This window comes from Prionailurus viverrinus, chromosome B2 (genome assembly GCF_022837055.1).
Source record: "Prionailurus viverrinus isolate Anna chromosome B2, UM_Priviv_1.0, whole genome shotgun sequence".
Classification (NCBI taxonomy): Eukaryota; Metazoa; Chordata; class Mammalia; order Carnivora; family Felidae; genus Prionailurus; species Prionailurus viverrinus.
Window position 1 is genome coordinate 78,705,691 of NC_062565.1, and position 288,358 is coordinate 78,994,048.

At 38.2% G+C, this 288,358-nt stretch overlaps 3 protein-coding genes and 2 pseudogenes across 9 annotated transcripts; 2 read left to right on the top strand and 3 right to left on the bottom strand.

Annotated features, from left to right (window-relative positions):
* Positions 1 to 1,344: 1,344 nt before the first annotated feature.
* Positions 1,345 to 70,422, bottom strand: RARS2 (arginyl-tRNA synthetase 2, mitochondrial). Of its 4 annotated transcripts, XM_047860401.1 has the most exons (21): positions 70,344 to 70,422; positions 56,161 to 56,234; positions 46,386 to 46,471; positions 44,281 to 44,383; positions 42,627 to 42,710; positions 35,506 to 35,603; positions 29,556 to 29,611; positions 27,221 to 27,304; positions 22,850 to 22,926; positions 13,457 to 13,615; positions 12,332 to 12,438; positions 11,109 to 11,204; positions 8,270 to 8,330; positions 6,672 to 6,748; positions 6,073 to 6,197; positions 5,423 to 5,490; positions 5,228 to 5,337; positions 4,755 to 4,850; positions 3,676 to 3,750; positions 2,040 to 2,103; positions 1,345 to 1,581 (listed from the first exon to the last, which is right to left on the bottom strand). In XM_047860401.1, exons 8-21 carry the CDS (start codon positions 27,228 to 27,230, stop codon positions 1,495 to 1,497), a joined length of 1,212 nt encoding a protein of 403 aa, XP_047716357.1. In that variant the 5' UTR covers positions 27,231 to 27,304; positions 29,556 to 29,611; positions 35,506 to 35,603; positions 42,627 to 42,710; positions 44,281 to 44,383; positions 46,386 to 46,471; positions 56,161 to 56,234; positions 70,344 to 70,422; the 3' UTR covers positions 1,345 to 1,494. The 4 variants fall into 4 exon arrangements, 3 of the variants coding, with proteins under 3 accessions (XP_047716357.1, XP_047716356.1, XP_047716358.1); XM_047860400.1 differs by lacking the exon at positions 46,386 to 46,471; XR_007152455.1 differs by lacking the exons at positions 1,345 to 1,581; positions 2,040 to 2,103; positions 3,676 to 3,750; ... (1 more) ...; positions 5,228 to 5,337; positions 46,386 to 46,471 and having other exon boundaries at positions 6,672 to 6,744.
* LOC125166532 (60S ribosomal protein L23a-like) lies at positions 25,270 to 26,125 on the bottom strand (annotated as a pseudogene).
* Positions 70,423 to 70,539: 117 nt separating the features above from the next.
* On the top strand, positions 70,540 to 132,407 carry ORC3 (origin recognition complex subunit 3). 4 transcript variants are annotated; one of them, XM_047858203.1, is made up of 20 exons: positions 70,540 to 70,616; positions 74,398 to 74,452; positions 80,533 to 80,630; positions 82,328 to 82,472; positions 85,726 to 85,830; positions 86,857 to 87,005; positions 88,279 to 88,412; positions 90,070 to 90,229; positions 91,706 to 91,819; positions 97,146 to 97,279; positions 97,759 to 97,822; positions 107,130 to 107,246; positions 108,371 to 108,450; positions 120,452 to 120,585; positions 122,954 to 123,033; positions 124,205 to 124,305; positions 127,965 to 128,106; positions 129,852 to 129,968; positions 130,705 to 130,784; positions 131,317 to 132,407. In XM_047858203.1, exons 1-20 carry the CDS (start codon positions 70,593 to 70,595, stop codon positions 131,336 to 131,338), a joined length of 2,055 nt encoding a protein of 684 aa, XP_047714159.1. In that variant the 5' UTR covers positions 70,540 to 70,592; the 3' UTR covers positions 131,339 to 132,407. The 4 variants fall into 4 exon arrangements, with proteins under 4 accessions (XP_047714159.1, XP_047714157.1, XP_047714158.1 ...); XM_047858201.1 differs by having other exon boundaries at positions 131,324 to 132,405; XM_047858202.1 differs by having other exon boundaries at positions 122,957 to 123,033; positions 131,324 to 132,404.
* A 5,459-nt stretch (positions 132,408 to 137,866) lies between these two features.
* On the bottom strand, positions 137,867 to 156,883 carry AKIRIN2 (akirin 2). Its single transcript, XM_047858205.1, has 5 exons — positions 156,507 to 156,883; positions 141,252 to 141,395; positions 139,778 to 139,927; positions 138,803 to 138,874; positions 137,867 to 138,553 (listed from the first exon to the last, which is right to left on the bottom strand). The coding sequence occupies exons 1-5, from the start codon at positions 156,739 to 156,741 to the stop codon at positions 138,543 to 138,545; spliced, it is 612 nt and encodes a 203-aa protein (XP_047714161.1). The 5' UTR covers positions 156,742 to 156,883; the 3' UTR covers positions 137,867 to 138,542.
* Positions 156,884 to 285,431: 128,548 nt separating this feature from the next.
* On the top strand, positions 285,432 to 285,575 carry LOC125166949 (uncharacterized; annotated as a pseudogene).
* The last annotated feature ends 2,783 nt before the right edge of the window (positions 285,576 to 288,358 follow it).

The following is a 288,358-nucleotide window of genomic DNA, read 5'->3' on the forward strand; positions in this document are numbered from 1 at the left end:
ACAAGTGGAGAAGGATATAGGACATGAAAAACATGTTCCAGTTACACATTTTTATCCCATGGCTAGTTTGTGCTAAGGAAATATTAATGATTAAGTAAAAATTAGTAATTGGGGGACCTGGGTGGCTCAGTCGGTTGAGCATCCGACTTCGGCTCAGGTTATGATCTCATTGTTCATGACTTTAAACCCCACATCAGGCTCACTGCTGTTAGCCTGTCAGCACAGAGCCCACTTCAGATCCTCTGCCCCCCTCTCTCTGCCCCTCCCCCACTTGTGCTTTCTCAAAAATACAGGTTAAAAAAAATAGTAATGTGAAAGCTACCTTTATTTAAAATTGAGACTGCATGGATAAGTCTTTTCTAGGACTAAGAAAGTGTACCATACTTGCCAATATAAAACTGTGTTCATTCAATTAGAGAAGTTTTGGTTCATGCTAAATTGCTTCTCTATTGTAAAAGTAGATGATTGTCATTCGCATTCAGGAGATTTTTAGTAGCAACATTTAGGATAAATTATAGTAGACCTGAATGGAAATACTGGCAGATGAGGATAGCTGTACTGATCAAACAGAGCACATCCCACGTTACCTAAACAAATCATGCAAAATATCCTTGGTTGTTATGCAGGTACATGAAAGAAATGGTGTAAGAAACTCCATTTCAGGGGCACTTGGGTGGCTCCGTCGGTTAATTGCGCATCCGACTTCAGCTCAGGTCATGATCTCACAGTCCGTGGGTTTGAGCCCCAGGTCTGGCTCTGTGCTGGCAGTTCAGAGCCTGGAGCCTGCTTAGGATTCTGTCTCCCTCTCTCTCTGCCCCTCTCCCACTCACACTTCATCTCTCTCTCTCTCTCAAAAATAAACATTAAAAAAAAAAAAGTTGAAGAAACTCCATTTCAAATTATGGTTTAACTAATGGACTAATTTTTACAAAAAGATCCTGGTACCATACCTGTAAGTAATTCCTTGTTATTTAAATCTGTTCAGTTCCCAAGTTCACATAATAAGAGTTACCTACCCGTACAGATTAACGAAAGATAAGCACAAGATCTGTTCTCTGGGAGTGGTTCTCATCTGTATTAGCAAAAAAGCTTAATTTTGGTGTCCCTAAGTTGATTCAGAACTAGCCATTATTATAAGAAAATTGAAATGTTTTCATCAGATTTATCTGATGTGAACATTAGGTAATCTCAGTTATGAGAACAGTTTCTGGAAGAATGACACTGTAAAAAACCTCAAGCTGGAGTTTAATCATTTATCCCCATTAGACCGCAGTGAATTTTAGAAGATTTGAGTTAGTTTTACAAAACTCTGTTTAGTACTTATGGACCATGAGGGAACTCAGATGATTTTTTAAGATAAAGATTTAATAAGTTGATGAATCACTTAGGCTTAATAAAATATAGATTCTGATACAGAATAGTTTAAATTCTAAACAAAGCATATAAGAATAGAGAACTAGAATTCATTAATTAAAAAGCTATTTTAATTAGAAATTACATCCTACATACAGGTGTTATTCCAAGAAGTTTCATTCCATTGGCTAGCACAGAACGCACAGCTCTGAAAAGATGAAGTCTGGCCTATAAAATAAAACAAAGGATGATTAATGTTCAACAACAGGCTAACAATACATGAGTAAAGAAGAGTATCTTTAAGAGTAATTTTAATTTTCTTCTAATTTAAAGTAGGAACAGTATCTCAGGGTGCCCTAAGATTTGCTGTCAGTAAGGAAAAACAAATTTAGCATCCTGTAATTTATAGTATGACTGGTACCCCAAGAGTTGGGGAGTGGGAGTGACACTATCATTATACAGCCCAGCTTCAGATATGGGGAACTCCTCACTCTTAGGAAAATGTGTTTCAAAGTCCAGTGTGTTGGAAAATCTGAAAACACTGATTGTTATAGCCCAATTCTAAGTACCACCTGAGTCTATAAGTATACTACTGCAGTTAAACGAGATGCTATTTTAGAAACATTTACAAGAAAGTAATAGTAACCTGAGGATGCTAAAGATAACACAGAAAACACTTAACGTACCCCAGCCACTTCAGGAGGACTGTCTTTTATATGCAGTGTCTTGTGTGCCATACCTGCAAGATGACTGAAACGGGAAGAGAGAAATGAAGACCAGAAGTCATTTCCTGTTGTAAAATGCAAGCTTGGTATTTTATTGCCTCAACTTAAAGAAACCAAAGCCTAGCTCCATTAAAAGATGTATCCAACATTGGAAAGCTGAGACTCGAATCACTGCATTTCTGTAATAAGAAAAGTAAAACACATTAAACTAAAGCTTTAGATTTTGGTCCTAATACCTTAAGTTCTTAAGGTGGTGATTTCAGTGTTTTATAAAGATAGGGGATTCCTTTCTAATAATTAGTTTTTTCTCATTTAGGCATCTTTAGGATGAAAGGTATAATGTGGCCTGGACTTCCCCCTCTGTATGGTGAGGAGGTGGGGTAGAGACTAGCTATCAAATACAAACACCGCACAAACATGGGCCACTCTCTAAAGCATCTTTTCTGTTCAGGTATAGCAGCAAATACAACAATGTGCCAGAAAATGATGCTTATGACATTGTTTCAATGATGAACTGACTTAAAAAAATATATATATTTATTTATTTTGGGGAGAGTGCAAGCAGGGGAGGGGCAGAGAGAGGGCGACAGAGGATCCAAAGTGGGCTCTATGCTGACAGCCTAACAGCAGAGAGCCCAATGTGGGTCTCGAACTCATGAAATGAACCACGAGATCAAGACCTGAGCTGAAGGTGGACGATCAATTGACTGAGCCACCCGGGTGCCCCTTAACTGACATTTAATAAGACTTTCTGGCTTCTTTATTTCTCTATGACTATGTAGAATTTAAAGGGGAAAATTTTTTTATTTAAATCTGGGGAAGGCAGGTAGAAAGGACAATCAAGAAAACCCCAATAAATCTGATTTCAGTAAATCTTGAGTAAAAGCAAGTATTTCCTTTCTTAAATAGATTTATAGAAAGATAACAGCTGTTGCTCTAGAAGATACTCAACTTCTATTCAGAATTCTGAAACAGCTACTATGAAATTTCTATTCAAGTGTTACTGATCTGCCTTCCAGTTCATTCTCTATTCTCTGGCTGGCTAATTTTTCTATGCTTAAAATCTTTTTATGGACTCCACTGCCCTGAAAATAAGCTGAAATGCCCTAATACATGCAAAAAAGGTGTGTACACACTCATTTCTCACCCCTCGCAGGACTATGCTTGTAGTTCCTTCAGTATCATCTTCTTGTTCAACTCTGGGCTTTTTCTTCCTTTTCTGCGACTTTGTTTCTCCTGATTAATATCAACTCCTCTCCTCCAAAAAGCCCTCTCTGATCCATCAAGGCTGGGCTGAGTGCCCTAACATGGTCTCTTATGTTCGCTCTATCTTAACACACACGTACTGTTATGTAACCACCCGTGACAAAGCTGTTAGTTCCTGTTAAAAAGACTCAATGACTGTACCTTATATCACTGAATGAATAAATGAATATTAATTGCTGATTTGCAAAAATGAAGCAAGAATTCCTATAACTTAAAGTACCTCATTTTTTAGGCCGTGGGTTTGTTTATAGGAAGACTTTAGAAGAAAGGTCCTTTTTCAGATCAGGTCCCAGAGGTCTTTAATACCTGAAAACAGCAAGGTTATAGGTACCTTAGAGTTAGAAGGTAACTGACAATGTGCCTGGGTTGAAGGTCCTGAGATGATCTATAAAGCACTTCGTCGAACCTAAAAGAAACATGACAGCAGCAGTTGGCAGAGGAAGACTGTGCACGTATTACACTAAGCTGTTAAGATCTTGGATGTAAGGCTGACTTGAAATCATTAAGAGTAGAAGGTATATATGAAAAAGGACCTTGGGTGCATTTGAAGGTAAAGGCGCAGTTTTCTTTCTTACGAATTCCTTGATGGCAGGTACTTTCTAAATCATCTTGATATCCCTTAGGCCTAGCCCAGAACAAGGACTCAAATCATGGCTGTTAAAGTGAATGTAAAAAGCCTCCAGCCATGTTTAGGAACATAATCTAGGAACTAACAAACAGAGTCTACCCTCAATGCCAAGGAAACCAGGTTGGCTTATTTTTCCTACCAGATTAGCCAAATGTGAGAAAACTGACTCCTGATCCCAGGAAAGAGTCATTGACCACCGTGTGGCAATTAGAGAAAACTGCCTTGTTAACTACCCACATCCCTTTCCAGAGACTAGTATCTCCTGACAAGTCTGGCTTTACCAACAAAGCTTGAAAGAGCTCAAAGGTATGGTCTCTTGCCCAGTGTAGGGGCATCAAGTAGATATTCATCTGAGACTGTGAATTAAAACCATGTAGCAAATGAAGGATTATGGTCTCATGGAAGCTGTACAAAGGCAGAGATTCCCCGTCACTTATTGAAGAGGGTGAGGAGAAGATGAGCTTTTCCAAAACTAAAAATTTATGCTTTACTAGGCTTTCTATTCTCATACCATGACCCAGAAGATGTTAGGCACCTGTGCCGATTCAGCAGTGATAATATTTTTAAGTCCCAAGGATTGACCTTGACTATGTCCTCTGTCTGCCCTCAAAGGGCAGATAAATTGCTTTTTGGTCATACCTCCAGGAAAAGCGCTTGCTGTCTGGTGGCAGGGGGACGGGGTAAGAGCTAGTTACTGGCTTATTCACTCCAGTGGTCAGCAAACCCCCAACAGTCATTTCACTAGGCAGATGAAGACTAGATAAATACTAGAAAACCCATACCTGAGAAGATGCTGAAGAATGGAAACAGACTGTGGTTCTTGTAAACAAGCAGTGTTGAAATCATTTAGATAACCACATCCAAAAGTCTCTTCCAAACTGTTATCAAAAGTTTAAAAACAACGGATTAAACAAGTCATCCAAGGACACCTAATTGAAGTTTATCATGATGCTTTAATCTTTCCTAAATCTGTTACTTCCCTCGGAAAAAGGGAGTATATTCTTTGGCAGGGTTATTCTGAGTACAGAATAAGGTAACATACAAAAGCACTTCTTTATAGGTGCTCAATAAATATTTTAACCCCCACCCCCCCCAAAAAAAACAAACCTAACAGGTGGTCCACTGTACTTCTAACTAGTTTTGAACAGATGTCTGAGAAGCCCAGCAAATATGACTTTGATCTTAGGAGCACATCAACCAAGCCTCACCCTGGGAAGGACAGAGCGGCTCATGCATCCCTGCAGAGTCCCCTCACCTGTGGAGGCGAGCATGCGTGTACTGCAGGAAGACGCCTGTGTCCCCACGACTCTGGAAAATACGATCCCAGCTGAACTGATAGTCAGACAAGAGCACACCTTTGAAGTCCTAAAATGACAAGAGTAAACCTTTAGTGCTGGGATTTGTTCTGGTACCAAACAAAAGGGTCTCACAGAATGCAGTCTTATCAGACCTGAATAATGAGTGCTGCAAGCCCGACCCTCTCTGCAGTCTCCTGTGGGTTCTCCACTTCTTTGGTAGCTGAAACAGACAAAGGCAGCTATCTTTAACCTACATGAAACCATTCAGAATCAGGGATTGAAGGAGATAAAATCTGCCAAAAACATACGCTGCCAGCAAGAACAAACAGGTTCAGAGTGGGCAGTTTACTTCCCTAATTTGGGCTAATTGACCTTGGATAAAGATGTTCCCCTGCCTACATTAAAGGGAAAGAAACATGAATTCGTTTTTCTCATGAATATCCCTTGTGAGACATTAGATAAAGCTAGTACTTACTTTTCCAAGGCTAAACAAAGCCACCAGGACTTGTGACTTGTTTCCTATTACATACATAGGAATTTCACATAAGCACTCCAACAGTGGAATGACAATGCTGAAGCTGTCCATGAAAGAGGCCTAGTGTTGTATCAGTGCAGATTACTGAACTGAATGACACCAAGCAGCAAGTCTAAAACCTCTGGCACCTCTAATTAGTGCAAGCTATTTTTGACAAGGTTAATGAAAATTAAGAGAGGGACAGTCATAACAAATCACACTGCACAGAAGTCCAAAGAACATAAAAGTGGCATGTAAGTTGTGACTGTAACAATAAAGTGAATTCACTCTTAATAGAAGCCATGTTCTGTAGCATCCTTGATCGAATCTCATTTAGAACATCTTCCAGAAAGGTAACCTCTCCTCTTCGAGTCTTCATTCCCTGCACCACTCCAAAGGGCACGTGCTGGCACCTGAAATGAAGGAGAAAAGAACTGATGATCAAAGTGTGTAACAATACCCTTTCAGAGAGTAGTCTGAACTTTAACTCTCACAGAGGGGCTTTTCAAAATTAACAAATTAAAATGTGATGTGATTTGTTATATGCCACAAAAGATGTTAAACACACAGCTTCATTGTACAGATAATCACTAGCATGTGATTAAATTACTAGTTGCCTTTGTGAAATAAAAGGAGGGATTACGAATTTTGGACATCAAGCCACTGAGAACAGATGTCTACTAAAGACACATATATTAAATGTTTGTAAGTTAGAAATAAGGACATTAAATTAATGTAAAAAACAAATCTGCTTTGCAAATATTTTTAACCCAAAGAAATGAAGTTTGAATAACAATTTTCAACAACCTGGTATATTTTGGGACTTGGCTGACCTAACAAACCTTTAATGATCCTAAGCAGGCAGTTAAGAACTGTGTTGACATTACCTTTCTGCCCAGTCATATCCCATGATCTGCAGCATTTGGAACACTTGCTGAAAATGCTTTTTTTGCCCTTTATCTGTCTTGGGGGAAAAAAAAGTATTTAAAACAACAGTGATAAGTTAACCTACAAAAACAGGTTGGACATAAATCAAAATATTTGAGTTTTGACAGACCAGAGTCATTGTCAATTGATGTATTTTAAATAAGCACACAGAGAGGATGCCAGTAGAAGAACGTCTAAGCTGAGTGTTCTACAAGATAGTAAGAGCTGTAGCACTCCACGAGTCAGGAGGAAATACGAACTTTAATCTCTTGAATATTCTATTTAAATTCCTTCTCTTTCAGCTATCATAACCTTTATCTCCAAGAAGGACAAAGCTAAGTTCTAATAAGGTATATAATTGCAACTTTTTTTTCTTAGGGGAAAGGGAGGTTGCACATGGAGAGGAAGGAAAGGGAAGAAAAGACCAGAATAACCCTCAGCAATAAGAGGAACAAACTATTGGATGCACACAACAGTTTGGGTGGATCTCAAGGGCATTCATTATTGCTGAGTGAAAAAAGCCAATCTCAAAAGGTTACCTACTGTGATTCCACTTATATAACCTTTTCAAAGTGACAAAACTGTAGTGATAGAGAACAGAGCAATGATTGCCAAGGGTTAGGGTTAGGGGGAAGGGAGGGTTATTAAGTGGTTCCCAAGATGGAGTTTGCTTCATGATGGAACAGTTCTTTATTCTGAATGTTGTGATGGTTATGTGATCTCTCCCCTCCCCCCAATATATTTAGGCCCACACGCAAGTACATGTTTTAACTAAGGTCTTTACCATGTCAGTTTCCTGGTATAGATAAAATACCATGGTTATATTAAGATATTTTCTTTGGGGAAGGCTGGGTGAAGGGTCCATGGAAACTGTACTATTTTAAAACTTGTCTTAAATTATTAAAATAGTTATTTTTATTTTATTTATTAAAAAAAATTTTTTTTTTGTAACGTTTTGATTATTTTTGAGACAGAGAGAGACAGAGCATGAACAGGGGAGGGGCAGGGAGAGAGGGAGACACAGAATCCGAAACAAGCTCCAGGCTCTGAGCTGTCAGCACAGAGCCCGACGCGGGGCTCGAACTCACGCACCATGAGATCATGACCTGAGCCGAAGTCGGACGCTTAACTGACCAAGCCACCCAGGCACCCCTAAAATAGTTATTTTTTAAAAAGTACATTATGGTAACCTGCACATACTCATTTCACATAACTATTTTCCTGAATTGGGTATTTTTTTTTTTTTTTTTACGATGATCTCGCAGTTCGTGAGTTGGAGCCCCACGTCGGGCTCTGTGCTGACAGCTCAGAGCCTGGAGCCTGCTTCAGATTCTGTGTCCCCCTCTCTCTCTGCCCCACCCCTGCTTGTGCTCTGTCTCTGTCTCTTAAAAATGAATAAAAATAAAAATTTTTTTTTAAATAAACCTAACATTGAATTTCTTCTATATTTTGACAAGATTATTTTTCCATAGTTTTTCAACATGGCAATTAACTTCTTTCTTTGCAGTTTTCATGAGGTAAAGATCATAATCTTTTGTTCTTTATTGTGATTACTTACCACATAAATCATTGTATCAAAATTATACTTGTCCATTCGATCGATAGCAGCTGCAAGATCTCTGAAAAATATGGCCATAAATTAAGAGTTACTAGGCAGATCTGGGTAAAAATTTGCTTTACGTATTTAATAGTAATGAGGTTTTTCTAATTAAGAACTCCTATTACTCCACAGTCTAGGGTATACTGCTTATGATTATATAATCCCAGTACCATACTTTCATATAAAGTAATAATAACAAAAATAGCTTTGGGAAAAGCAACAATAATAAAAGTACAGTGGAAAGATTAAAAAAAAAACAACAAAATAAGTAAATATAAGCTCTGGGAAAAGCAGTAGTACTAAAGCAGCTCCAGGCAAAGTGTCTGTAGGTAAATGTTTTATGATTTGTTCATCAAGCCTGTACTGGGAACAATCACCTGAGTGTCACTTTTCGGCAGTATACCTTCTTAAAGAACATATTTAAAACACAGGTGATGTGGTAACTTAACAGATATCTTTTAGCTACTCTCCTATTACAAGGACTTTCAAAAGTTTTGAATCAGTGATAAGCAATACCTTCTAAAACACTCTACAAGACCAGAAAGTCCTTTGACAAAAACTCAACTCTCCTTTCTCTAAGTATAAAACTCGGTTTGCATCTAGTATGAAATAATGAAAACCAAACCATTAACAGTGAAATTTCAAGTCAAAATTATGAAAATATTGAAATGGAAAATCAAAGCTATTTGTGGTTAACAATATAGGACACTGGGAAGATTTTAAAAGGTCCTAGATCTTTTGAAATGATGGAAAGCATCAAAACATCATTAGTGCCCATCTCCTAATCCTAATACAACATAGAGCATGCATTCACAATGGAGGCAAAAACTGGCTCCTGAGGGACAACAGAATCTTATTCTTTTTATGTATAAGCACATATATGCACACAACACATACAGATGCACAGAAGATCTGTGATATCAAACATTTCCTGAGGTGGGCAAGCAGGAAAAACAGGCTAAAAAGGCTCCTGAGAGGGATTATAATGGAAAAACAAAAACAAAAAAACAAAGGTTGTGAAACACGAGTATAGAAGATTATCCCCCAGATGAAGTCACAAATATATACCCCCACTATATTTTTGGTTTGACACAAGGACAAAACAAAGAGAAGCCTTTTGATCCAATGAAATAATAAAAGAGAAGAATATAAAGAAAAGCTCTAGGCTGAGTTTGTGAAACCTGAATTTGAAAGCAGGAAGAACGCCAGATCATTTAGTTCAGGCCTCTCATTTCAAAGTAGGGACCCAGCCCAAAGAAGGTGCCCAGCCTCACCCTGTGCTTTTGCCAGTATTCTCCCGCACTTCTGTCTGTTATAACTACTCTTCTAATTCACATCCACATGTATTGATGTATTCTATAAGAACCCACTGAAAGGGCAGAAACAAAGTTCGAGCAAGGTGAAACACTAAACATTTTGGCAAATGGCAAAAAACACAATTATTGTCTCAAAGAGAAACATATAGGTATTAAGGTAAATATACAGAAAAATCTAGACCTAATGAATGACAGCCCAAGAAAAATAACCAAATCAGGACCACTAAAATGACATGGAACCTCTATTCTGGGCGGACACTTTTTTAAAAAATGTTTTATCTATTTTTGAGAGAGAGACGGAGTGCAAATGAGGGAGGGGCAGAGAGAAAGGGAGTCATAGAATCTGAAGCAGGCTCCCGGCCCTGAACTGTCAGCACAGAGCCTGACTCGGGGCTCAAACCCACGAACCGTGAGATCATAACCTGAGCTGAAGTTGGACGCTTAACCGACTGAGCCACCCAGGCGCCCCTGCTCAAGGTTTCTTTATTTAATCTGTCCAGCAATTATTGGCGGACACAAAATATTTTTTCTATTATTGTTTTTAATCTAGAAAAAGAAATGTACCTCTTAGATACACAGGTTCTTCTCACCTCCTAACTATAATTACATGGAAATGATAAAGGGAAATGCCAAAAAGTAATAGAAAGTAAAGAGATCAATTTTCTAACGGAGAGTAAGAGAATCAGATGGTTGTTTAAAGCTGTTTGGAACAAATGATGGTAGTTAACAACAATAAATATCAATACTTTAATTATACTATAAAAGTGGGTTTATGATCCAATATAAAACTCTAGCCTGGAAGACACTAGAGCCTTTTGCCAAAAGTGTTTCAGTATGGCCATGTTTGCTTGTGTGCCTTTTTTATGGTCCTATCTTCTCCTTCCTATTGGCTTTGTCCCAGATATAAATGTGCTTGATAAGATGTAAGTTCCAGTTCTTACTGATTAACAGAGACTAGACTGTTCCTTTCCACAGGAGTCAGTCATGCAGACAGTTGGAAGGGGAAAAAGAAAAAAAAAGGCAATATGGCCTACTTCTCCCTTACCCTGTTTTACATGAGGACTGCTACTCATGTGCATGGTAGATGAATCTTTACAGAGGATGCCACTGAGCCAATATGACCACCTTCTAGTATATACTTCCTATCAATGTACAACAGGAAAATATTTATAGTTGAGGTACCTCAGTTTTCAGTTTGTAGAACAATGTATTTATTGGCTGTGGAAATCCTATGATGTTTACCTTACTGTAAATAATCTTTTTCAGTCACTTTTCTGATGATGTTATACCTTTCCAGGAACTATAACTGGCAATAGATAGACGCCCAATAAATACATCTTGAAGTGATGAGAACAAGTGATTTAGAAACTAGGATTGGGTAACAGCTTTGAGGATAAAATGACTGTTTTAGCACTGATCCTACAACAAAGCACATGAAGTCACATACATTCTGATGCTGACCCCCCCCGTTACATACAAACCTGGTTGCGTAGAGAGAAGTCCCATCGCTTCGCATTACAGTACAAATTGAGGAGGGGTCACCATTTCCAGAAAGATCCACTATAGCTGTTCCTTTTCTAGAAATGCAAACAGGTAACTCTTAAGAAATAGAGTAAGACCCTTTAAAAGTATAATATCTATAACATTATCTTTGGCAAACTGGAAGCTATTTTTTATTTCTTACGTAGCAATAAGCAGTATAACCAAATGAAGAAAAACAAGGAATGGGACCATGAATTTATTAAGAATGGGTATGCTATAATTAATATTTAGTTGTCCTATCTTTTTAAACTCTGTAGCTCTGGATAAGGTACTTAGAAAGTCTTTAGCATATCCAGTTGAAAAATGAGATTTCAGTTATTTAACTGTGAAACATCATATTCTTCTAATTCAAATTATAGCATTTAATATTGGGCTAATTTTTAACATGCCAGAAAATACCCTTGAATAATAAACCATGGAATTTTGTTACTGTCTTTCCTGCCTTGTCAAAAATTAGAATCTGCAGATGGAGATGCAAAAATCTGCCTTATGCACGTTACTGATGTTCTCCAGGTCTTCCTCATAAAGATGACAAGAGAAGCTCTTTGGTACTATGACAACTGGTGCTTCTAAGCAACTGGTTTGCTTCTGTATTACAGATGCCTGGGCTCCTATGACTGGTACTGTTTGTCTGGCTGACAGGAAGCTCAAAGCTAAATTAGAAATCTACCGTAAGTAAGGCAGTGTGTTAGATGATATACCATTATCATCCCTGATTCTGTATTATTTTTTTCTGCCCTCGCTTCCTGATTTCCTCATTTTACTCTTTCAAAAGCTTATATTATACCTATTTACATAATATGCCTTAAATCCATTTTGAACAGGATGTGGTTTTTTAAAAAGGCAGGGCTAAGTAAGATGTAAGTTTTATTTCCTTTTTCCAGTTACATCAACTTGTCTGACATTAGGCCAGTCATTTGTACTTTCCGTGCTTCAGTTTCTTCACACGTAAAAAGCAGATTAACAACTTTTCTTCCAACCTGACCAGGATTTTGTCTTGGCAGCAAGAAGACCGTATGTGGAAAAGTACTTTGAACAGCAAAAAGCACTACTAAAAAAATGCCAGGAAGGTTGCACACCACATTCTGTTGTTCTTACTGAGAGACTATATCATTTTTTCCCAAAGAAATAACTTTACTAAAGAACAGTAACCTGACCATACATTGTTTTCTGCAGGAGTCCTTTACTGTCCAGCAATTTTAAGACTTCTTGAGATTTTTCACGATAAAATGATTCTCCTGAATATTCATCAAAGTGTACTCCTAGACGCTAAAAGGATTCAGAAACAAAAGAAAGGAAGTTACTTAAATGTCCTATTATCTTATCCTATGACAAAACAGGATGCTCTACAGTCTGTCACCCAGATTGGGAAAGTAAGAATTAGATGAAGTCACTCCTCTGCTCTACCAAACTTTCTACCTCTTCCCACACCAGGCAAGTCCTCACAATAGTACTGTGCTGATATGGTAGTTACTGGGCCCACACGGCTATTCAAATTACATAAAATAAAAAACTTGACTTTCTCAGGAACACTCCTCATGCTTCAAGTGCTGGATAGCCACCGGTGGCTAATGGCTATGCTGCTGGGCAGCACATCATGGAACATCTCCATCACAGCAAGAAGCAAGGTTGGGCAGCTCTGGAGAATGTCCTACTTCATGCCCCATCCTACAACCTCTTCCACCTCCTCTCCTGCAGCTCTTCATCCTGCTTCCCTACTCCAGCCACATGGGTTTCTTTAATGAAACTCTCTTCATTCCACGTACTCGCAGACTCCGTCTCCCCTCCCCTGCTTCATTGTTCTCCACAGCATCATCACCACCTAACAGACTGTGTATGTCCTTGTTTAATCCCCGTTGTCTTTAATTTGCTCTCCGTCTCCATGCTGGCATGTGAAGTCCAGACAGAAATACTTCTATTTCCTTTACTCACTGTTGTATTTCTCCCACCCCCTAAAATGTTTATTAAATGAACAAATTTATATGCATCACACACAGGCCTACAGAAATGAAAGGGGAAAAAAACGATTAAGATAAAATGAAGGAATGAACAGAAGACAGAAAAGAGAAGCCAGACTGACACAGAGTACTAGAGTGCCACCTGATATTTGGTTTGTGAATTTCACAGGATTGTTTCAAAGCTCCAACTTTCAGCATAAATAATAATATGTGGGTCCTAATTTTCAATGGAATGACAAATCCAGTCTTAAAACATGAGCTGAGGAAGCTACTACATTCCTCAGTAGTCCCAGTCAAGAGCACCCCATCATAGGAGAGTAGGTGGGCACCTTGTAAATCCGCACGTATTCTTCTATGCTCAGGTCTCGAAATTTCTGCCACAGTTCAAGTGCTTGCATGTCACCCAGTTCTAATCGCTGAAAGAACTCATGTGCTGATTTTGCTACATTTTTATTATCTGCTGCTTCTTTATTAACTTGTACATAAACCTAAAAACATAACAGTATATTAAATGAAGTACATTAGTCACTGTTACCTTCAATGGAACAAAACACAATCCTGAGAACTTTCATTTAAATGTTAGCCAACTGCCCTCATGAGAGTGTAATCTTTTTTTTTCTTTTTTTTTTTTGCCATGGGCCCTTAGTGCACCCTATAAATCCCTTCTCAAAATGTTTCTAAATGCATAAAGTAAAACACATATGCTCATAAAGGAAATAATTACATTGAAAGTTATCCAATCATTTTTTAAGGTTGTGATGTAGTAATGGAAGAAAATACTAAATTTCTGATAGAGGTTAGGGAAAATAAAATGTGTAATTTTCCCCTCCCTTCCAAGTTCACAGACTCCTGGGTTAAGAGTGCCTGGGTTAGGGGGCGCCTGGGTGGCTCAGTTGGCTGAACGTCCAACTTTGGCTCAGGTCATGATCTAACAAGTTTGTGAGTTTGAGCCCCACTTCAGGCTCTGTGCTGATAGCTCGGGGCCTGGAGCCTTCTTCAGATTGTGTGTCTCCCTCTCTCCCTGCCCCTTCCCTGCTCATACTGACTCTCTCTCAAAAATAAACAAACATTAAAAAAATTAAAAAAAAAAAAAAAAAAGAGTGCCTGGGTTGGATTAAGCTAGCATTCCCTCTTTTTTTTAATAAAAGGGCAAATTATTATGGTCGTAACTTTTCTGAGAAAAGGTCAAAGGAGGTAGAATGGTTCAATCTGGCTAAGAAAAAACCAAAGGATGATTCAGCAGTTGTTTTAAGAAAGACTTTTAAAATAGTTCTCTAAACCTGCAAAAGACCCATAACATAGCTTATCTAGGAAGACCTCTGGACAGTTAGTTTACTTACACTTGAACCTGGGCTCCTGAGAACTGTGTGGACCACTCACTTCTGGAATGTTTTTGCACCACCTGTCTTGGCTGGTTTACTTCTGCCCCCACCCAATGACAGGAGTGGAATTGGATGGCTTATTGGATGGTCTCCCATTTCTATGATCCTGTGATCACAGTTTAATAATTTTCTGGTCTCCAAAATGCAAGGTTAATAAATGACAATAAAAATATCAACTCTGCACCTCAAGTAGTACTGAAGTTACCCATATAGAATATAAAGATTTTACTTCTAAGTTGTAACTCACTTCCAGGATGAAACATGGATGATACATTTACTCTCCTCGTATTTCTTTCAGAAACCTATTAAAGTAGCATAAAGTAGTAAAAATTGGCAAATTACCAAAGAAATAGGAGGCATCTGTTACAGTAATATCATCAAAATATCAGTGGCAGATAAAGTGGTTTTATTGCTGGAGTACACACTGGGACAACTGGAATGTGGCTTAGACCCACTAGATCTACCAACCAAAGGGACAGGGCATTAAACATCTATCAAGGTAAAAACGTCTCATCTTTCATAGATGGCTTCTGTTAACTACTGGAATGGCAGAATGTAATGAATAAATATTCCAAAGAGAGGTTAAAACTACCTAATTTCTTTTTCCTTTTTAACGCACATTGCACAGAAAAGAATATAGCAGGACTGAGGTGCTATCCTTAAAATGTCCGGTTTGCAAGCTTACCCCTTGGCTGGCATCTGGGAACTTGGCTGGCCATGTGGGTACTTCAGATTTGGGAAATGTTCCCACCAGCCTAACTGATAAGAGTAGCTCACTGTGCTTAAACTATGAAAACAATATGTTTTATGCTAACTACTTGCTTTCCTTCTGGGAGTTTGGCATTTTAGTACATGCTAAGCAGAGGGTGCCTACATGATCAAACTCCAATAGAAACTTTGGGCATGGATCATCTAATAAGCTTCCCTGGTAGACAACATTTCATGTATGTTGTCCCAGTTTGTTGCAGGAGGAACTAAGTGTATCCTGTGTGACTCCACCAGGAAAAGACTCTTGGAAGCTTAGCCCTGGTTTCTAACAGACTTCACTGCATATTCCTTTCCCTTTGATTTTGTTTTGCAACCTTTTGCTATAGTAAATCATAGCTGTTAGCACAATTATACATGGAGTCTTCTGAGTCCTTCTAATGTGTTATTAAACCTGGCGGTGGTCTTGGGGAGATTGAACACACATACCATAAAATATTAATTTCCATGTGCTCCTATGAAATAAGTCCAGAATAAGTCAGAAACAGAGAAAGAAAATTTTGGTAAGGTGTAGGAAAACAGAGAGAGTCACGGTGAGATAGTAAACTGCAGACTTTTTGACGTTTTTTTAAGTGTTTATTTATTTTGAGAGAGAGAGAGAAAAACAAGAGTGTGAGCTGGGGAAGAGCAGAGAGAGAGGGGGACAGAATCCAAAGCAGGCTCCAGGTTCTGAGTTGTCAGCACAGAACCTGACATGGGCCTCAAACCCATGAACTGTGAGATAATGACCTGAGCCAAAGTTGGATGATGCTTAACCAACTGAGCCAGCCAGGTGCCCCAAACTTCTTGACTTTTGAATGACATATCCATGGACAATTAAAGTGTTGTCCAGCCTATAGTAACTGAGGCATACATATTTCTATGATTGTGATTGAAAATATCTCTCTCATACACACACTACATGCACATTCACATGTAATTTATAATCAAACATATACAAAATATTCTTATTTTCAAAAAAAAATTTTTTTTAAATCTAGGACTCTGAACTCAAATAGACAACATTTAAAAAATCTAATATGCATGTGAACTACTGGTAAGAATATTTTTATAAAAAACTTTACCAGAATCTTTTCCCTTTCTTAAAATTTAAAATAGAAATAATTAAAGCAAAATAAACAAAACCAAACCCTAACACTTGAAGAATCTTGGCATTTCAGCAATTTGTAATTATAAACCAAACATTACTGAAAATCAACTGACACTATCAAACAGAACCATAGAAGAGCCTTAATTAGCACTTAATCTGCCTGTAAATGAACAAGAAAAAACTGTAATTATTAACATTCATCACCGTTTTAGAAAAGAAATGCATTTTCCTTCACAAAATAACCTTAATACTATGTACTTCTGAAATTACAGACAATTTTTAATTTAGTCACCACAAACTTTTTATGTTTAGAAAGTATGCATTTTGAAGACAGCCTCCTTTTGAGGTTAGATGTAGACACAAAAGGAATAAAAAGGAAGTTTTAAACTTGGATTTGATAATAAGAATGTGGCTTAGGATGTTCTTGAGAATGGAAATAATTTTTCTTTTAGTTACCAAAATACGAAAGTGAGGTATATTTCCATGAGGAAATAAACTAAACATTTAAGACTTCCTTAAAGGAATATTAACCTTTTCACTATTTCTAGATGCTAATATTCCCAAAGAAGCATAGGATATTTTATTTCTAATTTAACTGATTCAGATAATTACAGTCAGCTCAAGATGATCTGTCCCAATATAAAGAAATAAGTACGAGAAATAAAGTATATAATGCTCTCTTACTCTCTTAAATTTGATTCTAGAATACCACTGGCAACATAGACACAGTTTAATTCTTTGCTTACAGGGCTCTAACCCCAACCCTGGTTATTTCTGTCTTAAAACAGAGAGTAACTACTAAGAACGGTCAGCATAACTTAGACACTAAAGACCCTTTTAACTACACAATTTGTCTTCTATCTTAAAATGCATTTTGTTCTATTTTTTTTAGAAAAAACATGTAATGAATTCATGATTACAACTTAAACAAAGAAGGTAATTTTTAATGTTGTTTCATGTCTTGATCAGAAATTCCTTACAGAACTGCTGGTTGAGATAGATTTCTTTTGTTTTCTTTTGTTTTTTAAGGTTTATTTATTTTTGAGAAGACAGAGCATGAGCAGGCGATGGGCAGAAAGAGAAGGCGACACAGAATCTGAAGCAGGTTCCAGACTTTGAGCGGTCAGCACAGAGCCCAACGCGGGGCTCAAACCCACAAACCATGAGATCATGACCTGAGCCAAAGTCGGATGCTTACCTACTGAGCCACCCAGGTGCCCTGAGATAGATTTCTAATGTTAAATGTAATATTAAAGAAACTCAAACAATACAATTATAATTTAAAAGATCAATATATAAGTTAATAATAAAATAAAAACTTAGTAATTATCAAGTTTCTCATTAGTATATCATTAGCAGCATATAAATAGCATTTTTTCATCCATTCATCTTCTTTCAGTATTTAGAATCGCCTATTTTTGGTCTTTGTTAATAATAATGTCCATGATATACCTTTATTCAAGGATGATAAAGATTCACTTCTTATATATGACACATGGTGATATACATTTCTCATGCTGAAAAAGTTTTTTGCTCATTTTGATGGGGTGGGAGGGATAATCACTGAGCTATTAATATGTACTCTGGTCTTGCTTAGTATTCCCATCCTTGTTCTAAGAACACTCAGAGGAAAATGAGGCACTGTAGTAACCCCCAGAAGAGTAGGCATTGGGAAGAAAGGCTAGTGGCTTTGGGGAAGATGGTCAAGAGTATGGTAAAACAGAAAAGCTGCCAGGAGAGAAGAAAGGACAATTGTCTAGATTGAGGAGGGAATGGGGATGGAGAAACATTCCCAGGAATAGCAAAAGCTGGGCAGCCTCTGGGGTGGCAACAGGCCCTCTGAGGGAAATGATTTGTGGTGTCCCCACACAGGGAGGCTGATATCTAGACCTATGGAACTGGGCCACAGCTAGGATCTCCTATGTTTGTCATACAAGCAGAGCTGTGTGCCCCCAGGGCATTTATGTAGGCTGGGATACTGGGCACATCAGTCAAGACCAATGTGGATTAAAGCTAAGAAGAGGCCTCCATGCCCATCCTGAGATGTACATAAGAATGTGGAGGACTTTGTGATTTGGAAGATGAGAAATCCTTAACAATGACTAGAGATGACTCTTACCACTCTCAAAAATATGACTGGGTTCAGATTTAATTAGGCTTACAATTTAAGAGTTATTTCTTCCATGTAAGTATTATAATGAGTAAAATTCACATTAACCATAATAGCCACTTTCTCTGAAAATAGTAATGTGATCTAACCAATAAAGAACTCTTGAATTCAAGTCTTTATAAACATTTCTAAGTGCACAAATATGTCATTATGTCTAGAATTGATTTAACTTGAATTACTTTTTTAAGTTGAAGAAATCTTTTTTGGAGACTCTAAAGCCAAAACAAACAAACAAGAAAAAAACCCAACAATCAAAAAAAGCCCCATGGTCTCTTGAGGAATAGATACTTCTTCCACATTAAAAAAAAAAATGAGAGCAAGTAAATAGTATCATTCGTTAATTTGGTGCTTTGCTCTTGCCCTATATTCTACTTTTTTTTGTTATTAATATAGGGAAACTCAGGGTCAAACCTCTAATATACTATTTCCTACTAATACATTATCCTCTAACTTTCCAGGTCTTTTTTTATTAAATGCCCATCACTGTAATTACCTAAAAGCATTTTAGAAAGGGTAAGGGAAAAATAATGAATACTTTTGGGGCAATTATGAACTTAATATGTTAATGTATCACGTTCCCTTTATAAATGCCACTGTTAGGGTATAGGGCTAATTGATACATTATTGTCATAGTATTTATCTCTTAGGAGAGGCTGCTCATATTTCAGAGGCATTTCTATGGTAATCAAAATTCATATTAGGGGCACCTGGGTGGCTCAGTCGGTTAGGCGGCCAACTTAGGCTCAGGTCATGATCTTGCAGTTCGTGGGTTTGGGCTCCGTGTCAGGCTCTGTGCCAACAGCTTGGAGCCTGGAGCCTGCTTCAGATTCTGTGTCTCCCTCTCTCTCTCTGCCCTTCCCCTGCTCATGCTCTGTCTGTCTCTCTCTCAACATTAAATAAGCATTAAAAAAATTTAAAAATTGATATTAATAAGCAATATGCAATGAGTCAAGTTCTAAAACTTGTAGCCCAAAAAAAAAAAAAAAAAAAAAAAAATGCTGGCTATACATTCCTAAAACAGTGTTAGATGTTCTCAAGGTCCATTCAAGTAGTTTAAACTAGGAGAAATCCTGAAATTACTTTTAAAAACTATCACTAAAATAGGTAAAAGTAGGGGCGCCTGGGTGGCTGAGTTGGTTAAGCACCTGACTTAGGTGCTTGATTTCAGCTTAGGTCACGATCTCACAGTTGGTGGGTTCAGGCTCCGCATCAGGCTCTGCGCTGCAGCGTGGGGGCTGCTTGGGATTCTTTCTCTCTCTCTCTCTCTCTCTCTTGCTCTTTCTGCCCCTCCCCTGCTTGTGCTCTCTCTAAATAAATAAACATTAAAAAACAGATTATAACAGGTAAAAGTAAATGAGACACCCATATACTCATGATTTAGATTTAACACTTTTTACCATAATGAATTACTTTTTGATAGAAGCAGAAAGGCTTTTTTATACATGTCACAAAACTTAATTTAAATGTTTTCTTTGAACCAATAATGTGAATTCTAAATAGCAAATATATTAGTTATTTAACTCATTAGCTAATTTAGGGGGAGGTATGAACTATTACAAAACCAGTTCCCCGTTTCATGACAAATCAGAACAACTAATAAATGGTTTTAAATGATGATCAACAAAAGTCCCATGTCCACACACAACAGCCAGACATCATGGGAAAAGAAGGACTACAGGTACACAGAAAAACAAGTAACGAAGCAAAGCACAAAAATGGGAACGCAAGAGAGAACTGATTGTAAATGATAAATATTTTCATCACAGAAAAGAAATGCTAAAACTATCCTATAATTTCTATACACAAAAACTGAGAAACTGAAACTGGGGGATACTGATCATGATGCCATTAAGCAGGAGGCAGGCCACAAACTGCCACTGGATGGCTGAAGCCAAATTCAAAACAGATATGCTGGAAGGTTGAAACTGAGAAAACTAAACTACTAATTGTGTTCCTGGTACAGCAATTTGAGGATGAAAGAAAGGAAAATGGTATGTAAGTAATTACAACCGATGGAAGTGAATGGCCAGAAGGGCATTCTGTCATGCCAGTGGAGCACAGGGCAGTGCATGAGCACCTGGGAGTCAGACTGCCTGTGCTGGAGCCCTGCATCTGGCCCTTGGGTTTTGCATCAGTAACTGCATGATGAAGTCAATTTTGAGAAATGGTACGAGTGTATCCTATAATAGCTCTTCCTTGGAACTATATAATAGGTCTGATATTCTCCAACTTAAATGGAAGAAAGGGACCAAAAAAAACCCCTACAAGATCAAATTCATACAAAATGTAACTGCAGGCATGGTGCTTGGGGCTGGCGATAAAAGATCGAGAAGACATGGTCCTTCTGAAAGTGGTTACAACTATAATCTGACAAGGAAAAAAACCAGGGGGTCCAGCCAAAGTCCAGGTTTTCTTTTAGGAACAGTATAAAATCATTTATTAATATTTGCCTAAAGCTCAAAAAAAAAAAGGAAAAAATTCCTCACTTATGCTCAAAGTTTTTGTTGAAAATAATCTGCAATGATGGCTATAATTTTAAAATGAAATTGGGCTAGCAAAAATTAGCCCAAAGATAAAATAACCTGGAGGCTGCCACTTTAGGCTCTGCATTTTTTTTCTGTCCTGCAAAGGAAGAAAGAGCCAGTTAGTACCCTAATGGATTTCTTTTATTACAAACAGCAACATGGGTGTATTTGACTTGCTCTTTTGTCTATAAATGCTGCTTCCCTACGAAGCTTTTAGGCAAAAGAACACTTAATGAAAGCAACACCACTGTTCCTTGAGTTTTTAGTTATTCACAGAAGTACCTCCTGCCCTTGTTCCTTCTTTATGTGCATCCATCAATCAACAACCTCTAATATAGGTGTATAATATCCAACTTTTTATGAGTCTCAAAAGCCTGGAAATTTGTGATAAACTGCATAGAAAGAAACATACATTTAAGTTTCTATCAGGTTTGAGAACAGACTTTACTAAAAATATTTAAAATACTATGAATGACAAAGACTGAACTATTTTCAGGGTTAAATAAAACGTTTGAGGTGGGGTGGGAGAAAGGTGAGAATAGTAACTCTCATATGAAGTTGTACTCTACATCCTTAAAAATGTTCTCTCAATGACAGACACAAGGTCTTCAAGCAAGTATTTTTATTTTCTGTGCAGTGGGTTGTCTCTGTGGGCCTGGATCTGATGAAAGGTTCACTAAGCCTGTGGTAAAAAAATACTTGCCATTACTCAAAGTTTTAAAAAATAATACAATAAAAATTCTAGGCACTAAGGTGGCATGCTTTATTTACAGACGACCATAAAGAATCATTAATTTTTAAACTCTTGCCTATCAATAAAACTCAATGGAAAACAGAAAAAAATCTTTTGTTTAATATTATAAATAAAAATCTAGGCATTTAAAGTGCAGTGCATGCAGGGACTCAGGAGAAAATTACAAACCATTAAAACTCTTCAAGAATTACAATGTAATTTTTGTTAAATTTAACTACAAAACTGCAGGAGAAAAATTATTTAACAGAAAGGAAAATTATGAAGCATTCTCAGTGGCTTTTGCTAGGGAAGTAAAGCATTATTTTGGTAAGTGCTCTTTCTTATGCACAGGTATAATAACATCTTTAGTCTGATCCCCAGTACGTCACCAACACGGCTGCTGTCATTGGTGTTTATTCTTGTGAGGCCCAGAAACAGAAAAGAGAACAATTAGGACAATGAAAAGGAAACACATCTCCTGGAGATTAATTGGGCAGGAAGAGCTTTATTAATGAACTCTAAGAAAAACTGAGGACAGTGAATCAAAGTACCCAAGGGACTATATGAAGCAGAATAGGAAGGAGTTCACGCTGGGCAAAAGCCAGGAAAAGGAGCTAAAAGACAGAAATTTAAAAAAAGCACACACAAATTCAGAGAAACACAGGTATCTTCCCCCACACTAGAATAAGATTAAAAAAGTATATACTCATGTTTTTCGATTCTAAATGAATTATAGTTATTGCCATGAAGAAAGCTGCAGTTATAAAGCAACTGACAAAAAATTAAGAAATTTGCGTTGAATCTGTTATCCCATGTGTTTATTCTAAGATGACTCTATACCTAGAAAAATACTGTCCCAAATCAACTAAAACCTAAATAAACACTTGGACAAGAAAATGAAACGAACTCCCTAGTAAAATAAAAGCCACATTGCTATAATTCCTTATTTTTATGAACATTTTTAAAAACCTCTGGGATTAAAAATTAATCCAAGCTGCAAAGTACTCTGAAAAAAATAAACTGAAGCATTTGCTACTATTGTTTCTTGACAACTTACTTCAAAGAGGTGCTGTAAAGGATTGGACTGAAGTTTTTCTTCATAGCCAAACAGTTGGAAGCCAGTTCCCAGAAGACCTAGCACAGTAATACATAAATGAAAAAATTATAAAATGGAACAGTAGAGAACAGTCATGGCAGGGAACAGGTATAGCTATATCAAAATATCAAGCCCTTGTAATTATGTGTCCTGAGAGCACTACAAACACATGTTATCATCTTCTGCTACCCCATAAACTCAACATACTGAATCACAAATTCAATATGTTGAATAGATCACTGAAATTAACTTCAAAGACACCAATGGACTATGAACTCATCAAAAGCAGGGTCTAGGACTAACTTGTCTTTGTATTAACAGTGCCCACCACCAACGTAGCAGACATTAATAAAACAAGCATTTATTGACTAGCTACCCTGAGGAAGGACATCATGATGCTACATGCTGGATGCTTAAATTCTGCGAAAACAAACTTATGGGAGGTGATTTCAAAACTTTCTTTTTAAACTTGTAGTTGTTAAAATAAAACAAAGGTAGAAGTTGGCTTGGTGTTATAATATTAACCCTTAAAAAAATAACTGGAGGAAAACAATAAAAGACAAAACTCAAAACATACCTGGTTATCTCTCCCATTCAAGGTGACCAAGCAACAAATATCTTTTATCTGGCCATATATTTGTCTTTTATTTGTCAATGATTTTTTTTTTTTTTTTTGTCTTTGATGATAAGTTCTGCATTCAGGGATAGTATTAGTTTGAGCCTTATTTTTTTTTTTTAAATAATAATTGAGGTAATAGACTGTAAGTACTTATATTCTTAAGAAAGATGATCACAATTTCAGTTTAAAAGGATATATGCAAGGGCGCCTGGGTGGCTCAGTAGGTTAAGCATCTGACTTAGGCTCACGTCATGATCTCACGATCTCATGGTCCGTGAGTATGAGCCCTGTGTTGGGCTCTGTGCTGACAGCTCGGAGCCTGAAGCCTGCTTCACATTCTGTGTCTTCCTCTCTCTCTCTGCCCCTCTCCCACTCTCTCAAAAATAAATGAACATTAAAAAAATATAAAGTTCCTCCATGTCTTTAAAAAAAAAAAGAAGGATATATGCAGACTGGGACCAAAAGCAATAAAAGGTGGTTGAATTATTTTAAAAACCAATCTGTTTCTATAACTCTTATCAATTACTAAGCTTCCGATCTAAAGGAGCTATTGCCAGTGGGCCTTGCTGACATACATTTTTCTATGGAGGCTCACCAGAAAGTGGGATGCTACTGAACTCAAAGATGTAAAATATTTTGGAGTTTTAGACAAGAACTAGAAGGATGACTTAAAAATGTACCAGCCCTATTCACTTTTAACAAAAAGCAAATGTCAGTGTCTTAGGAGCAGGGTGTGGAAAGATGCCCCAGACTGTTCTAAAAAATGGAAACAGGAAAAGTAAAGGCCAATGCCCATTTAATATTCAACCTAATACATTTTCAAAAACTAATTTTGTGGTTAGAAACTATTTGCCAACTTTTAATAGGAGATAGCTGAAACACCCAAAATTAAAACTCTTCAACCATTATGGTTATAATGGAAATGGTGACAGATCATTAACCATCGTAGTCCTTTAGAGAAACATTGCTATAATAAAATCCTGTAGCTAAAACTGAATACCATAATCACCTATTTGCTAATGCCTGTGAAATGCATAAATCGGTTAAACTAATGTAAAGTGGATATCACCTATTAAATCTGATTGTTGAGCCTAGGGCCCAAATCTCTGACTACCAGCTATTGTGAAATGCAGGTGGATTTTTAAAATGCAGGGCATGTTTTCAGATTCCTCCACAGTGAATAGTAATGGTACTATTAATTGGTTCAAGTTCTACTGTTTTTAGAGACTAAATGAGATTTTTATTGAAATGAAAGAGAAGGTCATGATAAATCTGTCTTTTAGAAACTTTGATTTCATTTCACTAGCTATGACAGAACAGAATAGTATCAGTAAACTTTAGAACTGGTGGTGCACACTACACTTTATGGAAGCTTTAAAATATTATCTAGCGTTTCTTTTGGATTGGTACTGTAAAATACTTCCACAAATTCATTCATCAGTCTTAGTGCTTCTTATGTTTCAAGTCCTATGGACACAAAGATAATTAAGACACAATACATGCCTTCAAGGAACATGTCATCTAGCAGGGGAGAGAAGCACACAAGTAAGAAAAGAGTAAGGCAAGCCTATTTGAGGAGAGCTGGATACTAGGAACTTGGTGATGCTAGATGTAGGCAAGGGCCTGTATCAGAGAATGCCTTAAGAGGTGATACTAAGGCCGGATTTTATATTATATTATATTATATTATATTATATTATATTATATTATATTATATTTTATTTCATTCTATTCTATTCTATTCTATTCTATTCTATTCTATTGTTGAAAAAATTTATATTTAGATTTAGCCAGCTGGACTCAGTTTAGATGATCCCAATTTTGTTGGCAACATCCAAAGCATCATAGTCAGGAGCCAGTCGAACATATGCTTTCTTTTCTCCATCGGGCCTGATCAGAGTGTTGACCTTGGCCACATCAATGTCATAGAGCTTCTTCACGGCCTGTTTGATCTGGTGCTTGTTGGCCTTGACGTCCACAATGAACACAAGAGTGTTGTTGTCTTCTATTTTCTTCATGGCTGACTCAGTAGTCAGGGGGAACTTGATGATGGCATAGTGGCCAAGTTTGTTTCTCCTGGGGGCGCTCTTTCAAGGATATTTGGGCTGTCCTTGGAGACGCAGTGTCTTGGGCCGTCGGAATGTAGGTGACGTGCGGATCTTCTTTTTTTTTTTTTTTTTTTTAAATTTTTTTTTTTCAACGTTTATTTATTTTTGGGACAGAGAGAGACAGAGCATGAACGGGGGAGGGGCAGAGAGAGAGGGAGACACAGAATCGGAAACAGGCTCCAGGCTCCGAGCCATCAGCCCAGAGCCCGACGCGGGGCTCGAACTCCCGGACCGCGAGATCGTGACCTGGCTGAAGTCGGACGCTTAACCGACTGCGCCACCCAGGCGCCCCCGGATCTTCTTTTTTTAATGACTGTGGACACCTTTCAGCACTGCTTTCTTGGCCTTCAAAGCCTTTGCTTTGGCTTCAGCTTTGGGAGGGGCAGGGGCTTCCTTCTTTGCCTTCGGGGCCATCTTCATGAAATTAGGCCGGATTTTAAAACACATAACAGTTGCCAGAGATTTTTAAATTTTTTTTTTAATGTTTTATTTTTATTTTTGAGAGACAGAGACATGGCACAACTGGGGAAGGGGCAGAGAGAGAGGGAGACACAGAATCTGAAGCAGGTTCCAGGCTCTGAGCTGTCAGCACAGAGCCCGACACGGGGCTTGAACTCAGGAGCTGTGAGATCAAGACCTGAGCCAAAGTCGGACACTCAGCCAACTGAGCCACCCAGGCGCCCCAATAGTTGCCAGAGATTTTTTTTTTTTCCAACGTTTTTATTTATTTTTGGGACAGAGAGAGACAGAGCATGAACGGGGGAGGGGCAGAGAGAGAGGGAGACACAGAATCGGAAACAGGCTCCAGGCTCTGAGCCATCAGCCCAGAGCCTGACGCGGGGCTCGAACTCACGGACTGCGAGATTGTGACCTGGCTGAAGTCGGACGCTTAACCGACTGCGCCACCCAGGCGCCCCGCCAGAGATTTTTAAAAGTTTGCATTCCACATGCTACCAGAACTTCACTACCTTAGCAACTTCATTTATCTTGCCCTTCTTTGATTACAGGTATACTATGAGGTAGGAATGGTTCTGAGTAAACTCACAACATTAGAGATAATTTGTGGCATTCAACTGTTTGGTTCTCACTTCTCTCTTCCTCTCTTTTTTTTTTGACCCCCTGTCACTGCACAATTTAAGAAGGAGCCAAAGTATCCCACTTTCTTTTTCTTCTAGGCCACTGGCTCAGGGTATAACAACAGATCACCCTCCATGTATGATGCAGGGAGGCTGGACCCCATTTGTTTGAAAAATGGCAGAGCTGTAGCTGGAAGGGATTATATAGCTAGACTTACTTCTTCCCTGGTACATTCACTCCTACATTTGACACATGTAAGCTACTTTTTCTTAATAAAACCATAAAAGCCTGTATTTATTGCCTTGAATGTGTGAGGTTTCCTCCCCCAAAACAGATTTGTGTGGTGAGAATTGTTCTAATAAATAGAATATAAGACTTATGCAAAAGAGCCATTAGAGGGAAAAAAAAAAGGTAGGAGGCACTACTCTACCCAATGGGTTCTGCCTATATTCTGCATGATCAGGTGACATAATTAAAAGAAATTAAACTTAACAGTGAGATAAAAGAGAAAATTTCAAACTCACTTACCAAACTGCATGCCCCAATCTCCAAGGTAATTTATTCTGGTGACTTGATGTCCTAAAGCTTCTTTGAGATTTGCTATAAAATTTCCTAGTAATCAATAAAATATACAGTTTCTCATTCTTGTTATCCATTTTGGCATAAGAACCATGTGTTTCTCTATTATCAAAGCATAACAAAAATTTTTTTGATAAAATTTACCAATTCAATTTTTTTTAGTAAAATATTCGCTATTGTGTTTTCATCTATGTTATGGAGCAGGAGTAGAGAATTATTTGGGGGGCAGTTATTCCAAAGAACCTCACAATTTTCATAAGAACATAATTTTCAGCAACATTAGTGGGAGCTGGGAACATATGTTAGAATAACTGAATTCCAAAGAAAATAAGAGAATCTCAATAAGTAACAAGAGATAATTTTGCTAATCCCTATAGAGCCTAAACCACACTGGTGTTTTTTTCTCAACAGCTCACTCTACCTTCTTTCAATCACTGAAATCCACCTCCTCATGCCTGCTCCCTAAGAGCACATGGTAGTTCAAGAACTTCATCTTCTTCTACTGCTGACACTGGTTTGATATCCAACACCTGCTTCACTCTCCTCGTGTGCACTCATATGCTGCAGAGGCTGGAAACCTAAAAATTACATTTCTCAGAAACTTCTGCAGTTAGGGTTTCAGAAGTCACTTATATTTGGGCAATCAGATACACTTTGCATGAGACTTCGAAGGTGAACATGAGGTGAGAGGGGAGCTACTTCTATTTTTTCTGACAAGCACAGCTGTGGAGGCTTTTTCTTTTTGGTGGCATCACTAATAGCCCAGTGCCCTGTCATGTGACTTCCAAGGGAACTGAAAGGGTATGGGGCTGCCTGTTTTGCTTATATGAATTCTAGAAGATATGGCAGGACTAGTGGCAGCAGTAGCATGGCTGCTACTGGAAGTGACTGCAGAAAAGGCAGAAGCTCCCTTGATGAACACGCTCTACGGTATAATTCTGGGAATCATTTATGTCACTTCACCCAAAGCTTCTTCAGCACTTCCAACAACTTTGTAAACTATTCAATATCCTGTAATAAATTCTTGCCTGCTTTTACTACAGTAGATTTAGTTTTCTGCAAATAATCCTTCACCAATATGTATATCTGACTCAAATTACTGCAGCTACTCCTTTTCCAGCTTCCTTACTTCTAGACTTTCCCAGTCTATACAGTCCTAACAGCAAACTTCTTCCGCTGCTACTCAGATTGTATTCTTATTTTTAATTAGCATCTTATTATCTTACAAATCAACTAAATAACACAAACCTAAGCTTCTGGAATTGGACTAATTTCAAATCCTGGCTATGATACTTACTCGCTAGGTGATTTTTGGAAAAGTTACTTTTGGTATCTGAGTTTCCACATATCACGGTAAATAACACGGTAAATAAATTCTCAGGAAGTATTATCTCTTCTTGGCCCATTCCTACAATTTTGACCTACTCATGTAGCTTTTCTTACACAGTATATTTTTTATACTCTTTCAAAAATCAAACCCTATCATTTCCTCTCTTAAAATGCTCCAGGAGATCTCTCCCACAACAAGAGGTGATTCCAGTTTAATAATGATCTATGCCACAAATAATGAGTACCGATTGCTCTGATTCTTAAAAATATTCAAATGACAGGTTAAATGATCCCTAAGGCATGCAATAGACAGATTTCCACACCAGAAGACAGATCAGATGAGATACACTTCAAAGTCTCTTCAATTCTAATTGCAGTTTTTAAATTGGGCTACTGCATCATGTCATGTTTTAAATAAATGAAGATCTTAGCATATACACTGAAGCATTACAGCTATGAAGTACAATAGCAATCTTTCTTAGAATACTCTTGTTTCAATTTCCAGTTTTGAATGCTCCAGTTAGCACTCAAGTGATGGAGATTGAGTTTCTTTTTTCTAATTGAGATATAATTGGTATTATAACAGTTTCTTTTTTAAAACAAAATATATAGAACAAAAAACCTGACAAGATTACCATCATCCACACATTAACTATTTTCATTTTTGCATCTTTCAGATCTTCTTCATATGCATACATACTTTAAAAAACTTAAAATCCTCAACAAACCTAACAGTTAAAATTAGTTTCTGAGTCAATCTTTTGGTTTTCAAACAAATTTTTTTTTCTACTTCTAAACCAATTTTTCCCATTTCATATATTAGCATTGGGCTCATATAAGTTTGAACTTTGTTTTTCGTCTTCTGGTTACTTAAGCATTAAACCATTAGCATGCATGATCAAATTATTGCCTCAAAGTCATGTTTAGTATTTTCTGTGAAAGGAACGGCACTCACCTATGATGGTAGAACGCAAATGTCCAACGTGAAATTTTTTGGCAACATTAGGTGAACTGCAAATAATTGCACAAGTTATATTTCTGTTCTATGAACAGGAGTTCTAAAATGAACTAGGTCATGCTTCTACAGTTTAACATAATTGGGGACTAAGGCCTTTGGTAATTCAGCTCAAAGTTAAGTGAAAAATTAGAAATTTAGAGCAAAGATAAATTAGAATTCAGAAAGAATTATTGAAATTGATCCTGTGACTCACAAGGTAGTATCATACATAGAAATGGCACACTTAGGAAGCAGATACATTTAAGGATTGATAAAAAGATGAAGAAATTCAGAGACATTGTTTTGACATAAAAACAAAGCAGATTATTGGGAATTAAGTTTAGTATACCAGTTACAAATCCTTTATCCTCTTAAAAATTACTGACTCCATAGAAATTTTGTTTATATTGGTAATATCTATCAACATTTGCTGCATCAAAACCTAAAATTGAAAAATATAAAAATATTTATGCATAAAACTTCCCAGAATAATTGGAAATGTGGTTCACCACTCCAAATTCTCAGTCAACACATTTATCACTTCTCTGTATGCTCGAGAAGTTGTAATCAATAATTTAACAATAGCAAATTGCTTCTAGAGCACTAACTACCTGACAGGCACAATTTCATGCACTTTATATGTATTAATCCTTTAATATTCATTGAAGTTGTGAGGTAAGGTACTCTCATCGCTTATTATACAGATGAGGAAACTGAGACAACAAGGAAAAAAGATAATGAAGCAAATGTGGTAACAACCTGATGCCTCTTGAATGTGGGTGATAAGCATATGGATTTAACTGTACTGTTGAGTTTTGTGTATGTTTGAAAATTGCACAAGTTTTTCAATATTGAAAAAAAAAAATAACCTGAACCCACTTGGTTAAACATGGTAAAATGAGAGCTTAATTTTGGTCTGTCTTCAAAGCCTTATACCAAGAGTATTACAATTTAAAAAACTGATTCTACATAAATATGCATGCAGTTGTAAAATTAGAAAACAACAAGAATGTTCATTTAATTATTTATAAAGTAAATGTTCTTCTAGAAATTAAAAATAGGGACTCTTCCATTTCCCACCAAGACAGAGTAACAAGGATTGGATTTACCCTTCTGCCTTAAACAACCAGAAAACCAGAAAAATGTATGAAACACTGGTTTTATGAAACCAGACACTGAAGGGCTATGATCCCTGAGAGAATGAGAAGTAAAGTGACCTTGAGCAAATGTGTGAGCTAAAGCAGAAAAATCTATGGCATGGAATGTTTATATTACAAAAGAAAGCCTCCAAACCAATAAGACATCTAATTTTCTCCTTTAAGAAACTAGAAAAGGAGGGGCGCCTGGGTGGCGCAGTCGGTTAAGCGTCCGACTTCAGCCAGGTCACGATCTCGCCGTCCGTGAGTTCGAGCCCCGCATCAGGCTCTGGGCTGATGGCTCAGAGCCTGGAGCCTGTTTCCGATTCTGTGTCTCCCTCTCTCTCTGCCCCTCACCCGTTCATGCTCTGTCTCTCTCTGTCCCAAAAATAAATAAACGTTGAAAAAAAATTTAAAAAAAAAAAAAAAAAAAAAAAAAGAAACTAGAAAAGGAAGACCAAAGTAAGCAAAATAAAATATAGATAAAAGCAAAGTCAATAAAATAGAAAAAAAAAGAAAATATTCTACACCCTAATTGCAGTGGTAGTTACATGACCTGTACACCTTTGCCAAAATTCATCAAATTATATGCTGAAATGTTAAACTGTATTATATTGTGCATGATTATATTCCAATAAAGCTGATTTTAAAAAATGACAACAGAATAGTATGAAACAATAAAAATAATAAACCAGCCCTGGATATACTTCAAATATTAAAGGAATACAAGACATTATTTAGTGAAAAAAGTAAGCAGCAGAACAATGTGTAAAAACAGACTATCTCTAGGTAGGTAAACAGGAAACTAGTATTGATGAATGCCCATAAGGCAAGAACTAAGAAATGGGAATGGGGAAGAATATTCCTTTTCACCGAATATCCTTTTATAATCTTTGAATTTGATCAAGCTAGTTATTTAGATTATCTTTTTTTTTTAAGTTTTCGCAGAGTTTTTGTATTGTTTTCTCTAGGACTGGAAGAACTGCATCTACCTAGGTTTTCAGCCTTGACAAAATGTCCCTTTTGAACCATCAATATGCTATTCTTTGGTACCATTTTCCTACTCAGAACAAATACAATGAAACAGAAAGTACAAGTTTGAGTCCCCTGGCAACAAAAGTAGCCCTGGTGAATGACTTATAATTTGGATACCTTACTGAATCTTGTAAAAAAAAAAAAAAAATTACGTAATTTCCTCAATCTTTAAGAAAAGACAAATATTATTGCTCTTATTTTCCAGATAAGAAACCAGGAAAATAAACTGTCCTATCCAAGACTGTCGAGTCAGTTACTAATAGTCACAACTGGTAACCCAATCTCTCAGATTCTCAATTTCCTAGAGGTCCTCAATCTGTTTTGCGAGAACACTTCACACTGGGGAATAGCAGGGGATGGGGAAGACTGAGCTGAGAAAGAAGAGGAAAGTACACCACTGCTGACTGTTCCTGAAAGTTTGATCTGTACAAAATAGGAAAGGCTGACTCTGCAGAGAGGAGGGAGGCAACAGCAGTTAGCTTCAAGTCTTATACCACCTACTCAGCTAGAGCTCATATATGATGGACAGTCCTCTACTCTGGCATTTTATCATGATACTCCTAGATCTGACAAAATATATGACAATACTGTATGTCAGAAAGGCAGTAAAGGTAAAGTATACAGGCTTCAGAGTCAGAGTTAGTCTATGGCCCTGAGCAAGTTACTTAACCAATTATTACCATCAACACCTCAACTTAGAGGGCAAGTTTCTTGAACACTTACCTCTTGTTTTTTGGGGGTAAAGTTACCCTATTTAAGATACTATATATTTAAAAAGCTCTGTTCTCCCACCTCTCTCATTTTCAGAAGAAATTCAAGAATGATGTTTCCTATCAACTTTGACCCTGTCCCTCACTTGTTTGTCTCTACTTTGAAACAACAATGGTAAGCATCATAGCATATGGAAAACTTCTAAGGGAAAGAGCAGCTATGGACAAAGCAATGCCAGATGGAATATAACAGAGAGCAAAGATGGCTGCTGGGACATGGACTCTGCCTTCATCAGCATTCAAATGCTCATTTAAATTCCAGACTTCCTTATTAAATCCTTTAGAAAAAGCACAAGAGGAGCAAATCCATAAGCAAATAAAAAAGCCTACCAAGAAAAAGCCATACAAATAGCTTACAGAATACAACTCAAATAGAACAGGCTACTTTTAGACATTTCTTATAAGTGTAAACAAAAGAGTATTATTACATGGGAAACAAAAACAGGAGAAAAGCAAGAGAATCAATGAATAAGGAAGACTGAGGTGTTGGTATTTCAAGTTTGGTTGGGAAGAAGGGATGATGAAGGTCAAGTGACAATAAGAAAGAACGTGTTAAAAGTGAACGCTGGTGGCAACTTTTCAAGTTTCAAGAAACTTACAATAGCATTATTTCAAGGATGAATGCATGGTAACAGATACTATACCACTTCTCTACTGATTTTCCTTTACTGCTGGTTAGGTAACAGCAAGAAGTAGAAGAGGAATATGGTACTGAAGTAGGCGCCTCCCAGAGGAGGTGAAGTCCTGCATCAATTTAAAGACATGAATGAAAAGAATTAGACAACCACAAGCTTGCCACTCTCGCCATTAAGAAACGTAGTTAATTTGTTTTCCCTCCCCCTGATTCGGGGCTGATCTTGTGACTTGCTTTGAAACCAGCAGAATGTGACAGAAATGAGGCTATGCCTGTTTCAAGATGAGATGCTTTTACCATCTTGGAGCCCTGAGAACCTCTGTAAAGGAGTCTGGTTAACTCTGCTTAAGAGACACTGTGGAGAGAGAGAGGTGACTGGCCAGCCATCCTTCAGGTAAGCTGCCAAACAAGTAAATGGGCCACCTGAATTCTGACCCCCAGTATAGTCTCTATATGACTAGAGCTACATATGATAACAGGCCAAAGAACCACTGAGCTAAGCCATCCCTGATTTCCTGATCTATAGTGTCATAAACATTAAAATGGTTGTTTCAAGACACTAATCAGGAATTGACACACGTTTCCTTAAAGAATCAGATAGTAAATATTTTAGGCCTGCAGGCCACCTGGTCTCTACCTCAACTATTCAATTCAATTCTGCTCAACTGCCATGGCAGTATAAAAGCAGCCACTATAGACAAAATGTAAATGAAAGTGCAAGCCTGTGCTCCATTAAACTTTATTTATTTTAAATTTTATTAAAAATGCTTAAGTTTATTTATTTTGAGAGAGAGAAAGAGAGAGCAAGTGGGGGAGTGGCACAGAGAGACAGAGGGGGGGGGGGGAGAGGTAGAAAGAGAATCCCAAGCAGGCTCTGCACTGTCAGCATGGAGTCTGATGCAGGGCTTGAACTCATAAACAGTGAGACAGGACCTGAGCCGGAATCAAGAGTCCAGACGCTTTACCAACTGAGCCACCCAGGTGCCCTCCTATATTGAATTTTAGCATAGCCTGTTACACAAGAAAAGATAACAGAAATGGAAGGCAACTTTCTTTGAGGGATGGCCTTAGTGTAGTTCCTCTCTGGTGTGAAGATGACCTCATCTAGTCCATCTCCTCTCTGAGATGCAACAAATGTTTAAACTCAACCTTAAATATGATTGGGGTTCACTGCAAGTGTAAGATTTATTCATAATATGTGTCTACTCCACAGGAGCAGGAGTTTACTCAGCAACCAATCCTTACCATAAACACGTTTACTGAATTTTAGAGAATCTGCCTTTTTTAAGAACACAAATGAGTGGCATAGACAGTACAAATGTGGAATCCATAAAACCTACTCTCATCATGGGTTATGCAGGTGCTAATTATAACTAAGTTTTTATAATAAATTATAATAGTCAGGAAACCTAAAATATTCTATAATTTTTAAAGATCCTCTACAGAAATATATACTTAAGAAAACAAAAGGCTATAGTATAGCAAGTTCTAATTTTCCAAGTAGGAAAACAGTTCATCAAGACTCTTCAGCTTTTAGGAAGGCACACACAGCATCTCTAATCATTTCCATGAGCTGCCAACTGGTCAAGCTGCACTCTGAAAGTGTTCCCTTTTCTGTTCTGGCTACCTACAAATAGTTCAAATATTAGATGGCTGGGGCGCCTGGGTGGCGCAGTCGGTTAAGTGTCCGACTTCAGCCAGGTCACGATCTCGCGGTCCGTGAGTTCGAGCCCCGCGTCAGGCTCTGGGCTGATGGCTCGGAGCCTGGAGCCAGTTTCCGATTCTGTGTCTCCCTCTCTCTCTGCCCCTCCCCCATTCATGCTCTGTCTCTCTCTGTCCCAAAAATAAATAAACGTTGAAAAAAAAAAATTAAAAAAAAAAAATATTAGATGGCTGTACTGACAGCATATCAGAAAGTTATTAAGAGGATTATTTAGAGGCATATTAAAATTTCAACCTATTTTTCCGATAATTTTAAAAATATACATTACAAATGCTACAAGGCTTTGCTCTCCAGTAATCACATTACTTTAAAATTCTTAATGTGGCAGTAACCATTAAGAGTTTACTAAAATGGAAAAACCAGTTCTTCAAAAAAAAAGTAACTATTAAATAATTAAAAAAAAAAAAACACCATAATCACTAGACTTTTTATTGGAGTCCAAAATTTTTATTCATGGTACAGTGATCAATTCACTGTACTGTTAAGAAAACAAATCTCACTGGTTTTCTATTTTTCTTGTGTAATTTCCTGAAGCCCAAGATGATAATGGTAAACCACATAACTGCCCAGCCACTGTGATAACCAACACTTAAGATGAGTTGGCACGCACCTGAATTCAACCACGATCTTCTTCTGGGGAAGACCAGAGAATAGCTCACTGTTTAACCCATATTTTGAGCCATCTTTGATTACTTGTTGTAGTACTGTCTGAAAAGTAAAAGGTATGAGATTTAATGACAGAAAAAAACTGCAGTTTTTAAAAATTACTTAATTACTTTGCTTACTGGTAATGAAGTAAACATTGCTTATTTGCTCATTCTAATTTACGGAACTGAGCATTTTACAGCATTGTCAGCCCCTCCTCCGGTTGCTAATGCCAGTCAGAACGGTAATAATAAGAATTAACATCTATGGGGGCTCTGTGCCCTTTTATACATCACATCTATTTATTCTTACATGAACCAATGATATAGATATCTTACAGATAAAGAAACTGAAGTTTAGAGAGGTTAAGTAACTGCCAAAAGTCCCACAGCAGATAGTAACAGCAAAACCAGGAGCATCTAATATTTACTGAATGCATACTATGTGCATACACTGTTCTAAGCATTTTCTATGCATTAACTCATTTAATCCTTACAACAACCCTAAGAGAGAAGTATTATTTTTATAAATAAGGAAAGAGAAGCACAGAGAACCTTCCCAAGGTCATACTGCTATTAAGTCATGTAGCAAAACCTTTTTCACTCCAGAGCTAATGTATTAACTACTGCATGCTGCTGCTACTCTTGTAATACTAACGATCACATGAACAGTAGAAAACACAAACCTGTAATTCAAATGCCTACTGGCTACATAAGTAAAAAACAAGGACATCTCACAGAAACAACCAAAACATATTCCATTTTTAGAAATGAACACAGAAAGATTACACAGTTCACAAAATTCACACTTCCTTTTTTGCTAATGGCGTGATGCAGTTATTTATGCGTTCATTTTTTAGTCTAGGGGTTTGAATTTTCTATGATAGGTTTCTCTTTACTCTTACATTGGTTTTGCTTCATGAACTGTATTCTGAGTGCTAAATATGTAGTTTATGATGTGAAGAATTTTACTATCATTAAGAGTTGGTTAAAATGGTCACTTAATGGAAAAGGCAAAGAAAGTAGCAGGAGGCAGCAAAACAATACTTTTAAGAAGCATCTACAAAGTGCTAGGTTTAAGTCCAGATGCTTTTATGCTATCCTTAGCCTCACAAAAGCATAAAATGGGCAACATTTCCCATTTAGTAGATGAAAAACTAAGGTTCAGAAACAGTATGTATTTGCACAAGGACAGAGAGAAAATATTATTCCTTTCACTCACAAAATATAGGACACAGAGAGTAAGGATGAATATACAGAGACATTAAGGAGAATAGTGTGTGTCATACACTAGGGGCCCATTATATGTTAATTACTCTAAGACTATGGCTGCCAAAACTGCAAGTGGGGGAGGTAAATACTAGTGAGGGGAGGAATTCATAGTCAGATTATTCTAAAGTTAACATCTACCCATTCATTTCACTTTCCATCCCTCTATGTATAATGGATGGCAGACTCCACAAAAGGCAATCACAGTAAGTTAAACTCTCCTTTAACAAATGACCCTCAGTTCATTAACATCTCTGGCACAAACAAAAAAGCAGCTTTAGTAAAGGACTATCTTACCTGCCCCACTTCCAAACCTTCCACTGACAATCTGATCAATGTGCTACCTACAGCTTCCTTCTCAACTGTTTTATTCCAAGTGCTCTCAAAATCAAAATTTGAAATGCCAAACCTAATTGAATGCTTAAATTCTCTAATGTATTACCTTTATGAGCACACTTTTTATAAACTGAAAAATTAAACAAGATAAGGCAAAAGTCTAGAGTCCCTTTTGATCATCTGGCCTAACCCACCACCTTCCCCAAGGTGACCACTTTTCAAACATCACCTTAGCTAATGACTACTCTTCTCCTCGCAACCATCCTCTGTCCTTGGTTGTAACATTACTTTCTACTGACTTTTGCTTCCCAGTTTCCTTTGCAGGCTCCCCTTAACTGCTCCCTCCGCTCCCCAGCCTGTGCTCCTTTCTTGCTTCTAGCTCCCTACTTTATACTTCTCCTAGGTATAAAGTCCTAAGACTTCAACCACTACTTACCTAATAATAAAATCTCTCCTGTGCCACAGACTGGTATGTCCAACTCCAAGAATGGACATCTAAGGCACTTCAAATGGAATATACTCCTCCTCCTTCTGCCTTCTCCACTTCTATGAACTATACCCCCTCACTCAGCTAACCAAGTCAGAGGTGTAGGAGTTCCTAAAGTTTACCCTTTTCCCACAACCTTCATAATCAATCATCTATTAACTACCAAACCTTGTACATGCTATCTCCTAAGTATCATTACAGTTATCCCCTGTGGCCTGGTTTATATCTTCATCATCCGTCAGCTATACCACTACAAAAACAACCAAAACAGTAATACACAACTACATCCCTATATAACATACATATTTAATTAAGTGTATGTTCTATTTAAATCTTGCAATAATTCCCTAACATTTAAAATATTTTATCAATTTCTGGTTTGACTTTTACTTTATGTGCATATTACCTTTACTTTTTAAAAAAATTTTGAGAAACCTGATTTGTTAAAAGGAATGTTATAATATCCGTAAAAGTCACAAGTTAGAATTGTTCCTAAAAAAAAATTTTTTTTTATTAAGTAGGCTTCACCCCTAGCATGGAGCTCAACATGGGGCTTGACCTCATAACCCTGAGATCAAGATCTGAGCTGATATCAAGAGTCAGACGCGTAACCATTTGAGCCACCCAGGTGCCCCTAGAAATGTTAGGCTTTTATAATTTTTGCAAGAAGTATATAATATCAAAATAAACTAACTCTTATTAGTATAATACCGAAAATTATCAAATGTACCACCTGTGATACATATAACACACCATGGAAAATAATGACATAGGAAAAAGCTGAAACTCTTCTGCTGGGCATATAAGGCCCTCCACATTGTATAATTTCCTATCCTCCCCCATGCCATCCTATGTGCAAACCATATGCTATCACTCCAGTGAGTGACAGTGCCAGACAATACCATGTTCTCGACTGTCTGTACTCTGGCCCAGACTATCTCTTCGGCCTGGAAGGCCTGCCCTTGCATCTCCCAGATACAGTCTTGTTTTTTTGTTTGTTTTAAGTAATCTTTACACCCAGTGTGGGGCTCAAATCCTTGAGATTAAGAGTTGCATCCTCTACCAAATGAGCCAGCCAGGAGTCCCGGATACAGTTTCATCTTTATCCCAATTCAAGATTGCTTCTTCTCTCAAGACAGTCTTATGTGGGCACCTAGGTGGATCAGTCAGGTTAAGTGTCAAATTTCAGCTCAGGTCATGATCTCATGGCTCATGAGTTTGAACCTCACGTTGGGTTCTACACTGACAGCTCCAAAGCTCCTGCTTTGGATTCTGCGTCTCCCTCTCCCTCTGCCCCTCCCCCTGCACACACCTGTGTCTCTCTCAAAAATAAACATCAAAAAAAATTAATGAAAGACAGACTTATGTGTACCTTTCTTTACACTGGACTGCAACTTATACATGCCTCCATTATATTATTCATCACATTATCATACCCACTACACATTACACCGTAACACTATTTTTTTATGCTTTTCTTTTAGATCATAAACTCTTTGAGGGCAGGACCCTCGGGACCTCGCAAATAATAAGCAGAAAGTTTATTAAACTAGTGGGAACTCAAAGTTTTTAACTACAGAATGTCAGTGAGCTAGTAAAGTTTCATGATATTCCAATAGATGAATAAACTAGAGGCCCATCTATTCATCAATGGGTACATTAAAATGTCAAATGTTAAAATGTAAGATGCTCTTAGAATGATTTCTAAGGAAGCTACTACTATTTGTCTAGTTAATTCTTTGGTCAATAGTTGGAAAGTGCTTAATCATTCCTCCCATGTGTTCAGCCTATTGATACTACACGTGATTTGAATGCATCTACTGCTTTTTGGCATAAGCTCAATTAGTAAAATAATAAGCAGAATTAGAGCCACTTAATTAGTATCTTTTTTTCTGTCTTTTTTTCTTAAGTTTTAGTAGAGCATGCAAAGTTGAATTTGGCAAATAAAAAATACATGTGTACATGTGAACCAAAAATGATGTTATCCATTGTGTACTTTTTTTTTTTTAATTTTTTTTTTCAACGTTTATTTATTTTTGGGACAGAGAGAGACAGAGCATGAACGGGGGAGGGGCAGAGAGAGAGGGAGACACAGAATCAGAAACAGGCTCCAGTCTCTGAGCCATCAGCCCAGAGCCTGACGCGGGGCTCGAACTCACGGACCGCGAGATCGTGACCTGGCTGAAGTCGGACGCTTAACCGACTGCGCCACCCAGGCGCCCCTCCATTGTGTACTTTTAAGGCACACCCAAAAAACAAGACTTTGTTTGCCTTTTTCCTATTTAGTTAAACTCATATTTTCTTTTTTTCTCCCCCTAAACTATTATTCTAAATTACTCTTCATAAATTACTCTTGAAAGTCATATGTAAGCTACTGACAGGTGGAAGCTTGGTACCAAAGTGACAGCTCTTCACAACGTATGTATTGGTCAAATCATCTTATAGCTTTGAAAAATTTATCATCTAGTCCCCATGATTTGGTACTTCCTACTGCCTTGAATTTCACATTTTAGTCTCCTCCCTTTGAGGATGATTTATATGAAGACATTATATTGCCACTGTTAGTGATCCAAACGTAAGCTAACATTTAATCATTCCTGGTGCTGCCAGTGTTAATAATTCAATTGTACTGCATGAACAGATACGTTTTTATGCAAGGCTAAGCTTGTACATGTGTAAGCAATGACAAATTCGTAATTCTCTGCTTGAGAAGTAAGTTTTGGACACAGGTCATTGGCTACATGTCAATCTTGATAACATTAATATGCAAAAAAATGTATTAATAATGGTCCCAAAGGGTTGAATTTTTTTCTTGATGTGATCTGAAAAATTCATTACATATGCAAATGACTATTGTTTAAGGCCTGAAAATAATGGAGCCAGATGTAGAAGAAATTAGGCTTTGAACAAACAAGAAATATCATTAAAAAAAAACTGTAACGTAACACAGGCACATTCAGTACCCCTTTTTCTTACTAGTTTAGGAAGTATGGTTACTGTAACACCAAGCAGGGCAACTGTAAGCAGTCTGCTTGTTCCTTAACAAAAATCACTCTACGATCCAGATCCTCAAGGCTATAATGTTGGGAGGATTTCCAGGTGAAAAAGCTGGATCTCAAAGCCCTGGATATTATCCTTCTGTTGTCAACTGAGAAGGATTTGGGAATAAGCAAGCTAGCGTGCATCCTTAAATCACAGAAAAACTAATAGCTTATTCATTATAATATAATAAAGTATGAAAATTCATGGCCTTTGAAATGTTAAATTATTAATATATGCCTTGCCTGATATATAAACCATATCTCTTTCAGTTAAGCTGGTTGCAAAGGCAAACTCCATCTAACAGCACAGTTTCCCATCTGAGGGAAAACAAAAGAAGTAAGATAACTGCTGCCTATGAAGCAGTCTGAAGTCTGATGGGCACTTTGGTGAACTGCACTGTTTCCATAAAAACTGAGACTGATGGGGCACCTGGGTAGCTCAGTTGGTTAAGCATCTGACTTCGGCCCAGGTCATGATTTTGTGGTTCGTGAGTTCAAGTCCCACATCAGGCTTGGCTGTCAGCACAGAGCCTGCTTCAGATCCTCTGTCCCCCTCTCTTTCTCTCTCGCTCTCTCTGCCCCTCCTCCGCTTGCTCTATCAAAAAATAAATAAAATAAATTTTAAAAAATTGAGACTGCAACTGGAAGAAAGAGTTACTTATTTAGAAATGGTAAATTAGACTCAATGGTTACTAAATTGACATGAAATGTTATCAAGAGACCAACAGATTGTAGACACATTTTAACAAGCTCAAATTTTCTCCTGTCCTTGTGAATGATTTTGGTTAACTAATTTACCTTGAAGTAGGAGTGAAAAAAAGATAAAATAAAAAAGTTCAAAGATCTAGAGACAAGCATGAAACACTAACTCTCCTTCAGAAGGATTACAGGGCTGATGGGCAAATGCCAATAAACTATATAACCTTGGTGAGAAATTATACTATTAGAAATTTTGGTTTTATAATTATTTTCAATTCAGGACTGCAGCATTGACTAAGTCTGACCAACTCAATACCAGCGTACATATTTTTTAAAACAACAGACCAAAGCATGCATTATGATAAACTTTAAAGTTAAATTGAGACGAAACTCTACACAAAAAATCTCATACCGTGCCTATCCAGGATTACTTATCCTCCATAAGCATACATGAGACCCAATTCCTTTATGTCATTTCCCCAACTCCTCCAGGCCTACCTGAGTATTCTGATCCTTCTTAGGCTTATTGTATCAATCCACCTCGTTTGTTGTTCTTTTGTTTTGTTTTTTAGAGGTGGGGAGGGGCAGAGGGAGAAAGAGAATCCTAAGCAGGCTCCACGCCCAGCGACCCACTTTGAGATCATGACCTGAACCTAAGTCAAGAGTCAGAGCTTAACTGACTGAGCCACCCAGTCACCTCTACTTTTTTGTTTTAGTATTTGTTTTATTAAAAGAATAAGCTGTCTCATGGTTTCTTCTATATAAATCTTACGCGTCCAACAGATTACAGGCTACCAGAGAGCCAAAATCAGCAGTACTTTTCGTGTATTCCATACAGAGTCCATTAACTCATTCAACAATAGTTATCTCACACATACTGCATGCAAGGCATTTTGCTAGGAACTGGGGATCCAATAGTGAGAAAAACAGATGCTATAAGCCCTGATGGAAATTAGAGTTTAAAGGGCAAGAGGCATTAATCAAATAAAAAGAATATAAACCAGCAACTAGGATAACTTCTATAAAGGAGAGCTATCCAGTGCTAGTACATATATGAAGAAGACAGAAAGGCCCAACCCAGGAAATACCAAGAGCTGAAGGATAAGCAGGAGTTAACTTGGGGTGGCACTCCAGGGAGGGTTATCAGAATGTGCAAAGTTTGAGGCAAGAGGAGACGAAGTTTAAGAACTGAAGGAAAATCACATAGCTAAATCAGAGACTAAAGGTGCATAGCTGGAATAGAACCCATTCTTACCTTTGTTAATAGTTCTCTGTTTATTTTGAAATTTACAGTCCCTTGACCAGTGCTGATTTCACTTACCACTGTATCACATTTTAGCTGAAAAGATAAAAATCAAGTAAACTAGGTATGTTATAAAATAGACATATTGAAATTTGTAATTTTTATTTTTAAATATTTATTTATTTATTTATTTATTTATTTATTTATTTATTTATTTTTAAGTAGGCTTCATGCCCAATGTGGAGCCCAACAAGGGACTTGAACTCACAACCCCCGGAGCTAAGATCAAGAGTTGGATATTCAACAACTGAGTCACCCAAGCACCCTGAGATTTGTAGTTTTAATACTATCAAATTGGAGTCCAAAGGCAGCCAAGTGCATCATATCTCCCAGTCATTGTATCTGGACCTGGGCGTTAGCCAATCTGTTTACTTTTATCACTCTATTTGGGTAAACAACATTTTCTTTGTTTCTGGACTAGACCACTATTCTTTATTCAGAATCTCTTCCTCTTTCCCATTCCCTCACCTCAAATTCTCCCAGCATCACTTTATGCCCACCTTATGTGCCTTGACATGTAGTGAACTCTTTATCTCCCCTACCCTGTGTAGAGATTACTTCAAAAAAAAAAAAAAAAATCTAAAAATTTTTCTCTCCTACCTTGCACGAGAGCCACAGAACATGCCATTCTGTCAGGCCCTACGCTGAAGCACTTGTATCAACACATGAAATAGAAATCATTTAAACCTTTTGTCCTCATTGAATATACCTTAGGATTTTAACCTACTAGATTTAAAAGCACCTGATAATACCCATGAACCTTGAGGAGATACCTGTTATCACTGAAGAGGCACTAGTCTTTAGTTTTAAGAACTCACAGTTGATGGGGGAAGAGACTAAGTATTGTAATTAGCACAATTCTACTCCTGGTGTACTTCCTGATAAAAATCTGGGTTGATTTTCTGATTAAATACTTGCTCAGCTACCAAAGCTCTTTGATTATACTCAATCTTTATGCATCTTTTTCTATGATGGTGACTTTCATTGTTCCAATCATTCAGTGTGCCCAGATGCCTCTGTCTCACATGTAATAACTCTATTTAAAAAACCCTGTTTTTGATGGTATTACACTAAAAAGATTTGGTCATTCTCTACAATCCTTTCAACTCCTCTTTTAGATACCAAACCCATCAGAGAAATTAGAAATGAAAGACGTTTATTAAATCATCTAGCCACTTCTTCTCTGCAATCATGATTCTATTTACATCTAATCATTTCTTCTCATATTTTAATGCTCATCTTCTCAGAAAATAATTTTAAAAATTACAACCCACTGCTCTAATTTATCAAGCGTGTTCTCTTAAATTCAGAAGTCTGTCCAGCTTCAATCTGTAAATTTAATTAACACTTCACTCCTCCTGTAAGTAGTTAATCAAAAAATTGAACAATGTCAGCTCAAGAGGAATGCTTTTTAACTAATTTGAAAAATCATCTTAACCTTACTGTACACAGCTAAAATGAATTTAAATTGTATTTTCCAAGTGCTTTGAACAAAAAAAAAAACGTATTAAATCATTATTATGGCTGAAATAGCTTGCAGAGTTTTTTCTTCTTTAAAAAAATAATAAGATTGTAATGTCAAAAAAAGATAATAGTGCTAAAGTACCTTCTCTGCCAGTCTCGTGGCTTGAACTTGAACATCTGGTCTTGAATGGTCATTGTTGTTTCCCAATAGAGAATCCACAGAAAGCTGAAAATCAGCTACTTCTCTAAAGACAGAAATTGAAAAAGGAAAAAGCTATTATATCTTAAAAACATTACTAATATAACAACAACAAAAAAGACCAGCCACTATGGGTTCTCCACATTGATACAATTTTATGAAAGGATTATGCTTTCAAAATATAAAGCAAAGAAATCAGAAATATCACCTTATATTTATTTAGAACTTTATCTTCTAAAATTCCTCTTCTATTACCTAATCGTAGTTTTACAATCTGAGATAGGTAGCTCAAAGTGTAATGAAATTTTAATTGATATACAAACATCTACATATTTACCCATGCTGGAACATCTGATATTTAATAAGGAACTAGAGAATGAAACTCTATGGGCAGAATAAGTGGATAAAACTACTGTCTAGTCCATTGTCATCGAGACAAAAGAATGTATTTTAGAGGGGCATAAATGAACTTTGTTACCATTCTTGAAACTCAGGGACATGCCTAAAAAACCCTGTGTGGTATCTGTTTCACATTACATTAAACAACTGGTCAACAAAAACCACTAAGAATTTTCTCAAGCCTGGTTTGTGGGATTGAGCCCCACTTTGGGTTTGCGCTGACAGCATGGAGGCTGCTTGGGATTCTCTCTCCTCTCTCTCTGCCTTTTCCCCCAGTTATGTGTCCGCATGCACATTCTCTCCTAAAATCAACAACAACAACAACAAAAAGAATTTTCTTGAGCCATTTCTGTGCTGGGCATGGAGCCTGCTTAAGATTCTCTCTTCTTCTCCTTTGGTCCCTCCCCAACTCATATTCTCATTCTCCCCCCTCACCCAAAACCCCAGGAAACAAAAAAACAAAAAAACTAGAAGAGTTTTCTTGAGCCTTAATACATTATCCAGCAACCTAGTATGGATTATACTTACCAACCCAAACTCATCCAATAAACATTTCAGCTATAACTGCAGACCCAAGTTCATCTATTAATCAGTCTCTGTGTGATCTTAAGCACTTTGCTTAACTTCTCTTGTACCCTAGTAAAATGGTGATGATAATGGTACCTATTTCACATTGTGCTGAGAAATTAAGTCCTGAATAAATAATACTAATCTTAGTTCTGATGTTAAATAAAAATGTTAAACAGTCCTGAGTCCTGAGCCCTGAGGACATGACAATTCAATTTCTTAAAGACTAACTTTAATTGGGGAAATTTACATAAGGTTTGAATGTATTTATTCTTACCAAAGGACTTTGATAGTTTACCACATATTTGCACCAATAATGTGGGAAATTGAAGAAATTAGTTTAAAAAGATGGGAATAATACATGAACACGCAAAGATTTTTTAAAAGGTTAAATAGAAAGTAGTAAGAACAATTACGATATTAAGTGAAATTATACAGATGTGAATATACCAGAGATTAAAATTTTGACATATAGCTAGGATACTTTACATGAGGTGTAATAGGACTATATAGGTAGAATCGCTCTCAAACATCCAGGAAACACAAAGAGGTCACGTGATCTTCTGTAGTTTAAAAAAATTATGAATAAGAAGCATCTATAATTTTATCTAGACATGAGTGATAAAATAATGAAATTTAATTAAAAAATTTTATTATCTTAGAGGGGCCAAGATGGAGGAATAAACTAGAAATTTTATTTTGCATCTCTCCTCCCTGAATTACAGCCAAGATCAACACTAAACCATCCTGCACACCTAGAAAACTGATTTGAGGATTAACACAATAATCTGCACAACCTGAACCACAGAACTTGGCAGGTACGCAGTGCGGAGAGGTGAACTAGGGGAGAGAAGCCGTGGAGGGCCAGGAGCTGTTCTTGCTTGCGGAGAGAGGATGGAGATGTGCAGAGAGTATGGGAAAGCATCTCACCCCCCCACACCCCGAAAACAGCTGGAGAAAAAAGAAAGAGTATGCAAAGGACTGAACAAAAAAAGGGAGAAAGGAGAAAAGAGAGGGTTTAAATTCCATTAAAACTCTATAAACAGGGGGAGTGCAGAGTCTGAAACTCTGCAGCTTGATACCTGGTGGTGGTCTGGTGGGAAGGGCGAATCCCTGGGAGCAGAAAGGTGCAAGGGGTCTTCAGGACACACGGGAAGAGGCGGTTCCCCTGCTGGGAGGATATTTGGGAGAAAGGGTGAGGCCATCCAACAAACAAAGGTCCCAGCGGACCCTGGAGAACAACATTTGCTGGTGCTGGAACAACGACATTACGTGGGAAGCCTGGTACCAGATGTGTGCTGTGATCTACCATAACCCCTGAAACACTGCTACTACACAATCATGGGAACTTCTTCTGGGGCAGACTGGCACCCAGCCACAGTCTGTGGGCATCAGCAGCAGCATGGTCCCATGAACACTCCTTGGGGTGGGCGGGCACCACGCCACTGCTCAGTGAGACTCTTCTCCAGAGAGTCATAAAGGGTCAATCTGCAGTCCCTCAGAAGTGAGGGGCTGGCAAACACAGCCGCATCTGAGACAAAACTCAGGAGGGAGGTGCTGGCTGGCAACCTGACGGCTTGGTCACGGACAGTGTAAAAGCAGGGAGTGGATGGAAGCAGGAGACAAAGGAGGAGTGCCTGACTGCTGGTTGGGGAGAACAGAATTCCATTACTAGAGACTGGGTACCTGGGTGACGCCATTTTCACTCCTCCCACACATGAGCATACACACCTACATGTGCCGCAAAAATCCACCCCAGTAGGCTAAACTGTGCCATCTAGTGGAGGATGGAGCCGTTACACTAAGCCCCCCCCCCCCCACAAACTGGGCCAACCTCGCTCTTAAGGAACACTAGAAGACTCTCTGCTTGCTTAGTGTATGGACTATAAAATGCTTCATAGTTTGACTTCTAGGGGAAACTGATGTAATTTCAATCATATTTCAGTCTGTTTGCTGGTCTATCATTTCCATTTTTTTCTTTCTTTTAAAAATTTTTTAAAATGTTTTATTTATTTTTGAGACAGAGAGAGACAGAGCATGAGCAGGGGAGGGGCAGAGAGAGAGGGAGACACAGAATCCGAAGCAGGCTCCAGGCTCCGAGCTCTCAGCACAGAACCCGACGCAGGGCTCGAACCCATAAACCACAAGATCATGACCTGAGCCGAAGTCAGATGCCCAACCGACTGAGCCACCCAGACACCCCTCTTTTTCTATTCTTGAATACAGAAAGAGAATATCTATTTTTATTTTCCATTTTTATTAAAAATATTTTTAATTTTTTTCTACTATATTTTTTATTTTTCTTGTAAATTTTCCAAATTCTACTTTACTTCCATCATTTTATTTTGTTTCATTGTATTCATTTTTTTCAAGTTTTCAAACGTTTTCCTTTTTTTCTTTTCTGTTCCTTTTTTCTCTAACATATCAAGCTCCTTTCAACAACCAGACCAAAACACACCTAGGATGTAACATCATTTATTTGATTCTTCTGTGTGTTGTTTCCAATTTTTTAATTTTTTTTTTTTTTTAATTTTTATTTTTGGGACAGAGAGAGACAGAGCATGAACGGGGGAGGGGCAGAGAGAGAGGGAGAAACAGAATCGGAAACAGGCTCCAGGCTCTGAGCCATCAGCCCAGAGCCTGACGCGGGGCTCGAACTCCCGGACCGCGAGATCATGACCTGGCTGAAGTCGGATGCTTAACCGACTGCGCCACCCAGGCGCCCCTCCAATTTTTTAATTTTAATTATTTTTTTACCTTACTAATTCCTTTATTTCCTTCAAAATGACAAAATGAAGGAATTCACTCTAAAATTCACCCCAATGAAGGAAGAAAGGACAGCCAGGGACTTAATTAACACAGATATAAGCAACATGTCTCAACAAGACTTTAGAATCCCAATAATAAGAATGCTAGCTGGGGTTGAAAACAGATTAGAATCCCTTTCTGCAGAGATAAAAGAAGTAAAAGCTAGTCAGGACGAAATAAAAAATGTTATAACTGAGCCACAATCTTGAATAGATGTCACAGCGGCAAGGATGGATGAACCAGAGCAGCGAATCAGCGATATAGAGGACAAACTTATGGAGAAGAATGAAGCAGTACAAAAGAGGGAGACTAAGGGAAAAGGGCACGATTTAAGAATTAGAGAAATCATGTGACTCATTAAAAAGAAACAACATCAGAATCATAGGCGTCCTGGAAGATGAAGAGAGAGAAAAAGGGGTAGAAGGGTTATGTGAGCAAATCATACCAGAAAGCTTTCCTAACCTGGGGAAAGACACAGACATCAAAATCCAGGAAGCACAGAAGACTCCCAATAGATTCAACAAAAACTGACCATCAACAAGGCATATCATAGTCAAATTCACAAAATACTCAGGCAAGGAAAGAAATCATGAAGGCAGCAAGGGGAAAAAAGTCCTTAACCTACAAAGGAAGACAGATCAGGTTTGCAGCAGACCTATCCACAGAAACTTGGCAGGCCAGAAAGGAGTGGAAGGATGTATGCAATGTACGGAATCAGAAAAATATGCAGCCAATAATTCTTTATCCAGCAAGGCTGTCATTCAAAATAAGGAGAGATAAAAAGCTTCTCAGACAAACAAAAACCAAAGGAGTTTGTGACCACTAAACCAGCCCTGCATGAAATTTTAAGGGGGACTCTCTGAGGGGAGAAAAGACGAGGGGAAGAAAAAAAAAGACCAAAAGCAACAAAGACTAGAAAGGACCAGAGACCACCACCAGAAACTCCAACTCTACAAGCAACATAATGGCAATAAATTCATATCTTTCAGTACTCACTCTAAATGTGAATGGACTAAATGTTCCAATCAAAAGACAAAGGGTAACAGAATGGACAAGAAAACAAGATCCATTTATATGCTGTTTACAAGAGACCCACTTTAGACCTAAAGACATCTTCAGATTGAAAGTAAGAAGATGGAGAACCATTTATCATGCTAATCGTCAACAAAAGAAAGCCAAAGTAGCCATACTTATATCAGATAATCTAGATTTTAAAATAAAGACTGTAACAAGAGATGAAGGGCATTATATCATAATTAAGGGGTCTATCCACCAAGAACTAACAATTGCAAATATTTATGCTCCAAAAGTGACAACACCCAAATATATAAATAAATTAATCACAAACATAAAGAAACTCATTGATAACAATATCATAATAAGGGACTTCAACATCCCACTTACAACAATGGATAGCTCATCTAAACAGAAAAATCAACAAGGAAACAATAGCTTTGAATGACACACTGGACCTGATAGACTTAACAGATATATTCAGAACATTTCATCCTAAAGCAGCAGAATACACATTCTTCTTCAGTTCACATGGAACACTCTCCAGAATAGACCACATACCGGGACACAAATCAGCCCTCAACAAGTACAAAAAGATCGAGGTTATACCGTGCATATTTTCAGACCACAACACTATGAAACTTGAAATAAACCACAAGATAAAATGTGGAAAGATAACAAAACTTGGAGAGTAAAGACCATCTTACTAAAGAATGAATGGGGCAAACAAGAAGTTAAAGAGGAAATTAAAAAGTACATGGAAGCCCATGAAAATGATAACCACAGTCCCAAACCTCTGGGACGCAGCAAAGGTTGTCATGAGAGGGAAGTATATAGCAATCCAGGCCTTCCCCAAAAAGGAAGAAAGGCCTCAGATACACAACCTAACCATACACCTTAAGGAGCTGGAAAAAGAACAGCAAATAAAACCCAAACCAGCAGAAGAAAGGAAATAATAAAGATTAGAACAGAAATCAATGCTATTGAAACCAAAAAGCAGAACAGATCAATGAAACCAGAAGCTGGTTCTTTGAAAGAATTAAAAAAATTGATAAACCCCTAGCCAGTTTGATCAAAAAGAAAAAGGAAAGGACCCAAATAAATAAAATCAGAATAAAAGAGTAGAGATCACAACATAGCAGAAACGCAAACAATAAGAAAATATTACGAGCAATTATATGCCAATAAAATGGGCAATCTGGAAGAAATGGATAAATTCCTAGAAACATATACAGTACCAAAACTGAAACAGGAAGAAATAGAAAATTTGAACAGGCCCATAACCAGTAAGGAAATCGAAATAGTAATCAAAAATCTCCCCCAAAACAACAGTCCTGGGCCAGATGGCTTTCCACGGGAATTCTACTAAACATTTAAAGAAGAGTTAACACCTACTCTCTTGAAGCTGTTTCAAAAAATAGAAATGGAAGGAAAACTTCCAAACTCATTCGATGAGGCCAGCATTACCTTGATCCCCAAACCAAAGACCCCATTAAAAAGGAGAACTACAGACCAATTTCCCTGATGAACATGGATGCAAAAATCCTGAACAAGATACTAGCCAACCGGATCCAACAACACATTAAAAAAATTATTCATCACGACCCAGTAAGATTTATACCTGGGATGCAGGGCTGGTTCAATATCCACAAAACAATCAATGTGAGATATCACATCAATAAAAGAAAGGACAAGAACCACATGATCCTCTCAATAGATGCAGAGAAAGCATTTGACAAAATACAATATCCTTTCTTGATAAAAACCCTTAAGAAAGTAGGGATAAAAGAATCATACCTCGAGATCATAAAAGCCATATATGAAAGACCCAACACTAATGTCATCCTCAATGGGGAAAAACTGAGAACTTCCCCCTAAGGTCAGGAACAAGACAAGGACGTCCACTCTCACCACTGTTATTCAACATGGTATTGAAAGTCTTAGCCTCAGCAATCAGACAACATAAAATAATAAGAGGCATCCAAATAGGTGAGGAGGTCGTCAAACTTTCAGTCTTCGCAGATGACATGATCCTCTATATGGAAAACCCAAAAGTTCCACCAAAAAACTGCTAGAACTGATCCATGAATTCAGCAGTCTCAGGATATAAAAATCAATGCACAGAAATCAGTTCCATTCTTATACACCCACAATGAAACAACAGAGAGGGAAATCAAGGAATTGATCCCATTTACAATTGCACCAAAAATTATAAAATACCTAGACATAAACCTAGCCAAAGAGGTGAAAAATGTATACACTGAAAACTACAGAAAACTTATGAAAGAAATTGTAGCAGACACACAAAAATGGAAACATTTCCATGCTCCTGGATAGGAAGAACAAATATTGTTAAAATGTCAATACTATCCAAAGCAATCTACATATTCAATGCAATCCTTGTCAAAATAACACCAGCATTCTTCACAGAGCTAGAACAAATAATCCTAAAATTTGTATGGAGCCAGAAAAGACCCAAATAGCCAAAGCAATCTTGAAAAAGAAAACCAAAGCTGAAGGAATCACAATTTCAGACTTCAAAGTGTATTACAAAGCTGTAATCATTAAGACAGTATGGCACAAAAAATATACCCTCAGATCAATGGAACAGAAAAAATGGACCCACAAAGGTATGGCCAACTAATTTTTGACAAAGCAGGAAAGTATATCCAATGAAATAAAGACAGTCTCTTCAGCAAGTGGTGCTGGGAAAACTGGACAGTGACATGCAGAAGAATGAACCTGGACCACTTTCTTACACCATACACAAAAATAAACTCAAAATGGATTAAAGACCTCAATGTAAGACAGGAAGCCATCAAAATCCTCGAGGAGAAATCAGGGAAAAACCTCTTTGACCTTGGCCACACCAACTTCTTACTTACCATGTTTCTGGAGGCAAGCAAAACAACAGGAAAAATGAACTATTGGGACCTCATCAAAATAAAAAAACTTCTGCACAGTGAAGGAAACAATCAACAAAACTAAAAGGCAACTGACAGAATGAGAGAAGATATTTGCAAATGACATATCAGGTAAAGGGTTAGTATCCAAAATCTATAAAGAACTCATCAAACTCACCCCAAAGACAAATAATGGGCAAAAGACATGAATAGACACTTCTCAAAAGAAGACATCCAGATGGCCAACCGACACATGAAAAAAATGCTCAACATCACTCATCATCAGGGAAATACAAGTCAAAACCACAATGAGATATCACCTTACACCTGTCAGAATGGCTGACATTAACAACTCAGGGAACAACAGATGTTGGCAAGGATGTGGAGAGAGAGGATCTCTTTTGCACTGCTGGTGGGAATGCAAGCTGGTGCAGCCACTCTGGAAAATAGTATGGAGGTTCCTCAAAAAACTAAAAATAGAACTACCCTATGACCCAGCAATTGCACTACTAGGCATTTATCCATGGGATACAGGTGTGCTGTTTTGAAAGGGTACATGAACCCCAATGTTTATAGCAGCACTATCAACAACAGCCAAAGTATGGAAAGAGTCCATGTGTCCACTGATGGATGAATGGATAAAGAAGATGTGGTGTGTGTGTGTGTATATATATATATGCATATACATACATATAATGGATGACACACACAATGGATGACGATCAAAAAGAATGAGATCTTGCCATTTGCAACTACGTGGATGTAGAGTAATATAAGGGTATTATGAGGGTATTATGCTAAGTGAAATTAGTCAGAGAAAGACAGATATCATATGACTTCACTCATAAGGACTATAAGATACAAAACACATGAACATAAGGGAAGGGAAGCAAAAATAATATAAAAACAGGGAGGGGGACATGAGACTCTTAAATATAGAGAACAGAGGGTTGCTGGAGGGGTTACAGAAGGGGGCTAAATGGGTAAGGGCCATTAAGGAATCTACTACTCCTGAAATTACTGTTGCAGTATATGGTAACTAACTATTGACTAAATAAGTAAGTAAATAAATATATAAATTTATATTAACTGAGAAAATATTTTTATTATCTCAATAGAAACACAAATATTTCCCATTTGTTCAGTGGTAGAGGGACAAAGAAAATCATCATTTTAGTCTATTAACAATAATTCACACTAGGAATATTTCAAACATGACTTCTGAAATTATATGAAGGGCTATTTGCCAGCAAGGAAGGCCCAAAAGAGAAATAAATGCTTCAGTGGTGTGTATGTGTGGGGTATGGTGAGTGGATCAACCAGAATTGACTTACTTCCCTGTTTTCCTTTTAGGGAGCTTTTAGTTATATATCTACAAGGAAGGTTTCCTTTGTCTATTTAAAGAGGTACGTCTATTTAAAGAGGTACGTATTGAATGTGAATTATGTAAAAAGTCAGAACCGAAAGCAATCTAAATGTCCATCAACAGGGGAGCATTAGAGTATTATGTAGCCACTGTTGAAAGTGACATTTACCAAAAAAGAATGATGTCAAGGAAAAAGGGTTCAAAAATCATACATACAGAAGTTTTATAGCTATGTTTTTTCAAAAGTTGTAAGACACAGGGTACTTAGGTGGTTCAGTCGGTTAAGCATCCAACTTTGACTCAGGTCATGATCTCACCATTCGTGAGCTTGAGCCCTGCATTGGGGTCTGCGCTGACAGTCCAGAGCCTGAAGCCTGCTTCATATTCTGTGTATCCCTCTCTCTCTTTCCCACCTTGTTCACACTCTCTCTCTCAAAAATAAACATTAAAAAAAATAATAAAAATAAAAGTTGTAAGACACATTCAAAGAGAAATATGAAAACTACATCAACTTGTTGACATATTGGGGGTTTTTCCTTCTTATTCTTCTGTATTTTTCTGAATTTCCTTAAGATTATCTCTTTTGGTTTTGTTTTTTTTTTTAATTTTTTTTTTTTTTTCAACGTTTATTTATTTTTGGGACAGAGAGAGACAGAGCATGAACGGGGGAGGGGCAGAGAGAGAGGGAGACACAGAATCGGAAACAGGCTCCAGGCTCTGAGCCATCAGCCCAGAGCCCGATGCGGGGCTCGAACTCACGGACCGTGAGATCGTGACCTGGCTGAAGTCGGAGGCTTAACCGACTGCGCCACCCAGGCGCCCCTCTCTTTTGGTTTTGTGATAGAAAAATTAATGTAGCTATCAAAATAATCCATTGTGAAGAAGGAAAGTGGGTACAGGTACAGAGGAAACACAACTGGCTATGTGCCAATGACGGTGGTGATGGCACAGAGGGGTTCTAGAAACTATTCCCCTACTTTTATATTGTTTATAATTAAAAAAAAAAGGTTTTAAAAAGAAATAGCTACCTTTCCACTACTTCTGAGGAATTGCTGTTATGGTATTAGAGTGCAATTCACTGGCTTGAGTGTTACTGGCTGGTAACAAAGTCATTAATCCTGTGTATTACGATCAGTATTAAACAGAAATTCCACCACAGTTGAATATATAATTGAGAGAATTAGGAGACCTAAAGAAATTGATTCATAAGGTATTAAGTAAACCATACTGATAACAACAAAAAGGACTTAAGCCTCCTGACACTTAACAGCATTTTAGTACTGTAAAGGCTACTTAAGTTTGTGATGGCAAAGCAGTAGAGATTCTTTTTTATTTAAAATAAATTTAATATGCAGAATTTTAGACTTGTAGCCTAAAAAAATTTTGAAATCCCCCCTAATATTGATTTTGTATAAACAAAAGATATAGTAAGTATAGCATCATTAAAGTAGAGCTACCTAAAGGAGCTTCAGGCAGGTAAAGAAAATCGTATTCAAAAGATGGGCCAAGATTGCTCATCTTATTAAAGGTCTTTGAAACATAAAATAAAAACAGATATTTTTATTATGCAAAATGCCATTTACATATTTTATGAAATAGGTAACTGGCTTGGAATATTATATTAATTGATGTGTAATTATGAGATCTCCTTGTCAGTCCTTGCCTTTGTTCTTAGAACTTAATATAAAGCAAGTTGCAGCAGGCCACTTTGAAGATTCTTTCAACAAGGCCACATGTAGCCTTTCTCTTCCTCTTCCATTTATCTCTTTGTCCTATTCTGAGAACAATAATATTTATCCTACCCTATCTTAAAATCTTGACAAAGTTAAGTGGACAAAATATTAGGACATAATGATACTGATAATTCTATCTTTACATCTTTCCAAAGCTTAGGGCTTAAATGCTTACTATGTAGCTAATTTCTTATCATTATTAATTGACCAAAAGGGTATTTTGGCTAGATTTTGTAGCCAAATGGTAAATAAATATCATTTAGAAGAACCAAACTCACAAAGAGATAGATACCTTCCTGTATCCAAGAAAGCAACTACAGGTTGGTTATATGTAACCAATAGTTCTCTATCACTGAGAGTCCTCAAATGGAAACGAACAAAAAAACCCAAAACCCACAAAAAACCTAGCAGGTAAACATAGTACAACAGTATTCAAGCATCTAGGTATATAATCTCAAAAATACCTTCAAAAACCCTGAAATTCTTTTTTTTTTTAATTTTTATTATTACGTTTCTTTATTTTTGAGAAGCAGAGGAAGACAGAGCACAAGAAGGGAGGGGCAGAGAGAGAGGGAGACACAGAATCTGAAGCAGGCTCCAGGCTCTGAGCCATCAGCCCAGAGCATGACACGGGGCTTGAACCCACGAACCGTGAAATCATGACCTGAGCCAAAGTTGGACACTCAACCAACTGAGCCACCCAGGCGTCCCAAAACCCTGAAATTCTAACCACAATCTTAGTTCTTTTATTTGCTGTCACAGAATTAAATTTTGACCTTGTTCCTAATTTTTCTTAAATATTTTGACATAATTGTAGTTAACAGCATAAACATCAAACAACATGAGACTTCTAATTTAATATACCACATCAGAGTAGGTACAATACAGATTTTATTATTTAAATCAATGGAATAATAGGTTACATCATATTCCATGGTTAACTTCAAGGTCCATTCTATAAATTGAAGAATAACTTTTTTTTTGTATATTGACAAAGTCAGCAACATTTTAAATTGTTAAAAATATACTTAACTCTTTTCTGGAAATTGGAACTGCAGATATTGACTTGATCAAGTTTTCTGGTGGAAGATCCAAAAGTCTGGAAAGCTAATGTTAAAGACAAAAACAAAAACAAAAAGAACAGAGAAAGATGGTTATTAGATTTGTACCATATTCCGTGGAATACTGCTTATCAATAAAAAGAATATTCAGATACTTGACAACTTAAATGAGTCTCAAATGCACTATGCTAAGTGACAAAAACCAGACTTAAAAGGCTAGATGGTGTATGATTTACTTACTTGACATTCTGGAAAATCCAAAACTGTAAGAATGATGAACGGATAGATCAGTGGTTGCCAGGGGTTGAGGTTTAAAGTAGCAAAAGAAACTGTTCACCAAAAAGGATAAATTCTGTATTTGTAAATTTAAAAATAAATGGTATTGGTGTACCTGGATAGCTCAGTTGGTTAAGTGTCCGACTTTGGCTCAAGTCATGATCTTGCGGTTTGTGAATTTGAGTCCCACATTGGGCTCACTGCTATTGATGGAGGAGCATGGGGCAAGCTGAGGGCAAAATACAGGCTGGCAGACCCCTCCTCCCCCAGATGGAATATGTGTGATATTCCTCGGACACTCCTGGCTACCCAAGAACTAAGGAAAGAGGTTTAAGTGCTTGCCATGGTAATGTGGGAAACTAAGGCAAATGAAACATTATATTCCCTTACTGCATACAACCCACTGAGAAGTCATTGAAACTGGCAGAGTGACCTCCCTCTAGGAGCTCAGCTGCCTCGATGATGACCCTTTGCTAGGGGCAAAACAGAACCTTAGCTTAACATTATCCCAACCTCCAGAATCCTGTTAAGTCAGCTTCCTTTATCTCAACTGCCCCAAGATATATGCTGGCAATCACAGTCCAGTTTATGGCCCCCTGATATGCATCTCGAGAGTCTCATGACTGAGGTTTTATTAAACAGTAAAAAATGGTGTTTCCCTAGCAACCGCTACTCCCTGAAGGTCCCGGAAACCTTGCTTCCAAAATACCTTAGAGACTTACTCTATCCCTGACCCCCTCCCGACCTGAAGGTATATAATGAGTTACCCCTCACAACCCCAGTGCAGCTCTTCCTGCCCATGGGTCCTGTCCCTACGCTTTAATAAAATCACCTTTTTGCACCAAAGACATCTTCAAGAATTCTTTCTTGGCCATCAGCTCCAGGCTCCCCACCATCATCCCAAACTTCATCATTATCAGCACAGAGTCTGCTTCAGATCCTCTGTCCCCCTCTCTCTGCCCTTCCTGCATTTCCTCTCTCACAAAAATTATTAAACTTTTTAAAAATAATAAATAAATGGTATTTTATTATTTATTTTTTTAATGTTTGTTTACTTTTGAGAGAAAGACCGAGCAGGGACAAGCAGAGAAAGAGGGAGACAGAGAATCTGAAGCAGGCTCCAGGCTCTGAGATGTCAGCTTAGCACCTGATGTGGGGCTCGAACCCACAAACCGTGAGATCATGACCTGAGCTGAAGTCAGATGCTTAACCAACTGAGCCACCCAGGTGCCCCTAGATTTTCTATCTTAAGTACAACTAAAGTCTGCTGGCTAAACAAAAAACAAAAAACTTAGTTACAAAGGTGAATTTTAAAGGATTTCATCTGACAAATAAGTTGTGAACTTAGGTAATACAATGTTTACATTTAAATGAAAAACACAAAAAACTTTGTTTCCAGTAAAAAAGAATCTAACTACACAGTACAGTACTACCTGGCAACAAACTTTTCCTAAAAGTAAATTCTAAGACCAAGTTATAGTCACATGAAGATATAAATACCGAAATAGAAAAATACCTTCAATAGCAGTTGTACAGAGGCACAAAAACATTATTATAGGATGTAAATTAAAAAGCCAAAATAAAGAGATTGAGGGAAAAGGAGAAATATGGGGAATCACTGTTTACAATGGGCACAGAGTTTCAGTTTTACAAATGAAGAGTTCTGGAAAAGGTTGATGGTTATGGTTGCACAACGGTGTGAATGTACTTAATGCCACTGGACTGCACATCTAAAAATACTTAAAATGGTAAATTTTATATTGTATAGATTTTCCCATAATAAAAAACCTAAAGAAAGACCCTGGGATGAAGTAGTGGAAGGAAGCCTTCTTTACATAATCTCCCACGTCCCACCCATTATCAAAATAAAATGAAAAGGATGGATGAATGGAGAGGAGAAAGAAAGGATGGTAGCTAATAAAAAGGGTAGATTGTTGGTTCTCCAGCAACAAATATACAGGATAGGCACTGCCCAAAGTTAGAAACTTCGAAAGTGACAGCCAAGAAAAGAAACAGCAGATTTTGAAGAGGAATGAAGCAGCCTTGTTTGGCAAGGCTCCTAACTTGAATCAACAATTCTCATTAATACCTCAATCTGGAGAGAAAAAAAATAAATTCATTATTTTATTTGACATATTATTTATATGACCAGAGGAAGATGCTACAGAGCTGTGGGAGAGAATGAGTAAAACAGAGAAGTGAATTCCAGTACTTTTCAGAAGTGAAGATTCTAGAGCAGCACACTAAAGTTTTCTCCCAATGGAAACAATATATTCCCCAATTAAATGGAGCAGATTCTTTTTTTCTTGAGACAGACAGACAGACACACACACACAAAGAGAGAGAGAGAGAGAGAGAGAGAGAGAGAGGGAAGGAGGGAGGGAGAGAACGTGTGTAAGCATGCAAGTGTTAGCAGGTGGGGTGGCAAAGAGAGAAAAGGAGAATCTCAAGCAGGCTCCGTGCCACCGTGAGATCATGACCTGAGCTGAAATCAAGAGTCGGACGCTTAACCAACTGAGCCACCCATGTGCCCTGAGCAGATCCTAATATGGTTTTGTATGGGCAGTAAGAATCAGAGGAGGAACTTTTATAGGAAGATGAAAAAAATATTAGAGCAAGCCAGCAAAAATTTAATATGCCAAGTCAGAGTTCATGAGTGATGTATACAAGTCACCATGACCTACCTACCAGAGAGACAGAATGGAAATCCCTAGAGTTTATATTTTTTTGTAATCATACAAGCAAGGTGAGCCAAGAAAAAAATCTCACATGGAAAATGAAGTCACCCATACAATGCAGGAACAAACAAAGTGTGGGCAGAGCTGTCAAGCATGATCAAGATGAAAAGTAGGTAAAACAAACAGGCAAACTCAAAGAGGTGGGGAGGGAGGAGACAGAAGGCCAGATGGTCAAAGAACTCTTGTTTAGGGGCACCTGGGTCACTCAGTCGGTTAAAAGTCTGACTTTGGCTCAGATCCTGATCTCATGATTTGTGAGTCTGAGCCCTGCATCAGGCTCTGTGCAGACAGCTTGGGAGCCTGGAGCCTGCTTCAGATTGTCTGTCTCTGTCTCCCTCCCCGTCCATGCTCTCCCTCTCTCAAAAATTAAAAAATTAAAAAAAATTAAAAAATAACCGAGTGAATACAAAAACATTCATCCAAAGTCTTCAAGATTTGTGAACATAGGATTTTTAAGACAAAGATAAAAAGGGAATCTAAAAATTAAATACAAATTGAAAATCATTTTTATTATACAATTAAGAAACACAAAGGAACAGTCATAATTAAAAGACACAGAAGGCCAATAGAGAATACAGATTTTAAAAAACACAAATGAAAGCAATTAGAGGACAATAAATAAAATTTGTATAAGATAATCCAACCTTAGGATAATTGGTGTCCCAAAAACACAAAAGAGCAGCAAAGACAGGAAAATAAGTACAATGGTTCTCTAGCACTCCAGCAACATAAGAATAGAGAAATAAAACCCAAAGTCACACTCTTCAAAAACTGATAGCTAAGGAAAGATGCAAGAGTCTGAAGCAGAATGGAGCAGTCTTGTGTAGCAGGGTTCCTAACTTGGGTTTCTCTTATCAGAAACTATAGAGATGAAATCAACAAAACCCATGAAAAATAAGAAATATTCATAGATATATATCTTGACTCTCACAAAAGCAAGGCCTGAGAAAAGAACTATGTGCAGGTAGTTTATTTGGGAGGTGACTCCTGAGGGCATAAGTGACAGACTGACAAGAGTGAGAAGGAAGGAGAAAAAGTTAAAAGACTGCTGTCAAGGTCACTGCTACAGGCAATAAGGGCTGAATTTCCATAGCACCTCCCAAAAAGCACACACAGTATCTACCAAAATTGGCTATCCAAAAATAGGAAGCAGGAGTTTCCATTCCCCATTGATTGAGGGCTGCTTTTTTTTTTTCTTAATGTATATTTATTTTTAGGAGAGAGACAAAGTGCAAGCGTGCACAAGTGGGCGAGAGGCAGAGGGAAACAGAGGATCTGAAGCAGGCTCTGTGCTGACAGCAGAGAACCCAATGTGGGGGACTCGAACTCACAAACCACATGAGATTGTGACCTGTGCCGAAGTCAGACACTTAACTGACTGAGCCACCCAGGCTCCCGTGAGGGCTGTCTTTGAGGGTGTTAACTCTGCCACACTTGAGCTGGGCATAGGCTTGAACCAGCAGGCTATTAGACTAGATGAGGTGCTGTTAGAAATAAGTGATTGGAGGCAGATGTGAAACCAGTCACATAAGTGGCAGCTGGAGCCAAGCAAGGTGTGACCAAAGTGATAGGAGATAAGGCAGAATACTCAATAAAATGGAAAATTTCCCTGAAATGAGGAGCTAAATCTAAATTGTGGTATATTACAATGACACCGAGCAGTAAAATGGAAGAACTAGACCTCTCCATGCATTATTACAGATATATCTTTTTTAAGAAATTGAGGCTAAGAAACAAAAAACCCAAGTTGCAGAAGGATGATTACAGTTTGATTACTGTGAGAAATGAGCCCACTGACCCAATCAAAGGAGGGATGGGGAGACTTGGAGCACAGTAAAGTGAGGCTTGTAATCAATTTTCTTGCAAGAGCAGTGTCTGATGGACAGGCACACTTGGGGCAGTTACAGCAGACAATTTATCTTCTACCCTGGTTCCTCTTTGGTTGAGTACTACAGAGGTTACAGCTTTACCTGGAAGTCGCCTATGCCCATGTAAGGGAAAAAGGAGTCTGATTGGAATAAATGTACATTTCTTGAGGTGATGCAGAGACGCCAGTTCTTTGGTGCATGCTCGTTGCAAAGCCCATGAAAAATAAGCCCACGAAATGGAGAGGGTTAAGAACAACCAGGAAGTGAAGTGTCCATGGGTTTGGGACTCCACTGGGTGTGGGGTGGGGGGGGTGGCTGGTACATATTTCCAGTAGGTTGTAAACCTATTGTTAACTAGACAGAACAATTTTATTTGGTGTTTCTGAAAATGAATCATCTCATGTAATTCTCACAATTACCACTTACATTAAATGTAATAACTTGCAAAAATATACTATTTAGGGATACATCCATAGGTAGAAAGTGACATGCACAGATATAATAAAACACAAAATCTTACATGTGAGGAAAGAGTTTTTGGCCAGGGATAGGTACCCAGAAGTACAAATAGTATTTGTAATAGTTTATTTTTTAAGTTGAGTGATGGGTACATATCAACTATATTTTTCTCCATGATGAAATATTTTATTAAAAAAAGAAAAACTGGGCGCCTGGGTGGCACAGTCGGTTAAGCGTCCGACTTCAGCCAGGTCACGATCTCGCGGTCCGTGAGTTCGAGCCCCGCGTCAGGCTCTGGGCTGATGGCTCAGAGCCTGGAGCCTGTTTCCGATTCTGTGTCTCCCTCTCTCTCTGCCCCTCCCCCATTCATGCTCTGTCTCTCTCTGTTCCAAAAATAAATAAACGTTGAAAAAAAAAATTAAAAAAAAAAAGAGGGAAAAAAAGAAAAACTGAATCTATAGATCAATATAAATTACTAGGTCAGGAAAGCATAATAGGGAAAATTCAACACTGAAAACACATTCTGCTTAAGTTACAAAATTTCAAAAATAAAGCACCCAATCAAGAAAACTCCAGGGATGAAATAAATGTACTGTACTTTGTACTGTAGTCATATTATCTAACCACAAAGACCATGATCTTGGTTAAAGTAAATAATTTAGTAATGATATTATATACAACTAGATTCACCCACAAGAGAAGTTGTAAACCGATATGTTTGTTTCACCTGCTCAGTTGTTTTTTTAATCTGTATAATTGCCAACATATGAAAATTCATGTTTTAAAATAACATTGGATTAAATTCAAAATCAGAACTAACAAATCTGATGTTATTGCTTTATTTCTAAAATGAAGATTTTTGATCTTATTTCTAAACATGCTAATTTTCTAATGATATTAACCTCCTCTATATATTTCTAGGGTTATTTTATTTGAGAAGTCAAAATTTCTTTAAAACAACAAATTAAAAAAAAAAAAAAAGGCACCACGAACCCTTCTGGAAGATCTGCTTACAAAAAAATCCAGCCAATTAAGCCATACCTCGGGAAGAGGATTGGAAGGAAGCATCTTATCCAATTCAATGTAAAATGAATAGGAAGCAAGTTGTGCAGATATGGCTAGTAGACAGTAAGTGCTACACACTTTGAGAAAGTTACCCAAACAAATTAGGAAAGGTAGAGGAAAGTTATACCAACCAGAAAAGTGCTAATGTCCTTATTTCTTAATGGCAAGGGTTGATACTGTCTAAATTTGAAGCATCAAAAATTTTTAAAGAGACTCCAAATTGTAATGTTTTTCAAAATCTCTTTTCATAAAGTAGAGGACTCAGGAAATATAGCAATAATTCTTTGAATTACATTTTGGTTTCTTTTTCTTTAAGCACAAGCAAAACTGTTTAGTATTTTCAACTTAAAAACAGCATTTTGGTTACAGGGAATCATAATACTATTATGCATTTTGCAGTTGGACATTTTCTATCACAAAATTTAAAAAAACCCTCAAAAGCCCATTACAATACAGCCCAATTTTTGTAAAAAAGCATATATAGTCTTCCTTTTTTTCTGTGTGTATATCCTCCAAGAAATGTATCTAAAATAAAGTTCAACCAATGTTGATACTGATTACTTATGGAGGAGGTTTTCCTTTTAATCGTTTGCACCTTTTTGTATTGCTTAATTCTTTACAATGACCACACATTATTTTTGCAAAAATGAGATTTTTTTTCTTTACCAAATCACAACTTTATATAAAAGTACTGTTAAAAAGATTCCTTTTAGAAATGAAGCCATATGGTTCAGATATGTAGCTTTCTGGTTATCTAACTTCATGTGGGGCTAAAACATTCACCTAGAATAATGGATAAAATTAGTTCCCCTTTATTTTTTAATTTTTTTTTGACTATTTATTTTTGAGAGACAGAGCGTGAGCAAGGGAGGGGCAGAGAGAGACGGAGAGGGAGAGAGAGAGACACACACACAGAATAAGAAGCAGGCTACAGACTCTGAGCTGTCAGCACAGAGCCCGATGCAGGGTCGAACCCACGAACCGTGAGATCATGACCCGAGCCGAAGTCGGACGCTTAAGCGACTGAGCCACACAGACGCCCCAAAATTAGTTCCCCTTTATAAAGGCTCTGGGATTGTAGTGGTGTGAGGAGGGATTCAAAACACCCTAACCTCAGAATTCTGAGGACAGAATTTAATAATGATAAACATTTATTGAATGTATACAATGTACCAAACATAATCTAAACACTATGTACAATACTAAACACTGTCTGAATTCACTGAATCCTAATGACAAGACTATAAAGTAAATAATTTTCCAGATTTTACAGAAGGGGCAGAGAACTTACATACCTGTCAAAGGAGAGGGTAGATTTAAACCCATGTCTTCCATGGTCAATGTTCTTAATCATTATAACTATGGTTCCCACATTTTGTTGCACAGTCCACATTGGAATGACTCACAAATCTTTAGAACACACTGATCCCTGGCTCCCACAGCCAAATATGCTGGTATGACCTGGGGAACAGGATGTAAAAAGTTCTCTGGTCTATTCTAATATGCAGTAAAGTGTGGCAACCACACCGCACTATACCTTTAGGTTTCCTGGTCTTTCCGAGTTGGTAGTTATCAAGCCTGGAGGAACATCAGAATCACCTGATGATTTTTAGAACTTTGTCCCCCACCTAACCCCAGACCAATGGGCCTGGGCTTAAGTATTTTTTTTTAAAAATATTTATTTTTAAATTTAAATTTAAATTTAAATTTAAATTTGAGAGAGAGAGAGAGAGAGAGAGAGAGAGAGAGAGAGAGAGAGAGGTATAGAGAGAGTGGACAGAGGAAGTGAAGCAGGCTTGGCACTGACAGCAGAGAGCCTGCTGCAGGGCTCAAACCCAAGAACTGTGAGATCATGACTTAAGCCGCAGTCGATGCTCAACCTACTGAGCCACCCAAGTGCCCTTGGGCTTAAGTAATTTATAATGCTTCTCAGGTGATTCCAGTCTATAAAGTAGGCTTGAGAACTGCTGCTTAGGAAGGTACCAGCAGTCTCTCCTCACATTACCAATCAGTGCCAAGGCTAGTGAGTGTTTTTAATGAGGAACATCTTTCAAATGGGTGGGGCACAAAAATAAAAAGAAAGAAAGAAAAATTAAGAAGCACTGTCAAGTGGTCAAATGTCAGAGAGCATGGTTTTTAATTCACCTACATTCCCATAGGTCTACAATTATTCAGGAAATCATTAAGATTTTCTTTAACTGTCTCTGAACTTGGATTTAATGCTTTCTTTCATGAGAATGTTGCCTATGGCTTTCCTTATACATTTCCTTTCTTCTTTCCCCTTCAGATAAAGGTGTTTTCCTGGCATTGGGCTTCACCTAGGACTACCGTAGGTAAAACAAGGGCCTATTGATAATTACCTACTTGAGACCTCAGGATGATGAAAGAAAAAACTTCTACAGAATAAAATATACTAAAAATTACTCAAGGAGGATAATAAGACCACAACAATAAAGCTCAAAATTTTAACAGAGAAATAAAATCCACAAAATATTAAACACATTCCTTGAGAAGTAAACTAAATAACCCAAATGAATAAGGAGAAAACCTGAGGTTGAAAGCAGGGAACATTTAAGAGAGTAAAAAAGTGAAAATCCACATATGCCAGATCTGGCTTGGGAACTTAAGATCAGATTCTAATGTGTAATATAATAATGGCCAATATGTATCGAGTGCCAACAATGTACCAGGTACAATTCTAAGTCTTAGATTTGGCAATATAGCATCAGAGATTTTAATATAATCTTTGACTACAAGGGTATCCAGTATGAGAAAGCACATTAATTAAGGAGCTTGTGGGCGGTTCTCAACCATTCCTTTTCCCTCAGACACACACGATTCCTACCCCCAGTACCCAAGTACTGAACACAAAGCCAAAAAAAAAAAAAAAAAAAAAATTCCTATCATTCTGGTTCTAGACAGATTCTAAATTCAATTAGAAATTAAACTTACCAGATTCAAGATTGAAATCTCTGATAATTTCATAAAAACTCCAATTTTGCTAATGAAAAAGAGATCCTTATGCTTTAGCAGTCATACAGGTAGCAGAACTGATATTTAGGAAAATTAGCTCTGCATTTTTATCCATGTAATAGTCTATAGGCCACGAGTCTCAAAATTCTTAAAATGTTATCAATCACTCTTCCAGATCTTAAATTACTTAAACTGTTTCAATTACCCCTGGTTATTCCTTACTTCTGACTCTCAAATATAACCAGGCCAGGTATGTACATTTGCCAGCAAGAGCCAATGCACAAGCATGCCCATATTTGTAGACTTTCTTCAGGTACAGGTCTGGATTAACTGACTCAAACTGGCAGCAAACCTGGTAACAACTGAAACTTCAGGGTACAGAAGAGAACTTCCCAAAAGATTGGGAAGGCAAGTTATTACCGACTATCTATAATGAAAGAAATTTAGCACAGCTCTTGAATAACTTGTAGTTTTAAGCAGAATGGAACGCTGGCGGGCCCGTTAGAAGTACGTGTTAGGAGAGAAATACACATCTAGACAATTCAGTCATTCAGCAAAATGTTAATAACTGGTGAATCTGGATAAAGAGTATATGGAGTTTTTTGCACTATTATCATAACTTTTCTTTAATTTTGACATTCAGAATTAAAAGTAAAAAAAAAAAATTAAAATGAACCAGCTGGATTTATTCTAAACTTAACGTCAAAACCTAAGTGAAAAGAGAAAGGGAAACAAATCTATACTCTGCCATTATGTTTCTGAGACAGATATAGTACTGACAATTTTACACAGGCTATTTTATAGAATATAAAGAATTAGAGCTTTCAGTCAAAAAGCTGGGTTTGTAGTTCAACTCTACAATTTCGCTGCTCTGTAACTTTATTCTTTTATCTTCCAGAGTTTCAGTGTCCTCCTCTATAAAATGGAGATGATACAAATAGGATGATTGAAAAGATTAAAATATCACAATATCAAGTACTGTACACTTTGTGTGAATACCACAGTCCTAAGTGATGGGAGACAAAATCTCTATAGGACTTCTAAGTTTCTGTGTGTCTTGTAAACATGGCATAAAATCTTTTCAAAGATGCATGTACAGCAAACAGATCTGTAACACAGAGTGCCCCACTGCAGAGCAAAGGGGAACATGCCTACTGCCCATTCTAAAAGTCTCGGGGCTCCTCTCCTATGTAACACGGCACACTACCTGTGCAGGTATCATCTGACCTTCCTCACATTGCTCTGTGGAAGAAGAGGTGTCTGGGGAACCGATACAAGCAAATGTTGATACTCTGACCACTACTATTGCTGTGAGTAATAAAATCCTTTTTTCACCAAGGGATCTCATGTTTTCTGCCACCATCAATGAACTGTGGTAAAATAGGGTAAAATCCCAAACCCTTCACAGTTCTTGACACTATACACCTTCCGTTAACATTTATGTCCTTAGATGGTATCAACAGCCCCATAAAGTTCAGCAAAAACACTGCATGGTACAAGTGAGATATTTCACAAATGGCAGTTATTATTGTCTTCATCATCATTAATCTTTGCAACAATCCTGTAAACTTGGAATCAATACCATCATTTTATAGGTTAATTAACCTGCCAAGAGTAAGTCAGTCACACAAATGGAAGGACTACAATTTTAATCCTTTCCAGTTTTACCATGTTATCTCACAGCTTTGAAATTATGAACTCATTTGGTGAAGCTGCAAACCTTATATTACATCACCAACAGCTACTTACTCTTTAAATATTTATTAAACATCTTCTGTTTTAGGCACTTTGTTGGTGCTAGGGGAAATAGTGAATCAAACATGCTGTCTTCATGAAGCTTATAGAGAAAGCATACACCAAAACAAGTAAAACGACTAATTCCCTAAGAATAATTAATTAGCTAATGAAGTAATTATTAACTCTTGCAAGTGTTATGATGGAAGCAAACAAGGGTCTGAGACAGAGAGCAACTGGAGGACACACTTTTCAAACTATAGGTTGTCGGTTGGGAATCAATCCCAAGCAGGACTTTCTGAAAAATGCAGTATAGAAAAGAATGCATACACTTTATAAGGTAAGTATGGTTTTGTGAAACTCTGATCTTGCACAATAAAATCATTTCCTTTAGGCACAGGGAATAATCTACGTAATGGTAATGGAAAGGCCTTGCTTCGTTAGAAAAACAAACTGTGTGGATAGAATCCTATAGAAAGGAAGAATAGAGTGGTATGAACTGAGGTTGGAAAGAAAGATGTTATGATTCCGGTAGAGTTTAAGCAACACAGTTTTAATTAGGTAAGTGATGTGATTTTATTTACATTTGAGAAGTCACTTTTCTTGGTATAAGGAGGATGGATTTGAGGGACAGCAAGTGTGGAAACAGACCTATCAGAATGTTGTTGTAAGTAGCTTGATTTGGGAAGGGAAGGGCAATAGGGATCTTAAGAGTGGGTGGATTCAAGATATTATTTTGAAGGCAGAGTCCAAAGGACTTGCTGAAGTGAGGCCGTAAGAGGCATACTCTAAATTTCAGTCATATGCAAATCTTGTAGTTCCAAGAATATACCATGCTCTCCATGTGTCTGTTGTCTACACACATGATCTTCTTGGAATTTCCTACCACTCCCCAAGTTCTCACCCTATTGACTTGGTACACTCCTACCCATCCTCCTTTCAGGACTGAGCCCCAACATTACTTTTCCACAAAGCATTCCCAGACATTTGGAAGCTGTCTTCTCCATATTCCCTTAGCACTTCACACATGCTTTTAATACACTGGTTACAGACTACAATTAGCTGTTATACATGTGTTTCACCAAATTAGTCTGGAGCCATGCCAGGGCAGAAATCATATTCTATGCACTTTCAGCCTTGGGAATGATGATAGTGCTTAGAAAAATGTAGATTCATTAATCAAAATTTGCTGAATGAACGTGCCATTTCCTGTAATACATTCCTTCATTCCTAAACTGTCAAAGGACCCTCATTCATAAAGATATGTATTGCACATATTTTTATTTAATCCTTCAGATCATCCTTCAATGACTCCATATTTGAAGAAATATGTATTTGCTTAGTTTATGCTGCCATACGAATCTATGAGATTCTGTTTAATGATCAGATTGTCCTTCTTGCCTTCATAAAAGAACTATCACAGTATATATAGTAAAGGGCTGATTTTGAAATTAGATCTCTGTTCAAAAACCAACTCTTCAATTTATTAACTATGTGGACTGGCTATGGGTAGGTTTTTAATCTCTCTGTATCTGTTTGCTCAACTGTATATGGTTAATACCCCTATGTCATAGGGTCATCATGGGGCTTGAATGTGAACACAAAGTAATTAGCACAAATACACATTCAATACGTATCAATTTCTGCTTCTCCAACTTACCTTCTTTACAAGGAAGAATACAGCCTTTGCAAAACTAAACACAAAAGGTTTCTGGTCATGGCACTACTTTGACCACTGAGAACGGAAATCATCTTATAGCCCCACCCCCCCTCCACCCACCCCCAAACACAACTTGGCCACTGAGGTCCAAAACTACCTACCCTGAATATAGGCTACTGTCTACATTAGAATGACTTTATTATTTCTTTGTCTTCATTAGCATAACTTTTTACTATTCTAGGAGACTCTTGCCCAAATAGCTTGGTTATTAATTACAGGAACTTCTTGAAAAAAAAAAACGATCAATTCTTCAGGAGAAAGCACCAATAGTTTATGCCCTAAGACTCCTTGCACTCCTTTCCTTCTATCAATCTTAAAATTGTTAAATCAGTGTCCAATCCTAATCAAGCATCTATCTCCTCCACTCCTTCGCCCTCTCACCCTCTGCCACTGAAAGACCAGCCTTAAACCATACTTCAAATTCTCAAGAAAAATCTGATGCTGCTTTCCTTCCCAGGCACTAACAAAAACTCTGCTGAGGTGTTCTTTCTTATCCCAGTCAGTGAGTCATAAACTCAGATTTGTCCTATCAGAAGGATAGGTGGTGTCTGAGAAACCAGCATTGGACAGGGCAGTACATTTACAAGTATGAAGGCAAGGCAAAGGAATTTTCCCACAAAAGTCCAGAAATACTATAAAAATGAACTAAGGGAAATTACGTATCAGGCAAAATACGTCCACTATTACGTCCATGAATAAAAAGGAAATGGATTTGTCAAGACAATAGGAAGTTGCGCTGCAAAATTCCAAAACGGGACGATGAGTTTTAAAAATTATTTTTGGTGAAATTTAATAAGTGTTTTATTCCTTATTACAGAGCTGTTCACATATAGGACTCCGAATCAAAAACAGCATCTCACGTTATCTTTGGAGTTACCAAAAGTAACGCTAGGACAAGCGGCCAAAGTGGCTGCAAGACAAATGATCAGTTTTTAAACTAGATCCTTTCGAATAAAAATTCAGATGCATTATCCATTTCACTAAGTGTAAGCAACACTAATTTCTAAAAGGTCTAATCACGGCCCAGTGACTTTCCACTCGGGTAAAGCATACAAGGCTGTGGGGTAGAATGGAGTGAGGGAAGCAATTTGTGCTTTCCAAGGTTTACTTTTCACCCTGAGAAACCTATTTGGGCTGCATGGCCGACCCTGAACCGGGTTGGCCTCCGCAGCTCGAGCAGTTCCAGAGAGGAAAGAGAAGACGGCAGAAACTGGGTATCCGTGGAATCCACCCTCTCTCTGAGGGATGACCCGCAGCGGTGAAGGGGCTGCGGGGTGGGGGTTCCGCTAGGGCCCTCCTTCTACCAATATTCGGGTCCGTACCTGACGGGCGATGGACCTGCGGAAGCCACACGCCATGGCCACCTCCAAGAAGCACGCCCCAGCTGCCTGGCCCGGATCCTCGCCCCTCCCTTCTCTGCACGCCCCGCCTACGCGCGCCGGAAGCCCGCCCTGGAGGATTCTGCCAGCCAATCAAGAAGCCGCGTGGCCGGCCACTAACCTCTGCCCTGCCGCCGCGAGGGAGCGCGGGAAATCCCGAGTGCTGCTGGAATCCCGCGGGCCGGTGGGACCATGGCCACTTCTTCGGTGTCCAAGGTACGGGGGGGGGCGGACGCCCACTAGACACAGCGGTCGCTGCATTCCCATTTGAAGAAGGCATATAGCAGAGGTTACGTAGACTTCGATGTACCGGCTGGAGCGGAGGGAGTGGCAGGCTGAGCTGAGGCGTCCCTGCTCCAAGTGCAGTTGAGGTCAACTTTGCTTGGGCAGCGAAAACACCGATCTGCCTTAGTATTGTGGTTGGGAGGATTTTGTAAGCTTTGGTTTGTGGAGGTCGAATTCCCCGAGGATGTGCCCCAGTCTTCTTTACTTTTTTTCTTTCTCAGAAATATTTGTTACGCGCCAAGCACTCCGTTAGGTACCGAGATAGAGTGTAAACAAAATAGACTCAATGCCTTCACTAAGGAAAAATATTAAACACAGATAAACTGATGATAACAAATTGTGATAACTTAGCAAATTGCCCAGGGTCAGAGAAGGCCTTTTGGAGAAAGTGACATTTTAGCTGAGCCCTGAAAAATAAGTAGAAGTTAGGCAAAGGATTGGGGGCAGGGAGACTTAACAGCAAAGAGAATGACATGTTCTTTGGCCCAGAAGATAGAAATAAAGTGATCTATTTAAGGAATGGAAAAATCAGTATAATCAGGAGGTAGCGTTATGAAAAATGAGAATAAAAAAGTAGTGTAGGTGTGTATGTGTGTCAGAGGAGATCATATAGACCTCGTATGGGCTGCCTCAATGGTCAGGGATTGCAAGAAGACATGATAATGTGGTTGGTAAGAAGATAAACCCTAGAGTTCTATTGTCTAATGTAATAGCCAGTAGCCACAATAGCCAGTGGCTATTTCAGTTTTAATTAGAATAAAGTAAAATTAAATAAAATTAGAAATACATTTCTTCAGTCTCACTAGCCACATTTCAAGTGTTCAGTAACCACATGTGGTGGTGACTCCCATTTTAGTGCAGAGACATGATATTTCTCCTTCGTTACCAAAAATCCTGTTGTACAGCACTGTTCTATACCCAAGTAAAGTAAGACCTTTAGTAATGAGTTCACCCAGAAGCCCCTGAAGTTAAGCTGTGATAAAGTCGAGAATGTAGGTGAAAACACTGCAAATACATTTCTCCCTATGTTAAAACAGTAGATTAGAAGGCTTTACCATGGGTCTTATTTTTAATTTTGATTAAAATGAAGCTAGAATTATGAGAAGGAGTGCCTTTTGAGACTATATCAAAGGGGAACTTTAAGCCCTTAACTTCAGAGTTTAAGTTTACAGAAGATTGACTGTGATGCCTGGTGCAAATGCCAGTAGAGCTTTAACTGTGCTAGTGTAGTCAGGGTGCTGGAGTGCAAGACCAGCTGGCTCTAGGGGTCTCAAACAGACCACGTTCTGGCACTCGCTGCTGACAAAACCAAAGTCAGAGAAACGAGTGGGAGTGAAACAAGGAAATTTATCTCAGTGAAGCCAACAGTGAGAAGACAGACTAGAGTCTCAAAGACTGTGTCCAAAGTGCTAAAAATGCTTCCAGGTTTATATAAGGAAAATGTGGGACAAAGGTCAGTGGGTTCGCACAGGTGGGCAGTAAAGATCAGATTGATAGATGTCTTGGAATCAATCATGGATGGAGTGTTGCTGGCTCAGGCCAGTCCTTACTGCTTAAGGTGTTAGTTTTGGTTCCCATTAAGGGATGTTGCGCCCACAGGATGTTTTGCCGGAGTTAAGAGATGAGCTGGAAAGAAGCACTTAATCAATTAGAACGTTTGAGGTCAAAATGGAGGTATTTGAAGTTCTCTTACACTAGTATTTTTTATTAGGATTGGTACTGTTTTTGTTATGCCCTGGTTATATATTTCCATAGGTTTTGCATGGTTTGCACCCTAATCCTTTACATTGCATAAACCTCTTATTTTTGTATATCTTGCAGAATTGCGAGTTTTTTTTTCTTTTTCAGGAAAGCATTTACTGCATTATTACAGAAATGCTTGTATTGAGATGATTATGAAAGGGACTTTGCATAAATAAGAATCTTAGGGACTATTTTAGGAGCTCGTGTAACTGCTAGCTTTTTTTTTTTTTAAACCTATGTAAACTTCTCTTTCCTTGTTACATTTTCTACCTGTTAGCTCTCCTCCTAGATGACTTGTGTCTCAAATACCATCACTTACTTGTTCAGCAGTTCAAAGCCGTTAACCATATTACTACCGCTGCCATACATTAGGATCCATTCCAGGCACTTGTCATATCTCACTCCTTCATAGTTCTTTTTCTTTTATTGAATTGCAGTTGGATGTAGAAAGGAGGCAATGACAAGGTTGTTGTGGTACTACATGATTTTTATAAATATGTGTATTTCAGTAGTTGCAGATATAAGAGTGTTAAGCACAGTTCTTGGAGCACCTGGGTGCCCCAGTCGGTTAAGTGGTCCGACTTAGGCTCAGGTCATGATCTCACAGTTCGAATCGAACCCCACATCGGTCTATGTGCTGACAGCTCAGAGCCTGGAGCCTGCTTTGGATTCTGTGTCTCCCTCTCTCTGTGCACCTCCCCTGCTCACACTCTGTTTCTCTCAAAAATAAATACACATTAAATTTTTTTTTTTTAAATAGAATAAAAAAAGGCACTGTTCTTATTTTGGATCCTGTAACCCAAATGGCCACTTTATATTTGCACAGCTCTCTTTAGCACTATCCTGAGAGGATTTTTTCTAGGTGTATTTTTTTAATCTTGTCTTTCATTTTCCATAAAAATGGCAGTCTTTTTTTTCTTAAGTTTATTTTGTTTGAGAGAGTGCGAGTATGAGTGGGGGGTGGGCAGGAAGAGAAAGAATTCCAAGCTAGATCCCAGGAACCATGAGATCATGACCTAGTCAAAATCAGGAGCAGAATGCTCAACCAACTAAGCCACTCAGGCGCCACAAAAATGGCAGTCTTCAAGAAGCTCTTACATGGTGCGTGGCTTTAAGATTGGTAGAATAAACGCAGAACCAGTAGCTTGGGGGCTGTATATCACTAGTCAAGTAATAACATGATACTAAATGTAACTAGGAAATTACAAGGAAAATTACTTGGCCAGCATTCATTCCATATATTGATTGCCTAATGTATATGCTAACACTACCCTAGATACTGAGGAAACAATTAGGAGTTAAATGCAGTCTGTGCTCTGAAGGCATTCAATAAACTACTTGGTGAGACAGAACCATAAATATGATACACAGTGAAAGGGATTTAAAACAAAGCAAAATAAAGGCATTCAAGTATTCTGAGCTCTTAGGGAAAGGAATAATTCTAACTAGAGAACTAGGGAAGTTTTCCCAGACCAGATGAATAAGAGTTTTATCAGATGAAGAAAGATGTATAAGGTGAAACAATAGCCAAAATTATCTATTTCCTGTCAAGGTTATGGATTCTTGAAGTTTAATTAAATAATAAATATTTCTTCTGAAATGAGACAGCGTCACTATTTTTTACCTTAATTTTAATGTATGCTATTAATGTTCTCTAAGTTTTATAAAAATGGAAACTTTTTGGGTTTAAATTTCATCAGCTTTTATTTTGTCTCTTAGATCAGGTTTCTAAGAGCAAAATCAAAGATGAGCATCCCATGGGAAGGAGGAGAAAGAAATGGATAGTCCCTTTGTTTTTCAAGAATTTTCCTGTTCTAATTCAGATAGAAGAGAGATGATTTCTTAGTACTTTAAAGAAATACTTTTTTAAAATTCTGCTTATCCACAAAATACTTGGTTAATCAGATTTATCTGCTCCTTGGCTACTTTGACTTTATACTTTTTTTCCTTTTTACTTTTTTTTTAATAGGGTTGTTTTGTGTTTAAGCCAAACTTCAAGAAGAGAAAGATCTCTGTGCCAGTAGGTAAGATGTCTTAATATTGAATTGGCTAGTTTTCCTCCCCTAAGTTTTGAACTAACCTAACCCTAATTGAATTTAGTAGTTTTCTTGTCTTAAGTTGGACTTTACTTACCTTCCTGATGTAGCAGTTATAGTCAAAGGGATAAGGTACCTCCCAGGGTTTCAATCTAAAAGGGACTCCAATAGACCTTCAAAGGCAAATTGGAAAGTAAATTTCCTTCAAAGGATATGTCCCCATTCTTCAAAAGAGATTGTCTTAGGGGAGCCTGGCTGACTCAGACAATAGAGCATGCAACTCTTGATCTCTGAGTAGTGAGTTCAAATCCCACATTGGGCATAGAGCTTACTTTAAAAAAAAAAAAAAAGTTACCTATCTATTTATCTATATATAATTATAAAATAAAATAAAAGAGACTAACTCAGATGGATTTAAAAAAAAAAAAGAGAGAGATTGTCTTAAAAATCTCAGTGATTTCCTGGGGTACGTTAGGGGAAATTGAATGCAAAAGAGCCAGAAATACTTTTTGGACTGATGGAAATGTTTTCTAGATTGAGGGAGCAGTTATATGAGTGTATACTTTTATTAGGACATACTAGACTGTTAAAATGGGCATGTTTTATTATTGTAAATTATTCCTCAATAAAATTCAGATTAAAAAAATACTATCTTTCTTAATTTATCTCCAGGTATCTATGTGGTGATCATGTTAGGAAGAATTGACTTTTTCAAACAAATCATGATATTAATGTCAGAAAGTGTTTATCGTACTGGTTTTCAATTGTGGCTGCAGGTTGGAATCACCCAGGGAACTTAAAAAAAAAATTGTTTCAAGGTTTTTTTGGATATAATTGTAGATTCCTGTGCAGTTGCAAGAAAGTATAGAGAATTTCCTTGTGCCCTTTACCCAGTAAATCTCCAGTGGTAACATTTTGGGTAACTGGTAAAATATCATAACCAGGAAACTTAACATTGGTATAATCCATTGACTTTACTTAGATTTCAACTTGGGAAACTTTTTAAAGATACTAATGCCCAGACCCCATCTCAGACCAATTGAATCAGAATCTCTGGGAATGTTACCTAGGTATTGATATATATATGTATTTTAAAGCTCCTCACAGGCTAATTATTTACACTCAGTCTTCAGTACTGTAAAGATTAATTCTGATGGAAAAATTATGTGTAATTAAGCATATTTGTGTACTTGTTTTGAATTAAAAAAGAAAAAACAACTGTACCACTGTTTGACTAAGAAAATAAATAACTTACATTTATTGAAAAGGATTTTTCGAAGTCATCACATGATGCAAACCTTAGGGTGTTAGTTACTCCTTTAGTTTGAGACAAGCTAGGTACTCTTACCTGTGCTCAAGGAGCAAATAATAAAATAATCGTCCATATTGACGGGGACAGAGGGTAGGTATGACTTATAATGAGAACCTAGTTTCTCATTAACAGAATAAACAGTGATCTCAAGTTCTATACCCTCTTAAACTTAGTGTCAAAGGAACATGAAACTGCTGTATTCCTTGTTCCACCCCCAAAATAAAAAGTGACAGTGATAGACTTGGAAATAGTGAACAAACAAAAGCTACATTATAATTTTTTTTAATTCGTAAGTGGTTGACTTAATGAACACATTTCCTTAATATTGGAGATTGCTAAACTCGAAATAGTTCATTTTCAGAGAAAATTCAAGTCGTTTCCCATTATCTATGAAGAAAATAGAAGATAAAATGACATCTGATAACATCAGCAATGTCATTATAACTAACAAAATTGCTAGCATTTATTGAGTTTTTATTATATGCTAGATTTTTCTAGGCCCTATATGTGTTACTTTCAATTCTCTCAGCAAACTATGAGAAATGTACTATGATTATCTCCATGAAAATATATGAGGATACTTAGACATAGAAAGAACTTTCTCAGTGATAGTGCTAATAAATGGCAGAGCTGAGATTTGAACCTAAGCTGTCTGATTCCAGAGCCCCTGGTCTAACCATTGCTTGGTACTGCCTCTCATATGAAGTGAATTTTTGCTTAGAACTTTTTCTGTTGAATTTCAGCTATAATTAAGATTTAAAGTTTTTAGTATTAGTAAACCTAATATATATAATTGTATAATTAAACTTTGCTTAGTTTTTTTTTTTTTCATTCTACTGATCTGAAACCAATAGATAGTATTTCGATATGAGAATCTTAAAGGAATTGACCCTGATTATAAGACAGATGGTGCAGGAATGAGGAAAACATATCTAGATTTTAGCACTTGCCTTCGCTGGCTTCAATTCTTGAAACAGATTGCCTGAAGAAGTAGGAAGATGCCCTACATTTTGTCCCCCATCTGTCCACTGACTTGAAGACACTTGGATGTGTACCTAAGAGAGGACTGGTAACTCTTCCTCTCCTCTGTATTCTGTGGATGACTGTGTATTCTAGAAAACGACAGGGCAAGGAGAGAGAAAGGGAGAGAGAGGGACTGAAACCTGTGAGGGCACTGACACTGACACTGGAAGTTCACACTGAAGTAGAGCATTGTGCGTAGGAGCAGGTGGGAACCTGTCAACAGTAATAGTTTACATTCTTTAGGTCTTCTCAATGCTGATTTATTTTTTACCTTCCTGTTCTATAAATGACTGAGAGAAATAACAGGTTAAATTGTCCTGCTGCTGCTGTTTCCCAATTTCTAACTGTTTTTGTAAGTATTTCGATGCCATGTTATTCAGCACATTAAAAATTATTGTCTTGATTTGCCACTTTAACATTTTATATGGATTTACTCATTGTCAAAGTAAAATGACTTCTGTTCTAAAGCTACCCTGTTGTTCTGCTTTGTCTCTTAGTAATAGTGTATTTCCTTGCCTTTTCTTGTTTGCATTTTTATACTATAACCTTGTCTCTCATTTTACCATGTAATGACTTCAGTATATTCTAAAGACTTTTGATAAATTCAAAAAATATTTGCTAAGAACTCTGAGTGAGCTATGAACAGAAGGAAAATTCCTTAACATAAAAGAGAATCTCTATTCCGAACTACCAGAACTTGATGGTAGAATGCTAGTGGCATCTCAGTAAAGTCAGGAACAAAATATGTATTTTCACATTATTATTGAATACTATAAAAGTTCTAGTTGTTATAATAAAGTACTAACAGTAAACAACAAGAAATATGAAGGAAAGTAGAAAACTACAAAGAATGTAAAATAATTTGTTTAAAGGAAGAGATCTGTAGCGTTTGGATGTGAATTTTTTAACAACTTCATATCATTTCTTCCCAAATCAATCTCCAGATTTTATTTAATCAAATCACAATGCCATTTTAGTTATTTTTGAGCAATAGCAAAGTTTATTTGAAAGAATGGGTTAAAATCTTTTGAAGAAGAATGATAATGTTTGGTGGTGGTAGGAGGAAGACCTGGAGTAATACTCCATGGAGTAATACTCCATATGTGAGCGTGCTGCAAAGCTCCAGTCATTAAAACAGTTCAGTACAGCTGTGGGAATAAACGTGGATTCAGTAGAACAAAAGAAAAAGTTAAAATATAGTTACAAGTGCATTTGTAAGTATTTAGATAGTAAAGGCATCTCAAGTTAGTGGGAAAAAGGATAGATTATTTAATAAATGAACATTTTCAAACTGAAGGTTAAAATCCAAGTGCGAGTCATGAAATCAACTTAGTGAGTCATAATGGTTTTAAAAAATAGAATAGAAAAGAAAACATTCACTGTCACATGACAAGAATTGTTTTGTGGGTCTTTTGTTTTTATTTCTGTTAAATGTGTGTTGGATTATGATATAAAATTTGTTTACTTATTATGAAATTTACTGTCAAATTGGTTTCATATAACACCCAGTGCTCATCCCAACAGGTGCCCTCCTCAATACCCATCACCCACCCTCCCCTCCCTCCTACCCCCCATCAACCCTCAGATTGTTCTCAGTTTTTAAGAGTCTTATGGCTTGGCTCCCTCCCTCTCTAAATTTTTTTTTTTCCTTCCCCTCTCCCATGGTCTTCTGTTAAGTTTCTCAGGATCCACAGAAGAGTGAAACCATATGGTATCTGTCTTTCTCTGTATGACTTACTTCACTTACCATAACACTCTCCAGTTCCATCCATGTTGCTACAAAAGGCCACATTTCATTCTTTCTCATTGCCACGTAGTATTCCATTGTGTATATAAACCACGATTTCTTTATCCATTCATCAGTTGATGGATATTTAGGCTCTTTCCATAATTTGTCTATTGTTGAAAGTGCTGCTATAAACATTGGGGTACAAGTGCCCCTATGCATTAGCATTCCTGTATCCCTTGGGTAAATTCCTAGCAGTGCTATTGCTGGGTCATAGGGTAGATCTATTTTTAATTTTTGAGGAACATCCACACTGTTTTCCAGAGCCGCTGCACCAGTTTGCATTCCCACCAACAGTGCAACAGAGTTCCCATTTCTCCACATCCTTGCCAGCATCTATAGTCTCCTGATTTGTTCATTTTAGCCACTCTGACTGGCGTGAGGTGGTATCTGAGTGGTTTTGATTTGTATTTCCCTGATGAGGAGCGACGTTGAGCATCTTTTCATTGTGAAGGAAATTGAAGAAGATATAAAGAAATGGAAAAACATTCCATTTAGCCTCTACTACAAAGCTGTAATCATCAAGACAGCATGGTATTGGCACAAAAACAGACACATAGACCAATGGAATAGAATAGAGAACTCCAGAATTGGACCCACAAAAGTATGGCCAACTAATCTTGGACAAAGCAGGAAAGAATATCCAATGGAAAAAAGACAGTCTCTTTAAAAAATGGTGCTGGGAGAACTGGACAGCAACATGCAGAAGAATGAAATTAGACTGCTTTCTTACACCATTCACAAAAATAAACTCAAAATGGATAAAGGACCTGAATGTGAGACAGGAAACCATCAAAACCCTAGAGGAGAAAGCAGGAAAAAACCTCCCTGACCTCAGCCGCAGCAATTTCTTATTTGCCACATCTCCAAAGGCAAGGGAATTAAAAGCAAAAATGAACTCTTGGGACCTCATGAAGATAAAAAGCTTCTGCACTGCAAAGGAAACAACCAACAAAACTAAAAGGCAACCAACGGAATGGAAAAAGATATTTGCAAATGACATATCGGACAAAGGGCTAGTATCCAAAATCTATAAAGAACTCACCAAACTCCACACCCTAAAAACAAATAATCCAGTGAAGAAATGGGCAGAAAACATGAATAGACACTTCTCTAAAGAAGACATCCAGATGGCCAACAGTCATATGATAAAATGTATTCCTTAATGTGGATCATAGTTTAAAAAGTTTGAAAAGCACTGGTATTTTGATAAGTGGTGTTTTGATAAATGGCTAACCATTTGGAGGAAAACGTTCAAAAAGCATATAAAGTAATACAGACAGACTAAATAAAAGGCTGGGCTAAACTATGTCAATTGAATAAAAGAACAAGAATCATAGTATTAAGAGTCATTTTACAAAGGAGAGTTCAAGGCAAATATACGAAGCAAAGCATACAAGGCTGTAGAATAAGAGAAAATAGTAAAAAAAATATTAAATCAAACCAAATCCATTAAATACTGTTAGCAATTCAAAGGTGATAGAAATACAATCTGAATATATATTTAGTAAAATATATTTTAAATAAAATAAAGTAAAATAAAAAGTAAAATATATTTTTAATCTTATAGATACACTTACTATAGTAGAAATATGAGATAAATAAAATTAAGTATAAAGGATATTGGATGTCACCTATCTCCAAATACATATATTTTTGATACAGATTAAAAAATTCAGCCCCATCCCCTACTGTGTGACTTTCTTCTTTAAATGTTTATTTTTGAGAGAGAGAGCAGGGGAGGGTCAGAGATAGAGGGAGAGAGAGAGAATCTCAAGCAGACTCCATACCTTCAACACAGAGCCTGATGTGGGATTCAACCCCACGAACCATGAGATCATGACCTGAGCCTAAATCAAGAGTCAGATGCTAGGTACCCCTGCACACAGATTTTCTAACTTTTATCATATAAAAAAGAAACTGACCTATTTCTTTCTGTGTTTTTAGAGGACTATTTTAATAAAGGGAAAAATGAGTCTGAGGACAGTAAGCTTCGATTCGAAACTTATCAGTTGATATGGCAGCAGATGAAATCTGAAACTGAGGTGAATACTTTTTTTAATAACTTATATTTCTCTATTACCGTAAATCTCGTATTTGTTGCTTCCCATCTTCCTTTCCACCAATTTTCAAGAGTATTGATGAAACGTAGGTAATATTAGTTTAGCATAAGCTGTATATTCTACAAAAACTCCTGTTCCAAGTATTAAGCATGGCTTCAGGTACTGGAACATACATTTAAATTTTTTTTTTTTAACATTTATTTATTATTGAGTGACAGAGAGACACAGAATGTGAGCAGGGGAGGGGCAGACAGAGAGGGAGATACAGAATCCCAAGCAGGTTCCAGGCTCTGAGCTGTCAACACAGAGCCCTACGCTGGGCTCGAACTCACAAACTGCGAGATCATGACCCGAGCCGACGTCGGTCACCCAACCAACTGAGCCACCCAGGCACTCCTGGAACATACATTTATAATGATAGCTGCCAAGGCAAGGGGCTCTACATATGCTCACAGCTTTTAAATGGTGGCACTCTTTAAATTAATCCATTCAGTTATAGAATTAAGGAATCAAGCTATTTTTAAAATGCTTTATTCCTTCATTCCTCATATCCAATTTCTTCTGTGTTCTTTATATTCTAGCCCTAAAAAATGTCTGTACTTTAGCAGATTTGTAGTTCTAGGGCCAGCATCTTGAACGGACTTGTTTTATTTGAGCAACACAGTGTTTTTGTTTGTTTGTTTTAAGTGGGAGGGTTATGCACTCTGTTTATTACTGCTTCCTACCACTCTTTATTGCTTTCACCTAGGGCTTTGCTCATTCATGTATTCCCTTGAAAGACCCTTGAAGGAATTTGAGTTTGTGGTTTCTAGTGTAGGCCTTCATTTCTTAACCTGAATTGTGATGATCTTCCTAACTGATGTCTCTGCCTCTGATGTCAGACCCCTCAGGTCTGTCATTAGTCCCTGTAGCACCATTGGCCAAATTAGGAAAGTCCTGCCTTCAGGCAGATACAGTGCCAGGCTGCAGGGGTTTTCCAGCCTCACTGCCAGTACAGCTTCTCCCATCTGTTCACAGTGCTGTCAGATTAACCCTTTCAACCTTGATTTAATCACATCTCTGCTTCATGTCCCTTCAGTGGTTCTCCCCAGGGGATAAAACCCAAATCTTTTAACATCAAATGTAATTTTATTGGTCTAGCCCCTTGTTTATTTGTCCAGGCTCATTCCCTACCACTTCTCATGTTCTTGATGCTTAGCTGTGTGTGTGGTTCCCTGAATACTTGGTACTTGCTTGCTTCCCTGCTCCCTCTACTCCCCATTCGTTCTGATTTTCTTCTCCCTATAGTCGCCTCCCCCATCACCTGCTTTAATGCTTTGGCTCACATCCTCAGCTTAAGTTGGATGGTCCTACTCTTTATTCTGTATTATCATAGCACTTTACACAATGTTTTTAAATTGTAAGTGTTCTTAATTTTTTTCACTGTTTTAGGATAAAGACTACCTTTCCTTTGTAAGGTGGTTAGTAAATGTTTGTTGAATGAATAAATTTGATTCTTTAATGAGGGAATCCAAAATACTAATGAATGGAGATTTAAGGAAAAAATATTTTTTATTTCATCCATCTAATAATTTTATACATAATCTTTGGCATTCATGATGATTTTCTTTCCCAGACTTGGAAAGATGCATCACATTACTACTGATAATAATTCATAAAGTTTTGTGTTTTCTTTGTAGCAACTACAAGAGGAATTAAATAAGAACCTATTCAGTAGTCTAATTGAATTTCTGCAACAGTCTTATTCTGGATTCCATAAGAATTCAAGAGACTGGGGCTGTCAAATAAAACTCAGAGAAATTCCAACTGCTGCTCTTATTCTAGGTATGTATGGGTGTAGGTTTGTTTTTTTAGTTAGTGGTTTTGTTGAGAATAGTAGAGACTAACTTCTCTTGATCAACCTGTTTTGTCTCTTTCATTTATAGAATTAAACTAATTATACTGTTCTACATACTTTCAAAACCAATAAAAGTTCCTTATAGTGATTATACAACTTTAAATTAAAAGAAATTGATCCGGGATTAGCTAGTACCCTCCTCAACTTTCTGTCAGAAAAATGAAGGAGAAATATATTTGTGTTACTCTTCCTTAGTTATTTTATGAGAATAGATGAGATTTGAATTCGGTAATAAAGAAACCACCAGTGGGTTAGTAGATTAGATTTGTGTGCTTTTTTTTAAATCGTTATCTTCAGTGGAATTATCTATGACCCTAATTTTAGTTCCCTGTGCTTAGTTTATCAATCTTAGATTATTTCATAATACTGCATGAAGTTTATAAGGGGGCTTGGATGAATTATATATAAATTGCTTTTAAGCTGAAGATTGTAAATTTCTTAGGTACTTAAATATCCATCATTAATATCCCATTTTAACCAAATATCTGGCTGCAGGATAATGGAAAATTTCTTTGGAATACTAGCAAATTTCCTTATTTCTTTTGGAAAGAAAGTGGGTTTATTTGGATTTCAAATGTACTCTTCATTGCACTTGCAATTTGTTATTTATTCAAGGTTTGTTAAACTAGTGGGCACTGAGATAATAACTTAGTTGTATTATTTAATACTGATTTTTAAAAAAAAAATCATTAGAGAGAGAGAGAATGAATGGGTGGAGGAGGGGCAGAGAGAGAGAGAGGGAGAGAGAGAATCTCAAGCAGGCTCCAAGCTGAGCTGTCTGTGCTCAGCCCAGCTCGGGGCTTGATCCCACAAACTGAGATCCTGACCTGAGCTGAAATCAAGAGTTGGATGCTCAACCGACTGAGCCACCCAGGTGCCCTAATACTGCCTTTAATCCTGTTCATTATCTAAATCTCATTCCTGATGTTCAGGGCAATACTTAGCAAAATTTAATGTACTTACAAATAACCTCCAAGGGATCTTAATAAATGCAGGCTTTCATTAATAGGTCTGAGGCAGGGCCTAAAACTCTACATTTGTAACAGGCCTCCTGCTGATGCCCATACTGCTGATCCCAGAACCACTCTGAGTAACGACACAGGGAATGATTTTTATAATACTGTGAACAGCTTTTCAGTGCAGCCTGCACTTAATTTCAAAACCCTTTTCATTCATGGATGAGAAACTGAGACCCAGTGATGGCCTGATTATACTGTTTGGTGCTTTGTTTCTCTACTACTAGGTTACAACAATTGGAAGTGGAGTGGGGAAAATGTAATCAAGAGGGATGGCTTGATAGATTGTTGAGAGAGCACTGTTTAAATCCCTTCTCTGCCTACTGCCAAAAGGAGAAAAGAAGCTAATGGAAATCTTGTATTTCAAAGTCAGTAGTCTGAGAACATTTTTTCAGTTAAAGACATTGTTGATTTTCTTGTTTCCGATATACAGTCCATTGTTGTAAGCAACATAATGTTAAATAGCTTATAAAGTCAATCAGTGAAAGACAAGATAAACTGGTGTTTTGCTAAACTCCTAAATTTGTTCAGAGATACAGTATCACAATCATAGACCATAATGCAAGGAATATCATTTTGATACTGTAAAAAAAAATATGTAGTCAAAGAATGTTTAGGCACAGTTGCACATTTTCTATTTTCAAAAAGATATATGTCTGTTTAAAAGTAGCCTGCCAGGGCACTTGTGCGGCTTAGTTGGTTAAGTGTTCGACTCTTGATTTTGGCTCAGGTTATGATCTCGTGGTTCATGAGATTGAGCCCTGCGTCAGGCTCTGTGGGGAGCATGGAGCCTGCTTGAGATTCTCTCTCTCTCCCTCTCTCTCTTTCTGCCTCTCCCCCGATCTCTCTATCTCTCTCAAAATAAATAAGCCTTTAAAAAAATTTTATTCGTTTATTTTGAGAGACTGAGAGAGCTCATGCAAGTGCACAAAGCAGGGTCAGAGAGAGAATCCCAGAAAGGCTCAGTGCTGTCACTGTAGAGCCCTACTTGGGGCTTGAATCATGAATCATGACATCATGACCTGAGTCGAAACCAAGAGTTGGATGCTTAACTGACTGAGCCACCCAGTCTTCCCATAAATAAAGGAAAAACATAGCCTGCCAACATTTTTATTTATTGGCTTGCCTAGAAAATTTTTTTTTGTTTATTGGTGGCCTAGATTCTGAACCTTTTGTTTTTCTTCTAGCCAGTTGAAGTTTTATAGTAGCAATTATCAAGCAGTTTCAAGATAGCTGCTGTTGCCACCTGCCTAAGTGCCAAAGCACTTTCTAGAAATCTCAGATTGTGACGTAAAGGAAAGTGTCAGTCAGTAGAATTTTTTCCAATGTGATAGGGAAATTCCACTCAACTCTGATAACTGCATGCACAGCACTAAACTCTGACTTGTGGAAATGAGAATGAGAGGCTTAGTAAATACCTAAAGTACCTGAAGTTTTGTTTTTAGCCTCTTTCCTCAGAAATCAGCTTAGTGTGTATTTTACTATTGTATTTACTACAACAGTCATTAATAGGATTAGTGATTGGATTCTCCTCACTTGTTAAGTCAGGATCACAGTAAACCCGGAATCTGTAGCCCTTATTTTTGAATGAGTATTTTAAAGAGTACTTTATGAATTTGACAAAGTAATAAAATTACTCCTAAGATGTTTTCATGGGTTAACTACACATTCTCAGTAATGTTTTTTAAAGAGAGATTATGCTAAATACCCTTTCTGACAAGTATTTTGTGTGCTTCCAGATATCTATTGTTAATGGAGATCTCTTCATTTATGCAGGATATTTTCTTGGTTTCTGTTATTAATCATGGGGTTTTTTTTGTTACTCATATTTTTTTTTTTCAACGTTTTTATTTTTTATTTTTGGGACAGAGAGAGACAGAGCATGAACGGGGGAGGGGCAGAGAGAGGGAGACACAGAATCGGAAACAGGCTCCAGGCTCCCAGCCATCAGCCCAGAGCCTGACGCGGGGCTCGAACTCACAGACCGCGAGATTGTGACCTGGCTGAAGTCGGACGCTCAACCGACTGCGCCACCCAGGCGCCCCTTGTTACTCATATTTTTAAAAATATTTTTATTCAGTAATTCACTAGACATGTTAAGTAGCTTTGTTGTTAAATTATTTATAGTACAATGATGGTATAATACTGATGTATTATCCCATAGGTGTGAATGTAACTGATCATGATTTAACATTCAGAAGTCTAACAGAAGCCCTTCAGAATAATGTCACTCCATATGTAGTCTCATTGCAAGCTAAAGATTGTCCAGGTACAGTATAAATGCCCTAATAACCTTGGTGAAATGTTACAGATCTCTTCTGACCTTCTTTCTACCCCCCCGCCCCTCCGCCCTAGCTTTGTTGATCCCTTTTTATTTGTGGGAAGAGCATGGCACAACATTTGGGCAGGGTGAGGTTTATTGCCTATCATGGTAATGTTGACTGTTGCAGGACTCATTGCCACCTTTTGCTTCCTTTATTCCAGCCCCCCCCCCCCCCCCCACTGTATCAGCTTCACTGCCAGTAATAGTTTAGATATTTTATGAGATGTGTTCCCTAACCCGGTAAAAGTCTAATAAGTTGGAAGGTTTGGGACAGGGAGCTAGAATTAAGGATTGGGGAGCTCTTATTTATCCCAACAGAGAATAGACTGTGTAGGCTCATATTTCAGCCTCCAATCATCTTATTGTCCTGCTCTGAAAGATTAGCATGGTAAAAAATGTCCATTGCCAGAGCTAATCTATATGAAACCATTAAATCGTAAAGGATATGGACACTAATAGAGTAAAATGGAATGAGATTTGAATTGACATAAGGGCTTTATGTGCTTATATTACTTTCATAATCATAAACTGATTGGAACTGATTAAGTCAAAGCCCTTAGGACATCTTTTAAAATGACTATAAGGAAGATTTGTAATCAGTAAAATAACTTATGTAAGTAACACTTTTGATCGTTTTTAGAGGCCTTAAAAATTTTTTGCTGTCTAGTGTAACTTAAATATATAGTGTCCTCATAAGATTTATAGTTTTTGTGTTTACACATTTACTTAGGTAACATTTTTAGTATAGATAGTATACATAAACTTTGGCTTAGTGTTAGTCTGAATTAATGAAATTTCAATATTAAAGAGAAGATACTAATGAACATTAATAGTTAAAATGTTAAATGTTACATTAATGTTAAGTGTAAAAGAATACATTCTGCCCAAATGTAATATACTGATTAAGAAGTTTCAGTTGTTTCATATTTGTTTTAAAGGGAGATAAGCTTTCTTACCTTTTATATTCTGCAGATATGAAACATTTTTTGCAAAAGCTGGTCTCAAAGTTGATGAACTGCTGTGTAGATGAGGAATCCAAAGAGGAAAGTATTCAGGTCACCCAGAAAAAGACATTTTGTTCAATGGATTCTCTTTCCAGCTGGTATATGAGTGTCACACAGGTACATGTAAACTGACAATTTTTGGGGGGGGATTTGCATCTGATTGAAGAGGCTTAGAATTGCATTAAACGTAATACTGTTCTAATAAGAATATGCTTATGCACCCTGGCTGTTAAGTAATGGTAGCTACTTACTTTTCCTAAGGCTATTAGAATTTTAAAGTATTCTTTTATCAGTATGCAGTCTAATTCCTGGTAAGTATTTAGGTTCTCATTTTACAAGGCCATTTTATTTGTGGGAGAATGTCATCTAGTGACAAAAACAGCATCAGGAATTGGTTCTGTGGCAGATTCTATCTCTGTGACAATGGCTATGACTTTAATATATTATCTCTTAGGTTCCTCAATATTTGCTTTTGTGTGGTTGAACCATGCTGCCAGTTCCCAGTGTCAACTTAGTCCAATGAGAAATAGTCATTTTTTAAAAAAATCTAATTTGTTCCACATTTACAATTCTTGGGGAATAAATGGTCTATAAGTAAAGTACACTCAACAGTAAACAGTTAACTAAAAAGACGTTCCATTCTGCCATCACAATCTCTGGTGAGAATGAACAACCTAGGTGATTCATGGATAACTGTACCATAAACCACAGCTTTGGTTTATGATGCCGTGTAGCCAGATACTATGGGAAAAAATACTGTGGTAACATTTTCTGATAAAACGTATTTGCTGAAGTCGACCACAAGTGAAGTTTCATTTTGCTTTATATAGGAATTAAGTTGGGTCTCATGCATATCATGATATCTTAATTTGATCCACAATTTTAAATTTTCTAGAAATCAGATGCTACATGCAGTTTATGTCAGATATCTTTAAAAGATTGGGATTGGACCAGATGATATTAAAGGTGCTTTTCAACTTGAAATTTAACAGTAGCAGACCAGCAAGTAGTGTTGTTTATTGTGCTTTTCAATTAAAAATACTAGTTCTCACCTTAAAGCAAAGCAACATATAACATTCTATTAACAGAAAAAATAATTTATAGAAAATGTTCTCCCCATGCTTTTTTGTCATTTTCTCAGATAGCAAAAAAATATAAATATTTCATATGAGTTATAGATTTTACTGAACCTTTTTCTTGGTTATTATTCCCATGTCAGACACAAAAAGATTCTGCTAATAACTGTTGGAATGAGTTTCTCTTTATTATGTGGGAGAAATAAAAGAAAAAGCATTACTGTAAAATGTAAAGGGAGATATATCATTGTAGTGTTGTAGCATTGTTTGAATGGTAAGGCTTACTTTTAACTCCTTTTTACGTGACTTTAAAGAAGACAGATCCAAAACTGCCAAGGAAAAAGAGGACTTCGTCTAGCCAATGGCAGTCTCCTCCTGTTGTGCTTATCTTAAAGGATTTGGAAAGCTTCACCACAAAAGTACTCCAGGACTTCATAATTATCAGCAGGTAGATGATATATCACCTGGCTTTTACATAAAATTCTTTTTCTTAAGGAAACATGTAACTTTTAACTTGAAGAGCAACCTTTTCCAGAGAAAATGAATGGCAGTTTAATCTTCATTTTAATACCAACTGGATAGAAACCAGAATGATTTAAAATTCCTTATAATTAAATGTTCAAAGACCTCCTATCAGATTTTCATTTGCCTTTTGATCCAAGAATGAGATCAAAAGACTAAAGTTAGCCACCTTTTAATTAGTATGAAAAGGCAATATAAAATGTAGTTTCTCTCACCAAGGTCGTCTGTCTCTTGCCCATTAAATCGATAAATTACTCCAGCTTGAGATGTTTGTCAGGTCTTATTTTCTGATACCTATCCACCATTAGAAGCTCTGAGTTATATATAGCTCTTCTGAGCAAGTATGTTTTCTAAATAATATTATCTTATATAATTTTTATAATGAGAAACTATTTTCATGATCTCATTGGATTTTCAGGGCATTCCTGTGAAATTCAGAATTGAACTAACTAACCCTATTTAAAATCCAGTGACATGTATTTGCCGTGGTGCATTTTTAGGATATAATTTATTTTGGCTTTTTCTGTATGTTAACTTAATAGGTGTGGCTAAATTTACCTAAAGCTATATATTGTCTTATAATTACTATTTTGATAGTGTCTTTTTTTCCCCCATAGAAACTAAGATTTCTAGATTCTAAGAATTTTCTTAATGCTAAAACTGAACTGCTTAACATGCTTGAAAGTTGCACACTAAGAATATTGACAAAAAAGCTGTACTTTTTTGGAGCTTAGACTTGTGACTCCTGTTGCCATCTAAAGTGAGAAAGAACTTAGAGCAGTAACAGAGCCAGGGCACTCCACTCCTATGAAGGTAGAACTGCATAGCTAGAATACTGACAAGCAATAGCCATTAGGAGAGAGCAAACAAAATCATCAGCCATGGTACAAAGTGTTCAGACCCACAGTAGCTCTCAAAGATAGTGCTGTTTTACTCTGTGGGAGTCATTTGTGTTCATACTAGTAATACTAGGAATAAATCATGTCCAATAAGTTTGAGTTAATGCAAGGAAAGTATGTAACATTTGTAAATGGTGTCCATTAAAAATATGTCTTACATATGTGTAAGGAAAGTTTCCTGTTTCTTAGCTATTATGTATAGCTGGGTGACATAGTGTTTGTTAGAAATGTGCATAAATAGAATAAGTTACCTTGAAAAATGTGAGCTTCACGTCACTGAACTCTTAAAGCATAGACTGGATGTCTAACTGTTAGGAAGACTATAGAGCTCAAACTTTGGATGAGAGGTTCAATTGAATATCTAACTCTTCTAACACTTGAGATTGTATAACCTTAGAGAGAGGCACTTGATCTCTCTGGACCTCTGTATTCTTATTTATAAAATGAGAGGATCTTTCAGTAGATTGATTTCAGAGCTAGAATGTCTGGGAAAAAAACATCTATATTACTTTAATGGGAAAATAAGTGACCTAGAAAATTTTAGTACTTAGAATGATATTCTTCATCAGTGTCTTATACAGTAGACATTCAGATAAAGATGGTCTTAATTTGAAATTTGATGTATTGAAATATATTTGCTAAAAAAAGAAAAATCCCAATTTTGTATTTTCCTTTGAAAACCAGTCAACATCTACATGAATTTCCACTAATACTCATTTTTGGAATTGCCACGTCTCCTATTATCATCCATCGGTTGCTTCCTCATGCAGTATCATCTCTGTTGTGCATAGAACTTTTCCAGTCTCTGTCCTGCAAGGAGCACCTGACTACGGTACTTGATAAGGTAAAAAGAAAAAATTGTATCAGTGAAATAGGATGAAAAGAAGACAGCCAAGAATAGATGATAAATGTAAACATTAGTGATAAATTTCTGAATCTCTCAGAGTATGATATTGAACATATTTCTTCACATTTTTTTATATTTAATGATTTTTATAGGGCACAATATTGCCTCTTCAGATAAAATAAAAGCTTTGTAGAAAGAATGATTCTATTTTTCTGTATCTACCTACCTACCTATCAATCAGTCATTACTCAGTGGAAAATTTTAGGTTTTTAATAAATTTTAACAAAATTTAGTCATTTCCTAAAAACAGCAACCATGTTTTTACTCCTACATTTTATTTAAAGTAATTTGAGGGGCGTCTGGGTGGCTCAGTCTGTTAAGCATACTACTTCGGCTCAGGTCATGATATCGCACTCTATGAGTTTGAGCCCCATGCTAGCCTCTGTGCTGACCTCTCAGAACCTGGAGCCTGCTTTGGATTCTGTGTCTCCCTCTCTGTCTGCCCCTCCATTGCTCAAGCTCTGGGTGTCTGTCTGTCTCTCTTAAAGGTAAACAGTAAAAAAAATAAAATAATTTGATATTTTTAGTGGACCCTTTCCTGTCATTGCTGCTCTTGGCAGAAGATAAATACTGACATTTCCTCAGACCTTAGCTCTATGTTTCAATTAGTTTTAGTTCTGTTTCTACCTAAATTATTATTGACCTTCCACAAAGTGTTGCCAGACTCAACTCTTTCAAGGTGTGCTTTATATTGCTTGTGTAAGGTAAATTATGAAAAACTTCCATTTATTTACTGACCACTTATACATTTTTTCCCCATGAAGCTGGTATCCGTTTGTTTATGGATACTTTGAGGAAAATTTTTATAGCTGCCGTATTTAAAATTGCTCGATTGTGGTCAAATGCACGTGGCCTTTTATAACTACATTTCAGTTTTAAAAGCCTAGTGTGACTTTTCATTTTCAGGTATAAAATCTTCACTTTAGGCCATTGAAAATTAGCTGAGTAATACAAATGCAGCTATTTTGTAACAGATAACATCTGTTCATTTGGGGTTTTTCATTCAACAGTACATAATGTGTTATTCCTCATAAATGTGTGTAAGTTAGGGATGAAAAAGAAATCTTATAATAAGAATTACCAAAGCCTATAGCTTCTTCAGTGGCTTCTGGTGGGAGAAGACGGATTGTATAGTTAATAGATGGTATTTTTTTAAATTAGTAATTGAATGGAAGATGGTGGACATCTTTGATTCTGAAGATGTAGTATGAATAGCTTCTTTTGGTTATGATTCTTACGTAAATTAATTTAAAGTTTTAGTTGATATTTGACCTAAAAATAACCTAGCTACTTTTATAGCTTTCATGGTTACTGTGTCATAGTATCATTCTTTGCCTCATGATTTATACTTGATATTTATGAAGAGTAAAGACTAATAAGGAGTGTGTCCTATTCCCCTTTTATGTCTTTCAGCTACTTCTTACAACTCAGTTCCCCTTTAAACTAAGTGAAAAAGTGCTACAGATTTTGACCAACATCTTTTTGTATCATGATTTCTCAATTCAAAACTTTATAAAAGGACTTCAGGTAAGAAGACGCTAATGGGTGTGAAAGTTCATAAGCTGATTCTAAGTAATTTGCATATTATTTGAAACTATTTAGTGTGATAAGACATTTTAAATGGCAAACTCTAAAATAAGTAAATTCAAGTGTCATCTGGGTGGCTCAGTCGGTTAAGTAACCAACTTCGGCTCAGCTCATGATCTCACAGTTTGTGAGTTTGAGCCCCGCATCGGGCTCTGTGCTGACAGCTCAGAGTCTGGAGCCTGCTTCAGATTCTGTGTCTCCCCATCTCTTTACACCTCCCCTGCTCACGCTCTGTGTCTCTCTGTCTCTCAATAATAAATAAATGTTAAAGAAAAAAAAATTTTAAATAAGTAAATTCAAGTTATGTTATTCTAGGCTCTACCATTTCTTAGTTACCTGCAGCAAAACATAGAGAATATATTAATGCAGATGTCAAAAATGGATAAAGACATCCCACACACCCCCTGCACTCCAATGATTCTTAACTATTTAGGGGTAGGGAGGAAGGGACTCTTATTTATTTATTTTTTTAATATATTTATTTTGAGGGAGAGAGAGCATGAGCAGGGAGGGACAGAGAAAGAGAGGGAGAGAGAGAATCCAGAGTAGGCTCCACACTGTCAAGACAGAGCCCATTGACACTGGGCTCAATCTCAGGAACTATGAGATCATGACTTGAGCCAGGTTTAACCAACTGAGCCACCCAGGTGCCCCTAGGGACTTTTTTTGTTTGTTTGTTGTGAGATTCTTGATTTCTTCCTAAAAAATACTATATATGAGGGATCAGCAAATTTTCTGTAAAGGATCAGATATTAAATATTTTTGGCTGTGAATGCTACATCTCTGTTGCATATTCTTTTTCTTCTTTTTAAATAACCAGTTAAAGATATAAAAAACATTTGTAGTTCCTCGGCCATGTAAAAATAGTCTATGGGCCATAGTTTGTTGTCCCTTGCACATATATGTATATGTATTCATTTGTATTTATTCTTGCATATTGGGAAAGCAGTTTTACTAAGGTTTCATGAATTGCCAGAAGAAAATTCATGAACTCAGCTTCATACTATCTGTTCTAAACTACAAAAGGAGCCCATTCTCCAGTTATTTGGAAGTTAATGTTATCTTCTTCTCTTGGCATCTACCTTAAAATACCTTAGCAAAGTGTAGTCATTATAAATACATGCCATTGTAAATACATGTTACTAAAACCAATATATTAGTAACCTTCAGTACAAAAGTGCAATATTATAATACCTCACATTTGTGTAGTAACTTGAAGTTTACAAATTATTTCTGTTATGTATTTTTTCTCCATGTAAAACACTGTAGTGCTCTCTTATGGCTAACATATGTCTTTTTTTCCAACCTGACTTTAAAAAAAAAATATTTCAAAGCAACAAAATTACCTTAGCAATATGCGAAATTAAATGATATTGAGGTATAATACATTTCCTAATTGTTTTTTACATTTATTTATTTTTGAGAGACAGAGCACTAGTGGGGAGGGGGCAGAGAAAGAGAGAGAGACAGACAGACAGACAGAATCCAAAGCAGGCTCTAAGTTCTGAGCACAGAGCCCGACGCAGGGCTTGAACTCACAAACCGTGAGACCATAACCTGAGCCAAAGTCAGATGCTCAACCGACTGAGCCACCCAGGCACCCCAAGATCTAATACATTTCTAATTTGCTTCTCTCATACATTTTACTTCACTCATTTGTTTACTGAAAAGTATTTATCAAGAGCCGACTGTAAGCCAAGAATTATGCTGAGCCCTAGAGATACAGAGGACAAGGAAATCTCTGCCTTCAGATTGCTCTTTTGTTTAGTGAAGGAGGCAGAATGGGAAATTACAGTTCTCAATAGTCAGTGCTATGAAAGAAACGTGTGAGGATTCCATAAGAAAACGAAAGTATATCCTAAGGAATAGAGGCTCACCAGATTAAAATGGGAAGCGCATTCTAGGTAAAGACAACAGTAGAGGGAGAGAGAACTGTTGGAGGACTACTGCACTGATCTAGACAAGATATAACAAGGGCTACACTAAGGTTGTGATAGTGGAACTAGAGAGGAGGAATCAGATTTAGGGATGAGATAGAATCGACAGACCCTGGTGACTAAGTGGATGATAGGATGCATAAGAGAACCATAAGTTCTATCTTGGCAAATGGATTGGAGGTGGTACCATTTATTAAGTATATGTGTTAATATAAAGTGAAGAGCCACTTAGAAAAAGGTGAGTTTCTTTTTGTATATGGTTTTTTCAGGTATGTTGGGTAATAAAGATTTGGCACTCAGGAGAAAGATCTGGAAGTAAATAGAAATATTTAGGATTTATCATTAAAAGGTGGTGGTTGAAGTCACATAGTGAGGATGAGGCATCATCCAGAGGAGTGAGGAAAGGACTAAGATTAGAATCTGATTGTAAGCTGACAAGAGTAATAGAAAAGAAGACTAAAAACAATAAGGAAAACCAATAGAAAGTAGAGTAACATTGAAGTCAAGAGAAGAATGAGTTTTAGGTAATATCATTTCTCAAATACCATTGAGAAAGCAAGCAAAGAAAAGGGTATTCATAGAATTATGTAATCTCTTGGGGTCTCAGTTTTCTCATCTGTAAAATAGGGAATCAGATTAGATGATTTTATCGGTTCCTCATAAGTTACTAAGCACCTCCTTTGTGCTAGCTCGTACTAAGTATTTACATTGTTTCATTAATGGGTACTATTATCCTCAGTTTTGCAGGTGAGGAAACAGAGGGTTAGGTTAAGTAGCTTGGCCAAGGTCACACAGCTTTTAAGTGGTAGAGCCGTTAGACCCCATTTGTCTACTTTTCCTAATCATCAGTGGGAAGTAATGCGTTAAGTCCTATTTTCCATAGGGGGTGCAGTAGGGTATATAATCATTCTGTATATGTTTAAGGTTTTCCTTCATTAGTTGGATATGTTGACCAATTTGTTGACCCAGATTTTGAGAACATACTTAGACAAAGTAGGTGATACTGGGTTCTTATTTATAACTCTACTGTAAGTCATGTGACTTCCTCCCATCTCTCCTCCCCAGCAAGTCCCTTATATGTTTGTTTTTTACTTTTCTCATATTTAAAAAGTGATGTTAACATTGGAATAAATACTATCACAATATAATTGAAAAATGCAAGTAAGAAACAAGATTTTGTTAATATGTGTGAAAATAATTTAGCACTTGGCATGAACAGTTACTTTCTGTTTGGTATTTGTTTCTAAGTAAGGCTGGCTCTTTTCTTACAGCCTCATCCTTCCTCCAGAATGAACTATTTTGGAGGATTTCCTCTACCCTTGGGTATCTGGTCTTCAGCTCTATAGGCTCAGAGATTCATTATCAGTTTACCCAGTAAGGATCAAGCTCAAATACCTTAATACCAATATATAAGCTATCATGTTAATTTATTAATTTGTGATGGGAAATTCTATTTTTTAGTGACAAGACTGTGTTTTGTCCACTCTCTAGGGAAACTGTCTAGTATCAAGGTGTCTGGAAAAACCAAATTGGCCATAAAAAGGTTGCTTAGGGTCAAGTTTTTAACATTTGAATAGTCTTGTAAGATACATCTTACAAGTTATGGTAGGTTCTGGAAAATCATTCCCCCTTATACTATGGGGACAACAGCACTCTTAACATTTAAATTTACCAGATATTGTACCATGTTTTTCTTCATGAAATAAAACTGAATTTAAAAAGATATCTTTTCTTTAGCTATTTCTCATTTTTCATTATTTTTTTTATCAGAAGGGAGAGTTTCTACCATTGTAACATTTTTATTCAGCAGACCAAATTTTTTCACTGATTTTATAGATGAATATTTTCTTGTGAGTATTTGGACATCTATTAAACTCTGAGGTCACACCCCAGTCCTGTCCCCACCATATTTACTGTTGCTGTGAGTTGGTTCTGCAGAGAGTTGATCTATCCATTCATATTAGTTTCTTCTAATACATACTTCAGAGATTACAATTTTCTGAGCTTGTCCACAAAATCAGAGTCTTAAAATATTAAAGATACAGAATGATTTATGCATTGTTTGTAGTGTTATTGTGACATTAAATATATTAGTGCCATACTTTTGCTGTTTAAAAAAAACCTTAGTGTGCTGTTTCAAAAGGCCACATGCACCCCAATGTTTATAACAGTGCTATCAGTAATAACCAAAGTATGGAAAGAGCCCAAATGTCCATCAACAGTTGAATGGATAAAGAAGATGTGGTGTGTGTGTGTGTGTGTGTGTGTGTGTGTGTGTGTGTGTATATATATATATATATATATATATATATATATATACACACACACATACATATATACATATACATACATACACACATGTGTATATATATATATACACACACACATACATATATACATATACATACATACACACACACACACACACACACACAATGGAGTATTACTCGGCAATCAAAAAGAATGAAATCTTGCCATTTGCAACTATGTGGATGGAACTAGAGGGTATTATGCTAAGTGAAATAAGTCAGAGAAAGATAAATATGTGACTTCACTCATATGAGGAATTTAAGATACAAAGCAGATAAACATAAGGGAAGGGAAGCAAAAATAATTTAAAAACAAGGAGGGGGACAAATCATAAAAGACTCTTTTTTGTAATTTTATTTTTTACATTTATTTATTTTTGAGAGACAGAGACAGAGCACAAGTGGGGGGAGGGGCAGAGAGAGGGGGACACAGAATCTGAAGCAGGCTCCAGGCTCTGAGCTGTCAGCACAGAGCCTGACACAGGGCTCGAACTCACAAACCGTGAGATCATGACCTGAGCCAAAGTCAGACACTCAACTGACGGAGCCACCCAGGCACCCCAAAACATAAGAGACTCTTAAATGCAGAGAACAAACTAGGGTTGCTGGAGGGGTTGTGGGTGGGGGGATGGGCTAAATGGGTAAGGGGCATTAAGGAAGACACTTGCTGGGATGAGCACTGGGTGTTATATATAGAGGATGAATCATTGGAATCTACTTCTGAAATCATTATAGCACTGTATGCTAACTAACTTGGGTATAAATTAAAAAGTAAATAAAAACAAAACAAAAACTCTTTAAAATAAATAAGAAACCAGTTTATATAAAAGAATCTGCAGGGGGGACTGTTTACTTAATTTGACTGCTCTGGAAACCTAGATCTTAAACATATCTTGGCCAGGTCTATATTACAGTGCTAATACCAGAGGGATTTATTTATGAAGCAACAAAAAGGTTTGTTGACATGAAGTTACTCTGTGGAATTAGAATGACATTATATAATCTTCACATTTATTTCAGCTTTCTCTATTAGAACATTTCTACTCTCAGCCCCTCAGTGTCCTATGCTGTAATCTCTCGGAAGCCAAGAGAAGAATAAATTTTTTATCAGAAAATCAATGTGAAAACATCCGACGTCTTCCATCATTTAGGAGGTAAAAAGAGAAGTGTATATTTAACACATAATAGAATTTCGAGTAAAAAAAAGTATCTCAGATCTAGCTATTTTTGAAGTGGGGAAAGAAAAAAATAACCATTTTATATAGAGCACAGTAAAACCTTTCTGTTTTCACTCGTGAGATTTCTTTGTTGGATTTGAAAACATACCATAACGAAAAATATTTTTACAAAGGGATATAATTTGCAGTTTCTCCAGAGTTACTTTTATAAAGAACATTTTCTGATTCTGGAGTTTATGGCTTTTGTTTATGATTAGATCCCTAGATTCTGAAGTATAGCTGCTTTGTGGAGTTAGAAATTACTATTAAACCATGACTATTATCTTGAATTTATTTTTGAGAAGAAATAAAAGAATGTGGCCACCAATCTAGGTAGTTCTTTTCCCCCATGTGATAGTCATATCTTTAGAATGTTTAATTTTCTCTCTTTGTGTACGGGATGGTGAAAATTTTAGGCACGTGGAAAAGCAAGCTTCAGAAAAGCAAGTTGCACTATTGACCAATGAGAGATTTTTGAAGGTAGGAATGTGGATGTATTTGTTTCAGTTTTACTTTTTTTTTTCTTCATGAAAAACAATGGGCACATAAAATTTATTCATTGAATTTATAAAACATACCTGTCTGTCCTAATATGCTTTTCACAGTGAATTAGTGGGTCTTGATGATCATATAGGAGTATGACTATTGAAGATGACACAAAACTTTCTCTAAAAGATGACCTTTTTTATTGAGACAAAATATTAACTACAGGTTTATCGTATGGTGTATTTCGAAAATACTTTTGAGATCTCAACTTTATTTCCATATTCCATTTTGGAATCTGCAGGCAGTGTCATTTTAATGTTTTTTTAAAGGCTGTCATAAATAAAGGCACATAGAAGCCATGCAGTTTAGGGACCCACTGCTAAGTGGGTATTGATTTGATTTGAAAAAGATATCATTCTATATTGATACAATGCCAGGGAAGAAGTAATGAGCTTAGAAAATTGAATGAACAATACAACACAGGGAATATCAAAAGGAAGATTTTTTTGGTTCTTTCTTGAGTAAATGATACTCAGACATGGTACATAATTCAAAAGGCGAAGATAATATACAGTGAAAACACTCCCTCACACCTTTACCCTCCAACTACCTACTTTCTTTTCCTAGATACAGTTAGTGTTACTAGTTCCTTATGTGTTTTCCTAGAAAGATTTTTCACATATACAAGGAATTTTACGTATTTTAGGAGTTTCCTTCTTTCTTTTACAGAATATAAATGAGTATATTATATATGCTGTTCTGCACCTGTTTTATTTTGCACTTAATGTTGAAAATCATTTCATATCAATACTGAGTGTGGTATAGTACTTTTGGGATGAATGTACCTTCATTTTACATAGTAAGTCCCTTAATGATGGACAACTAGAAATGCATAGTGTCACATTTGTTTTCATACTTGTCATGCCTTTTTTAAGGAAAAAGTTGTCAGAAAATTGTAATAAAATTAAGATGAGATTGAAGTAGCCCTATTACTAGTGTAAAGGTTTTGCTGGCCCAGACTGTTTTCAAATTTTGAGTGAAAGAATGTTAGTTCCTAGAGGGTGTGTGTTCTGTATAGCTCTGAATACTAATTTACCTTCTATTCATAAATGCTAAAAAGAGAATGGCTTTTTTATAATTGAGATATAATTGACATACAGTATAACAGTGGACAGTGGCTTTTTGTTGGGCATTATTTCTAATGCAGAATCCACACTGGGCCATAATATAAAATCACTTCTAGACTGGGTTTAATAATCACTTTAATCATCTCTGTAACCTTTTTAGAGCAGTATAAGAAGTTTTCACGTCCTAATGCAGGTTGTTTTGGTAGAGGGAACTTTAAGAACTAGTGGAAAGGGATGTGTGCATGTTTACCGAGTTTTAAGATTAGATGGATTAGCTCTGCTGAGTCAGCTAGTTGCCAAGTGCATTTCCTGCTAGAGCATATTTTCAGAAGCCAGGAATAGATTTTTAAAGAGTACTTTTAACCATTGAAATGACAAAGGGAGAGAATCTCTAGGCTCATCTGTTGTAGAAATAGTCTGACATTTATCTCTGCTTCTCAGTAACATTTCATGTATTTTCTAAGCATTTATTTATCTGTTCTTGTTCTTATTGCACTTATCAGCCCCATTTGTTATTATCTGCTGTATTCATTTTAGGATTGCATATTTTGTTATTTAAAGGCTTATTTTCTTGAGACTTACATAGTGAGAAATAGGAAAGTACACAAGGATTTGTAGCTTACCCTAAAAAAGTCATGTGCAGGTCACCTGCTAAATTCAAAGACCAAAAGAGGTCTGTGAGGGGCACCCGGGTGGCTCAGTTGGTCAAGTGTCTGACTCCTGATTTCGACTCAGGTCATGATTCATGGTGGGCTGTGAGTTCAGGCCCCACATTGGGCTCTGTGCTGAGCATGGAGCCTGCTTAAGATTCTCTCCCTCTCCCTTTGCTCTTCTTGCACATGTGCTCTCTCTAAAAAAAAACCAACAAGGTCTATGAAAAAGATTAATCAACATGTCTGTGGATTTTTGTAGTTTAGAGTAAAAGTATCTTTGTATATTTTATTCATTTATTTAAGCATTTATTATTCTTTTTCTCCTTTTATGGTTTTTTTAAACACATAATCAATTTTTATATGTATTTTACCATGATAAAAATTGGAAAAAACCCCACATGATAATTAAAAGTATGGTACTTGGTGATACAGGGGAAGATCCTGATTATGACCTCAGCAAATTTCAACTTGCATTTCAACTCCAGCTACTTGTTAGCCAGGTATACCTTAGAAAAATCACTCACCCTATTTAAGCTTCAATTTCCTTATTTATAAAATGGGACAATAATTCCTAGTGTGATTTCCTCATACGGTTAGTGATAATCAAAGTCCATTCAGCAAATGAGAGTGATTTATGAACAAATATACAGTAAAACTTTTATAAATGTGAATCATGAATATTGTTATTACTTTTCTCTATGATTAAAAATTAAGATCAATGTGAATGTGTAGTTTCGTATATTACATATTCTGTATTATGCATACTAAATGTAATATTCTTGCATTACATGGTTGCATAGATTATGTAGTTATGTAGATATGTGTACTGTTAGAATTTATCACACTCAGATTTTGAAGACATAGACCTCAAAGTATACTCCAGAGAAATTTATACTCTTTATATCTAGATTCTTTCGTCCCTGAATATCTACTTTGCTCCCTACCCTGATTAACTAAACCCAGTAGTTCTTAAACTTTAGTATGTATCAGAATCATGGGGAGGGCTTGTTAAAACACTGATTAATGGCCTCCATCCCCAGAATTTCTGCTTTTGTAGCTCAAATGTAGGTCCCGAGAATTTGCATTTCTAGCAAGGTCCCTGGTAATGCTGATGCCTTTGGTCTGAAGACCATTTTTGGGAACCACTTGAACTGGACTGGTTGCCTAGAAGGAAATGTTTATTGTTTCCCTTGCCATGTTCTCTTAAATTTAGAATTAATCTAAATTCTAACTTAAATGAAGGATTTATATGAATCATCCCCAGACTGGACTCAAGATGTTAAAAAAACCTTCAACTCCTTTAGAATTATGGACCCTCAGTTTCACAGATACAGCTTTAAAACTATATGTCAGCTTTGTATTTCATAAACTACATGGGTTTTTTGAAAGTATACTTTCAAATTTAAAAATTCAGCTGACTAAACCATATACATTTGTAGAAGTTTCACTGGGAAGTTCAAGCTAAGGCATGACATAGAGCTGATAAAAGATTAAAGATTATGTGCATTCTTTCATTTCTGAGTAGTCTGTCCTGTGAATGTATTGTGCAGCAGAGTACAGAGGCCAAAAAGTGCACTCTGACAGTTAACAATCTAGTCTTCCTATGCTTAAGCAGAATAGGCCTGCACAAGCTCCCATTAATGCAAACTTCTGATGACTCAAGAGCTTTCAAATCCTGTGGTAGAGAAGTGTAACCAGATAATCTTTTTTCTTTTTTGTTAATGTTGTTTATTTTTGAGAGAGAGATTGAGCAGGGGAGGGACATACAGGGAGGGGGACAGAGGATCCAAAGCAGGCTCCATGCTGACAGCAGAGAGCCTGACACAGGGCTTGAACCCGTGAATGGCAATATCATGACCTGAGCTGAAGTCAGACACTTATCTAACTGAGCCACCCAGGCGCTCCTATCCAGATAATCTTTAAAGTTTCTTTTGGCTCTAAAATGCTGTGATTTTATTTACTTGTTCATTAAACAGATTGGTAATTTTTTTTTTTTTTTTTTTTTTTTTGCTGACTAGTTAATTTATTTAGATTCCTCATTAAAATTTTATTTTAGCACATCTGTTTAATTGGAGATAGGTAAATTATTACTGTGGGTTTTAGGTGAAATAGCAAGAGCTGTTACTGTTTATATTTTTACCATGTTTTGCCTCATACCATTGCTTTAGTAATCAAGGTTTCTGGTTTTTTTTAACTTAACCCTTTAATTCATGAAACATTATTTCATGAGAAGCTGTCAAAGTGCCTTATATAGAACTTTCAAATTCTTCATAATTGCAAAGATGATTTTTATTATTGCTTGTCCCTGAAATTTTGTTTCAAGTCCAATATTAAGGAGAGCTTTGAAAAAGATTGTTGCCTCGTATTTGCATAATTATTATCTGATAATAAAAAACACTAGGCCTTAATATACTGGAAGGAATTTTTGAATAGTGAGAAATTCTTTTTCTTTCCATGAGCAAATGTTTCGGAGGAATGGAATATTAACAGCTTTTCCCAATTAGTAGATAGTTTTTATGCATTGTCTCATTTTGAGTCATAGCCACCACATACGACAGATGTTTTTATCCCTTTGTATAGATGAGGAGAGTCACAAAATGATTAAATAACTTTGCCTATCTAAAGTGTCACAATTAGCAAATGGTACATCTGGCATTAATACCCAGATCTGACATCATAACTCATACATTTTCTGTGATGCTTCATTGAAGAATTAGTATAGGGTGATGAGAAGGTGCCTAAGGTTCTGTATTAGTGTTTGAGAAATCAGAAATGAGCTTTCCAAATACTGTGGCAAGTTAACAGTGAAGATAATTTGTAGGAGGCTTAGAAAACTACTTGGTATTAGGTAGCTTTGGCCAGGTGTCATGGAGCACTACATGCTGCTGCTCAAATTAGAAAAGGAAACATTCACACACAAATATACACACTTTATTTTCAAAATACCTTGTAAAAAAAGCAAGTCTCAACACCATATCTAAGATTAGGCCCATTTTAATCCTGTGCTGACTACACCAACCACACCGTCTCTATTACCGGTAATGGCTGTTCATGTTGATCTGTCTTGTCAAGAAGTTACATTATACTTAGTATATTTAATAAATGACTAATTCCATGTACTTCACATAAGAAAATCTGTTTATATATTTTTATTCAAATCTTCCTTAAAGCTATTTGGCTTGGTTTCAACCCCTTTCAACTTAGATTCAATCTCTTGCGGGTGACAGGTGAAGTTTTTTATTCTGACTTGTTAATATTTTATGTCTCTATTCCCTCTGTACCCAGCAAGATTTTAAATCGGTTGAGAGTAGGAAGTAAGTCTTGGACTTGTTAGAATTGTAATTTGTTAGTATTAGAAAGATAACCTGATTGAATATGCTCATTTTACAAATGAAGAAATGTAGCCAAGAGAGAGGAAGTGAAATATCTAAGGTCGTAGAGCAAGTTAGTGGTAGATTTCTTTTCACCATTTAGTATGCTTTTCATGGTGATTCGTGAACAAAAGGCACAGAATTACTTCATGAGTTTGGTGGTAACCTGCCTTTCACCTACCTTTGCCTCCACCTCTTCTTTCTATTTCTTTTGACAGACAGGGCAGGAGGAGGGGGGAAATCCATTAGGAGAAATAATTAAAAGAAAAGAGAGGAAAGGAAGAAAATGACTGGAAACAAACTACTACATGTGATCAAACAAGCGAGGCTTTAGCACAATAGTGCAGCAGGAACGGGCAGCTTCAGTGCAAACCCTTCATCAAGTGCTGCTGGTCTGAAGTGCCCAGTGGGAACACAGAGAACAAAAGGCTGAGGCAGATGAGAGGAGAAGCACACAGGCCACACTAGTGCTGGGAGAAAGCCATGCTTTGGCACTCCAGGAGCTGGCTGTCATGTGATGAGACACTGAGAATCAAACACTGTTGGTCAAAGTTTCTCCATAATGAGAAAAATCATGCTTCGCTCTAGCAAGATGATAACTAAGAAAATGCTGTGTTCTTGGACAGCAGATACCTCTTATTCCTAAAATCCAGTGTCTGTTTCACCAGCTTTTGTTATCAGTGAATTGATTGAAAGGAACATATTATAAAAATTTACAGCCATTTTTACATAACTTACTTTAAATCTTCCTGGTGTCACTCTTCACCCCATACATAACATTCTGGACACAAAAGTAATAAATACTATGGAAAGTAGAAGAGAATTGCAAAAACTAAGCATCATGGCAAATATAATTCTGTCTGATCATATTTTCTTTATCTATATATATTTAAATTTTACATAGGTATTGGTTTCCTTTCCAAAGAAAGTAACCAGCTCAGTAAAAATAGGGGCCTTGTCATGTAAGTAAACAAGAATACATGAATGATTTTGACTGAATGACAGACAAGATTGATGTGATTGGAGATGGCTGATTTAAAAGGGTATACTATACATTTACTGGCCACCCACAGCCTAATATAAATGTGGCTTTTTAGGTCCGTAGTGGTTTCTTTGTTTTTTTTACCCTGAGTCAACATTTACAAATTGAGACATTTTACATTACAAATTCAGACTTCCATCTTTTGTTGAAAAATTAGTAAATCTGGCCCACATCCAGCAAGACAACAAGTGGTTGCTCTTATTTAGAAGGGAGACTGAGTGCATGTTGGCCTCCGTTCATTAATGTACTTCCTCATTCAACAAAGTTTGTGAGGGTCCACTGTGTGCCAGGTGTTAATCTAGGTTCTGAGAATATAGGAATGAAGAAAACTGACAAAAACCTCTGCCTTCATGGGGCTTACATGCTATCAAAAGAAGTAGGTAAAATATCTGTGTTGCTAAGGAAAAACAATGAAGGAAAAAAGCAGAATGTGAAGTTTGGTGTGCATGGGGAGTTGGATTGACATTTTAAATAAGGACCTTACTGAGAAGGTGAATTTTGAATAAAGACTAAAGGAAGTTACAGAGCTTGCCATGCAGGAATCTGGCAGAAGGGAATTCCAAACAGCAGCGAGACAGCAAGTGGAAAGGACCTGAGGTTGGAGCCTGTCTTGATGTTTGAAGAGGAGCAAGGAGGCTGCTCTTTTGTATTTGATATCAGAGAAATATCTTTGTTTGCGTCTCTTTATATCAAAGATCAGAAAAGACCACGAGGTCTTCATGTGTCAAGAAAAGAAGAAAGCATATCTCTTTGGGAAATAATGAATATTACTAGGCAAAGTGTATCTCTGTTAAAAAGAATCATCCTAACCACAGTTATGAAATAAAACAGTGGCAGCCATGACCAGTGTATGGCTGTGATTCCAGAGGAAAAATTTAACGACTGGAAAACAAGATTACTATTTGAACAGGCTTTGTTTTCACATGTGCATAGTGTGATGCTGCTGTAAGCATTAAGTGGAGAATTTTCTCAGCATCAAAACCTATAAAAAGGTGTTCATAAAGTGCATTAAGAATTGGCCTGGAGAGAAGCATTTGCAGATACGAATCTCAGTAAGACAAAGGATTTAGAGAATAGTATCATGCAGAAAGTTAATCATTTGGATGTTTTCTGCTGCAGCTGATGAGAACACAGATATAAATAACAATGGCATCTTATGTAGAGAGTAGTTCCAGAGTCAATACATAAGGCAAAAGTGTGGGATGGTCAAAATAACTTAACTCTTGAAAATCCCTTAGAAGGGTATAGCAGATTTCTCATGAAGTCCAGCATAGCTAGTTTTACTTCCAGTGTTGGAACCAGAACTCCATTTCCTCAGTTGGGCATTGGATGAAATAGTATGCTGTGTTATGTGAACAAAACAAAACATGTTTTAAATGCTAGAATTCCACTGGGAACAGGGATGTAATCACACAGAGGTAGGAAGGGACTGAGATCATCTGGGAGAAGAGCATGTGCATAATCCTCCTTCCACCCCTACCCAAGGCATAGTCCCTCGAGTGTGCAACATTGCCCACAAGGTGTAAAGTATTTCAGTTTCCTCCCCCTCTGAGTAAATTCAGTTCTGCATCACCCATTATTTGTACATGCACAAAAGCATGTACTCCACTAAGCAAAAGGAATAGGTAGTGCAAGAAGCATGAAGTATGGTTATTAATCAGTAATAGATTCCTTTCCCTCCAGAATACTTTTCTTTGTTTAAAAGCTCTTCAGGCATACATTAAGGCAAATAATTAGTGGCTTTATGCACTTTCCATGTTACAGCATATAGTAAAATTAGAGCTGAATGTACTCTCCCAGTGGTGGTTAAAGTACCCTTTGTTAGGATAGGAGACCTAGATTTTTTAAATTACCAACTAACTCAAATACTGGGAGGAAAAACATTTTGATTCTGAAAGCTTTTTCATTTGCCCTGTGCTTTCAGGTAATAATCTATAGATTGCTGATGAAGGAATTGATTTCTAAGTGCATTAGAGTTTAGGAAAATATATCAGATTTGTTGCTTTTTATAGGTTAGGTTTGCTTGAATTTATTCGTATCTGAGGTGTTATTTTCTGCAGGCTTGACTGCTAAAAATAATGGGTATCTGCAAGATATTACTGGTGGAAAAAAACCCCAGCCCGGCAGTTAAAGTCCTTTTTTGACTTACAGAGAAGAAAAAAATGTGAAGACCATGCCATAGATCATAATCCTTTTAAGACAATGTTACAGGATGAAGCAGTTATAAAAGTATTTGAGGTCTGAAAAATACTTGGATGTTGATAGAATGTAGTGTGTTAAAATCATTTCTAAACTGTTTCAGAAGGTTCTAGAAAACATAATACCCCTCCCATTCCCCCCCGCAAAAAAGCCCTTTTGAAACTGATTTGTGGGATTAGTCATCCCACAAGTTTCTTAAGACACTATCTCCCATAGTATACTTGTTGGAGTCTAAATTCTAAAGCTTGATGGCTTTAGATTTCTCTTTTCATTTTTTTTTAAATTAGTAAAGTGAATAAAACCAGTGTTAGAAATTCTCAACAAAAAGCAGGCATTTATCAGAATCACCCGTGGTGTTTCTTCTATAGTCTTTCTTTGAAACACAGTTCTAATTGTACTTTAAGAGAAGCATAGGCCTTAAGTGTAACCTCAGCAACTGTTAATGATGTTGGTATTGGGCTCCGTAATGATCTTCTCACCCTTCTGATGCCAGCAAGGTAGAGGGTGGTAGGCCTACCTCGCTGTGGCACATACTGGGTCTCTGACACAAGCAGGCATCCAGCAGGGTGCTTTTTTGCACACTTGTGGGGAGCCAAGTTATAATGGCAGTGCTATAGATAGAAGGAAACTACAGGACTAATTTTGGTGTGTGTAAAATATCACCAGACCTGATACTAAATCAGAAATACCCAGCCTTTATCCTAGATTTTGTGTGCGTTACTAATTCTCAAAATTAAGGAAATTAATTTGTAATTCTGCATCTTTTCTCATCAGTTTTCCAGGAATTTTATATATATATACATATATATATACATATATATATATACATATATATATATTCGTGAGGTAGATTTTATTATTCTTTTAATTACTGACTTACATATTTGTAATGTATTCTGTGATTTTTAGGAGGAAATACAATCATTACTAGAAAACTTACATGTTTACCATACAAATTACTTCCTGGTTTTGAGATGTCTTCATCAGTTCACCTCTTCTCTTCCCAAGTACCCATTGGGTCGACAGGTAACCAGAACTTCTTCATTTGGAATGTCTACAGTAGGAATATCAGTAGTTTCTTGCTTTGATTTCAGCAGCATTCAGGCATCAGAATTTGAAATGGATCCAAATCAGGCACTGAGTGCACAATCTAAATCCATTCCAGCTGTACACATTACTGGTAATTGAAGCAGTATATTTTGTTCTGATGGCCACGGCTAGAAACAACCACATGAATCCCAGTGGTGTTGCTTCCCCCCTCCTCCCCCGCCCCCCAGTGTATTTGTCCTAAGGCATTTTAACCTTTTTCTTTCACACTTCTTTGTCATATATACTGAGAGAGTTGATCCCCCCACTTTATCAAAATAGCAAAAAGAATCTGTTTGAGAATGCTTAATGGTTAACCTTGCATTCCACCAAGAACTAAAAGGGAAACAGCATTTCTGCCCTTGCAAAATTATGCCCCACTGGCCTTTGTGTTATACTCTAAACCTGTGAACCAGCTAGAGAGTGGATGTTAGTGGAATAATTCTGTATTCCTAAATATTTGCATCCTGCCTCAAAGGGGAACCGGGGTACCGGTTAGAGAACAGGGGTACCGCGTGGGTCAGTGGGTTAAGCGTCCCACTCTTGATTTCGGCTCAGGTCATGATCCCAGAGTTGTGGGATCGAGCCCCGTGTTGGGGTGTTGGGGTCCAGGCTGAGTGTAGAGCCTGCTTGGAATTCTCTCCCCCCCGCCGCTCCTCTCCCCCATGTTCATGTTCTCTCTCTCTCTCTCTCTAATAAGTAAATAAATAAAGGTTTAGAGAACAAATCTAAATACATAGGAATGATTTGTTTATGAAAGGATTTCTGCCATTAAGCTTTCTTTTTAATAATCACATATTGCTTTTATTTTATTATTTTCTTATTGCAGTGTGATCAGTATTATCAGCCAGTCCCAATGTAGTCTCATGTTGCTTTTATGTAAATGGTATTCTTATATAGCCTGACCTATGTGATGTGTGCCCAGTCTGTTGTCCTCTAAAGAAAATGATTGTTTTTAATAATATTTATTTTTTTGTCTTGACCATTTATGATTTTGTCAAATGAGCAGTGTGTAATTTAGTACATCACTTTTGGTTCCTTACAAGTGTGCTTTTTACTTACAGATCAGAGAGCTGTACTGCACTTGTTTAGAAAAGAACATATGGGATTCAGAGGAGTATGCATCAGCTTTGCAGCTGCTGAGGTAGTTTTGTTTTTTTTTCTGTTTTGTCTGATGTAAGCCTGTCAATAAATAACCCTTTCCTCCAGAATGTTGCCTGCCAAGGGGTTTTTAAGTAGCCATGCTGTGTCTAATATTTGTAAATACCTTGAACTTGTTTGTGGTTTGTGGTGGTTTTAATGTAGCAACCATCCATTTCTTTGCTGGTTTTACCTTGTTTTTGAACTTGATTTTTTTTTTTTTTTCTAGAGAGAGATTGTGAGTGGGGGAGAGGGGCAGAGGGAGAGAGAGAATCTCGAATAGGCTCAATGCTCAGCCTGAAGCCTGACACGGGTTTCGATCCCACAACCCTGGGATCATGCCTGAGCTGAAATCAAGAGTCAGTACTTCAACTGACAGAACTACCCAGGTGTCCCGAACTTGTGCTTTTTAAAGTAAAATGAGCATTTAGTCAAATATTGACACTACCTGAAGAGGGCTTAGGTATGGATAATTTTAATCTTGCCAGCTTGATGGCATGGCAGGGAAAGTAATCATGGAAAGTGATCTCACCATGGCCCCAACCAGGATGGGTGGAGTTGCAGCATCACTTGGTGAAATGTGTCCTGTGAAAGAGGTCACTGCTGAACTTGAGGACCAGCGATGAGGAGGCAGTGGCCTTGATGCCTTATCCCCATCTGAGCTGGCCCTGCTCTCGTTAGCACGGGAGATCATAAATTTATCTAATATTATATAAATAAGACATCTTGGTGTTGTCACATATCAGAGATCACTTAACCACCCTGACAGATTTACCTTTTAAAGTTATAATCATTTGTTTTTCTTGGCTTCACTCATACATACGTTGACTTTTTAGTCTTCCATAAAAATAATGACCACTTGGAAAATGAGGAAAGGAAAATCAAGTGTGAGTTAAGTTTCTGCACGCACACTTATAATTTTCCTCAGTGAATATAAATGCTTATATGAAAATATCATAAAGAAGTCTGAGAATTGAATATTTATTAAGTCTTGGCTTCCTCTGGGCCCACAAGAAAAGAACAGATGGGCACAGTAGGAGGAAAATTCACATTGAAAGCACTTTAGGTCCAGAGACTTAATAATACAAATGTCAGTGATCTAGCAGGTGCAGCTTAAGATAGGAAACTAATTTTATGCTATCTGGAAAAATAACTCCCCATGGAAACTAGATTGCCACTGAAAAGCTCTGTTTTATTTCAGTTTTTTAAATGCCAGTAAGAGATTTCTGTGTACTTCTATATGTCAACAGAGACTTCATTTGCTTTCTATTCAAGTCAACATTCCTGCCTCAACACCTAGTTGATTCTTGCTGAGTTTCCTCTTTAATTTTTGTGATTAGTGATTGTCTTCCTTTTCCAGTTGAATAGTCTTAAATTCATAGATTCCTTTGTCAGAGAGGGGCTTGCTTTTTTCTTTCTACATCTTTTTGGCATCGGTAATCTTGAGGTACAAGTCAAGGGTCAAGAATGCCAATTCCAAACTAGGTTAAGGAAACATGAGCAATAATAGTAATGGTGACAGTCGTAACCCTGTTTATAAAAGCTTGCAGTGTGTCAGGCATTGTGTTAGGTAGGCACTTTCAGTAAACTTTCCTGTCTAATACACAAGTACACCTTTGTGGCAGATACTATTATCCACACTTTACAACTCAGAATACTGAAGCATATATAGGAATTAGAATTTGCCTGAAATCTCTTAGCTGTTGATGGAACCAGAATTCTAATCCAGATCTGGTTTTACAGCTGTTGTACCTTCCACTATTCTTGCTAAGATCTAAAGTATGGGCTTGGGGATATGAGTAAAGCAGAAGCAATAAATAGAAAGTGAAGTTTCAGTCATTTTGCTAAACTGAGGTCAGACACATAGGAATATAAAAAGCATTAAGGATAAAATATGTCAGGTACAGCAAAGACAGGTTAGAGTCTGGGCACTACCAAGAATCTGGGAATGTCCAGAATGGATTTCTTTTCCTTTTGTGCAGATTAGATGTGGAAAAGAAGTCAAGGACACTTGTCAGTTTAGGCATTCTAAGTAGGAATCATCTGAATTTAGGAAACCAGATATTCCCATCACCTGTCTTCAAACAATTCACATCATGAGAGAAAATAAGATTAAAATGATCACTGAATGTCACTTGGGAAAAAAAACTGAGGTACTGTAGAAACATAGTCTAGAAACATTTCTAGTTTGACTTTTTTTAAGTTCCTTAAAGGCAGTATTTCTCTTGAAAAATCCCTTTTATATGGAAACTGACATGTTTAAATAATCATAAATCAACTTGATGAAATATTTTGTGATCATTGAAAAGTATTTAATTCCTGATATTTGTATGGAACCACAAAAGAATAGCTAAAATAATCTTGAGAAAGAACACAGGTGGGAGGCATCATTCTTCTTGATTTCAAGCTATATTACAAAGCTAAAATCAGTAATCAAAACAGTATGGTGTTGACATAAAAAAAGACACATAGATGAATGAAACAGAATAGAGAGCCCAGACATAAATTCTTACATATATAGACAATTTATGACAGAGGAGGCAAGAACAGATAATAGAGAAAGGACAGTCTCTTTAATAAATGGTGCTGGGAAAACTGGACCACTTTCTTAACACCAGTCACAAAAATCAACTCAAAATGGATTAAAGATTTGAAAATAGACTTGAAACCACAAAAGTAGAAGAAAACATAAGTGAACCTCCTTGACATTGGTCTTGGCAATGATATTTTGGCTTTGATACCAAAAGCAAAAATAAACAGGTGGGACTACATCAAGCCAAAAAGCTTCTAAACAGTAAAGGAGAAACCATCAATAAAATGAAAAGGCAACCTATTAAATGGGAGAAAATATTAGGAAATCATACATCTGATAAGGGTTTAATATCCAAAATATATAAATAATTCCTACAACTCAATAGAAAAAACAAACAATTGATTAAAAAATGGGCAGAGGAGCTAAACAGACATTTTCCCAAAGAAGACATACAGATGGCCAATAAGTGCATGAAAAGATGCTTAACATGACTAGTCATCAGAGAAATGCAAATCAAAACCTTAATGAGATATGTCCTCACACCTGTTAGGAGGCTGTTATCAAAAAGTCAAGAAATAACAAGTGGTGGTGAGGAATACTTGTGCCCTATTGGTGGAGATATAAATTGGTGCAGTCGTTATGGAAAACACTGTGGAGATTCTTCAAAAAATTAAAAATAGAACTACCATTTGACCTGGCAATTCAATTTCTGGGTGTTTATCTGAAGGAAATGAAAATGCCAACTCAAGATACCAGTGTTCCCATGTTTATTGCAGCTATTCACAATAGACAAGACATGGAAACAAGCCAAGTGCCCATCAATCAAAGAATGGATAAAGAAAAATGCACATATACACACACAGTGGAATATTATTCAGCCATAAGAATTAGGAAGTCCCTCTATAACACTGAACTCAGATACCGAGAACAGATTGGTAGTTGCCAGTGGTGGGGGGGTGGGCAAAATGACTGAAGGTGGTCAAAGAGTACAAATTCCAGTTATAAAATAAAGAAGCCCTGGGGATGTAATTTATAGTATGGTGATATGTAGTATTGCATATTTGAAAGTTTCCTGATAGAGTAGATCTTAAAAGTTCTCATCACAAGAAAGAAAATTTATAATTATGTGCAGTGGTGTATGTTAACTAGACTTCTTACAGTGATCATTTCACAGTATATACACATACCAAATCATGTACACGTGAAACTAATATGTCATTTGCTAATTATCTCAGTTTTAAAGTGTATTTACGTGGTATTTGTAATGTTGAAAATATCATATATTCATGAGTGGAAAAAGACTTACAGAATTGTATGTCACAGTTATTTTTAAAATGTATGCAGCAGACATTGATGTACACGTGGGGAGCATGCAGTTATGCCTTTATAAAAGGCCATAATTTGACATGAGTGCAGTGGTTCTGCATGTCTTCCATAGCCTTTCTTCTTTCAGTCAACTCTTGGAGCATGAAGACCACATCCCTATGCAGGATATGAGGTGGTTAATTTTTTACCAAGCATGTATTATTATATAATGATATATTTAACTTAAGACACCATTTGGGAACCAGAAGTAGTAAAAATGGTGCTAACCCAGCAGTGAGCTACGTGAGTACACTGGGCTTCTTGTGGTCAGCTCTGAAAGACCTTAAGAGGAAAAATTTACCTTTCTATTAGAATTTCTAAACAGCCATCTATCTAGAAGTCAAACACTTGACCAAGCATTTTTCAGACTTTTGAAATTCAAAAAACCTTGCTTCAATAGTAAGGTTTTAAGGGTATTGATAAAATACCCTTAGAGTTTTAACTTACAGGAACATGATGGATCAGCTAGACCTGTAAAGTACTGTGATTTCACATCAGTAGCCATGGAGTGCTATGCAATGATTCTTGGATTGAGAGTAATGAGAAATGTGTCTGTCTTCTTAGGGGAATTTATTCTGCCCCTTGCCCCATCAATTGAGAATTACTTATCTAGGATTATCTCATTTTCTTCCAAATAAGGAAACCAAAGCTGGAAACACTGAGTGACTTTTATGAAGTTGACACAGCTGGAATTTAAATTTGAATCTTCAAAGTTAAGTCTGTTTTTCAGCCCTATTCCAATTATTTGGGAGGTAGTATAAAAGGTAATTTCTGTGGGTTTGTGGCCAGCAGTCCATGTTCAGAGCACACCTCAAATGTTAAAACGAACCAGCCAAACAAGCTTCTGTGGCCTCAAAACCCCCTTTCCATCCTGACAATGGCATCTTGGCGCAGAGTATAGACATATAAATGAAAGAACCACAGTGTCTGGTCTGCTTATCCGAAGTATAACCTTATGAGTTTGCTGGACAAACAGATTTATAAATTGAAGTTGATTGATAGCTAAAGGAGTTTAGGCTGAAAGAAATTATTCTAATGTCTGAGTAAGGCTTTTGAGTTAAACAGTAATATATTAATAGGTCAGCTCAGCTTTCACTGAGTTAAAAAAAACATGACCCAAGTAATAATATTAACATTTGATCACTTTAGGTTAGTTGAAAGAGACTAGAGATTTGGAATGTAAATAATACATTGTTTCCTGAATTTGCAGATCAACTTTAGATGAGATTTAAAGATCTAGTTAATGAAAAATAGCACAGCTCCACAGTCCATGTGATGCTTCCTAAATAGCATAATTTAGCTTTTGATGATCTAGATTTGTCTGTGCAGAAGGTATATGAGACTGTACAGTTAAAATGTAGTTTCTTTCTTAGAACAAGGATTGCCAGTCCTGAATCTGCATCATGCCAGGTCCTCCGTAGTCATCTGTACACTTGTGGTGAAATCAAAGAGCTGAATTGTTGAAGCTCATTCAATAGCAAAAGATGTTGATAGTTGCTGTTTTAAAGTAATGATTTTCAGGCTTTAGTGTACATAACAATCAGCTGAGGTGTATTAAACATGTATACTTTTGCCCTCTCCCCAATGATTCTGAATCTTTAGAACTGGGGTGTGGTGGACAGAAGGAATCTGCATTTAATAAACACTCCACCGCATTTGGACAGATGGGCCAAGGGACCACACTTTGAGAAATACTGTTCTAGAAAATAAAGGGAAGTAAGAAGAAGGTACAAAATTTTGAGGAAAAAAATGAAGCCATTGAAAGAAAAGAAAAGGCTTTATTGGTGGAGAAGCTGGATGGCTTGAGGCAGTCAATCTCAGATTGGTTCCAAAACTGGGACAAGATATTCTACTGCTAATAGTGAATAGTGTTTGTTTGTTTGTTTGTTTGTTTGTTTGTTTTTTCATCTCAGTGGACAGAAAAGATCTGAATTTGTATTTCATTTTTTCTTCACCAAACTTTTAGTGCCTGCTATTTTTTGTTAGAAAACGAGCTGGTAGCTAAGAAATGTTAAAACTGTTAAACATTCAGAAATAGCTAATCTTAGTTTGACAACTGTTTTTCTTTTGAAAAAGAAGTATAAATTTATAAAATATAGATGATATATAAAAATGTTGAAGTATATAATACATCTTTAAAATATATATATATTTTAGTTTACTCAAGTTGTTTCTAACTATATGATATAATTTAATTTACCCATTTTGACACAGAAAAGAGCATGGTGTTCCACAAAAGGCACTGTAACTTCCAAGTGCTCCCCTACATGAACCAATTTGTAAATAAAGAAACTATTGTTTACTAAGACCTGAGGTCATGAAACTGTCAGTGCAGGGCCATTGCCTTGTTCATCCTTTCAAAAAATGTTGGTTTTTTTTTTTTTTTTTTTGATGCTTGATATGTGGAGCCACCGATCTGATTACAAAGATAACCCTAGTTCTTATCTACACTGAATTTTGGCTAAGTGAGAGATGAAGGTGGACAGGTAGGCAATTACAATACAGGGGAATAAGTCTGTGATGTATGACAGGTGAGGAGGTCTAGAGTGCTAACCTCCATTGAGCAGATCGAGCAGTTTCACAAAGGAAGTGGCATCTAACATAAAATATCAAGGTATGGGAAGAATTATGCATATTTTTGGTTTCTGTTTCACTTGTTACCATATATGATTGCTTTGTTGTGTTGTCTTTGAAGTAGATAATCTCTGTGAATATAGTTTTTTGTAAGCTTTTTTATTTTCTTCTAGTTTTCATTGACATATATGCAGGTTTGAATTTTTGAGTATTTTTAAAAGCTAATTTATGATAATGTCTGTTTAAAACTTGAGAACTCATTATTTAGAGGATTTTTGCATTAGCCATGGATTGACCAGTTTCTCCTTATAGCCTGTTCTCAATCAGACCTTTATATAATCAGTACTTAGCCAGGAATTACTGGCTTTCTGCATGATGAAGCAGAACACTACATTGCCCTGCAGGATGGTTGTTTTTAATGATTGCCAAATGATTCTCTTTCTGTCTTAGTTAAGGAAACATTTCTTTTATAACAACCTATAAAGCTTTTAACACATTAAGTATCATAAGCCTTAAGTTGGTTAAAGATAATTAGCTCTTTTTTGGCATTAATGTGACCTATCTTAATGTGTTTTTTCCTTTCTCTTTAATCTCGTGTGGTGGCTTTCATACTTTATAATTCTGATATTTTCTTTTCAGTTTTATGCCATTTCTTTTAAAGCTGAATGCTAAATGGGATCTCCCTGAGTTCAAAAGCACTGTCTCACTGTCTCTAGTTCCTCTCCTTTCATTCTGTCTTACCTGATTTGGTTTTTGCTCTCTATTAAAACTACTTTGAAGAAGGTCATTGGTGACTTCCCTGTTCCTAAATCTAATGGTCAGTCCTACGTCTTCATTTGTGTTAATCTGTTATCAGCATCAGCACCGTACAGCACTCTTTCCTTAATGACATTCAGGATCCCGACTCTCGGGTTTCCTCCTACTTTAGTGCATGCTCCTTCTGTCTTCTTTGGTGGTTTCTCTTCTCCTTGACACCCTAACATTACAATGTGCCAGGGTTTAGTCAAAAGCCCACTTTTTTTTTTTTGACTGCCTGTTATTCCATGTACCTAATTAACATCTCCACTTAGATATCCAGTATACATTTCAAAGTTAACATGTTTAAAACTGAATGTCTGATCTTCCCTTTAACCTTAGAATCTTCGTGTAGTCAGTCTTTTTATCCTTCCCATTGTTGAAATCCAAAAACTTGGGTTCTGGCTTCAAAATATATCAAGAATCAAACCTCTTTTTGCCACCTTCCCTCACTGGTAACACCTGTCCAAGTCACTATCGTCTCTCATATGGAAAATTGTAAAACTGGTTTCCCTTGCTTCCATACATGCTCCCCCTATGGGTTTTTCTCAAAACAGCAGTCAGCACAGTCCTTTTAAAATATATCATACAATTTCATTCCTTTGCTCTAAACAATTCCATGAACTCCCCTTTTCACTCAGAATAAAAGCCACAGTCTATATAGCAACCCTCTGTGATCTAGCCCTGCATTGCCTATCTCTTATTTCATTTCCTACTACTTGATTTCTCTTTCCACTCCAGCCATCTTGACCTCTTGTTCTTCTTGAACATGCCAGACATACACTCAGTGTAGGCCCTTTGCATGCATTATTCTCTCTGCCAGGAAAAGTTCTTACAAATACTCTCTTACCTCCTTCACGTGGTTGATCAAATATCTTCTTCTCAGTGAGGCCTAATAATCATTTTGAAATTCAAACCTATCTGCTCCTCCCCAAACTTCCCCCTTAATATTTTTCTATAATAATGTCAAGTTTTAGTATGTACATAGTAATATGAGACATAGCGTTTGTTGTCTGTGCCCTACTTCCTCACCCCCCACCCATTAGAATACAAGTTTCATGAATACAGGGGTTTTTGTTTCACTGAGATGTATCCCAAAAGCCCAGAACAGTGGCTGGTATGTAGTAGGCATTCCATAAGTGTTCACTGAATGAATGAATGTTTTCATGACTCACTAATTGGTTGAAACCCATTTTGAAAACTCAGTTTGAAACATGCTGGTCTAGTGGCTAGACTCAATCCTTAATTTTCTATTTGGGTGTTATTATAAAAAACTTTGAGGGATAAACTAAAATTTTCATTTTTTAGTTTTCAGTTTTGTTCAATTAGGTTTGGTTTGTCCAAAGTGGAGTCACTCTAATAATAACCTAAGTGAAAACATAACATTGCTTTTTGATATTACCATTCGTGTTCTATAACTTTGAAAGCCAGTCATCTACTGCTAACAGTTTGTACTTCTAGATTTTTTTCTAGGCACCAACAGGTATTAAATCATACTGGATAGGATGTTCTACAACTTGCATTTTTTTGGTTTTGAAATTTGGTTCATTTTTGTTGTGGTAGTTATTTGTTTTGTACCTAATATCCTACCGTGGACACTGGGTCTTGAAATGTGGTGCAGCATGGTTGGTAAGAGTATGGATGCCAAGCCAGACTTGGTTCTAATCCAGTCAAATTACCAAATTGGCAATTGCCAGTTACCAGACTCTAGACAGGTTACTTAAGTTTTCTGTGTCTCTGTTCCTCATCTCTTAATGTGGCAATAATAATTACTACATCATATAGTGTAGTAGAGATCAAATTCTGCCAAATACACATGTGCATATATGTTAACTGTCATCACTAGTACTATGTCATTGTTTATCACAGCTACATAATATCTCGTTTTGAAAATGTAACATTTTATTTAATCAGTCCCTTGTTTGATAAGTATTTGGGTTGTTTCTAATTCTTCACTGTTACAGTAATCACCAAGGGTAAATGTTCTCGTACATTTGTGTAATTTTCACAAAAATAAATACACATTTAATAGACTTTTGGGGTCTAAAATATAAACACTTTGTCCAACGTACACTTGTGCCAACAGTGTATCAGTATTTGTTTTCCCACACTCATGCTGATGCTGGATATTATTAGGCTTAAATATCATTATTTTCTTCTAGTATTTTATAATTGATGGACTAGTTCTTTCTCCTATCCCCATGCCATACTCACATCTTTATTCTGTCTGAAATAATATTGAGGTAATGATCTATTATTCTCAAACTATTTCCATCTCTTCCCCAGTAATTAGAAGTACTACCTTGTATTATGTACCAAACTCCTATATATTCCTTGATCTCTTTGTAGACTTATTCTCATTATTGACCTGTCCATTCCTATAAAGTGCCATCTGATTTTAATCACTGTAGCTTATACTTTTTAATATATTAATAGCCCCACTGTACACAGTCAAGTATATACACATTATTCCTCTTTTTAAGGAACAGTTATTTTTCCATATAAATTTTAGGATAATTTTATTGGGGTTTAAACAAATACTCACTGGACTTTTGTTTCAAAAAGTGTTAAAAGTATAGACTTATTTGGAATGAATTTGTATCTCTAAAACTTTAAAATGTCTATTCACTTATTCAGGGTTTTCTTTTTTGATATGTCTTACATATTTGCTATAAAGTATATTGCTTTGTTTCCTATAGTTTTTGTTGCCATTTTGAATATGTTCTTTTTTTCCATTACATAGTTTAATATAAGATGGATTACATGTACATGTAAGGTGTCAACACAGGTGTATGTGTATACATGTCTTACATCCACACATCCTTCATACTCTTTAATACTTATGCAGTTCTTTTAGATTTTCCAATCTTATAGTCACATCATATGCAAATAATAAATTTCATCTTCCTTTGTAATGTTTGCACCACTTCTTTTTTCTTTCCTTTTTTTTTTTTTTTGCACCACTTCTTTTTTCTTAATTTGTTGTAGCGACTGGACTGTAGAATGATATTAAATAATAGTGATGATAGCAGGCATATGTTGATTCTGTGTATATATAATTTAATTGAAAAAATTTAATGATTTTATAGGGTTGGTCACATTATTAGCTCTACTTCAAGACTTGTTTTATATTAAACTGGAGAGTACTTGGGAAAGTGTAAGATCTTTTGCTCTTCTGGAAACAAGAACATTACCTTTGGCTAATAAGAAAAAGAGTGATAACTCTCTGAAATCCTGGACGTTTACATCTGAAGTGAAGGATCTATCCCCTCCAACAAATGTCATGTTAAAAGTTATGACTAATAAAGTTTGATTTCAAAATTATATGACATAATGACATTTTTTCCCCTTATATCCTGAAAGTCAATAATAGGCGGGGCTTTGTCTCTCTCAATACTCAGTTTTGTAAGCTGCAGATAGATGCCCAGAAGGGCTGCCTGCAGCCTGGTACGCTTTTTCTCAGGGTGCTGCTGATGTGAGTTACCAGCTTCTGCCCCGCGAGCAAGCCATTGTCAGTGTTTCCTTGGACCCTGGAGATGCTGGTCGTGGCTATTTGAATAGGGCTAACATTTGTCAGGTATAACAGATTGTTCAAATGTATCTGACTTTGAGTTTAACTCTTTTAAGGTTAACTTCATCTGGGCAATAGAAAGTCAGACATTTTAAGTAATGTCAAATGTAATCGAGAATTAAATGTGTTGGTTTAATTTTCTTTGACCTCTAGCTGCCTTTCATTCACATTTTTATTATGAAAAATGTCAAACATAAGGTAGTTATCTTGCAGAATAGCCTAAATTTTGGATTTGTCTGAGTCCTTCATGATTAATACAAGAACTTTTAATCATAGTAGTCTTCAGTTTTTAGGTCCATTTGCTGAAAATAATTTTTATACTTGTGTCATGACACTTAATAATTACTAATATTGACCTAATTCCATTTCATTCTGTTACTGAATATGATCTTAATAGAGAGATCCTATAAGTAAGGGTTCTGAGAATGGGATCCTAATTTTTAGAAGATCTGTGTTCTCTCTATTTCTAACAGATTTCTTCTGTGGCCTTGAATGCATTATACAACCATTCCACCTGTGCTATATAAAACACACAGAATTGCTTACCTTTTAAAACAATTTAGTGGATTTAATGGCTGATGTTTATAAAGCCCATAGAATGTGTTAAAATATAGCTAAGATGGTAATAATTAGAGAAATGATTATGGTAGTTTTTGGTCCTTTCAAATAAGCTTTCATTTAGTTTAAGTGTTGTATCTTCAGCAGACATTTCTGTCTCAGATCTGAAGCAAAGGGACACTAACCTTAAATGCCTACCTACTGTGTGGTAAGCATTGGGCTAGAGTCTTCAGATGCATCTCCTCATTTAATTTTTAAGCCTCCATCTAACCTGTGAAATATGTGAATTCTTATTTCCATTTTATAGACCAGGAAACCCAGGGTCAGAGTGGTTTGGTAACTTGCTGTGTACTACAAACCTAGTAAGTGCTGCAATCAGGCTGTGAGCCTGGAGCTTTGTACATTTGTGAGTTGAGCTTTATTATGAGAACTTTTCTAAATACTTCTGAAATGTCACATACATTGAGGAAAATCTCTCCCCCCAAATTTGGTAGCTACTAGTGAAGAATTTATACCATCTTTTTCTGACCAGAAACATTTAATATACAGAGTGTTAAGTATATTAATTTTCCCATTACAGTATGTCTCCTGTCACTGATTATATTCTAGGATGTTGGCAAAGGATGAACTGATGACCATACTTCAGAAATGTTTCAAGGTTTTTAAGTCCTCTTCTGAAAAGCAGCTTGGGAGCACAGCAAAGAGGATAGAGGAGTTTCTGGCCCAGTTTCAGAGTCTTGATGGTGAGAATATAGCATCTTGCCAATTGTACTGGCTATGAAATTTAACTAAATAACATGGAAAACCCCATTTTCTGATGTTTGAGAGATAAAGAGATAAAGTAGTTCATGGGCAGTCAGCATACCAACCCTCAGAATATCATATCCTGACAATCACAAATAAGACAAGTGGTTCTCTTCCAGATTTGGTTTGAACAATGAAGATCATCAAATGGTCAGGAAAAAAATTCTTTCCAGATGGACAGCTTAGAGGACTTACATTTACCTTAAAAAAAAAAAGAAATCAAAAAGATTGGAGAGAGTAGCAGGGCATTATAATTAAGGACTCCTTTTAGATGTTTTTTCTTAAGCATTTCATCAAGTTCTTTTAGATTTCAAAAACACTGCATAAATCATTTGTAAGCCTGAAGAATTAATAGCTGTGAACCACTTTCACAAAAATGAGGCTCATTGGTATGCTGATTACCAAAATATGCATGAGGTTTGCTTTAATCTGATTTATAAAAGCTATAATCTTTCAGTCCTAAATGAACTGAGGCAGCCTGGCATTCCCATGTTGAAGTGTTGTAATTTCCTTGATTTTGCCTGACCGCCACACGGTCATTTATATTTGCTGAATGCTGCGATGCCTGATTGTGTATAAGTAGCCATGTTATGATGCAGCAGGACTTCTCTGTGTTTTCCAGGGGCACCATGGATTGATACTGATCGTTAACTTTTCATGGGCTCTTCTCTTGCTCTCGTTCTAGCACTAAAGTATGGTATTCTTTTGGTAAAACAAACAAAAAGAGTATGGACCCTTTATTTTCCCCGACTTAGGGAAATTTTACTTTGGGAGGTTGAGGGAATGAGGCAGCGTGGTATGGAAACTGCTTTTGCTGAGATCCCTCCATATCTGTCCACAGCTGCCATGCTAGGTCAGTGGAAGATGAAGAGAAAGTTTCCTTGGCTGGAGTGACATGAGCAGCCAGCACGAGGAAGTACAGTACTAAGAGGGTTCGCTTCAGGCTGTGTGTAGGCATTGCTCTTTTGCACTGTAGCATGAGCTGAACCATTTTTCAAATCATATTTTAAAGGACTGGAGATTAGTGTAGAAATCATTGAGTTCAGTTACAAACAGACTAAAGCCCAGGAAGAGAATGTACTTCCTCCAGATCCCACAGCTAGCTAGTGCTAGCACCCGGGCTCCAGCTCCCCTCTCATAAGCCAGCTCATTGCTTTTGTTCATTCATTCATAATTTAAATGCCCCTTAACTGTGGTTATTGGGACAGTGAGGGGACACCCTTAAGGACATAAATAAGGTAAAAGACTTAATATATATAAGTAGGTAAATTTCAATCTTTTAAAAAATTGGACTCAGTTTTTATTTTGTAAAATAAAACTTGATATTATAACAATTAACATAAGCTGGTGAAATAAATTGTGATATACTAAATAATAAAGGAATGCAGCTTTTTGAAATGGGAAGTTTGGAGATAAAGATGATTAACATTCTGAAGATAAAGAATTTTACAAGTTGAAGTAAAACCACTGTAAAGAAATATCTGTATTGTCTATTCTCAGAAGTGATACTCTGTTAATAATAAAGTAAAATTAACACCCCCCCCCCCCAACACACACACACATTAGACAAGTAGAGATATTTGACTATATGCTATCTCTGGTTCCTTAACTATGTTTTATAGTCTGGGTTTAAAATTACATTTGTAGGGTCACAGTGTCAGATCAGGTTTTCAAGGCTCTGCTACGTGCTAATGAAATGGCACAAAGAATTTATTAGATATTTAACCTTAAATTATATTTTTCTTTTTTTTTTTAAATTTTTTTTTTCAACGTTTTTTAATTTATTTTTTTGGGACAGAGAGAGACAGAGCATGAACGGGGGAGGGGCAGAGAGCGAGAGGGAGACACAGAATTGGAAACAGGCTCCAGGCTCCGAGCCATCAGCCCAGAGCCTGACGCGGGGCTCGAACTCACGGACCGCGAGATTGTGACCTGGCTGAAGTCGGACGCTTAACCGACTGTGCCACCCAGGCGCCCCAAATTATATTTTTCTTGAATGAAGAATTATCCATAGCTAAGAAGAAATTTATTCTTTTAGAACAGTGCAGATTCTGCAGCCACATCCTCTTGTCTTAGATTTAGTCCAAATAAGCCATGTGAATGTGAAATTCCTAAAACCTGCCTTACACTAGGAAGAGGGTTGTTTTAGAGCCTCATGCTCTCCAGAAGCACAACTATACCTTTCACCAGCTACAGTTTTCTGTTCCCTTTGGTGCACTTTATTTCCCGTGGAGTTCTAGAAATATTTGTTCTTTTGACTGGAATGGATTTACCCTAGTTGCTGTATATTGGTTTTATATTAAAAAGCAGAAGCCAAAGAAGAAGAAGATACTTCAGGGCTACAGTCAAAGGGGCTTCAGAAGACAGACCTTTATCATCTTCAGAAGGTAAATTTTCCTTCCAACTGCGTCTTGCAACACTCCTTTTTTTAGTGTGTGCTCTAGATTAGCTCTGCCTGTGTTTTGTTTTTATTTTTCATCCACAATCAGGAACAAAGCAGATTTTGTAACACACTTATAAATTGAACATCCTGTTTATCTGATCCACTGCCATCCTCATTCTCTATTTACAAAGTCTGGAATTTACTAGCCAACATAGGTGGAAACTGTTCCTTCAGGCTTAGAATAGGAATTAACCAGCAGTAAGGAAAAAATGGGAATATTTGTTGCAAAAAGGTATCTGATTATTTATCTGATGCATTTGACTTTTTGTTTGATCAAACAGAAATCCATAAGAACCTAACCCATTAATTTTAGGGACTTGACTTTTTAATGCATATTCAGTAGAGAGCAGGAACTGAGCCACAGTACACCCAACATAATCTTTGTCAGTTAATTCTAACTTTAGGATCTTGGTTGTCAAAGTAAAGAACATTCTTTGTATCATGATACCAAGTTATGATAAATGTAAACTTTCAATCAAAGCAAGGCAGAACACATTGAATTTATTCTCATGGCCAAAGTGTAAGGATTTTTTTCCTTCTACTTATAAGTCCTTTTCTTTTTTAAGAAATTTTTTTTAAAATCTATTTATTTATTTATTTATTTATTTATTTATTTATTTATTTAGGTGGGGGAGGGAGAGACTGAGCGCACATGCACAAGCTAGGGAAGGGTGCAGAGAGAGAGGGAGACACAGAATCTGAAGCAGGCTCCAGGCTCTGAGCTGTCAGCGCAGAGCCTGATGGGGAGCTCGAACCCATAAACCATGGGATCATGACCGGAGCCAAAGTCGGCTGCTTAACCGACTGAGCCACCCAGGCTCACCCCATATAAATCCTTTTCTTAAATGAACCAATGGGTTGTGGATTGTGAGCACTCTACCGTATAATAGCAATGAAGTGAACTGCTCTTTTTCTTTTTCCCTGAAATAAACTTGATATATATTTGAAGCAAAACACTTAGGAGGAGAGATTCTTTGCAGACCTTAAAAATAAAAAATAAATGCAACCCGCATTGATCTTGCTCTTTCTGTGCACATTCTGTCTGTGGACCTAGAGCTCCCCTCTGAGTTTTCTGTTGTAGAATCACCAGAAAAAATATGTTCTTTCATCCATAGTCCTTATTGGAAATGAAGGAATTAAGAAGAACCAGTAAGAAGCAGACCAGGTTTGAAGCACTCAGAGAAAAAGTTGTCAACTTCATTGACAGTCTGGTGAGGTGAGTCTGTTGCTCTTAAGAGCTAAAAATCAGGCTATTTTCCCAATAACACTGGGGTGATAGCTGTCCATAGCCAATCCAGGGCACTTTCTCCTAGATTAGGCCTTATGCTTTTCAGGCCCCTTCATCTAGCTTAGAATTGTAATTTTGATTCATCCTTATTAAGATGTCTCATCAAAGGACTAGTTCATTCCTTTACTGCCAGTTCAAGAACACAGATTTAAATTTGATCTATCTAGTTCATTAGGCTGGGGTTGGAGGAGTGGGGTGTGAAAATAGAAAGCTGAGTGTTTTTTACCCTAACAACAGAATGTTTGCATTGCACTGTATCCTTGCTCTGCCTGTGCTGGGAGTATGATGGGTCTAGGCCAAGCCCAGAAGACACAGCCAGCTAGCCATAATGCCCTCTTTTATCCAGAGTAAGGCGCTTCTAATTCTAAAGAATACCAGTGCAACTTATTATCAGCACTAGATTCATGTTGAGAAATGTAATTTAGAAGTCCATTAGCCTATATTTTAAGATTATTTCTTTTTGGGAAACCCAGATCATTCTGATTCATAGATTTCCCAAGAGCCAATTTTATGTAGCTGTGTAGGATTTCCCACCTAAGCCACCTTTCAGGCAATTGGGACATGCTATAAGGGGGGGGGGGGGGGGGGAGAGAAGTGTGAAAACTAAAATGATTTAATGGTTAAAAAATAGGAAAAAGCTGTTATTTATCATTGCTTATTCTGTATTTTAATGGCAGTTCAAACAGCAGGCTAGGCACTGAATATAATCAAGTGCCAAAAAGAACAGCTCAGTTACTGAAGGCAGAGTAGTTTTCTGATAAATGACCTGTCCTTCTTCAAAGTGAAAAGTTCCATTTTCCAGGACAGTGTGGGAGCCATTGTTGCTAATCATTAGGGAGAAATTGCTAATGTCATGCAAGAGGTCCAAATGATCAACCAAGTGTGACAAAAGGTAGGTTAAAGTAAGAAATGTGTCATGTAAAAGTGATGCAATGCAACGTCGAATTGACCTGCTGGCCGGAATTGACCTTTTAGAACTTTAGTTAACCTTGCCCTCCTGTTCACCTTGCGCTACTGGGCTTTCCTGTTCTGTAGTTTTTGCCCCAGGTTTCTGGCTCCTTTCCTTTACCAACCTGTGGCCATTGTTATTGCTAAAAAATGTAGTGTATTTTAACATAATTGTAGGCTAAGTGCCAGGTTCCTTTCTGAGTTCCTACAAATCCCAAATTGTAGGCTTTGAAATCAAACAGCTATTCCTCTTTTGTGATCTTTGACCTAATTATGTCTGACTTTTTACCTTTCTGAGCGGTTACCGAAATAAAGTTGAGCATGATTGAATTGTGCTGTGTTGTGAAATCACAAAATTATCCATACTAGGATTTACTGTCTTTATCAAAATTGACTATCCCAGGCAGGAAGAGATTAGGATTGTAGCATGTTAGAACTAAAAGGGACCTGAGGAGTCATGTGGCACCTAAAGCCCAGAGTGAAGCTAGGACTTCTGGATAGTCACACAGTCCTAGTCTACTGACATCCATCAAAAGTCCCTCTCCATTTCTCCATACAGTCTCCAAGGAGACCACATCACAGATGTTTGAACAGAGTTTGGAGTCCTGGAGAAAAGATGTTTGTTAAAGATAAATATAAGCAATAGACTTTGAGAGACAGGGTTCTCCGTTTACCTTGAGCAGCTCTTGATGAAACTACTGAGAATTATAAGTACTACTTTCTAAGTTACTGTTTTCACCAGAATACAAACTTCAACTTTGTAGCCCTTGTTGACACTAAGTGGTCCTATCAGTTCCCACAAAACCACCTCTTTTGTTTGTGACCTCTGCTTCTCCCAGCAAATAAGCTGCAGAAGTATGCTTCTATGCTAATCTCCACATTTGCAGTTGGACAGAAATCCTAATGTGTGATGATGTTTTGTCACTGTTGTTGTTCAACTAATGTAGCAGCCCAGTGTAAACAAAATACAGGCATATATTTTATTTTGCCTCTGATGGAGGTTCTTTGAGGGTATCCACATAGGCCTTTTGCCTTGGGAATTACCTGAATTTCTAAACATTAAATAAATATAAAGATGTTAAAAAGGGAGAGGAGTAAAAATGAAAAATGTGAGATAATAGTTTTTTTCTGAAACTGACTCTGTCTGGTTGCCTTGTTTGATTTCCAGTCCTTACTTCATAGCAGGGACTTCCAACAGGGTCTTTTAATGACAGTCATTATAATGATTGGGGAGAGACAGCCTGAGGTTGGTGCACGAAGAGCTGATTACAAACTGGGTAGCCAGCCAGCTAGGGAGGCAGTTGATGTCACAAAACCTGTGCCAGAGGCTACAGCTAATTTAACCTTGAGTAAGAGGTTAGCAGTACTTAAGGTACAGAATGCTGATCCTTAGCGCCAATTCAAAATCCTAGACTTTGCCAGTGGGTTTTCTTCTGATGAACTCTGGGGAAGGAGCAGCATCTACAAGTGGAATGAGCAGGGGGCCAGGAGCTTTCTTAAGATGAGGAGAGGTGATGTGCATGGTTAATACCTCCATGTCCTCTTCTCCTTAAAGCTACTGACCACACAGGTGGAGCAGGTGTAGAGGGATTTTGTCCCAAGAGGGGAGACAGCCAGGACACGGGGAAGAAGAGGGTAATTTCTCTGGTGGCGAGGCTGAGGCAGCTGCTTTTTCTACCTGCACTTGGTGAACTGACACAAATCTGTCATGTGGCTAAAATATTTAAAGCCCAGGACAGGACTAAGTCCCCTGAATCTTTATGAAGGCATGTGAATGAACTACTTTAAACAAGTTAGTAACTTACTACTCTTACCCTTGCGTTGTGTTTGCCAAGGTTTCTCCCTTCCAATTTGCTACCCTCCAGGCCACTCAAGAGTGATGTCACTGTCAGGGCAAGCTGATAGGCTCATTAGACATTGAAAGTGAACTTTCTAATGCTTTATTTCCTAAGTTCAAATTTCATTAAAATTGGTTTGTCATCTAGCTCATAAACAAGAGAAAAAACACAAGTTTCAGTGGTTTTTCTAATTAAAATTTTAGTGATGAACAGTTGGCTTGTTTTCTAATATTCTGAAGCTAAAATTTAGCCTTTTCAGTCTTCGAAAGTAAAATTTAATTCTAACATATAAAAACCTCCCACGTATCATTTCTATGAAACTTCAAAAAATTTCCCATGTTCCCAAAAGAATTTCCTAACTTCTTAAATCCAGGTCTGTCTGAGGCCCGTGTTGTAAACCCTGCCAGGAGTTACAGGTCTGCTGTGGTAAGGAGTGTAGCTATCTTGGTTTTCTCAACAATTACTTCAAGAAAGTATTCTTTAATACTGTAAGGTATCATAAAGCTTTTGAGCAGAAATGTAACTTAGGTACATTTGTTCCTAAAGGTTTAAATCAGAACTGAAATACAGTTTCTTAAACTCTATTAGAGTCTGAAAGTTTTAAAAAATATTGTATGAAAAAGGTACAATTCTGAGTGAACCTGTACTATTATATTTGGCTTTTGTTTCATTTGTTTTTGGTTCTTGATTTTGCTTTTTAAGTAAGTTGCTCAGTCTTCCAGAGGACTGACAAAATGTTACACTGAAAATAAACCTGTCCTTATCTAAAAGCAGATACCTACCTCCCTTTGGCTGTTTCAGAGAATACCTTCTGCCTCCAGAGACACAGCCTCTGCACGAGGTGATGTACTTCAGTGCCGCCCACACCCTGCGTGCGCACCTGAACGCTGCTCCCAGAATCGCCCTCCACACTGCACTCAACAATCCTTATTATTATCTCAAGGTAAAAAGCCTGTTTGTTACTCTGAAAGTTTGATTCAGACCCCAGGCTTCATTTACCACAAAAATATTGTAAATTTGCAGTCCTAATAAATGGGGAGTTGGTAGCGCAGGATTATACCTCTTTTAGGTGTAAAAAAATTCTTTAGACTTTAGAGGGCATTTTCTAAGCCAGTGAATAATGCTGCCAACTTTCGATTGTGTGTAATTATCTTCCCCTTCATGTGGTAAAATGCCAGATCACAGGCACGAAGACACCAGAGTATAATGCTACTACTCTTGTGAAAATAAATGTTTCCTACAGACATAACATCAGATCATGGATCAAACAGTATTTAAAAGATCCAGATTGTTTCTGATATAAGAAATAAATAGTTTGGGATTTTCAATCAAAGATCTACTCCGAGAGAGTATCTCAAGAGCTGAGTATAGAGGATGGCCAATAATCTGGCAGGGATGAAACTCCTAAAACCCAGACATATTTGCTAGCTCCAAGAAGCTTTTCTTGGGGCACCTGGATGGCACAGTTGGTTGAGCATCTGACTCTTGACATCTGCTGAGATCATGATGTCACAGTTTGTGGGATCAAGCCCTGCGTTGGGCTCTGCACTGACAGCACGGAGCCTGCTTGGGATTCTCTCTCTCTCTCTCTCTCTCTCTGCTGCTCCCCTGCTCGAACACATGCTCTCTCACAAAAGAAACTTTAAAAAAAAAAAAAAAAAAGCTGTTTTTTAAACAGAGTTCAGTACAGTTCAGAGTTTTAAAAACTTCAGATGAAGCCATCATTTTAAACATTTCAGTAAGTTTATGTATACATGAAATAATCTGTTGGCAATTTGCTAATACATTCATTTGTTTTGAACTCAGCTAAACACCTAGAAATCTTGGCCCAAAAGATATTTAAGAAATGATTCCATAAAAATCTATGAAGAATGTTCCACTTTACTGGTTTTCTATTCCAAAATGGCACTCAAGCTAGCATGCTAAGCATTACAAGAGAATACTGAGTAGGAAGATAGAAATCAGTGGTTTTCAATGATGGTGGTAGTGGGGAGCTTGAATATTTCATATTTAAAGCACAAAATATTTTTACTATATAAAACACAAATTAAAATTTCTCTTCAGTGGTAGGTCACAGTAGAGATCTGGTATGATTTTAAGAGTCTTTGGGGAGGATATATTACAACCTCCATGTGTATGTATGTGTGAGAGATTGTCTCAGTAAGAACTATAGATTTCAAACAAGTTAAAAAAGATGGGTTTTGTAGGAGTTAGTTAGGATCTGCAGTGTTTGACAGCTTTTTGAGAAGTAACTTACAACTCTGGTAGTGGTATGTTGGTATTAATAGAGAATAATTATTGCTATAATTCCAAGTGTTAGAAGTGGCATTTTATTGAAAATCCCAAGAAAGTCCATAAACTTTTTATGGAAAATAGAAATGCATTAGGGTCTCTGAAAATAATAATGTATGATTAAAATCGAAAAATTAATAATTGGATTAAAATGAAAAATACACTTGTTTTCTGATCCTGATTATTCTTCCAGTGACTAGGAGGTAAGGGGATGATGATGAAGACCTAATCCAAAACAAGAGCTAAGTAACTGTTAGTAAATGCAGCTCACTAAATAAAGGAAACCAAAGACTCCATATACTGGCTTACTGAATTTAGTTTGAGGGTTCATTAATGGCTGCTTGTGTTCCTAATCATTTCTAAAAGGCAGACATCTTAGTTTACTGTTGTTTTTAGAATGAAGCACTGAAAAGTGAAGAAGGCTGCATTCCAAATGTCGCCCCGGACATCTGCATAGCATATAAACTGCACCTCGAGTGTAGCAGGCTAATCAACCTTGTGGACTGGTCAGAGGTAGGTCAGGGGGAAAAGAGCAAGCTGTATATTTGCCTCGCCATCCGTGACCATTCTCCTGGGGTTTTAATACTTCTGGTACTTTGGAACTCATCTTTCATTTTTTTAATGCCCTGTTCTTTTGTTTGGAAAGCATAAATCCCCTCATATTGCAAAATCTCCTCCAGATAAGCAGGTCATTCAACGGTCCCACTCCAAGTCCCGTGCACTCTGATTCCACACCTCAACCGAGTGAATTTTGTGAGTGTGCCAGGTCAAAATAAGTATGTGACCTACCCCTACAGTTAACAGTAAGCAGGAGCTAAACAGTTTAGGTTGGTTCTGTTATTCCACAGAAGTGTATTATTAACTAGTGTTTCCCTTATCACATAAAACAAAAAAAATATTGGAATAGCTATACAACAGATGTAGCAATCAGGAAGTACAAGGAATGCTTGGCAAGGCAACCGACGACTGTTGTTACTAAGATAAATAACTTCTTTCCATCCTCAGAAGAACATTACAAAGTTAACTCTGTCAGAGGCCCTATTTAACAGATGTCACCATTTAAAAATATGCATGATTGGCACCTTCTAAGAAGATTAGTTTTAAGAACCTGAAATTTGGTGCAATATTTTAAAAATGTGCCAGCTATCAGCAGCAGTACTTGACCTGGCTTCATACAGTCATCAAATGCAATAAAAGATACTTGGCAGTGATAGAGATTTTTATTTTCTTCTGTCTTGTCTCTCAAAAGGCTTTTGCAACAGTTGTGACAGCTGCTGAAAAAATGGATGCAAATTCTATAACCTCAGAAGAAAGGAATGAAATTATCCAGTATCCTTTTTTAAAAAACCAGTTCTACAATGTCCAGGTTTACATGGCGTATAAGCCTATAGTTTCTCCAGACTTATTTTAGAGATTTATAAAGATGTGCCCCAGACAACATTATTTCTTGTTAATATTAACCATACCATCCCAGAATAACTTGTTTCTAAACACTTATTCCAAATTTAAAATGAGACCAAATCCCAAACTTGTATCAAGGTCATACTCCCGAATTTAGCAAAAATGTCCCATAACTGTCATTGTAATTATGTTTTTCTAAGGTGATCGATGATGTACTATTAGAAGTTGAAGGGGAAGCAATTTTCAGACTAAGAAAAATTAGAATTAGGTAAGCTTTAAGCACTTTACCATTCATGTCTTGTCGACAGTGGATTCTAATTACATTTGATGTTTTCCAGTAAGGGTTACGGTTTAATTTAGGAATAGATATTTGAACTTTACTTCAGTTTAACAACTGATGTTTTAACATTGAGATTTTAACCTTTTTGTCAAAAAATATGGCAAATTTCCTTAGCCGCAGCCTCCAGTGCTCGATTTATTAGAGCTGTTTCCGAACTAGAACTTTTAGGATTTATAAAACCTACCAAACAGAAGACTGACCATGTGGCAAGGCTAACATGGGGAGGCTGCTAGAAAGCAAAAAGGACACCAGTCATATTTATAAACCACCATGAGACTGTTGGCGAGAAATGTATAATCCTTGTGTGATGCTTCACCACAAATAGACTGCTCACCACAAACAGGAACATATCAAAATACCTTTGGAGTACTTTAGAATCCAACAAATGATATGCTTACATTTTAACTAAAACCTCTCGCACATTATCACTGCAGTTTTCAGTCATTTCTAAATTATAAATGTTCTTGAGCACACATAGTTTATAAATGTAATAAATTCCTTTATCCAGGAGTATAAATTCTTTGCAGTTTGTTTAATAGTACTCATTACTGCTCCCTCAGTTTCTTGAACTGGCATTCCTCCCTTTAGTAAATTGTGTAGTAAGTAAAATGAATATTCTACAGGTTTATTTCTCCTAGTGACTAGAGGTTCTAAAACTGCCTCTGCTGTCCCATTTCCTTTAGTCTGAAAAAAATTTTAAATCCCAAGCTCTTTGGCTTTATGCTTAAATACAGTAAATATTCTACTTTAGAATGACCCATCATGGAGTTGTAGAGCCTGTAAGATCTTTACAAATCACATCTCAATCTTAGGATATCCAACTGAGGAAAGTAAAGTCCAAATAGAATGACATCCGGATCTCTTCCATAACAAGAACTCAAGACAGTGAAACAAAGCTACCCCGAGTTCATTATTTAATGTTCTACTCCCATGAGAGTTCTGGGACATATCTTTAAGAGTATTCACTTACCAAAATTACCATGAAGATAACGACCACAAGGGGGAAAAAATCAAATTCAGTAGAAACTCGCTTGTTTCACAAACCTTAGTACGAACTATGTAATTATAGGCCTTTTTTGTGTGTGCTGAAGTCAATTTTAATGTAGAAGTAATTAAATTTTAACATAAAGACTTTTTTTTAATGTTATTTGAGAGAGAGCACACACTTGCACACAAGCGGGGAGAGGGGCACAGAGAGGGAGAATCCTAAGCAGGCTGCGTGCTGTCAGCAAGGCTGATGTGGGGCTCCATCTCCTGAAGCAGGAGATCATGACCTGAGCTAAAATCAGGAGTCGGACACTTAACTGACTGAGCCACCCAGGTGTCCCTAATATAAAGAAATTTAATGGATAGCTTAAACCTCAATCCTGGAGTGTGTAAAGACATGTCATATAGTATAGAGTATCTTTGTCCTCTCAACATGATGGGCTGAAATGACATTATTGGGTAACTGCTCCCTTCCCCCTCTTTCTGCTCCAAAAACAAAAATGTTAGATGCACTAGATCTCAAAAACAAATTGTCAAAATGTTGCCAGGCTTTAAAACAAAGGGAAATCCCAAGGTACCAGAAATAAAATCAAATGCATGCCAGAAGAAAACATTTAGCCCTGTAGAGCTGTTAGAAAGACAATTATCAGAGTAGCATTACTCTGAGGTAAATGTCTTATCATCTTAAAGATGCCAGGATTTCTCATGGAGTGGTAAACACCTGTACATATGTGCACAAAGAGCTATCAACGTGGAAATTAAGGAATTTGTGATATGCAGACACAAACAGCACCACCATAAGGAAGAAACTGGACACAGAGGCATTTGACACTTTGGAATCCATAAAGGCAGAGCCTCTGTCAAATGCATATGATTAGAGCAAAGAATAAATTCCTATTCTGTGAAGTCTCCATGACTTACCTTCACAGCAACTAGCTCAGTATTTTTTTTTCATTCCCCTCCAGTCAAATGTGCCTTCACCATGTGTTTCATTTTTGGTAACAGTTGGTAAAATCTAAGGAAGGGGAATGTATGGATAATTTTGAGGATTTTCCACCTATTGCCTATTTAAGCGAGGCAGTTGACAATGGGAAAGTTTTCCAATATCCCATGTCTTGTTAATATGAAGACACCATCAATATCTACAATGTGATTTCCTCCAGCTTTCAAATGGTGCCAGTGAGCACCAGAGAAAATTATGTTTAGAAATTATGAATTTCAAGGACACTCAGAGCAAATTGCTTATTATACTGTAAGGTACAGAGGAACTGGCCTCATACAGACAGGCTTACCTCTGAGGTACCCTGAGAAGTCGTAGCCCTGCTTTCGTTTTTCTTTTGTTGGGCATTTAGTTGAATTCATGCTACCTGAATGCGTATCATGCACTGAACCACTTTTCTTATTACCTACTTTAAAGAATAGGTCAGAGTAGCAAGACGGAAACTGTTGTTTTTATAGTGAATATCCAAAAAAGCTATGAAATTAAAGCTCATGAAGCTCATTAGTGGGATTTCTGGAGCATTAAGTGTCACCTCAGTTCTGCGTCCATTTCTTAATATAGTAAAACCAAAATACCAAAATGGGATATTCTGATTCCTTACATCTTTGTTCAATGAAATACTACTCTGCAAACCCTGTAGTAGTTTGAAATTCATTAAAAAACTGTTTACTGAGTACATACCATACTCTAGGCACTGTTCCAGGCACTGTGATACTTCACTGAACAAAGATCTTTGCCCTCACTGCCCTCTAACAGAAGAACAGATAATTATATAGTTATGTGTTACAGAAAAAAAAAGAAAAGCACAAAACCAGGATATCAAGCTGCAATTTTAAATAGTAGTCACAGCAGGTCTGAGAGGAGTTTTTGAACAAGTTGGTAAAAGATTTACCCCTGAAGTTTTATAGACGTGCACTGTTGGCAGAGAACAGCAGGAGTATACAAACTACATGGGAGGATCAGGAGGCAGCCAATGTGGGATAGGCAGGGTGAGCAGGCAAGAGACCAGAATTAAGGAAGGTGGGGTAGAATGCATGTAATTTAGGGCCCTGTAGACCACTGTAAAAGTCTTTGACTTTTACTTAGGGTAGGAAGCCATCTAAGTAAAAGATTTAGATCTTTAAATGATCACTGTGACTGCTATAGGAGACTGGGAGAGGTGGTAAGGAGACACAGATGAAGCAAAACAAAAACCACAAGACCACAATTGGGCAATCACTGACTAAGGAAGAGATGGTGAGACTGGAGACGGAACCAAGACTACTAGATGGACTTTTTTGGCTGAGAAACTAGAATACAGATGCCATTAACTGACTGGGAATGATGATTTGGAGGAAAAGTTTGAGAGGCAAAAATAAGGAGTTTGGTTTTAGACATAAGTTTTGAGACCTCTATTAAACATCCAAGTGGAAATGCCTCCATAGACTAAGAATATAATATTTTTTAACATAATTTCCTACTTCTATCAAGGCAAATAAGTTTCTTTAAAGTTTATTTTGAGGGAGAGGGAGAGAGTGTGAGCAGAGGAAGGGCAGAGAGAGAGGGAGAGAGAATCCCAAGCAAGCTCTGCACTTGTGATGTGGGGCTCAGACTCACGAACTGTGAGATCATGACCTGAGCCAAAACTAAGAGATGCTTAACTGTCTGGGCTACCTAGGAATGCAAGAGGTTAATACAATCTTATGTCTTTAGGATTAGATGTGGTCACCAAACTGAGTATGAACAGAGGTGGCAAGGAGCCCAAGGTTAAATCCTGGGGCATATGTATGTTTTAACATTTAGAAAAATGAAGACTGAGCCAGCAGGGAACAAGAAAAAAGTTATGTAGAACCAACTGAAACACTTTTCAAGGTCAAATGTTGATTAGATTTAGCACTGTGGAAATCACTGGTAGTTTAAATAGAGTAGTGGAGAAAAGTCTGACAGGCATCCTGTATCAAATGACCTAACAAAATGTCCAAACTTACCACTAGTCCTGGGAAAGCCAGCCATACATTGTGTGATGTAACATGAACACTACAGCAGCATCTTGTATTAAATAAAAACTTTAGGGACGCCAGAGTGGCTCAATTGGTTAAGCTTCCAGTTCATGGTTTCACTCAGGTCATGATCTCACAGTTCATGGGTTCAAGCTCTGCGTCAGGATCCATGCAGCCAGTGTGGAGTCTGCTTGGGATTCCGTTCCCTCTCTCTCTGCCCCCTCTCCCCCTCCCCCTCCCTAAATAAACTTTAATTACTTTAGACCTAGCGTCCAGTTTACAGTTTACAGTTCAAAGTGATACAAAAGGTTAAATTAAATGACACTATGAAGAAACAGTCAAGAAGACAACAGGTCTAGTTGTTCCAGAAAGTCACAATCTTGATTTAATCCTGCTTTAGGGAGAAAAAAAAGCTGCAAACGATCTTTGGGGAACTAATGGGAAAATCTATGGCCCGCGTGTTAAATTAGGGAAGTATTTTAAGTAGAACAATGGGATTAAAGTTCTGTATAGAAGAACCATCTTATTCTTAGGAGATAAATCATGTATGTGTTCTTTGAAAGTTAAAAACACACATATGAAAGAACTATGACAAGGTAATTTTTCACAGTAAGTTGGTCACTTTCTATGAAATTTTCCTAATAGAAGTTGGTGAAAAGGGAGTAAAACTAGAAAACTCTTGACTTTTGCTGTAAAGGTGGTAGCAGAAAAAAGGGTAATAGCTGGAAGAAGGATCACAGGATCAAGATTTTTCTTTTAATGTTTATTTTTGAGAGTGAGAGAGCTGGTGCCAGCGTGAGCAGGGGAGGGGCAGAAAGAGAGAGAGAAAGAATTCCAAACAGGCTCCGAGCTGTCAGCTCAGACCCCGATGTGGGGTTTGAACTCACAAACCATGAGATCATGATCTGAGCTGAAACCAAGAGTTGAGGCTTAAGTGAGCCACCCAGGCGCCCTCGATTTTTTTAATAGCACATTTTGTGTGCTTTTGGGAATGATCTAGTAGAAAATGGATGCAGTAATAGAGAAGACTCATCTTTCGGTGAGACAGGTATTTGGATCTAATGCTCCTTACCTAAGGCAAGCACAGGAGCAGAGCATTGGAAAGCCTTGTCTAGCAACAGGCAAGGGACAAGCTATTAGGTGCTTTAGAAGATTTGCTTATTAACACCAATTACTGTATATAGCAACCTAAGTACAGCACATACCAGTACTGCCTTTTAATAAAAGAATGGCTGTTAGCACATATAATTCTGTAACTATCTGTTAAAAAGCAATTTCAGGGATCTCTGGGAATTCAGAATCCCTAGGTAGCTATTACGATCTTTCTTATTAAGATCAAGTATGGTTGGTATTTGGACTAGAGTAATCAACTACTGGATCCATCTAATTATAAGTAAATCCAAGAAGTTGCTTACATTTTTTATTTTCTGGCATTACCTCACACATTACTTAAAATCAGTAAGTAGCCCATAAGCTAGAACTTTTTGGTAAGGTAATAAGCAGAAATTTGGCTGTGGAAGAAATTTTATTCTTGATCCAACTTAAATGTAGAATTAAAACTGTTATTACTTGTGGCTCCATTCAGACTGCCAGTACTGATTTTCCTTTTAGTAGATCTTGCCTTCCAAGTTAAACCAGCTTTTATAAATTTAATTCTGTGAAAACTCACACATGCTTACTTTGTTAAGAGTGTTTATCCTTTTGCCTTTACTGGGGTTAAGAAGGGATAAAATCCACTCTACTCCCACTCCCCCTCCGTATTCCAACTTACTGTCTACATTCTCCTAGAAACGCCCACATACCTACCAGTGGTTCTCAGCTGGGGACTGTTTCTTTCCCTAGTCCCCAACATGTGGCAATATATCTGGAAGTACATTTTTGGTTGTTTCAGGTTGGGGGTTGGGGGTGTGCTACTGGCATCTAGTGGCAGAGGCCAGAGATGGCCTAAACATCCTGTGACATGTAGGACTCCCACAACAGAGTGATCTGGCCCAAATTGTCAGTAGTGCTGAGTTTGACAATCTCATTAGGTCATTAAAACTAGGTAGCTATTAAAACTAGGTGGCCATAAATTAGGTGGATAATTTATGGCCACCCTGTGCTATACCAATGCTTCTCAACCATTTAACGGGCATATGAATTATCTGAGGATCTTGTGAAAGCCCTTAAGCCCTGGCCTTGTTTAAACAAAAAATTGACGAGTTATAATCACCAAAATTAAAAAGGGAAAAAAAAAAACCAAACTTCTCTTTGACTAATTAGGTCAATTATAAATATATATGCCCCAGTACATTTATGATTGGTTTAATTAGTGGAAATATGCTAAAAGAATTCAACAAAAGAAATCACTGAGCATTTTTTGCTCACTTCATTACAGCAAAGCTATGTTTGGAAAGGGAGTTAAATGTGATGAATCATGTTTTCATCTATCATCCTTTAAAAAAAAAAACTTGGATTCTACTCTTATCTTGGAGGTAAAAATTCTACAGCTGTTAAAACTGATTATATAACATTCTAGCATGCAGTCAGTTATAAGCAACTTGGAATCAGAACTCAGTTTTTGAAAATAGCACTCAAATCTGAGATTATTTGGTATATGAAAAGATTTTTAAATCTTATTGGAAAATTAATTTCATTGATTCCTGAAAAATGCTTACATTTAAAACACTGGCTTTATTCAAGTACTACCCATCTGTACATTAAAGCAGGTTAGAAGTAAATGTTTTATTCTTCCAACTAAATTCCAGTACTACAAGGGCAGTAAAACGACGACACACTGGGGAAAAAAATGCAGCAATAAACATTTGTTAAAACGATTGATAGAATAAATAAAAACTACCAAATTAAAAAAAAAAAAAAAAAAAAGAAGAAAGAAAACTTAAGAAAAGAAAAATCCATTCTGAAACCCCAAGAAGTCCTGGAATACAGAAATGCCCTCCCTCCTTCAATAATAATGTCCTGGGATTACATTCTAGATTATTAATAACTGGTTACAGCTTGGTTGTAGTGCACAATTAAAATCACACTAACTTCATCTGAAGTGTCATTCTACAGTTTTATTTACACAACCAGTGAAGGGCATGTTCTTAGCATACCAGCTTTAATCCTTTTCAAACATATTAATATAAGAAGCCAAATTGTAATGATACAGCAAATGAGGCCACTGGCATTAATACAGGTAGCAAAGGTCCACATCCAGATGGTACTGACATCAGGGAAATATCCGAAACCAGTTGCTGCCTAAGAGTGGTTGCCACTGACGAAAGCTTGAAATAACCTGTATTCACAGGGGGGTATTGGCATTGCTGCATGTCATAATTAGGACCTCTTGCAACAACTCAACAAGGAACAAGGCAGCCCACAAATGCAGAAAACGTGATTCATGAAACATCTAAAAGGGGAGGAAAAGGAAAATTAGTGCAAAGTCCAGGTCAAAATTCAAAGACATTCCAGATCTTCATCCCCAACATCGTCCTACGTATTTAAATAACCAAAAAGTAAGCCTTAATAAAGTTTTGCCTATTTCCTCCAGCCTTTTTTGCTCCATGATTTTGTTAAATTCTCTTCTTGAGAATGTAGATAATTGTAATAAATGTCTTAAGAAATTATCTTGTTTTTAGTTCAAAGATGAAATACTTACAACTAGCAGGCTGTTCTCCATATCGTCGCATTATTTGATCATGCGTAAACTTCACAAATGCATCATATTGTTCTATAAATAAAGATACATATGAATTACACGACTTGCAAGATGTACTATTAGAGCCAGATAAACTGAAAAATCCAGTATGTATAGTGAAACAATTCTAAGTTGGCCCTTTGAATCAGACACATGACTTCAGTAATAATAATAATGTTATCAAATGGAAAGAATACAGAGTTTGGTCAGGAAACCTACATTTCAGTCCAAATTAAGTGACTTTTATGTATAGGCTGGGAAGCTTATTTCTTAACCTATTAAAAATTAAGGGCTTGAAATAAAAAGATCTTGCTCTGCTCTGAAAGTTTAGTAAGTGATCTTTGAATGGCAGTTTACTGCAATGAGGGGAAACAGGAAAACAGAAGCTTAACAAAATATATCCCAAAGCATCTACCTGTAACCTAATCAGATGTCACAGAAAAAGATGTCACATAACTAAGCAAATTTTCTTGCCTATATTAGCACCTTGATTTAACAACTTCAAAATAAAAAAGCTTATACTATCAACACCTAGTAAAATCTGTGGCTTAAAAAAATCAGGGAAATCCTGATTAAGTTACCATACACAATAGTGGAAAAGTTATCATGAAAGATGTAGTCTAAAAATCCAAAACCAAAGTCAGGTAAACAGCCGAAATCAAGTTTTCAGCACAGGAAAACCAAAAAAATCTAGTTCCCATTGATACTACTGCTGATCTACATGGCTAACTTAATACTATTTCTTGAGGTCACTAAGGAAGGCCATGAGCTACAAGAAGGTTCACTTCCTTTCCTGAACTGAAATTCTCTGGTTCTTAGAAAATACTGTAACCAGTGGATACACAGGGTAAGTTAATTGACGTGAAGGATACATGGGAAATAATACATTTCTTACAGTTGAGTTTCTGGGAGATCTAAAGTAAGCTCATTGCATACCTGCAAGTTTTGTGTTCAATATTTCTTCATACTCTTCTCGAACTTTCTCTTCACGTTCTTTCAACAAACGTTCACAGATCATCCCAACCTGCCGTAGAGTGAATAAGGGCTGTTCTTTTTTTAATGGTGAGGACGTTGCAGATGAAGTCCCTATGTATAACATGAACAAAAGCACATGATTTAGAGCCATCGTGAAGAGACTGCTGCAAGTATTGAAAACAGCACTCAAATCTTAAATTATTTGGTATATGAAAAGATGTTTAATTCTTATCGGAACTTCACTGATTCCTGGAAAATACTTCTATTTAAAACACAGGCTTTGACTACTACCCATCTAGGCATTAAAGTGCTGCAAGTATTTTATACACCCTCAAATACACAGATTTCCTATCAGTTGTTTGTCCTGCTCTGTATGTCTGTCTCTAGTACTCCCAATTCCTCGTTTCACTTGCTTTTCTGTAAACTGCATGGTTGGGACCAGTTAACTAATTATCCGCGTTAGAGCTGTGATTGTTAGAGCTGTGTCTATCACAAGATTAAAGAATGCCAGCTTTAATCTGTAACCATGATGGGCTATCTTTACTTTCAAATTCCTAGTTTTTAGTTGAGGCTGCCACTTAATTGATCTTCTAGGTAAATTGACTAAATGAATGAACTTGGTTCCTGCTGATTTAAGTCTAGTCTCTACCCTTAACCTCCCCTTACAACATTTCACTCACACACTGGCACTCCACACCCAACTGGCAGGAGCACTGTGGAATTTAGTTTTGAACAATTTTGTTTCCTAATCTATTTTTATTTGACTATTTTATAGACTTTGATTTTTTTTTTTTTTTTTTAAAGGAAACTATCCCCCAAGCCCATGGGGCTTGAACTTACAACCCTGAGGTCAGGGGTTGAATGCACTACCTACTGAGCCCCTGAATGTTTTCTTTTATTCTGCCAGGTTTTCTTATCCCTGCTGGTAGGAAAGAGAAGGAAGGCAACTACCATCACAAGGAAAACTATTTTGCTGAGAACTTTACTAAACATTAAGAGCCACTTTCCACCTTTGGGAATCTACCCTGATAGGGTATATATACATGGAAATTTTTTAAGTACTATAATACCAAATTCAGTCTAATTATCTTCATTAATGGTTAAATTATGGGAAATCCATAAAATGGCGGAGTATTAAACTGTGGCCAAGGTACATCTATACTTAACAGAGATACATGGTATGTTATTTATTTATTTTTTCTTTACAAAGGCTACAAATCACATCACTTACGGGAAAGTCCACTTAGGGGATATTATATCAAGGTGGTTGTCTCTGGGTAGTGGGAATCCAGGGAGCAAGTACTTACTTTGTACCATGTTTTAAGAGATCACACATTACTTGTATAAATTTCTTTTTTTAAATCAAAGGCGAGAAAAGACAAGCTTGAGTCACCATACTAAATAACATTTCCTTTCACTTTAAGTTTATTATTACCTGGTGAAGCTGGTCCACTGAGGAGAAATGCATGTGGTTGTGCCTCTGAAGTACAACATGGATCTGTCTGTTGAAAACTAGTTTCTAAATGTCTTCTCTTCTGCATGCGTTTATACTCTTGTTTTATGTTGTACAGAATTTGTTCTAGAGAAGAAAAATGACCAGATAAAAACCATGAAGTTAAAAAAAAAAAACAAAAAAACGCTTGGGTTTTCAACAATTACTTGGTACAACCAATCTACTGAAAATATTCTCTTCAAGTAATATCCAGAAGACTGATGTTCTGGAGGAATTCATTTAAGCATTAATAGGGGCAACTTATTCAGAAACAGCACATACACACCACCTGGAATTTAGCTATTCTACAATACGATTTCTTCTGAGCACCAATTATCAAAAAATAACTTAAAAGTTTTTCATTCAATGTAAAGATAAGGGCATCTTATGAACTTTTAGTTCACTTTAGTTTACTCAGACTCTTAAAAATCCCAAATTCAAAGGCCACCTTATTCATCACAATAGAACTATTAATATTAAGCAGGCTTTTCCAAGACCATAAATAATTAGAAGTGGGGAGCACTATGTATATACAAGCACACCCCAGTGAGAATTGACAAAATGATAGAATGAAGGAGAAAACTTAAAAAAAAAAAAAAAATCATAAATGGTCATGGCCATTAATATTAAGCTCAACAGAACCTAAGAATATTATAATATTAACAGCAAAAAGTGTTGGGGGTAAAAGCCCATGTAATGTGATTGGTACAGAACAGGTACTCAATAGTAAACCACCATACCAGTGTACCATTATCTTCAACCACAACCATCCAAACGGGTAAAATCCTATCAAGCTTATCCTTTATGCCAGTATGGTTCATTTTATAAAGATTTCTAATTCAAAATAGCCTCTCTAGAAAATATTTCCCTGAGGTTTCCATTTCCCTCAAAACACTTTCTCACAATCATCATAGCTCCTAGATAGATTACCCATGTGAAAAGCCACACCCTAAATTTGTTAATCCCAATCCAAAACAAAATTAAACAAAAGATGGCAATTAGGCATTAAAATGATTTATAAATATATCAGAATGTAACTTTAGCAATCAAGTCTACAATGATGTGTTAATTTAAAAATGAACTGAAAAGTTGATTGAAGGCTAAAGATTTACATGAGAGCAATCTTTTTAAAAAAAATTAATACTGGTGGTTTTCTCAGGTATGTATTTAATTCTCCTCTTTCCTGGCGTTATGTTGTTTCTCTAGTAAGAACTTTTAGGGCTTTTGAGAGAGAAGACCCTGAGCGGACATTAATCAGTCGCTTATTTTATTTTTTCTCCTTAAACATTTTAGATTCTGCCACTTTCATTATTTTAACGGGGGAAAAAAAGCTGCAGAAAGACATATCCAGTGAAGAAGATTCCATTTATGTAAATTTTGTGGTGTAAACAAATCTGTTACGTATACATGAATGTGCAGCTTAAGTATAGAATCACACATTGGAATGATTTAACTTTAGGACGGCTGTATTAAGAGGTACTTTATCTGTAACATTTTTCAGAATCTTAACATTTGTCTATATTAAACATGGTCATTTTCAGCCCTTTTCCATTTATTTGAAATAGTCTGTAATTTAAAAATGAATTTACCAGTGTGAAATAAAATGGCTATCTACTAAACAGTTAATAAGCACCTTGATAGAAATGGGTTTCCTAAGATTCATAGAGGGGTCCAACAAAACTACTGCAACTTCCTATATCAACCAGGACAAACAGATAGCTTTATTATTTTTTTTAATAACAGAACTCTTTAGTAGCAATATTCTAAAAAGTGTTCAAAGTAATGATGTTTTGGTCTCTGATGGACATCAAGCCTCCCTCATTTATCACTTTCTGATCAAAGCTACCACCATTCTGATAAAAAGTGCCATTTAAAGCATCCTAAAGTTTATTCACAACCAAAGATTTCAAATGTACAAGTTACAAGAGTAACTTGTCCACAACATCTTTTGTGTGACTTATTTTTTGATTACCACAACTGTTCTCAAGATCATAGTCTTCCTTTTGCTTCTTCACAAAATCAGAGCACAACTAAGATGTATCAAAATAATAGTAACAAACTCAAATTTGTTCATTTGATAATCTCAAATCATAGGCTATATAGATCTAGCCTGGGATTAAGATACAGTAAAACTTCTTAAAATTTAGCTTTGTAAACCTCCATACCATCTAATACTTAAGAAGCAGAACAAGCTAAAGAATTTTAAGGTATAATTTACAAAATGAATTCACCAATTTAAATGTACACTTTGATGACTTCTAACATATGCAAATGAAACAAACAGGTCTTGGAACCACCACAATCATAATGAAGAACTTTATCACTCCAAAAAGTTCTCTCACGCTACTGTTCACCACCTTCACCTTCATTACCACAATATTCATCTACTTTCACTATTTGAAATTTTTTTGCCGTTTTGAAAATTTCATATAAATGGAATCATAGAAAGTGTAGATTTTTGTGTCTGACTTCTCTCACTCAGCAAAATGCTTTTGAGATTCATAAATAATTAAGCCCTTTTTATTAATTAGTACTCCATGGTGTGTATCTGTACACACACACCTTATCCAGTCTCCTTTTAATGGATATTTAGATTGCTTCCAATTTGGGGCTATTATGACTAAGGCTATTATAAATATTCAAGTACAAGGCTACAGGTGTAAAAATTTTCATTTCTCATGGATAAATAACCTAGAAGAGGAACAGGATGGCCTGATTATATGATAAGTGCATGGCTTTACTTTGTAAGAAGCTGCCAAACCATTTTCCACAATACCATCTTACACTCCCACCAGCAATGTATGAGGGTGTTCCTTTGCCAACATTTGATACTGGCAGTTAAAGAACTGAAGAAAAAAAGCCTACAGTGCTTTTATGTCGAATATGATGCAACTGTGTCATCTAAGCCTCACTGTGCTCATAGATGCTCTAATACTGGTAACATGTAATCAACAATGTTATGGCAGTGTTAAATGTTATGGCCAATTTAACTTGACCAAGATCTCAGCTAACTGTAAGCCTCAAACTCATTTACCTCAGTTCGGATAGGCATACAGTTTTAAAGCTGTTAACTCAAGAAATTTACCCAGATTCAATTTCCACAACACATTCTAAGCTCAACCTAGGTACCTGGCCAACTGAAGTTGCTTCCACACCAGTTGGATAAAGGTCTTCCACACATCAATAAAGTTCCTAGGTCTACTTAAACTACTTAAATCTAGCCATCTCTAATCAAACTGGCAAGTGCCATTTTATCCCAAGTTCATGTAACATCTAACATCATGTTGCCAACACAATTTATGGTACATAAGAAAAAGTGAAATGAAACTTCTAACATCAGTTGAACATTCCAGTTTTTTTTTAATTTTTATTTAAAAAAAGTTTTTTTTTCAACGTTTTTTATTTATTTTTGGGACAGAGAGAGACAGAGCATGAACGGGGGAGGGGCAGAGAGAGAGGGAGACACAGAATCGGAAACAGGCTCCAGGCTCCGAGCCATCAGCCCAGAGCCTGACGCGGGGCTCGAACTCACGGACCATGAGATCGTGACCTGGCTGAAGTCAGAGCTTAACCGACTGCGCCACCCAGGCGCCCCTGAACATTCCAGTTTTAATGCAGGCTTCATATCTGGCTTATGGAAGCATCGACTGAATTTGCAGCAAATCACCTAGAGCAAAATACACTTATCTTCATAACAAACTACACCACAAAATGGTTATATCCCTTTTCAAAAATCCTAAAAACTACATTACTCTTTTACCACAAAAAACTAAGGCTTCCACTGCACTATGTATAAGTGAAAGTCAAAGTATTAGCAAATTCTGTGATTAATGGCATTTTCATTCCCATATCTAGTAAATGACATTAAAATTGCCAGTAAAATTCTCCTCCTTAACAGGTGGGAGATTATCAATGATTAATATTCCAAAGGAATATTAAAAAAAAAGAAAACAGAGAACAACTGGATAAATGTTAAAAAGAAAAAGCCTGGCTTGTGGCAACATTAAGCCTGCTCCCAAACTGTTTTATTACTCTTAGTTGCCACTGATTACTTAAGAAAGCCTGGACACAATACAGTCAACAATATAAACAGAAGAAAGTGGTTGTAGGGATTAAAAAATAAGTTAACAAGGATAAGAGAAACAGCAACAAGATGGAACTGAGAGCAAAGGGAGGAATATAGAATTAGAAGCAACTACAAATGTCTTTCTAGAGTATAGTCCATAAGATGTCTAAAGATCTGTGACATGTGAAACTTTTGCTCCAGACCCGCATAGACTTGCCATTTTCCTACTGACGTAATTACTAAATCAAACATTAACAGGTCTCATTAAGTTTTAGGTTTAGGTGTATAAGACATTTTTTGTACCACCTTCCATGCCAGTTTCTCTTTGGAGTATCTTTGAAAAAATAAAGTGAAATTTCATCTAGACAGATAAATAATGGGATTAAAAATAAAACAAATCTTGGGGCGCCTGGGTGGCTCAGTCGGTTAAGTGTCCGACTTCAGCTCAGGTCACGATCTCGCGGTCCGTGAGTTCGAGCCCTGCGTCGGGCTCTGGGCTGATGGCTCAGAGCCTGGAGCCTGCTTCTGATTCTGTGTCTCCCTCTCTCTCTGCCCCTCCCCCGTTCATGCTCTGTCTCTCTCTGTCTCAAAAATAAATAAACGTTAATAAAAAAAAAAATTATAAAAATAAAAATTAAAAAAAAATAAAACAAATCTTGAAAGCTTGTTAGTTTTAGGCAGGAACACAAATTAAGTACAGAAAACCTGCAGTAGCTGATAAGACCTAAAAATAAGGAACTGTTTCCAAATAAAATAACAAACCAAATCTAGAGCACTCAACTACATACTAGACATTGCCATCTCCTTTATAAATTAAAACATACACAATTAAGAGTTGTAATGGAGGTGCATTTTAATAAATAAATTACTTTCCCAGGATATTTGCCCAGAAACTAAAACAGTTCTTATGTTCTCCTTGAAGGAATCTTAAGCACAATGTTCTTACTCAGACAAGAGCTATCTAACTGAAAAGAATGAGTTGATGCCATTTTTAATTCACTTTAAAATTACTACGTCAAAGGGACACGGAACCAAATTTTAACACAAGATTGTTAAATTATATCTGGAGTTTTAACTTCTATTTCGATTAACATGAATCCTAATAAGCATAATATAGCTGCACACAATTATACAAACATTAGGGTATTATCTACAGTACTTTAAAAGCAACTGGCTAAGATTCTAAGTTTATAATATATATAATATTTTACTGTACAAGAGGCATTCATTTATATCCTACAAGAGGAAGAAAAGGCATAATCACTACAAATCAAATTATGTTATTTCACTGGTACTGTAATAGCCAATGATTACTTATTTGAAGTGACTCAACTTGTTAAAACCCTTCAGATCTAAGTATAAATTTTACAAATTAACTGCACAATGGGAGTCATTAATGCAAGGAGTCCAACAACCTCCATCAGCAGGTGGTTCCTCCCTGATATCCAATAAGTTTCATACTTCTCTTATATTACACTAGACTCTAAAGGATATAACTATGTTGTTGTTGGTTAGCTCTTTACAAGTATCTTCCCAAACAGTTTATAATCTAGGAAAACCAAAAAAAAGCAGTAAATAGGAAAGAGAAAGGGGAAGCTGAACCATCCAAAATCCAAACACATGCTACAAAAATATTTAATGCCATGGCAAAAAGGTCAGCTTCTATTTCAGTTAACTACAGACATGAAAACAAGGTAAGATCTAGAGTGGACTCCTTGAGGAGGACTCTAGGGCACCACGATCAAGCTGAAGAACAAATCCATCTCCTACAACAATTTATTAAAGCACCCACCACACACACACACACACACACACACACACACACACACACACACACCAAGCAATAGCTTACCTAGAAACCACAGATTGCAAACTGATGATTCACAAGCTAAACTGAGCCCAAAACATGCCTGGCCTAGATAGTTTATTATTTTAAAAAATTTTTAAATTTAAAAATGTTCAGAGAGAAGGAGCACACATGAGAGCAGGGAAAGGGTCAGAGGGAGGGAGAGAGACAGGGAGAATCCTATGCAGGCTCTATGCTCAGGGCGGAACCTGACAGGGCTTAGCTGGATTCCACCACCCTGTGATCAACAACCTGAGCTGAAATCAAGAGTTGGATGCTCAATCGACTGAGCCACCTAGGCGCCCCTGAATAGTTTCTTTTTAAAAAGTGTGAATTTATGCCCAATATTTAAAGTTCATTACTTTAATTAAAGTCAGATTTCTGGCTACTGTTAAGTGGAAAACTAAACTATGTGGCAAAATTCACCTTAAGAGTGGTTGCTACCTTTTGGGGCAGAAATTCTCAAGTGCTTCTAAAACTTTAATGGACACACATACCACCTGGGGAGTTTGTTAAAATGTAGACCCTGAGGGATGGAGCCTGAGATTCTGCACATCTCTTGTGTTTCCAGGTGATTCTACAGATCAGTAGCAAGGCTGGAATTCACAAATTCCCATGAAGTTTTACTTCACTCATTTATATTACTTGCCTGGAACTATGGGCATTTATGTTTCTATCCCCTGCTTGAAATAATAACTCCCCTACTATGGCAGTTAAGAAATAAAGTGGTTAGTTTATTTATTACTGGACATTCTGGAAAATGGAGAGGAGAAGGAAAGCAGTAACAGCAGACTTACTTCAATTACAAAAATATTTAAGGTGATCTAAATTCATTTTGCCACCCTAACCTCCATGGCTTCTGCAATTCAATATTAGACATGCACTTCCCTGGCAGGAAAATATTCTGTAAACCAATTTAAACTTGACTGTAAATCAAATTAAACTTAGACTCATTACATAATGTTTACATATACTGATTCATTTTTCCTAACACCATTCTTAAAATATGAAATTCATGTTATGGGACTGAAGGTGAACAAATGCATTTACTTTTCTATTACACACTGTTTTAAAAAGCAATTAAGACTACCTTTCATACCAGAAGACAGTGACTGGAAGTCCACAGACATCTTTTGTTTATCCCATTTATATTTTGTATAGTAGCTGTGAATATTTAAAAATCAACAGACTTCAACAAAAACCCTGACTTCTTGGGGAATATCTAATGATAAAAGGTCCAAATTCACCAACACCAGAACTGAGAGGAATGATCTAAACTAAAGATCTAAATTAGAGCTTCATCTGTAAGTGAAAAGTCAAGTCAGGACTATGCATGTGACTGACTGCTTAGGGAGCTATTAGAGAGGACTGCAGCTGAACCTAGAACTAAGAACTCCTAAGTTTAATAGCTGGATGAAGACAAAAAGAACAGCCAGAAGGGACGTGTTATCACAGAAGGGAAAAAAATGTTTCAAAAAGAAGTGAGTGGCAGAGCAGTATAAATGCCCTAAGAAGAGTCAAATAAGAGGACGACTGATTATATGCCATGGAAATCACTGTTGACTTGACAAGAACTATTTGAGGTACACACACCTAAGAAGTGAAGAAATAGAAGCAAACAGACTTATTTGAAAGCTCTCTGAATTTGGTTTTGAAGTAAGAAATCTGGATGACTGCTGGAGGAAAATGAGGATGTTTTATTTATTGCTTTATAATGGGAGTCTTGACAATATTTAAAGCCAAAGCAAAGGTCCAGTTGAAAGAGAAAAATAATCCTGAAGGTAAGGTTCCTTTGGAGAAGTGGATCCTTCCCTCATTGTGTAAAGTGCCTTAATTATCTCATTTAAACTTCGTTGGTAATACTCAAAGGAAAACAAGACAGCACAACTACTGGTAGTGTTGGTACTGGGAAAAATGAAGAAACTGCCATTAGATGGCTTCTATTTTATCTGTGAAGTTGAAGGCAAGGTCATTCACCGAAATGGCAGGACTGCTGGACAGTGAATAAAGTCCCATTTGAGGTTGCTCCACTGTAACTATCTCCAGCACTTAGGGACAGGAAATGCTCCTAATCCTCACAACCCACCCTAGGAAGTCAGATATTACTATAATCGTGTGCATTATTTTACAGATGAAGAAAATGTGGCTTTGCTTCAATGTCTTCTGAAAGGTCACACAGCTGGAACAAGTCAGGGCCAAGCCTGACCTCAGGGCTTAAGGTCAACATCTACTGCCCTTCCCAGTACTGTATTACTACAATACCTAGCCCGTATTCCACAAGTAACTAAAGTTACAATAAATCACAAGAAGGAAAGCTAATTTTTTTTTAAAAAAATAGGATGTCAGAATAGAGGAATTACTACTATGTATCATGCCCTGAAACCTCAAACTCTGTTGTTAGGAAGATAGTAACCAAACAGTGTATAATTCTCATCTACCCAGAGCTCTGAAACTGGTTATAACAAATTATATATATATATTATATATATATATATATATATATAATATATACACATAAATAATGTATATAAATAAATACATAAATACATATAAATCTTCCATATTACATTTAGATATTTATATAAGGGATACTTCTACATCTCTAACCTATAGAGGACAGTCCTCTATATCTAACCAGAATGTTTTACTGATGTTTTATAAGGGAGGAATTATTCTAAATTGGTAGGTCAGCACTGTCATACATACAAGGACTGATTACAGTGCCAGCCTCTGATAATGTACCATTTCACTTTAAGCCATGGATGGTTGTTTGTGAGCATCAAGTTCCTCTGTTCTGTCACAGCAACCTAAAACTAAGAAGTTTTTCTTCCAGAGAATTACATTTTGGTAACAGAACAAGGCAATGCTCCATAACAATTAAAAGGCAAAGTTCAAGGACAATAATGCATGAAAAAACTGGCTTTCTCTAATCTTTCAAATTCCACTCTACATTCTATTCTTTAATTGCTAGATCAATTCAACAATATACATTTATGTAAATATGTGTGTGTGTGTGTGTGTGTGTGTGTGTGTGTGTGTGTGTGTGTGTGAAGAAATAAAACATGGGGTGCCTGGGTGACTCAGTCGATTAATCATCCAACTCTTGATTTCAGCTCAGGTCATGATCTCATGATTTGCGGTTCAAGCCCCATGTTGGGCTCTGCGCTAACAGCGTAGAGCCTGAACAGCGTAAAGCCTGCTTGGGATTCTCCCCTCCCACCCCCGCACTCACAAGTGCACACTCTCGAAAATAAAAAATAAAAAATAGTTTAAAAAATATGGTAATACTGAAAGTATAAAGATTACAGTGTTTTTATTCAAGTTTAGCTAGCTAATAAAGTACCCACAGTGGTAGCTCTATTCCCTTGAGAGACTCTATCTTTGCCTAACCAGCACAGTACCTGGAACTCAAATGAGGTACATAAAAGCTTGAACAAGTGACTTCTGGAGTGAATATTTAGATTTTAACAATGTTGAGAAAAACCAGATACATGAATCGAACCTAGAAACTAAAAATTAAGTCAACCCCCCAAAAATGTATTAATGGGAAGATGACAATTTTACTACAATCAAAATGTTGCAAAGCACTAGTCCATTTCAGGATGATCTACCTATGACATCTGTAACAAAAACTAATGACTTATAACTTTTAAAGGGAGGACGAAAGCAAGTTATAACCCCCAAGACAAACTATAAGCAGATTATGAGCTGTTTTTCTAATGCTGGAAGGTTAAAAACCACTACCACCACCCAAAAAAAGTCTACCATCACGAGGAAGATTACACAGTCTGGCATACTGCAAAATTTTAATCGAAAGGCCCAAAATAAATACCAAAATTGACAATGTGACATACAGTTTTAATTTACCTGCAAGGATTCCCTCCCTATTCAATAAAGCTTCATCAGGTGAGAAACTTGTTATAATGTAAATCACTTAATTCCTTTAGAAATAAAAGACCAGAAATTTCATATTACAAAGTATTTTCTCCTAAAAATGTACAAACTCTAAAAATGTGTTTCTTCAAATGAGATCTCTGAAAATGATAAAATCCTATGTTTATCATCAGTGTCCAGAAAAATGAGGGAATACTGAGAAGTATACTTCAAATGCCTCAATAAAAGTATTGTTCAGTCTTAAACTAATTGCTATACTTATTACTACTCATTTGTTTGAGTCACAATCTTTTTTCAAAACATGTTTTAACAATTGTGGCTATATTGTTATAAAACAGTGTAAAAAGAAAAACTGGTACAGAATGAAGGGTAGAACTGAAATTACTTTTTTTTTTTTTTAACTTAGCATCTCTAAGAACCTTGGGAAATGCCAAGGCTGGATTAACTCAACAAATAAATCTGATAAATATCTTAAAACTTTGTGGTAAGACATTAAGAAGGAAGGTATGGCAGATAATACCTTTGGGATTACTTTCAAACTATAACCCACTGTATCCTCTCAAAATCCAGGGGGGGCAATTACTGTTAACAGTCTTTGCTACAAGACTGCTGCTGATAGATCACATTTCCCAGATGTGTTCAGAAAGCTGAGAAACATTGGTAAGCGGAATTCTAGAATCCCAACACTCAGCAATAAAATTAAAGATGACCCTCTTGAACTAATAAATTCATTTGTTCAAGACCTCTTCACCATCTGCAGAGGCCAGACTGGTTCATTTAAGCAAACAAGTATTCCACCCTTCACACTTTTTAGTCTTTTCAAAAGGTAAGTAATTCACTGTGGTTTCACATGTGCTTAGAGAATGATGTGTGAGTCAACAGTACTCGCACAGAGTTAATGCAAAGACTGCAGGGACCACAACTTGCTTGTTAATTAGTTATAGGTACTTAAAAGACCAACACCCCAACACCATTATCTAGTTTCATGAGCACCTATCCAAGAGGTGCTCCAAACCTAATCCATGTTATAATTCTGCATTCCTCTTTTAAGTGGAAAGAGAATCAAAAGTTTATTTTCAAATAGAAAAAATATGCAAAGCAGGGCACTTCCACTTAATCTCTTAATTTACAACCTTTCAAAACAGAAGTAACTTTCGGGGCGCCTGGGTAGTTCAGTCGGTTAAGCGCCTGACTCTTGATTTCGGCTCAGGCATGATCTCATGGTTCATGAAGTTCCAGCACCAAGACAGCATGGAGCCTGCTTGGAATGATCTCTCCCTTTCTGTCTGCCCCTCCCCAGCACACGCTCTATCTTTCTCTTTCTCTCTCTCACCTGGGTCCATCAAACACTCAGGAAAAGATCTACCTGAGTACATACACAGTGTCTTTTTTTCCCTATAAAGCCATTCAAAAACTGAAGAAATTTATTATTCTCCTTTACCTCTCGGATTATGTGTCTGTGCCAATCATGGTACTGGTAGCATCTATACCTAAAGAAGGGCTAACCTCTCTCCAACCTAGCCATGTTTACCTTATTGTTTCTGTGTTCAAGTTAGGCTTTATTTTTCTATTTAAAGAAAAAAAAGCTCAGTAATGAATACTGCTATGCTCTTGCTTTTAAAGGCCAAAAACTTAACAAGATTCTTAAATGCATAATCCATAGAAATATGAAATAACGGCAGCTGCATACACAGTCCTAAGTAAAATACCAGGTTTAAAATTTGAAGTACAAAGACCATTAAAAACCATCTATTTGCCAAATCCACTGAGAAACTAGAAGCAACTTAACAGCTGTCTAAATAACCACAAAATATTAAAAACACTTCTGGCTCAATACAAATGACATCTGAAGTGAAATGCTGCCTCCTGCAACAGACATCTCATTTGTTTGCCTAGAACCGTTTATACTTCATTTAAACCAGCTGGTGTCTCCGTTTGTAGGCATGCATCAATGTCTACTGAACAATCTAAGTTCCTGTAAACCCTTCCCCATTCACAAGCTGCAATTTCCATTTTTAATGGCAAGTTTCCAGCAAATACAATGAATTCTTACAAAGGAATTTAACTCTTCATCCAACTCAATTCCTAAGACTAGAGCAATGGTAACAAGACCTAAACAATGTGTATAATAAAAGTGTCTAGCAAATTCCCAAATAGTTGACATCCATAGAAGGATCTCTTCACCAAACCATTCATTTCAGTACACAATTATGAAACACAATGTGTTTGATTTGACTGATAGTCACTTGTAATGGTACAGGATATTTCAGTTTTATTAAAATAATTTTGTTCTTGGGAATGTTGTGACAATCTTTGACTAAGAGATAATATTAAAATATTTCAAAAACTAATGAAGATGCAGAACACTCTGAAATCTGTTTTCAACTAATTTATCAGGGTGAGAGTACTGATACAACTAGTAAAGGTCCTCATTTTCCCAGTCGATCCCCCCAGCCCCCTTCCCTATCATTAACTTTTCCCTTTTTCACATCCTGAGCATTATAAACTCCACTGCTAACAGAGCAGGGAGTGGACACACTTCTTCTGTAAAGGATTAGGCAGTAAATACTTGAGCTTTGGGAAAATACAATCTCTTTCACAAATACTAGCTCTGCCGTTGTAGCCTGCAATGGACCATACTTTAAGAAGAAAAAAAAAGCATGGCTGTGTTCCAGTAAAACTTTTTTTTTTTTTTTGCCAGCCCTTTCCTTTTTCCTGGCATTAAGCTGCAACAGTTTGAAAAATAAAGATTTAAATAATAGTCATCAAGTCAAACTTTGGAATCACCTTCCTGGGGTGACTAAAATAAACCAGGGTTTAAAACAAGATGTTCAAGTTCCTGAAACTACTAGTAAAGCCACAACATGATTTCAACTACACATCAAAACACACTATATAAGTATCCAGAAAAGAATGATGATAAAACGCTGAATTATATGCACGCTCTAAAAAAATTCACTTCAATACTCTAGTTCCAAGTTGTTTAAATCATATTTGAACTCACAGAAATGAAAGGAAAATAAAGTTTCCGCAGAGTTCCAATCACTCTCAACTTGGTAAGTCACTTTCCATTTCCAACCCTAGCTACTTATTTCAGCTAAGGATATACAGATATTCACTCTTGTAAAGTTTGAGAATCACCAATGCTAAAACAAGAATCTAAAACTTAAGTGCTTGGGAAAATTACTTGCAAGTTTGGGGACATGAAAACTGAAAAACTCTTTGATACCTGCACAACACTGCAGCTCCCATTATGACAACATTACAAAAACCATACAGGAGCCCGCAAAAGGTGGCCATCTAAAAACAAAGCCAAATTAAGTTACATGCAGAATGTCATCCAAAATTACAGTAAAAAAAAGTAGATTTTAGCAATATAACACTTTACCAATTTCAACTGCTTTTCTGAAATCAACCTTTTTTTAAGTTGAAAAGGCTAAATCAACTTTTAGCAGACTCAAAGTTATCAATTAGGGTGTGATTTTTAAGAGTTCAGGACGTGATCAAACTGCCATCTGTTTGATCAGATGTCAAAAACACCTGGAAGAACAGAATACAGGCATATTTTGGAAAATATGTATTTGAATCATTGGGCTTAAACAATTTCACTAAATCCAGTAATTTTACTATTATAGTCCATTCAATTGAAATTTGAGATAATGTGGAACCAACTGCATTAACCAATGCAATGAAATGACAGATTTGTAAAGGATCACAATTCTTTCTGAGTAAGTTCCCTTTAAAGTGAAGACAAATAAATACAGTTCTGGCCAGTTTACCACATATGCTCAGAACTATTGCAGGACTGAGATACAGTTTAACTCCCAAACCTAACACTGTATTAATTCACCAGCTCCACTGAAATTTATGGCTGGTTAGCCAGGGCTATTTTTAAGTGGCCTTATTTGTTAAGTACAGATTCCTAGGTATCATTTCAATTTTCAATGATACCATTTGATTAAAAAGACAAACTCTAAAAATAATGTTAATCACCAGAAGCTCATTCTTAACACTGATGGTTTCTTTTTTAATGCAAAACCTAACACTAATCAATGAATGCCTTTACATACAAGACTATTTAGGTATAGCTGCTAAATAAAATTATCCGAGAATGCCTCTGAAAACTCACTGCAACTCTAAAATAGTATATCCTTTAGTTAGATCAAATATTTAATAGCAAAAATGGCAGCCTAGGCATTTGAGGAAGGATATTGAAAAACCTGACTTGACCAAAACAATTCAAAATGGAAGTTACCAAATACAGAGGTATATATACTGCCTACAAGTTTTTTAAAAGCCAAGAACAAAACACTTAAAACTATGAAAAGGCTTTGTGTGCAGATATTATTAGCAAAAGCTCAAATATGAAACCTTTGCATGCTATACACACAAAGAAAACAGATTACACCACCAGTCCACAAAAGCCTATCCTAGGACTGTGCCAGGGGCACACAAGGATTTTTAAAGTACAGAAAAAAAACTGAGTATACGCATGCAGTATAAAGCAGCCAAAAGGCATTTCCCCATAGTCACTTTCAGGAAATGTTTCAAGATGAAAAGCAAAAACACTCAAGTCCCTTGAAATCTTGGGTTGATTTTATTATTCTCAAGGCCTAGGCTGTTCTCCCCCACCATCCTTTGCTGAGCAGAAATAAAGCACCTCCAACTAGAAGCAACTCCTCAGCCTCAATTTTCAATACAATTCGCTTTTCATTAAAAGTTCAAGTTTCTCAGGATCTAGACGTATAGTACGATCATATTACAGTACTCGGGAAGAGCATTTTCTTTGTTGTTGACCCTGCTAGGGAAACAGGTCTTGACTCAGCCAAAGTGGCGTTCTTGTGGGTGATTAATGACAGGCCTAGATCTCGCCCCAGTGACATCCATCCCCACCCCCCATCCCCTCGGTACTAAAATCAGCCATGTCTGAACTGGAGGAGGGGCTGCCTCCTCGCCTCAAACCACCCAGTCCCACAGTTAATAGCTGCAACCAATCGATTCAGGGAGACAGACATCGAGATTCGGGTGAAATGTGACCCTCTCTCGCCTAAATTTATGAATAATATCGCCCTCTCTGATCATTTCCGCTGGGGCTCTCCAGACTACGGAAACACTCAATTCCAGTCATTCAGCCCAAAGAAAAGATCTTCCTCTTCCCCACAATACCCGGCAAGGAACGGCCTTGCCTCCCCACCTCCCGACTCCCCCACCCCCTTGACATCAGGCCATTTCTATTGTGTCGCCGAGGCTGGAGGACCTAACTAAAAGAAAGGTGTCTACTACTTTGCTAAGAACGAGCACCAGTCCGGCACCCCCACCCCTGGGGCCGCGTTCCGCGTCCCGGGACCCCAGTTCTCTCGCCCACCCCGGCGGCCGCGGAGCCGAGTCCCACCTGTGGTGAGACGGGAAGAGACGTCGCCAAAGGGGGACGGCTCCATTCGGAGATACTTCTGCGGCGAGGCGGCGGCAGCCGAAAAGGAGGCGGCAGCGGTCGCGGCTGCCGACGACGGAGAGGCAGCAGCCGAGGTGGGCGCCGACAATGGCGCACATCGCCTCCGCTTCGGGGACGCCGGGCTCAGCAGCGGGTCGAAATCCAGAGTCCTTTTCAGAGTGGCTCCACACGCCATGGCCGGGGCAGCCGAGGGCCGGGCTCGGGTGGGGTCGGGGAAGGGTGACGGGAGGGGAGGGCGAGGGAAGTGGGGGGAGAGCGGGACTCGAGGAGAGCCTAGCCGACGAGCTCAAGAGCAGAAAGACGAGTGCCGGAGCGCCGGTGAGGAGATAAGAGCCGCGACCGCCGCTGCCTCCGCGGCAGGGGCAGTGGCCCGGCCGGCCCGGGCGAGAGCGGGAGGGGCGGTGGCGGCCGCTCACGACAGCCGCGTCAGGGGGGCTCTTCCGCCTCCTCAGGCGCAGCTCCCCCGGGAGAGGCTCTGGCCGCCCCCGCCGTCCGTTCGAGCTTTGCGCCGCGCCCGAGGCGCTCCTGCGCTGAGACCGGCTCCCTTCAGCAGTCGATAACAGCCCGGTGAGGTATGAGGCTGGAACGCGACTACAAATACGCCCGAGTTAAGTCAGAAGCTTGAGAGCGGCAGTCGATGTGGAGGGATTAGGAGGTGGCGGCAGCGGCAGGAGCTCCAGCAAACACGTCCAGCCGCTTCCCCCTCCACTGTACGACTATTCCACCCGCCGCCGGCCCCAATATGGCGTCAATAACAACGCCGCCGATTCAAATTCTGCGGCCTCAGGGCGCGTGCGCATAGGGGGTGGACACCCCCGCAGGTGCGTTCTAGGAGTTGTAGTTTTTCACTGTGGAAGGGAATAGGCGTGAAAAGCGATTACGGAGGAGTCACGAAAACTACGACTCCCGTCAGTCAAGGCGCGCCATTCCGAGTTCCGGGTTGGAATTTAAATCCCCTACGCAGCCTGAGTGTAAAAGGAACTAAGCAAAAGAGGAAAAAAAGAAAAGACTGTGAGAGACTAGGAGAGAGGAAAGCCAACTGGTGCGGAACAGGCTTAAAAGATCTTTACAGTTCAGACATAGTTGTTCTGATACCATCCCTACAATGATTTAACAAACGGGAAATAGAAAACTTAGCCAACCCAGTTTCCAGACAGATTAATTTCTGTAGTAAGAGTGCCAAAACCAAAACCTGTCATAATGAGAGGCTAGGAAATAATATTATGGAATCTATTTAGGACAGCAAGGGACAACAACAGTAATAGTATCAGATTACAGGATCCTTGATTGAACTGGATGCTTTGCCTTCCCAGGTAGCTGCATATATCCATTTATTAAATTCTGCAAAACCAGCTTTACCTGTAAATAAATAGATTTGAAAGACCAAATTGTTTCGCTTTGGATAAAAAGCAAGCGATACCAGAAACTGTATTATCTGTTGAATATTGTACTAGAACTTGTGAACTGTAAGAAATCAAAAAACCTAATGAAATGTCTAGGAAGTAGATAATGAACCCATTTCATAAGCAAAGAAAACAACTTTTTGTAAAAGTTGTACTGTTATTCAGGTACCTAAAATAAGAATCAAATAGGGCATTCATAATGTAAAAAACTGTCACCAGTCTTTTGCCTAGGGAAGCTATCACCAGTCCAAAAGGAAACAAGTTATTTATGTAAATGCCATATTATCAAATGATCATGGCTATCAAATACTGGCTTCCAATGCTTATTTATTACTGTCATTTAGTAACTAAAAGATATTTTGTACCATTTGTCTATTATTACTTACAGCATTTTGACATTAGTTTAATATATTCTTGTTTTATTGAATTGTTCAACACCTTAAAGATTAGCCGTCCTGATCACATTGTGTCAACAACTAAGCTGCACTAATTTTAAGATATACTGCTTGGGAAATATCTTTTGAAAAAGGTCACATTTAATGAAACAACAGCTTAACTCTGACACTGAAAATGTATAGGTAAATTTTTGCTAAATTCTAAATGCCATGAAACATAAAACCTATGATATGATGAAATTAACAGAACACATATTTTATGTAAATAAGTAGAAAAAGGATAGATTAAGCCATGGGAAGAAAATAGCAAAAGCATTTATATTCCTGGTAAATATTTTCTGAAATTAAGATTTTACCTTAAATTATAGACCTTACATTGAAAAGGGACTGTTAGGAGTTAAATCACATCTCTTCAAAATTCATATGTTGAAGTCTTAACCCCAGGTATCTTCCAATGTGTCCTTATTTGGAAAGAGGGTCATTTCAGATATAACTAATTAAGATGAGGCCACACTGGAGTAGGGCTTGCCCTTAATGCAATATAACAGGTACCCTAATAAAAAGGGGAAATTTGGAAACAGGCAACATGATGTGAACCTGAAGATGCATCTGCAAACCAAGGAAAGCCAAAGATGGCCAGGAAATCACCAGAAGCTAGGAGAAAGACATGTAACAGATTCTTTCTCACAGTCCAGAGAAAGAACCAACACCACAGATACCTTGACCTCAATTCTAGCCTCCTGAACTGAGATAATACATTTCTGCTGTTTAAGCCATCCAGTCTGTGGTACTTTGTTATGACAGCCCTAAGAGAGCTATAATAGAGGGGGGTTGTGGTTATCATTTGCATTATCACACACTGCCTGGAAAATAAGGAAAGAGTTTTATGGAAAGGTAATATGGGATATCTGGTAAACTTGACATTTTAGTACTAATAGCTGCCCATGAAATCAACACTGCACAGCATATCTGCAAAGGGCTCTCTGTTATTACTAAACCGTGAAAGGCTGGGGCAGCCTCCCCTAATACCAATGACTGAGGAGCCTGTTCAGAAACTAAGAGGAACAAGGGGAAGTCTTTCCTACTCACTTCTGTGTCTTTGCTCAGGCTCTCTGCTCCATACTTTTTGCCTGACTACTTATTCTTTAAGACTCAACCAAGGCATTAACTCCTATAGTAAGTCTCCCCCCCAACATTTAAAGACTGAATTAGTTTTGTAGCTTCACAAAGAGACAGATACCCATCTGCAGCTCTTCATCATTACTCTTACCACATTACAATATAACTCTCTGTTCATGAACCTGCTTCTCCTGCCACTGTATTAGTTCCTTGCCAATAGCATAGTAACTTGCACACTTCAACAGCTACTTATTGAATGCTTCTATTTTTTTTTTAATGTTTGCTTCTTTTTGAGAGAGAGGGAGAGAAACGGAGCATGAGCAGAGAGGGGTGGAGAGAGAGACAACAGAATCCAAAGCAAGCTCCAGGCTGCAACCTGTCAGTACAGAACCCAACGTGGGGCTCGAACTCAGGTCAGAAGATCATGACCTGAGCTGAAGTCGGACCCTTAACCCAGTGAGCCACCCAGGTGCACCATTACTGAATGTTTCTTAAATAAACATTTTTTAATCACCCTGTCCTCCCAATAGCCCACATTATCCTTGTCTTTTAAGATAGATATTCACTAAAATAGCAACCCCTTCAGGGAAGAAAAAAAGCTGTTGAAGAAAAAAACTTTTTAAGGCTAAAATTAAAAAGAAAAACAATACATGAAAGCCCATAAGTCTTAACATAGTTTAGAAGTGCATATGTATTTTGTTGATCAAGAGGAAAAGAAAACTATATTTAAAACGTTAATAAATTGAATCAGGTCACATGAATCTAAATATATAGTACAGCTAATGGCTCCAGTGACCTACAGGACCAAAATTGCTCTTGTTGTGACTAAAAGGCCTATAACAAATTTCAAAGGCTTGAAATTTTTAGGATAGCTTTGTGACAATCTAGAAAGTATTTCCACATTTGTACAATCTCAGAAGCCTCTGAAGAAAAAGTGTTTTACCAAGATGCTGGTCTCTGCTTGGTATTAGACTTTTCTAGCACCTCCCAAAATATTCTCCAGGATCTGATTCTGATGAGTCATTCTTTGACTAAAGCCAGTAAAAGTAGACATAGCTGGATGACATAAAATATCATCATCCTGAGCCTGAAGATCCTTTTTATACCATAAATCATTTTCAAACAATTTTTCTGTTGTTAAAGATAAATGCAAATATGTAAGGTGTGGAGAGGTGTTTGCTGACTTTACATGCTGAGTTTGAGTAATCATACGCTCAGCTTTAGGAATAGCAATTCTAATTTAGGAGTCACTTCGAATCTATATTCAGAACGGGCAGTGCCTACAGCAAAAAAAAAAAAAAAAGTTTAATCATTGTGTAAATGAGTGCAGTAGTAAAGAATAGACATTGTAATTCCTCCCACATAAGGTTTTGCAGGCTGGCCGGAACCTCTTCTAAGAACCGTATTTGGAATACATATTAGAAAACATATTTTCCATTGTAGATATGATATGGCTAATTTTACTTTGGTTTCATTGTTTTGGATGTGGTCATTATTTTGAGTTGATTGGATAGTCATAGATTAATCAAAACCATATATCTGTGAGTGATTTCAAGAGGTCACCTAGACTAGTCCCCAGCTCCAAGGCATGATTAACTGTAAAATACTCAAGCCAAATAAGTATCTGTTTCACTCTTCCTAGAGATTTTCAGGATCAACATCCAAAATCCTGTGGTTAAAACGCAACTGCAAATTCTCTTATGTTAGCTTTAACCTCTTCTCCATCAGAGACTCATTTCTAATTGTATAGTGCTCTATGAAGAACAACGCAGTCCAGGAAATAAGCCATGATTCACTCATCCTGAGGGACTTTCAAAGAAACCACAGCATAGTCTTTGGGCAATCAAAATAAGTTTTTATGAAGTCATTATTTTAAAATTTGCAGGCTTTTCTCAAGTAGGTACAGTCAATTACCTCTATCCTTCCTCAGGAACCATTTACTCTTACTTTATAGAAAAGTCAATCATGTTTGGGATCTTATTTCCCAGCCCAAACCAATTAGAAGAATCAAGTAGAAGAGGGAAAAGGAAATTGAAGATGCTATATAGCGACTACAACAAGCAAGCCAATCATTGTATAGCAAAGAAAGGGACTATAAGAAATAACTACAAAATTAAGAAAGCACAAAAGCCTTGAGCCACTGAAGTGTCAAGACAATTGGTCCAGCTGCACCTGAGGCATCACTGTATTACTAGAGCACCATATAATTACGGGAGGGTTGCCAGATTTAACATATAAAAATATAAGACGCCCAGTTAAATTTGAATTTAAGATAAACAAGGAATGACTTGTTAGTACAAGTACGCCCCAAATATTACCTGTTTTTACCTGATAAACACATTTTACTGTGTGCTGTATTTTATCTGACAGCCCTAAATAAGATGGTGACCTCAAGTCATCAGTAAAGCACAAACTGTTGAGTATGCCGTTCAAAAACTGTGTAACTAATAGAACACTGGAAAATGTTCCATTGATAGTATTTAAGATTAGGAAAATCAAACTTCTGAGTTGTCTGCAAAGTTAATCTATGTGAAACACTTTGAGCCATGCATGTTCTTCACTACAGAGTTCCAGGCATAAAATAAACCTTTAATAAACATTGGATGAACAGTGAAAGCTTAACACACCGCCTTCCCATTGGTGAGGCACCTCAAGCCCCTGAAGTTTGTCCCTAGCCGTTGTCAGTTCTGTGGCCCTGCCTGAGTCTAAACCTGACTCAGAGTTGGTGTCGCTGTCCAGGTCTGACTCCCATTCCCTCTTATACCTGCTGTCCTGGGCTTCCATGACGCCGCCGCAAACCTTCCCTAATGAGGCTTTTCTAGAGAATGGGATAGTGTTTACACTTCACCAACTTTGGTGGCTTCCTCTGCAAGCCCACTGTTGTCTGGTGTAAAGGAAATGAAGACATAGGCCCAACACTCCCCCTCGGAGCAGCTTTTCTAGGCCCACCCACTGGTAACAAGCAACAACCTGGGACCAATTATTGGTCACTTGAAGCCCTGTGGTCCTATATTAAAGCTAGAGCTTCACTGGGTATCCAAGAAACTGCTAGATTTCATCTACACCTTGTGTCCCACAATTACCCGTTGTGGTCTGATTTTAGTCAAAGAAATTATCCCCATCTTAAAGGAGACAGTCTGCAATCTTGACAGGGTTTGCCTCTGAGCAGCGGGACATGGAGCGTGTCTGTGAGAACAAGATGAAAAGGACATCATTTTTGCCCTCAAAGAAGCTTACTTTCTAGCTTATATGACTGAAGATTCCTTTACAAAAATACCATTTATCACAATTATTTGAAAAATAAAATACAATTTTCTGGAAAAAATAAGTCATCTTAGTTGCCACCAATCTGAAAACTAAAAGCCAGCACATCCCCAGTTTATCTAACACATAGCAAACCCTTAAAAGTGATGGCTACCATTATCATGCTAAAGCAAACTCTAAAATCTCCAGCCTGAAGTAGTTGAAGAGTTTCCAGTACCTTCTTGCCCATAGGCCAATCATAAGAGCTCGGGTCCAGTTTCTGGGCCAACCTCCCTTCTCCCTTCTGTACCCCCCTGCTAGGAAGGAACTCAGACAAGATCTAGGTTCCAAATCAGTGTAGTTGTGTTATAGGGTGTGCCTCACTTTAATCCCATTTACATGGGTGAGTTAGAGCCTAGGCTGGCAACATTTGGGGAGAATAGAAATATTATTTGTAGGGATGCCACCATGGCCCGGGTGATTTCTTAGTTTATCCTACTGAAAACCTAAGGGAGTAGTGTTAATCTCATTTTACTGTTGAACCTGTGGCTCATGCCTGAGGTCACATAGTCCTAAATGGGTCAAGGTTGGGACTGTTACCCAAGTTTGTAAGATCCCAAAGGTGTGTTCTTATACTCCACATTGTGACTTGGGTAGTGAAGAAAACTGGAGAGAAAGAGATGGATTAATTTAAATGTCATAAAGCATCACATTGGAGATAAGTAACAAGTGGTCAGTAAGAAGTTTTTTTAGGACAGTGTCAGCATATGTTCCAGAAGATGTAAAAGAACATGTCCTATGACTACTTCGCTGTGTTTCGTTTCCCCGTGGAACTTGATACTTGAGTACCAAGCTTTAAAAGATGATTGTTGTGGTATTACCTTCCTATTCTAAGGCAATTGTGAGTTCCCAGGGAGTATTATGGAATCACATGTGGCCCACATGACTTATTTTCCTTTCTGAAAAGGGTCTTTCATCATGTCTCCAAAACCGCTGGCTGCAGATCACTAAAAAGAAATCATTCCTACATCATATTAACTACATCTTTTATTTGCTAACAAGCAGCTTAAGTATAGACCTTCAAGTTCCTTTTATTCCTTTTGGTTGCTTGCTACTCAAAATGTGGCCCACGGACCACAGGCACTGGCATCACCTGGGAGCAAAGCTGGGAGCATGTGGAGGCACACCTGGGGCTACCGAATCAAAATCTGCATTTTAACAGGATCCCCCGGTGATTCATATGTACATTTAACTTGAGACACTCTGCTCTTATTAGCCTCTCCCTGGCAGATGTGCTAATAATAGCATGTCATGGTCCTCAGGTGTGTGCCAGGCCCTCTGTGAGGTCACAGCAATAGCAAGATAACTAAGACATGGCGTCTGCGAGAGAAAGTCGAACAAATGAAAGGGGTCTAGGCAATCTGAAAATGCCCACCTGGGTCAGTGAGAATTCCTGTATCCAAATTTCCTTCTGCTCTGTGAAAGAGTGGCATTTAGAATGGCTTTCAATGGAGACAACACATCCAAGTGTTGTGTTGGGAAGGTGGGAAGAAGAAACAGAAGGGTACATACATCTCCTATACTGCCAAACTGTTCCTTCTTTCCCTAGTGATTATCCCTCAAAGAATTCCAACAGAGTTCTAACATGGCTAAACTTCATAGGATCCGCTCACTTAACAAATTGATTGATTGCTATCCACCCCTCTCTGGGGTAAATACTCCAGTTACGGATGAGAACTCCATGGTCCCAGCCCTCATGGAGCTCCTAGGTGTGTGTTAACAATTACTACCTAAGTCTGTAAGAACAGAAGGCTGCAATTTGCAGTTTGAGAGGAAAGGATTAATTTTACCCCAGTTTTCTTTCTGCTGTTCACTTTGTAACATTACTTTCACTGCCTGAGTGTTCTCAAGAATTTCTTCAGTATCTCAGATGTAAGGTGTATGAACAAGAGACAGCTATTTTCTTCAAAAGTGGAAATGGTCTTGGTAAAAACCTGAAGCATTATCTGTCACCTCACAGTATTTCTCCTAAAGTTATGCAGGTCTCATTCCAGCATTGCGCTACTCAAAGTGTGGTCTGTGGGTTTGCTCCAAGCCACAACCTGCTAAGCACAGAAATCAACAATGAGGGCTTAGAAACTTTTCTGGCAATTTGACATTGTCACAACATGCAAGGGCACCTCCAGAGGACCAGTCTGTTGATAGGGTGCTACAGATTGAATGTTCGCGTCCCTCCAAATTCATATATAATGAGTTTTGTGTATCCCCAATGTGACGGTGTTTAGAGGTGGGACCTTTGGGAGGTGATTAGGTCACGAGGGAGGAGCCCTCATGCATGAGATTAGTGCTCTTATGAAAGAGACCCCAGAGAGCACCCTTGCCCCTTCCACCATGTGAGGAGACCGAGAGAAGGCACTCTCTGTGAAACACAAGTGAGCCCTCTTGAACTTCCCAGCCTCTGGAGCTATGAGAAATAACTATTTGTTGTTTTTAAGCCACCCAGCATATGGTATTTTGTTATAGCAGCCTGAATAAACCAAGACCCAGGGTACAGTCGGGTGTTGAACTGAACAGGTGAGTTACATGTGACACAAGGTTCGTGCTAGCCATCCCCGATAGAACCACATGTGATATTTTAAGATTAATTTGTCAATTATAACCGCAAAATGTATAAAATCCAGAGTTTATCTTGTTCAGTTATTTATCAAAGATCATTTAACTTCAAAGGATCAGTTTTGGAGCTGACTACTGATGATAATTGAGCATTGATGACAGATTGAGCATAAATGTTGAATCTACAACATCCCGTGCTTCATTTTTGATAGAAGTGAAAAATGAGTATCTGGAGCTTGCAGAAATTGCTTTAAATCCTCTTTTCCCTCTCTCACCCACCTGCCTCTATGAGACTGGTTTTTCTACTATGAATGTTATTAGAACAAACATGGAAACTGTTTAGGGATACATAATCCCCTCTTCATAGCACTATTACCTATCCAACCTAAGTTACAGAAATTAACAAGCAAAAAGTAAGCTCACTTACAACATGAAATAGTCTACTAATAAACAAAATGTGTGTTTCAAGTATGCAAATCAGCATTTAATATGTAGAATTGCTATTTTTAAATACCTTTTTGTCACAAATGTGGAATGACAAAGTACTGAAATACAACTATTAATTGCCTGTATTCAGGCCTTCAGTGAACAATGTACACATTACACATTTTTTTCCTGTTTTTTTTCCCTCTGATCGTCTTTATTAAGTCTATTGAATCTAAAAAATGTGGTCTTCTATTTTATATTTACTTTTTAATTCTTTTTTCTAGTAATACATTTTTGTTCTGTTTACAAAATATCTGTCCACATGCATTGTGAGAGAAAAACCTAGTCATTAACCCTGATACTTTGAGAAAAACTTCTTTATAGTGGCCTGTAAATGACTACTACTCTCAGACTCAGCTGGTGAAAAAAGAACTAACACTCTTAGCTAATATGTATGTGGTGTTGACTGTCTGCCAGGCATGTTCTGTGTACTTTACATGCATTAACTCATGTGCTCTTACCTTATGAATTAAGGTGCCATTGTAGCACCATATTACTGATGAGAAAACTAAGGCACAGAGAGGTTGAGTCACTGGCTCAAGGTCACACAGCTCTACAGTGGCAGGACTCAGTTTGAGTCCGTGCTCTTATCTGGGGAACATAAGACAGGCATTGTAATCATAGTTCTCAACCAAATTGCTATGGGCTTACGTGGGTCATTTGAGATGTGGGAAAAGAAAAAGAAGAATTAGAAAGGATAACAAAAGCTACAGTGCAGAATCCTTCCCATGTGGCAGGCATTGAACTGAGTGCTTTACATGCATGAGCTCAGTCTCCTAAGTGTGAGTTGTTACAGGAAATGATTTCAGGTAGTAGGGGAGATGACTTAGATGCATGGGCCAGACAGAAGTCAAATTGCGTCACATAATGAGAAAGCAATTTCTTCTTAAGTCTCTGCACCTAATCACGCTGCTAGAGTCTCTTTTGTGCAGGTCTCTAATGACTTCCTAACATGGATTTAATTTCCTTTTGTTACAAAAGGAAAGCAGGCCTTAGGCTTAACACTGTCTCTGCCAACAAGGTCTTTTTTATTTTCATTGCACCTTCAATTGCATCTTATTTATAATAAGGATATACAATTAAAAAATGTATTTATGTTTGGGGGTGCCTGGCTGACTCAGTCAGTCGGTGGAGCGTGCTAATCTTGAATTTGAGCCCTACGATGGGTGTAGAGATTACTTTAAAAAAAATCTTTTTTTAAAAAGGTATTTATGTTTGAAAAGTGGGCTATGGAAAAAAATTTAAAGATAATAGTGTAGGTCTTACATGGAGCTGGCAAGAGCTGTGACCAATGAAGTTTGGAAAACATTTCAATATCTTTCAACAAGCTGGGAAAAGGTAAGCACTGTTGTTCTCTATTTATGATAGGAGATTTAAGGTTTAGAAAAGTTCAGTAACTTTCCCAAGGCCACTCTCTAGGCAGCTGAGGAGCTGGGATCCAATCTTAGAAGTGCTTGCCTCCAAAGTGAGTGTCCTTACCCATTATACATCTGGTCTCCCTCAGTGACGTTAATGCACGGCTCCTCCCAGGACTGGCCCTCCAGCACTCTTTGATTGTATTTCAGGATCTAGGAAGGCAGTTCTCAAAGTGTGGTCCTCCCCTAGGTGTTTTCATCACAACACTGAGATGTTTGTCTCTTTCACTATCATTTGCTCACGAGTGAACAGGGAAGTTTTCCAGAGGCCTCGTGACATGTGATAGCACAAAACACTGAATGCAGAAACAGATATGAGGACCTAGCTGCCTTCTATTAAGTCAAAAATTAAAAAGATTTACTAAAATGTAAACAATGCCATTCTTCTCATTGAATCTTTTTTGTTTGTTTTCGCTTGTTTTGGAAATTATAGTTATTTTAAATAAACATGTGATTTGTGTTAACATGTAATGGGCTTATTGTTATTTTTAAATGAATAAGTATTTTACATATTTATCCATCTTAATTTCTTTTTTAAAATATTTGTTTAATGTTTATTTATTTACTTGAGAGAGAGAGAGAGAGAGAGAGAGAGGAGAGCACGAGCAGGGGAAGGGTAGAGAGAGGGAGATACAGAATCCAAAGCAGGCTCCAGGCTCTGAGCTGTTAGCACAGAGCCTGACATGGGGCTTGAACTCATTAACTGTGAGATCATGACCTGAGCTGAAGTCAGATGCTTAACTGACTGAGCTACCCAGGCACCTCTATCCATCTTAATTTCTAGTGCATTAAATATCAATAAATATAACCCACACAAACAGTTTTTTGGGTTTGTCAAGAGTATAAAGGTGTCTTCAGACTAAAAATATGTGGAATAATATATTTTAATATTAATGGAAACTTTTCTCCCAATATTTCTTCCCTTCCTTTCCTTGTGCCCTGTCCTCCTCCCTCCACAGCTTTCCCCCTCTATTTAAACAGGTAATCTCCGTGATTCATTGCTTCAAGGGAGGGACATTACCAAGTGGAAAGCAGAAATAGTGTCTAGCTTTCATCTTTCAGAAAAGCCTAAACCCATTAAGGAAGTTATGCTAGGTGCTTGAAAGCAGTAATATCAAAATATAGCAAGTGTCACTGAGAAAAAACCACTAGCAGTATTGAGGGAGGGCAGCTTTCCCAGGACTAGAAAAATATGTCTCACCTCTTGACGGTTGGTGTGGGGAAGGACAAAGACAGAAGAAAGATTAGGAGAACAGAAAAGTGGGGCACCTGACTGGCTCAGTTGGTGGAACATGCAACTCTTGATCTTGGGGTTGTAAGTTTGAGCCCCACTTTGAGTGTAGAGATTGCCTAAAAATAAATAAATAAATACATATATTAAAAAATAAATATATATATTATATATATTTTCAATTATATATTTTTCAACATATATATGTATATATATATATATATGTTGGAAAAAAAAAAAAGGAGAACAGAAAAGAGAGGACCAGGCTGAAGAGGCAGAAAGACAGAGTCTAGGCACTGTTTAGCCACAGTGGAGCATCTTCCCTTGTCCAGCAGCCATGTGGGAGCTGAGAACTGCCCACTGACTAAATCTGGTGTTTCTGAGAGCCCGCTTCCCCTTTCCATGCTCATGACGCTTTGTAGCAGTGACACCATCAGATTCATCCAACCTGGACAACTTCACTCTAAAAACATCCCTGGCCCATCAGAAGCCCAAGAGAAGGGGGCTGGGGCCCTGGATCCCTGGAAGGGTGGTGGGGCTGAAGAGGTAACAGCTCTAGATCCCGAAATTTGGAAGGTCTGGTTGAAGCTGCTCATCTGCCCTGAGCTAGAAAAGCAGTTCAACACACTTTTCCTCCAATATTAGGAGCACCCTGCGTACCTGCTGGCCAATAAGCAAACAAAGGACTGTGTTGCATTCTAGCAGAATTTGTGAACTGATTGTACTATCCTTGAGTTCAGCCCACAGGTGAGTGTTTTTGGTCCAGAACAGGGGATTTGCTTTGTTTGTTTTCATTAGAATGCTTTGGGGGGAGTCCATGTGCTATCCAGGGCCCACTGTCCTCTCTCCCATTCAGTCTCTTCACGCATCAACATTCCCTGCCTGCCCCTGAGGACATCTGAGGTATCTGAGTCCTGTAATAAAAAGCACTTGACCTATAGTAGGAGGATTCCTCAAAAAACTATACAGAATCATGAGTTTGTGCATTTTTCTGAGGAGAGAGTCCTAGCTTTCAGCATATGCCAACTATGCAAAGGAGTTTCTGATACCTGGCTTGGAATGCTGGAGGCTGTTCGCTGGCTGTGTGACCCTGAAGATGTCACTTAACCTGTCTGTGTCTCCATTTCCTCATCTGTGGAATGTGGGCATTAGTATTTAACTCTAAGGACTGATATAAGGAGTAAATGAATGACAAACTCTTTATAAGTGTTGGCTTCCATTATTATAGAGGAGGTAGACCATGGGGGTTTGGGAGGGATGGAGAACCTGTGTAAGAGGGGCTAGCTTGGGGTAAAGAAGTGAGTGCAGGCACATTTGGTGACCCCAGCCCATCTTCAGGATGTTGCCTGCACAGTCCTCAGAGCTCACTAGTTCAGCAAAGGGTCCCAGCATGTTGGAAATGAACAGCAAGGCTTCTCTATATATGATGAAAAGGGTTGCCAGCAGCTGTGACATATGTACCTCTTGTTCTGAGAAAGACAAGCATCTGAAGGTGGCAGTCAGATAGAGCCTGGAGCCATGAACTTGGAGATCACAATTATGCCCTAGAGATCAATGCTGCCTTAGTTCTGGTCTCTAGACACCAACCAGGGAGCAGAGTCAGACAGGTTTAGCAGGGTCAGACAGCAGAACCTGGAATCCAGCTCCACCACTTTCTAGCTGAGCTGTTTTTGAGCAACTTACTAAACCCTCTAAGCCATAGTTTCCTCTTTTGTAAAACTGAGTAGAAATGTACCTACTTTATCAGTTAAATGATATAACATATGCAGATATAATATAACATGGCAGCTAGTAAGTGCTCAATAAGCAGAGCCATTGCTATGGTAAGGTGTTCAGTGCCAAGAGAGGGCTCAGAGGGAGCTAAGTGGCATCAGGGGTCCGGGTGTCTAGTTGGATAGGGAATCCTGGAAGAACGAATCCAAAGATCACTAGAGTGAAGATGCATTTGGCCCATTGCAGCATTTCTGCTTCAGCTTCCTTCCCTTCAAACTTGGGAATCAGATTTCTTAGGGCTCTTTTGGGCTTCTTAGAAAACATGAAAGGGGAAAATTAAGATCAGACTATCTTTCTGAAAATCATTTCTTCCCCTGCAATATTCCCATGGTGGAGAATTGATGATACTGCTTGTCTTAACAGAAACCCATTCAAACGAACTCAAGGAGACGGAGTTTTCTTACAGGTCTGGAAGACAGGTAGTTCTCAAGGACAAAGACTCTCATCTCTGCTTCCAAGCTATGCCTACTTCTTTCTTTTCTCACTGCAAATCTACTTTCTCTTCTATATATGCACAAAACCCAAAATTGTGGGCCTCGCCCTCCTTGGCATCCTATTCTGGTTTACATACAACACACTAGATGTGTCCTATTCTCAAATCCAAATTCCTGGGAGAGGAAATTTGTTAGACATCTCCTGTCACATACCTGGCCATGCTAATGTCAACCAAAAGTGTGTATATATGGGGTGGGAGAGGAAGGAAATGACAGTGGTATAGACACACAGGTTCAAACAGTTAATAGAAGAAAACCAAATGGCCAAGGAATACCTGAAAAGATACTTAGCTTCTCTAATATTCAGAGAAATGCAGATTAGCACAAGAATGTGAGGTGCTCGTTTTTATCTTTTTGGACCACCAGGATTGACAACAATGAAAAATAAAGGTAACTACAGGAAACTTGTTAAGGGTATGAAGTGATAGGAATTTTATGGTGTGCTACTGGACATTATGTTGTAATATTTTAAATGTGCTTAAACATTAAGCCTGCAATTTTAGTGTTAGGAATTTATCCTAAGGAAATAATTAGAATAAGTACAGGCATATATGCGTATGTATATGGATGCTTATGGCAGTATTTTTAATATTTAAGGAAAACTTATAACATCGTAAATGCCCTTCAGTGAAGGGTAGAGATTATGGTTCAAGGGAATACTGGGAGGCCATTATAAAGCATGAGGTAGATTCATAGGTAAGATGTACACAGCAAGCTATTTAGAGTAAAAAGGTAAAAATGCAAACCACGGAAAAGAGTAAATAATATGATCCCATTTTTGTTAAACACATACAATATATGATATATACTTTACATACTATATCTGGAGTATGTACATATACACATCTATATGTATTTGCCTGAGTATGTGTGTATATTATATACACACACACATACACATACATCTGTTGGGATAGATGTAAAACTAATAATGGGGGCCAACTCTGGGAATAAATAGAAAATGGGAAGTTCTCACTTCCATTTCTATAGTGTTGAACTTTTTAAGAACAAGACTGGATTACTTTTATAATCAGATGAAAAAAAGAAGACATTGCATTTTGAGGAGGAAAAGAGAGTACAGAGTTTATGTATAAAAGATAATTTGGCATTTTAAAATGAAAGAAAAACAACAAATTCCATTTTCCCCGTGACGAACAGGCATAGCAGCTTTGCTGCCCTCACCCAGGGTTTGGGATTATTGGGAGAGAGCTTTCTAGCATGGACAGGAGAAAAGTCTGCTTCTCTCAGTACCACAGAGGCATTAGGGCTATCCTACAGGAAGAATTCAGCTTACCCACAGCCCAAAGGAACTTACCCCCCTTCTGCTAGAGAGGAATTAATGAACTTAGTTGAGTTGAATTCTTCAGCTCAAATCTAGAGGTAATGTATTTACATATTTACATACAAAGAGAGAAAGCAGTTAAATGATGAGAGCTGAGGTGTCCCGCCAAGTGAGGGGTTGGATATAGGAAAAGTGAGGCCAGACTGGGAAAAGTGGAGGTGGCCTCGATCAACTCCAGAGACACATTTCCCTGTTGCCAATTGTGGGTTTGAGTGTGTGCTTGGGGATTTTTAATAGGTTGGGAAATTGAAATTCTCACTGGGATTATTATTATTATTATTTACGTGTTTCTGTTTGGATCCTCCCTATCTTGTTAGGAATGTGCCAAATATTAAAAGAGCCAGTTGTAATTTTTCTCACTACTACCATGGATTTCAATGGGGGAAAAAATCAATCTTACTGTGTAGGCAACTTTATAAGAAAGCCTCAATTTCACATATTGTGGGATAGCTGTATCAATCTGGTGTAGATAGAAAGCAATTTCAATTAACATGGTCTTTTGTCTTTATTTGCAGCAGGCAGTTCACCAACAGTGCATTTTAGACATTAGAGTTGAGTGAATTTCACCATATTACTTTTCAAGCCTCTAACACCTTAACAGGCAAACTTTTAGAACAAGGTCTGTTTCTCCTCTTCTTTTAGAATTCTACTCTAAGCAAGAAGCATTTGCTGAATTGCCTACCTAGGGACTTCAACACTGCTAGTGCATATAATGGCCTTCCAAAAATGTTTACAGTAATGGTAAAGTTGGGGATAATACACCCCTGGACTTATTGCAAAGACAGCTTTTTGAATGATTGTTCACATAAAACCTGCCAAATCATTGATATTAGAGTGGGTCATTCCTTATATTATGAGATTCTGAAGATGAAAATAATAACCATAGATAGCAAAAGCTGGAAGGTCATCTTTTTCAGCTCCCTCAGGTTACATATAAGGAAATGAGTCTCTGAGAGTTTGGGAGCGTTGTCTACTTTCATGACTAAGAAGTTGCAGAGATTTTTTTTTTTTTAACTCCAAATCTGATGCTCTTTTTATTACAACTCAGCTTACCTCTCTCAGACTGCAGTCTGTCTCAGAGATGCCAAACATTCCCTTCTCCCTACCCACATTCCACCTTGGAGACTCTGCCCCACTCATAACCCTGGGAGGGATAGCACAGCATACCATGTGACTCTGCTCTACCAGTCTCCGTGACTGACCCAAGGATAGACATCTGACCTAAGCTAGGCTGATCGGATACTCTCCCAAGAATTTGGAATAGGGACAAAGAGGCTGAGTCATTTAGCTGTGCTGAGCCAAACTGCAAGGTCTTGCCTCCCTTGCCTGCCACAGCAGGCCACAGCCTCATGCTAACATGCAAGGGTAAGCTGAGAAACCATGAGTCAGCAGAAAAAGCAGGTCTGCAGACAGAGGAGCAGGAAGATGGAGCAGGTGCCCAGAGAAAAATTAAGAGACATGTACCTCAAAGGTAGAAAAAAGACAGAGAGAGAGAGAGGGGAAAAAGTCTGCATAATCCCTTTCTTGGTCCCATAATATCTGGCTTTATCTCCTTCACTGGCTTGTTGTAACCCCATAAAAATTCTCCCTTTCAAACAACCCTCTTTTTATTGGAGCTAAGAGGAATTCTGTTATTTGCATCTAAATTCTTCTTGTCTAAGACACTCCACAATTTATAGTCAATATATTTTTTGGGTGGAAAGACTGTTCTGTTTTTTTATGAAGATTATTGGAATTGAAGTCTTATCTGAAAACCCATAGCAAGTTGAGTGGTTTTCTGAATTTTCCTCACTAGCTGTCCAACCCTGGAGACCAAGGTAAGTAGTTCCCAGAACCTCAGATGGGAGCTAGCCCCACTTTGGGTCTTCAACCAAAATATGCTAGAGATATTCTATCCAGAAATATCCAGACAGTTCTATCCAGAAATAGAGATCTTATTGGGGTATGTATGTCAGGAATTCTAGAGTCTTTACATTTAGAGTTTTCAAGGGTTGGTTGGTTCTGTCTTCTTATAAAATCTCTGCTCCTTTAGGTGTACCTGTGGAATCTCCTTGGCCCAACATTGACCCCCACCTGGGAGATCAAATCCCTAAAAAGTAGTTCAGGTACTATTCCCATGCTAATCTCTTTTGAATAGTGAAAAGAGCCTTTTGAGAAATTCTACTCATCTTTCGAAAATTGTTGGGACTAATATAAGTATAAAACAATGGAGAAATGATTGAGTAAATTAGGGTTCATTAGCTGATGTAATACTATCCAGATATCTTAAGGTGTGCCTGGGTGGCTTAGTCAGTTGAGTATCTGACTTCGGCTCAGGTCATGATCTTGCGGTCCGTGAGTTCGAGCTCCATGTCGGGCTCTGTGCTGACAGCTCAGAGCCTGGAGCCGGCTTCAAATTCTGTGTCTCCCTCTCTCTCTGCCCCTCCCCTACTCACACTCTGTCTCTTTCTCTCTCAAAAGTAAATAAACATTAAAAAAATTTTTTTAAAAGGATAACTACCAGTTTTAAAAAATATAGAAAGATATTGATGACTCAACGAATAAAGGAAAAAGCAGAATGAAAGTTGTAAGCATCAACCACGTGAAAATAGGTTCACATAAGAACACTTTTCTTGATAATCCTCAACAAAGTAATTGAGTCATCCACAACTAATCCAGAGATCTTGATGTGTAGGATAAAGTCCACTGGGCACTTCTGTCTTAGATGATTTTGGCTAGAGAAAAAGTTGCTGACCTGGTTCAGGTTCTGAATTTTTTCTTATATTGGTCTGATTCTGTGCCCAGTGCTGATCTACTTTTGTTCATGTCCATAGCCCTCCCAACTGACATGACCTATGATTGTGGAGAATTCCCAGTCTTGCTGTCCACAATTACTTAAAGTCTTGTGTGGAAACTTTTTGCTTTGTACCACACAGATTTCAACATCTGTATTTAGATGCTTTCATTAGTTTTTTCCTATCTACCATTTCTCAAATCTAGGACAAGGTGGAGTTGTGACTTTCCTCCAGTGTGCTAATAACTTCTGCACAGTTTCTGAGAATACCTTCCAAAGCTAAGATGAAAGGGAAAGACATTATATCTCTTCTAGCATTTGGTAGGAAAAAAGAAATTTCTAGACCAACCACTGCCTGAAAGACTTTCTTTAGTTATAGAAAAGTTCTTCTGTGGCTGTTTTCTGAACCAGTCATGACAAAACTCCTTGACAAGCAGAAGGAGAGAACATTGGCTTCTTGCTGCTTTACAAGGGTTTGGTTGCCTATCTCAAGCCTACTCCAGTAGACTTTTGCTCTGTTTGTGGCCATGTGCCATTTCTTAAAAGCCTTTCCCATATCAAGGGAACTTATACATTATGAATCCAGCCTTCTCAAGGTAAAATTAGAACTCACTATACCAGCCTTTTCTACAACCAGGGTATAAGCATGTGACCTAGTTTGTGCAGTCAGATGCAGGCATGCAAGACTGCAATGCAGAAAAGAAAACCCTGAGAAAGAAGGTATCACACAAAATTGGTTTTCCGGTGAGGGTTGTGGAAGGCATCAGAGGCAGAAACGGCAGCAGCCCTAGTGTTGGCGCCCCCTTCAGGGCGTTCCAGTGCAGCCACCATGCCTGGGCCGGTGACAAGTCCGGGTTGCACCATCCAGCAGTGTAATTTGGATATAACTTCTTGCTAAGTAGCGTCAGAGCATTATTCTCTGACCCTTCCAAAAGTCTACACGCTATTTAACATCCTTTGATATATTCTTTTTTATTTTTAAATTAGTGAGAGTGAATTCTGTCATCTGCAGCTAAAAATCTTGACTAATATACCGATTTTCATGATTTTATATTAGGCTGAAGGACTCAGAAGTGATTTGTTTTTCGTATTCATCACGCTTCACCAGGCACTAGATATAAATAGGGTCACATAAATCGACAAATCTTAAACAAACCTTACTGGCTCTTGATTCCACTTGCAGAATGTAGTTTTCCTGGCCTCACCCAAAATCGCTTCCAGAATCCCCAGGATTGTCTCTCATGTGCTCACCAACAGTTGTCTCATGTTCTTCTCCACTGCCTCTTGTGTTTTTGGCTATGGGCTAAGAAGCCATTTACTGGTGTTGGCTCAGTACCTATGTCAGGGCCAAGCATGGCAAGATTGATACCATGTCAAATGTGTGCTGCCTCTAATGTTTTCATTCTGTGTCACCTCTCGACCAAAAGTGCCACAGCCCCTATGTCCACTTGTACAGGTGTCCCTTATAAAAATACTTCCTTCTCTGATTGACTTATTTCACTTAGCATAATACACTCCAGTCAGAGAAAGACAGATCTCATATGTTTTCACTCTTACGTGGATCTCGAGAAACCTAACAGAAGACTGTGGGGGGAGGGAAGGGGAAAAAAATTGTTACGAACAGAGAGGGAGGGAGGCAAACCATAAGAGACTCTTAAATACAGAGAACAAACTGAAGGTTGATGGAGGTTGGGGGAGAGGGGAAAGTGGGTGATGGGCATTGAGGAGGGACTGGGTGTTGTATGGAAGCCAATTTGACAATAAATTATATTAAAAAATAATACTTCCTTTAGTGACTGCATACAGCCCTTCTCTCTGAAGCTTAGATGTGAGTACCTGGGACTGAGCCGAGAGACCAAATAGGGTACTATTTGTCTTTTCCATTTCCTTATTTTTTTCTCCAACACACAGGCTCCCTCCCTACTCGCCCATGCAAATCAGCTCATGCAAATGGACATCTGCAAATAAACATCACTGGCTGTAACATTACAGTTCATCATTCAAGCCTTATTCTGTGTCCTCAGAGTGAGAACACTTTAGGACCAAACTGGCAGGTTTTTGAGGCATTATTTTTATTTTTCAGCATTTCACAGTTGTTGTTATAATGCTATTTTTCAACAAGTAGAGAAATATGACCTGAAACAGTCCATTTATCCTGTGAAATTTATGCTGACAGAGCCTGCCTTTGCCAGGATACTTTCTTACAGATGTCTTCTTCCCCTACACCCTCGGGTATTTGTCTATTAACAGAATGCAGGCAACTTCTTTGGCAAGTAGATTCAGAATGTCAGCACAAGCGATGAGTCTCAGGAAAATGGAACAATTAGGGGATTTCTCAGCAGTACCACTGCCAGTTTTCCCTGGGCACTTGTATCAGTGCTTATTTTAATGACTTCAATCAGGATATTTTACTCACCCTAACTCAGAGGCTCAAGATTTTAGAGATCAACAGAGGATTCAATGTATTACAGTCTTGCTTTGCAGCAATTATTGGGTGGGGTTTTTCTGTGAGTAAATGGAGCAGTAAAAGTCCCTTCTTACCACTACTTTCCACCCCAGCTTTGCTATTTGGCATTTGTCCACCTATAGCTATTTGAACAATTCGAGCTTATGGTTCATAAAAGATTATAAAGCAATATTATGCTCACAAATAGAGTCCTGCAAAAAGCATTCAAAATCTCTCCCCTAGAAAATGTTACGAAAAATGTCTCAGAATTCTATAGGTACAAGACTTCCATTGCTTTTTTGATATGTGTTATGACTCCTTTGGGAAACACAGTGTACTCCTGTATAGTGAACTCCAACAATGTTTTCCAAATGGATCAGAGGGCAAAGAAGGGAGGACTGGTGAGCGTGAGAAGGGGCAGCCAGCCACATTTGAGGGACAGATTTCGCAACAATCTGGGCCAAAGTGGCTCAAAAGCATTTAAAGGCCTTTCAAAGGATTTTTTTTTTTTTTTTTTTTTTTAGGATTTTAAAGGCTTCCAAGGAAGGTATACGTCCTCTAGTTGATTTTAAGCTAAAGATGAACTCTGGGGAGATCTGACTATGGAGAAAGTATCTCAGGATCTCAGTTTATTCCTCATATGTCTAGTTGAATCCTAGAGGGGAAAGGAGACATATTTTGTGGATGTGGCAGGAAGAAAGGCAAGCTACATAAGAAGGTACAGCAGGAGACGTAGAGGAGAAATGTGACTCAAGATGTGTTTGGGGATAGTCTGACTTTCAGGGAGAAGGGTTTTTTTCCTTCAGTGCCTGATTCCACCACTGTAATGTAGTATCTACCCTCTCCTACATTTTCTGACAATAAATTCTTCAAAACATCCACAGGGATATATACAAATACTAGTTTAAAGTATCTAACCACACATGAACTAAGCATGTTTTTATGTATATGGAATAGATTCTTAAATCATTTTAGCAGTGGTTATATTGAAAATGTAGAGTAAAAAAAAAAGAGATAATGAGGGGAAAAGATACTGAATGTATCCACTTATTTTTGTAGGATATAAAAAGTGTCATGTCGGGTTGGCTGGGTGGCTCAGTCAGTTGTGTTTGACTTCGGCTCAGGTCATGATCTCATGGCTCGTGAGTTCGAGCCCCGCTTTGGGCTCTGTGCTGACAGCTTGGAACCTGGAGCCTGGAGCCTGTCTTGGATTTTGTGTCTCCCTCTCTCTCTGTCCCTCCCCCACTCATGCTCTGATTCAGTCTCTCTCTCTCTCTCTCAAAAATAAGTAAACATTAAAAAAATTTTTTAATGTCACAACATATGTACGATCAACCTGAAACCTTAAAATGTATTAATTGTGAAGGTCAAGTAGTTCTGAGATATGATTTTGGTCTATGTTCATAAGATAAAATTTGGGACTGGTTCACATGAAGGTATTGTCCCAGATACTGCGCTTTCTTTTTCATTTTTCTCAGTAAAGTATAAAACTAAAGTAAAAAAAAAAAATTACGGAGAGATTAACTTTCTTGCATCTTTCTGATGACAAAAAGGTGAGTGAGTCACTTGCTCAAATACCAGCCCAGAAATTTCATCTCACGCATTGTCGAGTAAGAAGCCTCAGCCAGGCACCCTTCCAGTTGGTAAAAGGATCTCCAAGGCGCGTGATGTAAAGGGGAGGGCTGAACCTACAGCTTCCCTTTCTCCTCTCTTTGGTTTCTGGCAGCCTTTCTGCACACAGATGATCCTTGACTATGATTCTGAGTGCAGATTTCCAGGGCCATTCCCCCTCACCCCAGTAGCATTTGGATCAGAACCCTGAGCCTCTGTGGAGATGTAAAAGCAGGCATGTCCGGCTCAGCCTCACTTTATCACACAAAGGAATGTGACCTTTAGGTTCCCTGGGAATGCTTTGTGCAGTTGGCTGGGCCCCAAGATCAAGGTCATCTGTGTGATTCCTGGAAAGAGATGCAGAGTGGGCATCCCTAGTCTGGGCCAGGTGCCTCAAATCACACAATTTTGGAAGAGGAAATGTGTGCTGTGGTTCCTGAGAAGGACCAGGCAAGTGAGGAAGGTTGCAGTGAACACTTTCACTCGGGAGATGTGAAGGTATGTGTCCTTGGCCGGGTCACCTGCAGAAAAAAGTATTAGAAATCAGGCCACCCCCAGTGCATGACAGCCCAAGCTCCTCACCAGGAGTGTGAGTCCCAGTCACTTTTCCTTGCAGGGGTCAGGGAAATCCTTCCTACTGTGAGTTTCTTTCTACTTTACATTGTGATAATTACACAATGGGAAAGGAACTCAAATGAAGGAGACTCTGTGGGTTCCTTGGCGAAGTAAGCCAGTTTTGGCCAAAAAGAGGTGAGTAGCTAATGTCAGACTAGGAACAATACTTCCTGTATCTCCTCTTGAATCATCGTATAATAGGCTTCTGACGTGCAGAAGGCCCTGAAGAAATGTAGCAGAGAAGGAAGTGAGGAGCCAACTGCATTGGCTCAGTGCCCGAGAAACACCCTGCTTTGAGGATAAAATTGCACCTCTCATGCCAACAGTTCAGGCAACTGAACCTACACAAATAATGCTTGGAATTCAGTTGAAGAATAAGTCAAAAGAGGTCTTGTTTTTTATTTTAAATGGGCTCTAAGATTGCTCTTTTGCTTGGTTTGTTTTGCTCAGGGGATGAGATGAGGGAGAAAATAACCTACCTTCTTGTTGTGAGAAGCGTTTGTTTAGATGACACAGAGGGGCATCATCCAGGTAAAAGAGGGTGTGGAAACTTACTACCTCATACCTCCTTCCTGGGCAAATGAAAAGCCAAAGGCTACTATAAAAAGTAATTTGTGTCCGGCTCTTGGGGGAAGGAAGTCTTTTCAAACTGAGAATGTCACACTCCAAATTTTAACCTAGTGCTGTTTCCTGCTCTTACTCATAGAGTGATCCACATGACTTTAGTAGCTTTAGCTTCTTCAGAATGGAGGAAACAGAAAGCCAGTGGCTGCCCAATGGAATTACACAACATGGCTTATTTGGGAGGAGAGGGAAGTCAGGATGAGGATCATTTATTTCATCAGCCTCATGATCACAAAAGTTACCCAGGCTAAAAATGGTCTTTAGTCACTCTGCCATTTATACTTTTTCCCTCGCTTCCAGATTCTCATGCTTAAATTCTCTTTTTGTGAAAGCCACTTTTAACTTAAAAATTCTTCCTTCTGTCTTTACTTTTCTGTCACTTTTCTCCTCATTTAATCCTCTCCATTATCCAATAATAGAAATAGGATAGCATAAGGAGTTGAGATTTCTTAACTCAACCCCGAACTGGGGAATAAGAAGAGAAATGGAAGACCCTCAGGCCCAGTTTCCTGGCTGTAATCAAGAAACCAATAGATAGCCAAATCCAAAAAGATTAAAGTTTTTAAATTTTTATTTATTTTAGGGGCGCCTGGGTGGCGCAGTCGGTTAAGCGTCCGACTTCAGCCAGGTCACGATCTCGCGGTCCGTGAGTTCGAGCCCCGCGTCAGGCTCTGGGCTGACGGCTCAGAGCCTAGAGCCTGTTTCCGATTCTGTGTCTCCCTCTCTCTCTGCCCCTCCCCCGTTCATGCTCTGTCTCTCTCTGTCCCAAAAATAAATAAACGTTGAAAAAAAAATTAAAAAAAAATTTTTTATTTATTTTGAGAGAGAGAGAGACAGCGAGCTCTCTCTGGGGGGGGGGGGGGGGGGGGGGGCAGAGAGAGAGGAAGAGCCAGAATCCCAAGCAAGCTCCGTGAATGTCAGCACAGAGCCTTATGCAGGGCTCGATCCTACAAGCCGTGAGATCACGACCTGAGCCGAAATCAAGAGTCGGACATTCAACCTACTAAGCCACCCTGATGCCCCCAAATCCAAACAGAGTAAATGAAGAAATCTGTAGACTGGTCATGTGTGTTACAACCAGACTGAGGTAATGAAGAACACTAGTATGGTGGTTTGACAAAGGAGACCCAAAGATCAAGGCGTTTAGGATCTGATAGTAAACCCTAGGAAGACACTTGATCAGCTTAAATAGCTAATACTTAGGAGCTTACTGAATGCTAGGCACTGTTCTAATCACTTTACACATGTTAACTCATTCACTTCTCACAACAATGCTACCACATATTCACCATTGTCATGCCCATTTTGCAGATGAAGGAAACTGAGGCACAAAATGGTGCCTGTGGTAGACATGGAGAGGCACTGTCTTTCAAAGGACTGTCTGCACAGCTCCCTCCACTTCTCAGTGCCTTCAGGGTCTGCCACAGCTCTTTGTCCCAAGGTCATTCACAGGGCAGCCTGCATTGGGGGGCAGAGAGACAAGCTATAAAGGCTCAGTAATCTTGGCCCAACATGGACAATCCTGATGGGTAACAGTCACAACAGAGCTCCCTGCCTGGCTGGCAGAAGCTTTGATGTAGGCAGAAACTTGTATCACATTTCAACTTCTGCCTTAGCTAGGTGGACGAAACATCCCAGTTTTTTTTTTTTTCCCAGGACTGTCCCGGTTTTGGCACCAAAAGTTCTGTGTCCCAAGAAACCTCCATGCCAGGCAAACCAGAATAGATGGTTGTTCCTGCCCAACTGTAGGAAGGAATCAGGTTTTCTTCCCCTTCCTTCCACAGATGTTGATTCCTAATAATCATCTTGTACCCTAAACCCCATCTCAGTGTCTGCTTCTTGGGAGCCCCATGTGTGACAAGGCCCTGAGTACATCACAGAGGGTGGGCATTCCAGCATCAGACTGTGTACTCTTAATCCCCAAACTTCACTTTTTTTTCATAGAAGTGTTCTAGTCTCTAGAAAAAGGTACTCACCAGAAGTCCAGACAGATTCTCCATGCTCCATACAGCCCAGATGAAATATTTCTCAGTAAGGATGAAGGTAGTTCATGTTTATTAAATATGGCAGATGATTAGCTAAGCACTTTGCCTATGAAGGGGGTTCTGTCGATATTCTCATTGTACAAATGAGAAAGCCGAGGTTGTGAGTTTACTGCCCTAGGATTTTTACCTGGGCACTCTGCCCCTAAATTAGAAGTTTAGATAAATCTGAATAGCTTGTCATTATAAAATGGAAATATTTTTTTGTTTTGGAGTAGAGTTGTAGAGTGTGTTTAAGGAAGATGCTATATTAAGAAAAAAAAAAAGCCCAGCAAAATGGCAGGAGGCTACAGTTCAAGTTGTCCAAAAGCTAAGAGTTTAAGAAAGGGATATTAAATATTGTAAGTTGTTTATATTGCAGTGAAGTAAACCTTTATCACTCTCTCCATCTTGTCAAACCTTCCTGAACCTTCAGTAAAGTCTGGCAGAGAAGGGCCTCATATTTAGTATGTGTACAAACCACAGAGGGGCTTCCCAAGCAGAGAACAGGAATTAGCAGGCAAGAAATCAGAACTAGAGGGGACATGTGACAGCCCTCTCCAAATTCCCCTTACCTACACCTGCCACCAGGCCTAGAGGAATTTGCAGAAATATTCAGGAGGCTATTAAACTTTCTACAGGCCTGGAAAGATATTTGAGTCTAATTTGTCTGTATCTTTAGGGATAAGGAGAGTCCAGATGGCAGCTGAGATGCACAGGCATGACAAGAAGTTTATTAAGATAAATCAAAATGATAAAGGCAGCTATCTAGGAGAGGGAAGTAGGAAAATGAGTAATTTATATCTTCATTTTTGTGCTTTTTCTGAGTTTTCAAGATTTCTACAACAACTATATATTGCCTCTGTAATCTGAAAAAAAAAAACAATAAATGAACAGTGTCTATTTCTCCCGTGTTCCTGATTATATACACTCTTCTGTCTCTTGGGTATGTGTAGTCACTAAAAAGAAACAGAAAAAAACACACATATAAACCATGCCACAGATTCATATACACATATTTTACATCATTACGGAAAGGTGTCTACATATTGAGTGAGGACTCATTGTGTTACTGTCCGAGCACCCAAAGTGTTTCAGGTCAGTACCATGGGTCTAGGAAGAGCAGAGGGTCTATAAGATTTTAAGTCAATCCTTGAGATTTCTTTTGATCAGGCCAAACTGATACTGATCAGGCCAAGTTTAGTCCTGACTTGATTCTTAACTCATGTAATTTTGAATGTGCAGGTAATTTTTTCTCCTTAACCTTCATATTCTCAAAGTTACCAATATTATTTACAAACAGATAATGCTCAAAGAGCTTTCAGCTCTCTGGATTAAAGATTCTACATGAGAGGGGAGTTATGATTATGACATATTTTGATGTTATTGAACAAGAAAGTGACCAATATTCTGACCAAAAAACAGAAACAAAGAACTGGTTTCTTTCGAATAACAGATATTAGTATTTATGAAAAGCTTAATTTAATATGTATTTTTTTCTCCTATTCATCAGAAGTATTTAAAAATTTTTTTAAAATGTTTATTATTTTTGAGAGACAGAGAAACAGAGCATGAGTGGGGAAAGGTCAGAGAGAGAGGGAGACACAGAATCTGAAGCAGGCTCCAGTCTCCGAGCTGTCAGCACAGAGCCCGATGCAGGGCTCGAACTCACGAACTGCAAGATCATGACCTGAGCTGAAGTTGGATGCTCAACTGACTGAGCCACCCAGGCACCCCCATCAGAAGTATTTAATAGAAAACCAAGGCATAGTTTATTATTATTTTGAAATAGCTCAAATACTCTAGGGTAGAGAGGGATGAAAGATTCATATTTTCATGTCTTAGATATATCATCTTTGACTTGCTAATTTCCACACTTGGGCAGAGAGTGGTTGAAAAATGAATACTCTGGAAAGTGAGCAGATCCTGAGAAAAGGCACGGAAAGTTTAAAGTGTCATTATAAAGAGAAAGGAGATTCTATAAGTGTGTAGGTCCACATCCTTTTGCCTGACAAATGGAAATGTATTCTTTCCCTCACACCTGATGTCTAGGCTGAACTTGGCCATCAAGCTTCGCTTTCTTCTGCTGATATGGTACTCACTGCCGAGAGCTTCTTCTGTTTCTGCTTCCGAGTCACTGGGAAAGATTTACTTTTGAGGACCGACTTATAAACATTTAAATCTCATGGTGATTTTAGGATTTGAGAATCATGAGGCTATAAATGTTATCAGTAATGGTAAATGTTAGAACCAGGAGAACTTGCAAATATCCTAATCAGAGACATGTGACATCCATTTACTGCAATGACAACAATAAAGTATTTATTTTTATTAATTTATGGGTGAGATATGATATTAAAAAGAAAAGACTATATCTAAGTGGTATAGGATTTAAACATTTTTTATATAATCATTTAAAAACTTGTTTCTCTGGTTTAGATCCTAGTTTGGAAATCAGCTATAAAAGATATTTTAGGGATAATTGGGGGGGGATTTGAACATGAAACTGCGTATTAGATGATATTAAGGAGTTAATATTAATTTTGTTCATTGAGATAATATCTCTAGCTATGGAGGAAAATAATTTTACTTTTTAGTGATATGTGCTGAAATATTTATAGGTAGGATGTCATCATGTCTCTAATTTGCCTTAAAAACGTCAACATAAAAGGTAAAGTGAGTTAAAAAATTAAAATTTGTTTCATTCTATTGCTCTCTGTTCATATTTTATTCATGACTTTTCTTCTCAAAACATGTTACCCTCTTGCATTCTTATTTATACATTTATTATTTTTATTATAAAAGTGAGATAAAATTATTATAAAAGTAAGATAAAATTACAGAAAACTGAAAAATTCATAATCCCACTTCCCTACCCCAAATATCATTAGAAGTATTTTCTTTCAGTTTGTTTTCTGAATTACATATATATAATAAAATATAATAAATATAATATATATATAATATATAAATATATATATATTATATATATAAATATATATATTATATATAATATATATAATATATATAATATATATAATATATATAATATATATAATATAATATAATATAAATATATAATATATAATATATATAATAAAATTACATATATATAAAATATATAAATATTTATAATATAAATTATATATATAATATAATAATATATATTATATAATATGTCATATAATTTAATATAATATAATCATATAATTTATATATTATATAAATATACAAATATAAATAAATATAAATATATAAATAAATATAAATATAAAAATATATTAAATTATATAATATAATCATATATAATTGTATAATATATATATTACATAATTTAATATGATTATATTATATAATTTATATATTATATATTATATTACAATGTATAATATATATTTATATTATGTAATATAAAATTTATATTATGTAAAATAAATATAAATAAATATATATAATAAATATATAAAATAATATATATAATAAAAATATATATTTTTTACTTTAATCAGAACGTATGTACAATTTGGTCTTCCATGTTTGTTTTTTTTTTTTTGCATTTTATCTTGAGTCTTGCATTTCCTTAAACTTCCTAACGTATATCCTTCCAGGGCTACTCAAGGGCAAGCTATTTTTAACTTCCCTACATTCCATGCCTGTCCCTGTTGTCTGTCTCTCAGCAAGTCGAGCCCAGGTGACCATTTGCTAAACACATGTGTGTGGTCTCATGGTCAATGCAGCACAGATGGAATGAACAAAGAAGTGAACCACATAGTACACTGAAGCCTGAGATCCTCTTTCCCACCCTGCACACAACATAGATGCAGCCTTTAGGTCTTCTTTTGAAAAATGGGGGGAAAAAAGGCCATTGTATATATGTATAATGCCAAAGGATTAATTCACAGATGACTTGCCAGTTATTAGGGGGAAAATAGAACTTTACGATGGTGAAGTCTGGAGGTCACCGCTCAAACTTCAGCATTACCAATAGTGAGACACTAGACATTATATACCTCTTGATGTGATACAATACTAAGTACAGGTCTTTGTGAAGTATTGCTGCCAAAATGTTTAATCTACATCTAATCAAGTCTTCTATATCTACATTTCAGTTTCCAGGAGATACAGGGAATTAAAGAACATATTAAATGATAGTACAAGGAAACAATCACAAATCAAGAAGTCGGGACATTCTACAAGGAAAATGGCCCAGACTTCCAAATTCTCCACAAGTCATGTAAAGAAAGAAGGAGGGGGAAAGACAGAATGTTTTAGGTTCAAAGAGACCTCAGAGCCATAACAGCAAAATGCAATGTGTGTTCCTTGTTTGGGTCCTGACTTGAACAAACCATATGTAAAAGAAATTTTGGAGAAAGTGGGTATTAGATGGCAATAAAAATTACTGAAATTTTGTTAGGTTTGTTACTAGAAAAATGTTTTTATTTATTGGAAATGAATATTCATTGTACTGTTCTTTCTACTTTTCCATATATTTTAAGTATTTCATCATTAAAAAGATCTCCTGATAATGGAGTGGAGGCAGGGGAGGGGAATGCTTTCAGGATGAAATGTTTCTATTGCTTTTAGTTATCATAATAATGAGTTACTATACAAGACATGAGAGATGAGACAATCTAACAAAGTTGCACAAGATTAAACAGAGAATATTTTATATTTCCACGAAGTTTGTTGTGGAATTCAATTTTATTTGTGTCTCTCCAAGATGGGGATAACACAGGCACAGTCTTAAAACAGGATACCTAATACAAATGTTTTAACCACACAAAGGGAAAGAGAAGATAATCACAATACGTATTTACTGAGCACCTATCCCATGCCAGGCACCACACCAAGTGTTGAAGGTAGTACCACAAAGTCCAATGTGGTCTCTGCCACAGTGGAATGTATTTTCTGGAGGGGGAGGCAGAAAAAAACATGCAGACAGATAACAGGAGCACTTCCTCATGGGGGAAATAAAAAAGGCTGTGAAAGAGAACAATAAGACATGATGGTTAGGAAAGGGGTCCCCTTGAAGACACACTTCAGCTAAGGCTCTAAGAGGAGAAGGAGTCAGTGAGAGAAGAGGTAAAGAGAAGAAGGTTGTATGCAGAGGAAACTGTGAGCAAAAGTCCTCATGGGGGAAAAGGAACTGAAGAAAATCAGTATGAGGTAAGTGTAGTGAACAAGGGGCTCTGTGCCACAAGGTGAGCTAGAGAAAGAGCTTTTTTTAAGTTAAAAAATATTTTAATGTTTATTTTTTTGGTTGAGAGAGTGTGTGCATGCGTGCAAGCGGGGGAGGGGCAGGGATGGGGGACAGAGGATCTGAAGCAGGCTCCCAGCTGTCAGCTCAAAGCCTACTGTGGGGCTCAAACCCATAAACCATGAGATTATGACTTAAACTGAAGTTGAACTCTCAACTGACTGAGCCACACAGGTGCCCCTAGAGAAAGAGCTTTTAAGCCATGGCAAGGAATTCAGATTTTTTTTTTTTTGAAGTGTGTTAGGAAGCCATATTTAATAGTATTCATTTATTTAAAAATATTCCATTTTAAAGAAGATTTAGAGAAATTACTAACATATTAACAGCTTAGGAACTATAATCACATGTCCTACATGCCAGTCACACTCAACCACTCAGCATAGCCCTTTCAGTTCTTCTAACTGGATACTTCAACCTGCCCAATATGGCAAACTGATACTCATCTGGTGTATTAGGAACCTATTTCTGGATAGCAAACTATCCCCAAATGTGGTGACTTTAGCCAATAACGAACACTTATTATCTCACGGTTTCTGGGGGTCAGGAATTCAGGAACGGCTTAGCTGTGTGGTCTGGGTCAAAGGTCTCTCATGCAGTTGCAGTAGATGTTGGCAGAGCCTATGGTTATCAGAAGGCTTGATTAGAATTGGAGGAGTGAAGATGGCTACTCACATGGCTGTTGGCAGGAGGCTTTACTTTCTTACTGTGTGGCCTTCTTCATAGACATACTTGAGTATCCTCAGGATGTGGCAGCTGACTTCCCTCAAGTGAGTGATCTAAGAGAGTAAGGAGGAAACAACATTGGTGTTGACAGTCTAGTCTTGGAAGTAATACACCAGGTCACTTCTTCCATATTCTATTAGTATCACTATGAGATAAGTTACTAAGTCCAGCCCACACTCAAGGGGAGGGGAATTAAGTTTCACCCCTTGAAAAGAAGAGTTCCCAAAAATTTGTGGATATATTTGAAAACCACCACATTCAGTGACTCAACTCAAATGTCATCTTCTCTGTAAAGCCCTCCTTGCTTTTTTCCTGAGCGGAGCTGGTCACTGTTGCCCCAGTTTTCACAGCGTTTCATTTCTGTCTCTGACAGCTCTTGCCTTGTTTATTGTAGTCAATTTATTTACATTTCTGCCTTTCTCACTAGACTGGAAGCTCCTTCAAGCCAAGGGGATGTGTTTTATTAGTCATTTGCCTCCTCAGTTTGCTCATTAGTGAAATTCTCAGACCACCACAGGATACTACCATCTACCACTCCTGAGATAGGACTTTTAAAAGACCCCTTCACACTTAGCGCTTTTCTTGCCTTTCTTTTTTCTTGATTTACTTTTTGTATTATATATAGACATGTCTTCTCAACTAAATGACAAATTCCAAAAATAAGACTATCTTAGTCATCTCTTTTTTTAAATTCCTTAGAGCACCAAATGCATTGCTCTGCATTATAATAATAAATATATTATAAAAAGAATTAAACAAGAGAGAGCCTTGCAGAGTTGAAAAATCTTTCCAGCCTCTTTGACAATCAGAATATCTACTAGCTACCTCAGCTCTATGTAAACTCTAATAAAGACAAATGACCTCAGTTCATAATGCATAAAACATTCAGCATTGTGAAAGACCTCTGAATCACAAGGGGTCTTCTATTCTGTTTTGTTTCCTTCTTATTGTTTGGGAGAATCAAGATCTAACCCTGTAAGGCTCCCCTTGTATTCAGTGGAAAGAAGTTGAGATCCGGTTTTTATTTTCTCTCTAAAAATGAGAAACCATATTCCCTCCCATAGTTACAAAGTATCATTGTGCCCTTGGTCCTAGTTCATGGAATGTTATCAACTCAGGTAGTTTTATCTGGATTGAGTTGGAAGCCTCCATGGTGTTGGTTCTAATGACTAGAAATCTTGTGACATCCCTAGAAGTCTTCTGGGGCAGAATTCTTTGGGTTTGAGACAAATGTTTTGACCAGCCCTGAGCCTATGACAGGTGCAGGGTTGGGGTAGAAAGAGAGGAGAAGAAATGAGCAGAGGCTAGATCACAGCCTGCACCTCTGTCCCCATTCACTTTGACAAGGAAGTTATTTCTCATGGCTCTTCATTAAAGAATCAAGATTACTGTACATTAAAATTAAAGAAAAATAAGGAAGAGCCTCCAGCAAAATAACCGATGTAGCATATTCAAGGGTCACTTTCTTGTCAAAAGGAAGAGAAATGTGCGTAATTGTCAATTTTCTAGCAACTAAATCATTGGACACTCCTGTGACTTGACAGGACAAAAATGCCTACTTTGACTGAACTCTTCTGTTTCTAAGAAGGTGATCCATTCATGCTAGGTCAGATAACATGGTAAGTCCAGAGCGTGGTATCTGGCACACAGTAGGCTCTCAAACAATGGTGATTGCCATGATGATTGTAATGCTAATACTTGTTGGGTTCTCCGATACTTCCATAAAATCCTGGATGACTTCTCCAGCAGGAGAGCAAATAGGTTCTGAAGGAAGAGTTAGAGGATCCGGATTTCGCTGGGTGGTATTTATTTGGCCTATGCACATTCACACTTTACATGTCTCAGTTGAATAGCACAGTCACCTTGAAAAAAGGAACTAGGCTTGAAAAGGTTTGAAAAGAGATGCATCCTGGGAAACCTGCCCTCCCCAGGGGAGTGTGGCAGGAGGCCTCTTGAAGGAGAAAGACACCTCCACCCTTCTAAGAGAGGATAGGAGACAGAAGAGTGTTTGTTTCATTCAGGAGTTGACAGCGCAAATTACTGTTTGCTTTGTTAAAGGGATTTCTGAAACATGTCGGTACCTTGTCTGACTGTTGCCTGACAGGGCGGAGGGCAGAGAATAAAACTGCAAATTGCCGGTTAGTTATCCAATATTCGAGTTTTGACAAATCTGGAATTCATGCCAATGTTATCTTTCATTTCAAATTTAATGTTCAATCTGGAAAATCTAAAATCTTGGTGAAAACAAATGAGATCATTAGTGATTTTAAAAGTAAACACAGAAAGATCAAGAGTTTAAAGAGAAAATCATTTCAGTGACTCTCCTCTCTCCCTTGTGGTTCTCTTTCCTAAGTCAACTGAAAAAATTTAATCACATGCCTTTGATTAAAACTCTGCCCTCATGAAAAAGCACAAGGTGGAGATTGATTCACTTAGACAAGTGTCCAATGGTTCAGTTGCTAGAAAACTGATATTTAATACCATACATTTCTAACAGATACTCCCGTCTGGTTTCACGTTGTGAAAGAGCTGAACCTTGTTGAGGGGGAAAGAGTCTTAGTTTTCTTCTCATTCACAGTGATTATTACTGGTGTGTTAACTTAGCCTGAACATATTAAACATAATTGGGTAGAACGAGCACCCTGAGATTCATTTACTATGAAACACTGACTAATTTCATCAACTTCTCCTAAGCCAACCAGAAGAATTCATATGATTCGCCCTGTTTGGCTTACTAGATGTTGCACCGTGAGAAGATGAGAAGAGAGGCACTGTGTCGTGGGAGAGGGTACCCTGTGTTGACAACCAGGGCCCTCAGTTCTAGCCCAGCTCTGCTGGGAGCAGTCTGTATAAAACCAGACAGGCAGGGGCGCCTGGGAGGCTCAGTTGGTTGAGCGTGCGACTTCGGCTCATGGTCTGTGAGTTCTGGCCCTGCGTGGGGCTCTGTGCTGACAGCTCGGAGCCTGGAGCCTGCTTTGAATTCTGTGTCTCCCTCTCTCTCTGCCCCTCCCCCACTCGTCCTCTGTCTCTTTCTGCCTCTCAAAAATAAAGAAAACTAATAATAAAAAAAAAATAAAACCAGACGGGCCATTCACCCCAATGGTCTCAATTTCCTTCTCTGGACCTTGAGTGGGTGACTACATGGCTCATAATATGTAGCTAATATTTAATGAGTCCTGCATATCTGTACATGGCAAGCTACCATGATATCTGATGTGATGTAGAGCATAGGCTCCAGCTAGATCATCTTGGTTCAGAGTGACTCTTAAGTGAGTGATTCACTACCCCATTCTTCAACCATAAAATAGAGATAATAGGCCCCATGTTATAGCACTGTTGTGAGGTCTAAATGTGATAATACACCTAAAGTCCTTACAGTAGAGTCTGGTTAAATGTTAACTGAAATTTGATTTAAAAAATGTTTCCCTTTCCAGATGGATTTTCCTGAGTTCAGAGCTTTTGCCTGGTCACCACCCCCAACTGTCTGGAGTGTCCATATGTCCTCTGTGACTATTTTGTGCCTTCTGGTCTCCTGTGGAAGTGTCTGATGGATGTTCTACATGGCTATTAGAGCTCTAATTTTCAAGCTGTGAAAAAAAAAAAAGTAAAACTTGTCAGGGAAAAAAGGCTTAAGCTTTAAATACCTCTAATGTTCTTTGGTCTTAATCCCATGTGCAGTGACTGATCTTTAATGTCTGCACATAGCATTAAGTATCAGGATCTGAAGATTAAGTATAAGGATCTGAGGAGCAGTATTAGAAATGCTGCTGATGGCTCTCACAGTTTTACAAGTCATTAGACCTTGCCTAGACCCCAACTCAAAGGCATTTATTCATTTGCAAGCTTTTATTGAGCACTTATTATGCATCTGTCACTGTCCAAGGTAAATGATACACAATTCCTCCTTTTGAAGAGCTTGGAGCCTATGAGGAAGACAGATGAACAAATCTATAAGTTACCGAAGTGGCAAATGCTGTTGCAAGGACATAAATAAAACACTGTGGGAGCCCAAGGAACTGAGCAACTAACTGTGCCTGGAGGAGCCAGAAAGTGATAACTGAACTGGGTCTTGAAGGTCAAGTAAGACTGTGCATGATTGTGTGTGTATTATCTGTCTGGGCATTGCAGGGAGGGAGAAGAACAAGGGCATTGTGAAAGGGGCTGAGGACTTTTGGGAGGCAGAATCTCTGCCCCTTGGAAATGGGGTATATTTTTTAAGTGGTAGGAGAGAGATGGGGAATAACTCATCTAACATCCCATCTTCCTCCTGGGATAAGAGAATTTATATCAGATATCCTAATGGTAAAGGGAATACCTCTACATTAAACGTTAAATCTTGAACTTAAAAGCAGGTGTATAATGATTTTAAGTCTCCCCAAAGAACCTGGTGTAGCCACAGAACAGCTAAGTTCATTCTAAAATGTATGTAGTATGGGATGCCATCCACGATTCCTAAAAAGTCTTTTTTGAGGCAGGCTTATAAGGTAAAGAGGATGTTAGCATACAGAAGACAAACTAACCCAAAGGGTTTTAGAAGCCTATAGTACAATTAACACTCATATATCTGCTACCTAGATTTAACATTTTTCCATGTCACCATATATTTCACATATATATATATATATATATATAATGTTTATTTATTTTTGAGAGGGGGAGGGGCAGAGAGAGAGGGAGTGAGAATCCCAAACAGGCCCTGCGCTTTCAAAAAAAGCCTGATGTGGGGCTCGAACTCATGAACCATGAAATCATGATCTGAGCCAAAATCAAGGGTCGGATGCTTAATGGACTGAGCCACCCAGGCACCCCTATATCTATCTATCATGTATCTATCTATCTATCTATCTATCTTCTATTTGAAACCACTTTAAAGAAAATTGCCAACATCATGATATTTTATACCAAAATACCTCTGTACACATGCATACATGCCCCAAATTAAGAACATTTTTCTAAATAACCAAATACCAGTATCATATCTAATAGAATAAATAATAATTCTCTGATTTCTAATACTGAACCTATACTTATTTTTCCCTGATTTTCCCAAATTACATTTAAAGCTCTTTCTTTTTAACGATTTTATTTTTAAGTAATCTCTACATTAACGTGGTGCCCAAACTTACAACCCCAAGATCAAGAATCGCACGCTCTACCAACTGAACCAGACAGGCGCCCCTAAATTTCCTTTTTTTAAAAGAAGGCAAATATATATATTTTAAAGGAGTGGTGTAAGATTTTTGGATGTCTTGGACACGGAAAAGTCTAATTTCTACTTTAAACTGTATTTTGCACCCTGCCAGATTTCTTTGAAGCCTAAAATATCACTTAAGGCGTGTATAAGTACATATGAATGTGCAAGTGAATTGGGATTAATCTGCAAAGGAAAGCTACAGAAAAGAAGATCTGGGATTTAGGAAACAGTGACATTCTAAGAACCTCCTCCCTTCAGGCCAAGTCTCCCAGAAAAGTTTGCTTTTTTCTAACCGAGAGCCCGGGAGAGATTAACTCGCTGGCAAAACAAAAATGCTAACCGATGACACCAACTTTTTTTCCTCATACTTCACAGTGAATTTGGGAGTTTTAATCAGATGTTAGGAAATAAGAAGAAGTGAAGCAAGAACATTCTGACTGCTTTTCAAAATCATCTCTTCACACCTCCGCTTGCCATCTCACACTTCCCAGGATTCAATCAGTGCTGTGACCGATCCTGCTGTGATCCATCCCCAGATGCAAGATGTCCAGTAAGGTGTGTGGCCTGAAGACACCCTGCCTCCCAAGAACATGTAAAATATCCATTTCTGCCAGAAGAACTGAAGCAATGGTTGGAGGGAGAAGACTTCACTTTATCTATAGTATTAGAAAAAAACTGGAGGAAAAAAAAGGATATTCATTTACAATTTTGGGAAATGTTCTTTAATTTACAGAAATGTTTTAGGTGCACTATAAAGAATTTTGTTCCAGAACCGTAGGAGAGTAGGAGAGTAATTTGCCAAACTGACATCCCATAATCCCCTAATACTTTATTCTCCTATGTAACCACAATACACCTATCAAAATGAGGAAATTAACCCTGATACATTACTACCATCTAACACTCAGATCTTATTCAAGTTTCACCAAATTCCTTTATAGCAAAAAAAAAAAAAAAAAAAATTAGCTTGGAATCACATGCTGCCTTGGGTTGTCATGTCTCTTTAATCTTCTCCACTCTGGAAGAATCTCTTAATCTTTACTTGATTAAAAAAAATCTTTTTTATGAAAAAATTTTTAATGCTTGTTATTTATTTTTGAAAAGGAGAGAGACAGAGTGCACGTGGGGGAAGGGCAGAGAGAGAAGGAGACACAGAATCTGAAGCAGGCTCCAGGCTCTGAGCTGTCAGCACAGAGCCCGACACAGGGCTTGAACTCATGAATGCAAGATCATGACCTGAGCCCAAGTTGGACACTTAACTGAGCCACCCAGGCGCCCCAGTCTTCACATGATTTTTAAGATGTTAAAATTTTTAAAGAATCTGGACCAGTTGTTTTGTAGAATGCCCCTGAATTTGGTTTTGTCAGAATGTTTCCTTATCATTAAATTCAGATTGTGCATCTTGGGCAGGAATATCACAGAATTGAAGTTGTGTTTTCATTTCATCCTATCAGGTGACATGCTATTTTGATTTGTCCCATTGCTGATAATATTCACTCTGATCATTTGACTAAGGTGTTATCTGGCAAACTGTTGTGATATAAAGCTACTCTTCCCTTTTGTAATTAATTAGTATTTTGTGGGGAAGTATCTTGAAATGATGTCAATGTCCCATTCCTAGTCAAACTTTTAATTTACTCATTTATTAGATTATATCCTCATGGGCTGTGTTTCTATTTTATTCAGGGACTTATAATCTATTGCTCAGATTGTCTCAGATTTGTCCAATGGACACCCCTTTGAGCTGACCCCTATGTCCTTCCAACACGGCCCCACTGTTCTTTGAGCCCTTCCTTGCTTTCTGTTATGAGATAGAGTGCAGACTTATTTCATACTTTCCCAGTACCAGCCCTGAATCAGCTATTTCTCCAGGGGGACTTGGTTCTTTTTCTCAGTGGAGGATGGTGTGTATAAGGGAGATGTGTTCTGGGGCACCGGGGCTCAGTTGGTTGAGCGTCCGACTTCAGCTCAGGTCATGATCTCAAGATTCATGAGTTTGAACCCCACATCAGGCTCTCTGCTGTCAGCAGAGAACCTGCTTTGGATCCCCTGTCCCCCTCTCTCTCTGCCCTTCCCCTGCTCACCTCTCTCTCTCTCTCTCTATCTCCCTTTCCCTCTCCCTCTCAAAATAAATAAACTTAAAAAAAAATTAAGGTAGATATGCTCCTTGCTGTTGAGGTATTGCTGAGGAATTACTGAGATCCCAGGATCTCTCACTGGACAGAACTAACCAATATATATCTGTATTATTTCCTTATTGCTGCTGTAACAAGTTACCACAAGTATAGTGGCTTTAAACAACCCAAATTGATTATCTTCCGGTTTGGGAGGTCAGAAGCCCTAAAACTAAGGTGTCAGCAGGGCTGTGTTTCTGTAGGGGAGTATCCATTTCCTTGCCTTTTTCTAGCTTCTAGAAGTTGCCTGCATTCCTTAGCTTGTGGCCCCTTCTTCCATTTTCAGAGTCAGCAGCATAGCACCTTCAAATCTCTCCCTTTCTCTCTTTGATCTCTTCTTCTGTTGTCACAGTTCTGTCTCTGCCCCTCCTGCCTTTCCATATAATCACAAGGGCCACCCAGACAATTCAGGATAATCTTCCCAACTCCAGCCCGTTTTGCCATGTAAGATAACAGATTCACACGTATGGGGCATTAGGATGTGTACATTTATAGGGGTCCCTTATTCTACTTTCCACAATATGTATGTAGGCATATTTACATTTATTTCTATATCAATATAAATATATTAGAAATCATGAGTTCACCTGGATACCTCCCATTCTAATCCGACTAAAGGTTCATTCCAGTTTTCTCTGATTCAATATTTGTAACTTCCTTTCCCAGCAATGAGCAACCTGGCTCCCATTATCCTTAATAAGTTACTTATTCACTGTATCAGCTCTATGTACCTAGTCTCCTATTCCACTTCTGTCCTCTTACCCATAGAGTAATGTCCTCCACTCTGCCTGGACTCTTGATACTTTACACCTGGCTACCCTTCACCCAGATGCCCTCCTCACTTCACTCGAACTTTGCTTCCCCAAGCTGGGCTGCCCCCTGCAAGAGCACTGCCCTCCCCCAAAGTAGCTCTCCTATGTGGACACCCTTCTCACCCTGTTGGGGCCCTGGAAGCTGGCTCTGACCACCATGGCGCCCCCTCGCAGATGTTCTGTCCCACCTCCTGGTTTTAGGAGCAAATTGTTGAGAGAGGGAAAAGAAGAGAAAGAAAAGCCCAAATTATGTATTTTTAGGAAGGAGAAAGGGCACTGAAACTTTGATACAAACAAGGGTGGGAAATGGGGAATGCGGGGGGGGGGGGTGGGTGGGATGGAGTGGGGCGGGGGGAGGTGGGGCATGAGGTGAAAGAACACAATGGAGGACTTGGGGCTTGAAGGGATACCCGTTACTGGAATCGGCCTCTGTTCTAGGGCCTGTTTGCATATTTGAGGAGTCGACTCATATTTTTCTGGGCCGAGAATGCTGCCACCAGCCTGGAGCCTCATCAAACCTCTTTTTATTAAAAAAACCACCCTTTGGCTCCTGATGGTTTTTATGCTGATTAAGAACACTGACTTGGCTAAACGAACAAGAGGGCTGATTGTTGCTCTGCCTCTCGGAGCAGAAGAGGCTTTTGATCAAGTTGAGTGGGAGTTTATGTTTGAGGTACTTTAAAAAATGAAATTTGGAGATAAGCTCATGAACTGAATTTGAACTTCATTCCAAGCTCATTGAACAGCAATGTTTCAGATCCTTTTAATCTTGAAAAAGCCCATTGCAATTGCCTTTCTAATCCCTTATTTTTCTTTAAAATAAAGCTCTTTCTCACATTGCCTGTCATTTATCTACCTCCTGGGAAGGGCCCTTCAAAAATAAACTCTGAAGTTTAAAGATGTTTGAATTTCTTTCTTTCTGAGGAGATGGGATCTTGGCTCGGGCGCCTTTTCTCTTCACCCTGGCACCCAGAGCAAGGACGCTGTCTGGCAGTGGCTAGGGAGGACCAGTTTCTAGTGACAATCTGGGGTTGTGCTAGACTTTGCAGTGTGGCTCTGTGGGATGGTTGCACAGCAAGAAGAAGCTTGGGACTCTCATCTCGGTTCCTCCACTGGCTTCCGAGTGACTTTTGGTGAGTCATTTAAACTCCACATGTTTGGTCTGCCCCACCTGCCATATGGAGCTAATGACACCCCCCATCTACTTATCTCACTGGGATGTCGTAAGGGCTGATTAATGGACAGGGCGGTGAAACATTGCGTATGCACAATGAGCTAAGAAGTGAGACCATGAGCCCAGAGACCTCTTTAAATTAGAGGTGATCTTTCCTTTCAGGAATGAGCTATGCTTATGGTCTGGAATTTTTTGGCCATCTCTCTGTTTGTCTTATTAATTCAACTCCTGTGATTATTAATTATATACATAATAATACCCTTGAGACAGGTGAAGTCATCCTCTTCAATATTTTTTATGTACTCCCTATGTGCCTGGCACTCCCTGTATGAGCATTAAAAACCTAAGTAAAAACTGCATTATGAGAAGGTCAGAATATGTGAACCACTTACGAGCAAAGTCATGATTATGTTTCTGCTGTTTAGTCTGATGATGTACTTGAACAGAGGCTTCTCTGTTTATCACAAAACTTATCTGAGGGGGAGCTTCAGTTTCTCGAGTATTTGTGAAAGACACAGCTTAGTGTTTAAAAGGAAGTGCTCCCCGTTGGCCAATTTCTCATAGAAGGAGACAGTCTTCCTAAAGACATGGTGTTCCACTCAATTAATTTCCATGTAGCTGTTCCCTTCTAGATAGAACAGTAACCTCAATTAGGCCTACTCCTTTGCGGTGGCCAGCATGAATAAAAATGGATACCATCAGCATATCCTCCACATAGGGAAGTTAAGCCAGATTGTACATGAACTTAAAATGAAGCTAAAAATTATTTCATACTCCTGGAAAATCCTCCTTTATGCCCACACAGAAAGAATTGCTTTCCACATTACATCTCCCACCCCATGCAGATGGTCGTTGCCTTTGGTCGAGGACATTACCTTGAAACAGGAGGTAGCAGCAAAGCTTCTTGATTTTATAGCAACCAGAGTTCACATCTAAGTTCAAAATGCCAAGGGGAAAATAAAAAACACAAAATAATACAACACAGAGTGGGAAATAAGGGTTTGGCAACTTTGTTTCCAGTTGTTGGCTTTGGCTCTGAGTAGGGCTTCTGGTTGGCCGCTGTAGGAAAACTTTTGGACTATTTTCGACAGACAGAACAGGCCACATGAAATTTCTATTATTACTTCAATCTTGGCTGGCTCTAGTGCACAGAACCAGCTGCCTTCTGTCCCTTGTCCTGCAGTGCATCGTTACTGAGTGTAGCTCTGACACATAGGGACCTCCCCCAGACACTGGATCAAGGTCATTCCCTCTTAGGGGTGAGACCATCCCCAGTAAGGTCTTCTCATTACTGTAGCTACTGATGTGAGGAGAATCAAGCCCAACCTGATATTTATTTTCTAAAACTAGGTCATAACTGTGTCAAAAGCTAAGATACGAACAAGCCCTTAAGTCAGAAACTACATACATTTTTTATAGGATTGCAACATTTAAGATTTGCACCTATTTCTAATATGCATTTGAGAACCAGGGAGAGTGTTGTTGGTTCTTTAGGCAATCCCCACATGGAAAGCTTGGTTTTGCTCCCCAAACCCTATTTTCTCCTCTTTAGTTAAGGAGGAAGGATGGGGTGGTTTAAAAGATCTCCTTGGGATTTAAATAGAATCTATGAAGCATCATGCGTTTGAAAGTAGTAACTCATATCTTTGTATGTTGTAACTTCAGCACTGAAAGATCCCCAGAGGCTTGTGGTATTTCCAGTTGATGTTCATGTTCCCTGGCTGTTTAAGCAGGAACAGAGACTTGCCCATTGTTCTGGATTTGGGACCATGTGAAGTTCATTCTACGGTGTGCCAGAAGGTTCAGGTTGACTGATTTCCATTTTTATTAGGAATCCTGAGCTTTTGAAAATGGAATTTTGAGATGGATTTTTATTTTTTCTTGTTCATGTCCCATTGCCTTGGGAAGCATTGAAAATGGAAGGATGACGATAAGAGAAGAAATGTCTTTACACAGATTGGATGATAGAGAGACTGGGCGGAGAAAGCCAGGATGCTAGAGTGCTCTGACTTTGCCACTGATTCACTTGTTCAGTGGCCTGAGGCGATCCCTTCATTGTTTTACAACTCAGTTTCTTTCTCTGTAAAATCAGGATGCTGCCTCCATTACACAGGTAGTATGGCATGAGGGTTGAGAGCATGGGCTCTGAAAGCAGATTGCCTTATCTGAATTCTAATTCCACCACCTCCAACTGTGTGACTTTGGGTGAGTTACTTGTGCCTCAGTTTCTCCATCTATAAAGAGAGGATATTAATAGTACCTACTTTTTAGGATTGTTGTAAGGAGTACATCACGGAATAGGTAAAATCCTTGGCACACCTCATCAGCATTGACATTAGTATAATTTTACTTATCTGGAACTAGTATTGGTATTATTATTATAACTTAGCCAGAGACACTAAAGTCCAAAGAAGTAGAGAAATAAGCACAAATAGAAGTTTGGCTTGAGTCTATTTTATTTTTTTAACTCAGCCACTTTACATAAGAGCCAAGATTTCAAGAGCTTTTGCAAATTTGGGTTCACTGGAGGAATTTCGCAACAATCTCCATGTGATGTCAGTAAACATTTAAGGAACAAGCAGAGTGATGCATAGTCAAGAAGCATAGAGGGAGGCCCCTGTCTCTGTGTCCACGTCTGGGGCTCAGCCAAGGCATTGCAGGATCTCCGGCAACATCCTCATACCAATCATTTTAGGTAGCATTTGGATTTTACCAACATTAATTAATCACTTGGGTGAGGAGTACACTATGTCACTTCCTGGGATGGGTGATTTGAGTTACAAACAAACAAGTGTTTAGAGATGATGCATCCCAAAGTGTTCACTTACAGAGAAGGGAATACCCAAAGCTATGGAGATAAGACAAGAAACCAGGGGAAACCTGGCTCTCGTTTTGGTGTCGTCTTTCCTGAGCTGGCCCCTTCTCTGTCTTATTCTCTGCTTATTCATGTAAGCTTATTTTTTGCTTTCCCTCAACATACCCTCTTTACTCCCTGCAGCTCTGCCTCTCATGGCCCCAGGGCTGTGATACACCCAGGCTTTTACTAATGTTGACTCTCTTGGAAAGCTGCCCTTCCTCATTCTCTTATCCATATTTCACTCATCCCTTAAGGCCCACAGCACAAGCTTTCTTTTCCATACATCTGTCCCTTTCTATGCTGTTCTCATGATTTCTCTTTTCTCTGTTCTCATGATTTTCTTTTGAATCACTTGGGTGAGGAATGCACCATGTCACTCCCTGGGATGGGTGAATTGAGTTACAAACAAACAAGCGTTTAGAGATGATGCATCCCCAAAAGAATTTTATGCCAAAATACAAGCTCCATTTCTTTGCTTTAGCCATAGTACCACATCCCTGAGAGTGATTAATACATTCTTTCTTTATGTCCCTCATTGCACATTTATTGAATGCTTATAATGTGGCACATCTGTGCCAGCAGCCAAATGTTATACGTGGGTATTATTACCATTCATAGATCCTTAAAAAAATGGCACTTTAAGATATTAAGTTATTTGCTTAAGGCCTCACAGCTAGTAAGTGACAAGAATGAAGTTTAAATTTCAGTCTATCATTTTTCCACCTTTCAGTAGAAACTCACATGTACTGAATGTGAATAAGTCATGATGAATAGGTAGGAGGGATGGAAAGGGCTTCTTAGAAGATCTGGAGATGAGCCTGATGGAAGAAGTAGAGCTGGTTAGTAGATTTGGTGGGTGGCTGGGTGGGGGTGGGGTGGGCAGAGGGTTCAGGACTGAGGACACGAAGGAACGAGAGAGCCCAGATGGGATGCTCATGGAAGAGTAGAGGGAAGTATGGCCTCTGAGGTGGTAAGGGCCACATCTCTCTGACCTTCTGCCTTGTGGGGAGACTTGTCTAAGCTTGGCCTGTGTGCTGGACAGAGGCCTACTGCCAAGGTGAGAGTTCCCCGAAACAGCAAATGAGAGATCTAACAGATGAATGCAAACTTGGCCTTTAACTGGGGAGAAAGCCAAATTAGACTCCTCCTTTAGTCACTGAACCCAAGTACTGACAGTGGGACCAGAACTGGGAGACAAAGCTGAATTCAGAAGTGAATGGAGTGGAGAGTCAGGAGTAAGCATAGGAGCAGAGCTTGGGTTCAAGGCACATTTGATGGGGCTTGTTTGTAACAGCCTCAAGGGGCAAGGGAAGACTTGTGTGACTTACAGGCACAAGATGTAGAAAGAAGACCACAAAGAGATTTAGATGGTCATACTAAGGGGTAGAGTCTTTAACAAGATCTCTCATCTTTCTGACCTCTGAATACATTGTCAAGGGTAGAGGGTGGAGGGAGAGAGCAAGACTGTTGAGGGCAGAATCAGTTATGAGCTTCTATAAAGATGGTTCACTGGGAACAGCAGAGGTATGGGTGAAATGTCCTCTCCCCCCAAATGGTGCAGTTACTATGGAGTGAAATGTGTCTCAGAGGAACTATATTGGGTTCTCTGGAAGTCTCATGTTGTCTGTGGGAGAGCTTCTGCATGGAGGCTGAGGGATATTTTGGGGGTTTGTAATTGTCTTTCTTCCTCAAATATTCATCTGTTCATTCATTGACGACTTACCTGTTGAGCACATCACATTGTGCTGGGTACCTCTCTGGACACTGGGAACAGCTGGGCACAAGGCATCAATGTCCCTATATGCATGGAGACTTAATATAGTGGGGGAGATAGACATGGAACAAATAAACATACAAATTAAGGTATAAATTTGGAAGTGAGTGCTATGAGAGAGATGATAGAAGGGTCTGATTTAGATCAGGATGAATGGAGAGGCCTTTCTGCGGAACTAATACATTCCTCTCTCTCTGCCCCTCCCTCACTTGTGTGTGCTCTCTCTCTCTCTCTCTCAAAATAAATAAATAAATAAATAAATATTTATTTATTTTGAGAAAGAGAGAGAGCACACACAAGTGAGCGAGGGGCAGAGAGAGAGGATCTCAAGCAGGCTCCACGCTGTCAGTTTGGAGCCAGATGTTGGGCTCCATCCTACAAACTACAAGATCATGACCTGAGCAAAAACCAAGAGTCACATGCTCAATAGACTGAGCCTCCCAGGTGCCCCCTGAGGAACTGATATTTAAGATGAGATTAAAAAAATTTTTTTAATGTTTATTTTTTGAGAGAGATACAGCAGACAGACATGAGTGGGGTAGGGGCAGAGAGAGAGGAAGACACAGAATCTGAGGCAGGCTCCAGGCTCTGAGCTATCAGCACAGAGCCCGACGCCGGGCTCGAACTCACAAACCGTGAGATCATGACCTGAAGCTAACTCTGATGCTTAACTGACTGAGCCACCAAGGCACCCCAAGATGAGATCTTATGGATGAACAGGAGGTAATCAGGCAAAGCATTCATGGCCAAGGTGCAAAACCTTTGAGATAAGAAAGAACCTGTGGTTTCAAGAGAAATCAAGATGGTCAGTATGTTGTTGGAATTCAGTGAGCAAAGAAGTAGAGGCTGGAGAAGCAGGCAGGGGCCTGGCTCTGCAGGGTTTCAGAGCTGAGGTTAGGGATTTCAAAATTTATATTCTTCCCAAAGGGAAACATTAGAGAGAGTTAAACAAGGGAATGATCTAATGAGTGGATGTTTTAACTCTGACTGCTGTGTGGAGAATGGATTGGACAGGGGAAAGTAAGAAGCCTGATTCAGAGGTTGCTGTAGAAGCCCACACAAGATACAACCACATCCAGAAGAAGAAGTAGCAAAGTGACAACAAAGTGAGGTATACAGTACTTTCAGGGTAGAATCCACAGGACTTCATTCTATGCTATAATCTCTGAAAGTGGAACGACTCTTCAAAATTACATGGAATATGGAGAATCGTTAACTGTAAACTTTGTTTTGATGCCAGTGTTTCAAGATGCTGAAGATGCTTATATTTCTTCCAACATTGACCAAAAAGGAAAGCAAATTATGTGTCTTCTATTGATGGTCCCAGCATGTTGGTGCATTAGGTTATGAACAGTCAAATCTGGAGTTGTGTGCTTTACTAAAGTTCTCTTAGTTGTGGTCATTAATCTCTTGTCTGCTCTAGTTATATGTGCAGGCAGATGAATTTCACTAGATATGAATCTCTTTGGTGAGAGGGTCACAAAGGGACAGTCAGGTTGTTAGGTAAGCTGATATCAAGACAAAACACACTTCAGGCATAAAAAAAATGAAATCTTGCCATTAGCGACATAGATGGAGCTAAAGAGTATTCTGCTAAGTGAAATAAGTCATTCAGAGAAAGACACACACCATATGATTTCACTCATATGTGGAATTTAAGAAACAAAATAAATGAGCAAAGGAGAAGAGAGAGAGAGAGAGAGAGAGAGAGAGAGAGAGAGAGAGAAGCCAAGAAACAGACTCTTAACTCTAGAGAACAAACTGACGTTTACCAGAGGGGAGGTGGGTGGGGGGATGGGGGAATACACCTGTTGTGATGAGCACCTGCTGTTGTATGGAATTGTTGAATCACCATATTGTACACCTGAAATTGACATAACACTGTATGCTAACTAAGTGGAATCAAAATAAAAACTAAAAAAAAAAAAAAGACAATAGACACAGCATAGGGCAGACAGAAGCTATACTCCTCCAGGATTGCCTGATGCTGCAGGAATCCACTTGTGTTTTGAGAAGAGCATCTCCTTAAAAATACTCTTTCATTCTAGCAAAGTAGCCTACTGGTATTTATTTGAAAATTTAGCTCATAATAACATAACGATACAAATATATAGATGATCTTAGATTTCAAAGGGTCTAAAAGTGAGGATATGAAAGAGATCTATAAGGATTTCCACTTGCTAAATATGGACAAAGAAGTCTCCTGGGTCAAGTCTTCTGTTATAAATGTGTTGAGGCTTATTTTTAAATAGAAAAAGTACAAAGAAGCAACTAGAACAAAATATATATATTCTTTCCTTTCTAGTCACCTCTCTCCCACCCACATATAATCCAGGAAAACATTTCAAAAGGAAGAACAGAGGACAACCCCATCTTTTCTTTCTCCTCCTGATACCTCTCCCCCTTTACTCTCTCAGAGAGAACCAGTGCCTTCAAAAGAAAGAATTGTTAGAGAAGCAGTTCTGTGGGAGCCTCTCTGGATATGGGATCTTTGATAACATTTCACACTTCCCTAATTCAGAGTGCAGGATTGGCAGCAGAGGGAAAGTGAGAGGAATCTAGAAAACTAGGAAAGGCAAATATCTCTGCCTTGTTCTTTTCAGACTGGAGTCAGGAATCTGAAACTAGACACCAGTGTGAACACATCAGAATGATGAATTGGGCCCTGGGGAATCTTTAATGTCCCCAGAAGACAGACAGGGCCTGGGTTTCAATGTCTTTTTCCTCAAGGCTCTATGTAGAAAAAAAAGATTAGAAAGTCTGAAGGAGGGGAAGGCCAAGGGGAAGCTAGCAACATCAATTCACAGTAGGGATATACCCATTCTCCTCAGTCTCCATGGGTCTGAAAGTTTTTAACTACCCAGTCAAAGGAGTAAATCAGCCTTCCATTAGATACTATAGCTAGAAGTTCAGATACCTGTTGTAATTACCAGCAAATAATGGAGTGCATAGTTGAACTGATATTAAAATACAATTTATTGTTAGTGAATCATTCAGGGGCCTTCTATATCACTTTAAGGAAAAAAGATAGCTCTTTCTCATTCAGTGTGCTATAATAGAAGGAGATTCTAGTTTTTCTAGTTAGAAAAATCTTGGTTTAGGTTTATCAGCTGTGTGAACATGAACGGGTTCCTGCTAGAATGTAAGTTCCATTAGCTGGAGTTCCCTGATAAACCAACATGTTGTAGGTACTCAAAAAATACTTGCTAACTGAATGACATCATTTGTATTTCTGAACCTTGGCTTCCTCATATTAAAGAAGTAAATGTAATACCTCAGAGAGGTGTCATGAAGATGCTGGGTGATGTATTATAAAATACCTGACCAGAGAAGATAGTCTGGTTAGAGAGAACCTTGGAATGAGTTCAGCTGTGTTGTTACCTCCAGGTGTGATTTGTTCTTTCTCTCTCTTTCAAGTTTTATATTCTGGCTCGCTTTTACCAGTTTGCTCATGAACCTTCTATCCCTCATTCTTAGCACACCCTCCAAATAGATTGTAGCTTTATCAGAGAGCAGGCAATTCTTCATCAAAAACTATCAGCCAGAAAGCAGGATCCTTCCACACAAGCTGCCATTGGGCAATTTCTTAATGTTGCGCAAAAAGAGGATTTACATATAAATACAACACCTTGTTCTTTGGGGGACTTTTAGCCCAGCTAAACTAAGCACGATCCTTCAGCCAAGTCCTTTTATCTCCATGTCTGCCTCTCCTCCTAGTTTCTGTTTTCTGGCCACCCTAAGTTGCTCTTAGTTCTTGAATAAACCACATTTCTTCTGGACCTGTAGCCTTCACATGTCTGCTTCCTCTGCCTAGATTTCCTACCATGCCATCCAGTCCTTTAGGTCTCATTTTAAATGTCACATCCTCAAGGTGCCTTTTCTAATCTTCCAGAGTAGCTCAGAGCTCTCAGCATTGAGCCCATGATATCTGTGCTTCCTCTTTCATAGTACAAATCACACCCGTCATTGCTTCATGGTTCTTTCCCACCACACCATGAGCCTCATGATGGGAGAATCTGCTTTGTTCACCAGTGCACCCTTGGTGTCTGGCACAAAGTAAACACTCTGACATTTTTATTGAATTGAAAATGAACAAACTGAACCAATGCCTCAAAAAGATTTCAGCACCGGAAGGGATCTTGAAGGTATAGTGATCCTATTTTCTCTAACAAAAATTATGCCTGGTAAAGGATTTTGGTTTTGAGTTGTTAAGTAGTTTATATAAAAATCCCAATGAAACTGAAAGAGAATCTTCAGTTGTATATTTAATAATTTTCTTTTATAAAAATATTAAAATTACTTGACACGATGATCAAAAATATCTGGTATGAATATTTGTTATGCCTAAAGTAATCTAGAGTTTAATAAAATAGAAGCCTATATAGTGTGTTAAGGTTTTTGAAATACTGACAGAGATTTTTTTCATTCTGGTAATCCTTATTATTCCCTGTTGCCTCACAGCCCTTGATTCTAGAGCCAGACAGCCTGGGCTCACATCCAGTTCCCACCACTTCGTTCTTATTGATTTTAGGCAAGTTACTTAAACTCTCTGTCACATTTTCTTTGTGAACTGGGATAGTAATAGTACCTGCCTAATAGGATTATTTTGAAGATTAACTGAGATAATACATTTAAATCATTAGAGTGGTGCTTGGCAGGGGTGCCTGAGTGGCTCAGTCGGTTAAGTGTCCGACTTCATCTCAGATCATGATCTTGCGGTTTGTGGGTTTGAGCCCCACATGGGGCTCTGTGCTGACAGCTCAGAGCCTGGAGCCTGCTTCGGATCCTGTGTCTCATTCTCTCTCTGCCCGTCCCCCACTAGTGTTATGCCACTCTGTTTCTCAAAAATAAAAAAAAAAAAAAGAATGGCGCTTGGCACATTGTTCTCAATAAATGTTATATTAGTATTACTCTTATTACTATTGTATCACCATCATCATCCAGAGACAACATGCATAGCTGGAAACAAAATAATCATTGCTCAGCTTTGCATTTTAAAAAGCTTTTAAAACTTTCTAATAGAGTGATATCAGCAAAAATGGCAGAACAAGGACCTCTGAAAATTCCATGAAAGCAGCAAGAAAACTGGCAAAAGATAGTTCAAATCACCTTCTTTCTGAACTCTGGAAATTAATTAAAGACTTGCAGCACTCCAGGGAGCATTTATTCAAGAAAACAGCTGAATCTCAGTAAGAAAGAACAGTGAGCTTTGTGGCATTTTGACTTGTTCTACTCCCATGACGCAGTCTCCAGCTCCATGGCACTTTGAAAACCAGTGGCCCACAATCAAGATGATAACCAGCAGTTTAGAGAAGTATCAGAAAGGACAGATGAGGTTGGATCTTGTTCAGTGACTCTGGGAATTGCCATTACTTGACCTATATAATGGTTTTCAGGAAGACAGTCATTTCAAGACTGTCTTTATTTAACTTTATTTAACTTGGAGCTCACCCACTACCACTGCAAAGAGCCTCTTCCCTGGAACAGTGTGTTTTTTGAAAACACTTAGGAGCAATTGTTAAATTTTGTGGCTGGCTGCTGTGGTACATAACAGTTGGAGCAAACAATAGGCTAACCAGAAAGTTTAAAAGGAAAAACTAAGGGGTGAGAAGTGAGCTTTGAAAAGCTCTGATATATTCCTGGGAATTTAGAAAACCCTGTGCATATGTAGGACTTTGTGCATGTCAAGACCTGTGTGTATATCTGGGAAAGACCCAAGAAAATCCTGAGGTCTTACCTCTGACTGACCTTGGGCTCTACAGAAAGTGAAGTCTAGGGCAAAGTTGTCAACTGCCTGGCTAAATATTGAAGGCAAACTTCAGCAAAGTCTCCAAACTTATTGTTTCCAGATATTTAAGGCTCCAGATGTCCAGTTACTAGGTGACCACTATGTTAACTGAACATTTAGCAGCGTGAAAATAATACAGACTTTTTAAAATTAGTTAGGAACAGTCACTAAACAAAAGACAACAAATAGGAACAATAATAAACCCTGAGCAGGGGGCAGAATTTTATTTTTAGAGTTGCCACAATATATTATTTTAAATATTATATAGTATATACAAATATATACATATTTTATATATCTAGTTTACAACAAAAATTCTTGATCGTCAAAGAAAAAAGAAAGTATGGCCCATGTACAGGAACAACAACAACAAAAAAAGCAAAAGACACTGTCCCTCAGAAGCTCAGATATTGGACTTACTAAAGACTAAATCAGCTATGTAAAATATATTTAGAGAACTATTGGGAATCATGTCTAAAGAACTAAAGGAAAGTAGGAGAATGATGTCTTACCGAGTAGAGAATATCAATAAAAAGATAGAAATTATAAAAATGAGCCTTTTTATTTTATTTTAAAATTTTTATTTAAATTTTAGTTAACATACAGTGCAATATTGGTTTCAGGATAGAATTCAGTGATTCATCAGTTATATACAGCACCCAATGCTCATCACAACAAATGTCCTCTTTAGTACCCATTGCCCATCGCCCCCTCCTCCCTCCATCAACCCTTAGTTTGTTCTCTATCATTAAGAGTCTCTTGTGGTTTGTTTCCCTCTCTCCTCTCTTTTCCCCCTTTCCCATATGTTCATCTGTTTTGTTTCTTAATTCCACATATGAATGGTATCATATTTGTCTTTCGGAATGACTTATTTTGCTTAGCATTGTACATTATAGCTTTATCCACATTGTTGCAAATGGCAAGATTTAATTCTTTTTTATGGATGAGTAATATTCATATATATATATATATATATATATACACCACATCTTCTTGTCCATTCATCAGTGATGGACATTTAGCTCTCTCCATAGTTTGACTATTGTTGACAATGCTGCTATAAACATTGGGGTGAATATACCCTTTCAAATCTGTATTTTTGTATTATTTGAGTAAATACCTAGTAGTGCAAATGCTAGATCATAAGGTAGTTCTATTTTTAGTTTTTTAAGGAACCTACATACTGTTCTTCAGAGTGGCTGCACCAGTTTGTATTCCCACCAGCAGTGCAAAAGGCTTCTTGTTTCCTCATATTCTCGCCAACACCTGTTGTTTCTTGAGTTGTTAATTTTGACCATTCTGACAGGTGTGAGATGGTATCTCATCATGGTTTTGATTTGTATTTCCCTGATGAGTGATGTTGAGTATCTTTTCATGTGTCTGTTAGCCATCTGGATGTCTTCTTTGGAAATATGTCTATTCAAATCTGCTTCCATTTCTTGACTGGGTTATTCGTTTTTGGGTGTGAGTCTGATAAATTCTTTATAGATTTTGGATACTAACCCTTTATCAGATATGTCACTTGCAAATATCTTCTCCCATTCCCTAGGTTGCCTTTTACTTTTGTTGATTCTTTCCTTCACTGTGCAGAAGCTTCTTATCTTTTTTTTAAAAATTTTTTTTCCACGTTTATTTATTTTTGGGACAGAGAGAGACAGAGCATGAACGGGGGAGGGGCAGAGAGAGAGGGAGACACAGAATCGGAAACAGCCTCCAGGCTCTGAGCCATCAGCCCAGAGCCTGACGCGGGGCTCGAACTCACGGACCGCGAGATTGTGACCTGGCTGAAGTCGGACGCCTAACCGACTGCGCCACCCAGGCGCCCCCAAAAGCTTCTTATCTTGATGAAGTCCCAATAGTTTATTTTTGCTTTTATTTCCCTTGCCTCTGGCAACAGGTCTGGTGAGAAGTTGCTGCAGCCAAGGTCAAAGAGGTTGCTGCCTGTGTTCTCTTCTAGGGTTTGGTAGTTTCCTGTCTCACATTTAGGTCTTTCATCCATTTTGAATTTATTTCTGTATATGGTATAACACAGTGGTCCATGTTCATTCTTCTGCATGTCACTGTCCAGTTTTCCCAACACCATTTGTTGAAGAGACTGTCTTTTTTCCATTGGATAGTCTTTCTTGCTTTGTCAAAGATTAGTTGACCATACAGTTGTGGGTCCACTTCTGGGTTTTCTATTAGGTTCCACTGATCTAAGTGTCTGTTTCTGTGCCAGTGCCATACTGTCTTGATGACTGCAGCTTTGTAATATAGCTTGAAATCTGGAATCATGGTGCCTCCAGTTTTGTTTTTCTTTTTCAGAATTGCTTTGGCTATTCAGGGTGTTTTGTGGTTCCATACAAAGTTATGGATTGTTTGTTTTAGCTCTGTGAACAATGCTGGTGGTATTTTGGTAGAGAATGCTAAAAATGAACCTAATAACAGAAATAAAAAATTCATTAGAGGGATTTCATAACAGATTTGAGCAGGTGGAAGGAAAAACCAGGAAACTTAAAGATAAATCAATTGAAATGATCCTGTGTGAGGAAAGAAAAAAAAAATAATGAAGAAAAGTGAGCAGAGAGTCAGAACCCTGTGGGACACGATCAAACTTACATATGTATAATGGGAGTTCCAAAAGGAGAGGAGAGAAAGAGAGGGGCAGGAAGAATACTTGATGAAATATCTGAAAACTCTCCAAATTTAGTGAAAAGTCTAAAACAGAGATGATAGCCTGAGATCTAAAGATTTCGGTTTGCAAAAGCCAGTGTTTGTGGGGGGGAATGTCTTCTGGTACTATTTAATTTAAGGCATACCATTTACACATGGTATAAGAAAACATGCATATTGATGTCAGATGTTTCCACCCAGACAGAAAGGAGGTAGGACTTTCTTCTGGACTAGCTTGAGGAGCTCAGAACATTTGAAGAAGAATATTAGAGTTGAGAAGTTAGTGTGGGTGATTCATCAGATTCTAGTCTGATGTGGGTGGAAATCTCAGATAGGTCTAGGGAAGCCTCAGTCCTTCTGGAACTCTGGGAAGTGTGCCCTGAGCCAATGTGTGGGTCACAGTGGAGAAGTAAAGGAAGCACAGTATGTTTAGGTGGAGAGGGTGTGAAAAAGTTGGCTTGCTTACCCTCTCCTTCTCTATGGGGCTGGAACATACCTGAAAATTACTTTGTCTTAGTGGGACCCAGAATGAGGTTCATAACTGAGGGTGGGTGTGTCTGTCAGAAAGTCATCATGTGTGGAACAAGAGGAACCAGAGTAAAAGTCTTGGTAAAATAGTCCAGCAAAGGATGGGATGAAAGGTGTGGCTAAGTGGTAGGGGATCTGCAGCGTCATTGAGAGCCATAAGAAAGGCCACCATGACCCTAGGCTTTCTCAGAACACCAAGGAAGCAAAGAAGACAGATCACTCAAGCCTGACTTTTACTATGATCACAGTGGAAACAGAGGCTGCCCAAGACTTGGTGAAATACACCACACCTCAGGAAGGCTAGTAAGAATAGAGATGACACACGACCAAGGTCCTTCCTCTGTGGTAGAATGATACGTAATTTCCCCTGGAACTCAGATGATTCTGGGAAAAAGAAGAGAAAGAAAAGGGAAAGGAGGAGAACCTCAAGAGACTACTTTATAAGATTTAAGATACTTAACTCTCTAGAAATGATACAACTTAGTGATGAGATCTTGAGAGCTAAATTTAATTTCAACCTTTGACAAAGAGAAGTATATCCTTACACATCTGGATTGTGAAAATGTATTTCTACTGTACCTATTTAGATTACTCCTTATTTAATTCCAAATTACATGTATTTTGCATTATGTATACATTTGTGTAAATTAAATACTCCGCAAAAAAAAGAGAGGGGGGGGGAAACGTGAGAAATCTTTGATTTGTGTAGGAGAGTCCATCCACCATTCTACTCAGTAAGCTTATGTCCCTGAGTGAATGTGAGCTGAGATGTGTGAATAAGCCATTTCCTAGTTCTGCTCAACACCCTAGGGGTTCTCACAGAGTGAAAAATCTCACCCAACTGATCATGATTCTATTGCTAAAGATAGTAATGTTTACAACCTTAAGGCATGTCAGTTTTTCTTTTTTTTTAAAAATTTTTAATGTTTATTTTTGAGAGAGAGAGAGAGAGAGTGAGAGAGCAAGTGCGCGAGCATGAGTGGGGGAGGGGCAGAGAGAGGGGGGTACATAATCCAAAGCAGGCTCCAGGCTCCAAGCTCTCAGCACAGAGCCCAACGCAGGGCCTGAACTCACGAATGGTGAGATCATGACCTGAGCCAAAGTCAGAGACTCAACCAACTGAGCCACCCAGGTGCCCCTGTCAGTTTTTTCATCTGGTGTCCAACTCAAGAGACAATAATCTGTTCCAACAAAGGAGTAAAAGACATCTCTGTGTTACTAAGAGAGTATAATAGCCTCCGACATGGAACTTTCCTAAGGGATTCTCAAGGGGAATTTGCCCACATGTGCTTTTCTCTGTTGTTGCTAACATTTGAACCCAACCTTAAGGTAAGGTAAGACTTCAATGTAAATCCAATTTTTTGACTGAATATCAAGAGAACATCTAGACACATTGCCTTTAAAGAACTTACAGTGGCTTTATGTTTGTAGGTGAATTTTTCTTTAATACCTTCCCAGATCAAGTTAAATTAATGTTTACCTTTCTCAAAATGTTGTGATGATCACCCTAAATTAAGTTTAAATGTGGTAGTTCAGTATCTTCGTGTAACAAAGTACTAATGTTTGAGGAAAAAGATTGCCTTGTGGCTTTAGTTTCATGTGTACTGGGGTCTCTCAGAGATGAACAAACATTTGGAGCCAACTGGAATTCAACACTGAGTTAAGGCGTTCAGCTAGCTAAGTACAGTTGCCAAATCCTTGGCAATGCTCCCGAAATGGGGGCCATTGCAGGTGGGGCCCTGTTTCTGAGTCTCAACAGACTCTGGAGTATATGTGAGCATTTTTATTTTTTCTATTGGTCAACAAATCAAAAAGGAAAATTCAGCATTGTCTCCCCCCACTTTTTTTTGGCAATTTAGGAAGTCTTTGCTTAAAATTGAATTTTTATTTTTTAATACATAAGTACATGTACACAGTTTTAAAAGTACAATAATGTTATTAGACTCCATCTTTATCTCCTAATTTTCTTTTCTAAGAGCTAGAAACTTACAAATACCTTCAAAAATAGCTAAAAGAAGCTAGCAATTTTCTAGTACTTATTTCTGCCTTTCTAAACAATACACTGCTATTACTTTTTTAAGTTTTAGAACTTATCTATAGACTTCCTACTATGGAAGATGAGGACTTAGGTTTCTTACCACCCACGCCATCCCAAATCACACATGGGACCTGTAGAAAGCCATAGTGGTGGAGAGGTCACCAGACAGGAGCTGTGGCTGAAGGTCAAGGAACATACATAGCTGCTGCCAAAATGAACCCCTGGTGGCTGGAATGAGGATGAAGGTGGAATCAATATCTCAACCTCTCCTGCCGTTTGATTTCTTGCTCTAGCCATTGATAGCAGTGGCAGATATCTCACTGGCTGAACCCAAGTAGAAGCCAGAAGACAAAGCGCCTGAGAAGACAAAGGGCCTGAGTTAGGCAGTCTACAAAGATCAGCCACCCAAAGCCAAGATAGGTATAAGACAGAGAAAAGGGCACATAAAATTTTTTGTTTTCCCTGAAGTTAATAATTGCCTCACTCTTTTTGTTATCGTTTGCTTGCTAAGTTTTTTATTGCACTTTAGACACAAAAACTGATATTTTGCCCTGATTCCAATACGACTAAGCACTTTTCACCCTGGGACTATCCAAAAATAACAGGGTCTGTCTGCTTCTGGTCCCCAAGTAATGAAAACTTGAATGTTTCTTATAAAGCTGGACTCCCCAACAAAAACAATTTTATCCCTAATTTTTGCTATGCGGATATCTGAAGATAAGTCACAGCCTTTGTGAAGGAGATAATCATGTGAGAAAATGTTTTTTTCCATCAAGAACAGACTAATGTAAACTTAGTAGCCAGGTAATTTTGTGGGTTCCCCCCCCTTTAAAAACTTGTGTATTTAATTTTGTGAGCCGGTTCTAATGGGTCTAATTTTCCTGTAGTCTTTTCAGGTAATGTTTTTCTTTCCTTTTCTAATTGCTTATGTCTCCAAGTCTTCCTTTGACATTACCTATCAGTAAGTCATCCAGAAACTTGCTGACAGAATTGAAAGTTTCTTCTCAATGTTTAGCACATTGAGTATTCAATCAGTTTCTACTCTTGGAATCTGGCTTAACCTCTCAAGAAAGTAAACAATAGTGTTTTGCCTGGGTAGAGAAAGAGTGATTTTGGGAGGAAATAAAAAAAGTGATTTGGGAGGAAGGAAATGTTGGGGGAGAAAGGATCAGTTGTTCTAAGTATTCCTTAGACAGACTTACATAAGGATCGTGTCTTTTGCCCAATTTCTCTGCTTGTCTCTGGCATTTACTGTCGTCTTCAGTTTCTAAGACTATAAGGGATGCTTACTGACTCCCTCGCTGCCCTCTTGAAAATTTAGAATTCAGCTTTTACCCCTTTGCTAGATCAGTTACTACTTATCCATTTGTACTCTAGCTTCCAAAATTTGTGTTGATCTCTTTTGTCTACTTTCATTTTCTCTCTCATTTTCTTTGTTCCTAGATGCTTTTTCTATTATTATAATTATTATTATTTGCTTTCATTTAGTGAGACTTTGGCAGAGAGAGGACTAAAATATATGTGTTCAATTATTATTTTTTTTAAATAATTTTTTTAAATGTTTATTTATTATTGAGAGACAGACACAGGTGTGAGCAGGGGAGGGGCAGAGAGAGAGGGGGACACAGAATCTGAAGCAGGCTCTAGTCTCTGAGGTGTCAGCATAGAGCCTGACACGGGGCTCAAACTCACAAACAGTGAGATCATGACCTGAGCCGAAGCCAGACGCTTAACCGACTGAGCCACCCAGGCGCCCCATATATGTTCAATTATTTAATTAGATGTCAGAACTTCTTTATGGCCCAAAAAAGCTAAATTCCAGGATCCAGCATTCTTTCACATACAAGCATTTCTGGTATGAATCCGTTTGTCTTGAGTTTGTCAAATTTAGTCATTTTGAACTTGTGTATACTTTACATCCTTTTGGCCCCACCTCTTACACTGGGCACTGCTGTGGTAACTAGTTCCTTACAGGTTTAGACTAGCTGCATGAAGTTTTATTCTGACTGTGTCCTATTTCAGCTTCTGGTTCCTCCCCTAGAGCATCTCTGATGCTAAGGAGTGATACCCACAGAGTCTCTGGACACTCGTACATGGAAAAACAAGAGGTCCAGGGGGAATTTAATATCCACGGGGTCACCCTTGACCAATAGGGAATAGTAGCCAAGGAACGAATGTGTGGCAGATGGTTCTGAGATGCTTCTTGGGAGATTTCACTACACCTCGATTTTGGTCTTGGGAGAACATAAGCAATAAACCCAGCTACACCAAGGTGGACTTATGACCTACAGAATTGTGATCTGATAAGTAGGTGTTGTTTTAAGCTACTGAAGATGTGGTAATTTGCTACATAGCAATAGAGAACAAACGCAGTTTGAACCTGTGTTGCTTAGAAAGCAGAGCCTGAGACCAAGATTTATGTGCTCCTACTTTACCAGGGGGTGAGAATCCCAACTAGAGGGCAAACGTAAGGGAAAGGTGGAGTGATGCAGAGAAGGAGGAAAGTGAAATGGGACCATGTTTATTAAGATTGACCAATTCCTTCATTTTGAAGAACAGTTTATTGAGAGACGTACAGATACTTGCTTCTCAGGACAGTCCTCTCAGGTGAGAAAGGGAGAATTATTGAATTATTTGTTGGTTCGTGTCTCTCTTTAGTCAAAGGCTCTCCTCACTGGGTGTTGATACCCTTGAACTTCCTGAGTCTACATGTGTAGGCACTGGGAGTGTCTTGTGGGGTCTCACACCTCAGCATCAACAGGAAAGCTACAGATCAGGAAGGGAAAGATATGAGTGAGGTGAGGGGCTGTTGGTCTGCCCAAATGAAGTTGCATACATTTACATAGAGTTGGCTGCCACAGTGTTGGCTACGCTGGAACAAGAGGTCAAAGGCCACAGAGAAAGGTGTGGAAGAGAAGATCTGAAGTGGTACAGAAGAGGTGACTGAAACAGTAATAATGGTCTCTTGGTGTCCCCTTTTATGTGGAGAAAGCTGAAGAAGTGGTTAAAATTTTATTATATTTTGTTTTGACTGAATCTCTTCCTTTGACAGAGATCACTAACTGCAGTTGCAAAATCCAGCATAATATTTTCTGTAAACAGGCTATCTAATCCTGCTGGAGCATCTCCATAAAAATTGTTCTAGGCTTCTCTGAGGAACTTTGATGTCCCAGAGCAAGCTATTCACCGTCAAGTCTTTTCTTAGTACACATGACAGTTTTCTCTCAGAGTTTTATTTTATTTTTTGAAACATGGTTTCTTATTTAATACAAAGTTGATTTGGAGAGTATCCAAAGACATAGATACAACCTTTTTATCTGTAAAGCATTCTCCAAGAGTAAACATAGATTTGTAATATCAGCCCTTCTGAAGTTCGAATTACGCTGACTTTTGCCTGCAGTTACTTTGAAGAGTTTCCAGTTTTCCCCCTTAGTCTCCTCCAGGGAAGAGATAAGCTTTCTTCCAGTGGTTTATTATGATTATTATTATTGTCATCATCATCATCATCGTCATCACCACAGAGAAAACTTTTCCCAGACTCTCAAAAGTTTTCCCCTCACGTCGTCTTGGCTAGAATAGTATCACTTTTTCACCCTTAGTTGCAAGAGGGGCTGTGAAAGGCAGTATCTGAAGTTTTCACAGCCTATTATGGGAAGTAGTCTCTAATAGACATGAAGAAGGGGAAAGAAATGACTGTTGTAAAGACAACCCAGCAATTACATTTCCTCTTTTCTTAATTTCCATCAGTCTTGTGTCTTTGAGACTTATTCCAGATAACTTGACTAAAACTCGAAACAGTGAATCTTTTTTTTTTAACCTTTATTTATTTTTGAGACAGAGAGAGACAGAGCATGAACAGGGGAGGGTCAGAGAGAGAGGGAGACACAGAATCGGAAACAAGCTCCAGGCTCTGAGCTGTCAGCACAGAGCATGACGTGGGGCTCAAACTCACAGACCGCAAGATCATGACCTGAGCCGAAGTTGGATGTTCAACTGACTGAGACACCCAGGCGCCCCAGAAACAGTGAATCTTTTGAGCTATGTATTTACAGACCAATTTCAGGATGGGTGGTTTCTATTGATGGTTCGTTTCATCCATCATGTATTGATTCTTAGCAGGGTCATTCTGAGGAGGTGATATTACTTTTAAGTTCAAGGGGTACCTTTCTCTCCCCCTAAATATTGATTAAGATAGGGGTGGCCATTCTCAAACAGTTTTGAATCACTGGGGCTACTTGGCACCTTTGTTACTTGTTTGATCCCTGAAGCATCTGAGCTTGAAACTGCTTAGAAAAAAATAAATTATGAAAGTCATTTATCCACCATCACTGGGTATATTACATATAAGGGAATACAGATGAATGTCCCCAGAATCAAGAATCTTATTTCTTGAATAATAGGAAGCTTTCAGGAATACTGAGGTAAGGCAGGTCCCTATGGTCTGTTGCTTCTCACTTCTGTGCTTGCTCCGATAATTTTCTCAATGTGCTTTTTTTCATATCTGCATTGGCTTTAGAAAAAGGATTGCTGAGCTTAAAAGAGTTTTGTTTAAAATAAAAGCAAGTGGTATTTGACTTGTGGATTCTTTTAAGTTTCCCATCAGTGTCTGCTTCGGACAGCTGCCAAGTGAGATATGCCTATATTTGATTTCACCCAAGGGGAAGAACCTTTGAGAATCTCTGTCAACATCCTATATTTCTAGCATGACCCCTTCATTTGATGGAGGCCTGGAAAAATTGTGTCACACAGTCAATTAGTGGAAGAGGCCAGGCCGGAACTCAGATCTTTGGTGTTTTACTCCATGTATGTGGAGAAGGACCACTTTGGTCAGCTTGCCTGGTTTTGCCCACATCAAGGGGAAACTCCATTAGAGAGAGCTGAGACTTTGTCTTATTTGCAGCTGTATTCACAGCACCCTGAACATGCATATTGGGTGCTCAATAAAGATGGTACTGAATACTATTTTTTTTCTCAGTTTCCTTTTTGCTATATTACTATTCTCATATTCTTCTAAATTGGGTTTTGTTGTGCAGAGGAAAGTGAGTGCAATAATCTTGCAAGGAGCAAAGGCCTATAAACATTTAAAGCCTTTGAAGATGAATATCTTTGTATGTTATAACTGTGTCAGTACAGAATGCAAGGAACAGGGTTTGGGGGTACAGGTCTGAACCTGGGGAATGAACTCAGAACACAGTACGGAAGAGAAGAGGCAAACACTCGTGTGCGCACACACACACACACACACACACACAAACACTAGCAAGAAGGATGCCTTGGAGAAAGAGAGGAGTTGAAGTATTTTTGTAGAGCAACCCCAATAAGAAAATACTCCATTATTGGAGATTTAGTGGGTGAGAGTGTTCTCCTCACTCTTTTTCTGTGTGGAAGAACTTCAGCTAGAGTTATACTCCTGGCCTCTCTTCATCCCTGAGAGGGAAAATGGAACACACTCTATGTAGCTTTTTCCTTTTTCTTTATTTTTAAAAATGTTTTATTTATTGTGGAGAGAGAGAGAGAGAGAGAGAGAGAGAGAGAGAGAGAGAGGTGGAGGGGCAGAGAGAGAAGGGGACAGAGGATCCAAAGCGGACATTTGCACTGACAGCAGAGAGCCTGATGTGGGGCTCAAACTCAGGAACCCTGAGATCATGACTTGAGCCCAAGTTGGACACTCAACTGACTGAGCCACCCAAGTGCCCCTTTCCTTTATCATTTAAAGATCCTCCTGCCTAGCCTTCTCTCCGCCATGTCTTAAGGGACCTGTCCTTGTGGGTGAGGTCCATGGTGGTCCAGCTATACTTGTCTAAGTCTGAGGTAAAGCTGTGTAAGCCTACTGTGGCCACACATCAAAACCATGCTCTATTATCCCCACATTCATCAGTACAGGAGCCCCCCCCCCACCCCTTACATGTGGGGAATACATTCCAGGATCCCCAGTAGATGCCTGAAACTTCAGATAGAACTGACCCTTATATCTACTATGCTTTCTCCTATACATATGTATCTGTGGTAAAGTTTAATTTATAAATTAAATAGATTAGGCTCAGTAAGGGATTCCCAATACTAACTAAGAATAAATATGATAATATACTCTAATAAAAGTTATGTGAATGGTCCCTCTCCAAATATCTTATTGTGCTATCCTCATCCTCCTTGTGATGATATGAGATGATAAAGTGCCTACGTGATGAGATGAGTGAGGTGAATGATATTGTGACATAGCGTTAGGCTACTATTGACTTTCTGACATATGTCAGAAGGAAGATCATCTGCTTCCAGACCACAGGTGACCGTGGGTAACTGAAACCATGGAGAGCGAAACCGCAGATTAGGTGGGGGAACTACAGGAATCAAGATTGATGTTCTGATCTCCATCTGTCTGACTTCTGTTGGTTCCAAACATGGGAGAGGAAAATAAGCGGTTTTAGATTGACTGTTAAAATCTCTCAGTAGTGTGTTTTGGCTGCTGGCATTGATGTTTCTGAGCAGCTGGTATTTCTTGCTTTAAAACAGAATGACAGCAATTATTACCACTTATGAGAACGTACATTTCAGGTACCGTGCTCACTACTTTATGTGTGTTATGTTGTTGAATCCTCGTTGCAGTCCTAACTGGGAGGTGCCATTATCATCCCATTTTACAGATGAAGAAGCTGTTTTACTAAGTTGAGAATTTTTCCACGTTCAACATAGCTATTAAGCAGTGGAGCCAGCTTTTGAGCTCACTTTTATCTGATTCTTAATTTTGTTCTTAACTACCAAATTATCACGTCTCCCATAGCTATTCAACTAAAGAACTGTAGGGAGAAGGAGGAGAAAAAGAAAGTGTTTTGGAAGAGGGATTGAAAATCCTGTGAAAAACATGATGGGCTAATATAGGATATTGTCAAACAAGGAAGGTTGTCTTCTAGAAAACACTGACCCAAAGTGGTCCATTTGTGGGAATACGTTATCTGTAGTTATTTCAAGGAAGAATATTCCATGTAAAAAACTGCTCTTATAGTCGCTTCCAAAGAGCAGGTTTAGATTTCAGTTTAGACTTCAGAATGATTTTTTTTTTCTTTCCCAAATCCTTTGTCTGGTGTCGGCCCTCAATAAGCAACATCTGCTAATCCATGCTGGTTCTTCATGCCTTTGGACAATTTTTAAATTCTTACTGTAGCTACATTTCTCCATTTGAAAATCTGAGTGTGGCTTATGATGAATTATGTAAAGTTTGTAGCATACTTTGAAGGTGCATGAGCACTAACCTTTTGTGTCTATACAGACTTAAGTATTTTTGTGCCACATTCCCATTTACATTTAAGATGAATTTTCTGTTTTTCTAACAGCTTCTCCAAAAATGTCTTAGAATCATTTGTGTAATATTGAAAAGTGGGATCCTCCAAGCAAATCCCAACTCAAATTTCCCTTTCCCACGATTGTAAGATGTAGAGCGTTTGTAATGATCTTTGCTGAGTCAGGCTCCTTGGGGGAGGGATTGGTTTCATCATTTCAAAACATCCTAACAAAACTCCAGCCCATTCACATGTGGTAACTTGCAGAGTAGGGTCGTTCCCAGGCGCATGGGAGGGTAACACAGGCACTGGCAGGAGGAGAAGGGCATTGGGAAATGCTCACAGGATGCTGCCAAAGACAGTTGAGGTGGGGAAACATCACACCGATTCATGTACTTTGAGCAGATCCAGCAGGCATTAAGAAAAAACAAAAACAGAGGAAACTCCTTCAGGTATAGGAAGAAGGTTGGATAGAAACAAAGCTGAGAGGACTGGTTTTTAAAGATTTGTACCCCTGCCTGGATTCTTGTTTTCCTACCACCACTGTGTTCAATAAAGTATTCCAGTAGCTGAGCCAGGCCGCCAGGAGCACTCGGGAGAGCACAAATCAATGGGAGGAGAGGTGGAAAGGAGGAGAAGTCACACCTCACTGCTGGGTTTGATGGGCCACCTGCGGCTTCTGTACAACTTGTTTAACAAGCCTCTGATTAGTGTAGAGACGTCCAACGTCCAACGGAAAGCAATGAATCACTCCTGGGAGCTGTGGTGGAGGTCATTTGTGAGGCAGTGGGAAACCCAGGAAATGGAACATCAGGATCCTTAGAGACAGCAAGTGTTGTGGGACCCCACCCCACACCTTTGTTTTTCTGCTGAAGTGCTGTTTTCCACTAAGCTAAGGTCACCAAAGTACTACCTCATCCTCTGTGAGCCTTGATCCTAACCTTCAAGGCTGCATTGGGTTCTGCTGAAGTAAAGTTTTGTTGAAAGCCTAGACGTAAAGACCCAAAATTCCTTTAGATGTCCCAAATATCCTTTAGCTTTTCTAAAATATTCAAGTGTGACTGAGCAGTCACACTGTAGCTTTCTATGGAAAACTTCCCACAGTAACCCTCCACCCCCCTCCTTACCAGCCTCCCTACACCCAACAGTCTAACTCTAGGCCAGAACTTATTTAGATTTATTTGCAGAAAGTAATAACATTTAACTAGTAATTTGTTCCAGCTTTTTGAGCATCTGTTAATATGTGGTGGGATACCTCAAATCAACGGACTCATTTTTAGTGAATGTCAAATAGGAACTAATCTGTCATTATTATATTATTTATTCTCTCTCCCCTAAGAGGGACATCAATCTGTCATGTAGAATACATCCCTTTATTTAGCAAAAAAGGGAAAAATAGACGACCAGAATTTTTTTTAACCTTCTGAATAAACCAGGAGACCTTGGACTTTCAATCCCTTCCTTCACCTTCTTCTAATTTTTTATCATCAAAACTTGCCCAAACTAAATTTGAATGAGTTGACCTTCAAAATTCTTTTTTATCATTAGACTGTGAGAAGAAATCAAAAAATTACAGAGAGAACAGAATGGTATGGTTCAGAATAAAAATGAGGAGCTGAGAGAGGTGGGTTAGTGGTGCTGTTGGGTTGACCCCTCTAGGCAAGTACTGTCAACAGAAATATAATGTGAGCCACGTATAGAGCTTTAAATTATTTAGTAGTCACATTTGAAAAAATAAAATCAGGTAAAATTGATTTGAAGAAAATATTTTATTTAACTCGTTATCTTCTACATACAGCAGAATCTCAATTCAGATGAGGCATATTTCAGGTCTTACCACCAACATGTTGCTAGTGACCACTGTATTGGGACATCCTAACTACATGCTGCCATATTCCCCTTCATGATGGCATCTCACCAGCTTTACTTTAAAACTCAGAGCCCAGATCTTCATAATTAAAAGCCAGGCTTTGCTTGTGTATTTTATTTATTTATTTATTTATTTATTTATTTATGTTTATTTATTTAGTGAGAGAGAGAGAGAGAGAACGTGGGCAGTGGAGGGGCACAGAGAGAGGCAGAGAGAGAATCCTAAGCAGGCTCTCCATTAGCACACAGCCCGACATGGGGCTCAAACCCTCATAACCTGATTATGACCTGAGCTGGAACCAAGAGTCAGATGGATGTTCAATTGACTGAGCCACCCAGGCACCCCTGCTTGTGTATTTTAAAAGCATGCTGTTGGTTTCCTTTTTAGCTTTAATCTTCATTTCCTCTTGGCTCAGCTCACTAGGAATAATATCCTAAAAATTGATACTAGGTGAAAGGGGTTACGGGAAACTGGATTGTGTCAGGGAAAGGATCAAAGCCAGATTCCCTAAATGGATAGTTCTGTGTTTAGACCTTATGCTTCTTTCTCATGTAGGAGGTCCTCCAGCTGGTCTACTGTAGAAAAAAATGTTTATCTTTGTAACAAAGTCTATCCTTTAATTCCCAGTCAGAACACAGGAATTCACATCAGATATTTAATAAACAATACATATGTTCACACTTATTTTTCCAAAGTAGTGTTCTTTTCCCACATAAAGGAGTACTTCACTGGCAGCAACCTCAGTGTAGAAGGCAGGCTCATTTCTGTCAAAGTTTCTGGAGTGGCTAACGGTATGGAATGGGGAAGTTAGCCCACAGGGTCGTCACTGCATCCAAGTTTTCAGAGCTCAGGAAAGTCAGGAATCTCTCACTCTCCAGCTTTATTCCCTTTCTTAACTTTAAAGTCTCAGCAGGAAGTTTTAAGTCTTTTTTTCACCAACCTTCTCCCAGGGTATGGGAGAACTGTTTCCAAATCCTTAGCCACACTTCTGTGCCCATCTTGCTCTTTAACTGGAGTATAATTACCATGGCAGGCAGCTGTGCTGTGGGTGAATAACCCTTTCACTTAAATGTCTTCACAGAAGACAGGTTCTGTCACTTCTTTATTAGGTGACTTTGTAGGAGTAACTTGATCTAAGTTTTTGTGTTTTCATTTGTAAAGTAACCTCACAGGACTGTTGGAAGGATTAAATGAGGGAATGTGTATGAAAGCATGGTACATTCTGTAAAACTTTGTACACACTTCAGTTGTTAATTGTATTCTGGGGAGGTTCCAAGATATATCTCTGTCGAATTATCTGCCTATTCTGACCTTTTATTTTAAGTTCATGGAGCTCTTGAGCTTTCCCTACCCTCAATCTCAGCTCTTCAAGCTTTGCCTACCTCTCTTCAGACTTTTTGGTCCCACGATCCTTGCTAAGTGGACAATGGGCCACATGACCACACGCCTGGCCACACTGAGGGCTAGAGGCAGACACCTAACTCAAGCTGGGTCATGTATGTTTTCTCTCCCTGGAATTGGAGATTGAGACCCAGGGTGTTTATTAATTGCTTGAACTTGAATGTTTTAGAATGCTAGTTCTTAAATATAGCAACCCCCCAGTCCCCAACCAGGGAGCTCTCAGAATCTTTCATGGAGTCCCCAAAGTTGAAACCATTTTAATAATAATGCTAAGTGATGATTTGCATATTTTTTTACTGGGCTTTTTTGCTGATTGTATAAGAACAACAACAACAACAACAACAAAATAACATCTTAGCATGAATCAAGAGTTTGGCACCCAACTGTAGTCATTATGTTTCTCACTACCATGTACTCACAGTAAAAAAAGGAAAAAGAAAAAAAAAAAAGAAAAGAAAAATCAAAAGCCAGTTTCTCTTAATAATGTTCTTGATGAAACAGTAAGAATTATTTTTATTTTTATTTTTTTTAGCCTTACAACTCTTTTTAATTTTTAATTAATTTATTTTTTTATTAAAAAAAAGTTGCTTTTTCATTTATTTATTTTTTGAGAGACATAGAGAGGCAGAACACAAGTTGGGGAGGGGCAGAGAGAGAAGGAGACACAGAATGCGAAGCAGGCTCCAGGCTCTGAGCTGACAGCACAAAGCCCCACGCGGGGCTGGAACCCATGAACTGTGAGATCATGACCTGAGCGGAAGTCAGACGCTCAACCGACCGAGCCACCCAGGCGCCCCTCTGTTTTTTTAAAATATAATTTATTGTCAAGTTAGCTAACATACAGTGTATACAGTGTGCTCTTGGCTTCGGGAGTAGATTCCCGTGATTCATCGCTTCCATACAACACCCAGTGCTCATCCCAACAAGTGCCCTCCTCAATGCCTGTCACCCATTTGCCCCTCCCCACCGGCCCCCCCCATCAACCCCCAGTTTGTACTCTGTATTGAAGAGAGTTTGCCTCCCTCTGAAAACACTAAGTAGTACTAATTTCATTAATTCTTGACCCTCGACTACCAATCTTTTGATATTCTGTGTGATAAGATGGGAAGTATGCATACAGCACTTCCACTGCATACTGAAGTAGGAAGTTGTCCTGGGGAAAACCACTCATATGATTGAGTTGTGGACTAAACAAGTAGGTTTTTAGAGAAGCATTCCTTACTTGAAAGAACAAAGTATGGTTTCTCAGACCCAGGTATTTGGCAAACATTTTCTTGAAAAATGAACAAAGTTTTCCTGTCACTTCAAGGAAAATAACCCACAGTATTTTTGGCCAATGATAAAATCTGAGCTTCCAAAATGAAAACTGGAATTTTGAAAAACTTGTATCTGCCACATGAGCTTGACAACTTTTCAATAAAGATTTTCATGATGGAATGAGTGGTGATATAGGCAAATGTGATTTAAAAATTGTATATCCATATTTTCACAGAACTAGAACAAACAATCCTAAAATTTGTATGAGACGAAAGACCTCAAATAGCCAAAGAAATCTTGAAAAAGAAAAACAAAACTGGAGGTATTACAATTCCAGATTTCAAGTTATATTATAAAATGGTAGTAATTAAAACTGTGGTATTGGCATAAAAACAGACATGAAGATCAATGGAATAGAACAGAAAACCCAGAAATAAACCCACAATTATATGGTCAATTAATCTTTTTTTTTTTATTTTTATTTTTTATTTTTTTTAAATTTTTTTTTTCAACGTTTATTTATTTTTGGGGGGACAGAGAGAGACAGAGCATGAATGGGGGAGGGGCAGAGAGAGAGGGAGACACAGAATCGGAAACAGGCTCCAGGCTCTGAGCCATCAGCCCAGAGCCCGACGCGGGGCTCGAACTCACGGACCGCGAGATCGTGACCTGGCTGAAGTCGGACGCTTAACCGACTGCGCCACCCAGGCGCCCCTGGTCAATTAATCTTTGACAAAGGAGGAAAGAATATACAATGAGATAAAGACAACCTCTTTAGCAAATGGTGTTGGGAAAACTGGACAGCCACATACAAAAGAATGAAACTGGGCCACTGTCTTTTACCATACACAGAAATAAACTCAAAATGGGGGGCGCCTGGGTGGCTTAGTTGGTTAAACATCCAACTCAGTTGGCTCAGGTCATGATCTCGTGTTTTGTGAGTTTGAGCCCCACGTTGAGCTCTGTGCTCTCAGCTCAGAGTCTGGAGTCTGCTTCGGATTCTATGTCTTCCTCTTTCTCTGCCCCTTCCCTGCTCCCTCTCAAAAATAAACATTAAAAAATGAAAAAAAAAAATGGATTAGGGACCAAAATGTGAGACCTGAAACTATAAAAATCCCTGAAGAGAGTACAGGCAGTAATCTGACATTAGCTATAGCAACATTTTTCTAGATATGTGTACTGAAGCAAGGGAAATAAAAGCAAAAGTAAACTATTGGAACTACATGAAATTAGTTTCTGCACAGTGAAGGAAACAATCAACAAAACTAAAAGGCAACATATGGAACAGGAGAAGATATCTTCAAATGACATATTTGTTAAAGGGTTAGTATCCAAAATATATAAAGAATTAATATATAATTCAATATCCAAAAAACAAATAGTCCAATTAAAAAATGGTCAGAAGACATGAACAGACATTTCTACAAAGAAGACATACAGATGGCTAACAGACACATGGAAAGATGCTCAACATCACTCATCATCAGGGAAATGCAAATCAAAACTACAATGAGATATCACCTTACCTGTCCGAGTGACTAAAATAAAAAACACAAGAAACAACAAGGGTTGGTAAGGATGTGGAGAAAAAGAAACCCTCTTGCACTGTTGGTGGGAATGTAAACTGGTACAGCCATTGTGGAAAACAGTATGGAGGTTCCCCCCAAAATTAAAAATAGAACTAACCTATGGTCCAGGAATCATGCTACTGGGTATTTACCCAAAAATACAAAAACTCTAATTCAAAGGGATACATCCACACCTATGTTTATTTCAGCATTATTTACAATAGTCAAGATATGGAAGCAGCCCAAGTGTCCATAATAGATGAATGGATAACAAAGATGTAGTATATATACACAATGAACTACTATTCAGCCATAAAACCCCTGAAATCTTGCCATTTGCAACAACATAGATGTATCTGAAAAGTGTAATGCTAGCCAAAATAAGTCAGAGAAAGACAAATACCACATGATTTCACTCATATGGAATTTAAGAAACAAAACAAACAAGCAAAGAAAAAAGAAAGAGAGAGGGAGACAAGCCAAGAAGTACTCTTACCTATAAAATACAAACTAATGGTTACCAGAGGGGGAGGTGGGTGGGGGAGTGGGGAAAATAGAGGATGGAGATTAAAGAGTACACTTATCATGATTTAAAAAAATGATAAAATAAATTTATTTTACCATGATTAAATAAATGATAAAAAAGTAAACAATGAAAGATTGTCAAAATTAGAAAAAAAAGAGAAGTTGACAGTTGAGGCAAACCTCAATTCTGGGTATGCAGATTGTATTTTCCTATTGTTTCCCATTGTTCTATATATTTGAAATATTTTTAAATAAAAAGGTATAAAGTAACAAAAATTAAAAAATATATTTATTTTAAAGTTTTACTTTATTTATTTTGAGAGAGAGAGAACACGAGTGGGGAAGGAACAGAGTGAGAGGGAGAGAGAGAATCCCAAGCAGGCTCCATGCCCAGGGTGGAACCCAGCAGGGGGCTCCATCCCACAATCATGAGATCATGACCTAAGCAGAAACCAAGAGTTGGACGCTCAACTGACTGAGCCACCCAGGAGTCCCTAAAAATATATATTTATGTGAATGTGTCAACATTTAGAAGATATACATAAATCAGTAAACTTCTATTTTCCAATAGCATATACATGGGTTAGAGGTCTATTCAAAGTGGATGGACTAATGGATTTTAATATAACAGTAAGAAAAACTCATTGATGTAACTTCAGATTACACATTGCATCTAAACTTTAAGAAACTACCACTTGTTGAGTTTTGGTGTAGTTATTAAAAATTATCCGCAAGCATTTGAAAAGCCTATTAAGATACTCTATATTCTTTTTTAGCTACATGTCTCTGTGAGACTGCATGTTCTTCATATACTTCAACCAGAATGACATATTGCAACAAATTGACTGTAGAAGCAGATGTAGGAATTCAACTATCTTCTATTGAGCAAGCCGTTAAAGGTATTTGCCAAAATGCCAAACAGTATTATTGTTGTCACTAAAATTTTTTGTTTGTTTTTGGAAAAGAAAAAAAAAATCAGGCTTAAGCAGCTATGTTTGGCCCATGTATGTGCAAGTGATTAGACAAAGTTAGTATTTAGAGAGCAAGAGAAAGGAAATAGAAGTGCAGAGAGAAGCAGAGAGGAGAGACAATGTGGAAAGAGACAGAGACAGAGAGAAAGACATAGGATGCCTTGATTTCTGATGACCTCTGTAGCTGATTTTCATCTCTCTTGAAGCTTGGACATGCTGACCAATTTGAAGTTCTAGGTTTTTATGTATTCTTCCAATAACCCCCCTGGCTATTGAAGCTGGCTTAAAAAGGATCTATTCTTATTTTTTTTTTAATGTTTATTTGTTTATTTTGAGAGACAGAGAGAGCATGTGTGCGTGAGCATGGGAGGGGCAGAGAGATGCAGAGAGAGGATCCCGAGCAGGCTCCGTACTCAGTATAGAGCCCAACGCAGGACTTGAACTTATGAACTGTGAGATCATGACCTTAGCTAAAGTTGGATGCTTAACTGACTGAGCCACCCAGGCACCCCAAGATGAGTAATTTCTGAAGATTTAATGCACAGCATAGTGATTACAGTTATTAATACTGTATTTTATACCTGAAAGTTGCTAAAAGAATAGATTTGTAGTGGCCCCTTCTCAGTCTTGGCACAGCTTGTCCACGTCACAGAGAGAAAACCAAAGGAGTATTCAGATGGAATTTTTCCATTTGGGTTTCTTGAGGCATTGGGATAGAGGATTAAAGTTTTGGGATTTTGAATCAGAGTAAGGAAAGAGGGTACAATTGCCCAGGGGCAATAAAAAACATTGGCACCTTATGTCCCTAGCATGTATCTCTGCCACTCCTTGTATTTGTAAAAACTAATGTCTTTACAGGGCTCTCTTTTGCCTGTGAACATATGTGTTCCCCCCACTATGCCCCTGGTAGCGACAATGAAAGAATCCATGTGAGCTTTCATGACTTGGAGAAGAATTTGGGGAACTCCATTATTCCAGTCTATGCACTTCCTCATAGTGTGATCAGTTCTTTCACATCCATGCCTTTTTTCTTGATATTCCCACAGCCACCGCCCCCAATGGCTCTCATCCCTGCATGCCCAGATCCAGCTGTCCTTCCTACTGTGGTGAGCCATAAATCCACTGCACACAAATCCTCAGACGAAGCCTCCAGAGATGCAATGTTCGGTATGTCATACCAATTCACGTAGCACTTAACACATTTATCTCCTCTTCGAATATCATTGCTTTATGTGAATGGCTTGTCTCCCTTTGAAAGCAGAGACTATTTTCTGTTTCTGTGTATCCCTTGTGTCCAGCACAATATACAGTGTTTGTGGCAGCTGCTGCTTTAATAAGAGCGTCAAAGAGATCTTTAGATGATGGTAAGTAATTCATTCAATAATTTTATTTAGCACCTGTTAGTTGCCATACTCTTTTGGGTGTGGGGGTCCCAAAGATGAATCAGCTACAACCCTCTTGTGCTCATAATAATACACCATGATAAGTGCTAGAATAGCTCAATAGTTGAGGGCCTGTCTCTACTGTCCAGGTGTCCCCACCCACTTCAAGCTAGTTTAGAACCCTTCCTCTCTGTTCCCCAAATTCCCTCAGCATTTGTCCATGGGTGCACTTGGCATGCAATCTGTATTCTGAAAAAATCTAACATTTTATTATGGAAAATTTCAAACATGCATACAATTAGAGAAAAGGATATAATGATCCCTGCCCTGCTTTAATAATTATCAACATTTAATAATTATCAACATTTGACATTCTGGTTTCATCTCTTCCCCCAATTATTTTTCCTGGGAGAGAAATTTAAGGCAAATTCCACACATTCTATCATTTCATTCACTAATACTTCAGGATATATCTTGAACAGACAAGGACTTTTTGAAAAACATAACTGTGAACTATTATCATACCTAACATTACAAAAAATTTCTTAATGTCATCTAATATCTGGTTCATGTTCATTTTTTTCCTCCAGTTGTCTCAAAAATGTCTTTTTTGTAGTCTTCATTTTCAAAATCAGATCTGTAGTTGCATTTGGTTGATGTTTCTTAAGTTTCTTTTAACCTATAACAGTTTGCATAATTGCCCACACTCCCATGTATTTGTTCAAGAAATCGGGTCAGTTGTTTGCTTCCACAGTCCAATTTTGGCTGACTCCACCCTATGTTGTTTTTACATTGTGCTTCTATCCCCCATATTCCTGTAAATTGGCAGTTAGATCTAGAGGCTCAATGGTTCTATTTTTCAGAAAAGAATAGGTCATAGCTGCATATCTTCAATTATACCACAAAAGGAGGCACATAATGTCCTATTATACTGTATTCTCAAGTCTCTTGTCTTGTCTTCCTTGTTTGACTTGCTGTTTCGTGAGAGGAGAGATTCTCAACTATTTTAGACCCCATGGTGCCTAGCCCCTACTTAGTCCTAAATAACTGAAGAGTCAGTGGGACAGCTCTACTGAGGGAGCTCAGAAGGACTTCCCGAAGGACGTGAGTCTTGAAGGATGAGCAGGCATTTGTCAGGCAGATGATGGGGCCAGGCTGACTTCCTGAGGAATAGACCTGGCTTAGTTCAGGAGCCTGCTTAACCCTTGTGGGCATGGTAGTATTTAGGGACAGAGGAGGCACAAATAACACAGTGGCATTCACTTTAACCTTGCTGGTTATGGAGGCAGAGGGAATATCTTACAAAATAGTGCTAAGATCACTTCTCTTTTGTCTTTGGGTTAATTTCAGCCCCACTAGGGACTAGCCAATGAATTAAAAAAAACTGGAGAACCTCAAGTGAGGGCTGCTGGGAAGCATTGTTAGTAACACTTGGGGGATTGGGCTGACCTCTGTCCTATACATTATCAATCCCATTCATCCGGTCATTCAGAGAAAGAAGACCAGGGACCTTGCATAGAGACAGTTCTAAACTCAAGTCTAGCTCTGACTCTCACTGGCTGAGTGACCTTGGGCAAGTCCTCTAATGGATTTTTCTAACTTCTTTTTTTAAAGTTTATTTATTTATTTTGAGTGAGAGAGTAAGCCGGTAGGGGCAGAGAGAGCGGGGGAGAGAGAGAATCCCAAGCAAGCTCGGCACCGTCAGTACAGCACGTGATGCAGGGCTTGCTTGAACCCACTAACCATGAGATCATGACCTGAGCTGACATGAAGAGTCAGGCACTTCACTGACTGAGCCACCCAGGGACCCCAGTCCTCTAATATCTTTGAGCTTCCGTTTCTTTATCAGTAAAGTGGTGACAATAACATCTACCTTGGAGCCTGGTTGTGAGGAGTAAGTGCGAACAAATACACGAAGCATCCAATGCGGTAACTGGTACAGCTTAGAGATTAATGAGTACTAATTCTCTTCCTTCTGTTCCACAAACACTTAGAGGGACAAGACGCTGTGTAGGTGAGCCCATCCTACACAGACCATGTCCTCTGGGAGCCTGCAGCCCAGTAATAGAGGAGATAAGGTGTGTGGTGTGTGCACAGTTTGCACATGACATAGAATGCTGTGGGAGGTGGAGCTAAAAGTGCCAAGGGATAGACATGTCTTCACCATGGGTGTCTGCATGCGTGTGGAGTGACTTCATCCCGGGCAGGCAGTGCCCCCTACTCGCTTCGAGTGCATTCTGCTTCTCCTGTTACATCTCTAATTTGGACGTTTAGAGGAAAAAGAACAGAAAGGACTTTTATGCTTCTTTGAGGAAGGGGGCAATCTACAAAAACAACCCGGTGACATCCATACCTAGGGGTGAGGACGCACTGGGTCCCCCCATCCTTGCCACAAAGACTGTCGGGAGTTATTTGGGTCCAGTGCCGTAGAACCCAGTTCTTTGGATTGTGACCTTAATCTGAGTCATTTTCATCTGTGAGGCCACGAAGTTCAGCTGGGTGATCGGATAGAAAGTATAAACCGCAGCCCGGACCTGATCAGGATTGCAAAGGATCTCTCGCTGTCACACCCCAGGAATCGGAGGGGCACAGTTTTCTCTCTAGGGCCTGACAGCTCTGAAAACAACACTTTCCCTTTGGAAGCAGAGACTGCAAGGACTGGTCTCCAGGCAGCCCTACAGCCTCCTCTTCTGGCACCCGGGAGACTGCTGCTTCCCTCCGTATTTCTGGCACTTACTAGGGGTGAAAAGGAACTGGGCCAACCACACTTGCCTGCCAGAGGTGGTCCTCCCTGCCTGCACCTTTGTGAGAGCACGCACCATTGAGTGCCTGAGGCTGGTGCCGAATTGGCGAACGGTGGGCGGCCCAAAGGACAGATGTCTTTTTTGTAAAACCTAACTCAGCGATCCTTCTCCGCTGCCTACACTGTGCTTGCACTTTGTGGATCTGACAGCCTGTGGGTTTGGGCTGGATTTGCAGCTTTATTAGGCATTGCAGCAGCTGAACAGGCTTTTCTTTCCTTTTTTTTTTTTTTTTGAAACCCCAGTTCCCCTAGTTAGTCTTAAGATTCTCAGGCTTTTCTTTTCTTTGTTTAAAATGGTGAAGTGTGGTACAGTTACTGAAAAGATCAGAAAAAAAAAAAAAAAAAAAGAAAAGTACAGTGTAATGAAGGGAACACCCAGGTAACCAACAGCCAGATCAAGAAATAGATCATTTTTGGCTTCCAGAAACGCATCCCTCGTCCATATGCCCCTGCCAGCCACACTCTCCCCTCCTCCCTGATCTTAATGCTAATTATTTCCTTGCTGCTCTTTATGTGTTGCCACCTATTTATCTAGAAACACAATAACTTTGTCTTCTATGCTCTGAAATTTATATAAATGGGATTATAGAGCATGTATTATTTCACTTCTGGTTTCTTTCACCCAATATCATGTCTGTGACATGCGTCCATATGTTTACATGAAGTAGCAGTTTGTTTGTTTTCATGGATATATAGTACTCCATCGTAGGACACACAACAGCATGTTATTCTGCTGCTCCTGGATATTTAAGCTTTTTCTAGTTTTTGGCTCATATCAGAATGTTGCTGAGAAGATTCGTGTACAGTTCTCCTAGTGCACAAACGAGGCCCCCTCAACAGGAAAAGTGTGATTTCACTTTATGAAGCAGAAGGCTTTGGTAATGCTGAGATGCAGGGAGCTAACTATGTATTCAGGAGGGTGTTACAACCCCTGTCCTGCTCACCACTGGCTGGGTGGATGGAGCTGAAGGTCACTCTTATTTGAATTCTCCCTGGAAATCAAGGGGAAAAGAAGCAAGTACTTTCTGGGCAACATGAAGGGAGCAACTTGAAAGGGTACTGAACCAGAGATCAAAGAGCCCTTCCTGCTGCTGGCTTTTGATGTTTGTATAATTGCACACACTGAAATAATTAAATAACTTATCTTCAGAGCTTGCTGCCTTCCCCACCTACTGCCTTCTAATCAGCAGCCCTCCACTCAAGGCCAACACCATCATCATTAACAAGTTCTGGGACTTGGAGTAAGGGTGTCCTTGGCTGCCGCAGGCATTCAGTGCTGCTGGAATAGCTCTGGGGAAGAGCTTTGAAGCTCACTTGCAGACACTGTAAAATCAGAGAAAGTTGGAACTGGGAGTCCCTAGAGATCATCAGAGTCAGACTATGGCTGTTTACAGGCTTGTTGGGGAAAGTAGAGTTTGAATGGGGAAGAAGTGGTGTTTGTTTTCATTCCATGGAGTTGGTAGGCAGGACCAGTCCAAGGAAGAATTCCCATTTTTCCCTGTCCACACGCTTTCGTCTTCTTCAGCCGCATGCCTCCTGTTTCAGAAATTAATTTGTCTATTCTTCCAGTTTTGAGGAATATTCCTCCAGGGTGCCTTTGACAAGGTGCCAATCAATGCAGGCGTAAAGGTACCGAGCAGAGAACAGAGCACTCAGAGATAGGAAAAGGAAACATGGGGAAAAAAATGGAGGTCAGGACAGGTAAAACTAATCTGTGGTGATAGAGGTGAGAAGAGTGGTATAAAATGGGTGAGGACAGGAGCTGGAATGTTTTAAATCTCGATCGTGATGGTGTTTACGTGGGTGAACGCATCTGTAAAAATTCATCCAGCTGTGCACTTAGATCTGCACGCTCTACTGAATGTAAGTTGTACGTTGATTTTTTTAAAAAGGCTATCGGAGGCTTCTTTTTGCACTGATTGTCTCTGCTTTTACCCCAACTTCCTCCTTTATGCTGCAGGTGTCCTACATATCACAGGTCATGTGAAAATAAAGCCCACAATACAATGCTATAATTTCTACTTTATTTTTATTTATTTATTTTTAAAGAGGTTCTTTCTTTTTTAAAAAATGTTTTCGTTTACTTATTTTGAGAGTGAGCGCTTGAGAGTGCGGGGGGGGGGGGGAGGGGCAGAGAGAGAGAGGAGAGAGAGAGTCCCAAGTACACTCTGTGTGCTGTCAGCACAGAGCCCGACACCGGGCTTGATGTCACGAACTGTGAGATCATGACCTGAGCTGAAATCAAGAGTCAGGTGCTCAACCAAGTGAGCCACCCAGGCGCCCCTGTACCTTAAATAGTGATATGTATTTTGAAGAAAATAAGAGAAGAAAGAATGTCTTTTTATATTTACCATTTCTGAAGATCCTTTTGGGAGATCCAAGTTTCCATCTGCTAGCATTTCCCTTTAGCCTGAAGAACTTTCTTAAGTGTCTCTCATAGTGCTGACAAGAAACATTCTTAGTTTTCATTTATATGAAAATATCTTTACTTTTCCTTCAGTCTCAAAGGGCATTTTTATTGAAAAAAAATCCTTTTGTTTTCTTTCTTTCAGCACTTTAAAAATATTGTTCGACTCTCTTCTGGCTTTCTTATCCCCCGCCCCCAATATTATTTCTCTGTACATAATGTGACACCTTTCTATGATGCTTTTAAAGATTTTCTTTTTATCTTTGGGTTTCAGTATTTTGACTATGGCATACATAGGTGTAGTTTACTCTTTATGTATCCTGCTTGGTCTTCACTGGGATTCTCAAGTCTGTAAATGTATGTCCTTAACCAAATCTGGGAATTTTTCAGTCCTTATTTTTTCAACAGTTTTTTTTCCCTGCCCCCTTCTTTCTATTTTCTCTTCCTCTGGGATTATAATTACATGTATGTTATATCTCTTACTCCCTATTTTCTCAAAAGTCTCTGAAACTCTCTGTTCAATTTTTAGATTGGATAATTCTCTAGATATATCTTCACACTTGCTAACTCTGTCATCTCCAATCTACTGTTAAGCCCATCTAGTGACTTTTGACATTTTAAGATATTTTAAAATTCTAAATTACCCATTTGATTCTTTTATAAGATCTGTTTCTCTATTGTGATTTTCTATCTGTTCATTCATTTTTACCTATTCATTTGAACATAATCATAATGGCTGTTTTATTATTATTTATTTATTTTTATTTTTAAAAATTTACATCCAAATTATTTAGCATATAGTGCAACAATGATTTCAGGAGTAGATTCCTTAGTGCCCCTTACCCATTTAGCCCACCCCCCCTCCCACAACCCCTCCTGTAACCCTCAGTTTGTTCTCCATATTTATGAGTCTCTTCTGTTTTGTCCCCCTCCCTGTTTTTATATTATTTTTGTTTCCCTTCCTTTATGTTCATCTGTTTTGTCTCTTAAAGTCCTCATATGAGTGAAGTTATATGATTTTTGTCTTTCTCTGGCTAATTTCACTTAGCATAATACCCTCCAGTTCCACCCACATAGTTGCAAATGGCAAGATTTCATTCTTTTTGATAGCCAAGTAATACTCCATTGTATATATATATATACCAAATCTTCTTTATCCATTCATCCATCGATGGACATTTGGGCTCTTTCCATACTTCGGCTATTGTTGATAGTGCTGCTATAAACATGGGGGTGCATGTGTCCCTTTGAAACAGCACACCTGTATCCCTTGGATAAATGCCTAGTAGTGCAATTGCTGGGTCTTAGGGTAGTTCTATTTTTAGTTTTTTGAGGAACCTCCATACTGTTTTCCAGAGTGGCTGCACCAGCTTGCATTCCCACCAACAATGCAAAAGAGATCCTCTTTCTCCGCATCCTCACCAACATCTGTTGTTGCCTGAGTTGTTAATGTTAGCCATTCTGACAGGTGTAAGTTGGTATCTCATTGTGGTTTTGATTTGTATTTCCCTGATGATGAGTGATGTTGAGCATTTTTTCATGTGTTGGTTGGCCATCTGGATGTCTTCTTTGGAGAATTGTCTATTTGTCTTTGGCCCATTTCTTCACTGGATTATTTGTTTGTTGTGTGTTGAGTTTGATAGGTTCTTTATAGATTTTGGATACTAACCCTTTATCTGATATGTCATTGGCAATGTCTTCTCCCATTCTGTCAGTTGCTTTTTCGTTTTGCTGATTGTTTCCTTTACAGTGCAGAAATTTTTATTTTGATGAGGTCCCAGTAGTTCATTTTTGCTTTTGTTTCCCTTGCCTCCGGAGGCATGTTGAGTAAGAAGTTGCTGCAGCCAAGATCAAAGAGGTTTTTCTCCTCGAGGATTTTGATGGCTTCTGTCTTATATTTAGGTCTTTCAACCATTTTGATTTTATTTTTGTGTATGGTGTAAGAAAGTGGTCCAGGTTCATTCTTCTGCATGTCACTGTCCAGTTTTCCCATCACCACTTGCTGAAGAGACTGTCTTTATTCCATTGGGTATTCTTTCCTGCTTTGTCAAAGATTAGTTGGCCATACATTTGTGGGTCCATTTCTGGGTTCTCTATTCTGTTCCGCTGATCTGAGTGTCTGTTCCTGTGACAGTACCATACTGTCTTGATGATTACAGCTTTTAGTATAGCTTGAAGTCCGGGATTGTGATACCTCCTGCTTTGGATTTCTTTTTCAAGATTGCTTTGGCTATTTGGGGTCTTTTCTGATTCCATACAAATTTTAGGATTATTTGTTCTAGTTCTGTGAAGAATGCTCGTGTTATTTTGATAGGGATTGCCTTGAATATGTAGATTGCTTTGGGTAGCATCGTCATTTTAACAATATTTGTTCTTCCTATCCAGGAGCATGGAATCTTTTTCCATTTTTTTGTGTCTTCTTCAGTTTCTTTCATAAGATTTCTATAGTTTTCAGCATATAGATTTTTCACCTCTTTGGTTAGATTTATTCCTAGGTATTTTATGGTTTTTTGTGCAACTGTAAATGGGATCGATTCTTTGGTTTCTCTTTCTGTCACTTCATTTTTGATGTATAGGATTGCAACCGATTTCTTTGCATTTATTTTGTATCCTGAAACTTTGTGAATTCATGAATCAATTCTAGCAGTTTTTTGGTGGAATCTTTTTGTTTTCTATATAGAGTATCCTGTCATCTGCGAAGAGTGAAAGTTTGACCTCCTCCTGGCCTATTTGGATGTCTTTTCTTTCTTTGTGTTGTCTGATTGCAGAGGCTAAGACTTCCAATACTATGTTGAATAACAGTGGCGAGAGTGGACATCCCTGTCTTGTTCCTGACCTTAGGAGGAATGCTGTCAGTTTTTCCCCATTGAGGATGATATTAGCGTTGGGTCGTTCTTATATGGCTTTTAGGATCTCGTGGTATGCTCCTTCTATCCCTAGTTTCTTGAGGGTTTTTATCAAGAAATGATGCTGTATTTTGTCAAATGCTTTCTCTGCATCTATTGAGAGGATCACATGGTTCTTGTCCTTTCTTTTATTGATGTGATGAATCACATTAATTATTTTGTAGATATTGAACCAGCCCTGCATCCCAGGTGTAAATCCCTCTTGGTCATGGTGAATAATTTTCTTAATGTATTGTTGGATCTGGTTGGCTAGTGTCTTGTTGGGAATTTTGCATCCATGTTCATCAGGGAAATTGGTCTATAGTTCTCATTTTTAGTGGGGTCTCTGTCTGGTTTTGGAATCAAGGTAATGCTGGCTTCATAGAAAGAGTCTGGAAGTTTTCCTTCCATTTCTATTTTTTGGAACCGCTTCAAGAGAATAGGTGTTAACTCTTCTTTAAATGTTTGGTAGAATTCCCCTCGAAAGCCATCTGGCCCTGGACTCTTGTTTTTTGGCAGATTGTTGATTACTAATTCAATTTCCTTACTGGTTATGGGTCTGTTCAAATTTTCTATTTCTTCCTGTTTCAGTTTTGGGAGTGTATGTGTTTCTAGGAATTTATCCATTTCTTCCAGATTGCCCATTTTATTGGTGTATAATTGCTGGTAATATTCTCTTATTATTGTTTGTATTTCTGCTGTGTTGGTTGTGATCTCTCCACTTTCATTCTTGATTTTATTTATTTGGGTCCTTTCCTTTTTATTTTTGATCAAAGTGGCTAGGGGTTTATGAATTTTGTTAATTCTTTCAAAGAACCAGCTTCTGGTTCCGTTGATCTGTTCTCCTGTGTTCTTGGTTTAGATAGCATTAATTTCTGCTCTGATCTTTATTATTTCCTGTCTTCTGCTGGTTTTGGATTTTAGTTGCTGTTGTTTTTCCAGCTCAAGGTGTAAGGTCAGGTTGTATATCTGAGATCTTTCTTCCTTCTTTAGGAAGGCCTGGATTGCTATATACTTCCATCTTATGACCACCCTTGCTGCATCCCAGAGGTTTGGGGCTGTGATGTTATCATTTTCATTGGCTTCCATATACTATTTAATTTCCTCTTTAACTGCTTGGTTAGCCCATTCATTCTTTAGTAGGATGTTCTCCAGTCTCCAAGTATTTCTTACCTTTCCAAATTTTTTCTTGTGGTTAATTTTGAGTTTCATAGCGTTGTGGTCTGAAAATACGCAGGGTATGATCTTGATCTTTTTGTACTTAGTTAGGGCTGATTTGTGTCCCAGTATATGGTCTATTCTGGAGAATGTTCCATGTGCACTGCAGAAGAATGTATATTCTGCTGCCTTAGGATGAAATGTTCTGAATATATCTGTTAAGTTCATCCAGTCCAGTGTGTCATTCAAAGCCATTGTTTCCTTCTTGATTTTTTGATTAGGTGATCTGTCCATTTCTGTGAGTGGGGTGTTGAAGTCTCCTACTATTATTGTGTTACTATCAGCGAGTTTCTTTATGTTGGTGATTAATTGATTTATATATTTGGGTGTTTCTACATTTGGCTTATAAATGTTTATAATTTTTATGTCTTCTTGGTGGGTAGACCCCTTGATTATGATATAATGCCCTTCTGCATCTCTTGATACAATCTTCATTTTAAAGTCTAGATTGTCTGATATAAGTATGGCTACTCTGGCTTTCTTTTGGTGACCATTAGCATGATAGATGGTTCTCCATGCCCTTAATTTCAATCTGAAGATGTCTTTAGGTCTAAGGTGGGTCTCTTGTAAACAGCATATAGATGGATCTTGTTTTCTTATTCATTCTGTTACCCTATGTCTTTTGATTGGAGCATTTATTTAGTCCATTCACATTTAGAGTGAATACTGAAAGATATGAATTTATTGCCATTATGTTGCTTGTAGAGTTGGAGTTTCTGGTGGTGTCCTCTGGTCCTTTGTAATCTTTGTTACTTTGGTATATATATATATCAATCTTTTCTCCCCTCAGAGAGTCCCCCTTAAAAAAATATTAAAAATTTCTTGATGAGCTGGTTTAGTGGTCACAAACTCCTTTAATTTTTGTTTGTCTGGGAAACTTTTTATCTCTCCTTCTATTTTGAATGACAGCCTTGCTGGAGAAAGAATTCTTGGCTGCGTATTTTTCTGATTCAGCACACTGAATATATCCTGCCACTCCTTTCTGGCCTGCCAAGTTTCTGTGGATAGGTCTGCTGCAAACCTGATCTGGCTTCCCTTGTAGGTTAAGGACTTTTTTCCCCTTGCTCCTTTCATGATTCTCTCCTTGCCTGAGTATTTTGTGTATTTGACTATGATATGCCTTGTTGATGGTTGGTTTTTGTTGAATCTAATGGGGGTCCTCTGTGCTTCCTGAATTTTGATGTCTGTGTCTTTCCCCAGGTTAGGAATGTTTTCTGCTATGAGTTGCTCACATAACCCTCCTACCCCTATTTCTCTCTCTTCCTCTTCTGGGACCCCTATGATTCTGGTGTTGTTCCTTTTTAATGAGTCACTGATTTCTCTAATTCTTAAATCGTGTTCTTTTGCCTTAATCTCCCTCTTTATTCTGCTTCATTATTCTCTATAAATTTTTCCTCTATATCACCTCATCCATCCTTGCTGTCACTACCTCCATCTGTGATTGCAGCTCAGTTATAGCATTTTTAATTTCATTCTATTTTTTACTTCTTTTATCTCTGCAAAAAGGGATTCGAATCTATTTTCCACTCCAGCTAGTATTCTTATTATCATGATTCTAAATTCTGGTTTAGACATATTGCTTGTATCTGTGTTGGTTAAATCCCTGGCTGTTCTTTCTTTGTGCTCTTCCTTTTGGGGTGAATTCCTTCATTTTGTCATTTTGAGGGGAGAAAAGGAATTAATGAGGTAGAAAAATTAAAATTAAAAAATATTAAAATTAAAAAAATATTAAAATTAAAAAAATTTTTAAATTAAAAAATTTAACACACACACACTCACACACACACACAAATCGAATAAATGATGCTAGATCCTAGTTGTGTTTTGGTCTGGGTGTTGAAAGTAGTTCACAGATTAGAGAAAAAAAAGGAGAGGGGGACAAAAAAAAGGAAATCGTTTGAGAATTTGTAAAAAGGAATACATTGAAGTAGACTAAAATGAGATGATGGAAGTAAAATAGAACTTGAAAAAAATATACACAAAAGTAAAGAATATAGTAGAAAAAAATTAAAGAAAAATATTTTTAGTAAAAATTAAAGTAAATGAATTTTTTATTTTTCTGTATTCTAGAAAAAGAAAAGAAACGAAAAAGAGAAAAAGGATTAAAAAAAGAAAAAGAAAGAGAAGGTAACCATTTGAAAATTTGAAAAAGTGAATACACTGTAGTAGACTGAAATAATATGATGGAAGTAAAATAGAATTTGAAAAATTTACATAAAAGCAAAAAATATAGTAAAAAATTAAAGAAAAGTATTTTTAATAGAAATTGAAAGTGAAAATGAAGTTTTTTTCTTTCTGCATTCAAGAAAAAGAAAAGAAATGAAAAAGAAAAAAAAGGAAAAAGAAAAAAAGGAAATTGTTTGAAAATTTGAAAAGGTGAATACACTGAAGTAGACTAAAATAAAATGATGGAAGTATAATAGAATTTGAAAAAATTTACACAAAAGTAAAAAATATAGTAATAAAAATTAAAGAAAAATATTTTTAATAAAAATTGAATATAAAAATGAACTTTTTGTCTTTCTGTATTCAAGAAAAAGAAAAGAAGTGTAAAAGAGGAAAAAAAAAGAAAATTGAATAGATGGACTTGCAACAGATTGAAGTAGGACTGAGATTACTTCGTTTTCCCCTAGAAGTCAGACTATGTAGCACTTTATAGTCCATATACTAAGCCAGTGGTGAGACTTATGTTCTTGAAGAGCGAAGTTGGCCCAATTCGGCGGGGCTCAGTGTAGTGGCTCCATTCTACACTAGATGGCGCTGCTAGCCTACTGGGGTGAGGTGTTGTGGTGCTTGTAGGTGCATATGCACATGCGCGGGAGTGGTGAAAATGGCACCACCCAGCTACCCAGTCTGTTCTCCCGCATCAGCAATCACACACCGGTCCTCTGTCTTCAGCTTTTGTCCACTTCCCGCTGTTTCACCCTCCGTGACCAGGCCCCAAGCAATACCTCTGTCCTGAGTTTTGTCTCAGATGCAGCTGTTTTCCTTGGCCCCTTACTTCCAAAGGACCTGCGACTTTGACCCGTTCTGCCCCTCTGTGGGAGGGTCTCACCAAGCATGGCTGAATGAGCAATGGCTGAATGTCAGCTGCACCCAGGAACGCTCCTGGACCCTGCTGCTGCTAGTGCCCCGAGACTGCGACCAGATGCCAGCCGGCCCCAGGAAAAGTTCACGAGATAGTGTAGCAGAAGCATTTCAGGGATTATGGAAAATCACAACACACATCTGGCACCAGGCTTCACCCTTAAGGACCTTGTTCCAGCACCAGCGAATGTGGCCATTTTCTGGGGTCTGCTAAGACCAGGTGGCTTCAACAGTCTCTTCCAAATGTCCTTCCAGCAGTGGAACTGCTTTTCCCTGTGTGGCCTGAGAACCTCCTGGACCCCCACTCTGTTCCTGGGGATTTGCCCTTCCTACCAGAGCACCGCCAGGTAGGGAGCTGCGGAGTTGCAGACTTTGTGCTCCCCTTGTTTACAGTCTTAATGGGATTTAAACCCTCTCCTTTATCCTTTCTCCTTTCTCCCTTTTTAGTTTAGTCCCTGTGGCTGTTTCCAATTTTCCACTTTCTCTCCAGCTGTTTTCAGGGAGGGGTGCTTTTCCCATATTCTCCTCCCGCCCAGTATCCATCCTCTCTCCGCTTGCGAAAGCACCTCCCTTCCTGTGCCTTCTGGCTCCCCACGTTCACCTCTCCATGTTGCAAACCTGCTGAATTCTGTGGTTCAGTTTGTGCAGATTGTTGTGTTAATCCTCTAATCAGTTTTCTAGGTGTGTAGGACAGTTTAGTGATGGTCTGGTTGTATTTCATGAATGCAAGACACACAAAAAACTTCCCTGCTGTTCTGCCATCTTGGCTCCTCCCTCATAATGGTTGTTTTAACACCTTCATTTGCAAATTCCAATATCTAAGTCATCCTGGGGTTGGTTTCCATTGACTGTCATTTCTCTTTTATATGAGTCATATTTTCTTGTTTCTTCTTATGCCCAGTAATTTTGGAACATATTACATAAATCATGAAGAATATGTTGAAGGAACTCTGGATTCTGTTACGTTACTATGAACAATATTGCTTTTTTGCTTTTGCAGGCAATTAACCTAGTTCATCTCAAATTCTACATCTTCCTGTGGTGCGTAGCAGCTAAAATTTCTGTTTAGTTCTCTTGAATTTCTCTGGGATTCTTGATATTTATGCAACATATGCTTAGCTTAGGATCAGCCACAGATTTGGGCAGAGTTTATTCATAGAATTTGGGGGTTCCCCTCTATGGCTCCTTTCTTTCCAGTATTTCTCCCTTCACTTTCCAGTTACTATTCCCCTAGATTTTGTCTTCTGATTTCTTAGCCAGTAAGGTTTCTGTTTAAGTTTTAGCTACCTTGTTGTGGTGTCACTTGGGGACTGCCTCGGTAAAAGAACATAAAAATGGGCAATTATCCAGTGCCATACTTTCCCTCTAAATGTCAATCACCTCCAGTTTCTGCCTGCTCTTGACCACTCTCAAATGGCTTCAGGTATTATTTTTTGTGTTTTGTCCAAAGTTTATAATTGCTACTTTGGGAAGACTTCTCTGATAGGGGCTACTCTGCCTTTTCTAAAAATGGGACCTTATTGTCTATTGTTGCCTAGTGATCTTACGGCTTGATTTCTTATTTGTTTTATCAAAATAATATGGTAAAGCCATGGTAATAAATGTTTGTTCAGTATCCAAAATGCTTCCAGTGTGTAAGATAGTTAATAGTAATAATAAAAGTACAGTAGTTTGGGGGTGTCTGGGTGGCTCAGTCAGTTAAATGTCCGACTTTGGCTCAGGTCATGATCTCAGGGTTCGTGAGTTCGAGCCCTGCTTCGGATTCTGTGTCTCCCTCTCTCTCTGCCCTCCCCTGCTCACGCTCTGTTTCTTTTTGTGTTTTAAAAATAAATAAGTGCTAAAATTTTTTTTTAAAAGTACAGTAGCTTTAAAATCATGATTTAATAAATATGCTCTAGTTACAAAGATCTGAGGATAATGTTGCTTTGAAAACTATATAGTTTCCACAGGCAAGACATTTTAGAATAACTGAAAAAATTCAAGAATCTTTTTCCAGTGAGTTTTTTTTCCTATTTCCTTGGAAAAATATAAACCCTTCTTATATTTGCCTACTTCTAAACTTCATCCCCCAGAATCCTCCTTATATTAATTTGTGCAAAGTATTGATGCTAAAATAGGTATTAAATTTTTTAGAAAACTATGGTAAAGTAGAGTTGGGTCTGAAAAATAGAGAATTTTCATTACTTTGGGGGATGATCTTGAAAGGATTCTCCTTGTCTTTATTTTCAGTACAGAACAAAAATAAATGTGTATAGGCTTTAAAAAACATCCCATTTTAACTTTCTCCACATTGTAGAACATTGTCCTATAAAAACTGTAATGTTTCCTTTGGTCAATCTATTATTGCATTTGATTGATGAGTACTCAGGTCCTAATGGGACACTAGGGTTAGTACTGAGGCAGTACCATTGCTGAGGCACAGGGAAAGAGAATGCTGAGCAATTTCATGGTTCTCCTCAGTAATAAATCCTGAGGTGCTAATGCTCTCAACCTTTTCCGAATTTTATATGCTAGAAGATGAACAGAGACCTGGTATTTTAACACAGTTAAACTTACCCTGGAGACAAAGATTTGTGGGCAACTCTAGATCCCTTGCTTTTAGAGATCACATTTCTTAATTAGCCTCCCTTCCAAGACATTCTCATTAATGTCATTAACTTATATTGCATTTTATAAAAGCTTGAATATTAATTCCAAAAATTTTAAATCATTAGAATTTTAACAAGTAATAAAAGAGCAAATATTATAATATATGATAAGTAGTATTAATAAAAATGGATATTAATAAATAAAATATTATAAAATATCTTTGAGAACCCAGAAGAACATGTTATTTAATTTTCTTTCCCCAACACCAATTTTTTCTTAAAAAATTGTTTTTAAATAGTTAAAAACATTTTTTTAGGTTTATTTAGTTTTAAGAGAGAGAGACAGAGAGACAAAGCACAAGTAGGGGAGGGGCAGAGAGGGGGGGAGTCACAGAATCCGAAATAGGCTCTAGGCTCTTAGCTGTCAGCACAGAGCCTGATGTGAGGCTTGAACTCATAAACCATGAAATCACAACCTGAGCTGAAATCAGATGCTTAACCGACTGAGCCACCCAGGTGTCATCAAATAGTTGTTTTTTTTTAATGTTTATTTTTTTTTTGAAAGAGGGAGACAGAGCATGGATGGGGCAGGGGCAGAAAGAGAGGGAGGCACAGAATCCAAAGCAGGCTCCAGGCTCTGAGCTGTCAGCACAGAGCCCAATATGGGGTCAAACCCACAAAGCATGTGATCATGACCTCAACTGAAGTCAGACGCTTAACTGACTGAGCCATCCAGGCGTTGTGCAACACCAGTATTTTCTTATATAATGAAACTGTACACTATGTCTTTGAAGCACATGCTGTGTGGCCAAAGCCAACAAATGTCATTCACAAGAGGCAATTCATGTGCAGAAGCAATAAAGGAGGAGGACAAGATACTATCTGATGTGGCCACTAGTAAGTTTTATCCAGGTCCTACTCCCACTAAAGCTTGCCAGATGACTGACCTAGGAGAAGCCTGAAGAAGTTGTAAATTGCAAATTATGAAAAGCATCTAACAAAAATGTGAGTCTTTTAGCTTTTTAAAAGGCAAAAAACTTATGTTAATGAACATTGTATTTGATCCAAACATGAAAGCTTTCATTAGTTATCAGTATGTGTTTTGTTATGCTTCTGACTACTTCTTTTTTTTTTTTTTTTCTGAAAATGTTGTTCTGGTTTATGTAATTCTGGATTGATGTTTTGGTGCATTCCCTCATTAAAATTAAGCCAAGGGCACTGGTTTTTAGTTGTGTTTGGAGATTGCAGAATGAAGAGGAATCTAAATGTTTCCTTATCAAGTGTATGAGAAAGAGCTTGAAAGTAAAAGATAAGTAAAGAAAAGGGTATTCTTCAATCAAGTCATCATAACTTGCCAATTAACTGAGTTATTTCCCGGCTCTTTATCATGGCATGGTAGGTCCCAGGCCCTGGGACCAAACCCAAAGGTTTGGCAGGATACAGTGGTAGTAGAAGTTGGATAAAACTCACTGGTGGCCACTTAAGATAATGTCTTATCCTCTTTCTTTCTTCCTTCTACAAATGGATTGCCTCTTGTAAAAGATGTTTGTTGTCTTTGGCCACCCAGCATGTGCTCCAAGGAGATACTTTTCTCTTTCATTTTATAAAAATATACTGGCATTGGATAAAAAGAATTAAGTAACTCATGTATTTTGTGTCCTCAACAAAAGTTATGAAATGAGGATAAAGACAGCCTAGGGCAAGCCAAAGAGCAGTGATGGGGCTCCCATTTTCTTAACTACTTATTTTATTTACTAAAATTGTTTTTTTTTTAAATTTTTTTTTTCAACGTTTATTTATTTTTGGGACAGAAGGAGACAGAGCATGAACGGGGGAGGGGCAGAGAGAGAGGGAGACACAGAATCGGAAACAGGCTCCAGGCTCCGAGCCATCAGCCCAGAGCCTGACGCGGGGCTCGAACTCACGGACCGCGAGATCGTGACCTGGCTGAAGTCGGACGCTTAACCGACTGCGCCACCCAGGCGCCCAAAATTGTTTTTTTCAAGTTTATTTATTTTGAGAGAGAAAGAGAGTGGGAGAGGAATGGAGAGAGAGAGTGTGAGAGAGAGGGAGAACGCCAAGCAGGGTCTGCACTGTCAGGGCAGAGCCTGATGCAGGGCTTGAACTCAAAAACCATGAGATCATGATCTGAGCCAAAATCAAGAGTTGGCCGCTCACCCAACTAAGCCACCCAGGCGCCCCTTAACTGCTTATTTTATATGCACTTTGGTGGAGCCTCATGGGACTCATAAGAACATTTTAAACTCCCTCTTCCTCATTTCATCATTTTCTGTCAAATTGGAACAGATGAAGATGAAATTTAGATGGAAGAGAATTGGGTCTGCAAATAACCAATCAAAGCCTTTTATTCTTTCTTTCTTTCTTCTTTTCCTTTTCTTTCTTTCTTTTTCTTCTTTTTCTTTTACTACAGGAGAAATTTCTGTTAGGGCTACAAGAAACAAGTCACCTGGATCAAAGTATAAATTAAAAGTTTGGGAGTAGAATCAGTACTATTCTAACTATCCCTGCAAATATTTTAATTTTCCAGGCCACTTGAAGGCATTTTCCTAACTATCTCAATGAAAATAGCCATATGGATGGAAGGTGACCTCATTTCCTCCAGAATCACTGTGTGCCCAAAAGCCATCTTATTGGTGTAGTTACTTGGCATTTTTTCCTGTGGGGTAAGGACACCTAGGATACAAGACACAAATCATCACTTGTAGGACTAATTCTCCAAGTATAAACAGAGATTCATCATTGAGGGCTGTGAGCAGAGATATGCCAATTAACGAAAAATAATGAAAACAACTAATATGATGTGTTGTGCATTATGCTAAGGATTTTGCTATACTGTCATTCAATCTTCACACCCCATGACTATCATTAGTATGTCTATTTAAAAACGGGGGCTCCAAGGCTTAAAGGATTTGCCTCATGTCACACAGCTAATACAGACCTGGGTTGTAATTCTAGGCCTACTCTTCTGTAAAGCTTTTTTCAGTAACTGCCATATCCTACTGCTTATTTATTGGTAAAAATTATCAAATTCAATCAACTCATCAAATTAATCAAAATAACATGGTTAATGTAGGAAGCCAAATTGAATGAGCCAGTTTATAAGGAGATAGCAAGAAGTTACTCCTGTGAAATTTGTTTTAATTTAAATGTCAACTTAAAAGCAGATGGTAGGTAATCTGTTGTGCAGCAGTTTTTAAGGTATGGCCTGGAGATCCCTGGAGGTCACTGAGACCTTTTCAGGGGCATATGTGGTCAAAAGTATTTTCATAATAAGATTGAGACATTATTTGTTCGTTTTTTAAAAAATTATCTCAAAAATATACAGTGGCGTTTTCCAGAGGGTATATGATGTGTGCTATCATAAAAACAAAAGAAGAAGGAGATATAAGAATATATCTGCAGTCTATAAACCTAGACATTAAAGGAGACCTATAAAAAGATAAAGCAATGCTATTCTTCTCACTGAATAACTTTTTTTTTTGGAAAATAAATGTAATTATTTTGCATATATATATATATTTATGTTAACATTTAAGGGGTTTATATTTCTTTTAAAATAAATATTTAAAAATGTATATTTAAACATTTTATACAGTAAATATCTATTATATGCAGATATAACCCATATAAACAAAAGCTCATGGGGGTCATCAGTAATTTTCAAGAGTGTGAAGGGGTCTTGAGACCAAAAAGTGTGGGAACTGCTGCTCTAGTGTAACTTAAAATTTGGATGGAAAGGATGTTGGGTTTAATTGTTAAACATTATTTCTCCCTTTCTTTCTATTGATTTCTAGCAGAGGAACTTGTAACTTACTAAATATTGAAAGGAATTTCTCAGGGCAAGATGGCTGTGGAATCTTGTAAACATTTTCCTAGGGCACCAGAGACCTCCCTGACGATCTTCTCTGCTCACACTGTCTCTCAGAATGATAGGACCCTGGCAGCCATGTTTGTATTATGGATACCACCCCTGTGTCACTGTTGATTAGAACAGAGTAAACTGAAGGTGTGTCAATTAGATTCTCACTCTCAGGAATTTGGTGTTGGGATTCAGATGCAGCCAGCCACTCTTTATGGCTGGAACTGAGGTGGTAAGAGCTCAAGCTAGTGGGGAGGTACCCAGATAAAGATGGTCTGAGGAGACAGAAGAAATAGGTGTACTGAAAGAAATGAGGAGGGGAAATGGAAAGGGAATATTGTCTGTGTTCCCAATCGATCTTTGTTCTAGACCCTTCTGAAGCTTGGTCACCTTCATGCCCCTGGGGTTTGTGAAGTACCCCTGTAATCTTAGAAAAAGTTTTCTCTTTCAATTATGCTATCACAAGTCAATTTCCGGTATTGTCAACCAAACAGATCTTAACTAAGGTGCTTAGTTTCTGTAAAGTGGAAATTCTTGTGTAGCTGGACATGTTACTCTTATATAAAGGTGCAACTGAAAACATCTCAGAAAAAATTGAAAATCATTTGTTATAAGAAAACATTAATAAGGAACATTAATAAGAAAATCAGTCAAGTATCCCCATTTGAATTTTAACAATGTTTATAATCATCACTGGCTTCAGAAGGGCAAGCAAAACATAGTAGATGGGCAATCTGCCAGCGAAATGGAGGAGCATCTGTCTTTTATTGCCCTACCTGGTAACCTAGAAGTCTCTAGTCACTGCTCTGCTGAACTGGAGTGTAGTTGTGTGAGTGCACATCACAACAGATATGGCCTAATCACTTCACTTCACTCTTACATTTTAGTTTTTAGTAAACTCTACAGAGCCTCTTATGCTATGTCTACTGCTGTATCCCCAAGATCTTAGAATTAGATCAGTGTCTGATACGGTGGGCACTCAGTCAGTATTTACAGAATGAATAAATAAGTGGTCATTTTAAATAGTCATTGAAGAGGGTCACTGGACCAAATACCATGTGAGTTAATATCTTATTAAAATTTTATTTTGAGGGGCGCCTGGGTGGCGCAGTCGGTTAAGCGTCTGACTTCAGCCAGGTCACGATCTCGCGGTCCGTGAGTTCGAGCCCCGCGTCAGGCTCTGGGCTGATGGCTCAGAGCCTGGAGCCTGTTTCCGATTCTGTGTCTCCCTCTCTCTCTGCCCCTCCCCCGTTCATGCTCTGTTTCTCTCTGTCCCAAAAATGAATAAAATAAAAACGTTGAAAAAAAAATAAAATAAAAAATAAAATTTTATTTTGAGTTTTACTTTTTGTGTGTGTGTTTATTTATTTTTTAAAATTTACATCCAAGTTAGTTAGCGTATAGTGCAACAATGATTTAAGGAGTAGATTCCTTAATGCCCTTTACCCTTTTAACCCACCCCCCTCCACAACCCCTCTAGTAACCCTCTGTTTGTTCTGCATATTTAAGAGTCTCTTATGTTTTTTCCCTCTCCCTGTTTTTATATTATTTTTGCTTCCCTTCCCTTATGTTCACTGTTTGGTATCTTAAAGTCTCCATATGAGTGAAGTAAGTCCCCATATGATATTTGTCATTCTCTGACTGACCAGTTTTGTTTAGCATAATACCCTTCAGTTCCATCCATGTAGTTGCAAACGGCAAGATCTCATTCGTTTTGATTGCCGAGTAATACTCCTTCGTATATATATACCACATCTTCTTTATGAATCATCAATGGACATTGGGTCTCTTTCCATACTTCGGCTATTGTTGATAGTGCTGCTATAAACATTGGGGTGCATGTGTCCCTTCGAAACAGCATACCTGTATCCCTTGGATAAATACCTAGTAGTACAATTGCTGGCTCATAGGGTAGTTCTATTTTAATTTTTTGAGGAGCCTCCATACTGTTTTCCAGAGTGGCTGCACCAGCTTGTGTTCGCACCAACAATGCAAAAGAGATCCTCTTTCTCACAACCTCGCCAACATCTGTTGTTGCCTGAGTTGTTAATGTTAGCCATTCTGACAGGTGTGAAGTGGTATCTCATTATGGTTTTGATTTCTATTTCCCTGATGATGAGTGATGTTGAGCATTTTTTTCATGTGTCGGTTGGCCATCTGGATGTCTTCTTGGGAAAGGTGTCTATTCATGTCTTTTGCCCATTTCTTCCTGGATTATTTGTTTTTTGTGTGTTGAGTTTGATAAGTTCTTTATAGATTTTGGATACTAATCCTTTACCTGATAGGTTGTTTGTGAATATCTTCTCCCGTTCTGTCCGTTGCCTTTTAGTTTGGCTAATTGTTTCCTTTAACAATAAAAAGCTGTGAAGAAGCTTTTTATTTTGATGAGGTCCCAGTAGTTCATTTTTGCTTTTGTTTCGCTTCCCTCTGGAGATGTGTTGAGTAAGAAGTTGCTGCAGCTAAGGTCAAAGAGGTTTTTGTCTGCTTTCTCCTCAAGGATTTTGATGGCTTCCTGTCTTACATTGAGGTCTTTAATCCATTTTGAGTTTATTTTTGTGTATGGTGTAAGAAAGTGGTCCAGGCTCATTCTTCTGCATGTTGCTGTCCAGTTTTCCCATCACCACTTGCTGAAGAGACTGTCTTTATTCCATTGGGTATTCTTTCCTGCTTTGTCAAAGATTAGTTGGCCATACATTTGTGGGTCCATTTCTGTGTTCTCTATTCTGTCCCATCGATCTGAGTGTCTGTTTTTGTGCCAGTACCATACTGTCTTGATGATTACAGCTTTGTAATACAGCTTGAAGTCTGGGATTGTGATGCCTCCAGCTTTGGTTTTCTTTTTCAAGATCACTTTGGCTATTCGGGGTCTTTTCTGGTTCCATACAAATTTTAGGATTATTTGTTCTAGCTCTGTAAAGAATGCTGGTGTTATTTTGATAAGTATTGCCTTGAATATATAGATTGCTTTGGGTAGCATCATCATTTTAACAATATTTGTTCTTCCTATACAGGAGGATGGAATATTTTTCCATTTTTTTTGTTCAATTTATTTCATAAGCTTTCTATAGTTTTCATTGTATAGATTTTGCACCTCTTTGGTTAGATTTATTCCTAGGTATTTTTATGAGTTTTGGTGCAATTGTAAATGGGATCTATTCCTTGATTTCTCTTTCTGTTGCTTCTTGTTGGTGAATAGGAATGCAACCGATTTCTGTTCATTGATTTTATATCCCGCGACTTTGCTGAAGTCATGGATCAGTTCTAGCAGTTTTTTGGTGGAATCTTTTGGGTTTTCCAAATAGAGTATCCTGTCATCTGTGAAGAGTGAAAGTTTGACCTCCTCCTGGCCTATTTGGATGCCTCTCATTTCTTTGTATTGTCTGATTGCTGAGGCTAAGACTTCCAATACTATGTTGAATAACAGTGGCGAGAGTGGACATCCCTGTCTTGTTCCTGACCTTAGGGGGAAAGCTCTCAGATTTTTCCCATTGAAGATGATATTAGCGTTGGGTCGTTCTTATATGGCTTTTATGATCTCGACGTATGATCCTTCTATCCCTAATTTCTTGAGGGTTTTTATCAAGAAAGGATGCTGTATTTTGTCAAATGCTTTCTTTGCATCTATTGAGAGGATCATGTGGTTTTTGCCCTTCCTTTTATTGATGTGATGAATCTCATTGATTGTTTTGCAGATCTTGACCAGCCCTGCATCCTAGGTATAAATCTCACTTGGTTGTGGTGAATAATTTTTTTAATGTATTGTTGGATCCGGTTGGCTAATATCTTGTTGAGGATTTTATATCCATGTTCATCAGGGAAATTGGTCTATAGTTCTCATTTTTAGTGGGGTCTCTGTCTGGTTTTGGAATCAAGGTAATGCTGGCTTCATAGAAAGAGTCTGGAAGTTTTCCTTCCATTTCTATTTTTTGGAACCGCTTCAAGAGAATAGGTGTTAACTCTTCTTTAAATGTTTGGTAGAATTCCCCTCGAAAGCCATCTGGCCCTGGACTCTTGTTTTTTGGCAGATTGTTGATTACTAATTCAATTTCCTTACTGGTTATGGGTCTGTTCAAATTTTCTATTTCTTCCTGTTTCAGTTTTGGGAGTGTATGTGTTTCTAGGAATTTATCCATTTCTTCCAGATTGCCCATTTTATTGGTGTATAATTGCTGGTAATATTCTCTTATTATTGTTTGTATTTCTGCTGTGTTGGTTGTGATCTCTCCACTTTCATTCTTGATTTTATTTATTTGGGTCCTTTCCTTTTTATTTTTGATCAAAGTGGCTAGGGGTTTATGAATTTTGTTAATTCTTTCAAAGAGCCAGCTTCTGGTTCCGTTGATCTGTTCTACTGTTTTTTTGGTTTCAATAGCATTAATTTCTGCTCTGATCTTTATTATTTCCTGTCTTCTGCTGGTTTTGGATTTTAGTTGCTGTTCTTTTTCCAGCTCAAGGTGTAAGGTCAGGTTGTATATCTGAGATCTTTCTTCCTTCTTTAGGAAGGCCTGGATTGCTATATACTTCCATCTTATGACCACCCTTGCTGCATCCCACAGGTTTGGGGCTGTGATGTTATCATTTTCATTGGCTTCCATATACTATTTAATTTCCTCTTTAATTCTTGGTTATCTCATTCATCCTTTAGTAGGATGGTCTTCAGTCTCCAAGTATTTGTTATCTTTCCACATTTTTTCTTGTGGTTGATTTCGAGTTTCATAGTGTTTGTGGTCTGAAAATACGCAGGGTATGATCTTGATATTTTTGTATTTGTTGAGGGCTGATTTCTGTCCCAGCATTGTGGTCTATTCTGGAGAACGTTCCATGTGCACTGGAGAAGAGTGTATTCCTCTGCTTTAGGATGAAATGTTCTGAATATATCTGTTAAGTCCATCCAGTCCAGTGTGTCATTCAAAGCCATTGTTTCCTTGTTGATTGTCTCTTTAGATGATCTGTCCATTGCTGTGGGTGGGGTCTTGAAGTCCCCTACTATTATGGTATTATTATCAATATGTTTTGTTATGTTTGTGATTAATTTATCTATATATTTGGGTGCTTTTTTTTTTTTTAATTTTTTTTTCAACGTTTATTTATTTTTGGGACAGAGAGAGACAGAGCATGAACTGGGGAGGGGCAGAGAGAGAGGGAGACACAGAATCGGAAACAGGCTCCAGGCTCTGAACCATCAGCCCAGAGCCTGACGCGGGGCTCGAACTCACGGACCGCGAGATCGTGACCTGGCTGAAGTCGGACGCTTAACCGACTGCGCCACCCAGGCGCCCCATGGGTGCTTTCACATTTGGATCATAAATGTTTGCAATTGTTATGTCTTCTTGGTGGATAGAACCTTTCATTATCATATAATGGCCTTCTTCATTGCTTGTTACAGTCTTTATTTTAAAATCTAGATTGTCTGACATAAGTATGGCTACCCCGGCTTTCTTTTGGTGACCATTAGCATGATAGATGGTTCTCCATGCCCTTATTTTCAATCTGAAGATGTCTTTAGTTCTAAAGTGGGTCTCTTGTAAACAGCATATAGATGGATCTTGTTTTCTTGTCCATTTTATTACCCTATGTCTTTTGATTGGAGCATTTAGTCCATTGACATTTAGAATGAGTATTGAAAGATATGAATTTATTGCCATTATGTTGCCTGTAGAGTTAGAGTGTTTGGTGTTCTCTTGTCCTTTCTAGTCTTTGTTGCTTTTGGTCTTTTTTTTTTCTTCATCTTTTCTCCCCTCAGAGAGTCCCCCTTAAAATTTCATGCAGTGTTGGTTTAGTGGTCACAAACTCCTTTAATTTTTGTTTGTCTGGGAAACTTTTTATCTCTCAGTCTTTTTGAATGACAGCCTTATGGAATAAAGAATTCTTGGCTGCATATTTTTCTGATTCAGTACATTGAATATATTCTGCCACTCCTTTCTGGCCTGCCAAGTTTCTGTAGATAGGTCTGCTGCAAACCTGATCTGTCTTCCCTTGTAGGTTAAGGACTTTTTTTCCCTTCCTGCCTTCATGATTCTTTCTTTGTCTGAGTATTTTGTAAATTTGATTATGATATGCCTTGTTGATGGTTGGTTTTTGTTGAATCTAATGGGAGTCCTCTGTGCTTCCTGAATTTTGATGTCTGTGTCATTCACCAGGTTAGGAACGTTTTCTGTTATGATTTGCTCACATAACTCTTCTACCCCTTTTTATCTCTCTTCATCTTCTGGGACCCCTATAATTATGATGTTGTTTCTTTTTAATGAGTCATTTATTTCTCTAATTCTTAAATTGTGCTCTTTTGCTTTACACTCACTCTTTTTTCTGCTTCATTGTTCTCCATAAGTTTGTCCTTTATATCACTGGCTCATTGTGGTGCCTCATCCATCCTTGCTGCTGTGGCATCCATTTGAAATTGCAGCTCAGTTATAGAATATTTATATTATCGTGACTAGCTTTTACTTCTTTTATCTCCACAGAAAGGGATTCTAATCTGTTTTCAACCCCAGCTAGTATTCTTAACATAATAATTCTAAATTCTGGATCAGACATCTTGCTTGTATCTGTGTTGGTTAAGTCCCTGGCTGTTGTTTCTTCCTGCTCTTTCTTTTGGGGTTAATTCCTTCATTTAATCTTTTTAAGGAAGAAACAGAATTAATAAGGCAAAAATAAAATAAAAACTTAAAACAACACAAAAAAATAAAATAAATGACGTTAGATCCTTGGTGTATTTTGATCTGGTTTTTTAAAGGAGCTTGATAGATTAGAAAAAAAAGGGAAAGGTAGGAAAAGAAAAGAAAAGGAAAAAAAAGAAGAGGAAAAAAAGGAAAACTTGAAATTTTGAATAAATGAATACAATGAAATAGAATAAAATGAAATGATGGAAGTAAAATAGAATTTGAAAATCTACAAAAAGTTAAAACATATACTAGAAAAAAATTAAAGAAAAACATTTTTAATAAAAATTGAAAATAAAAATACATTTTTTCTCTTTCTGTGTTCAAGAAAAAGAAAAGAAAAGAAAAAGAAAAAAATTGAATAGAGGAACTAGTGAACAGACTGAAATATGATTGAAATTACATTGTTTTCCTTTAGAAGTCAAACTATGAAGCACTTTATAGTCTGTAAACTATGTAGGAGGAGAGACTTGTGGTGTTCTTGAAGAGAGAGGTTGGCCCAGTTGGGCAGGGCTTAGTGTAACAGCTTTGTTCTGCACTAGATGGCGCTGCTTAGCTTACTGGGGTGGATTGTTGTGACACGTAGTGTGTGGTCATGCGTGAGAAAGGTGAAAATGGGTCACCCACCTACCCAGTCTCTAGTATCAGAACTCTATTCTCCCCAATCAGCAATCATGCACCCCTCCTTTGTCTCCAGCTTCTGTCTACTCCCCAATTTTACACTGTCCCTGATGAAGCTGTCAGGTTGCCAGGTGGCACCTCCCTCCTGAGTTTTATCTCAGATGCGGCTGTGTTTCCCAACCCTTCACTTCTGAGGGACTGTGGCTTTGACCTGCTCAGACCTTCTGGGGGAGGGCTTCATGAGCAATGGCCGGGTGCCATTTGTGAAACATTCGTGGGACTGTGTTGCTGCTGATGCCCAGAGATTGTGGCTGGGTGCCAGCCCATCCCAGAAAAAGTTCACGTGATCGTGTAGCAGCAGCGTTTCAGGGATATGGAAAATCACAACACATCTGGCACCAGGCTTCACCCTTAATGACTTTGTTTTAGCACCAGCAAATGTGGTTATTCTCTGGGGTCTGCTGGGACTGGGTGGCCATGCAGCCTCTACCAAATGTTCTTCCAGCAGTGGAACTGCTTTTCCCTGTATGGCCCGAGGACCTCCCAGACCGCACTCTGCTCCTGAGGATTCACTCTTCCCACTAGAGCACCGCCAGGTATCAAGCTGTGGAGTTTCAGTTTCTCTGTTCCCCCTGTTCATAGAGTCTTAAAGTTATTTAAACCCTCTCCTTTCTCCTTTCTCCCTTTTTTGATCAGTCCGTGCAACCGTTTCCACTTTCCACTTTCTCTCCAGCTCCTTTTGGTGGGAGGCGGGGGGGGGGGGAGTGATTTTCCCGAACTCTCCCCCTGTCTCTGTCCTCTCTCTGCAAATAAAAACAGCTTTCTGACCTCTGCAGCTTCTCTCTACCCCAGTTCACCTCTCTGCGCCACATACCTGTTGAGTTCTGTGGTTCAGGTTGTGCAGATTGTTGTGTTAATCCTCAAATCAGTTTTCTAGGTGTGCAGGATGGTTTAGTGTTCATCTGGCTGCATTTCAGGGATGCAAGACGCAAAAAAGGTTTCCATGCTGTTCTGCCATCTTGGCCCCTCCCTGATTTTTACTTTTAAAGTTCAGATTGGAAATGCAATTTTCACTGGGACATTCTTTTCTCTCATCAGAAGCACTTTCCTAGCATTTCTCTTTTTTTCTTTCTTTCTCTCTGTCTCTCTCTCTCACAGATACAGACAGACAGACAGACACCTCCCCCCCCCCCCCCCCACACACACACACTAATTATTCCTTTCCTGGACTCTGGTCAAACCTAGCAGAGGTTTCCCCTTTTTAAATCCCTGGGTTCTGTGTAGTTTAGTGATAAGATGATAAGTGATAAGATGACACCATGGCTTGTATGATGGGGATTAGCAGAAGATTAAGACAGAAAGAATGATTGAAACCAGATCAAGGAAAGATTTGAAGTCCAGGGACAGGAGTTCAGGCTTCATCTTATGAACATTAGGCTACCGTAGAAGAATATTACATGCTCTTCCACTCCCTGACTCCTTTTTACTGGAAGAAATGTCTCTTTTAGAAGATTAACAGGCCTGGGGTACCTAGGTGGCTCATTCAGTTAAGCATCTGACTTCAGCTCAGGCCATGATCTCACAGTGTGTGAGTTCGAGTCCCACATCAAGCTCTATGCTAACAGCTCAGAGCCTGGAGCCTGCTTCAGATTCTGTATCTCCCTTTTTCTCTGCCCCTGCCTCTCCTGAGCTCATGCTCTCTCTCTATCTCTCTCAAAAATAAATAAACATTAAAAAAAAGATTAACAGGATTTACTGTGCAGAATAGATTGGAAACTGAAAACCAGTGGCCAAGAGGTCAATTAGGGGCTATTACAGTAGTTCCCTCTATCTGCAGGAAATAGGTTCCCAGACCACCAGTGGATGCCTGAAACCATGGATAGTACAATCTTGTATATGCTATGTTTTTTCCTATACAGACATACTTATGATACAGTTTAATTTGTAAGTTAGGCAAAGTAAGAGATTAACAATAATAACTAATAATAAAATGGAACAAATATAACAATATACTGTAATAAAAGTTAGTGAATGTAGTCTGTCTTAAAATATCTTATCGCACTGTATTCATCCTCCTTCTTATGATGATGTGAGATGATAAAATGCCTGTAATGAGATGAAGTGAGGTGAATGACGTAGGCATTGTGACCTAGGATTGGGCTATTGTTGACCTTTGGATGATATAGCAGAAGGAGGATCATTTGCTTCTGTATGGCGGTTGACCACAGGTCAGCTGAAACCACGGAAAGGCAAACTTTGGATAAGGGGGGACTACTATATTATGGTCTGCGTAGGGAGTAATAAAGATACTATTTGGTTTCTTCTGACTATGACTGCAATAAAAGGTACCTGGAGATTCATCACACACCTTTAGAGTACAGAAATAGAAGCAGTTTCTTCTTTTCTCAAGAACCTTGTGCTCTGAGCATAGTGTAGGTAGGACATGTAAGTGGGATTTAGGGGTTGGTATAATTAGTTTCTGCATTGTAAGGGTTTCATGCCTCCATGCCATTGCTATTGTTATTTCATCTTCCTGGAATGTGATCATCCTCACCCTCCTCCAATCAAAATCCCCCTCATCCTTTCAGTCCATTTCCTCTCTGTCACCTTCCCTGATCTGCTAATCACAATTAAGATCTCCTTCCTCCCACCCTGCACAGAGGTAACTAGTTTCTTTAGTAGGCACTTACTCTGTTATGCCTTCTATAATGTCCATCTCCCACTACAATGTGGACTCCTAGAGGAAAGGGACCATGATGGATCCAACTTTGGGTCCCCCCCCCCACCACCACCAGTGCCTTATCCCTGGATTTGCATTTAGATGGATTTTGTATAGTATACACTTTTAGGCATGTTTTCAAAATTAAGTCAGAGTTTTGCCTATACTCTTGGTAGTTGAGAAGGCATTAGATAGGGCATTTTATTAATGTACAGTGGTCACAACATTGCAAAAATTTAAATTATTTCCGTTAAAGTTGTGAAAAGCATAAACTCTGCGTTCACACCTACCAGTTTCCAACCTACGGCAGCTTTGAATGACTTGCATAGCTATTCTCTTTCCTAAATGTTAATGAAACACCAAGATTACAGAGTAAACCTTTAAGTGGTTGCTTTACAGCTGAATCCCACCTTTTCAAGCTCTCTGCATGTTTGGGAGATTAAATGGCATGTAATTTAACTGTGTGGGTCTAGCAAGGCTTACACTAAATGGTGTGCATGATTTGGAAAGGTTCATTAGTTAGATCTAATGACTTGACTACGCCCTTCAAAACATGAGGGATTAGGACTCATTCAGTGAAATGAATTGGTACACAGGAGTAAGCTCATGACTCAGATGGCATAAATGCTTTTTATAAGTTTTTAGTACAGGAAAAGGAGGTAATGACTCTGGACTTGGGTTTACATAGTCTTTCATCCAAGCCCTGTGTGTTCCTCTAACACAGTTACCCAGCATTTAAACACAGCTCCTGCCTCTTCTGGGTGGAGTGGAAGTAAATGCAGGTTTTAATATGACGTTGGGTATGCAGTGGAGGCCCATTTGCCTCTTGGATCAGAGATCCTAACTCTTTTATATGAGATTGAGGGAAAATTACATTGGGCAACATTATTCAGTTATATTCAAACTCATTTCTTGGAGCTTAACAAACATGAAACAGAAAAGACACTTAAATTGCAAAGCTGAGACTGGAGAACACCCTGGCCATTGGAGGAAGAGACCAAATTTTCCCCAGAGATCAAAATTTCTTCCCACACCAAAAGAGGGAAAGGAAAGGAAGTCCTACTTCCTGTGTCTCTTGCCTTCTTCCTTTATCCTAGGATGTTTTAGGCAGCAAGCAACATATGAGTACAGAAAAAAATCCTTTGTTGATTGTCTTTTAGAAGCAGCTGATGTTTGGTGGTCCTTGACTGTTTCATTATCATAAATACTAAACACCATTCACAGGTTGTGGGCAGTTGGCTCTTCCGTGGAGGTAGTTAGAGAAGGTCAAGAGAATAGGTGTCCACTTTATTTCTGCAATTTGGCAAAGGCAGTGGTGTCCGCTAGTGAGGAGACCCTCAGGATTCTTTTTTTTTTTTAATCTAAGCACCATTTTGTTCTCAGTTTAGCAGAACAAATGGAACAACTGTTGTTGCCTTTGGAGAGCTACTGCTGTAAGCTTTCTTATTCAAAATATACTCAACAAATTATTAAATCCAGAGTGACATTAAATAATTTATGGGAGACATTGAAAAATATGTTTTTTATCTTTATATACATGAGTAATTCATCCATTCATGCATGTATTCATTCAAGCAATATTTATTGGGTGCCTATAATATGCCAGACATGGTTCTAGGTCCTGGAGAGATAGCTGAGAACACAAACTTGAAGGGCACAGATCATAAATCAAAGGCGGTTGAGTGGTAGTCTAGTATGACCCCTTATTTTACAAATGAGGAGTTTGAGATTGCCCATCCTTTGGGTACTGTAGTTATGGATAAGAGACTTTAACGTGGGCAGCAAGTGGGGTGGCAGAGGGATCCCAGCCAATAACTAAATGCAAGAGTCTAGCAGAATTTGAAAAATCATTTCTGTTAGACTGAGTCAAATTTAAAATAAGAAGGAAGCATCTTCTCTTGCCTGTGATTCTACAAAACCCGTTTAAAAGCAGAAGGAACATATTGTGTGTTGATGCCAATAATACTAATGCAAATGGAGCATTTAAGTAATATCTAGTAAGTGACTATTGGAAATCTAGCTAAGTGCTTTTACCTATATTATCTTATTTAATCCTTAAACTATCCTACGGAATAGGGATTATACTTTTCATTTTACAGATGGGACAACTGAGTCTAAGTGTAACCTGGGAAATAAGTGATGGAACCATGTTTCCTGAGGCAGATTTTCTGATGCTAAAGCCAGCACTGTTTGTAGCATGCCATGCCACACAGTACTCCTATCACCTAGGCATTGGTTAGTTCATTCAGTTTACAGTTTTTGAGGGACTATAATATGTCTTGCACTGTGCTAGGCACTATGACAACACAGATAAAAAACAGAAGCTGCCTTCAAATAATCTGTGATTTTTTTTCAAGTTTTTATTTAAATTCCAGTTAGTTAACATGCAGTGTCATATGAGCTTTGGGTGTAGAATTTGGGGATTCATCACTTACATACAATAGCCAGTGTCCATCACAAGTGCCCCCCTTAATGCCCATCCCCTATTTACCCAATCCTCCTGCCCACCTCCCCTCCAGCCACCCTTAGTTTGTTCTCTATAGTTAAGAATCTGTTTTATAGTTTGCCTCTCTCTCTTTTCTTTCTCTATGTCCATTTGTTTTGTTTCTTAAATTCCACATGAGTAAAATTATATGGTATTTCTCTTTCTCTGACTTATTTCACTTAGCATAATACTCTCTAGCTATACACATGTCATTGTAAACAGGAAGATTTCATACTTTTTTATGGTTGAGTAATATTCCATTATATATATAGTATATACATATACTATATATACAGTGATACCTCGGTTTGTGAGCTTAATTCATTCTGGAAACATGCTTGTATATCAAATGAATTTCCCCATAAGAAATAATGGGAACTCAGATGATTTGTTCCACAACCCAAAAATATTCATATAAAAATGATTACAATACTGTAATATAATACAAAATGATAAAGAAAATACAAAATATAAAGAAAAATAAATTAACCCTCACTTACCTTTGAAAACTTTTGTGGCTGGTGTGAGGGAGACAAGAGAGAGGAAGGTTATCACGTAGGAAGACCTTCACTATCACTAATGGATGCTGACTACAGTACAGTATTAATAAACTCTTGTCATATACTGTATTTAATGTAACTGGCAATAAGGCAGCAGAGGAAAGGGTCTATATTTGCAGGCAGCCTGACCTAGAATGAAGCAAAGCATTCCTAAGCTTACTCTTGTAGGAAAAACAAAGGATTGTCCATAGATGCTTTGAAGTGACAAAAACTACATTAGTGCCAATTGTGGATACCTTCCAATGTTCTGAAAAATCACTGATTTCTGCCAAACCCCGTGGCCTGAGACCAAGAATCTGAGCATAGGAGATGATCACCCACAATCCTGCAGTGAGAGAGGGGGAGAGAGAGAGAGAGAAAGAGAGAGAGAGAACCATTGGCTCAGTTGTGATCATGTGACATTCAGTGTCACATATTACTTGTATTGCAAGACATCAATCATTTATCAAGTTAAAATTTATTAGAAATGTTTGTTTGTCTTGAGGAACACTTGCAGAACAAGATACTCGCAATTCAAGATTTTACTCTGTGTGTGTGTGTATTATTATACATATTTCAGGGTTTTTAAAGTTGAGTAATACTGTGGTTGAGTAATATTCCACCACATATATATACACCACATCTTCTTTACCCATTCATCAAGTTGATAGACACTTGGGTTCTTTCCATAATTTGCTTACTGTTGATAATGCTGCTATAAACACCAGAGTGTGTGTATCCCTTTGAATTAGTACTTTTGTATTCTTTGTGTAAATACCTAGTAGTGCAATTGCTGGATCATAGGGGTAGTTCTATTTTTAACTTTTTGAGGAAACTCCATACTGTTCTCCAGAGTGGCTGCACCAGTTTGCATTCCCACCAACAGTGTAAGAGGATTCCTCTATCTCTGCACCCTTGCCAACATCTGTTGTTTCCTTTGTTGGTAATTTTAGCCATTCTGACAGGTGTAAGGTGGTATCTCATTGTGGTTTTGATTTGTATTTCCCTCATGATGAGTGATACTGAGCATTTTTTCATGTGTCTGTTGGCCATCTGGATGTCTTCTTTGGAAAAATGTTTATTCATGTCTTCTATCTATTTCTTTTTTAAAAAAAGTTTTATTTGGGGTGCCTGGGTGGCGCAGTCAGTTAAGCGTCCGACTTCAGCCAGGTTACGATCTCACGGTCCGTGAGTTCGAGCCCCGAGTCAGGCTCTGGGCTGATGGCTCAGAGCCTGGAGCCTGTTTCCGATTCTGTGTCTCCCTCTCTCTCTGCCCCTCCCCTGTTCATGCTCTGTCTCTCTCTGTCCCAAAAATAAATAAACGTTGAAACAAAAATTAAAAAAAAAAAATAAATAAAGTTTTATTTGTATTTATTTTGAGAGAGACAGAGAGTGCACGTGGGGGAGGGGCAAAAAGAGAAGGGGACAGAGGATCTGAAGTGGGCTCTATGCTGATAGCAGAGAACTTGATGTGGGGCTCAAAATCACAAACCCTGAGATCATGAGCTGAGCCAAAGTCAGATGCTTAGCTGAGCCACCAGGCACCCATGTCTTCTGTCCATTTCTTAACTGGGTTATTTGTTTTTTGGGTGTTGAGTTCGATAAGTTCTTTATAGATTGTGGATACTAGCTCTTTATCAGATATGTCATTTGAAAATATCTTCTGCCTTTTAGTTTTATTGATTGTTTCCTCCACTGTGCAGAAGCTTTTTATCCTGATGAGGTCCTGATAGTTCATTTTTGCTTTTGTTTCCCTCGCCTCAGGAAACACACCTACGAAGAAGTTGCTCTGACCTACGTCAAAGACGTTACTACCTGTGTTCTCCTCTAGGATTTTGATGGTTTCCTGCCTCACATTTAGGTATTACAGCCATTTTGAATTTACTTTTGTGTGTGGTGTAAGAAAGTGGTCCAGGTTCATTCTTTTCCATGATGCTGTCCAGTTTTCCCAACACCACTTGTTGAAGAGACTGTCTTTTTTCCATTGGATATTATTTCCTGCTTTTTCCTTTGTCAAAGTACAAAGGATATGGCTGAAGGTCCACTGCTGGGTTTTCTATTCTGTTCCATTGATCTATGGTCTATTTTTGTGCCAATACCATACTGTCTTGATCATTGCAGCTTTGTAATGTAACTTGAAGTATTGAATCGTGATGACTCCTGCTTTTCTTTTCTTTTCCAAGATTGCTTTGGCTATTTGGGGTCTTTTGTGATTCCATACAAATTTTTGGATTGTTTGTTCTAGCTCCATGAAAAATGCTGGTGATATTTTGATAGGGATTGCAATAAATGTGTAGATTGCTTTGGGTAGTACAGGCATTTTAACAATGTTCTTCCAATCCATGAGCATGGAATGTTTTTCCATTTCTCTGTGTCATCTTCAATTTCTTTCATCAGTGTTTTATAGTTTTCAGTGTACAGATCTTTTACTACGTTGGTTAAGTTTATTCCTAGATTTCTTATGGTTTTTGGTGCAACTGTAAGTGGGATTGATTCCTTGATTTCTCTTTCTGCTGCTTCATTATTCATGTATAGAAATTTTTGTACAGACTACAACAGATTTCTGTATGTTGATTTTGTATCCTGTGACTTTACTGAATTTGTGTATCATTCTAGCAATTTTTTTGGTGGAGTCTTTCAGATTTTCTACCTAGAGCATCATGTCATCTGCAAATAGTGAGTTTGACTTATTTATTGTCAATTTTTATGCCTTTTATTTCTTTTTGTTGTCTGATTGCTGAGGAAAGGACTTCCAGTACTATGTTAAATAATAGCTGTAAGAGCGGACATTCCTGTCATTTTCCTGACCATGAGGAAAAGCTCTCATTTTTTCCCCGACTGAAGATGATATCAGCTATTTGTTTTTCATATATAGCCTTTATGATGTTGAGGTATGTCCCCTGTATCCCTACATGGTTGAGGATTTTTATCAAGAATGGATTCTGTACTTTATCAAATGCTTTTTCTATATCTATTGAGAGTATCATATGGTTCTTATCCTTTCTTTTATTAATGTGGTGTATCCTGTTGACTGATTTGCAAATATTGAACCATCCTTGCAACCCTGAAATAAATCCCACTTGATCATGGTGAATGATTCTTTCAATGCACTGTTGGATTCAATTTGCTAGTATTTTGTTGAGAATTTTTGTATCCATGTTCATCAGTGATATTAACCTGTAATTCTCCTTTTTAGTGGAGTCTTTGTCTGGTTTTGGAATCAGGGTAATGATGGCCTTGTAGAATGAGTCTGGAAGTTTTCCCTCCATTTCTACTTTTTGGAATAGTTTGAGAATAGGGATTAACTTCTCTTTACATGTTTGTTAGAATTCCCCATGTGAAGCCATCTGGCCATGGACTTTTGCTTGTTGGGAGACTTTTGATTACTGATTCAATTTCTTTGCTGGTTATCAGTCTGTTCAAGTTTTCTATTTCTTCCTGTTTCAGTTTTGGTAGTTTATATGTTTCTAGGAATTTTTCCATTTCTTCTAGATTGCCCAGTTTGTTGGCATATCATTTTTCATAATATTCTCTTATAATTGTTTATATTTCTGTGGTGTTGGTTGTGATTTCTCCTCTCTCATCTGTGATTTTATTTATTTGGGTCCTTTCTCTTCTTTTTGATAAGTCTGGCTAGAGGTTTATCAATTTAATTAATTTTTTTAAAGACCATCTCCTGGTTTCATTGATTTGTTCTACTGGGGTTTTTTTGTTTCTATATTATTTATTTCTACTGTAGTCTTTATTATTTTCCTTCTTCTCCTGGCTTTAGCCTTCATTTGCTGTTCTTTTTCTAGCTCCCTTAGGTGTAAGGTTAGATCGTGTATTGGAGATTTTTCTTGCTTCTTGAGGTTGACCTGTATTGCTATAGACTTCCCTCTTATGACCACTTTTGTTTCATCCCAAAGATTTTAGACCATGATGTTTTCATTTTCATTTGTTTCCATGTATTTTTTAAAATTTCTTCTTTAATTTTCTGGTTGACCCATTCATTCTTTAGTAGGATGTTCTTTATATATTTGTGACTTCTCCAATTTTTTTCTTGTGGTTAACTTCAACTTTCATAGAGTTGTGGTCAGAAAATATGCATGGTATGATCTCAATTTTTTTGTACTTGTTGAAGCCTGATTTGTGACCTAGTATGTGATCTATTCTTGAGAATGTTCCATGTGTACTCAAAAAGAATGTATATTCTGCTGCTTTAGGCTGAAATGTTCTGAATATATCTGTTAAGTCCATCTGGTCCAGTGTGTCATTCAAAGCCATTGTTTCCATGTTGATTTTCTGCTTAGATTATCTGTCCATTGATGTAAGTAGGGTGTTAAAGTCCCTTACTATTATTGTGTTACTATCAATTAGTTCCTTTATGTTTGTTATTAATTTTTAAAATATATTTGGGTTCTTACAAATTGGAGACATAAATATTTACAATTGTTAGATCTTCTTGTTGGATAGACCCCTTTATTATGATGTAGTGCCCTTTTTCATCTCTTGTTATAGTTTTTGATTTAAAACCTAGTTTGTCTGATATAAGTGTTGGTATTCAGCTTTCGTTTGACATCAATTTGCATGGTAAATGGTTCTCCATCCCTTCACTTTCAATCTGCAGGTGACTTTAGGTCTAAAATGAGTCTCTTATAGGCAGCATATAGATGGGTCTTGTTTTTTAATCCATTCTGACACCCTATGTCTTTTGATTGGAGCATTTAGTCCATTTACATTCAGAGTAATTATTGATAGATATGAATCTCATGCCATTTCATTCATTACTTGTTTTGTTGTTTCTGGAGGTTTTCTCTGTTCCTTTCTAGTCTTTGTTGCTTTTGGTATTTCTTTTCCACTCAAAGGGTCCCATTTAATATGTCTTGTAGGGCTGGTTTAGTGGTCACGAACTTCTTTAGTTTTTGTTTGTCTGGGAAACTCTTTATCTCTTCTTCTATTTGGAATGATAACCTTGGCTAGAGTATTCTTGGCTGCATATTTGTCCCATTCAGGATGTTGAATATACCATGCCACTTCCCTCTTGCCTGCCACGTTTCTGTGACAGAAAACCTGACACTAGAATCAACAAGGACCAATTGTTCCTAGAGCCCCAGATCCCTTCCTGGGGCTTCTCTGATCTTCTTGTGGAAGACTTTGCTTTGCAGCTACAGAAAAGAAGACTGAGCCCTCTGTGAAGTAGCAGTAGGCTGGTTTCTAATAGGAAGTTTATGATCAAATGACTTGTTGACACACGTCTTGAAAGCAACATTTATCTGATGTTTTCTATTATTCACCAAGGCTTATTCCTTTAAGATTCACCATGACCAAATATATTCTAAAATATGCACAATTGAACATTTCAAACCTTCTAAAGCAGCAGGGGTTGCTGAATCCTAACAGCCACTCAGGTGGGTGATGCAGACAGTAAAAGCAGGCTTTGTGTGCATCAGAAAAAAATTCGTTCGGTAATAGTCACAGCCATGGAAGTATCAGCCCAATTTTGGTTTGCTTATTTCAATTTTAGGAACCATCATAGTTGGCCTAGCTATACTTATCCCTAATTTTTAAGGCAAAGTTCTGTCTTCTTTCTTTTCCTTTTCATCAAATATCGGCATTGTGTTTCTAATAGATGAGTAAAAAGCTCCGTTAGGAAAGGATTAAAAGCTGCATAGAGTTGATCCATACCCTTTCTCTCAGACTCTGTTGGTTGTGTTGAGATCAAGAATATGTGTTGAACAGAAGTGCTGCCACAGCTTCTCAGGAGGAAGGCTGTAGGGAGACTAAAATTTCAGGGCCATCCACTTTTTTCCTTTTATGACCCATACAGGGATGTGTCTGACAAATCTTCATAGAAAATAGCTTATGCAACAGGGGCAGCTGGTAAATCATTTAAACCAAAGCTAGTCTTGTAGGAGGGAAGGTTGGCTGCTCCAGTTATGGCCTACTTCTTATCTTTTTGGTGTTTTAATTGGGTATCTATAGGGCCTACACATATAGGCAAACACACTCTGGGTTTTGGTTACCTTTCTGCCACACAGTTCTGTTATCCTAGGAGTGATCCTTTATACTTTCATTGCTTGGATTTATCTCAGTTGAAAGATGAGGATAATAGAGTTGAGTCACTTCACAGGGTTATTGAGAAAGGTTGTAATAAAAGTCATTCTTTAAGGGACATTCTTGGGCTGGAGTAAGTCTGCTGTTAGTTCTTCACTCTTATTACCAAGGTTCTGTTTCTTTTTTTTTTTTTCTTTTTTTTTTTTGGCCTTGAAACATTTATTGAATATTTCAGTTCAAATTAGGTTAGGCAGCATATAACAGTAAAACCCCAAATAACAGATTAAGTAAGTGAAGATTTTCTTTTTCTGTCATGTAAATGAAATCTGTAAGTAGGCAGTTAGGCTACAAAGGCATCAGAAACACAGATACCTTCTACCTTTCTGTCCTACTCCATCAGTCCATGACTCAAGATTACCTGATAATCTAACACGGTTGCTGGGGGGGCAAGGCATCTTTTCTGTGGTGCAGGCTGAAAACAAGAAAGGCAGAAGGGCAAAAAGGATCCTGCCTTGCTGAGATAGTTTACTTCCAGCAGGATTCCCAGAAGTCCCAAATTCTTTCACTTAGGTCTCATTGGTCAGTAGATACATGACCATACCCAGCAGCTAAAGATTCTGACAAATGTGACATTTTAGCTGGCTGTCTTGCCATCCCAAGTCAAATCAGGGCTCTGTTACTAAGGAGGAAGGGGAAAAATGGATGTAGGGTAAAGATTTAGCACTCAATGCTTTAGTCTACTTCTTTGATATATAAATATTCACATGCACTATTTCCTACATTGAAAACACTCACTCTAAACAGATCCTGAAAGAATTGGAAATCTAGGATTGAATATGTGTTTATGTTGGATTTTGAAGGCAATAAGAATCCCATTACTCTTAAAGATGGATCACTGGTAATTTTTGTTACCTATAGTAAAAGAGGTACTTAAATGATTACCATATAAGTCCTTGGGAGTGAGTGGCTATTGCAAGAAATCATTATGGAGAGCACATGAAGAGTATGAGTCCTGTGGCTATCTTACTGCTTCAAAGTACTCTGGAGAACTTAAAGAACAAAAATAATAGGTTCAAGTTGTAAATTCTCAGCTCAATGGATGATAAGAGGACCAAGAAATTTCCAAGATTTTCTTGAGTTTTTTTAAATGTCATAACAAAGAACTTACGTAGCTGAAAATCATATCCAAACTCTAATCCTGTGAATTGCTGAACTACAATATAGCTTGAATTTATACTCTTGCTAATTCTCTCAAGTAAAGATTAGGGCATTGATATGGAAATCAGGATCCTTAGACTTTGAATGAGGACATTTGGGATGAGCTGGATGACTGAGCACCTCAAACTCACAAACTTTATTTTTCATATCAGTTACTATATTGCTCAATGTTTTTAGCTGTAGACAACAGAATCTGTATTGGCTAACAAGGGCACGGCCCAGAAGGTTGCAATACTTATGCTCACATTTCATTTGCTATGACCCAGTCACATGACCTTATATAGCTGCAAGGGAAATGTAGTCTTTAGTTGGATAGCCATGGGCCCAAGTAAAACTTCTATTACTACAAAAGACAGGATGAATATTGGGGAGACAATCAGTGGTATTTCTGTTAACTAAGTAAGAATGTAGAAAGAGGAGCAAGTTGAGTAAGGAAGCTCTGGGCAGGAAGAAAATAACTCTCACTTAAATAGTGAGTCTAAAATGTCTAGAATTATGTCTAGAATGAGATTTCCAGTAAGATAGGTAGGGGAAAAAAATCTCTCCCAGGAAGAGGTGAAAATGGGTAAAGAGGGCCCACACTTAAGGATGAAGTAGAAGAAGCAGGGTTTCTAGAAGAAACGAGGAGAGAGCAGACAGAGAAGTAAGAGGAGCATTAGGAGAATGTACCTGTCTCCGAAGTCAAGTAAGAGTTTAAGGAGGGAGAAATTATCAAGAGGGACAAAGCTGCTGAGAGGACAAGGAGAAAAGGGTGTGCAGAAGTCTTGATTTGTCCATTATTGACTCAGTGGAGGGGAGTGATGGGGGCTGAAGGCAAATCACAGTGGGTGGAGCTGTGAATGGGGGTGAAGAAGCGGAATTGTGAAGAACAGATAGGCAGCCAGAAAAGGGCAGCAGGTGGGTTGAAAGATAGCTTATTTTAGGAATAGGAACTCGATCATGTCTGAAGGATGAGGGCATGGCTTTAAGGGAGGAGAGATTGAAATGAAGAGAAAGAGAGAACGAGAGCAAGCGAGTGAGCGAGAGAACACTAATGGTGTGATGTTTGCATGGTAGACGGGGTGATATAAAAATTCTGGATGGATTTTTTCATCGAAGGGAGCAGGGCAACATCCTTCCCCAGGACAAAAAGGCAGATGGTAACAATTGGTAAAGGAAGCAAAGATATATTGAGAAGGAAAGAAAGACTTTCCAAATACAGCCCCCTCTCCCCAAAAGTAACATGTTCCTATGAATTCCTTTGTAACCTGAAATGAAGTAAAGCGAAGAAACAATTACCATTAATGTATATGGAAAAAAAGTTTGAGTCTTCCCAGAGCCTCAAAATATCCTTTCTTAGGATGCATCTTGCTCCTAGATGCACAAAATAAATGGAGATAAAGCACAGATGCTCACGGAGTTCAAAGCTATGGTGGCTTGATGCTGAGATGCCAAGTATGGTTCCTGGGGAAGGAGCCTGGCAGTGCCACTCTCACTGCTCAGGTGCCTTTATAATGGCTTGCTGCAAAACAGACACTCAAGGCTATTTTCACTTTTTACCCTTTTTCATAAAAATGAAAAACCTCTTTGAATTTCTTTCAGTTAGTGAAAACAGATACTAACGTAGGTCTTTCATAAAAGCAAAGTGATGTAATGCAAACTTTCAAAAAATGATGGATACCTGAAATCATTTCTACTAGTATTTGAATTTATGGAGCTTGGTGCAGTGCATTTCAATCTCTGCAAGGCATTCAGATATAAGAGACCTAGCTTTAAGTGGTTCAATTCCCAGCACAGGCTCCAGCTTTGAACTGAGAATGATCTCTTTTTTTGAAGTTCTGCAAGCAGGAGACATGTAAAGGAGAGTCTAGAGACATCTCAGAACAAATTCCAGGATGTAGGAAAGGGCAGAAGCAGGATAAATGGTGTTTTTTTTCAGGAGGCCTTGGTCTATCAGACTGTAGCAGCTGGCCTCTGGAGGGCTTTGAGTGCCAGGGGCTCACTGACTCTGAAGCTCCTTCTGGAAAAAAGGAAAGAATTGGGACCCTCCCAAGAAGAAATCTCAGCAATGGGCTAAATTTGCTAAATGGAGCTTAAAAAAATTTCTGTTGTGGATGCTAAAATCATTATTGGAGGCCATCAGAGACCTTCCATGAGTCACTGTTTAATGATTTCCAGCAGGATTACAAAGGATTTAAAAGTAAGCTTGAAGCTATTGAGAGCAAATAATGTGCCAAGAATATGAGAGTGGTTTGGGTTTTGGACTCTATGAAAACCGTATTGTTGATTTAGAAAAAAAATACAAACTGGATTCCTAAGACTCTGGAAGTCTTTTTCCTAATATTATTTGTCTTGTCTCAGCAAGATATTTGACATTTAAACAAAGGCTAAGCAGAAAGAGGTAGCTGTCTAAAACCTTGTTGACCAGATAATCTCAGAAGAGCCTGGCAGAGCCAAGAAGTAAAAAATTATAGCAATTTAGGTGAGTCATTGAGTAGAAGGTGGAAAGGAAAGCAGAGTAAGGTACAAGGAGAGGAATAGGAATGGTAGCCCTTTCCCCTAAACTCCACATATGTTAGAAGTTCTGCAGAAAGGACTATAGTTATTTATTTCCCTCCCTAAATCCATGACTCTTTGCAATGTAATTTTGTAGCTCCTGCCATGAAGAGATGGTGTCTCTTTCCCTGCCCCTTGAATTTGGCTGAACTTGTGACTTGTTTGGCCTAGAGAATTTGAGGGAAGTGAATTCTGTCAGTTTTGAACTTACATCTCAAGAGACCTTGTATACTTCTAACTCTTGGAGCCCTGCTGAGTTTCCAAGGAGCAAGTCTAGGGCAGCCTGCTGGATGATGATGGCCCAGGTGTCCCCATAGCTCTGCTGACAGCCAATTAACTCCAGAAAGAAAGTCATCCAGCTAAGAATTAGCATAAATGAGCTTAGATTAGAACAGAAGACAACCCAGCTGAGCCTAGCCCAAATTGCTGACCAATCCACAGAACTGTGAACTAAATAAATCGCTATTTTTTTTTAAGCCACTGAGATTTGGGATGGTTTGTTACACAGTGAAAGCTAACTGGTATACTTCTTTGGGCTTGGGAAGGTAGTGAAGCAGGGCAAAAGCAAAGAAGATGAAAAATGGAGGATGGGAAATCATGCTGTAATGAATTGTACTCTGGTATAAACATGGAAGCAAGATCAAAATTGACGAGAGAACTGAATACCCATAAGTTGTCTGTCTCTAAGCTTTTTCATCTTCCGTCATCCAGTATCTATACTCTGCCTTTCTCTAATACACATAATGGGCTGTATACTGCTCAGTCTGACTCCATGTGAGACCCTGGGTTTGTCTCAGAGCTAACAAAACAAAACAAAACAAGGCTGCTGTCTCTGCTGTCTTAAGCAATCTTTTCTCTGGATGGATTTCTGAAGTTTCTGGTCAAGTTATAACTGTAAGAAGATGGTGGCCCAGTAGTCTAGGCAGTGGTAGGTACTTTTCACTGTTCATCAATATTTGTTTGGGAAATTTCAGTTTGTTTTTTTCTTAGCCTTCCATCAATGTATGCCACTCAAATCCTTCTGAGGCAGTTCATGGTTCTTCCAAGTAAACAGGCTTTCTCTTACCTAATTTTTCTGCTCAGTATGTTCTATAAAAAAATGTTGAGATACTTCTGAAAGGTTAAGGTCCATTTCCCTCCCTTTGCTAACCAGTACTATGAAGTGTCTTCTTACTATTCCATTATCCAAGGGTTCTGAAGGCTCCTCTCAAGAGAGGGGCTCCCTGCTCTTCTTGAAATCCTTACAAGTGGCTGTTGTAAGACATAGAAGCTCTGTAGAGCCTTTCATCCCAGGAACTCAGAGTCCCAACAAAGACCCTAGCATTGAGGGAGCTGCATTGGCATTTTCAAAGTACTCTGTCACCATTAATTTTAGTCTAGAATAGGGCTTTGGGAGTTAGATAAGTCTTTGCTCCACTTTTTCACATTGGAAGATGTTTGCTAAAAAACATGAAGGGAAGCATCTTCTTGGATGGAGCTAATGCAGACTGAGGCAGCAAGGCATGGTGGGAAGAATGTGAGTTTTAGAGTCAGATACACTGGGGTTGAGTCCTGGCTACTCCTTCCTTACCAGGTGGGTAGCATTGGGTAAGTTATTTACCCCCTGTGAGATTCAGATTCCTGGTGTGTAAGTAAGGACAATAATATACCCTTTAGAGAGGGATACGGGATTTAAAAAAAAAATGAGATGATATATATAAAATGCCTGACATATAATATATACACAATAAACAATAGCTACTGTCATTATAAAGAATGACATAAAGTGCTTGGATCTTCTCTTAAGATACAACATAGTTTTCTCTACTATTTAGGCAAGACAATTTGAGTTCTAGTCCTAGGGAACTCACATAATCCCCCTCCCCCACCCCCTGGCTTGTCCACAATTCCATCCACAGTTCTGATGAATTATTTAACATATTATCTCTTCCTTCTTTGCTTTTGGTATGGGGTTTCTTCCCTCCCTTGCCAAGGAATTCTTCCTTATTCAGGCAACTCATTATCATTGTGTGTTTTTCATTCCAACTGTGGCCAAGCTGTGACTTTCAAACTTTAAGATTTCCTTTCTTCTCAGTCTGGAAATCACTCAGACCATGATGAGTACATAATTTGCCCTTGCTCACATTCACAAGTTATGCAGTGCTTCCCAACTTTCCCACAGCACAGCATGCAGAGAAAATGATAATCTTGGTAGACAATCTGGAGTAACAGATGAGGCTGTTTATGGATGGAGCCTTGTCCAATTGCCCTGAGGAGCAAATATTGTCCAAGGCACATTTCTCATGCTGGCTGGGAAACTGTGTGTTGCTGAACATGAATTCCTTCATTCAGTAGATTTTTATTCATCGTATCCTGACGTTAGCAATATAGTGATGGACAGTACTCATTCTTTGCCCTTGAGGAGCTGTATTACTGTAGTATATGTGTGAATATGGGAATGTTGACTGAGGTGGCAAAACATAGTAGAAAGAAATTAGTTTCCATGGAATCTGTTAGTCTTGGCTTAAATTCTGGCTCATCCACTCACTAGCTTTGTGAACTTGAGCAAAACTACATAACTTCTCTGATTTTTAGTTTCTTATTTAGTAAAATGGAGGTCAGAAATCCCCCCACAGGCTTGCTGGTAGGAGAGAGGAAGCATTTAATGAGAAAATGTTAGTTTGCACCCCTATTTATAAATAGGGACACTTATCTGAGAGTGGCCAGTTGAGTTCTTTCCAAAATGCCTGACTGCATTCTGAATGCCTGTTACAAGTTTCATACTGACTATCATTTATGAGTATTAGAATATAAATGGTATATCACCTCTGACTCCGATTCAGAGAAATATTTGTGATTACCAACTAGGATCATAGATTATTATCTTCATTCATTTATGCGTAGTTACTGTGTCTTCACTGTGTGTCAAGTTCAAGTTCTCAACTTTGAGAATGTTATAGTCTATGTTAGATTAGGGGCTCAGAGACTAGTTAGACAGTTGGAGAACCAAGACTAGAACTCAGGTATTGCATTTTCCACATGATTTTCCCATCAAGTCATGGTGTTACACTATGAGTTAGAGAAGATACAAGGAAAATTAGGACATGCCCTTGCACATCTGTAACTTGAGGACCTGACTAAAGGTATTTAGATAACTTTACTTTGATGAATTAAGTCAGTAGTACTCACCTGTCTAGTAACAGGGATGGTATTTTTTTTTTTTGGTGGGGGGGGGCTGTCTCAAATTAAAGCTAATAATACGGATTTAGAATTGTCCTAAATATTGCCCTGAATTTAAAAAAATGATCTGACTTCCAGCTACAAATGGCCAGATACCTCTCCAAGGGCTTGATATTCCTACTGTCCATCTGTTTCTCTCTCTGCACATAGAGAAATAAACACAGATGCACTTGAGCCACCGCTAAAGGTCACAAACAAAAAGTTTGCAGTAAGAAAAGAAAAAGTAGATAAAATACATGTATTTTGTTTTTGTTAGCCTACTATTTGAAGGCTAATTCTTTAAGGGATGACCACTGCTTTGTTTATAGTTCAAGAATTCTGGAAGTTTTTATTTTACTCAAAATCTATGTTCAACAAATTCTCTTTCTGTTCTGTTCAGGGCAGATATTTTATTTATAGTAATAATTTGCCTGAAGTCACGTAGGACCAAAAGAAAAATAAGCATTTTAACTTACAAGTTGCTTTTTTTCCTATTACAGATATGAACTGACACTTGCTTTTCATATATGAAACCCAAATAAATAAGTTGAACATAAAATAACTTCTCTGAGAGCAAATAAGAGTTTTGGTTTCTTATACTCACAAATGAAGTACAATATCAGAGACCAGAAGCTGTAGATCTAATCTTTTCTTACAAATTGATGAAGGCTTAGTGAGATAATTCCTGATTTATTTAACAGTGGAACTAAGCTTTACAGAGAAAACAATGTCTTGGTTTTCTCTTCCTTAAATTGTGGACAAGATAATGCAGTGTCTTAGCACGTAAAGCATTGAAAACAATGTCTGACAGAGAGTAAGTGTTTAATAAATGTTAGCTATTACTGTTATCATGAGAAAGTATTTTCAAAAGTATATACCTTTATACAAATAAAAGATACTATTCTATGGAACACTGCTATTGAGGAAAGGTCTTAGAAGTTTCATAATATTTTATATCATTTATCTTTGAATGATTTTATAATTGAAACAATGGTCATTTTAACCATATTTTAGAAAGAGATATCTAGTTTCTCAGCTGGTTTCTAGGTTCTTGATCATAATATCAGAAATTGTGCAAGAAATACATTTGAAACAATTGATGACATTATGGGTCGCACATCACCTCAAAAGCACAGACGTGGAAAGGTAAAAGAATTGAAAGTCAGTTTTGTTTGCTAAGACTTCTTTTGTTTTTGATTCATCACTCAGTATGTTCTCTCTGTGTTAGTCAGAGGTCAAGTGTGCTGATTAAGGGAAGCAGGGCCATTAGCCTATATTCAGGCTGAGAGCCATAAAGGGAAAGAATCCAGTCTAGAGAAATTTCAATTACATTTATTTTGAAGCACATGAGTTTTACTGTATGCCACAGAGCAGAATTCTTGGATTTTAAAAAAATTCCAGAAGGTTAAGGCAGAACAATATTTTATGTTGTGTTGTATTATTATGTGTGTGTGTGTGTGTGTGTGTGTTTATTGGCAAAGTGAGTAGGTGACTGAGAGCATGGAAAAGAATAGAACTAATGGATCTCAGACAATATACCAACAGGACTGCTGATGGACATTTGACAGATTGGTAAGTACCACTGTGCTGAAATATTTGCAATAAAGACATTTGTGGAAAAGAAAATGTTATAATTCCAGCAAACAAAAGAAAGATATATTTAATGTTTGGGAGCTTCTAATTAACTACAGGCAATCTAAGAGATTTGTTGTTAGGGAAAATAAAAGGGATTAAAGAAGTAAAGTCTGACCTGGTTGTTTAGAATAACTTCGATTTTCAGTAATGGAAAACTAAATTGGTATAAAGTTCTTCCTCACTATCATTATTGTCATCATTATTGTCAATCATGTTATCACATCAAGGGCCGGATTCCTCTCTGGATTGTTTCTTGGTTGCTCCCAGTCCCTTTTAAAATGTTTTTTTCCTTTAGAGGACACCTCTTTGGATGTTAATGTAGCCAACAAAGGCCCAGGGATAGGGAAGTGGAAAGAGGGGAGGAGGAGAAAAAAGTGAGCTAAACAGTTTCTAGAGCCTGAGTAAACCTTTGGGACTGTGATTCCACCAGCCTTGGACCACTCTTGAGAGTTGAACAAGTATAGGGATTATGTCTGTTCCATGAGATCTGAACTACGCTTAAATCCCCTTGTTTCCTCAAACACAGTGATCTCTGCATTATTTATCAATGGATTAAACAGGGAGTCATGATTGCCCAAGTCCATAGTGTGAATAAAAATGAAACTTTCTGGGCATTTCTGCAATGCAAGGTAAGTTAAACTTGAAAGATTCAAGTAGTCATCTACTCTAAGATTTTATGAATCTTTCAATTTCATCTATCAGACAACACTCCCTGAATTTCTGTTCCTGTGTTGGGAGTCAGAAAATGACTTCTATTCCCATGTTAGCCACGAAGTGACCATGTTACCTTGGCAAGTTTCTCTGCCTCCTGTCGAATGAAGAGCTTACATTAAGTTAGTAGTCTTCCAGCTCTCACTCTGTGATTCTGGGAAGCATGAGTTCTACCATTCTTTACTGATGGAGGGAGAGTTGGAGAAATAGAAGAAGTCTCTTTTCTGATGCTCAAGGGCATTCGTTCTAGCTTGGATTGGACAGCGAGTGCTAACAGTAGAGAGTAGGTTTTCTCTCTGCTAAGTGCACCTTGTTCCCTAACTCTTGGAACAACCTCATTAATCTATTTCCAGTTATTTAAGAGCTTTGAGTGTCCCTGAATACATGTTACTGGGCTCTTGTTCTCCTGTTTTTAAATGTGGTATTGTGCGTTTTGTTAGAATAACAAATAGGGGAAATATGTGCAGTGTATGGATAGGAAGTGGTTTCCTTAGCAACGATTACAATAAGAAAAATATATCAAAGGATGTGGGTTTTCCCCTACTTTCATTACCCCCAATCTAGCCCCTAGCTTATACTTAATCTTTTCTTTTTTATTGTAAGATAAAACATAGCATCATGTACTCATGATGATCTATTATAATTTGGGGGTAAACCAAGATCTGACATATGCACATAGCAGAGTGGGGCCTTCACTGCTGTTTTGGGGTGCTATATTTAAAGCATATGTGTATACTTGGCTTGTTTCCTCTTTGGAGCTGTTCAGAAATCTGAAGGACCTATAAAAGCTGTTTTCTTTACCTTTCTTGGATTTCTATACCCTTATGCCTATCCCTTCCTAATGTAAATTTGAAACACAAATACCCCAAACCATAGAAACCATCATGTGTAAATATTGAGGCAAATCAGATATTTACTTGAAGTCATAAGGACTAAGAGAGTCTTATAAAGTAATATTTGGCCTCTGGGCTGGGCTACCCTTTTTTTTTTAATCTTTTTCAGATAAACCCTCTGCAATATGAGCATGCAGTTTCCTCAGTTTTAACTTTTTACTTTTCTGTGATGGAGAGGAGACTCATCTCAACTTGCAAGAATTAGTCTGCTAAGTCTCAATAAAGATCCAAGAACATAACTTTCTGGCATGACTTGGCATTGCCTAAGCTTGGAGACTTCTTAATTAGTAAGGAACCAGAAGAGTTCTCAAGGACCTTTTTGTTGAAGTTTAATTCTGGAGATGAAGACTTGGGGATAGTCCCTTCTGTGTAGTTAGTTACTTCAGGGATGGGAGCACAGCAGAGCTAGAAGGCAATATTTCTGGTCTATTCTAGACAGTTGGTCCACAAATTAATATTGATCCTTTTCTTGATGCCTCCCTTCTGAACTATAGGAGAGACAGAAGTCATGACATAATTTTAATGCCATTTCATCAACCATTATTTTCTATTCAGATGTCATTGCTAATGAGCCATGCGTGACTTCCTTCCTTTTAGGAGTGCGAGCTTCCTGCCTCCTTCCCATGCTTCTGTGCAGGAGAAGGGAAGCACACTTGGCCTCAGCTGATCACATGTGTGTGTGTTGGTCCAGATTGCTGAGATGTATGATCTCCTTCCCCAGTTCTGTTCAGAGTGCTCTGTTTTTTAAATAACAGTGAAGCAACTCGTGGCCATAAAGCAGAAAAGGAGAAACAAGCTGGAATTTTTTTCCGAGTTTCTGATGTGGCAAACAAATAGGTCAAGTGAACTAGCAACTCGATCGCAGACCGAAACCATGTGATGAAAGGCCTCTTAGGCTTGGATCTCAGGCACACCCAGCCCTTGGTCCCTGGTGAGAGGAGGCTGGGATGATGGAGAATGGTATTACTTGGTAATGGCAGGCCATGGTTGGAAATGAGAAGACAAATCCCAAGACTGGCTTGAGGGTTCTGGCCAGTTCTTTTCAGCTGAAAGTTACCCCTACTTGACCACGGTTTGCTGATGTCTCTGAGAGCCGGTAAATTCTATGGAGTTAGCACACACTAGCATTTCCAGCGAAGCCCAGTGGTCTTTAGCATCATATTATCGAGGCATTAAATTCCATGTATGGTAATGTGAACTGAACAAAAGCCCATCCCTGGAGTGTGAAAGAGCAAAATCAACAGGTTGTTTCTCCTTGAATTGTAACTGAAGTTTCTGCCTCTCTGCACTGTGCTTATTCCAGCTCTTAAAAATATCAACACATGAAATAAAAAGAAGGGACTCTATTGGCCACAGTTCTTCTTGGTTGTGTCTCCTACTTCAGTTCTCCTAGGCATTCCCATAGCCTAACAGGAGATGCAGTTGTACAGAAACTAACCAGCAAGGAGGCCTGGTGGGGGGGGGGGGGGGGGGAGGTTTGAAATAGCTGTGTGAATTTTAATAAGACTTTTAGAAAATAAGAAGTTTCTGCAGTCCACCTGTTCACATTATAATTCTTCTCTGCTGTTCAACATGTTACTCTCTTTCCTTGTTCCCCAACCCTTGCATATAGTCTGAAGTGGAAATCCTTTCCATATTTACTCTGTCTGGGTTCTGTTGCATCTGAGATTGGCAGGTAGTTTGACTTTCATTTTGGGCTATGCCTCAAGGAAAAAAGTCCATGCCTTCTTTCTTTTCCTGTTTATATCTTTTTCCTTCCCCAAGGTATTCTTTTCCTCCTCCTCTGTCCCTCCTCCTTCTCTCTTCTTACATTCTCTAGGTCAGAGTTACCCTTCCCTAGTTATTTTCTCCTTTATCTCAGCTTCTCTCTACCTCACCATCTACTCTGTGGGGAAAATAAAATAGTCTGTGAAACAGTAGATAGCTCAATTTCTGATATTCAAGAATCCCATTCCCTGCCCAAATGGACTCTAAAAGGATTCAAATAAAATGTTTCCAGATTAAAGGTGGAGTATAGTTTATCAACATAGACAAGAGAGAAATTTCCCAGACACTGCACCAATTAGTTCCTTTCTGTCTTCAGTATTTGCATGAAGAAGGAATGTTTTAGGGCCATATTTGGGAGGTGCAAGAACCTATAGTAGAGGGGCAAGGATAAGAGGGCCTTTTGTCCCCATCACTGCATTGAAAGGGCTCTTGTTAAGGTCATCTGTGACCTCTGTGTTGCCAAATTCAACAGTCACTTTGGTGTCCTTATCTTATCTGACCTCTCACTAATGTTGTCTCACTTGTCTCCTGCTTTTCTTCCCCCTCCTGGCCACAGCTGCTCAATCTTCCTGGATGAGCCTCCCTTCTCTACTTCAAATGCCAATGCCCCAGGGGCCAGCCCAGACCTTTTCTCTTCTCCATCCAAATTCTCTCCCTGAGGATCTCATATTTACATATCATTTATATTTGGAAGACTTCTAAGTATCAGTCACCAGTCCTGACCTATCTCCAAAGCTACAGACTTCTAACAAGAGATCTAGTCGGGCAGATACCTCCTGACATTTCTTTTTGATATCTTGAAAGAGATTACCTTCACATCTCCTCTTGAATAGGCATCTCAAATTGAACCATGACCAACCAAAACAGATCTCTTTATTCTTACCGCCACTCTCCTCCCCAACATATTTTTCTCAGCCTTTCTAGTTCCATTAAGTGGTATCACCATCCATCCAGTTGTTCTGTCAAAAGTCACACTCCCACTTCTAATCCATCACCATTGAGCTCTGCCTCCAAAATACACAGAAATCCACTCACTTTGCACAACTCCATGGCTATCACCCTTGTCCATGCCACTCTCTTTCATTGTGTGAGTGACTGCAATCATTTCCAAAGAGGTTTCTCTGTTTCTACCCTTGTCCTTATTGTGCTACTTTCCATACAGTAGCCAGAATAATTTTCAAAAATGTAAATCAGATTGCATGATTCGTCTTTTTAATCACCCCTTGCACTGTCTTGTATGTTTGCTCCCCCGCCCCATAAAACACTCTTCTTTGCATTGTTTAGCAGTTTACTTGCACTTGTAGTCCTGACCTGCTGAAAAGTTTCGACTTCTTTACGCTGTTTTCTTTCTCATAGATAAAATGAGGACAAAAATATTTACGGATCTGAAAATCCTTTAAAGTATTTATTACTGTGCAGGTAAGAAAGCTTCCTAGGTAATCCCCTCCTTTTTTGAAGCTTGGAAGGTGGGATTTCAGGGACCAGTGGTATTATTACTTTCCTATCATTTGACCAGGGGTACTAGAGAGAGTTGGGGAAAACAGTGTGGACTTAGGGAGACAGATGTGGATTAGTGGGAGAATAAAATGGGAAAGTAAAACATGGCAGGAGGGCTTTAAAAGAGGGCACACTGAATAAATTTTTTCATTTATAATTCTTACTGTAGTAACATTTTATAAATTGAGTTGCTGTAGAAAAAGGAGTAATAAAATGATATTAATTAGCATCATATTAAAAATTATACTATTTCTCCATGAATTTGTATAATCTTTCTGCAAAGGGCTAGAAGTGTCTTAAAAAGCTCTAATGATATTATGTTATTGGGCAACGTGTCTATAATAGACATTAATTATATGGTATTAAAAAAATCCACAGAGCTTTCTAAAGGTACAATATGCTAATAAGACACCAGAAACCTAATTGCTACTCTAAAAATTGATAATTGAAATTAGCTTAATGATAGGAAAAATTTTAATTGGAAAAAAATATTCACAAACACTTTCTATGATGTAGTTTTTCACTGTAAGGAAAATGAAAAAAATAAGTAAAACCAAAATAATTACTCAGACCTTGTTACACAGATAATGCTGTTACATTTCCTCTTTTTCTAAGATATCTCATTGTGTGGCTTTCCGAGCCTTTTATAAGTCAGCCACTAGAGAGCAAACTTCTTCTTTTTATCAGACTGTAGTTTTATCTAGAAAAAAAAAATACACCACGTATATATTGGCACTCTTATAATACCACATTATCTCAGACTGTAAAATCTGATAATATAGCTTCTGGGTGCCTGAGGCAGTGGGCGTGGGGGATGAAAATAGGGAATTTTAAGGCCGTTTATATTAAAAACACACGAAAGAACAAGATAAGATATTGTAATGTTGAACCACCTTCCTGGAGTGAACATGAAACCTTCTGCTAATGGAGCATCAAGTCTTATGTTTCATCCCATGTAATAAAATACGATAGGCATTGTTTGGTCTGACAGGCGTCTTGGGCCTTCTTATGAGGCGAGGGTCTCTAGAGAGCTCAAAAAAATGATACCCTTTCCAGGTGAAGTGTGGATAAATTACACTGTCAGCCACCTTTACTGCCTTCAGTTGCAGAGGCTTGAGCCAGGCACAAGGAAGCTGCCAGGTGAGGAACATTCTCACCCATTCGGCGAATCCCTACTATTGACGTCAGTTCCAAAGGTCAGTATAGTCTCCAAACATCAATATGCAGGCAGATAAAGGGTGGGATGCAAGGGACAGGGGGGAATTTACTGCACATAGAAACCCCATGTTACCAGGCCCCAGAAGATCTTTCTCAGCTAGCTTTTGGGCCAAGATTGAAGGATACTTAAGTGAGCAAAACCGCTTTCTCTGTTGGTAAACTGTTAACAATTGGTCTTTTGCACACAATCTTAGGGACTCATGGCTGAATAAAGTTGTTGGAATCAAATTTCACCTCTGTTGTTGGGCTTTGGGATGTTTGAGTATACATAGTCTACAAGGTGAGCTTTTTGGGTATTTTAAAAAATATTTAAACAGCTATAGGTAGATTATAAAAGATACCCAAGAATGGGGATTTCAAAATCTTCCAAGAGAACATTTTCCTGGGTTTATTGGTTATTTCAGTTAGGATATTTTTCTTATATTGAGTTGACCCATGTGATATAGGCAATATGTGAACAATTTGTTTGATAAAATGGCAATGTCCCAGGATTCAATCTAATACGTTATTCTACAGAGTCTTCTGTGAAGGGGCCTCACCTCAAAGGCCATTTAATAATCAGTCAGCTGTCACTGTGTGCCCACAAAGTGCTCTGTACAGTACCAAGGTAACTCAACAAAGACACACAAGTTGAGTACCTGCTCTGTGCCATGAGCACTGTAGCAAACATTCCGAGCAACCAGATGAGTTCTGTCCTCGCAGAGCTTGTGCTTTCATGAGAGAAGCTCACATGAATCACTCACTGCAAGGAGACTCGGGCAGTGTTATGTTCTCTAGAGTTGAAGAGCTGTGGGAAAAGAAAGAGGAGGGATTCCATCCTGACTAGGGGACTCCAGGAACATACTTCCATCAAAGAGGTGGTAACTGAAGTGGACTTGGAGCATGCGTAAGATTGTTCTTACAATTTCTGTCAGATGTCTGCAGCTGTAATTGTTATTATCACTGAGTGGTAAAGTCCCTGAGGGCAGTGGTCTATCTGTAACCACATGGAGCCTGAAAAGAGTGGAGGCTCCATTCTACCTTCCAAGTCAGTGTGGTGTGGTGGGTGAGAACATTTACCCTGGGGCCAGACTGCCACTTAGTACTGTGTGACCGTGAGCAATTTTTGCAACTCTTCTGTGCTTCAGTGTCCTCATCTGGAAAATGTGAGTACATAATAGCACCTATGTTCTCCTCTGGAATCAGACATGACCCAGCATTTCCCCAAGTCTGTGGGGGAGACCAAGAAAATTCTTTTCACTGACACATCAAGGAGCCCCCGAGGAAAAAACTGAGCACAATGAACTTAAGGAAGAGGGAGTCTGGCTGGCAGTTCTGGCTCCACTGAAGCCCCAGGGAATACCGGGAGTCAAGGAAGAACATCTGTCCCATGGGATGCTTTCCTTTCACCCAGTTCTTTGCACTGATTCTTGCTTGCTCTCTCTCTCTCTTTCTGTGTGTGTGTGTGTGCGTGTGTGTGTGTGTGAAAGTTTAGGTTTACAAGCCAATAAATGATATTCTGAAAGAGCTATTTTTACTGAAATCTCTCTAAAACTCCAGGGCTCTGGTGGAATTTCTTTCATAGCCCTCAAGCAGATTGTAACACAGGGCAGAGGTAGGGTAGGTGGAGGCTTTTGTGGATTTCCAGTTCCAGAGGTCACAGGGGAGTAGTGTCAACTCCAGGGCCCCAGGGCTTCCAGCGGGTGGCAGAGATGCCTGGCAGATTCTCACCCAGATGAAGCAGCAGCCTTATCTAATACCACATGGGATTGCTCCTATTTGAGCACATTTGAGGCAGCCCCTAGGAATGCCAGAAATTCTGGGTGGCTGGGAGCTCTTTGTAGAAGAATCCTGCAATAGCAGGCAGGGTGAAATTCAGCAAACAAAACAAAACAAAACAAAACAAAACAAAACAAAACAACAGAAAAAAGGTTATGGCCCAGTGCTACCCAATTGTATCTTTTAGGCTCCTCTGGTCTGGGGCACATTAGTTACATGTGACTCCTGTTTGCAATTCATCAATTTCCTTAGTGACTGAAGGTCAGAAAAGTTTAAAAAGTTCTCCCCCTGCCTGAGAAAGTAATAGATCTTATTGTCCATAGTAGAAAACAAAACAAAAAAAAGATACAAAATTAGGTTAAAATTACCATTAGCTTATCATGCAGTGATATATTTTTAATTAAAAATTTTTTTTAAAAAAAATTTATTGTTGAGAGACAGAGCACGAAAAGAGGAGGGGTGGGGGGGGGCAAAGAGAGAGGGAGACCCAGAATCTGAAGCCGGCTCTAGGCTCTGAGCTGTCAGCACAGAGCCTGAGGCGGGGGCCCAGCCCACTAACCAGGAGATCATGACCTGAGTTGAAGTCGGAAGCTCAACCCACTGAGCCACCCAGGCTACCTGGATATATTTTTAATTTGTAAAAACATAGGTTGATGTAGTTCCATTTAGCTTTTATATTAACAGAGGGCATGTATATTTGTAATTGGGTACATTTATCTAAATAGCTATATACGGCTCTAAAATTTTTAGCAATTTTAACCCTCCCCCTTCACTTAACATTGTATGTTGAATATTTTCCTATATTATTACATGCAAATATTCTACAAAATGAAATAGTACTCAGTGACTTAAAAAGAGAACAATCCGGGGCGCCTGGGTGGCGCAGTCGGTTAAGCGTCCGACTTCAGCCAGGTCACGATCTCGCGGTCCGTGAGTTCGAGCCCCGCGTCAGGGTCTGGGCTGATGGCTCAGAGCCTGGAGCCTGTTTCCGATTCTGTGTCTCCCTCTGCCTCTGCCCCTCCCCCGTTCATGCTCTGTCTCTCTCTGTCCCAAAAATAAATAAACGTTGAAAAAAAAATTAAAAAAGAGAACAATCCTTTCTTTACTCAGCCTTATTTGCTTTGCCCTGTCTCAAGAGGAACCATTTTCTGTTATTATATAGCAGCTTCTTGTGCTACATATCTCTGTATTTATTTATTTTTTAAAAAAGGTTTATTTATTTTGAGAGGGGGAGCACAAGTGTGCAAGCAGGGGAGGCACAGAGAAAGAGGGAGAACGAGCATCCCAAGCAGGGTCCATGCTGTCGGCAGAGCCATCGCAGGGGCTTGATCTTATGAACGATGAGATCCTGACCTGAGCTGAAATCGAGTCGGGCTTAACCCTCCGAGCCACTCAGGCACCCCGCTTATCTCCATATTTATTTATTTTTTTTTTTTTTTTTAATTTTTTTTTTCAACGTTTATTTTTTGGGACAGAGAGAGACAGAGCATGAACGGGGGGGGGGGGGGGGCAGAGAGAGAGGGAGACACAGAATCGGAAACAGGCTCCAGGCTCCAAGCCATCAGCCCAGAGCCTGACGCGGGGCTCGAACTCACGGACCGCGAGATCGCGACCTGGCTGAAGTCGGACGCTTAACCGACTGCGCCACCCAGGCGCCCCTTATCTCCATATTTAAAACTAATATTATATTTACCTGGAAGGGGAGATACGATGATCTTGAAGGTAGTTTTCCCAGGGCGAGGCTTACCCGTTGCACTCTAAATGTGCTGACCCCTGCAATTTCCTGCGCAATCGGTGGCAGTGGGGCGCTGGTTCCCGCTTTCCCCTATCTTCTCAAGTTTGAGACCTGACTTGACCTCTTCGGGCCTCCATAGTTGCTCTCTCTGCGTTTTGCCCCCAGGCTTAGTGGCAAGACAGCCTCCTTGTGTGGGGGGTTCTCACAGGAAGAATTCACTAAGTGGTGAGAGCGAGTTATATTGAGAAGTTCAGTGTGAGTTCTTAAGCAACTCGAGTTTCTTTTTGCCTGACTTGTCAGCTGAAGAAGACCGTAAGTTTGAACTTTTTTTGCTGTTTTTGTATTTGCGCCTCCGCTTTTTTTCCATCCATATGAAATCGTGGGGAGTACTCAGAGCGAAGAAAGGTGTCCAGGCTGGGAATGAGGGGGTGGGGGTGGGGGTGAAAATAAGTTAGAGCAGCAGGTGGATTTGAGGTCAAAGCTCAGGAAGGATGAGGTAGAATCCACACCAGTGGGGCAGATCATGAATTGGGAACCAGAGACCCAAGTTGGCCAGGTGACAGAGGTTGGTAGGAAGAAGTCTGAGACAAAATTAAAAAACAATGAAAAATAAAAAGTTCCTTGGGCACCTGGGTATCTCAGTCGGTTCGGCGTCCTACTTTGGCTCAGGTTATGATCTCCACAGCATGTGAGTTCGAGCCCCTCCTTGGGTTCTGTGCTGTCAGCTCAGAGCCTGGAGCCTGTTTCGGATTCTCTCTCTCTATCTCTCCCCCCCCCCCCCCCCCCCCCCGCTTATGCTCTTTGTCTCTCAAAAATAAATAAACATTAACACAATTTAAAAAAATTCCTAAGATTAATATCCTATTTTCTTCATTTACCAAGTTTATACTGATAGTGAGGCCTTTTGCTTTCTCTTACCCTCTCTTTCTTGAATCTTCCTGGTGTAATTATATTTTAATTTTTAGTTAAACACATAGTCAGTGTTTTCATGATAATTACGAGAATATTGTTCAATACCGTTGTAAGTAATACACTATGATTATGTTTTCTTTCTTGTGTATTTTTTGTTTTTTTTTCTTGGAGTTAATAATTGTCATTTTCATTTGCTTAAGTTTCTTTGAAACACGGTAAGTCTTCCCACCTTCCAGGAGCTCTGTAAAATGGCTCTCTATGCAATTTTCCACATGGTCAAAACTATCATGTCACTTACTAGTTCCATTTCATTCTGTAAAATTCTTTCTGTGCATCTCTGGCCTCCTACTCTGTTCTGGACTGGTTCTTCCTAGGCTAAGAGCTTCTAGATTTTTTTTTTTTTAATGACGGACTGTTATCAATTTTCAGCACATACTTTTATATTTGTATTGTTTGTTTATAAACTATATGTTTTCTGTAATAAAGTAGTGTGTACATCATAAAATATGAGCAAAAATAGAAAATACAAAAGGCTAACATAAAAATAAATTTAATATTTACATGCCTCCAACAATTGTCTCTCACTCACTGGGGTGTGAGACCTCTGCTCTAGGCTTACTCATAATGTCTTGGAACATTTTTTTGCCATCAGTCTTGGAAATCTTTTTGGCTGTTTCTTGTGCTGGATCTTGTTTCTTGGGTTCCATGTTTCATCCTTCTAAGATCTTTCTCTCATTTGGATGGAGAGCAGCTTGTTGTTGCTTCCTAAGAAAAAGTGCAAGGGAAGTAAATTTCCTGAGTTTTTCTTGTCTAAAAGTATCTTTCTATAAGAGAATGGAAATACGAGTGACAGTCTGGGAAAAAAAAATATTTTCAAAACACTTATCTGATAAAAAACTTTTGTCCAAAATATACAAAGAACTCTCAAAACTCAATAATAAGACAGCAAATAACTCAGTTAAAACATGGGCAGAAGATCTGAACAGATACCTCACCAAGGAAAATATATAGATGTCAAATAAGCAATAAGCATATGGAAAGCTGTTCAAATCATATGTCAACAGGGAATTGCAAATTAAAACAATAATGAGATACCACTACACGCCTATTGGAAAATGGCCAGAATCCAAAATACTGATAACACCACATGCTGTGGAGCAGTCCCTTATTCATTGCTGAAGGGAATGAAAAATGGTACAGCCTCTTTGGAAAACAGTTTGGCAGTTTCTCACAAAGTGAAACGCAGTATACAATCCAGCAATCACGACCACTGGTATTTACTCAAATGAATTGAAGATTCGTGTCCACACAAAAACCTGCATACGAATATTTATAGCAGCTTTGTTCGTACTTGCCAAAACTTGGAAGCAACAAAGATGTACTTTCATAGGTGAATGGATAAACAAACTGTAGAACATCCATACAATGAAATATTATTTAGCAATTAAGACAAGAGCTATCCAGTCATGCAAAGGCATGGAGGAAGCTTGGATGTATACTGCTGAGTGAAAAGAGCTAGTCTGAAAAGGCTGCGCACTGCATGATTCCAATGATATGACATTCTAGAAAGGCAGAATTTTAGAGATATTTTACTAAAACATCAGTGGCTGACAGGTTTAGGAGGGAGGGACAAAGGGATGAGTAAGTGGGGCACAGGGGATTTTTAGGGCAGTGAAACAACTCTATATGATACTGGAGTGGTGGATACATAACATTATACATTTGTCAAAACCCATAGAAGTGTACAACACAAAGAGTGAACCTTAATTAATGGAAACTATAGGCTTTACTTAATGTTTCCGTATTCATGCATCAGTTACAACAGATGTACCACATGTACCATAAAATGTTAGTAATAGAGGAAACTTTGTGTGGTTGGAGGCCGGTAGGGAAAAGTGGGGGAAAGGAACATGTGGGAACTCTGTAATTTCTGTTCATTTTTTCCTGTAAAACTAAAGTTTCTCT

What these genes read in the sequence shown, in the direction of transcription:
- RARS2 (XM_047860400.1), bottom strand. Translation starts at nt 70,379, where the DNA reads ATGGCGTGTGGCTTCCGCAGGTCCATCGCCCGTCAG. An exon ending in CTTTACAGCACCTCTTTGAA is followed by an intron (nt 13,616 to 22,849) that starts GTAAGTTGTCAA and finishes TTATGTTTTTAG; the next exon opens with GTTTATGTACAAGTTAATAA. An exon ending in ATTCTTCAGCATCTTCTCAG is followed by an intron (nt 3,751 to 4,754) that starts GTATGGGTTTTC and finishes TGTTTCTTTTAG; the next exon opens with GTTCGACGAAGTGCTTTATA.
- ORC3 (XM_047858201.1), top strand. Translation starts at nt 70,593, where the DNA reads ATGGCCACTTCTTCGGTGTCCAAG. An exon ending in CCACTTCTTCGGTGTCCAAG is followed by an intron (nt 70,617 to 74,397) that starts GTACGGGGGGGG and finishes TTTTTTTAATAG; the next exon opens with GGTTGTTTTGTGTTTAAGCC. An exon ending in TTCATTGACAGTCTGGTGAG is followed by an intron (nt 124,306 to 127,964) that starts GTGAGTCTGTTG and finishes TGGCTGTTTCAG; the next exon opens with AGAATACCTTCTGCCTCCAG.
- AKIRIN2 (XM_047858205.1), bottom strand. Translation starts at nt 156,741, where the DNA reads ATGGCGTGTGGAGCCACTCTGAAAAGGACTCTGGATTTCGACCCGCTG. An exon ending in CTCTTCCCGTCTCACCACAG is followed by an intron (nt 141,396 to 156,506) that starts GTGGGACTCGGC and finishes TTTCTTCTCTAG; the next exon opens with AACAAATTCTGTACAACATA. An exon ending in CAGTGGACCAGCTTCACCAG is followed by an intron (nt 139,928 to 141,251) that starts GTAATAATAAAC and finishes TGTTATACATAG; the next exon opens with GGACTTCATCTGCAACGTCC.